We start from the raw sequence: 233,940 nt of genomic DNA, 5'->3' as shown, positions 1-233,940 counted from the left end.
AGAGTGGTCATAAACCAGGACACTCTTCTCTGGGTCCAAATAGTATTAAAGAACCACAGAATCTCTTCCTCTACTGCTGCTGCTGCTGCTGCTAAGTCGCTTCAGTCGTGTCCGACTCTGTGCGACCCCATAGGTGGCAGCCCACCAGGCTCCCCCGTCCCTGGCATTCTCTAGGCAAGAACACTGGAGTGGGTTGCCATTGCCTTCTCCACTTCCTCTACTACAGCTTCATTTTTGTAAATGGCTTCAGGTGAGAGGACAGGTCTCTGATGTAGTCAACCCTCCTTTCCTTTTATCTTACTTTTCTACAATAGACTGGTTGAGAAGATGGGGTAATATAGCAGACATAAAAACAGCTTTCAGTGTGAGGATTGACTTTAAAACAAAATGGTTTCCTTGGTTGCTTCCATTTTGTCCTTATCCTAGGACTATTGTCTAACGTGAAACTTTTGGGTGATTGTCAGCTTCCTTAATATAGAAATCTGTATAGATCCATTTAGAATTATGTCATTTGAAAGATATTCTCCACTTATTGTGGTTTAAAAAATGAAACATCACAGAACAGAATATGAATGATTCAATTCAAGTTAAATTGTCTGGAAAATAAATCAACAAAATGTTAATGTTTTCTCCCAGTAATAGAATTTCTCCATCATGCTTTCTACCTTCTTTGTATTTCTCTGCTTGTTCAAAATTAGCTTATGAACAAACTTCTTCAGTTGACAAGTCAAGCTGCTGCTACTGCTGCTGCTAAGTCACTTTAGTCGTGTCTGGCAGCCCACCAGGCTCCCCTGTCCCTGGGATTCTCCAGGCAAGAACGCTGGAATGGGTTGCCATTTCCTTCTCCAATGCATGAAAGTGAAAAGTGAAAGTGAAGTTGCTCAGTCGTGTCCAATTCTTCGTGACACCATGGGCTGCAGCCTATCAGGCTCCTCTGTCCATGGGATTTTCCAGGCAAGAGTACTGGAGTGGGGTGCCATCGCCTTCTCTGGAAAAGTCAAGCTAGTTTCAGCAAAAAGGGGAATTTGTTTTAAGGACATAATACTCTTAGGCAGAACCTAAGGGCAGGAACAGAGACAGGCGCTGGGGAAGACTAAAATCAGGGACAGGAAACTTTCAGTACCTTTTAACTCGACCACTCAGTGTTGGTCTCTCTCTTGACTTGTTTATTCATTCACCTATTCACTTACTCAATATATATTTATTAGGTGCCTATTACATTCTAAGGACTTCCCAGGTGCTGCTAGTGGTAAAGAACTCACTGCCAATGCAGAAGACAAAAGAGACGCAGGTTCAGTCCCTGGGTCAACAAGAGGGCATGGCAACCCACTCCAGTATTCTTGCCTAGACAGAGGAGCCTAGTTTCTAGGAGTTGTTCAAGTAAGAGGTTTTCCCTTAAACCAATTTTCTGCTTTCAAAGCCCTTATGTTTTAGTAAGAGGAGGCAATAAATAAGTGTAAATAAATGAGGTAGTTTCTGGGTATGGTAAGTGTTACTAGTGAAATAAACAGGGCAACACAATAGAGGAAGTAATCACTTTAGTTGCAAAGTCAGAGAAAGTCCTCTTGGCAGATGAGAAGATGCTGAGAGACTGAAGGATAAAAAGGATCTAGCCATGTGAAGAGAAAGGGATAGATCATTCCAGCCAAGTACAAATGTTCTGAGGCAAATACTATATGTATATATAGTATTTAAAGCCAGGAGATTGGATATTACAATTCAGAAAAAGAGGTTTGAAGTGACTCTGCAGATGTAATTTACATAGTTATTTAGGCTACAAATTAGAATATAGCCATCCCAGAAATCCCAAGTTTACCTAATAGTTCTAGTCATCCACAGAGGCTAAATTTAAGTCTCTTAGTCCCATTTCCAGAATTTGATTGGCCCAGCTTAGGTCAGTTGTCTATCCCTGGTCTAATGAGCAATGACTGTAGGAACTGGATCATAGACTATAAACCGATTACTGATGTGTCGGTCCCTATCACCAATACATCCCTATAATGGAGTAGCGAGGGGTTCAGAGGCTCATTTCCTAGAGAAAGGGGATGGTCATTGGCTTCCAGGCTGAGCAGACACTTTCAAAATAATCCAAAATGATATGGATCAATTCTATAATTGGAAAAATTTATTTCATTCTTAATAAATAACATCATTATTACCGAATGCTTGGTTTTATCCTTTAGTGTAGAGTGATTCACTTCACTACAGAAAAGACTATACCATGTCTTATACCATCATGAAAGTGTTGAGAAATTTCTGCTACGGCTTAAGTCTAGCCTGCAGAAGACATCCCCAAATTGCAAGTAATTGACTGAAGGTTTCCTTTATTTTGGAGAAGGAAATGGCAACCCACTCCAGTACCCTTGCCTGGAGAATCCCATGGAGGGAGGAGCCTGGTAGCCTACAGGTCATGTGGTCGCAAAGAGTCGGACACAACTGAGTGACTTCACTTTTCACTTTCCTTTATTTTAGTGTCCTGTGGTATCTCTCACAGCTTGGGAGATGATATGACATCTTATCTTCTGGAGGACCATACAGCAAAGGACCTGATAGAGACATAGACTCGATATCTCTGATGATACCAGCCTCGAAAGGTAAACTCGGTGTCTGAGGATGGATGCCTTTTGGAATGAAAACAACCCTCAGTCTGTTATTGTGGGGCTTCTTGCTAGTCTTCACAGTGACTGCTTTGCTCTCAGCCCTTTTCTTCAGTCTTCTTAACGTTTTCCTCATGTGTTCTTATGATAAAAAATTTTATTGTGTGGGTTTATGAGCACCACAAACACAAGCCAAGAACAAATGAGCGAGTCTCATTCATCTATGCATGTGATCAGCCCTTCAGTCTCACTAAGCAGAGGTAGGCAATTTAAAAGAAAAGAGAGCACAGCCCCACTACCACTTCTTCCCCACTCACCTGAAGATATTTTTGTAACTTGGTTCACACACTCCCACTCCTCAGTCCTATTCATAGCTACTGTTAATTCTCTTTTCACCTGATTTCACTTCTGTAAGTTTTATTTCAAAGATCGGGCATTTTATGCACTGCTCATGGGTGTATAAATGGTGTGATCATTTTGGAATGAAAGCTTGGCATTAGCTAGTAAAACTGAATGTGCAGCTGTACTTCTGGGTGTAAAATGGCAGAGGTTTTTGCGTAGACAAGAGACATAGACCAGAATATTTATAGCAGCATTGTTCAAAAGAGTAAAAAATGTAACAACATAAATGTCCATTGATCAGAAAAATGAATATTCATTGATATATAGTCCTACACTGAAATAATAAATTTGCTTTCTCTATAATAAATAAATAATTTTAATTTTCCTTACAAAATTGTAAAGAAATGCAAGGCAGTTATTAATACAACATTCAAGATAGTGGTCACTCCTGGAGGAAGAAGGGAATAGTATGGATGAAGAACTTACAGAGGGCACTAGTAATCTTTTGTTTCTTAACCTGGTATGTATTCTATGTGCACTTTATTATTATTATTTAAACTGTCTATATGTGTTTTATTTCACAATTTATATGTGTGAGATAGATATAACACATATAATAATATATGTTTACTAAATGCTGTATATTATACATAATAGTTTTATTGGGGTATAAGTTACATATATAAAGTTCACTCTTTTAAAATGTACAGTTCCTTACTTTTTACTACATTCACAGTTTTGCATTCATCACTACTACCTAATTTTAGAACATATAATTACCCTCTCCCCAAAGAAAACCCTTATAGCAGACATTCCCCATGTCTCCACTCCCTGCTCCTGATAATCACTAATCTGCTTTAAGTCTCTATGGTTTGCCTATTCTCGACATTTGCTATAAATGTTATCGTACAATATATGATTTTTTCTGTCTAGCTTCTTTCACTTAGCAAAATGTTTTCAAAGTTCATTCAAATTGTAACATTTATCAATGCTTCATTCCTTTTTATAACTTTTATCACATTTTGTTTATACATTCATCAGTTGATGGACATTTGAGTTGTTTCCACTTTTTGGCTTTTATAAATAATGCTGGTATGAACATTCATGTACAGGTTTTATATAAACATATATTTTCATTTCTCTTAGGTATATACCCAAGAGTGGGATTGCTGGGTCATATGGTAACTCTTTGTTATTTCAAGGAACTGCCAGATTATTTCTGACAGCAGTTGCACATTTTTACATCCCTACTAACAATGTATGAGAGTTCCAATTTCCTCATATCATCATATATAATACTACATGGTCCAAGATCACAACAGTTTGCTTCCATATTTTCTTCTAAGAATTTTGCAGTTTTAGCTCTTACACTTAGGTCTGTGATCCATTTTTAAGTTAATGTTTAATATGTGGTATGTGGTAAGGATGCAACTTCATTCTTTGTGTGTGTACGTAGATTACCTTGGGTAGTCTGGTCACTTTAATAATATTAATTCTTTCACTTCGTGAACACAGTATATGTTTCTGTTTGTGTTGTCTTCAGTTTCTTGCATCAGTGTCTTATACTTTTCCAAGTACTGTCTTTTACCTCCTTAGACATGTTTATTCCTAGATAGTTCATTCTTCTGATACAATGGTGAATAGGATTGTTTTCTTAATTTCTCTTTCTGATAGTTTATGGTTATTGTATAGAAATTCAATAAAGATCTGTATATTAATTTCATATCCTACAACTTTACTGAATTCATTGATGAGCTATAGTAGTTTTCCAGTGTTTTTAGGATTTTCTATGTAGAGTGTTAAGTCATCTGCAAACTAACAATTTTACTTCTTTCCCAATTTGGGTTCCCTTTTTTTCTTTTTCTTCTCTGATTGCCATGGCTAGAACTTCCAAAACTATGTTGAATGAAAGTGGCAAGAGTGGACATCTTTGTTTTGTTCCTGATCTTAGAGAAAATGTTCTCAGCTTTTTACTGTTGAGTATGATGTTAGCTGTAGGTTTGTCATATATGACCATTATATGCAGGACCCTTGGGTTGGAAATCCTAATGTGGGTCTCAGACCTCTTACTCCTTTGTGAGAACCTCTACAGTGCATTTATCCTCCAGTTTGTGGGTTCTCCACCTAGAGGTATGAGACTTGACAGTACCTTGCCCCTACCTTGCTGTTCCTGCTTTATCTCTTTGGTTGTAGGAGATCTTTTGCTGTTCTGCAGATAGTTGTGATTTTGGTGTGACCGTAATAGGAGGTGAGCTCAGGCCCTTTCTACTCGGCCATCTTGGCCAATCTCTGGGAGATATCTTTAAATGTCATCATTTTGAAGAAGAATTGAGACTTCAGAACTGGAACACAAATTCAGCAAAATTTAAAAGTGTGGTAGACTTGATGTTGACTCCCTGAGGACTGGATTAGTACATACTTCCTGCTTAGCTTTCCATTGGTCCTGAGGATGAAAATATGCAGAACTTCCAAACCATCAGGTTCAGAAGCAGGTGCCTGTAGGTTTGAAGAGAGGAGAAATATCATAATATTTCAGTGATAAATCAACTATGTTCCTGATGTCCTTTAATGGTGCATAGTTGGAGATTTTGTGCCTCTTAAAGCTTTAATTGTTGCATGGATAAAGCACATGAAACATAAACTGGCTGAGATGGTTGTCAAAGTTGGAAAAGACTTAGAACTACTGACAGAACACCCCTGTGCAGGAAATAATTACCTAGAGAATTCAGTCAGTTTGGAGACCATCCATACAACCAAAAATCTAAAAGAACTCAGTATGTCTTCAACACAGTAAAGGGAGTATGGAAGAAGGTGCCAAAGTAAAGGTTTTACACTTTTGATTTTCTTAGGAAAAGAAACTTTCCTAGATGTCATTATAAACGGTGTCTAGTTTCCCTTCTGTTCTTTATATCTAAATAGCTAAAAGTAAATAAAATAAACTGTTTGCTATAAATGCAAATTTTCATAAAAGTTTCTGGTCATGCTACAGATTTTCCTCCTAGTGATCATACTTTCTTGTTAAGCGTCCCTGACAATCAGCTGCATCATTTTTAACTTCATTGGTTTGGAAGTTGTATTTTTTTTTTCATTCCAAGCAATTTTGAATTTATCTTAGAAACTTTGCTTTGGAAGAAAAAAAAGTTTGATCACATACAAATAAAACCACATTAATGGAATATTTTTATAGCATATATTTTAAAATTAATTTTTAAAAAGTTAATTTTAGGCACTTCCCTGGCAGTCCAGTGCTAAAGACTTCGCCTTCCAATGCAGGGGGTGCAGGTTTAATCCCTGGTCGAGGAGCTGTTTGCACATGACTCACAACTGAAAAACTGAAACAAAAACCAGAAATAATTTCAATAAAGACTTAAAAAAAATGGTCCACATAAAAAAAATGCAACCTATTAAAAATTAATTTTAATATTTTTTCTGATATGACCAGTTCCAAAAGAAAATAGTAAAAGTATTTATGGTACAGTTAGGCTGTACAACTAAAAATGTTGACATTATAATGTCAACCACTTCCCTGCTGGTACAGTGGATAAGAATCCGCCTACCAGTGCAGGGGACACAGGTTTGATCCCTAACACAGGTCCTGGAAGATTCCACATGCAACTAAGCCCATGTACTACAACCACTGAAGCCCTCGCACCCGCCTGACACTGAGACTACTGGGCCTGTGTACTGCAACTACTGAAGCCAGCGTGCCTAGAGCCTGTGCTCAACAACAAGAGAAGCCGTGGCAGTGAGAAGTCCGTGTACCGCAGTGAAGAGTAGCTCACCACAACTACAGAAAGCCTGCACACAGCAATGAAGACCCAGTGCAACCAAAAATAAATACATACATAAATTCATTATAAAATTTAAAAGAAAAAGTAAAAGAATAGGACACAGTATAATATAAAAAAAATATTATTGGCTTGTACACTACCAGAGCTGGTGGGGTCAGAAGTCTCTGCCATTGCAGACAGGTATGAATCAGTGGGTCACTCAGCTGGCAGAAACCAGTGTGATTCAACAGTGCTGTGGATAAAGACATAGCCCACGTAGTTGAGAGACTTGTTTCATTCAAGGGTATTGAGGACAGTGGGAACTGATTTGTCACTGAGAAGAAAGATGCAAATATGGGAAGATACAAGACCAGAATAAACCAAGTGATTCTGGATTTTATATGAAGGTATCGGAGTGCCCTCATGGTTTCTAGCATGTAGAAATAGACATAGGTATGTATGTGTGACTGTGCACATATGTGTGTATATATGCATATACTTCCTGACTCTGTCAGCTGAGAGGACACAGCCATAAGAACACAAAATACCCAAATCTTGGTTTTTAATACCCAAATCTGGTAACAGGTACAAGAGGTTCAGGTAGGGAAAGCACAAGGTGAGCCTAGAATATCTTATTGTGCCAGAAAATAAGAAAGTTCTCAAAAAATCATGGAGATATTTTTAAAGGACATCAGAATCAGCTGGAAGGGCTCACACTTGCCAAATCTGGAAAAATTTGAGCATTAAAAGGAATGAAATTCATGGATTATAACCCATTGAATAAAACAAATCCGTAAGATCACATAGATATAAATAAACATGAATTAATAAACACACCGAAGGAACATCTTTTATAGTAGAATGCAACTAACAAATGTAGAAGGAATAATGGAATTAAAAACTCACCATTTGGTGACCGCGATAGTGGTAAGTCAGGCAGGAATCATTAAACAATGCTAAAGCTAGTCGGTGAAAACTTTATAATGTCATATAACATTATGTCCTAATATATGGTGTCAAATTATTTCCCCAGAAAATAATTATTAATTAATGGGTTTTAAGAAGACTTCTCAATTAACTTTATGGTGACTCAGTGGTAAAGAATCCCCGCGTCAGTGCAGGAAACACAGGTTTGATCCCTGGGTTAGAAGATGCAACCCACCCCGGTATTATGTGCCTACTGATACGATGCACTGAGAAGAGGATAGCTTCAGTTCTGTGGGGTTTCTGTCCCAAATGAATAATCTGAACCCACTGCGAAGAAACATCAGTCAAACCCTGACTGAGGGGCAGTCTACAAAGGAAACGGCCTTTACTCTGTGCTCTTAAAATGTCAAAGTCATGAAAGACAAGGAAAGACTAAAGAACTGTTCTAGAATGAAGGAGACTAAAGAGACATGGCAATCAAGTGAAACAAGTGATCCTAAATTTTTGAAATTTGAATGGTCTATGGGTTAGATGGTAAAATAATATTAGGGCTAATTTCCTGATTTTGATGGATATACTGTATCCATCGAATATACCATGGTTCTTTAGAAGAAAATGGACATCATGTCTGTAATTTACTTTTAAGTGATTCCAAAAAGTAATATGTAGAAAATACATGTGATATTAAATATTATGTAATATATATATGTAGAAAGAGAGAAAGAATAGGATAAGACAAATGAAGTAAAATTAACAATTACAAGCTTAAATTTTAAGCTCTGTGTTTTTCTTCAAGATCAGAACTGATTCTAAACTAGTGAATTAACACACTCTATATTATAGTGTACTGCAGTTTCCTCTGCTTAGATCAAGCAGAGGCTCTATTCCAAGGAAGCAGATTTGGGGACAGTTTCTCCATACTGCAAAAACAAATGGTAACTCCTGGTACTCAAGAAAGGTTTCTATCCTTTTCCTTATGGGGCTCTGAAGACAGTTATGGGTACAATCCTTGTCTAAGTCCAAATTATCTAATTATTATGAGAAGGAAAAATAAAAGAGTGGATTAAAAATAAAAATTAAGTAGACTAAAAGCTCTACTTGCTACTTTTAGAAAGAGAATATACTTTCCAGATAGGAGGTTGAATCACATGCTGGAATGAAATGTAATGATTTTCCATATACAAGAGTGACGTAGAATGATTAAGTGGTCCATTAGTGTACATTTCATATACTTCATGAATTTCCTCTTAATCACATGACTCGAAATAGATTCAAGCCCTCTGGACAAGACGCAGCCAGAGATATGATGAGTTAAAGACATTACATATAAGAATAATCTCTATTTACCCTCTTCCTGGACTTTAGGTAAGAATACAAAAACTCAACCACCCTTGAGCAGGATGACTCGGGATGAATTGGAGGACAGTTTGTTTCATCTTCGTGAAGAGCACATGTTGGTGAAAGAGCTTTTTTGGAAGCAACAAGATGAGATCAAAAGGTACCCAGAGTTCTTCTTACGTCTTTAAAAGCTGTGTCTACATCAGACCTTCACTGCAATAAACAAAAAAGAATGCATCTTCCTGAGATGTCTACACCAGAAAACAGTTCAAATGGCAAAGATGGTTAACGCCAAAAATTATTTTTGAAGCAATATTGCTTTATTTTGTTTTCTTGCCAAATGCATCAATAGTCTGTGGCCATTACTCCATAAAGCATCATCAGAGCTATTCCAACCAGAGAGCAAGAGACTGGGCAGGCTTCTGCCCTGGTCACAAAAGAGAGAATGGAGACAGGGAAATGGACAAAATCTCAAAGGACTAAAGACTACAGGGGCAAGTAAGAAAAGGGGTTTTTATTTATAAAGCAAAACTCAAAATTGCATTGATCATTTCCGATATGCAGACATGTAATATGTGCTTTATATATGTTAACTCATTTAATATAATGAAAGAAGCATTATCAAGAAGGAAAGGGAGCACAAAGAGGTTATATAACTTGCCTAAGGTCATAGCTAATGAATGGCAGAGCTGAAAGCTCTTAACTCCAAAATATACCCTACTTAGTGATTTTAGGGTACTGGCTTTCAAAAGTGTATCTTTTGGGTACAGACCTGGAAAGAAATCTGAGATGGAGGGTGGGTAGATAACTAGATGGGGAGAATAAAAGAGTTCTGAAAGTCTGGGGTTAATCTCTAGGACACATTTTAAAGATATTGGTGTCAATGCTTCCCAGCCAAAGACCATTAGGAACACACCTATAGTTGGGCAAGTTTGTTTTTTTACTGTTGTAGCTAGAAAAAGTGCACACCATGGGCATCTCGGTAAGACTGTGTTAGAAAGAGTCTATCATAGGATTCGGGCTTCAGCTGGGTAATTTTGGGGAGGCTCCAAGGTAACAGAAATTTGCTCTAGACTTGGTACTGTCAGAAAGCAGGGACAATTTTGTGTTTTGATATCTCAGTAAATCTTATCTACAGGGAGGCTAGACTAGAGTGAGGCTAAAGCTGTAACTGGGAAAGCAGCAGCAGTCACTCATGTTAGCCAGGAGAGAGTATGTTTGGTATTTTGTGGATGAGACAGTGACCTTGTTTTTGTCTGAGCTGAGACAGAAGTATGCAGCAGACTTCTTTGGTATCACTCTGTCATGGTCTCAGAGTGGCCTTGTGTGATGTTGGTGTTCTGTGAGATTACATCCAAAACCACAATAACAGGGCCTAGCTGTGAATGTGGCTGTGAATGCCAGGCCACCTTCAAACAACACTGAGGACTAGCTATGTCACACCAATTTCCCAAAGTCAGCAACAGCTTTTTGCATTCTCATTGGTAACCCCCAAGAGTGGTTCTGAGTTTCATTTAGAATTTACGAGATTGCAGGTTTCTGCTGTATGTCATCACACTTCCGAGTTGGGGATTCTTTTATATTGTGGAGAACTTGAGAATCCAGTGAAGTCAGATGGTTACATGGGCCAAAGGATCTTGTTTCTTGGTTGATAACCAAAAAGTACTTGAAGTTATAGATAGCAAGTGACTAAACTGGATACTATCCCCTCTGACTCTGGGCAAGTTACCTAGCTATTTAATGCCTTGATTTCTTTATTTGGACATAATGATGCATAGTAATAATAATTGCTGACTCCTCCAGGACTTCCCTGGTGACTCAATGGTAAAGAATCTGCTGGCCAATGCAGAAGATGTGGGTTTGATCCCTGGATCAGGAAGATCCCCTGGAGAAGGAAATGGCAACCCACTCCAGTATTCTTGCCCCATGGACAGAGGAGCCTGGTGGGCAAAAGAATGGGACACAACTTAGCAACTAAACAACAACTAAACAACCTACTGTGCTTACAGTGCACCATCACTAAGCCCTTTATATATATTAACATATTTAATCCTCATAAGAATACAATGCATGCGTGTGTGCTAAGTTGCTTCGGTCATGTCCTACTCTTTGCAACCCTATGGACTGTAGCCCGCCAGGCTCCTCTGTCCATGGGATTCTCCAGGCAAGAATACTGGGGTGGGTTGCCATGCCCTTTTCCAAACAATTCAGTGAGGCAGGTACCTGTATTTATAGACGAGGAAACTGAACCCAAATGGTTAATGACATGCCCCAGGCAACGTAGTCTATGTCAGAACTGGCAGGCCGGTGGGACCAAAGAATCTGATGGTAACATTTAAAAGTATGATTTCAGGTCAAGATAATAAATAGTGATTGACTATCCATTGTAGGTAATGCTCAGTGTACCCAGGGGGACTAATACAGGAATAATTTTTAGAGTGAGCATATATAGAGGAATGTGTGAACAGCTGGGACTGGAGAAGTAAATATTAAAATTTCTACTTATATTTAATTATCTCCTGTTAACTTAGTATTTTTGTTTATGGTTTATAATGACCATGATGTATTAATACAGAAGACTCTCTATATAATTTAAAAATAATACACAATTATATATAGAGTCTTCTATATTAATACATCATGGTCATTGGGGGCAGAAAATTAATTTTTTATCCGAGATCAATTCAGATTACTTGCCACCAAATAAACTGTAGAGATAATCGCTGTCATAGAAGAAGGCAGGATCGACCAGCTCTCCTTTTGCCCACAGGATGAGAACAGCCTTGCTCCGGTTAACCGCCTCAGGCCGGGGCCTGCGGGCGGAGGCGGCGGCGGTGGAGCCAGAGCTCCGGGAGCCCCCTAAACGGCGGCGGAACGCAGAGTGGCCGCAGCGCCCCCTCAAGCACCAGCGTGCCCCGCTGCCCGGGCTCCAGCTGCAGTTCCAGCGCGTCGGCCCCCCTGCTCCCCGCCGCACCCAGCCTCGCGTCCACGCGGGACACAGACAGCTCCACACCGCCGGGGCACCAGAGGCAGAGAAACCCAAGAGAGGTGAGGCTCGGGGCCAAATCCCCGACAGAGTCAAAACACTGGAAGGATTGATTTGCCAGCCACATTTTCCTCCTACTGCTGTATTCCGCCCACCACCCCCATTTTGCTCTTTTGTTCTCGTTCCTCTCTATTCTCCAAAATCTTTTTTTTTCCCCCCTTGAGTAGGATGTCAGATTCAAAATTCTCACTTCACCATGAGGTTCTATTGAGAGGAGAATCAGACAATGGAAAAGGGAAAGTTGCTGGTCAAGTTTTGTAGGGATCAGAAAACAGATAACTTTGATGACCTGCTCAGGTGTGAGTGGCAGTAATCTTAAGACCTGCCCCTCTCCTGGGACTCTGGGACTCTGGGCAGTGATTTATGCCTCTAAAATTGGGGTTCTTCATCTTTTGGGGGGAAAGAGACTCCTTTGAAACCATGAGCAAAGGCTAGGCCTCCTCCCAAGAAAACTGCTCATACACATAGACAAACTTTGCATACAACTGCATGGGTTCAGAGATTCCCAAAGCCCATTCCTGAAGTCCAGGCTGCTAATTGAGTAGCTGCAGTTTCGGAGAAGGCAATGGCACCCCACTCCAGTACTCTTGCCTGGAAAATCCCATGGATGGAGGAGCCTGGTAGGCTGCAGTCCATGGGGTCGCTAAGAGTCGGATATGACTGAGCGATTTCACTTTCACTTTTCACTTTCATGCATCGGAGAAGGAAATGGCAACCCACTCCAGTGTTCTTCCCTGGAGAATCCCAGGGACGGGGGATCCTGGTGGGCTGCCGTCTATGGGGTCGCACAGAGTTGGACAGGACTGAAGCGACTTAGCGGCAGCAGCAGCAGTTTCTCCTCTTCCTGTATCCCAAGTGGCTAAGTATCTCTGACTGCTATGGAACCCAACGTTCAATTAAATACAGTGCTGTGTGCCTCCTTCACCTGGCTTACTCATCCCTTTTTTAGGTTAATGGAAATAAGGTGTCTGGGCCCTGGGGACTCAGTGTTAGGTTTTGTTCAGCACAGTTCTATATTTTCAAGGTCCCTTCTTGAGCCAACAAAATCTTTGTGTAAACAGCTAAATGGAGAAAAACTAAAAAAATTTGTTTGAAGTTCAGCTCAGTTTAACTTCAGCACTATAGAATACCAATTATATACTAGGCACTAGAAACAAAGATACGTAAGAGTAGACACACAGTCCCTGCTCTTTCTTCTTCCCATTTATTCTTACTTACCCAAGAACCTATAGTCCTGCTAACTTATTAAATCAGTAGTGCAAGAGTAAAAACTGAACCCCTCCTCTGGATCATTGGTCATATAAGGACTTCCCCCAGGTCTCAAGTCTCCCTACCTTCAGGACTTGGGGTTCCATTTCTAGCCAGAGTTCTGGAGAAATCTCTTGCCAGAGGCTGCATCTTCTGTCTATAAACTTTCAGAGTCAAGGGACAGGCTGAGCTACACAGCCCCTCCCACATTCAAGGAACATGTGACAAATGAAAACGCCAGAGGTGAAGTAGCCCGTGAACCCAGCGAACTGTGAGTTCTCTTCTTTTATCCTGTGCTGTTACTCTTTCACCTTTAATTGGAAAAACTTCATTTGGGGAACAAGTGAACCCTGCCACTTTTGAGTCATTCCAGAAAGTCATCCTTAGGTCAAATTCCAACTTCATTGCATAAAAATGGAAAATAAGCACCTCTCTATCTTCCAAGGAAAGGAAAATAAAGGCCCTTTCCTTAATTGAAGATATTCCTTCTCCCTATACTTACCCCCTTAGGTCATAATTAACTTATATTTTTGTTTGACACTGGAAACCTACACTTTGTAAGATTATCCTCCACACATGCCAAGATTACTAACTCCCCTAATTAAAAAAAATATATATGTGAGAACCTAGTTCTAAACCCCTATAACAGGGGTTTCTATTTATTCTTTTTGTGTTTAATGTTTCTAATTCTAACAGGAAAATCTCTTTTAGCAAAGTCATATAATTATCACTAAGCTCATTAGTCTATGCATGCCTAACAGTGGCCACCTTATGACCAGCGATACTATGCAAGTGGAAGAACCACCCAAGTCTCCTGAGAAAATGTGGTCCAAAGATGAAAATTTTGAACAGAGAAGCTCTTTGGAGAGTACTCAGAAGGCCACAGAGCTTCGGTAAGAGTGTGGAATTCCATGTCCCAAATGAACTGAAAAAGATTCTGCTTGGCACCTTTCACCCATCTCAGAGGAATAGAGAATGTTTGGGATTAAATTCACGCTGAGAAGTAGACTTTGGAGGCACAAGTGCATTACGGAATCGATTAACTTGAAAGGAATATTTGTGTATAATGAAAGTTTTGTTGCTTCACTTTATAGAAGGAAAAATATTTCATCCTTATCACCAGATGGGAGTTCTCAGCCCCCATTCTGCTTCAGCCCCTGGAAAGCTTAAAAAAACAGACTTAATTTTTTTAGAGTAGTTTAGGTTCACAACAGAGTTGAGCATAAAGTAGAGAGGTTTCCCATATACCTCCCCGTCTCACCTTCCCCGCCCTCCCCCCCACACAAACCTCCCTCATTGTCAACATCCCACAGCAGAGGGATACATTTGTCACAATGGATCAATCTACAGGGACACATCACAAAAATCACCCAAAGTCCATAACTTATCTTATGGTTACTCTTGGTGTTGTGCATTCTCTGGGTTTGGACAATTATTTAATCCCGTGTCCACTGTTATAGTATCGTACAGAGTAGTTTCACTGCCCTAAAAATCCTTTGTGCTCTGCCTGCTCATCCCTTCCTTCCCCCTTCCCCCTGGCACCACTGCTCTTTTTACTGTCCTCATAGCTTTGCCTTTCCCAGAACTTCATCTAGTTGGAATCATACAATATGTTGTTTTTTTAGATTGGCTTCTTTCACTTAGCAATGTGCAGTTAAGTTTCCTCCTTTTCATGGCTTGAGAGTTCATTTCTTTTTAGCACTGAATCACATTTCATTGTCTGGATGTATCACAGTTTATTTAGCCACTCACCTATTGAAGAACATCTTGGTAGCTTCCAAATTTTGACAGTTATGAGTGAAACTGTTGTGAAATCCACATCCATGTTTCTGTATGGACATAAGTTTTAAACCTGAAGGCTTTTTAAAGCCACAGATGCCTGTGTCCCACCCCAGACACTCCCTTTCAATTAATTGAGGGAGGAGTTGAGACAGTGTTAAGATTAAAGATTGCACCAGATGATTCTAATAACCAGCTAGGACTGGAAATCGCTGACACAGAGTGTAGTGAACCCAAATCCTCCCCTAGTGCCTTTCAAATAATATAGAAAACATGGTCTCTTAGGTTCAGAAATAATGATCTTCCTTTGTGTCCCTGTCCGTACCCACAGAAAGTGAGGGGAAAGGTCCTTAACACTCTCCATTCACAGATGGTATTTTAGTACTGTCTTCTTTCTCCAGAGCTTCCATTAAAGAGAATATACAGCTGATTCGACTTAAGAAGCTCTTACATGAAAGGAATACCTCTTTGGCAGTGACAAAGGCACAATTAACAGAAGTTCAGGCCGTGAGTTGCCATCTTCAGCTGTGCTTTTTTGGGGGGGATGAAATCAATTAGTTAAGAAAATTGTGTTATTTTCTCCATTTTACACATGGGAGACCAGAAAGGAAAGAAGCTGAGTTGCTTGTCAAAAGTCACAAATCTACAGGTGATGTTCAAATCCAAACCTTACAACTTAAGCCCTGCCCACGAAGGTGGAATTAAGTGGGGGCAACTTGCGTCAGATTAAGTTCCAAGCCAGAGACCACAACCAGAGTTTAACTAAACTTGGGAAGCCAAGAGCAGTCATAGGGGAGAGGAAGGAAACCAGGTTACTGAGCACTTTCTATGTGATGGACTCTGTCCTAGGTACTTAGAGTCATTTAAGCCAGACAACAACCATCAAGGTAAGTTTAACAGGTAACATTCAACAGGTGGGGGAACTGAGCCACAAAGAAGTTAAATAACTGCTCAAGTTATAAAAATAGTAAGAAGAAGAGCAGAATTTGGGTCCAGGTTTATCTGGAATCAAGGCTCACACTCTTCTCACTACCATGCAATAGAACCTTATATCTGAATGGTAGAAATAGGGCATCAAGAGTCTAATAATAATAATAAATTGGCACCATTATTTTACTGAATAAACATTTATTGACTACCAGGAACTGTGCAAAGCACTGGATACAAAGGTTAAAAAGATAATACAGCTCCTGCCTTCATTGCCAAGCAGGGTATGAGAGGAAAACAAAAGGGTCATTGGATCCACTGGAGGATGGGCTGCAGGATCTGAAGAGGATTCATAAGGGATTCTACTCCTGAGCTGAACACTGACAGTTTAGCACGTGTTAATGAGTGTGCAAGAGAAAGAGAAGGGCTTTCCAGAGGTAGAGTGGTGTAGGCCAAGGCACAGAGGTGAGAAACATCAGGGAGCAGGTCATGGAGCTCTTAGCAGGAATTTAGACTTTATCCTATAGACAGTGGAGAGCTGCAGAAAGGTTTTAATCAAGTTGATCATCAGTTTTTTCCCCCAAAGAGATCACTTTGCCTTTTTTTTACATGTCCAAAATATTTTGAAATACATTTTAATAAAGAAATAATACTTTCAAAAAACTATTATAAAGTACTGCTGCTAAGTCACTTCAGTCGTGTCCGACTCTGTGCGACCCCATAGATGGCAGCCCACTAGGCTCCTCTGTCCCTGGGATTCTCCAGGCAAGAACACTGGAGTGAGTTGCCATTTCCTTCTCCAATGCATGAAAGTGAAAAGTGAAAGTGAAGTCGCTCAGTCGTGCCTGACTCTTAGCGACCCCATGGATTGCAGCCTACCAGGCTCCTCCGTCCATGGGATTTTCCAGGCAAGAGTACTGGAGTGGGTTGCCATTGCCTTCTCTGATTATAAAGCACTAATAATAATTAATTCTGAGTAGTGGGATTATAGATGACTGTTATGATAGTACTTATACTTTTCTGAAATTTTGAACTTCTCAAAAATGACAAAACTACTAGGAAAGATGACCTGGCAGCTGCGTGAATGATAGGTTGGCTGGCGTAAGACTGAAGGCAAAGAAATCAGCAAAAAAGATGAGTGCAGTGATCCAGGGGATTCAGGATGTGGGTCCCAACCAAGGCAGTGAAAGAGGCTCACAGAGAAAGGACTGTGTTAGAGGTCCAGAACTAGAAGAATAGACTTTATCACCAAAGTAGAGTGGTCAGGGAAAAGGAGAAATAAGAGATACCTCCTGCATCTCTAGCTTGGGTGATTAAATGATGGTGGTGCCATTCAGTGAAATTAGCTACAGTTGGTTCTGCCCTTGGTATGTCTGTTTTAATGAGGACTAAAGGCATCTTTGGGGCTTCCCTGATGGCTCAGCGGTAAAGAATCTGCCTGTAATGCAGGAGGCCCAGGTTTGATTCCTGGGTCAGGAAGATTCCCTGGAGGAGGGCATGGCAACCCACTATAGTACTCTTGCCTAGAGAATCCCATAGACAGAGAAGCCTGGCAGGCTGCAGTCCTTAGGGTCTCAGAGTTGGACACAACTGAAGCAACGTAGCACAAAGGTATCTTTACAAGGTCAACCTCCAAAACTGTATTTTGTAAGAACTGTGCATATGCATGTATTCTTTTGAGTTGAATAATTTTGATAACACTGAAAGGATGGGAAATCTTGGAAGGAAGATATTTTAAAATCATATGGGTAAATAGCTATATTTGTGGAATTATATATTTAAAAAATCCATCCATTCCTCCATTGCATTGAAGGAAAAAAGGGAGAAAGCCATTCTAAATTGAATATCCTTACTCATATTAGTGGTAAAGATGACCTAAAGTGGTGAATAATTTTTTTAAATGTAGATTTTACAGTTTGTTTTTTAAAGCAGTTTTCATTTTTAGTCATATTTTATTATACATACACTAAGATAAGTTTTCATCCTCTTAATCTCTATCAGTGACATGAGGTCAGTAGTACAGACTCTGGAGTCAGGCTGAGGTATAGCTCTCCCTCAGTCTCTTGAAAGCTGTGTGATTCTGGGCAAGTGACTTAGCTCTCTGAACTTTGAGTTTCTCATTTTTAAAGTTGAGATAATAGTACCTCTCAGATTTGCTGTAAATATTAAATGACATAATATATGTGAAAGAATTACGATGATCATAATATAAGGGATAATGAAACAGACAGTAACATGTAACACATAGTAATTACTCAGCCAATAATAGTAGCTGTTGCTGTGAGTTTGGTTATTGTTGTTATTTCCGTTTCCAAAACTGTAAAGTGACCTTTCTGAAGCATGATGAGTAAAGAGATAGCACCTAGTTTGAAAATAAAAATACTTTTTCCTTGGAAAATCCACCAAGTGCAATGCAAATTTGCATAACTGACCCTTGTAAAGAAACGCCATAATCTATTATATTCACAGACTGCCTGGCAAGCTAGATCAGGGAAAGGGAGCAGCAGTTAGTAAACAGGCACACAGATTGACTTGATTTATGGGAAATGTTCATAACATCTTTTAAAATAAATATTTAAACATTTGTATTACAGAGATAAACATCAAAATAAATATCAACTTGGTATATCAATAGAATAACATCTATTTCTTTCTTTCAGGCATATGAAACTCTGCTCCATAAGGTACTTAATAAAGATTCCTTAAATCTCTATTTCTTGATAGTCAGAGGAATGAAACCCAAATGAATCTTCAAGTAATGTAACACCAGAATTTAGCCAACTAAATCAAACATGTAATTTTTATTAAGACAAATGATACTATCACTATTATTAGAAAATACAGATTGCATTGTTTTCATAAAAATTAAAATATAAAGTCTGAGTTAAGAAATATTTGAAACAGAATTTTTGAGCCTATTGCTACAGAGAATTTTTCCCAGGAGTAGTCCTCTAGCATGCCTGAGGTGGTGAGATATGGCAAAATTGTTGCAAACCTTCTCTGGTGTTATTAAATATTTGTACCTCTGTGAGTGGGGTACAGGTGAAGCTAGGTAAATGTCCATGATTAAGAGTCACTAAGGTTGAGTTCCTTGCATGATCAGCCACAGCTGTTCCTTTCAGAAGGCTCCGTCAAAAAAATGCATTTAACTTCTAGAGTTAACATGTCACTTTGCTAGGTGCACAAAGGAAACATGTCATCATAAAAAGCATTTAAGTGTCTCAGAAGATAAAGGCAATTGAGAAAGTACTTAGAAGTAGGGTTGAGTTTGAACTTCAGGAAAATCAAGGCTCCAGTGATGAATTAGTTTCCCAGAGTGGAAAATCCTCACCAACAGGGAAATGATACTTTCTGAGAAATGCTAGGGTGAGAAACAAGGTTATTTTACAGTGCAAAGGACCATGCTTTAAGTCAAAGCCCTTCTTTGAGACATCCATTAGGGAATGCTGATGCTGGGGTTGTTGGTTTCTTGAGACCCTTCCTGCTGAGTGTTATAAACATTCCCAGAGCAACTTTCCTTTTGCCCCAGAATCAGGGAATCCTGAGTGCAGCCCACGATGCCCTCCTCAGCCAGGTGAATGAGCTCAGGGCAGAGCTCAAGGAGGAGAGCAAGAAGGCTGTGAGCTTGAAGAGCCAAATGGAAGATGTGTCCATCCTGCAGATAACCCTCAAGGAGGTAAATAACAATAATTGAAAGATACCATTAATTGTATGTTACATCCCAATTTCAAAGATGTTAAAAAGTGTATCTGAGCAAAAATATGGGTATTTTTCTTTTTTTCAAATGAGAAAAATGAGGTTCTAAGTGATTAAATAATTTGCTCAAGATTACAGTATTGTAATGGTGTAAAACTAGAAAAAAAACTGGGATTTATATTTACATCTGGCTTTCCTGGTGGCTTAGTGGTAAAGAATCCACCTGCCAATGCAGGAGACACAGATTTGATCCCTGGGTTGGAAAGATCCTCTGGAGAAGGAAATGGCAACCCACTCCTGTTTTTCTGCCTCGGAAATCTTATGGACAGAGGAGCCTGGCAGGCTACAGTCCATGGAGTTACAAAAGAGACGAGCATGACTTCACAACTAAACAACTATTCTCCAAAGTCTTTTTTCTGTTATAACGTTCTGCTGTTTCCCTAACAGTAGATACCCAGACATCATGAAAATTTAATTCGATAGTATGCCTCCCTCCTCATTCCCGGCCACAAGCAAATATCTCTTTTTTTATCAGGGTTCTTATCCTGCCCTTCCCCAAGAGCTCGCAATACAATGTTTGTTTTAGAAGCCCCGTATGCACAGGTTTCCAATGAATCAGAAGACTCTACTGCCTTTCCTCTTTAAGAAAGGATTAAAAATACACCCCTGATGTGCCTGCTTCCTCGCTCACAATGTCTGCCTGTATTTACGTGGCTCCCTAATCCCCAGAACCACTGTTGAGATGGATAATACTGTTTTGTAAATCCCTGGCTAACTGTCAAGTCATGATGCAGGCTCAGGTTCTGTATAAAATGCAAAAGAAATGTTTTTATTAACAATAAAAAAAATTTAATTCAGGGAATCCTCATTAATTCTAATAATTTCTATCCCACCTTAAATTGCTTCAGGTCTTTCTAGTTGAATGGATCTTCACAGACATGGAGATGAACATTGAAAATCTCCCACACAAGTCCCCACCCCACAACAGAAAAGGGAGAACTTGTGCAAGGCAATGGATTTTAAAATTTTATCTCAAGCATTCTATTATCATTCTTAGTTTCAGGAGAGAGTTGAAGATTTGGAAAAAGAACGAAAATTGCTGAATGACAATTATGACAAACTCTTAGAAAGGTAAGTACCAAGTTTAGATCTCAGAACATTGTTTGTTATAAAAGACAGTTATAGGAAAGAGCAATCTGAATTTAAAAATAAAAATAATTCCTAGTCTTGATAAGGACACAGGGAAACTGGTACTCAACACTGTGAGAACATAAATTGACAGACTCTTTTAGGAAGAGAATTTGACCTTATCTATCAAAATGTTAAAGGTACATCTCTTTTGTGCCAGATAACCCATTTTTTGGAAACAAAAACTAAAGAAATCCTCTTGTGCATGTGCAAAGATACCTCGGTAGTAAGAATGTTAAATATTCCTGCATTGTTATTTTAATCTGTAAAAGTAAAAAAAAAAAAAAAAAAAAATGGAAACAGTCAAAATTTCCTCTGAGAGGGATTGACTACATAAATCATGTTGTACCCCCACACTGAAATAATATAAAGTTATTAGACCTATATGCCTAAGATATACTGTTAAAAGAAACTACAAATTGCAAAATAATGTGTTGTGACTTAAATTATGTCATGTGTGTGGATCCACGAACTTTTAATGAGATGAAAGGACTGAAATAGGGCTTTTCTTCTAAATATCTCTGTATCATTTTAATTTTTCACAACAAATATATATTCTTGTATTTTGAAATTAAAAATACTGTAAGTTTTAAAAAGTTAAACATTCCTTCTGACTAACTTAAGGACAGCAGGGTATAAATTGGAGAGGTTGCACGGGAGCATCCTGGGAAGAACTGACACTCTTCAATTCAGTGAAATAAGATAGTGTCAGCCTTATCCACTTTGAAGACTCCCTGTGATGAACATTACTGTTGGCCTCTTCCCTTCATTATTCATAACATTTTCTTCTCAGATCATCATGTAATATATGGGCAGAAAGTGCCAAGAAATCTCAGTACTAGCTTAAACAAGTTGTTTTTAGACCACATTTATTAAAATGATAAATAGGAAAAAGACATAAGTAGAAATAATTGCTTGATTACCAGTGTCAACTTCACTTGTGTAAATAATCAGAAACTGTGTGTTTTACACTGAAGATGAGTCTGCCCTGTCATCTAGATAAAGTGGTGTTCAGGATGCAGTCACTGAGAGTTTAGTTCCTGCCCTACAGTAGTAATTTACAATCTAATTCAAAGGTGAGCGTTCTCTAAACTAGCCACTGGTGAAGGTAGACAGAGGAGTAAGGGAAAAAGGAAATATTCTGTTCCTTATTTCTAATCTAACAGGCCTGAGAATGTCTTGGTACACAGTTCCCTGCCTAAAGCAAGTCATCATGCTGGAGAAGGTCCCTGGGAAATAGATAAGACTTGGGTTGTTTGCTCAGGGGGGTTATTTGAGACTTAAACAGAAGTGATACTAAGCAACTCAGTAGGACCCAAAAGTTCCAAGGCAGTTGGTAAATGACAGTTACAGAGAAAGCAGGAGCAGAAAAAAACATGTAGGGAAATGAATGATGAACTAGGTCCAGGAGATGCTGAAACTGTGTAATAAAGACGTCCTATCACCCAACTTTGAGTGTCCATCTGACAACTCTCCTCTCCCTCCTTACTTGCTGCCTGTTTTCAGCATGATGGATAGCAGCAATCAGCCTCAGTGGAGCCATGAGCTTGGAGAACAGCTACAGCAGAAGGTCTCTCAGTTGCAGAATCAACTGGATGTTGAGATGAAGGAGAAGAGAGACATCTTACTTCAGCTCTCACAAGAGAAAGGTAGGTCTCTCTCAAATGAGGCATCCTCTACATCTAGTAGGGGAGAAAGGAGCTTGGCCCAGCATTTCTCCAACCCCATCTCTTGATCTTATTTGTGTGTGGGGCGGGTTACTGGATAATTAGACTAAGAACATTGGCAGTCAGATCAGATTCACAATCAAGGAAGCATGGCACCTACCTCACACGTATACTTTTCCCTACATGATGACTCTCCACGTGAGAGAACGCCACTTCTTAATTTGTAATGTTTTAAACTATTTATTGAAAGTATTGAAAATGAATTTTTCTGCCTTCTCATCAGTCATTTTAGGATGGTTAGAAAGTATTTCATTTTCTTTTTTAGCATCTGATACCTGAAATTGAGAAGCAGATTATTGATCTTCATTACCACTGGCATTTCCCCCCCCCCCCCCCCCCGTCTTAATTCTTGGATCACAGTAGTTACTCTGAATATTTTTAAGTTCTGTCAAAGAGACCTTTGTCTCCTCTCTTTTTGCTGGCCTGGACCTTGATATTTAGTCTTATCAAATTTATATTTCATCATATTCTGGTATATTCACATGACAGAGTGGAGGAAAAGAAATATGACATCAAGAAAAATAGAGGCAAGAACCATAAAAGAATAAAGCTTAGGAGTACGTGCTAAGAATCCTTGTAGTATGTACAAGTGAGGTCTTGTGGGTAATCTAATGTAACCTCCTCTCTAATCCCTGATAGTGAAATGATCAGTTTAAATGGTGATCACCTTCCTTCCCTGAAACACACATAGAAATGTCCAAATGCCCAGAGTGGGTGTGGAGGTGGGTGTCACAGGGGCCCAATAGCGTAGAAGTCAGACCGAGTTGGGGAAGCATTGAGGAGATACTGTCAAAAATTTTGGACTACCTAGTCAGTCAAGTGGCTCTGATTTTTGCTGTGGTGGTGTTAGTACTCCATTCCGTACTATAGCTCTGCTGATGTTTTTTGTTGTTTTTGGAGTCCAAATGTCAACTCAGGGTCCATAAGCTAGAATCCCTTTGTAGAAATCAGAGAAAATTACTTCTTTAAGGGCAAGTTTATAAAATGAATTAAACATTAGTGGGAAAGTGTAATTCACACTTGGGCCAACTTTAGCGTGGTTGTTGGTAACACAGAGTTTCAGCTTTCTGTATTTTTTTCCCTCAGCTCAAAACAAAGATCTGGAGCTTGAGGTCACCAGCTTGCTTCAGAAGCATAAACAGGAAGTAGAGGATCTCCAAAATATAAGCACATTTTCCCAATCTCCTGACAGGCAATCTGCACCAGCCACTCACCCAGCTCTATTTCAAGAGACCATTCAGATACAGGTAAGAACATCTTTAATCAAGCAAGTCTCCTCTACAGAGGGATCCCTGGCAAATATCTGCTGAAAAGATGAAGGGACTAGAAAACTCACTGAATAACATTTTGTCCTGATTGAGGACACTGTTTGGAAGGGTATGAGAAGGTTGAGAGTAGAGACAGCCTCATGAACTGCACAGATTTTTCCCACACTGTACAGCTCATAAGCTTTAGAATCTTTTCTAGATGAGGACTTGCAATGATCTGCTGAAGAGCAAACATCCATTGGAGGTTGTATAACTTACTCACTGCTTCTGTTGAACATGAGTAACTAACGTAGAGAGCCTTGTGAAGTAACACAGGTTCTCGGCTACATTTTGAAATAGATTCTGCTGCTGGTACTTTATGATTACCAGCAGCTACTTTAGACAATAGTTATTACTATACTACCATGTTTATACTCTTTTACCAATGCTTTTTCCTCTGTAGCCCTGTGAACCAAAAAACCAGGAAGAAAAAAAACTGTCCCAGATGTTAAGTGAGTTGCAAGTATCACATGCAGAGACCACATTGGAACTAGAAAAGACCAGAGACATGCTTATTCTGCAGCGCAAAATCAACGTGTGTTATCAGGTGCAAGGAAAGATGGTACAGGAAGGGGATAGATAAATGGGCACACAGGAACCACATACAAAACTGGGAATGAAGCAAGACCCAAGTTTCCAGGGCTGTTGCAAGGTGATATGCTGTACTGTGCAAACACAAATAAACACAAATGTGCTGTCTTTTGCACTTGAGGGCTCACACATGCCCATGGCACCTTGGCAATAGAATCAAAGGGGCCAGCTAATGAAAATGGCAAGTGGGAAGCTTCTGGGTTCAAATTTCGCCAGTCCCAGGAAAAATACTACCCCGTGGCACTAACAGCACAATTGGTCCTGGAGGGGTCTGTAAGGAACCCAAGCCTTTTTCTAGTGATGAATCTGCCCTGCTAAGGAGGTAGTGGAGTCTCCTTTCCTTTGCCCACCAAGTACCACCTTTTTATCTGGGCCCTTTGGTTCTGGGCCACTGAGATAGCAAAGTTCAGACATTATTTTGTTTCAGGAGGAACTGGAAGCAATGATGACAAAAGCTGATAATGAAAATAAAGATCACGAAGCAAAACTGGAGAGGTTGAATCAACTCCTAGACCTCAAGAACAAGCGTATCAATCAGCTGGAAGGTATTTTAAGAAGCCATGGCCTTCCAATATCTGGCAAGTCTTAGTAGTTTGTTCATTTCACCTTAGGATCTGTCACACGGCTAAATGCCTCTGCTGCCCTCTGCACCTGTCCAGAGGGCCCCTCTGTGTCTCGGTATATGACTTAGCCCTCCTGTTCTTTATCCTGTCATCTTTGTTATTTTAATACATGGCCAGCAGCTTCTTTTCCTGCATCATATCAGGGTATTTTCTCTGATTTCTCTGGAGATTTTCGACAGGGCCCAGACATTGCAGAATCTACTCTGAAAACCAGAGTGTATCACTGTTGGTCCTAAGGTGAGTGAGGGCTTTCTCTCGAGATTGTTTCTTGAAGCCAGGCCTAGATCACAGTGTTTGTGAGATAGTAGAGCTTCACCATTCCTCTTTCATCATCTCTTTCTATGATTTCTCTCTGAAAGTTCTTGAATTCTTTGTTGCAGTTTGTGGATGTCTACAAAGCAGTGTAGGTGGCTGGAAACTTATGCAAATTTTATAATGTGATACTTTCTATGTTTAGTTCAGTTTACTGGGGACCAGGATCTGGTCTCCAGCCTTACATGGTGAGAAAATTGGCTTTGTTATTACACTCAGTGGTGAGATACCCGACTCATATTAACCAAATGCACTGAAGACTGAGATTTATACCAGAATGTTAATTTGTTATTCTAGGATAGTGGCTCTTTCACTGCTGCCTTGAGAATATGCTCAGGGAATATGCAACTTTTTTCTGGGAAAGCAGTAAGGATACTGAGTGAGCATGAAACTAGAGTAAAGGGAGGGGGGTCATTCTGCATGACTTATGCATACCAGGGTAAGTCTGTTAAAAGGTCCCTGCCAAGTAACAAAGGAAATCCTTTGTATTGAAATTCTCCTGTCTTTCAGATTCAGGACCTTTCTCCCAGGATAGTGCAATGTAGTACCTTTAACTACTTCTGAAGATTCATTTGCCTTAACTTATAGTTCCTTCATTACTGATAAGGCTAAAGAGTTTTTCATTTGTTTACCAGTTATTTGTATTACTTCTTTTGAGACTTGCCTGTCCCTGCCCTTAACCCTTTTCTTAATAGTGTATTATTAATTTTTAGAAGCTCTTTTTATGCTAGAATTATTAACTCTGTATCATGTAATGCAAATTTTTAATGTTGTCTTTAGTTATGTTAATCTTATCAATTAAGAAACTGCTCACCAGTGCCTGTATTCTACTTCTTCTGGGCAGGAAGACATTCTGATGTACCCAAAATATCTTTCTTCTACTACTTTAACTCTTAAAATAGGACCTTTATCATCAACACACTGTGACAACTCAGATACTCCAATTTGAAGCAGACTATATATCATCTCAGGTTGGTTGGATATGGGAGGTAACGCACAGATTTAGTGGACTGTCTCACATATCTTTATTTTATATCCCATTGCCAATATTTTAAACCTCTTTCCAGTAAGTGCCCTTCCTGATTTTTACTCTATTACGCTTTGATTTAAAGTGAATTTTTTGGCCTTCTTACAATGAAATAAAATTCTTAACAGAATGAAGAGTCTTGTGATTGATCTGACTGGAAAAGAGGAATCATATCTTAATGGAGCCCAGTGTAATGTAATAGACACTGACTGTAACTTGCTATTCTCTCCAGGGCCAATATCCCAAACTTTTGGAAATATCTGCATTTTGTGTTTCTTGTGCTTCTGTAATGAAATTATCAATTAATTCATAGGATCCTGCTGTAAGCCAAAACAATGTCATCTATGGATGAAATCGTGCCTCCAATGTTAGCAGTGTAACCTCCTGAGGTTAGCATTTACTTTCCAATTTAGTTAAAATAGGCGTTGGATTATTTGGCCATCAGAATCCAAAGCACCAGGTTGTCATTCTGTTGCTTTTCTTTTAAAATCACATGGTTTCCTGAAATAGTCACAATCTGGACTTCCACCATGGTTTTTATTCTCTTTCTACCTTCCTTTACCTTAAGGAAGAAACTTCCTACCCTTTAATGGATAGGCAGTTTTCTTTCCCCTCTAGAACAGCTTAAAGACGTGGCTTATGGCACCCAACAGTTGCCATTATGTCTGAAACCACTGCCAGCCCATGAAGATGAGGATAAAGTGGACATTTCTCCATGGCATCAGAGTGAGAACCTTTTTGAACTGCACATCCATCAGGCCTTTCTGACCTCTGCTGCCCTGGCTCAGGCTGGAGACACTCAACCTACCACTTTCTGCACCTATTCCTTCTATGACTTTGAAACCCACTGTACCCCACTAGTTGTGGGGCCACAACCTCTCTATGACTTCACCTCCCAGTATGTGGTGGAGACAGACTCCCTCTTCTTGCACTACCTTCAAGGGGCTTCAGCCCAGCTTGATCTACACCAGGCAATAGCCAGTGAGCACCACACCCTTGCAGCTGGATGGATTTGCTTTGACAGGGTTCTGGAGACTGTAGAGAGAGTCCACGGCTCTGCCACACTTACTGGTAAGTGCTGTCAACCTCCCGCAGTTCCCAGGATTAATGTGGTATTTCCACAGTGCTGGTGGTTTCCCATTTTCCTCTCCCTTTATTCTTGATCCTTGCTGTCTGTATCCTCTATGCCTCTCATACTTTCTGCTACCCAGGAACTGGTGGAGAAGTCTTTGGGGTGCTAGAGTACTGGATGAGGCTGCGCTTCCCCATAAGATCCAGTCTACAAGCATACAATAAGCGAAGGAAAGCCCAGGCATACTTGGCAGCCAATGTGCTTGGAGTCTGGGAGGCCCAGAAGGACGAGGTGAGAAAAAGGATGAACCCATGCATCTCAGAGGACACTCAGTCAAACAGCTCTTGAGAACAGCTCAGTCTTCCACTCTCGATAAGTACTTGTGGAATGTGAAGGAAAGAAAAACTGTCACACCACAACTAGTCTAGATCCTTCCCTTGGTCAAGCTTGAGTTTGAAGTGAAATCATGCCCTTGGAGCTAGCTACATCTCCTTTCTATAAACAACATGGCTTCTCTGTTCCACTGTCTAAGATAAGGCCTGAGAGCCAGCATCTCCCCGAGAGAGTTATCTGCCAGAGTCAGTTTGAAGGCAGGTGAAGGTCATTGGCTAGGCATCTCTGTTTCCCAGTCAGGATTCAGCAGTTCTTTAGGTCATAGCTTTTCCTCATCAAAGGTTCTGGGCTTCACCTGCAATGAGTCTCTCAGCCTGCGCTTTTCCTTAATCCAAGACCAACATCTTTTCAGTCCAGATCGGGGACCTGGAAGAATCAGAATGAGCTGCGGGTGGAAATCATCCGATGCTGTGGCCTCCGGAGCCGATCACTGGGAGCCCAACCCAGCCCTTATGTCATGTATCGCTTCTTTACCTTTTCTGACCATGACACCACGATCATTCCGGCCAGTAGCAATCCCTACTTCAGAGACCTGGCTCGATTCCCAGTGCTTGTGACTTCTGACCTGGATCAGTATCTGAGGCGGGAGGCCCTCTCTGTGTACGTTTTTGATGACGAAGACTCAGAGCCTGGCTCGTACCTTGGCCGAGTCCAGGTGCCCTTGCTTCCTCTTGCACAAAACAAATCCATTCAAGGTAGGAGTTCAAGGTTATTACATCTTTATGCTCTCTGCCCAGTGTTGTCTCCCTGTCCTAATTCTACTTTTCTTGCTTGGAATAGTCTCTCTTAAAACTCGCTGAGAAGATTTGAGAATAACTGTAAAGAGCAGCAGAGTAGAAGACTTAGAGCCTTGCTAATTGTATGGAAACACTGGCTTCTGCTGCTGCTCTTCAGCAACAGAAGGAAATCCCTGAGTGGGTAGACCCACCACTCTGTGTCTGAACCAACATTTTCCATCTCTGTAGTGCTTTCTAGTATTCGTTTTTACTTAAGGTCTATTATTTCTTGGCACATGGCTAGATATCAGATTTTAAGTTGTGTCTGTAACATTTCATCATAATTCTCTTGCTTCTTTTAAACATTAAATCCAAATGAGTCTTCCATGCCACACCATGACAAATTTCTTGGATTCTCCCCCAGCCCCAGTATGAAGCTGAACTTCATGCTACCTTATCCTACATTCATACCCAGGGTTGTACAGATTGTACAAGAAAGGTCAACTCTCTGATTGCAGTCTGTGCTCTTATTAGGAAGTGTGGATGGTTACAGCCAGTATTGACCATATTAAAAAAGCTTTGTTCCAGAAAGTATGTGAGGCCTCCCTTCTCCCAATATCACGAGTGCTTAAAAAAAAAAAAAATAAGAAACGAAGCTGACTCTTCTGCTCACAATTCATTCTTTGCCAAAGAGAGGCAATGTGAGCCATCTGTTAAATTAATCAGTGTTACAAAGCAGAAGTCTGACATTCAGAAAAAAACCATTTTGCTTAAGTCTTCTTGGTTTTTGTTATTTCAGAAATAGGGGCCACGGGTGAAGATAATGGTTTTCTTAGTATGCCTAAGGTGTAGAAACTGTTTGTTAATAGTATAAGGTACTCTTGTTTACTGACTGGGTGACTGACGACAAGCAAGCTATATCTCTCCATGCATCTTTGATTATCCCTTCCTGAACCTGAAGATACCAATCTTCCCCAATAAATATTTTGAGCAGCAGAAGTAAATATTCTGAGTGATTATGGATATTCACTGATATTTTATTTTGCTTCTGAGTGTATTGTCATCATGGTTATTTGATTGATGTTAATTGCAAACAAAACGTGAAATTTAAACTGGGGAAGTCATAGATAAGGTTGTGATAAACGCTCCCGTGCCTACTTTCATGTGATCAGATTTTATTAATATCTGTGTGTCTCTCAGGTGATTTTAACCTCACTGACCCTGTGGGGGAACCCAGTGGATCTGTTCAGGTGCAACTGGATTGGGAGTCTTGCTACCTACCCCAGGAGAGCTTCCCAAAGCCAGAAGCTCAGAGTGAGGAGGACACCAGGGATGGTTTAGAGACGTCAGTAGAAGAGGAAGAAGCTTCCTTTCCTCCCCAGGTAGCAGATCTCCCCCAATCCTGTGGGGAAGATTTGATTTGAGGAAGACAGTATTACAACTGGGGTAAAAGAAATTCCTGTGAATGCCATGCGTGCATGCCAAGTCAGTTGTATCTGACTTTGCAACCCCTGGACTGTAGCCCTCCAGGCTCCTCTGACCATGGGATTCTCCAGGCAAGCATACTGAAGTGGGTTGCTGTGCCCTCCTCCAGGGAATCTTCCTAACCCAGGGACTGAATCAGCGGTTCTTATGGCTCCTGCATTGGCAGGCGGGTTCTTTATCACTAGCACCACCTGAGAAGCCCGTGAATGTCATGTTCTGCAAATTTAATCTGAAGCATTCATAATGCCATAAGGCTATGGATAGAACAAAATGCTGGGTTTTATTGTAGGGAGGGAAGAGATGGCATATCTCTGCTCCATGGCAAGAGATAAATGAAGTCTAATGCTGGCTCACAAATCTCTTTCTTGATTATCATGGCTGTTAAACTCATCTTGTAAATCTGTCTCTGATCCTTCTATTAAGGACCAGATGGCATCTATTGATATTCCCACCGAAGCTGCCCAGTATCAAGCTAAAAGAAAACCTCAGGTGGGAGAAAGAAAGGAAAGGGAACACCAGGTTGCAGGCTACTCAAGAAGAAAACATGGCAGAAAAACAGGCCTCCAAGGAAAGAACAGAATGGAGTATCTTAGTCATAACCTCTTAAATGGAAATACACTACAGGTAAGGCCTTAGAAACCCCAAAGAATGAAAGTATGGGTCGTAGTGTCCCCAAGTATATTATTCTCAGAGGTAGAAGCAGAAGCAGGCACACAAGATAAGTGATAACCACGGCTTTTTGTGATGAGCCTGTATTTCCACAAACATAAGTAGTTTAATAAACCTCTGGAGTGTTCAGTTCTTTTCAATGTAATTTAATTTAACAGATTATACACTCTGTAATTTATGCTTAGAGATATAGTACCACAGTCCCAACTGGGTCACTTCAACTGTAATCAAAATAAATTAAAAAGCAAGTATTTATTGAACACCTATGTGTTTGATACTACCTTTCTTCATAGGAAACTGAATTAAAGTTACTATGTGGTCTGAAATATATACACACGTACATATATGAGGTTATAAATATATATTATATGACTGAGTATATATATTTATTTATATTGTATTATATAATTATAATTATGCAATATTAAACATATTAAATTAGTATAATTATACAGTATACTTATTTACAATTATAATTGTATCTGAAGCAGGTGAAATACATTGAATGGAAATTCTCAGGGCTTAAGATCGCCACAGATCATGTTTTAAAAAATCAGCAAAAGGAAGAGGAAATGACATCATCCTATTCAGCACAGATACTAAAGGAAACCCCACATCCTGTGAATGGTATTGTCTTTTTAAAATATTATTTTCCTTTGTAATCATTGGATTATTTTATAAAGCTGGTTATTTACTTTCTTCTTTCATCTTCATTGCTAAACTTTTCATAATCAATTGTATTGGAGACTCTAGGCTCAGTTTTATGTTACACGTGTGCTGGTTAGGCCAACCAAGCTGTCATTCTCTAAGAAAGTAGCTGTCTGTGTATTTAAAGCTAGCTAGCCAGCTTAACATGAGAAACGCTGGGCTGGAAGAAGCACAAGCTGGAATCAAGATTGCCAGGAGACATATCAATAACCTCAGATATGCAGATGACACCACCCTTATGGCAGAAAGTGAAGAAGAACTAAGAAGCCTCTTGATGAAAGTGAAAGAGGACAGTGAAAAAGTTGGCCTAAAGCTCAACATTCAGAAAACTAAGATCATGGCATCTGGTCCCATCACTTCATGGGAAATAGATGGGGAAACAGTGGAAACAGTGTCAGACTTTATTTTTGGGGGCTCCAAAATCACTGCAGATGGTGACTACAGCCATGAAATTAAAAGACGCTTACTCCTTGGAAGGAAAGTTATGACCAACCTAGATAGCATATTCAAAAGCAGAGACATTACTTTGCCAACAAAGGTGCATCTAGTCAAGGCTATGGTTTTTCCTGTGGTCACGTATGGATGTGAGAGTTGGACTGTGAAGAAAGCTGAGCACCAAAGAATTGATACTTTTGAACTGTGGTGTTAAAGAAGACTCTTGAGAGTCCCTTGGACTGTAAGGAGATCCAACCAGTCCATTCTAAAGGAGATCAGTCCTGGGTGTTCTTTGGAAGGACTGATGCTAAAGCTGAAACTCCAGTACTTTGGCCACCTCATGCGAAGAGTTGACTCATTGGAAAAGACCCTGATGCTGGGAGGGATTGGGGGCAGGAGGAGAAGGGGACGACAGAGGATGAGATGTCTGGATGGCATCACTGACTCGATGGACATGAGTTTGAGTGAACTCTGGGAGTTGGTGATGGACAGGGAGGCCTGGTGTGCTGCAGTTCATGGGGATGCAAAGAGTCGGACATGACTGAGCCACTGAACTGAACTGAGTTACTAAGTAATCCATGAGAAAGTGTTTTGAGTCCATATAAATATTCTTCATCAGATTTCACCTAATAATTTTGGCATTCATTTATGTGGATTTTTTTGCCTGAATCAAATGACAAGATGTTTGCAAAATATATTGCAAATTTGAAAATGAATCAATAGAAATGATAGAACTGCTAAATACAGAAATTTATGAGGAAAAGAGATGGGTTGAAAGCAGATTAGACAGAACTAAAATGAGAATTGGTGAAAATATCCAGAATAAAACGAGAGACTACAAGATGGAAAATACTACCAAGGAGAAGAGAGAGAAAATGAGGTCTAAGCTGTACTTGGGTTTCCCCGGGAGCTCAGTGGTGAAGAACTCACCTACAAAAGAGGAGACGTGGATTAAATCCCTGGGTGGGGAAGATCCCCTGGAGGAGGGCATGGCAACCCTCTCCAGTATTCTTGCCTGGTGAATCCCTGAAAGAAGAGCCTGGCAGGCTAAATCCATAGGGTTACAAAGAGTCAGACATGACTGAAGTGACTGAGCATGCGTGCATGCAAGCTATACTTAAATGGAAAAGAGAAAGAAGGGGGGAACAAAGGCAATAAAGTGGTGATGACTTGGAGTTTTCCAGAATTCATAAAAGGTATTAATATTCAATGAAATGAAACTCAAGCAGGATAAGTAAAAATCAAAATCTAGACATATCAGAGTAAGATTGTGGAAAATAAAATCAAAGAGTAAATACCAAAAGTATCCATTTAAAAGAAAAACAGCCATGGGTGCACTGTTGGTAAGAAGGACAATGACATCAAGAATGACAACCATAGTCCCACTTCTTATATTTCTCATAACATTTGCCTTTATATTTAGGTGCTCCTATTTGTATTTAGGTGCATAAAATGAAAGTGAGGTCTCTCAGTTATGGCTGACTCTTTTCAACCCTATGGACTGTAGCCTACCAGGCTCCTCTGTCCATGGGATTTTCCAGGCAAGAGTACTGGAGTGAGTTGCCATTCCTTCTCCAGGGGATCTTCCCGACCCAGGGATTGAACCTGGGTCTACCGCATAGCAGAAAGACACTTCACCACCTGAGCCACATAGCATTACAATTGTTATATCTTCTTGGATTGATCACTTAATCATTATGTAGTTAATCTTTGTCTCTTGTAACACTCCTTATTTTAAAATTTATTTTGTCTGATGTGAGTATTGCTGCTCCAGCTTCCTTTTGTTTGTTTGTTTTAATATTTATTCATTTGGCTGCAGTGGATCTCAGTTGTAGCATGCCGGATCTTTAGTTGCAGCACTCGAACTCTTAGTTTCAACATGTAGGATCTAGGTCCCCGACTAGATTGAACTCAGGCCTCTTCATTGGGAGCACAGAGTCTTAACCACTGGACCACCAGGGAAGTCCCAACTCCAGCTTTCGATTGATTTCCATTTCCATGGAATACCTTTTTCCATTCTGATGGAAAGATATTGGAATGGAAAGACACACTCCATTCCAATCTGTATGTGTGTCTCTAGATCTGAAGTGGGTCTCTTGTAGGCAGCATATATATGGGTCTTATTTTTGTATACATTCAGTCTTTTGGTTGGAGCCTTTAATCTATTTACTCTTTAAGTAATTGATTTGTAGTTATTGCTATTTTGTTCATTATTTGGGGGTTGTTTTATAGCCTTTTTTTTCTTTTTTTTTGTTCTCTTCTTCTGTGATTGAATTAATATATTTACTGTTATGTTTGGATTTCTTTTTCTTTCTTGTGCTTCTATCTATTATAGATTTTTGATTTGTGGTTACAATGAGATTTTTGTATAGTAATTTGTGTGTGTGATTGTTTTAAGTTGCTCATCTCTTAATTTCAAATATATTTGTTCTCTCCTCCTCTTACAATTACTGTTTTTGATATCATATTTTATGTCTAATTGTTTTATATATCCCTTAACTGCTTTGTTGTTCAGTTGCTGAGTTGTGTCTGACTCTCTGCAACCCATGGATTGCAGCACACCAGGCTTCCCTGTCCTTCACTATCTCCTGGAGTTTGCTCAAACTCATGTCCATTGAGTTGGTGATGCCATCCAACCATCTCATCCTCTGTCACCCTCTTCTCCTCCTGCTCTCAATCTTTCCCAGCATCAGGGTCTTTTCCAATGAATCTTGATTTCCTTTAGGATTGGCTGGTTTGATCTCCTTGCTATGCAAGGGGCTCTCAGGAATCTTCTCCAGCACCACAGTTCGAAAGCCCCAATTCTTCGGTGCTCAGCCTTCTTTATGGTCCAACTCTCACATCCATACATGACTACTGGAAAAATCATAGCTTTGATTAGACAGACCTTTGTTGGCAAAGTGATGTCTCTGCTTTTTAATATGCTGTCTAGGTTTGTCATAGGTTTTCTTCCAAGGAGCAAGTGTCTTTTAATTTCATGGCTGCAGTCATCATCTACAATGATTTTGGAACCCAAGAAAATAAAATCTGCCATTCTTTCTTTCTTTTTTTTTTTTTTTTTGCCATCTATTTGCCATGAAGTGATAGGGCTGGATGTCATGATCTTCATTTATTAAATGTTGAATTTTAAGCCAGCTTTTTCATTCTCCTCTTTTACCTTCATCAAGAGAGTGTTTAGTTCCTCTTTACTTTCTGCCATTAGGGTGGTATCATCTGTATATCTGAGGTTGTTGATATTTGTTGTGGCAATTTTGATTCCAGCTTGCGATTCACCCAGCCTGGCATTGCGCATGATGTACTCTGAATATAAGTTAAATAAGCAGGGTGACAATATCAGTCTTGACGTATTCCTTTCCCAATTGTGTGTATATATGATTTTACTACTTCTGTCTTTTAACCTTCCTACTGGTTTTGTGTATGGATGATTTCCTAACTTTACTGTGTATGTTTTCCTTTTACTGATGGATGAGTTTTTCTTTTCATGATTTTCATGTTTCTAGTTGTGGTCTTTTCTTTTTCACTTAAATAAATTTCTTTAATCTTTCCTGTAAAGCTGGTTTGGTGGCACTGAACTCTTTTAGCTTTTGCTTATCTATAAAGCTTTTGATCTTTCCATCAAATCTGAATGAGAGCCTTGCTGGATAAAACATTCATGGTTATATGTTTTTCTCATTTGTCACTTTAAATATATCATGTCACTCTATTCTGGCCTGTAGAGTTTCTGTTGAAAAGTCAACTGATAGCCTTATGGAACTTTCTTTGTATGTTATTTGTTGCTTTTCCCTTGCTGTTTTTATATTCTCTCTTTATCTTAAAATTTTCTCATTTTAATTACTCTCTATCTTGGTGTGTTTCTCTTTGGGTTCATCCTATGTAGAACTCTGTGTTTCCTGGTGCTGGGTGACTATTTGCTTTTCCAAGCTAGGGAAATTTGCAGCTCTTGTTATTTCAGATACGTTCTCTGCCCCTTTGTCAGGCTCTTCTTCTGAAAGTGAAAGTAAAAGTCCCTCAGTGGTGTCTGACTCTTTGCAATCCCATGGACTATACAGTCCATGGAATTCTCCAGGCCAGAATCTTCTGGGGCCCTTGTAAGGCAAATATTAGTGTGCTTGGTGTTGTCCCAGAGGTCTCTATAAATGTCCTTATTTCTTTTCAATGTTTTTTCTTGCTTCTGTTCAGTATCAGTGATTTCCACTACTGTAGCTCACTGATCCATTCCTAGGTATCGTTTAGTCTACTGTTTATCCTTCTAGTATATTTTTCATTTCAGTCATTGTAGTCTTCATCTCTGAGGGATGGTTCTTTACATAAATTCTCAGTCTACATTCATCCTCCTCCCAAGTTCTTTGATCATCTTTACAAGCACTACCTAGAATTTCTTTTCGTGTAGATTGCTGTTGCCCACTTCACTAACTACTTCTTCTGGGGTTTTATCTTGTTCCTTTGTCTGAAACATGTTCCGCTGTTGCCTCATTTTGCCCATGTTGCTGTGTCTTGTAAGTTGGCTATTCCCTATTTCCCAACCTTGGAGAAATGGCCTTTTGCAGTAGACACTGTATGCATCCCAGCAGCACACTCCCCTCTTGTCACTCAAGTTACATGCTTTAGGGGTTCCCCCTATGAGGGCTGCATGAGTCCTTCTGTTGTGGTGGGCAGGCTATGTGGGCAGTCTGGTGAGCTTGTTTGGCTCCTGGTCCACCTGCTTGCCCGGCCCTGCCTTTTGTGGAGGCTGCTGGTACCAGTTGGTAAGACCGAGTCACAAGGTGGCTGATTGTGGAACCCCAGAGGTCTTCAGGGCTACTGCTTGGCATAATCAGGGTCCATAGGACTCCAGGGCTATAGCTTACTCATTGGTGGGTGAAGTCAGACTCTGGGGTTAGTGCTGGCCTACAGGCAGGCAGAGCTAGATCCTGGAGTCTTGTTGCAAGGCTTGGGTGTCCCAGAGCTGGTGTTAGATCACTGGTGGAGTGGGCCAGTTTCTGACGCAGTTGTGTGTGGGGTCCCGGGTGCCCAAAGCTCGTGGGCATGGCTGAGGCCCAGTCAATCCCATCTCCCGGTTGGGCCTACTGGGTGATTGTGGTTTGCTTGTGTATGATGTCTGCCCCCTGCTGAGTAAGGCTGGTCCAGAGGCTAGAGCAGGCTCTCCAGAGGGGTGGGCCATGTCCAGAGTTGACTGTGGGCTCATGGAGTCCTGAGTCAGCCTGTCTGCTAATGGGTGGGGCTGTGTCCCCACCCAGTTAGTTGCTTGGCCTGAGGCACCCCAGCACTGGCACCCACAGGCCACTGGGCCAGCGTAGGGCTTGGTCCTGAAGCTCCTAAGTAGAGGGAGGATTCCACAGTGGTGCTTGCCAGCAGCGGTGTCTAGGTGGTAGAAGGAGCTCCCCAAAATGGTTGCTGTCAGTGTCCATGTCCCAGGGTAAGCTGCACTTGCCTACTGTCTCTCTAGGAGATTCCTCGAGATCAGGAGGTGGGATTCCTATCAAGCTCTTCTCAATTTATTGCTTCCTCCATGAGTCCTCCAGCATATGAGATTTTGTGTGCACACTTTAAAATGAAGTCTCTATTTCCCAGTCCCCTGGGATTCCTGAAAGTAAACTTGTCTGGCCTTCAAAGTCAGATGCTCTGGGGGGTGAATTTTTCCAGTGCAGGTCCCCCAGGCTGAGGAACCCAATGTGTGGCTCAGCTCTCCCTCTCCTCTGGGAGAACCTCTGCCATTGTAATTATTCCCCAGTTTGTGGGTCGCCCACCAGAGGGTATGGGACTTGAGTGTATCACAAGTCCACCCCCTACCCATCTTGTTGTGGTTCCTTCTTTATAGCTTTAATTGAATTTTCTTTCTAGAAGGTTCTGGTTTTTTCCCTGATAGTTGTTCTGCCATAAGTTGTGATTTTGGTGTGTTTGTGAGAGGAGATGAGCTCAGGGTCTTTCTGTTTCACCATCTTGGTTGATCTCCCACAGTGCTTTTTTTCAAAGATTCACATAGAAACTTCAGTACAGTAATCCCTATGTAATTCAGCCCCAGATTCAAGTGTTTTAGGCTTGATTTTTATTAGAGAAGCTTTAAGAAATGATTGCAAACATCCCTGGTTATACTGCAGCTCTGTAGCCCCAGGATCTAGGGTTTACACTGGGGGTAACTCAAGCCCTCACACACAGAAGGTTCATCCTGTCATCCATGAGGACTTTCTTACCAAGAGCAATGTGTCGGCCTCTGATTGATGATCAAAGCAGAAGAGAGATCCTTTCGATAGGTTTTTTTAAGGTAAAATTTTTCCAATGTCAGCCTCTGGAGGAAGCATTTCAGGTGTCTCAAAGTTACATACAGCAACTTGACACTTTCATCCAGAAGCTCATTTTCTGTGAGGTTCAAAAATGCCAGTGAGTGCTTGGTTTCAAAGGGAGGAGGAGAGATGAACTCATTGATGAATGGTGTCAGAACAAGATACCAGCATGAGACAGTACAGATTACATTTTGGGTGTCTCAAGGCCTCACACAATGCGGAAAGAACATCATTTTGGTCGTTTCCTTTAAAGGCCAGATGTGTTGCCTTCTTATGCATTGCTACTTATAGCCACCAAAAGTGAGGCAGAAGTTTCAATAAGCATCAGCTGAGGAAATAACTTTGAGAATCACTTTCTGCACATGACAGGTAGAAGAGCCTAATTTCTCATAAAGAATCCTTACCAGTGAAGTACTAAGAAATCTCTGATGTCCAGAAATACTAGATTCTTGTTTGAGCCAAACATGGAACAAAGACCCATCCAGACAGGAAGCAATTATTGATCATTCTTGGACTCTCAATATCTGGTTTTGATACATTTTCATTTCCCAGAAATATCCCCTTTTGTAACTATAGCAAACCTTTCTGAAAGGTGCTTGAGGCAGAACAATTTAAGTTCACGGTACCCATTTTATTTTTCAAATATTGGGATATCTCCGTATCATAGACCATTGCAGCCTTCACAAGCTGCTCTTCCTGAGATTTGTAAAGATAGTGCAAAACCACCTTTATGTTCATCATTGAGGAAAAGGGTTTATTCTTTTCAGACTATGTTTTGTATTTCAGTAAGTCCCATTTGACCTCTAATTGACATTTGGCAGTCAAAAATTCTCTCTGACCTCCTGACTCTCTTTTCATTAGAGAGGCTGAATAAGTATGTTGCTTGGGTCAGTTGGGAGTTCTTTAGTCTTTTTTCCTCAAAAAGTAGCTTCTGCACATCCTCAGTGTCCTACCTGAGTCTATCCCTGTCTTCCTCCTTCTCACTCTCCAAAATGTTGGATATAATGACAAGAAACTGCCAGCTACTGAGGTGGATGACGAAGTAGCAGCCCTCACAGTCTGTGCCCCTCTGAAGGGTATCCCCATCCAGGAAAGGACAAAGATCAGACTCTTTTGACCAAGACCTCCTGAGGGCTTCTCCTGCAAACACAGATGTGTGCATCCACATGACCTCAGCACTAGGAGAAACAGAGCCTTCATTAGAGCTTGGAGAGTTGCCAGGCACCTGCAGGAACTGGTTGCACATAAAACACAAGAACAGCAATGTGGTAGTTTGGCAAGCCAGGGCTGGCTCTTTCCTCTTCCTCATCTCAGTTTCAGACAAGTGCAGACAATCCAGCACTCCTGTTTAACATTGTAGTGGAGGTTTTAATTATTGCAATAAGAAAAAAAATACTGCAAAAAGCAAGAAAAAAAGTCGTACAGATGGGAAAGGAAGAAGTAGTGTTACCTTTATTTGCAATCAACATGATCCTCTATTTAGAAAATCATAAGAAACCAAAAAAAATTTTTAAACAACTGAAGCTAGGAGCAAGTGAACAAGGTTGCAATATGTAAATCAATATTTCAAAATTAATTGTATTTCCATATTTTATAAATGAACAATCCTAAATGAAGGAAACAGTTACATTCACACTATCATCTAAACTTTAAAGAGGTTTAGAAATAAGTTTAATGAAAGAAAGGTAAGTCCTATATACTGAAATCTACAAAAGTTTTTAAGAGAAGGAAAATTCAAATAAATGAAATGTACCATGTTTATGGATTGGACCACTCAAAATTATAAAATTTATGCAGTACTACCCAAATTTTATATAGAAAAGCAAAGAATCTACCCGAAACAATTTAGTAAAAGAAAAAAATTGAAATTTTTGTACTATTTTATTTCAAAGCTTACTATGAAGCTGCAGCAATTCAGACAGTGTTACACTGTCAATGTTAGCACAAAGATAGATTTATATATCAGTGGAACAGAATTGCTAATCCAGAAATAGATCCTTACATTTATTGAAAATTGATTTTCCACAAAGGTTTCAACGTCATTCAGTAGGGAAATCTAATCTTTCCAATAAATGGCTCTGGGACAATCTTATCCACATACAGAAAAAAAGAGAGAACTTAGACAAGACTCCGTAAAACTTCTGTGGTTAACCGCTCAGTCGCGTCTGACTCTGCAACCCCATGGACTGCAGTCTGCCAGGCTTCTCTGTCCATGGGGATTCTCCAGGTGAGAATACTGGAGTGGGTGGCCGTGGCCTCCTCCAGGGGATCTTCCCAACCCAGGGATCAAACCCAGGTCTCCCACATTGCAGATCACAGACAAAACATTCTCTGACCTGAATTGTACCAATGTTTTCTTAGGTCAGTCTCCCAAAGCAATAGAATCAAAAACAAAAATAAACAAATGGGGCCTAATCAAACTTTACAGGTTTGTGCACAACAAAGGAAACCATAAACAAAATGAAAAGAAAACTAGAGAGAGAAAATATTTGCAAACAATGTGACCGACAAGGGCTTAATTTCCAAAGATACAAACAGCTCCTACAACTCAACAACAAGAAAAAATAAAACACCCAATAAAAAAATGGGCAGAAGACCTAAATAGACATTGCCCCAAAGAAGACATACAGATGGCCAATAGACACATGGAAAGATACTCAACATCACTAATTATCAGAGAAATGCAAATCAAAACTACAATGAGGTACCACTTTGCACAGGTCAGAATGGCCATTATTAAGAAGTGTACCAATAATAAATGTTGGAGGGTGTGTGGAGATACTCTTACAGTGCTGATAGGAATGTAAATTGGTATAGCCATTATGGAAAACAGTATGGAGCTGCCTCAAAAAACTAAAAATAGAGCTACCATTTGATCCTGCAATCCCACTCCTCAGCATATATCTGGAAAAATCATACTTTGAAAAGATATGTGCACCCCAGTGTTCACTGAAGCAGTATTTACAGTAGCCAAGACATGGAAGCAATCTAAATATCCAATGATAGATACACAGATTAAAAAGATGAGGTAATGGAATATTGCTCAGCCATAAAAAGAATGAAATAATGGCATTAGCAACAACATGGATGGATTTAGAGATTATCCTACTAAGTGAAGTAATTCAAACACAGAAAGACATAGAATATGATATCACTTATATGTGGAATCTAAAAAATTATACAAATAAAGTTATTTAACTTATTTATTTACAAAACAGAAATAGACTCACAGATCTAGAAAACAGATTTATGGTTACCAAAGGGGAAAGGTGGAGGGGAGGGATAAATTAAAAGTTTGGGATTAACATGTATACACTACTGTATATAAAATAGATAATCAACAAGGACCTATTGTATAGCATAGGAAACTCTACTCAATACTCTGTAATAACCTCTATGGGAAAAGAATCTGAAAAAGAATAAATATATGTATGTGTACAACTAAATCATTTTGCTGTATACCTGAAACTAACACAGCATTGTAAGTCAACTATAATCTAATATAAAATGAAAATTTTAAAATAAGTAAATAAAAATGCCTACCTTAAAAAAAGTTTTAGGAGTATCAAGATCACATTGTAAGAAAGAGCATGTGGGATGAGAGATACTGTTTGATGCCAGTCTTTGTAAAATACAATCTGCTGCATCCTGATTATGTTGTTTTTCCTTGCTTAGTAATTTTCTTCAGTCCCTGAAAGGACAAATTTTCTCTCTACCTACTATCTACCTTCCTTCCTTTTCTATTTTTCAGAAGTGAACCTTGTGTGTTTGGTAATCTTCTGAAGAAGTGAAACTTTAAAAAAGAGGGTTTGATTCTTAGTAACTACAGCCAAAATCTAGGTACTCAGAATTAGTACCTAGACAGTAAATTGAAGATGTAGGTACTAAGTCTTTTCTGGGATAGACAGCATGCTCCAAAACGGCTCTGTAACTCTACATCTCTTCTCTGACAGATAAAGAATTCTGTGAACAAGCTTCTGAAGGCAGTGAAGCGCAAACGACAGACAGCGATGAGATAGTAACACCTGTATCTCAGAAGTGTCCTAAGGCAGTAAGTACACGGGGGTAACCACTGTGCATGAGCCAAGATTGTAGGTAATGCCAGTGTGCTTAATGGCCGTGTGTGCGAAGTTCAAATCCCGTTGTAATGAACCAGATGGGAAACTCAAATTATTTAGTTAAATTTGCATTGCGATTGAATGGAAGTTTGTTGATACAGGCAGATGAAAGGATCATTTTCTTGATTTGGCACTAATATAAATGAGGACTGACTTCAACACTTGTCTCTCCTCTTTGGATCCCTTACCTACTTCCTTCATTGTAAATTGTGGTTTACCCAGCCTGTGACACCCCTTTCTTTAAATCTACCTTAAGAGAGCAGGTTTACTTTGGGAGGTGGAGGCTGGAAGAAAGGAAAGGATTCTTTCTGGGAGGGCTCAGAGAGATCATTCAGTTTTTGAAGGTTTTTATTCAACCTTTAAAACCTGTAATTACAATTATATATTAAGCATTTTGGCCTCAAATCTCTTTTGAAACTAATTGAGGCTGTGCGCACACACACACACACACACACACACACACGAATAAATATTCACAGGTATATTCACAGTCATTTTATTGGAATATTGTGAAGTTATAGATTAGACAGAAGACAATCACTCTAGCTGCTAGAATGTTCCCTTGTACATTTGTAGGCAGTCAATAAGTATTTGTTGAGTGAGTGACTGAATGAAAGATTAAAATCTAATTGAGAATTATGAACCTCATTAGAAACAATAAAGGAGAGCATAGGGCTATCTAGAATCAAGTGGTAGATTATGTGATATAACTCTAAGGTTTGTGAGAATTCCAAACAGGAAAATTACTGTTGCTTTTGTAGAGATCAGAAAACTCTTCCTTGAAAGTCAGCAATCGTACTGAGGTTTTATAGAAAAATGAAGGATATTGGAGTGGGGAGAAACAATTTGAGTGCAGTAGACTCAGGCTGTTAATATGGCAAATACTGCTGCTGCTAAGTCGCTTCAGTTGTGTCCGACTCTGTGCGACCCCAGAGACTGCAGCCCACCAGGCTCCCCCGTCCCTGGGGTTCTCCAGGCAAGAACACTGGAGTGGGTTGCCATTTCCTTCTCCAATGCATAAAAGTGAAAAGTGAAAGTGAAGTGGCTCAGTCGTGTCCGACTCCTAGCGACCCCATGGACTGCAGCCCACCAGGCTACTCCGTCCATGGGATTTAAGTTTATTTTCTGAACTTTTATCTGTCATATCTTTTTTAGACACTGTGTAACTAGTATCTTGAGTAATGTTTGTAAAACAGATCAGAGCCATAGAATTAGAACTAGACCATAACACCTTAGCTATCATAAGGTGAAGAAGACCAGGTGATATGTCCAGCATTGTAGCAGTAGTTAATGAAAGAGGTGGAACTTGAGTCGTTTTCTAAACTGTGTACCTCTCAGATCAACCCAAAAAGCAGTCAGCTAATCAGCAAATTTGGAACCACAAGTCAGAGAGATGACATTAAAAATATTACCCTAGGACTTCCCTTGTGGTCCAGTGGTTAGGAACCCACCTGCCAGGGCAGGGGAGATGGGTTCGATCCCTGGTCCGGGAAGATTCCACATGCTGCAGAGCAGCTAAGCCCATGTACCACAACTATTGAAGTCCATGCACCTAGAGCCTGTGCTCCTCAACAGGAGAAACCTCTGCGATGAGAAGCTGCTCACCGCAACGAAGAGTAGCCCATGCTCTTCACAACTAGAGAAAACCCACACACAGCAATGAAGACCCAGTGCAGTCAAAAATAAAAATGAATAATTAAAATAAAAATTACTCTAAATTAAATACTCTTAAATGAGGTCTGTTAGAAAACCTTTATATACATAAAAATGTTACTTGATAAACTAAACATGAAATCTGATCATATTTAGTAAGAATTAGTGTTATTATCAAGTTAAACTTAAAACACAGACACATGTATATTTGATACCAGAAAAGCTTTATCCAAAGTCTAGGTTTGGTAGTTCCCTGGTGGCCTCATGGTTAGGATTCCATGCTTTTACTGCCATGGCTTGGGTTCAATCCCTGGTGGGGAAACTGAGATTCCACAAGCTACATGGTGCAGCCAAAAGAAAAAAAAGTCCAGGCTCTTGTTCAACTCATCCATAAGAATTTGGATGGGTAACACAAAACACAAAGGGGAAAAAAAAAACCCCACACAACTACACCAAGGGTGAGGATTAAAGAGAACAAAGGGGCAGGGGAAAATTTCTTAGTGGCCCAGTGGTTAGGATTAGCATTTTCACTGCTGTGGCCCAGATTCAATCTCTGATCAGGGAACTAAGACCTCACAAGCTGTGCAGCATGGCCTGAATAAATAAATACAATTTGTTTAAAATAAAAAATAAGCAGTTTATTGAGGCAGAAGTGAAAGTTACACACTCAGAGTGCAGGCCTCCTCACAAGTGAGGGACATGCCACAAGGTTTTTTGATCCCCCTTTTATCCTATTTTTAGCCCTTTGAATGGATGGGAGTATTTATGATTAGGTGTGGAATATTCATTGAGGGGAGGGTTGAAGTATGGCCTGGATTGCCCCAGGTTGCATCACCTCTGGGTCTCATGCATTTATTTCCTGAAGACATTATACAAGTGCTCTAAGAACTGTTCTCCCTTACTAGTCAAGCACCACAGGGGAAGGTCAAACAGGGTTATCAGCAGTCTGAACATTTTTACTGTGCATGTGCCATGGTTTTGTGGTCAGAGTTTCTTGTTCAGATGCTAGAAGTTTCTGTTTTAGATGCCATTTCTTCATGTTCATATCTCATTAAGTGCAAAATAAAGAGGTGTATAGGCTGTCTTTGGGCCCAGGCTTGTCTTTCCTGCCTCATACTCAATCCTGTTTGTATTTCAAAATAGCTGGGCATGAAAGATGGAAGAGGTTGAAGGTCCAGAGACAGTAGTTGGGCTCTATCCCTCTTCTGCCTGGAGTCAGCCACAGCAATGGAGGAGGCAAGAGAATGTAATGTTTAGGAACATGGAAATGTGGTTCAGACAAAAGTGGTTTAGATCCAGGCTCGGCTATTAATATCTATACCATTTGGGGGGAGTTATTTAACCTCTGTTAGGGTCTATTTCCTCGTCTGTAAAGTGGTAATATTTTTTAAATTGAAGTGTCAGACTTTATTTTTCTGGGCTCCAAAATCACTACAGATGGTGACTGCAGCCATGAAATTAAAAGACGCTTACTCCTTGGAAGGAAAGTTATGACCAACCTAGATAACATATTCAAAAGCAGAGACATTACTTTGCCAACAAAGGTTTGTCTAGTCAAGGCTATGGTTTTTTCCTGTGGTCATGTATGGATGTGCGAGTTGGACTGTGAAGAAGGCTGAGCGCCGAAGAATTGATGCTTTTGAAGTGTGGTGTTGGAGAAGACTCTTGAGAGTCCCTTGGACTGCAAGGAGATCCAACGAGTCCATTCTGAAGGAGATCAGCCCTGGGATTTCTTTGGAAGGAACAATGCTAAAGCTGAAACTCCAGTCCTTTGGCCACCTCATGTGAAGAGTTGACTCATTGGAAAAGACTCTGATGCTGGGAGGGATTGGGGGCAGGAGGAGAAGGGGACGACAGAGGATGAGATGGCTGGATGGCATCACTGACTCGATGGACGTGAGTCTGAGTGAAGTCCAGGAGTTGGTGATGGACAGGGAGGCCTGGTGTGCTGCGATTCATGGGGTCGCAAAGAGTCGGACACGACTGAGCGATTGATCTGATCTGATAGTTTATTTACAATGCTCCAGGTGTACAGCAGTGAGATTCAGTTATATATATTCTTTCTTAGATTTTTTTCTATTATAGGTTATTACAAGATATTGAATATAGTTCCCTGTCCTATACAGTAGGTCCTTGTTCTTTATTTTATATATAGTGTATAGTAGCTTATATCTGCTTACCACGTACTCCTAATTTATCCCTTCCTCCTTTCCCCTTTGGTAAGCCTAGATTTGTTTTCTATGTCCAAGTCTATTTCTGTTTTTTAAATAAGTTCATTTGTATCATATTTTAGATTCCACATATAAGTAATATCATATGACATTTGTCTTTCACTTCACTTAGTATGATAATCTCTAGGTCCACCCACGTTGTTGTAAATGACATTATTTCCTTCTTTTTATGGCTGAGTAATATTCCATATTATATAAATGTATGTAGTATGCTGTGCTAAGTTGCTTCAGTTCATGCCCAACTCTTGGCGACCCCATGGACTGTAGCCTGCCAGGCTCCTCTATCCATGGGGTGGTCCAGGCAAGAATACTCGAGTGGGTTGCCATGCCCTCCTCCAGGAGATCTTCCAGACTCAGGGATTGAACCTGCGTCTCTTGGATCTCCTGCATTGGCAAGTGAGTTCTTTACCAGTGGCTCTACCTGGGAAGCCCAGTGTGTGTATACACACACACACACACACACACACACACACACACTCAGCATCTTTATTCATCTGTTGATGGACATTTTGATTGCTTCATGTGTCTTGGCTATTGTAAATAGTGCTGCTATGCATATTGAGGTTGTAGAGTGGTGATATATATGCCCACTTTATAGCCATGTGGAAAGATTTAAATAAGGTAATGTGTGACAAGGGTTTAATATAGTGCTTGGGACAAATTAAGCACTAAATGATAGTGATGATGATGGTGGCAACAGTCTGTCTCCTCTCTGAAATACTTTAGTTCCCCAATGCAAGCTTCTATGGTGTGGTAGTGGTCCCTACAAGGAAGGACAAAGCCTTAAGGGGACGAGATCCAGACAAGAGGGCTGTCATTTCCCTTCTAACTGCCAGGTCAGTTGTATAGGTTACAACTTTAAGAACTTTTGCAAATGTCTTTCCCTTGTACTAATTTAAAAAAAAAAGCAAAGCAGTCATAGTACATTTGGGTCTTTAACTGCCTCTCTTAAAGTCCAGAATTAGAAGAGTTCTTTATCATGGGATGTGAGTAGGACTGCTCCAGAGGAGGCTCTATTAATCAACACAAGGTTCCTAAAGGCCTTCTGTGCTTCCAAGAATCCCCAGGAAGGGATCTCAATCCAAACCTCATGGTTTCTTCCATATGAAGTTCTGTTCCTGATCTCAGGAGTCAGTCTCCTACTAAGTGGACCATATAACTAATCCTCTTATTAACCTCTCCTAATGAGAAGGGAACAATTATTTCCACTTGCTCTATGGCCTCAGATTACTGTCTCTTAGCCATAGTGTATATAGTGTATTTCAAGAACCAATAAAATAGAGGTTTATTCTATTTTCTTATACTCTTAAGTTCAGGAATTGAAGATTTCTTGACTGATTATGTGTATTAATTAGTTTTAGGAACTCTGCCCTTCTCTCTCCTCAAAATTAGCTAGCACACCTGAATAAGCCAAAGGGAGCTATCTGTCTGTCACTAATGCTGAATAACTAACTGCTTTTAGGGGTTCTGCTAGCAAGTTCAAATGAGTTAACATATATTTCAGTTATTAATATGGCTAATACTACTAGTTACATATATAATATTACTAATTATATAAATGACATCAAACTATAGATCAACTGTACATATTATTCTTTTACAATGCTTTTGATCTTGAAATAATTATAGATTTGTAAACAGTTGCAAAAAAAAAATGTATGGAGAGGTACCATGTACTCTTCATCCAGTTTCCCTCATTTTTCAAAACAGTTTTGGTCTATATTATTCTGAAATATGCATTTTTCTTTTTTGAAAAAGTTTTTCTTTTTTAAAAAATAGCTCAGTTGGTAAAAAATCTGCTTGCAATGCAGGAGACCCAGGTTTGATTACTGGGTCGGGAAGATCCCCTGGGGGAGGACATGGCAACCCACTCCAGTATTCTTGCCTGGAGAATCCCATGGACAGAGGAGCCTAGAAGGCTACAGTTCATGGGGTCGCAAGGGTCAGATATGGCTTAGTGACTAAATCACATCACCACAAGGTATAGCTGTATAATAGTGTATAAGTTTCAGGTGTACAACAGATGGCAACCCACTCCAGTGTTCTTGCCTGGAGAATCCCAGGGACGGGGGAGCCTGGTGGCTGCCGTCTGTGGGATCACACAGAGTTGGACACGACTGAAGTGACTTAGCAGCAGCAGCAGTATTCATTCATAATTATTATAAAATATTGGCTATATTCCTTGGCTTGTACAATATATCCTTGCAGCTCATTTATTTTATACATAATAGTTTTATGGCTTAATCCCCTACTCCTATCTTGCCCCTCCCTGCTTTTCCCTCCCCACTGGTAACCACTAGTTTGTTCTCTGTATCTGTGTGTCTCTTTCTTTTTCATATATTCACTAGTTTGTTTTAACTTTTATTTATTTTTTAATTGAAGTATAGTTGATTTACAATGTTGTGTTATTTTCTGTATAGCAAAATTACTCAGTTATACATATATTCAGTTCCGTTCAGTTCAGTCACTCAGTCGTGTCTGACTCTTTGCGATCCCATGGACTGCAGCACGCCAGGCCTCCCTGTCCATCACCAGCTCCCAGAGCTTACTCAGGCTCATGTCCGTCGAGTCAGTGATGCCATCCAACCATCTCATCCTCTGTCGTCCCTTTCTCCTCCCACCTTCAGTCATTCTCAGCATCAGGGTCTTTTCAAATGAATCAGTTCTTCACATCAGGTGGCTTTAGGATATTAAATATAGTTCTCTGTGCTATAGCTTAGGACCTTTTTGTTTATCCTTTCTGTATGGAACAGCTTACATCTGCTAACCCCAATCTCTTACTTCATGGCTCCCCCAACCCTCTCCCCCTTGGCAATCATGAGTCTGTTCTCTATGTCTGAGTCTGCTTCTGTTTCCTAGATAGATTCACTTGTGTCAGGTTTTAGATTCCACATATAAGTGATATCATATGGTATTTGTCTTTCTCTTTCTGACTTACTTCACTTAGTATGATAGTCTCTAGTTGCAACCATATAATCCTCACAGGACCCGTGTGAGTCCTTCAACAAGTAATCATGGAGTTACCTGTCGTCTTATTTGCCAGGCTCTGTGACTACAATATAATAAATAAGGTAGACTTAGTCCTTTCCTTTTTGAATCTTACGTTCTACTGAATGAAAACAGATATAAATCTCTGAACAAACAGATACTTGCTGATTCTAAAGACTACAGAGAAAGCACATTGGGTGATATAATAATAATGGGAAGAGTTGAGTTAAATGAGGTAGTAAGGAAAGAATTCTCTGAGGAGAGGACATTTCAGCTGAAATCTGAAGAATGAGAAGGGAATCCTTGGGGGGTAATTACTTCAGGTAGAGAAAATGGCAAATGTAAATGCCCTGAGGTAGCAAATAGTTTGATTCATCTTAGGCAGAGGTCTCCACCCTTTTTGGTAGCAGAAACTTGGTTTCGTGGAAAACAATTTTTCCACAGACTGGGGTGGGGGTGGGGGTGGCGTGGGGATGATTCAAGCACATTACATTTATTGTACACTTTAATTCTATTGTTATTACATCAGCTCCACCTCACATCACCAGGCTCTAGATCCAGGAGGCTGGGGACCCTTGATCTAAGGTACTGGAAAGCAAGGGAATGTTATGTCAGTTTCATCTCAGTAAAGGTGGGTGGGGTGGGGGGAGGTTCCACTGTAAAAATCTCATAGCCAGCCTTTACAAATGAGCCTTGAGAGGAACAAATGTGTGGTGGCTGCACCTAGCTTTTGCAGAGTTTGCCGTGCGCAGACCTTGTTCTGTCTCTGTACAGCCAGGTATCTACAATAAAAGAAGGAGAGAGGGAGGGAATAATGCTGCAGTGACACCTTTGTTCCTGTGTACTATTCTGTTCTTGGTAAATGTCTTTGTGGAATAGATTCCTAGAAGTGGAACTGCTGATTTCAAAAGGAATCTGCTCTTGAAATGTTGATGGATTCTACCACATTATCATCCCCCAAATGATACTAATTTGCACTCTCAGCCTGTAATGGCTTTTTTTTTTTCTCATAGTTTTATGAAAACTTCCCCCCCAACATCCTCAATCTAATGGAATGAGAACAACTATGAGGGAAAGAGTCAAAAGTAATTTTTTAAAATTTAGATCTAGTTGACATGGAGAGATAACAAAACAAATTAGTGGTATGTTAGATGTTAGGTCTAAAGGGGTTAGCAAAACAGAGTTACGGTTCTAGAACCTGTGGAGCTTATCGTCTATGAAGTGCTGTCCAACAGAATTATAATGTGAGCCACCAATGTAATATAAAGTTTTCTAGTGTCCACATTAAAAGTATAAAAAGAAACAAGTGAAATTAATTTTAATAGTGTATTTTATTTAATCTAATAAGGCAATGGCACCCCACTCCAGTACTCTTGCCTGGAAAATCCCATGGATGGAGGAGCCTGCTAGGCTGCAGTTCATGGGGTCGCTAAGAGTCGGACACGACTGAGCAACTTCACTTTCACTTTTCATTTTCATGCGTTGGAGAAGGAAATGGCAACCCACTCCAGTGTTCTTGCCTGGAGAATCCCAGGGGCGGGAGAGCCTGGTGGACTGACGTCTGTGGGGTCACACAGAGTCAGACACGACTGAAGTGACTTAGCAGTAGCAGTAGCAGCTAAAGAATCATCGTTTCCACATGAAATCAATATATAAAAATTATTGAGATATCTTATATTCCTTTTTAATGCAAAGTCTTCAAAACTGTGCATGAATTTTACACTTATAGCACATCTCAATTCAGATTAGCACGTTTCGAGTGCTGAGTAGCCACATGTGGCTAATGGCTATCATGTCATTACTGTGGTGCAGTGTTTTCCAACTGTGAGTTGACATTCTGTGGTGGAAAATGAAACAAGGGATCCAGCCGGCACTGAAACAAATAAACCAAAAACTGAGATAGACTAGAATACAAAATAATAGTTTGTATTACATGTAGTAAGAGAGGATGTTGGCCAGGGCAGCAAGTCTGAAGCAGAGCTCAAAGGACTGGAGTGCAGGGTGGTCTGCTCTGTGTCTTGTACTTGGCAGGGTGTCGATGGGAGCCCAGGGAGCGCTGGGCAGCCCTTTGCTTTAGTGGCTAAAAGAGCCACTCAGTTGGCAGTTCTCTTAGGATCTAACTGCGGGAAAGAGCTGGATTGGTTTTTGTCAAGAAAGTTTAAGAAAACAATCTGTGTTCTCAGAAAGTTTCTTGATTCTTTCTGTCTGTGGTGATGGCTGAGAAAAGCTGGTCTGGAGAAATGATTTTCTGGACTGAGAGATAGAGGACCTGGATTCTCTTTACCAATTTCCCATGATTAGCAGTGCCAATTCAGCCAAGTGGTCTCCTGGTGCCAGCTTTAGGTGCCTGTAAATTGATTCTCAAGGAGTAGTATGTTAGGTAGAGTGTGCCTGTGATTATAGAGAGTGATGTGTTCATTACATGGAGTATAAACACTGGCACCACTAACTTACCGGAAATGAATATTTTCCTTGTCAGGATTCAGAGAAGATGTGCATTGAAATCGTCTCCCTGGCCTTCTACCCAGAGGCTGAAGTGATGTGTGACGAGAACGTGGAACAGGTGTACGTGGAATACAGGTTCTACGATCTGCCCTTGTCAGAGACGGAGACTCCAGTATCCCTGAGGAAACCCAGAGCAGGAGAAGAGATCTACTTCCACTTCGGCAAGGGTGAGGTGTCCCTCATGATCAGCAGGAGGGGAAGCTGACAGTTGTTTAGCCTGAGGGCTTCTGATGGGGTGGATCTAACCGTTTTCTTTTATTTATCAAAGTAATATATGCATATGGTTTTAAAATATCAAATAGGCCTAAACAGATTTTTGATTAAAATAAAGCAGTCCTTGGAGTATTACTCAGCCATTAAAAAGAATACATTTGAATCAGTTCTAATGAGGTGGATGAAACTGGAGCCTATTATACAGAGTGAAGTAAGCCAGAAAGAAAAACACCAATACAGTATACTAACGCATATATATGGAATTTAGAAAGATGGTAACAATAACCCTGTGTACGAGACAGCAAAAGAGACACTGATGTATAGAACAGTCTTATGGACTCTGTGGGAGAGGGAGAGGGTGGGAAGATTTGGGAGAATGGCATTGAAACATGTAAAATATCATGTATGAAACGAGTTGCCAGTCCAGGTTCGATGCACGATACTGGATGCTTGGGGCTGGTGCACTGGGATGACCCAGAAGAATGGAATGGGGAGGGAGGAGGGAGGAGGGTTCAGGATGGGGAACACAGGTATACCTGTGGCGGATTAATTTGATATGTGGCAAAACTAATACAATTATGTAAAGTTTAAAAATAAAATAAAAAAAAAAAATAAAAGCCACGTGCTGTTACAGAAAAAAAAAATAAATTAATTTAAAAAAATAAAAATAAAATAAAGCAGTCCTTTGCTCCACTCATTCTCTACAAATCACTCCCCCTCACCCCTCTCTGACCCCTTCTTCAGTCCACCACTCCACTTTTCACTTTTTCTGCTATTTCTTCTTTCTTCTGTTATTTAACCCCATGTTTCTGAGGAAATCATTCTTTTGCAGTTTCCCGATTCAGTAATTTTAGACCTTATCTGCTGACTTCCTATCTTGTCACATAAAATTTTTCTCTCTTACATCACATCCACGTTCTCTTTCTCCCGTACAGTTGGATCATAATTTTATTCAATTTTTAAGTAATTGTAATTGTTTCTATTGTGACTATGTAAATATTCTTATAGAGCCAAGTTGTACACCATGATATAATTTCTTTCTTGTATTATTGTGGTCTCAATTTTTCATTTTCTTTTTTTTTTGTTGTTATACCTGTTGTGATTCTTTCTACATCCTCCAGCAGATTTTTAAATTTTCAAATAAACAACCTATCATATAATTTATCTTTTTTTTTTCCTGAAGATATCTCTTTATCTTCTTGTTCTTCTCCTCTATTATCCCACTGCTGCCCCATTTGGAGAGTTTAATTCTCTTTTATTACTGCATTTCTTATCTCCTGGGTCCTATGTCACCCTCTGTCTGATTTATTATATTCTAATGGATCATGTTTTTGAGTAGCTTTTAAAGAAAGAGTACTTTGGAAATAAATATTTTGAGACAGTCTTGCATGAAATCTCTATTCATGCAAATAAATCTATTCTCAAATAAATCCATATATTTATTTGATTGATGATTAGACCAAGTATAAAAATCTATGTTGAAAACATTTTTCATTCATAATTTCAAAGCTGTTGGTCCATGATCTTCTAGGTCCAGACTTGGAGTCTAGCTCTTATGTGAAAACGACCTCCTTCCTCCCCAGAAGACTTTAATATTTTCTCTTTAGTGTTCTTAAATTTCAGAATCATGTGCATGTATGTTCTTTAATTGTTCTGGCCATTCAGTGGGCTCTTTAAATCTGGAAGCTCATGGCTTTTAGTTCTAGGAAACTTGTTTTCCTTTCTCTGATAACTTTGTCCCCCTACATTTTCTTATTTTCTTAGTAGAATTTTGGATCTTCCAAATTGATCCTCTAATTTTATCACTTTCCTCCTTTAACTCTATCTCTGCTTTTTTCTTTATTTCTCTTTTTCTTTTTGGACAGGGGTAGGAGATACTTCCTTAATTTTATCTTCCAGTCATTGACTAGGTTTTTTTTTTTTTTAATTTCTAATAGCTGCTTCTCATTCTTTATTATTCAACCCCTTATCCCACCCCTGACCTTTAAAAAAAAATGTATCCTATCCCTGCATCATAGTTTGGCACGTGACCCGAACTCCCATCTCGCCTTCCCAGCCCCCGTGTGCCCTTCTTTCATCCTTTCATTTGCCTCACGGTCCTTAATAGCAGCTGCAGAAAGGAAGAATACCTCCAAGATTTCACACAGCCCAGTGGGCAGAACTCCATCATGTGGCCAAACCTAGCTAAACTAGAGACTAGAAAACAGGCAAATTTCTTTGAGGCTGCAACAGTCCTGTGTAAAAATGAGGAGGAAGAGGGGAATGCATGTTGAATCAGGCACCTTGAGTTGAACCTACCTCAAAACCCAAATTTCTAGGCAGCCCTAAAAAAAAAAATCAGTCTCCTAGAATTCTTCCAGTTGAGGAGTGGGGGGAGCATATTTATCTTGGCCTTTGGCAGAACAGCTTACAACATAGATTGTAAGGCTTCCTTTCTATCAGTACTCGAAGCATTTTCTTAAAGGGCCACAGAGTAAATATTTTAGGCTTTGTGGGCCAAACAGTCTCTGTCACAACTCTTCAACTCTATCGTTATAGTTGGAAAGCCACCACACAGGAAAGAGATGGCTGTGTCCAATAAAAGTTTATTTATGAAAACAAGTAGCTGGCTCCTGGGCACCCATGCTTGCCAGGTGTCTGGTTTAAATCACTGTTTTGCACATACCATTTATGAAAGTCTTAGTGCCCAAATAGCAACAGTATATGATTCTTTTCTTTTCTCCCACTTACCCTTAATACAGTGATAGATCTGGACCCAGTGGAGCAAAAAGAACGGAGGCAGTTTCTGTTCACCATGCTGGTTGGAGAAGATCCTGAGCAAAGACAGTAAGCATCTGCTTCCTATTTCTAAAGACAGGAGACATCACACAAGAATTCAGGAGTCTAGTTTTGTGCTGATGTGAAGTATTTTAATAACTTCTTTCATATTAATATTCTCCTAATGAGTAATTTATGCTTGTGACTGACTACCTGATAAATTATGTAGTCTCATAGATTAGTTCATTTCTCACCCATGCCAGCCTCTGATAAGCGCTTTTTTTTTGAGGCAGCAATTGGTGTCAACACTCAGTGCCCCCTACAGAAAGGACACACTGCCTTGACGCTCTAGGATAATTTGATTCATTTCTTGCCAACACAATACCATTGTTAGCTTACCAAATTTTATGCATTTATAATAGCAATTTTATATTTTGAGTTAAAAATTATTTCTCTACAGGAATACTTTGAAGTAAAATCTAAGTCTACTCTTAAGTTTTAGGAAAGCCGACTGTCATATTCCTATAATCCCAGGAGCCCTCCTTTTAGAGGTTCCAGATGAAATGCGTTGGATATACATAGACTGAAAATTTTTTCGTTGTCTAGCAGAATTTTGAAAATCAGATTTATATGGACATCTATTTTTTGTTTGTTTTTGTCAGAGTCTGGCAATCTTACCTCCTTTCCTTGTGTGTGAGTAAGAACTAGTATGGGACTGGTGTTCTAATCCATTACTTTTCTAAAAGCTCAATGAAAGTGAAAATGCAAGTCACTCAGTCATGTCCAACCCTTTGTGACCCCATGGGCTGTACAGTCAATGGAATCCTTCAGGCTCGAATACTGGAGTGGGTAGCCTTTCTCTTCTCCAGGGGATCTTCCAAATCCAGGGATCAAACCCAGTTCTCCTGCATTGCAGGCTGATTCTTTACCAGCTGAGCCACAAGGGAAGTCCAAGAATACTGCAGTGGGTAGCCTATCCTTCTCTGGGGAATCTTCCTGACCCAGGAATCGAACTGGGGTCTCCTGCATTGCAGGTGGATGTTTTACCAACTGAGCCACTGAGGAAGCCCTGAAAAGCCTATAGTGGGTAGCATGTTGCCTTTGTAGTCACACAGACTTGGTTTTGAATCTTGACTCTTCCAGTTACTAGCTCTATGATGTTTGAGATAATACTTAACCTGAAGGCTCCAGAGAGGATGCTGCAGAAATAACGTAGTTTCCCTAAGGCTTTCGGTACTGCATGCAGCAAGTGGTGATGCGAGTTACCTGTTTCCTGGGAAAGCTGAGGTGGAGGAGTCAGCATTATCCCTTTGCATTGTTGAACTTCTCAGTACTGATACAGAAACATAATTACAAATACATATTGCTTTGTGGCCATAAATGCATCACTTTTGGAATTTCTTTTCAGCTTCTCATATTTAACTGTGATTTAAAATGCTTGAATTTTTGGTCCTATTCTTGCTCCTGTAGAACTATGGGCCACCAATATTTGCTTTTTAAAAATGAATAGGAATATAAAATATCCAGAAGAGGCAAATCCAGGGAGACAGAAAGGAGATTAGTGGTCACCAGAACTGAGGGAGAGAATGGGGAGTGACTGGTTAAGGGTGTAGGTTTCATGGTGGTGAACATGATCTGGAATTAGATAGTGGTGATGTTTGTACAACATTATGATTATACTAAAAAAAAAAACCACACTGAATTGTACACTTTACAATGGTTAAAATAGTGAATTTGTGTCATGTAAATTTTACCTAAAAATTTTAATAGGTCTCAGTTTCTGGAATTCAGTATCATTCTTTGCTAGACTAATACCATCAGCCTCCTGTATCTGCAGGTTCCACATCCATGGGGTCAACTAACAATGGATGAAAAATATTTGAAAATACAATTCTAGATTCTAGGATGTTCCAAAAAGCAAAATTTAACTTTGCCATGTACTGGCAACTATTTACTTAACACTTAGGTTGTATTTACAACTATTCATAATAACATTTACACTGTATTAGTTATTATAAGTAATCTTGAGATGATTTAAATTATATTCTATATGCAAATCCAACAGCATTTTATATAAAGGACTTGAGCATCTGTGGATTTTAGTATCTGAGGTGGGTTCTATAGTTAATTGCTCACTGCTTGGGAGGAACTGTGATATGTATGATCTTTACCGTATCATCTTCCAAGATTTACAACTCTTACTTTTTTATATTCATTTTGTAATTCTGTATTGTTTCCTTTACTGTGCTCAGGCTTGGTATTAGACTGTTACTTACAAATATAAAAACCTCTTCTAATTTCCATAACCTTGTTTTTTGTGTAACACCTCCACTGCCCATTTCTAATCTTTCAGCAAAGCTGTAAACCATTTTACAAGGAAATATATCTCAATAGTTTTGAGAAAATTTAATCAATTAATTTACCTCAAGTCTTAGTTCCCTCCAAGCCTGTTGTTACTTTGTAAGTCATACCAATTTTAGTCTTTTGCCATTGCATTCTTATAAGATGGAGGAAGAGTGCTTCAGGAAATAGTGTATAATTTATGATTACTTTTATCCCTTTTTTAAGTCTATCAGCAGTACTGAGTTAAATGGATATTTTCTCCTTTAGTTTAAAGTTTACAGTAGTAAGTGATCCTATTGAGGACGAAAAGAAAGAATGTCAAGAAGTAGGCTACGCATATCTGGAACTGTGGCCGATGCTGGTATCAGGAAAAGACATCCTAGAGCAAGATCTAGACAGTGAGTCATACTTTTGGTGCTCTCAGTTCTACTTATGTCTAAGGGAATAATCCTAATAATGAATACTTTTGACTTTTAATACATAATTACTACATAGTTGAAGAGACAATTTGGATTGAAACCCCTACTGCTGTTTTTCTAAATCACTCCTCAGTTGTATATCTTCTCCCATATATCTCCTGGCAACTAGCACCTATTATGAATCTCCAGTATTTGAGACAGGGAGATTTTGAAAAGACAGTTTTACTTTCAAGCAAATTTAAACATCAGCCTTTCTGACATCCCTTATCCAATCTGTTCTGAAACTGTCTTATCTACTGTGCATTTCCCCTAACCCATCCAAAATGGTCCTCTTTGACTCTAATAATGTCTTCGTCCCAACATTAAGTGTTCTGAATCTGTCCCTACCTCCACTGTAGAAACTTCAGAACCCTTTTCTCTCCTGAATTACTGCAATAACCTCATAAACTACCTTCCCTGATTTACTCATGCCTCCTTAGAATATATTCCTCAGAGTGGAGTCACTTTTTTGGAACCCAAATAAAACACTGTCATTTCTAATACCATCAATTAAAATCACATTTTTTTACAAGACAAATGGCCTGTTACGATCTAGATCCTGCTTATCAATATAGCTTCATTTCTGCCAAACTTGTTTTCAAACTTGTTTTCCAATCTTGGCACATGCTGTACATGCTTAGAGTATCTTTTACTTTTTGAAGACAAAGGGATTGTCTTCAGAAGGCCTTTTCTGATTCTTCCATTCTGGATGAGGTGCCATGTCTGTGTTCCCAAAGCATCCTGAGTTTTCATCCCAGCACCAGCTATACTATATTGTAATGATTGTTTTCCATCATCTTCCATCAGAATGAGTCCCACTAAAATGGGAGGTAGTAACCTTGTGTAGTATCCCCAGCACCTAATGTGGAAAATAATTTAATATAAAATATTAAGTATTTAAGTGTTTTTCAGTTGAATGATACAGATGTCTGGTGTTTTTTTCCCTTTCCCAACAGTTGTTGGCCCTGAAGATCAGGCTACCCCCATAGGAAAGCTCAAGGTGTCTCTTCAAGCTGCTGCTGCCCTCCAAGCTATTTACAAGGAGATGACTGAAGATTTGTGTTCCTGATGGAACAAGTGCTAGTCCATTCTAAACCCTGAGGGAACCATGGTCAAAAGTCTCTTATAAAGTAACTTGCTCTACTATGAATTTTGTTTACTGTGATATCTCAACCTAATCATGAAAGTTTAGAGGGATAAAAGTTCCTTTTTGTGATACTAGATGGGTAAAGAGAATTATTCTCTATGCCTTAGCACTTTTTTAGGAGAGAAGCAGGCTTGCTTTTAGGAACTGAACTGCAAAAGAATTGTCACAGAAGGTGAATTTATAAAAACAAAACAACAACAACAAAAAAAACCACAGTTTATTTATCTTTTAGTTTTTCCAAAATTGAAAATATCAAGTCCTACTGCTAAGGAGAAAATAAACAAACAAATGAACAAAAATCCGAGACCCCTCCCCCCTCTTCTCTTAAAGTCACAGAACACAGAAGGAACTGCAGTGGGACAGGTGGGTGCAGAGAACCAGGAGGGAGAGGATGGCAAGATAAACTCCCCAAATACTTAAAAAGCTGTTCAACAGAAACTGTGATAAATACAGGACAATGCAAGACAAGTAAAAACAAGGAGCAGCAGTGACGAGAGGCTGTGTTGCAGATGTGGCCTCCCTTCCTCTTCTCTTTTCTCATCAGGGTATTCTAGGCCCAAGGCATGACTTGCCCCTTCCAGATCTAAATGTTGACTCCTTTGAGCCTCCTTCTAGATTTCACTAGAAGCAGTACATGAGGCACAGCCATTCTTTCCTCATACATCAGAAAAGAAACAATGGTAATTTTGCTTCCACCATTGTACCATGTGTGAATTTATAAGGAAGATGAAACTGAGCCAGGGAGTATCACTGCTTCTTACGTCTTCCAAGGCAGTAAAAATACCTCAGAATCTGCCTGAGGCAAGAAAGCAGGAAAACTTAGACGGAGATACCAGCCTGATCAGCCTATCTCAAGTTGTATTGCTTACACCATTAGCAAATTCCAAGAACCTTTTCTTGAGTTCTGCAAAGATGTGTCTTAAAGAGACGTGAGGAAGGTCATGGCAGGCGGGTAAGATGGAGGATCGCATCTGCTGGTCAAGAGCCATGGTACAGGCAGCAAAGGTCACCTTGTACCAATGTCTTGGAAATACAGCTTTAAGACATCAAAGAATAAGATGTCAGAAGCCAACAATGTCCTGGCAGAAGGTGACAGGAAGAGAGAGGAATGAAACGGTATTTATTAACAGCGGAAGCCTCTGCCCTTCTTCAAGAACACCTCCTCCCTTGCCATCTGGATGGGGCCATTGGCACGTGTCCTGGTGGGCCTGGAATTCCCCGAGTAGCTTGGTCCACACAAATGGCCCCCTAAACCCATACACAAATGGCAAAACTTCAAAAGAAAAAAAAAAAAAAAAGGAAAAAATACAGTTTCTATGTCATGTAAAATTTTCAGGGATTGGCTGTAGGAAGAATGGAGCTGAGGGCCAAAGTTCTGAAGTTACTTCCTCTTTTTCTTGGGAGGCGCAGAGCTGTGTCTGGAACCTCGGTTAGAGCCTCGGCCTGAACTGTGCACAGATGCCTTCCTCTTTCGGCTCATACTTCGACTCTGTTCTTCTTCTTCCTCATAGCGGCTTTCACGGTCGGCTAAACAGAAGAACGAGGCACTAGTTAGCTAGATGTTAGCTTTAGGTATTTAACGCTATTGTACACAGCATGAAATAATGCAGAGAACATACTTTGCAGTCAGACTTAACTTTTAATCTTTTCTCAGTTGCTTATTAGTTGTATGATCTTGGGCAAGTACTTAACCTTTCTGAGCCTTGATTTACTTATAAAATGGAAAACTGTTTTAGGCTTAAAGGTAATCTATGCAAAGGACCTATCACTATGCTTGGGCTATACAGTACAGTAGTATGTAACTTACATTTGGTATTTGGTTTCAGAGTAGTTAAAACTAGTACTACAAAAACATTCTTAACCTGGAAGAGGGCCATAAAGCTAGACTACTATCTGACTTAGATTTGGAAACCAAACAGCCTAATTTTGGAGTCTGACAAGACTATCCTGGCTAAGGACCCACTGAGGGAGCTGAGCAGATGAAAAAATCCTCCAAGTCGGCAGAGTTGTGCCCCTGGAGAGTACAGGTGCATTCCAGACCTCATTTGCTCTTCTGGTCAATGACGCTGTAGCTGTGACTCCACATCAGCTTTACACTGTTCTTATGTTACTTTTATCAGGCAAATAATATCTCAAAATACTGAAATTTGTGCCTCAAAAAATAAAACAAAAAAATTTACCTTTTCGGGCTTCTTCCTCCAGTTCATCCCAATCCTTTCCACTCTCTTCTTCACTGCCCAATGATTCCTTGGAATAATCTGGAATAATATTAAGCATGAATTACTAGACTGGAAACGGAATGGAATGATAAAATTATTCCCTTCAAAAGCCTGTAGAAATTGCCTAAGGTTAGGAAGTCATGAACATTTGTCCCTATGAAGACTCACCTGATTCTTCAGCTTCTGATGAATAATCTTCATCACTGTCCTCCTCCTCTTCTTCATAGTCTTCCTCTGAAGGATTAAAAGTCTCATCTTCGATTTCAGACTCGGAATCTCCTTCCTCAGCATCACTCCCCTGGTGAGTTGGAGCATAATACTAAATACTGGGTGTTTTTTTTTTTAACTTACTTCATTAATAACTTAATTAATTCAATCCACTGAGTGCACCAGCATTATTTCTATTTTATATGAAAAATGAAATAAAAAAGACCTAAACCCCTGAGTAACCAAGAGATAAAAAGACTTAATTAAAATTACTAGTAAGATATAATAATTAGATAACTTTTGCAAGACGATTTGAAGTATTTTCTCTGAAAACTAAAAAATTCATTCAAACAGTAGTTTTTGTAATTTCAAAGAAACCTTGTGAGTGGCTACCAATGCCCAATTAATTTATCATTTACCTGTAAAACTAACTTGAAGAAACAATACCAAGTTATGCTCAGAACTTCTCCCATTTGATTGGTCCCTTACGTACTGTTCATATGGCATTCTCCTAACTGCCCAAATGATAATGGGCAACACTATACATCAGAAAAGAAACCCCACACTCACGCACCTCACCCTCAGGTTCCAGGAAAGACCAGCCACCTTGTTCAAAGAAGCCCTCAGGGTCATCAACAATGGTCTTCATAATTTTAGTCCAATTGAGGGACTGTACTCCTTCTGTGTATTTTAGGTCACAGGAACTAAAGAAAAATAACATCAAAGTAAAAAAAAAATCAATCCTCCATACTCAGCTTTTGGGTGTTTTTTTTTTGTTTTGTTTTGGCCGTGCCAAAAGAGCAGAGTCTTAACCACTGGACCACCAGGGAAATCCCACCTCTATACTTTGTGAGAACATCCAGTGTCATGTTGGTCATTAGCATCGTGGAAGAGCAGTACCCTTTTCACTGCCAAAGAGCTGATATCTGGTCTCCCAGAGCACTAGCGCTCACGACAGAACCCCATTAAAAAAAAAAATTACTTAACATGCCTTGTGTTAAGAAATGTTCAAATAACATTTATCCACTTCTGTTGAGGTGAACAATCAATATGGGTGGGGGAAAAAAAGAAAAGCAGAACACAGTAATGGTAAGGGCCATAAGAAGAAACCGTTAGCATAAAACCTGAGCATGTGCTTAGTTACTCAGTCGTGTTAGACTCTTTGCAACCCCATGGACTGTAGCCCGCCAGGCTCCCCTGTCTATGAGGATTCTCCAGGCAGGAAAACTGGAGTGGGTTGCCATGCCCTCCTCCAGGGGATTTTCCCAACCCAGGGATCAAACCCAGGTCTCCCACGTAGCAGGCAAATTCTTTACCATCTGCGCCACCAGGGAAGCCATAAAACCAGAGATTCCAGCATAAATCCATTATGGGCACAGTCATATACACTGACGCTTTTGCTTCTAGCTATGATGGAAGTGACAAGGATTAGATTTACCTTTTCACCCAAACAACCAGAAAACTGAACAAAGTATGGAACAACAGTTTTCAAACACTAGATACTAAGCAGCACTAGACTAAAATCCCAATGGAATGAACAGCAACGGGAATGGTTAAATAAGTAAGACTTTCTCCTCCTCATTTTGTAAATTCAGGAATAGCTGTTTTGAAGCCAAAATAATGACAACTGTGGAATTCATAGCATATTAAAAGCAAAATGTATGGTAATAATAACAGAAAGGATAGAAGAAGAAAAATGGAAGCATAAGAACCTTCTAACAGACATGGTCTATTATCTGAATGCAGACTCTGACAAGTTAGAGGTGTAGCTCATCAGCAAACTAGGAAGATGATTGTAAAGAAGAAAAGCTTATCTTTGACAAAGGAGGCAGAAACATACAATGGAGAAAGGACAATCTCTAACAAGTGGTGCTAGGAAAACTGGTCAACCACCTGTAAAAGAATGAAACTAGAACACTTTCTAACACCATGCACAAAAGTAAACTCAAAATGGATTAAAGATCTAAATGTAAGACCAGAAACTATAAAACTCCTAGAGGAAAACATAAGCAGAACACTCTCTGACATAAATCATAGTAAGATCCTCTATGAACTTCCAGAGTAATGGAAATAAAAGCAAAAATAAACAAATGGGACCTAATTAAAAGCTTTTGCACATGAAGAAAACTATAAGCAAGGTGAAAAGACAGCCTTCAGAATGGGAGAAAATAATAGCAAATGAAACAACCAACAAAGAATTAATCTCCAAAATATACAAGCAGCTCATGCAGCTTAATACCAGAAAAATAAGTGACCCAATCAAAAAATGCACCAAAGAACTAAACAGACATTTCTCCAAAGAAGACATACAGATGGCTAACAAACACATGAAAGACACCCAACATCACTCATTATCAGAGAAATGCAAATCAAAACCACAGTGAGGTACCATCTCATGCTGGTCAGAATAGCTGCCATCAAAAAGCGTACAAACGATAAAGGCTGGAGGGTGTGGAGGAAAGGGAACGCTCTTAGACTGTTGGTGGGAATGCAAACTAGTACAGCCACTATGGAAAACAGTGTGGAGATTCCTTAAAAAACGAAATAGAACTGCCATATGACCCAGCAATCCCACTGCTGGGCATATATACTGAGGAAACCAGAATTGAAAGAGACACGTGTACCCCAATAACTCTTTATCAGCTATTAAAAAGAATGCATCTGAGTCAGTTCTAATGAGGTGAATGAAACTGGAGCCTATTGTACACAGTGAAGTAAGTCAGAAAGAAAAACACCAATACAGTATATTAACACATATATATGGAATTTAGAAAGATAGTAATGACAACCCTATAATGCAAGACAGCAAGAGAGACACAGATTAAAAGGTAGACATTCTCAGAATGGATTAAAAAAAAGCCAAGGCATGAATGCAACCTCAATGTCCACCGACAGAGGAATAGACAAAGAAAATGTGGTACATACATACAATGGAATATCTCAGCCATTAAAAAGAATGAAATAATGCCATTTGCAGCAACATGGATGCAACCAGAGATTGTCATACTGAGTGAAGCAAGTCAGAAAAGGAAATATCATATAACATCCCTTTATATGTGGAATCTAAAAAGACACGATACAGATGAACTTACAAAACAGACTCACAGACTTAACAGAACAAACTTATTATGGCTGCCATAATAAGTTATGGATAGTTAGGGAGTTTGGGATAGACATGTACACATTGCTGTATTTAAAATAGATAACCAACAAGGACCTACCATATAGCACATGGAACTCTGCCCAGTATTATATGGCCACCTATATGGGAGGGGAGTTCTGCAGTTGAATGGATACATGTATATATATATATGGCTGAATCCCTTTGCTGTTCACCTGAAACTACTACAACATTGTAAATTGGCTATACCCTGATACAAAGTAAAAAATTAATAAAGCTACAAGTCTGTAGTAATATCATACTATGTAGATTTCAAAACAAGGACTATTACTAGAAAAAGAAAGGACATTTCATAACGATGGAGAATAAAATTCAATAAAAATTGATAAACCTCTAGACTGACCAACAAAAAGAGCAAACTATTAATATTAGGAACGAAAGGGGTAAAAGTATTGCACAAACACTAGAGTTGACAGCTTCGACAAAATAAACCAGTTTGTTGAAAGATACAAGTTGAATTTATGTAGAATAGTCAAAATAATAATAGCCAACTTTGAAAAGGAACAAAATGGGAGGACTCACACGACCTAATTTCAGGATTCATTATAAAGCTACAGTATTCACTACAGGGTCAGTGTAAGAACACACACAAACCAATGGAGCAGAAAACACGATCCAGAAACAGCCTCTCCTACACGTTCTTTTTTTAAACAAACATGCCAAGTAATTCAATGGGTAAGGAATAATCTTTTCAAAAAATGATAACTAGAATAACTGGCTACATATACACAAAGTACAAACCTTCATCCTTACACCACAGTAAAAAAAAAATTAACTCAAAATGGATCACAGATATAAATATAAGACCTAAACCTATGGACCTCTAGAAAAGTTTTATGACTTTGGGTTAGGCAAAATTTATCACATAAAGCCATAAAAAGCAGAAATTACAAAAGAAAAAGTTGATTAAACATCTTTCATGGAAGATTTACACTTTTGATCTTCAAATGATATTTTAAGAAAATGAAAAGACATAGAAACTACTGGAAGAAAATATATGCAAAATGTGTTTTAGGAGGGACTTTATTTAGCCTAAAAAATTCTTAAAATTCAGTAGTAAAGCAATCTGATTCTTAACATGGGCAAGAAACATGAATATACTTCATCAAAGTATAGAATGACACACAGCATATGAAAAAATGCTCAAAATCAACGGTAATCTTGGAAACGCAAACTGAAAGCACAATGAGAAAGCCGCCCACCACAATGGCCAATAATGAAAAGACTGATAACACCAGTGTTGGTGAGGATGTGGAGCAGCTACAATTCTCACATACTACACGTTTTCCAGCCACTCTGGCAAAGGATTTGGTAGTTTCTTATAAAGCTAAACATATACTTAACCATAAACCATGACACAGCAATCCCACTCTTAGGTCTTTATCCAAGAGAAATGAAAACATATGTCCATACAAAGACCTGTACATAGTGTTTATAACAGCTATTCCTAAGAGTCCCCAAAGGGAAACAATCCTAATGTCTATTAACTGGTAGATGGATAAATAAAGCAGGGACTCTCCAGACAATGGGGAACTCCTCTGTAATAAAAAGGAGTATGCTAATGATGTGCACAACAACTTGAGTAAATTTCAAAAGCATTATGCCAAGTGAAAGATAAAAAAAGGTATAAAACACTACACACTTGTATAATTGCATTTATGTGAAATTCTAGATGAAGCAAACTGTACAGTGACAGAAACCAGTGGCAAGGTTGAAGGGAGAGGACTGACTCTGAAAGGGTTCGAGGACTTTGGGGGGTAAAGGAAACGTTCCATATCCCCATTATGATGGTAGATACAAGACTATATACATTTGTTACAATTCATCAAATCATATACTTAAATTGATGAATTTTATTACACGTAAATTGTACCTCAATAAAGAGGATTTTAAAAAATCATACAGGGGCTTCCCTGGTGGCTCAGTGGTAAAGAATCTGCCCGCCAATGCAGGAGACACGAGTTCAGTCCCTCATCCAGGAAGATCCCATATGCTGTGGAGCAAGTAAGCCCATGCACTACGACTACTGGGCCTGCACTCTAGAGCATGGAAGCCCAACTGCTGAAGCCCAGGCGGGCTCCGGAGTAAGAGAAGCCACCACGAGAAGGCCGCACACCTCAACTAGAGTAGTCTCCACTCTGTGAAACTAGAGAAAAACCTGTGCAGTAACGAAGACCTAGCACAGCCAAAAAGAGTCACATAAATCTATAAATATTTTTGATACCATGTTACTTACCTGCAAATGTTTTCAAGGAAAACCCTCATGGAAACTATAAAGTTGGATCTTTCTCACAGGCTATTTTTAAGCTCTCTCAACCATTTCTTAAGAGAAGTTTTGTATTTGCAGTGCCTCCCCCTACAGATAATTGGAAGGAGGAAGCAGGGCAGAGCAAACTATACTCATGGCCACACATACCTCACACTTTTCCCACAAAGTGACATCTCCCTCTTTATTGGGGTTCTGGCATATCTAATGAGGAATTCTTTTAGCTGAAGTGTAAGTATGTGAAAGGTAAAAGCTAAAATAAATATATATTGTATCTCATATTTTAGTAAAAGCAGAGAACTAGTAAGAAATTTGATACATCCATTAAGTAGTCAAAAAAGATCTCAGACTCTGATTTTCAGTGGCGCTAGCGGTAAAAAATCCACCTGCCAATGCAGGAGACCTAAGAGACACAGGTTCGATTCCTGGGTTGGGATGATCCCCTGGAGGAGGGCATGGCAACCCACTCCAGTGTTCTTGCCTGGACAATCCTATGAACAGAGGGGCCTGCTGGGCTATAGTCCATAGGGTTGCAGAGTCAGACATGACTGAAGCGACTTAGCATGAACACACAGCCAGTGAAGATAATGCAGGGGCTAAAGCCACCCTTTGGCAGCCAATGACTTAAGCAGAGAGTGGTTGTTCAGTTAATACTAGTTCATTTGAAACTTAGTTGATCAACAACAGTGTTAAGCATATGCAAGGTCACATGCAGCCTCTTCTGTATCATATGAACTTTGAGTACTCTCCATTGAAAGAAGGCAGTCTTAGGCAGAGACTTAGACTCTTGAGCTAGGAGGAGAGCCCAGAGATCTTGCCCTTAATTCAGTTATTCTAACCCAGTGCAGAAACTGAGGAAGAACTAGAAGAGCCTCTTGATGAAAGTGAAAGAGGAGAGTGAAAAAGTTGGCTTAAAACTCAACATTCAGAAAACTAAGATCATGGCATCTGGTCCCATCACTTCATGGCAAATAGATGGAGAAACGGTGGAAACAGTGACAGACTTTGTTTTCTTGGGTGCCAAAATCACTGCAGGTGGTGACTGCAGCCATGAAATTAAAAGATCCTTGCTCCTTGGAAGACAAGCTATGACCAACCTAGACAGCATATTAAAAAGCAGAGATATTACTTTGTCAACAAAGGTCCATCTAGTCAAAGCTATGGTTTTTCCAGCAGTCACATATGGATGTCGAGAGTTGGACTATAAAGCAAGCTGAGTGCCAAAGAATTGATACTTTTGAACTGTGGTGTTGGAAAAGACTGTTGAGAGTCCTTTGAACTGCAAGGAGATCCAACCAGTCCATCCTAAAGGAAATCAACCCTGAATATTCATTGGAATGACTGATCCAGAAGCTGAAACTCCAATACTTTGGCCACCTGATGCAAAGAACTGACTCACTGGAAGAGACTCTGATGCTGGGAAAGATTGAAGGCAGAAGGGGACAACAGGGGATGAGATGGTTGGATGGCATCACCGACTTGATGGACATGAGTTTGAGCAAGCTCCGGGGGTTGGTGATGGACAAGGAAGCCTGGTGTGCTGCAGTCCACAGGGTCGCAAAGAGTCGGACACGACTGAGCGACTGAACTGAACTGACTGAACCCTGTGCATTTGCTCTCCTCCCCCTGCCTCTGCTCCAAAGCTTGATATGTGCTGAATACATGGGTTGCAAGGAGTTGGACAGGACTGAAGTGACTTCACTCACATGCATGTATGAACTACTGTTGGGTATTCAGGAAAAAGTGGCTCTATGTCTAACAGATCCCAAATTTTCAAGTCCTGGTTGGTAACAACCCAAAGGCAGTTTCATTAAGTATACCAACAGATTTTACATATAACATACCACATTCATATTCTAGAAAACTGTGTTAGTAGGACAGGAGATTGCTGGCAGGTTTACTTACTTTAACCATTCCTTGATGGGGTCAAGAGAGGCAACAGGAATCGCATTGATCATTGTCACTTTCTTGCTGTAGTCCTTGTAGACGATCACCATGTCAAAGTTCTTCAGGTGAAACTGGACTCGCTCAAAGTGAATCAGCTCCACTTCATCCAACGTTACCACAAAAGGTGGCTGTCAGGGAAGAAAGGAACTATTTTCATAAAAATACTTCCCACAAAACACTAGCATTTTCAAATGCTTTCAGGATCTAAAAACTACCACACAAAGGACAACTAAACTGTTTTTTGTTTGTTTTTTGGGGGCAAAGACTAAAAATGATAAAACGTACCAAGAAGCCCGTGTTAAAGGATCTGCAAGATTGAAAGCCTCCCTCAGGGAGAATTCATTTAAGGAAACTATGCAAAGAAACTGTCTCTAAAAACTAAAGAGACTTTTAAAGAATCATTTGTTTAATTTTTATACCCAAGGTAAGTAAATATAAAAAATTAAAATACTAGGATATAATAAGGATTTAGTTTTCAAAACATCTACACTCTTGCTTTCTTTTCTCTAACAAGTTTCTTCCTAAAAAGAGGTCAGAAACACTCACCCATTCTGTAGCATTTACCAGCGCACTACTAGTAGGCTGAAGGAGGCAGGTACTCCTATAGGGAGCACCATTAAATCTGAAAGACAGTAAGAGACTCACATAAGATGGGGTTCACTGCAAGAGAAACTGCTGCCGTCCCAGCAGGCTTCTCTCCTTTCCCATTCCAAACAAATCTCCAGCACACTTGCTGGAGACGCACTTCCAGAGAGAGCCTCTCAGTCTTAGCTATTCACCCAGCCCCTGAACATTTCCAAGACATAATGGATGTCCATAGGAAAAAGAACATGATATGTTAGCTAAGTTATTATTAAAGGAAGAGTAACTAATTTTTCTGAAGGCCAAAAAGAAGATGACACATTACCCCAAGTCCCTAAAAGGCACTTCAAATTCCAGTTCCTCCTTGGTTAGAGCCTCTACTTTTTCAATGAAATTTTTAAAGGCTGTTTTCAGTTTGTGCCTCATTTCTCTTTCCATCTGTAGAAGAAATACAAAGTAACTATAGTTATCACTTTCTTATTAATAGTAATCCCTTCAAAAACCATGAAGTGCTTTTGTAGTCCTGAATTCTGTTAACTATGATACTAACATGGATACTTTATTACAGGCTGCTAAAATTAATTGTCGAGTTATGCCTATGAATTAAGTCTAATTCATAGACAACATACTACACCATCCCAGCAGATACTTGAGAAGTTCTACATAGTTTCTGGAGTGGTTTATAAAATATATAACAATTATTGAGCTCAGATCTGGGCTGAATCCTTGCTCATGCTCAGTCGCTTTAGTCGTGTCCAACTCTATGCTTCTAAGCTCCTCTGTCCATGGGATTCTCCAGGCAGGAATACTGAGTGGGTTGCCATGCCCTTGTCCAGGGGATCTTCCCAACCCAGGAATCGAACTCACATCTCCTGTGTCTCCTGCATTGCAGGAGATTCCTTTACTGCTGAGACACCATGAAAGCCTGAATCCTACCTCCCTACCCTACAAATAAAATACCAAATCTCACCTGCTCAGCATAGAGATCATCTCGGTCATGCATATGCTGATGTTTCCCCAAGTCTGTGGTGATCTCCCCGACTTCTGTGTAGAACTGCACATCTGTATGCCGCTTCTTCCCAAACATGATGGCATTCTAAAGACCGAAAGTAGAAAGAACAAGAAATTTTAAGACTTATTTCGCAAAGAAGTCTACACAGGCAAAATAACAACAAAACATGAAAATATTAAAATATCTATGCTAGAAATCATAACATTTATGTAAGAATAGTTAAACCACTCCAGGTGTCATCATAAATAATGACATTTGGGAATATAAAAGAGTATAAATTTTTTAAAGTTTTCCTACTTATTAGAATGGACTTTGGAGATTATGTTGATAATTGTCTAAAGCAAAAACTTTCTATTTCAGAAACAGGAATGTGGAACAGACCTATATGTATTGGAGATCATTATGTATCACACCAAGGAACAAACATGATTAGCATCTTTGAGATGTCAGGCACTGGGGGCTTTATAATGATCTTATGTGACAGGTGATATTCTTCATCACTATTTTAAAAGAAACACTGTGATAGTAAGATCTTGCCCAAGAGCTCACAGCTAGCTGATAAAGATATACCTTGAGGTGAAAGTGCAAGACAATAATCATTTCCCCATCACATGGCTGGAATAAAGCATGCTTGATGTTATTGTACAAAATATCCACTTTGTCTCCTCGGACAGACGTGAAGCGAAAACCTAGGTGGGGGGAATGGAGGAAGCAGCTAAGTATCAAGGTACATCATCAGGTTAGCCCAAAAGGTACTGAATCTTTTCTGGTTGATTTGAACAGGGTCAGAGGGAATGCCAACAAGGTACAGAGCTTTCCTTTCCTTCTGGCCACAGAGCATGTCAAAGTAGACTCCTCCCAGCACTTCCTACTATGTTATCTGGTCTGTCATTGCTACAGATGTGCCTCCAAAGACAAAGCCCAGGCACATGAGAGATCATCCATACCATTGACATGGGCCTCCAGTGAGCCTTGCATCCTCTTTTGGGCAATGTTCGGGCGAATGTACAGATCTTTCAGTTTGGGATTACTCCGGTTTAGATTGATCACCAGTGAATCTTGTTTCACAATGCCCTAAGCAGAATGAAAATCAACGTGAATTCCCACAGCTCTTTCTATGCCCCCAAACCTTCATGTGTCCTTTGGCACAAAGGCACTTTGCTGTTGTTCCGGCTCACCTCCTTCTCTTTCTCTTCCGCTTCCCGAGTCTTGTAACGCTTCTGCACTTCTTTTATAATTCGGAAAGCGTTCTGAAGGTTCAAGGCTGGAACTGTCTGTTCTCCAGGTGCCTTCATATTTGAAGCTCGGTATGTACTACAGAAAAGGGGGAGCACTTATGTAATTTCTTTATCATGCCAGGTAACCCACACCCATTACTGTGTGTTACGACTGGCTTAATACCTTTTAGGAGAAAAAGGTACCACTAAATGCTGAAATAATGTCTGGAAAGATGAAAAAATCCTTCCTCTCTCTTAAACAGATGTTATAGCTAATCCACTGAGTGTGGGAGTCATACTTATATTTCAAATTCTGCATAAACTTCCCCAAATGATCCTATTTCACTTCAAGAATAAACAGACTCCAATGCAGCACACATCTGATATTTTATCAACAAATATGTCAAGTGAGAATAAAATATCTTTATGAGGATTTAAATTAGGTTCCAACCTCAAAACAGTACAAGGTTAGTAAGGTGATCCTCCTAATCAAGTACCACTGAGGAAGGTGCCACCATTCACTAGGGTGCAGGAGGACACGCACTCTGGGTTTCTGAGGGTACTGCTCCGACCAGCAGGGATTTGGGGGTGGTTGTTTCCCTGGAACTCACATTTCCTTGACAAAAGTGGCTTCTGGGTTGGGAAAGATGTTGCCCTCATTTCTGCCCAGAGCACTGCCTGGGCAATAAAAGTTGATTCGCAAGTAAGTATAATCTCCTTCCACAGACATACTTATATTCTGTTCAAAGAAATGAAAAGCATTAGCAAAGAAACCAAACAGATTTCTTTCCTAGATGAAGGTAAGTAGCTATAGACATGCTAAAATCAAGTTAGTAGTTACAAACTGACAGCTAAACCTAGCCTGTAATCCTTACTCTAAAACTAATAAGCTACATATTTAGCTTACTTTTTTATATGACCAAATGTGTGTTTCTAAAAGAATCACTGAGTTCCTAAAGTTCTTTTCCAGTGCCATGTTTATGACAACAGGTTACAAAGTTCTTCAAGTTCAAAGAGAAACAAGCAAAGTATGATTATAGACTAGGTCATTTAACTTTCTCCAACGCGCAAACGGGAAAGGAAGGAAAATGACAGCAGGAGATTAGGGAGTGGGGTGGGGAGTCTGGAACATGGGAAAGGCAGAGTCAGGAGGAGCACAGAATAGCAGAGACATGCAGTCAGGACAGCCATCTATGGTAAGCACAATTATTTTAAGGAATTATTCGAATGAAGCCTGATTCAATGTCAGTACCTTGATTGTGGCAATGTGAAAAGGTGTCGCAATGCCAAACACAGGCATTATTACAGTCTCGTATTTTTTATCAATATAGATCTTCATTTCCCTTATGTGTGGTTCCTTAGGCATCAAAGATGGGTTTTTATAGGACACATTAGATTTACGAGCTCTGGAGTGGAAATAAAAAAATGTTCTTGAGAAATTTCTGCAAATCACATATAACCCTAAGACAATCTCACTACTCCATGCAAACTCTTACTTCTGAATCTGCTGTTCCCCTTTCTGTTCAGTTAATCGCCTCTTTGCTTCCTCATTGAGTTGAGCTGCCAGTTCTTTTTGATGGGCTCTTCGCTTCTCTTCTGCAGTCATCTCATTCTAAAGAAGGGAAAACTGAAGTTATCAGGACCTGTGAACCGTGACAAACAGGAAATTGAAGTAGTTTTCAAACAGTAAACGTACTCGTGTTCTTTCTGTAAGTAAAGCTGCTCTGGAACCTCTTCCCAACAGGTCCTCAGCTTCATCTTTCTCCTCTTCCTCTTCTTCCTCATCCTCATTCTATGGGGGAGGGGGTGGAAATCATCATCAGAAATTCAAGTCTTAATTATTTTAGCCATTATTGCTTACTTTTTCATTGTAGCAAACTTTTCACCACTCATTTTTATCTTCTTCTTACCTTTAGAAAAATCCCTACGTTCTTCACTTTCTTCTTCACAGAAGTGAGAACGGTGGCTGGGCCATCCTGGAATACAAAGAGCAAGTGAGACATCTCTAAGAGCATTTAAATGATATACTTTCACTTTCGAACCCAGTAACTAGCTGGGCCATGCTTTGAATCTTCTGGCACTAAAAAAATCTTTGACAACACATAAAACCAGTTATCTTCCCAAATGCACATCAGGAACTGCAATTTGGGAGGCAACAATGGGATAATGAGTAAGAATACTGGCTTGATTTGAAACCTGGCTCACTCACTTTTGAGCTCTGTGACATCTGGCAAGGTACATATACTTTTTTGTGCCTCAGTTGCTTTATCTACATATTTGGATAAGAGTAACTACTTCATAGAATTATTATAAGGATTCAATGAATTAATGTATAAATGTGTTCATATAAGAACACTGAAATATTTACTACCATTAAGAATCAACGGGGGCTCTGTGACGATATAGAAGGGTGGGATGGGGAAACAGATGGGAGGGAGGGGACCGGATGTACCTATGGCTGATTCTTGTTGATGTTTGACAGAAAACAACAAAGTTCTGTAAAGCAATTATCCTTCTATTTAAAAATAAAGTGGCAAAAAAATAAATAAAATCAGTTCCTGCTAAGTTAAAGAAACCAGTCACAAATAACCCCTAAATACTCAGAAAAGGCAAATCCTTAGAAAAAGAAAAGTCACTGCCTAGGCCTGGGAGGGAAATGAGGAGTGACTGCTAATGGGCACAGGGTTTCTTTCTGAGGTGATAAAAATGTTCTAAAACTAGACTATGGTGACAGTTGCATTAACTGTAAAGATACTAAAAGTCACAATTGTACACTTTAATTGCATGGTATATAAACTGTTAAAGCCATTACAAAAGAAAAAAAAAATCAGCTCTGTTATAGAATCAGTTCCTGATAGTATCATAATCAAGGTTCAAGCCACAATGTGATAGAGTTTGTTTAAACAATCTGTATTCCTGGCTGTACTAGGTCAGGCTTTCATAGGCATCTCTAATTCCTCTTAGCTAGTATTTAACAAATGATAAAAAGAAAAAACACCACATAACATAGATAAGCAATAAACAGTATATAAGGATTTACTATGTAGCACACGGAACTATACTCAGTATCTTCTAATAATTTAAAATGGAAAATAATATGAAAAAATATATATATAAATATAAAAAACTGAATCATTCTGCTATACACCTGAAACTAACATGATATTGTAAATCAACTATTTGTTCTTGTTCAGTCCCTCAGTCATGTCTGACTCTTTGTGACCCCATGGACTGCAGCAGCCAGGTTTCCCTGTCCTTCACCATCTCCTGGAGCTTGCTCAAACTCATAATCATTGAGTTGGTGATACCATCCAACTATCTTGTCCTCTGTTGTCTCCTCCTCCTCCTGCCTTCAATCTTTCTCAGCATCAGGGTCTTTTCCAGTAAGTTGGATCTTTGCATCAGGTGGCCAAAGTATTGCAGCTTCAGCATTAGTCCTTCTAATGAATAGTCAGGATTGATTTCCTTTAGAATAGACTGGTTTGACCTACTTGCAGTCCAAGGGATTCTCAAGAATCTTCAACACCACAGTTTGAAAGCATCAATTCTTCAGCACTCAGCCTTTGTTATGGCCCAACTCTCACATCCATACATGACTACTGGAAAAATCAACTACACTTTCATTTAAAAAAAAGGGAGGGGGAACCATAGGGTTAAAAATGCACTTCAATATTCAATTCATGAAAGAAGCAATATATACCTCATCCACAAGCACTGTGTCTCCAATGAACAGGGCATAAGTTTTCTCTTCTGGTTTTTTCCCTTCCTTGTTAGTCAAATCTGAGAATCCCAAATTGATGCTGAAAACCATCCCTAAACCAGCAAAACAGGAATCAGTGAATGACTGTGCAAGTTTGAAGTGTGATTTTATACAGAATAGAGGGAGATGAAACTAAGGTAAAGTATTTTAAAAGGTATTTTTCTAATGTATGCATGTAAAACTCACCTTTCTTTAGTTTGTACTGATTTTTACTATTAATTACTAAAGAACCTTCACGGAATTCAATGCCCATTCCAAACCTAAAAAAGAAATGAAGGAAACTTCAACAATAGGCTAAAAGGCCTCTAACCTGAGCCAGGTACACGATATCCTATTTTGATTTTCAAGGTAAGGCAGGCAAACAAGCTGAGTAATTTGCCACTACTGATGAGTTGTTAAAGGGTACACTACCAAGAATGTATAACAACTGGAATAAGAGATAACTTCTAGTAGAATGTTGATAAATGGATTTACTAAGTCTCTAAGGCCAAAACTTGGTATAGGTCAATGTATTTCCTTTTGTCCATCACAGAAGTCCAGAAATAAACAATATATCCCAACTAGCTTCATCTAAGGAGCCTGCCTAGAGCTTTTGTTTCTCAAATGTCTTCAGTTCTATAATATGTTAGTAGTATATCTAGGTGTTCAATGATCAAATACACTTGAGAAACACTGGAGAAAAAAAAAAAAGTTAAGAATTTAAATAGCTGGATATCTCAGAGTACTCATTTTGCAAATATGAATTGAGTTGTTCTAAGAGAGGAAATATTGTATATAATGTCTCTTCACATTTGTAATTTAAGCCTGAAACATCTACAACATTGGTCTGAAAACATCTCCATGAACTTACATACCTTCTCTGATAACATCATGTGTCTGGCACACAGTTATGTTGAATAGTCCACAAACATTGGTTGAATCACCATGACTGCCAGTCATGAAAACTGACACAGTGACAATGTATATCACAGCATCTTACCCTAGGTTTTTGGTAATTTTGTTCAGCAGCTCTGGCTTCTGCTTTTTAACCACATCCATGACAGCATTATACACATCACATATCTTCACGCCTAATGACAAGACAGATGGGACATTAAAGTATCTTTCAGGAAAAAACCACAAATCACATTTTTAAAATCAACATTATTTTTACTTGTTACGTCACCTAAAGCAGGGTTTCTCAAAACACACAATAAGGAATACAGTTGCAGGGCTGGCAGGGCTTAGAAATGTGCATTTTAAAAAACAATCCACCCAGTCATTCTTTAATTACACTGAGAATCACTCCACGGGGACTGTGGAACCCTAGCTGGTCTCAGTGAAATAATTTAAGAGTTGATAAATAGCATTACATTAAATTTACTACACATTTTGAAGAACAAGACTACTGAACAGGTGAATTACTGTTGGAAAAATGCTGGACATAATTTTTCAAGGTTTAGGATATGAATATGTATTTCAAGCCAGAGTAGTTCAAATACAGTAGCCTCAGAGAAGTTTTTATTCTCATTGAACAACCTAGGACTATGGATTGCCAGTTGGATTTCTCAAGACTGACCTGAGGTATCAGGAGGGAATGCTGTCTGGAAGCTCTGGGAAACTTTAAGTGGGCTTACAAAGTTGTTTAAAAGCGGCAAACATAAAGTCCCATTTAAATGGGAGTGAGGAGTCTCATGGCAAAAGAGGTGCCAAATGCTCTCCTTTTAAGTAGACAGTAGCTTGCTTGTCTATGGGGTCGCACAGAGTGGACACGACTGAAGTGACTTAGCAGCAGCAGCAGCAGCTTGCTTAGCAGGGTTGCCATTAGTTCTGCTCTCAAACTAAGATTCCTGGTATTCATTCAATATAGGATTAACATTACATAGTCTGTTGGGAGAGATACTACTTCTCAGAACTTTCTAAAGAAAAGTAGTAAGAGCATGGTATTTTATGAAGATCTGAACAAAGAGTCCTAACCAGTCAGAGAGGTTTCTGTAAACATCAATATAAAACCACAGTAACCATTCCTGCATAAACGAAAAGTACATTGAAGAACTAAATGCTAGGATGATTGGAAGTTAGTAAAATCTAATTCTATTTACAGTACAACAGCCTCAGGGATAAACAGTCCCACGAATGCTACATTTTTGTTACATAATTTCTAAACCTTATCTAAGGCACACATTACCATGTCTTAGTTCCTTTAGCAGCTCCTCTTGCAGCTGAAGCAAAAAGTTGTAATTTTCTTGAACCTCCTGAGAAGGATCAACCATCAAAGTGCGAACAAGGTTGGAGCAGTAAGATTTGAAGCGAATACCCATGGCACAGGTAATGGCCCCAAAATGCATATGATTCTTGTCACTAGAGACCAAAGGGAGAAAGCATCTCATTACACAAACTTGTGAAGTCCTTAGCATACCTACCATACACATCTGTAATCACAATTTTGACCTGCTATATCCCAAAGCTGAAGCAGAAAAAATGACCTAAACTTTTTTTTTTTTAAAAACCAAGTCAGTTTATAAAGGCTCTGGAAAGTTGTTCCCAAAGACGCAAGTTATACTGAATTTTATGCATTATAATCTAACAGTATGATGGTAAGCCATCACCTTTCCACCAGGCCCGATGAATAGCATTCTTTACAGTATTTTTAAAAATTAGAAGGGGAATAATTATGATATACCTAGCAAGATTTTTATTTTTTAAACATGTTTTGCATTTTTTTCTTGTCATTTTTAATCATCTGGAAAATGCTTACAATCAAATACTCAAGTAAGAAATGAATAACTATGTGAAATAAAATTAAATTATACATAGAATAAAACAAGAAGATAATGCAGGAGGCAGGCTAATGGTTATTTTTTTTCTTCCTATTTTTTTGAATCCCAGAATGAGTCTAAGAAAAAACAGGCCAAAGGCTGAAGTGCTCTGGTTGTTTATATTTTGAAATTCTCATACTCACCTCACCACACTGAACTTGAGGTTATAGTTGCCACCACTCTGAATGATAGGAGGGTAACACATTTCCACAGTAGAAGGGTCTGCCCCAGCTAGGTATTTTTTCTCTTCTATGGCCTTTTCCACAGACTCAGCCAATTTGCTGTGTCTAACTTTCTATAAAAAATACCCAGAAATAAAACAATATTTACTATAGGGTGGCAGAAGGGTGTTGGGTTTTTGGACATGACCATTTGAAGACAACATATGTCCTGATATCATATAGGATGCCAAAGAAGTCTTATGAAGTGGTTTATGCACCAGATAACACACTGGTGTACATGCAAAAGCAAATTTAGAGAAATGTGTGCAATTTGCAGCTATTCAAAGAATTCTCAAGTGACATACTGGGTAAGCTCCAGAAACTACAGTGGACGTTTATAGTTATTCTCAAAGAGAGCTGGCACCACCAACTTAACTACCAGAGGAAGCTGAACACAACCTAAAAAACACTGCATGGGACGGACTGACTTCATTAAAAGAGTAAAAAGACACTCCCACCCCCAATTTACCTCATCTGCATCAACTATTTCCATGACTCTTTCCTTGAAGAATTTGTTGAAGACCTCAGAGGTGATGCTAGCTGCTTTCTTCATTAGATTGAGCTCTCCATCCTCCTTTACAGCAATGGTATAGGCCACAACTGCACTGATGTCTATCTGCAGTCAAAGGGATAAACAGTTCCTAACATGCAGACACAGAACTGCTAAAGAAATCTCTTCCCCCCCAGTTCAAATATTATCAGTGACTATGTCTGGTTATTTAGCAAACTACTCATCAGCAGTTTGCAGAATATCTAAATATTCTCTTCTTGGATTGAATAAACATCTGAAAGAACTCTTTACCAGGTCATTGGTGTATTCTAAGAGGCAATGAATTAACATATTGTTTAAAGTGTAAATGTAAATGCCTCTCTTGAGATTTCCATAAAGGCTGAAGGAGGTAGAAAGAAAAGAAAACTTTTTTGGACAAGAGATTTTCCTCAATTTCCCTCTGGAGTAGCTGAACTGTCTCCTGAATGCCTCACTCCTAACTGAAAAGTGAACTGGTTTACCACTCAGCCACAGGAACTGAAAATGGAAATGTGAATGAATATACAGCTTTCTCAAAACAAAGTCTCTGCACTATCAGTTGTGAAAGCCCCTCACAATTTTGTCTTCTCAACTCTCAATGTGCTTTTTTCCAGAATATTCTTACTTTGTCAAAGCCCTCTTTGTTGAGGCAGTCATTCCAGCTCTTCATGAACTCTCCTGGAAATTTGTCTTTGCTGAACACTCCAATCTTCTTGCCATTCTTGCTTTCTTTAATGGCTTCAATCATTTTGTCAAAGCTACTCTTGTTACTTTCATTCTGTCAGTGCCACAGGGAGAAAAAGGGGGTTTAGTTTAAGAATTAGACATCTATGTTCTACTAGTACTAGGTAGAGAATATTCTAAACTACGGAAAGAAATAAATTCTATCTCCCCTTTCCTACCTATTTCCTTAGGGAAAACTGTAGTATACCAAAAGGTTACACAAAATTTCTTTGGATATATTTATATGCTTAAGTGAAGTGCCACATAAGCTGAGAAGACTATTCTTTACTTCAGGAAGAGCTAAGAAACTGAAATACAAAGGTGAACAACATTCTGAAAAGAAATCTTTGTCAGGTGGGCAATATAATAAAAAAAGATTACATTTGATAAAAATCGGAAATGAGGTATACGTTTCCTTAAGGATATTTAAAGATTTTTGTTCTAGTTAAGATACTAAGAGACAGCAAAAGAGACACAGAGAGGGAAGGGGGATGATTTGGGAGAATGGCATTAAAACATGTATAATATCATATAAGAAACGAATTGCCAGTCCAGGTTAGATGCAGGATACAGGAAGCTTGGGGCTGGTGCACTGCGATGACCCAGAGGGATGGTATGGGGAGGGGGGTTCAGGATGGGGAACACGTGTACACCCGTGGCGGATGCATGTTGATGTATGGCAAAACCAATACAATATTGTAAAGTAAAAAAAATAATAATAATAAAAAAAAGATACTAAGAGAAGTAGCCTCAAGAATGGATAAAGTTAGTATTCACCGTAATTTCATTACCCATTTGTGTTACTGCAAACTGATAGGATTATTGAACTCTTCTTTCTTTCTAACAAATGACAGTTAGCTAAAATCTTCCCCTTGTATTTTTAAATTCCTGGAAGGCTTTTCTGTTCACCGCTTTTAAACACTCTTTCCTATTAATGACGCATTCTGCTCATTCTGACCTTTTCTCGTACGAGCAGTGTGATGGCAGGCGCTCCGTTAGCGTTCTCGTTGCCCTTCGTGTTGGCAATCTGTTTCAGGAACTCCACTTTTTTCTTGCTGGCCATAAAGATGATTTTGTCATCACAAAATACCATGATAGTATCAGTTAGTTCATAACCAAAGAGCCACGTCTATGGGAAAAGACAACAGTGTGAACAGATACAAAAAAATCAATGTATTTATACATATGAAATAAGGTATCTGGAATTAACTTCAAAATAATCTTGTAGTGTGAGAACTTGGATATAGATTCCAATGAAATGAGATTAGTCAGTACTGTTCACTGAACTTTTTGTGAAAGAACTATTCTACACATCCTCTGTTTATCAGGATAGCCACTGCAGAGTACTTGAGACTGAGGACTGAGGAGCTGAAATTTTAATGTGGCTAGTGGCTACCATACTGAACAGTAGCTGATTCAATGACTCTCAGAGCTAAACACTGCTGTAAACCTCTCACCTGTAAGGCAGTTGATTTGGCATAAACAATTTCTTCATCAACACCCACTGATACAACAATGGCATCAACGTTGGCATACTCATCTTCTCCTTTCTGAAAGGCAGAGTAGAAAATTTGGTCATTTTCTTTTCATACGAGCACAACAGGAATATATCCAAGATACATATAATTTTTTCCTAATGGAAATTCAAAGTTTAAGGTACATGTATACTTGGCAACCTTACAGTCATTACTTATTCTATTTTTTAAATAGCTTTCTGAGACAAAATTCATATACAGTTCACCAACTTTAAGTGTAAAATTCAGTGGTTTTCAGTGTATTCAGTTATACAACCATCACAATCTAATTTTAGAACATTTTTATCTCTCCCCTCCAAAACCCATTAGCAATAATTATCCACCTCCTCTCAGTCCTAGCAACCACTAATCTCATTTGTCCCTAAGGATTTGTCTATTATGGACACGTAACATAAATGGACTCATAAAACATGGCATTTGTGTCTGGCTTCTTTCACGGTTCATATGTTTTAGCATGTATCAATACCACATTCCATTTTATTGCTAAGTAATATTCCATTATGTGGATATACTACATTGTATCCATTCAACTGTTGGACATTTGAGTTGTTTCCATTTTTTGGCTATTATGAATGCTGCTGCTATAAACATTAGTAAGTTTTTGTGTGCACATATTTCTCTTGAGTATATATCTAGGTGAGGAATTGCTAGTTATACAGTAACTCTATATTTAACTTTCTGAGGAAACACAAGACTGTTTTCTAAAGTGCCTGCACTATTTCACAAATTTCTTTCCCAAAGTAACATGTGAGGGTTCCAATTTCTCCATATGCTGACCAACACTTAGATTCATTATAGCCATCCAGTGGGTACGAAGTATCTCACTGCAGTTTTGATTTGTATTTCCACAATGGTCAATGATCTTGACTGAGCTCCCAGTCACATGATTCTGATGATTTGTATACCTATTTGGGGAAGTGTGTGTTCAGATCCTTTTCCCACTCTGGGTTATTGCTTTATTACTAAAGTGTAAAAGTTCTTTTTTACACGTTAAAGTCTCTTATCAGATATGGTTTGCATTTTTTTCTCCTGTTCAATGGATTTTCCTTTCACTTTTGTATAGATGTCCTTTGAAGCACAAAAGTTTTTTATTCTGAAGAAGTCCAAATCCTTTTCTTGTGCTTTTGATGTCACATGTAAGGTGGCTTTGCCTAACCCAAGGACACGAAGATATAACTATATTTTCTTCTATAGAAGTTTTAGCTCTTATATTTACATTTATGCTTCATTTTGAGTAAAGTCTGTGTATGGTGTAAAGAAGGGGCCTAACCTCATTTCCTGCCCCCACACTGTCTTGGCACCACATCAAAAAAGAAATTATGTAAATGTGAAGGTTTATTTCTGGATTCTCAATTTTATTCCACTGAGTTACATGTCTGCCCTTAAACACTAGTACATTGCTTTGATTACTGCAGCTTTGTATTAAGTCCTGAAATTGAGATCTGTGAGTCCTCCAACCATTAGCTACTCCTGAACTGTTCTGTAAGACCAAAGCACTGATAACTGTGAGCTATAAGGTCAAATCTCTGATTTCCCTGTAAAGTCAAGAAAAATATCTACAGGGAATGCCCTGGTGGTACAGTGGTTAGGACTCTGAGCTTCCACTGTAGGGGCCTTGGTTCGATCCCTGGTTGGGAAACCAAGATCCTACAAGACATGTGGCACGGTCAAAACAACAAAAAAATAAAACCTACATACATAATGCTATAAATCAATAATATCTCAATTTTTAAAAAATTTATTTAAGATTCTTCCACATTTTAAGACTTCTGAATGCCAATTTGGATCTAAATAAAATAGCAATTGAGGGTTCTGCTGCATTTCTCTAGCAAAACAAAATATATAACCCAAAGGAGTTACTATATAGTAACCTTATGCATTCCCTCACTGATTTTCACTGAGAAAATGTTGACCTTCAGGTTGGTAAGATTTTATCATTAGTTCCCACTGATGATGCAAAAGCAATGGTAATTAAAACTGCTACTGCCTTAGCATAAGTCAAGGTAGTGGCACCAAGCTACATTCATCACTACTACACACTCAACAGAAAGGGAAAAAAGCCAGTTTCACTTAGAAAATGTCCTTGATGCAGTAAAAATGACGAATATTATAAAATCCTAACCTTTGAGTATATGTCTTTTTAATAGTCTGTGTGAAGAAATGGAAAGCACATCCAAAGCACTTCTGTGTGTACACTGAAGTATGACAGCTGTCTCAAGGAAAAGCACTTGTATCAATTCAATTATTCCAGTAATAAATTAAACTAGTCACAGACTTGGATATCTAGCATACATTTTCTTGAAAATGAATGAAGTGAGTCTATCACTTCAAGGAAAATGAAAGAAATGTGTTGTTAATGATGAAATTTGAGCCTTCAAACAGAAATCAAAATTGGAAAACCTTGTACTAACCATTGTGAACTTGACAACTTCTCTACTTATTCAAGAACTTTTCTGATGATATCAGCAGAATATTAACATACACAATTCTCCAACATCATATAATGAAGCGTGTACATTTACCAGAAGTATACAACTGAGGGAACAATATTTTCCAAATAACCAGCAGATGATGTTACAAAATCGTAACTTGAGTATGAAAAGTTCACTGTTGTGGTTTTAAATTCCACAACTAACTTTCAAGAGATAACCACTTCCAGGGAATTCCCTGGCAGTCCAGTGGTTAGGACTCAGTGCTTTTACTGCCAAGGGCCCAGGTTCAAACCCTGGTTGGAGAATTAAGATCCCACAAGCCGAGAGGCCAAAACAAAAAAAGAGAGAGAGGACAATTAACTACTTCCAGAGTTTTAGTGTAGTAACAAAGAATATCCACAGTTATCTGAAGAGTTTATTAAAATTTCTCTTTTCCAACTTTATGTATGTACGAAGCCAAATTTGTTTATATACTTGATCAAACCTATATAAAGAAAGGTTGTGGGGAGCTGAATAATTTAAGACTGTAAAAGGGTCCTGTTATCAGAGTTGGGGACCACTGTCCTGTGATCCCTGACATGGATTAACACTAACTCTGGCATCAGGTCATCTCTCCTCCCCGCTTTGCCACGTACATTCCAATTCTTCAGTGAACATGGATTCTGTGCCAACAGTATTACTAGTACCTTGATAACCCCCCAAAATTAGCAACAGGTACTCCCCTATATTTATGTGTTTTGGCTACCAATACGTAAATTTTTTCCCTAAACACATCTTCAAAAATACCACTGAAACTAACCAAAAAGTCTCTTTTAGTATTTTTTGATACTTAAAATCTTAGTCAAAATTTTTCCACAAAGAAAAGGGTATCAACATGCACAAAAATTCAAAATACACAGTAATAAATTTTTTAAAAGTTGTTCAGTCACTAAGTTGTGTCTGACTCTACAATCCCATGGACTGCAGCACACCAGGCTCCTCTGTCTTCCACTATCTCCCAGACCTTGCTCAAATTCATGTCCATTGAGTTAGTGATATACAAAGAATATAATTACATATTAATCATTAATAACATAGGAAAACCATAAAAGTTATCTCAATATAACTGAAAATAGGAAGAGAGAAAAAAAGACCTATGTACTCAGCTTTTTTATGAGGATACAGGAAACCAATCCATCAAATTTCAAGGATTTCCATTAATATAAAATGTCTGGTTTTCTACTGTCCATCAAAAATGTCAGAGGATTAATCCTAATCTCTCTTGGAACCCAGCTGCTTTGACCATTTCATAGAATATTTTTGACTGATTCTTTATAAACACCAGGAGAAATACAGAATATCTAAAGATAATAAACTTAAAGTTTTTTCTTAAAATGTGATTCAATAAAAAGGATTACAATAGTCAACAATTTTGACAGCAAAGGCTTGGACACTATTTTGTACTTTCAAATCTTATAAGGCGTATAAATACAGATTAAATCTTAAAATAGTCTTCTGAAACTGTGGGAGATTAATAATCTGTTTGTAAAACTTCCATGATGGGAGTGGGGTAGGAAGGAGGCTCAAGAAGGAGGGGTTATATGTATACTTGTAGCTGATTCATTCGTTGTACAGCTAAAACCAATGCAACACTACAAAGCGATTATCTTCCAATTAAACACAAATTAAAACAAAAATAACATGTTACTCACAGTAACATTTTAATAAATTATATACAATACTAAAATATTTTCAGATTAACTTATGCCTGGAATTTGTTTTAAAATACTGGAGTGGGGGACTTTCCTGGTGGTCCAGTGGGTAAGACTCCATGCTGCCACTGCAAGGAGCATGGGTTTGATTCCTGGTCAGGGGACTAAGATTCTACATGCTGCACAGTGTGGCCAAAAAAATAAATGAATAAACGAACAAACAAATGAATAACAAAAAAATACTGGGAGGGGGTGGCAAAAAAAAAAAATAAAAAGCCACGAGGCTAAGCTGCTGCTGCCCCAGGACCAGTTTGTACAGTCAGTTCCAAGCACTGGCATTCGAGACAGCTGGGGCTCAACTCAACTCTATCGCTTAAACAGTCCGAGATTCCCACCTAACCTCTTCTGCTTGGGAGATCTTTAGGACTCAGACTTGGCCCCTTGTCAAATCTAGACAAACTCCTGTGCTCCGTTTTTGAGATGAACCATTCTACAGCAGTGGCTCCTGGTGTGCAGACTCTCAACATTCACCCAATCCGCCCTGTCACCAAATTCCCCCACTTTCCAGCCTGTCTGGTCCACGTAACAGCCAAGTGTTGCTGAAACAGGTGTTTCAGATGGGAACAGTATCTACCGAGCAGGCACTTTCTGGATGTAATCTGTAAGCTCATGATAAAACTTGAGCTGCAGCAGGCATCATCATATTCAAAAGCCCCAATCAATACCTAGCACACTCAAAACTCTACACAAACACATAGGCAGTTCTCACACTAATGATGATTTAGCTTTTAAAAAAAGAGGTGCTGAAATTCTAATTAAAATACACATATTAAGATGGATATTTTTCATTAGGATACAGTTATTATAACAGTATAAAGATATACTTTTCTACTACCTCTGTCTCTTTCAGTTAAAAGAACAGAGGCAAGGATACTTTCATTAGGGTCCTAAAGATAAAAATGAATTTCTTTGGGAAGTTCCTGATTTTTATCTACAAGGAGACCTAGGATCATTTGACTAACTTTTCTGCCTTTTACATTTAGAGAGACAGTAAGCCTACTGGGTGAGGGCTCACTCTGAAGACAGACTGCCTGGGCTCAAACCCATGACCTCACCCTTTATTGTGACCCAACCTTTCTGTGTTCCAATCTCCTACATCCTCACATCTGTAAGTGCTGCTGTGAGAATTAAACTACCAAATGTATATGAAATGCTTAGAACAGTACCTAGCTCATAGTAACTACTAAGCCTTTGCCATCATTATTATTAAAGACCAAAATGTAGAAGAAACACAGGCAAAACACTCTCACATAAATTATAGCAATATATTTTTTTGGATCTCTCCCCTAAAGCAAAGGAAACAAAAGGAAAAATAAACAAATGAGACCTAATTAAACTAAAAGCTTCTGCACAGCAAACCAGTGACAAAATGAAAAGAAAACCTTTTAAATGGGAGAAAACATTTACAAATGATATGAACTAATATATATATATATTCAAAATAGATAAACAGTTCACACAACTCAATATCAAAAAAAAAAACAACGACCCAATTAGAAAATGGGCAGAAGACCATTTTTCCAAAATAGACATACACATGGCCGACATGAAGAACTTTTAACATCATTAATCATTAGAGAATTGCAAATCAAAACCACAATGAGATATTCTCACACCAGCCAGAATGGCTATCACCAAAAAGAACACAAATAACAAATGCTGGCAAGGATGTGGAAAAAAAGGAACCCTTGTATAATCCATTGGTGGGAATGTAAATTTATGCAGCCGCTGTACAGTATGGAGGTTCCCCAAAAAACAAAAATTAGAACTATCATATGATTAACAATTCTACTCCTGGGTATATATCTGAAGAAAATGAAAGTATTACTTTGAAAAGATGTATGTACCCCAATGTTCACTGCAGAATTATTTACAACAGCCAAGATATGGAAGCAACCTAAGTGTCTGTCAATAGATGAACAGATAAAGATGTGGGGTGTATATACACACCCCATATACAATGAAATACTATACTCAGTCATTAAAAATGAATGAAATTTTTCCATCTCCAACAACACAGACAGACTTGGAAAGCATTATGTACTAAGGTTAGAGTTTTTTGGAAGATGAGAGAGTGGTAAATGACTAAGTGCCTGATAAGCATTCTTAACCAGAAGATATCGATGTTAAGTGTGTGTATCTCGTAAAGCCCTTATGGGCTCAGGATTCAGGAGGCACCAAGTATTAGAGAAGGGAAAAGGGACATATCATACATGGTAAGTTCAGGGCTAAGAACAGAAGTCTGGTCAGCAAGCTTAAGTTCCTACTTCATGGAAGCCCTGAGAAAACTAATCCTCCCACAAAAACATTTAATGCATTCTCTGAAGAAAGGGGCTCAAAAAGCTCTAGATACTAGGTCCAGCAGAAGGCAATTAATAAATGCTGAGAAATTCAATGAAAGTCTTTTTTTTTTAAAGTCAATGATTTAATTGATTTTAACATAAATTCTGTATTATCAAAACACAAATGGAGGTGGCTTCTGGTATTAAAACAGAGATAATAGCGAAATTCAAAATTATTAGGCTAGAATCTAATAATTATGTAGATACTGAGAATCACAGCAGAAATTAAACATTATTTTAGTTCTGAGACTCCTAGGAGACAAGACCAAAATGGAAATAGTAGGTTAAATTGTTCTCTTAGTTTAATAGAAAGAATGCAATTTTATTAGCAGAAATTTTTCTTGCATTGAATCCTAAGTGGACTTTTTAAATGTAGTTACTTTTAGAAATAAGAAGACAGAGCTTAGTTCAAACACTCTTTGGTGGAAAATAGTCAATTGTCTTTCAATTGACCATTTCTTTCCCTCACCTTAATAAATGCCAAGAGCACATTTCCTGTGTATGCAGGCACAGTTGCTAAGTCCTGTCTGCTTCTTTGAGATCCCTCCAGGCTCCTCTGTTCATGGGATTTTCCAAGCAAGAAAACTGGAGTGGGTTGCCATTTCCTCCTCCAGAAAGTCTGTTTTTTTGGATGACAACTGCCCCAAAGACAAGAATTAGAGAGTTTTTCTTTGGTCACCACCAAATTCACAGAAAATACTTGAGGATACTGCCAGTATCTGAGGGGTTCTCCAGGGAATAAGCTAACCTATTTACTCTACCATAACCTCTCTACTAGTTGAGAGACCCTATTCATGCAGAGCTTCCCACCAGTTTCTTATTACTGTATTCTTAATACAAATGAGTAGCCAAGGCTCAATTTGATTTTTGTGAAGTGTTCAACATGTAAGAGAGAAAGCAAAGAAATCCAGGGGAAACAGACATGGCAGAGGACAGAAGACAAAATTAAAACACCCCCCATACAAGAAATAGATATAGTATAGCCATGAAACAAGAAAAAATAGGGGACAAGGAAGAACTTGGGGAAAAAAATGTGATGAAGTTAAGAAACAGCATCTGGAAGTAGACAATAAAGAGAAAATGAAATGAAAAAGATAACAAATTTAAGCAAAAAGTTCTAAACCCCACTAAATAGGAATTTCTGGGGGGGCAGGGGAGGAACAGATCACTGAGGAAATGGAGGGGAGAAAATGATCAAAGGATGCAAAATTCCAGCACTGACAGATATGAGTCTTCAGATTAAAATGGCCCCCCACTTCCCAACTCAATGCAAAGGGTTAAAAAAAAAAAGGATTCATACCAAGGCAGTGAAATATCAAAACATGAGGAATAAAGAGATGTTTTACAGAGAACAATAGGCCATATATATTGGAACAGGAAATAGAATCACATCACTCTTCTCAAAAGAAATACTGAATGCTTGAAGGCTGACAAATAGTTGACAAATTCTGAACAGAATTCTCAGTGATTTTCAACCTTGAATTTTATGCTAACTGAACTCTTATTATTAACGAAAAGTAGAGACAAAATAAAACTTTTTAAGACACATAATGGCTCAAGAAACATCTATTCTCTGTATCCTTTCCTAAGAACCTCTTAGAGAAATGCTCTAACAAAACAAAAGAAAAAAAAAATCACAACATGGACTGCTGGATATATGGGACACTGGAAGTTCCAAGGTTCAACAGACTGGAGGGCAACCTGCACAGGCAGAGCAGAATAAGATAAGGTGGAGTGGGTGGTGGTGGTTAAAAAACAAAAACAGAATAAAATATCTGTCGAGCATGAAAATTTTAGAATAAAAGACTGATGAGATTATGACAGATCTACAGGAAAAAATTAAGGCTAAGGACATTTAAAAGAGGAGAAAAACTGAAGTAATCATTAATGCCAGGAAAAATTAAAAAACTTAATAGTAACTTAATTGTACTTTATTACTTCACCCAGCAGTGAAAATAGTTACATGAGTATAACAATGTAAACTGATTTTACTAAAAACTGTGAAAAAAAAAAAAAATCACAGAGGGATGGATGTAAGTATGATAAAAATATTAATTGTATAAACTAGATGAGGAGGCACATGAGTTCTCACTGGAAATTTCTTTTACCTTTCTGTAGGCTGAAATATTTCATAACTATGTCAAGAAATTTACAGGAAGTATCAGGAGGAAGGGAAATTGAAATGTTATGGTGTAAGTTAAATTTAAATCCTAATTCTACCTAAATAAGAGTTAATATCTAAAACTGATAAACCAAGAAATATTGATAGCAGTATATAGATATTACTTTAAAATATGAAAGGAAGTAAAGAACTGGAAAGTGGGTGCTTCTGTGGCAGGTGACAGTTTCTTATGCTAGGGCTTTTAGAACAATTTGGTATTTTAAAACGTACGTATTACATGACTAAAACGGATTTTTTTTTAATGCAAGGTAAATATCAATAATACAAGCAGTAAGGAATCAGCAAAAACTGTGACAGTGGTATCTGAATGATAAAAGCTGGGAGAGTACTGCAGCAGAGGAACAACTATCTTCCTCTGAAACCAAAAGGGTATTTGCATTAAAAGAGAAAACATTTTTTAAGTCTCTAGTTATACCAAGGATACCAATCTAACTCATCACCCAGACTGATACAACTCTGAGAAGAAAAAGGTATGCCATTAATTACACAGGGCCAACAGGTAGACAGTTTCAGAAAAGGCAAGACTTATGATCACACTAAGTACAGCCTCCATAAAAACCTCTTCACACCAAGATGGGGATGAATGAAAGCTCAAAAATCAAATTATCAGCGTTTAATGAGTGCCTACTACATGCCAGGCACTGCACTTGTAATAGTGGCAAAAAAATAAACAAAAATGAGTAAGAAAGAATAAACGAATCTCAACCTGCCCAGGCATTTACTTCTATCTAGCCTTCCTTTTTACTCAAGAAACCAAAGCACCTTTCTCTAGTTCACTCCAGAGATAAGTGAGCAACCGAGATGGGTAGAAGCAAACTGTCATCTTGTTAAAAGTAGTATGAAAACTGCCCATATTTCAAAGAACCTTCCCAAGCCACACAAGTCACTGCCTAGTCTTAGAGGGCAATCCAGAACAAGAAATTGTCCACAACAAAAATCAGCAAAGAGCCAGAAATCACCACTCAAGAGAAATACCGACACTATAGGTTCTTAGTTTTCTCCATAGGCACAAACTTCCTTTTTGAGGCTGGGGCCACTCACCTCCCCAGTCCTGATGGGTAGTGTAGTGCCACATGAATGAATGCAATGGATCAGCATTCCATTGGAAAACAGCTACCATTCTGATTTTTTAAATGGAATTCTTTTGGGTTAAAAGGCAGATGACTGAAGTCAAGGTTCACACACAGCAGCATGTCCCAACAGTTAGGTCTCAAATGAGTTACAGGTGTGCATGGATACAATCTCCCCTCAGTTCTCAAAGTAGCTGGGATCCCAGGATGGTGGGTAACCTCCCCACTTGTACCCCCATGAAGCACTAATCCTATCACTTGGTTAAAAACAATCACAGTCATGAAAAGACTGGGAAGCTCTGAATAAGGACCCGGTAAGTGTAAGAAGACAGGGGAGAAGCTCATGCTCACCACCCAGGGTCACTACCTAGGGGTCTCTACTGCAGAGACAGAAAGGTGCTGAAAACTCTTCCTGCTGTAGCAGTTCTCATTAAAAAAGAAAAAAAAAAGCCCATTATCTTATCCCTAAAACGACACTATTCACTCAGGTATAAGGTTTAATGTTTGAGAAATTTCTACTCAAAAAAGAAAGTGTGTGATAATCCAATTCTTTTGGGGACATAGTTATGAAAATTGTAATTAAGAGATATATCTTATTTAGAATAGCCTCACAAAGTGTACCTTAAAGTCAACTTGCAGATAAATGAGGTAAGGAAACACATTAGTTCCTTCTCTTATTTAAAAAAAAAAAAAAAAAAATAGTCTTTTCGTGCTCTACAACTCTATAGATAGTTGTGTGAACAGCACTGGAGTTACAAGAAGCAACCACACCATTCTGTAAGGCTAATGCTTTAAGGGTATTTAAAACCCTTAAAGTGGGTGTGGAGCCTAAACTAGTTTTTTAGTTAATTTTTGTCTTCTTTGAAGATGGGAGTGGACAACACAAGGTTTGGGATTTCTATAGTTAACTACAAGTTATTCTTATTTCAAGGCCAATTTTCTTACTCAAAAAAGGAATAAGTGTAGAAAAGCAAATATAGCTTGCACCTGTATATTTCACTATTTTCCTGCTGCACCTAAGAGGATAAGCAACCAGAACTTATTCCGGAAACTACAATCGTTAGTTAAGCAGGTCGGAATGAAAGTTGCTGTAACCTGGAAAAGACAATGCATACAGCAATTCAACAGGTGGGGTCTAAGCAGTTATTAAAACTCACAGTTACAACAAAGTAGGAAGTCTATTCAAATAAGATTTTTCATAATGACATGACATAAATTTTGCTAAGTACATTTTTATATTGGCTTGTAACTTTGTAAGATCAGGATCTTATCATTTAACATGCTCCTTTCAAATGATAGAGGGGCCAAGATAAATTTTAGTATTTGAGAAACAAACAAAAAAATGGGGCCAATAACTTAACTTTCATGGATTTAAAGACTGTCATTGACATTAAGTTTACCAATGGGTCTTTAGGCCTCGAGTATTTCCCTAGTCTCATGCTTTGCATTTATCTACCATGTATGGGAACTCCGGGAGTTGGTGATGGACAGGGAGGCCTGGCGTGCTGCGATTCATGGGGTCGCAAAGAGTCGGACACAACTGAGCGACTGATCTGATCTGATGGGAACTTTGAGCTCTAAATTAATTTTAGCTTCAAGGAATGATCTAGATAGGCTTATTTGATCAACTTCTGAATCACCGGGACTAGAAACAACCACTACAGCAAAGGTGTGTGACTTGGGGGGTCTATGAGCGGAAGAGCAGGCATTTGATTATTACTCATATCATAGTACTTATTAATCTTCAGGAAATATCTGGGCATTGAGAAAAGTATTTCTAATATGGCTCACGTTCAAACTTTAAAACATGACAGTGAGAGAACTTATAAAAACATCTGGTAGAAATTAACCAATAAATTTTTAAAAAATAAATTATGTTCAGCTTTTGTCTAGCATAGTCCTTTTGTGCTTACAAAATGCCTAAAACCCATTTTATTTTCAATCATCTAATGCATTTATGCTCAAAAGATAAAACTTGCACAGGAACCTTTAGTATGAATGGTAGGCAAATGATCAATTTTAATAGCTTAGTTTTTAGTAGATCAGTTTCAAAGGCAATTTACAATGCTGAAGTCAGAACTGATCATTTTTGTCAGGACGCTCTTCAGGTTTTAAAAAGCCCTCTTTAGCTTTATCTTCCCTGAATGACAACAGTTCAGAGGTCCTACTTCAGCTGGATAGCTCAGAAGACACCACAAGATGCAATCAAATGTTTGAACTGATAAATTACTATGACAAAAAAAAAATTTTAATTGTGGACTTTTTCAAGCAATCAAAAATGCCCAATCCTTAGACTAGAAACGGTAACAGCTCTTTTTCTAAACACGTGCCCTGGATCCTCAACCACGGAGAAAACTAATAAGGTTTTAAGCATCACATCGTTTTTCTGCATTACCAAAACCTGCAGGTTTTCAGCGTTAGATTTCTGTGTTACCCACGGCAGGGCCTAGAACAGGAGGCGGTTGCGCGTGAGCAGTATGTCTTTTTTTAACTCCAGCAAGAGCAACGCAAATGGTAAACGCCAAGAGCCCGATTCTCATCCTTCTGGCCCCTCCATCCATCCTTGACGAAATGGTTGTAATTCTGGCGGGACCTGGGGCACAACACTCTGGTTCTGGAAGGACAGAGCGAGTGCGTGGGTGTGTATGAACACTGCAGGAGGGGGCAGCAAGACGTGATCACGGAGTGGGAGGGAAGAATGATGATGCCTCTTCTAGGGCGGGAAGAAACTACGAGAGGTGGCTGTTCTGCATGACGGGGGCAGGCACGCGGGGAAGATGGTGGGGGCCGCAGGGTAAGGGGATTACGGGGGGGGATTCCCTACTACAGGGTGGCGCTTGGGGTCGCCTACGGTGAATGATCCTGGAGCAACTAAATGGGCACGACCCTGAACCCGGGAATTCCTGACGGAAAGGGGAAAAAAGGCGCCGAGAAACGGGGTTATTATGGGATGGCAAAGGGGGGCTCCCTAGGGAAATTACGGGATCTATCTCACCCTCCAATTGCTGTACAGTCTCTTCACTCGTCGATAATAAGCGTCTTTGTCGAGAGTTACAGCCATAGCCACAGACGCCGCTTCTCCTCGGGTTCCGAGAATCACGCGAGGTCCCGGCTCCGCCACCCTCTCTCGGCCCCGGAATCCCGCACTCTCCCAGTGACCCGGAAGTATCGACCTCAAAGATGCCCTTTCCGCTTCCGGGTCCCGGCAGCGATCGGAATTCTTTTTTTAAAAAATCCTTCCTCCGGAGGTTACGGGGAGGAGAGGAAGGAAGAGTAGGGAAAGCAACAAAACGTGCAACGCAAAAAGAGTCCAGAGTTTCGCGGGGTTTTCTTGTCAACTTAGCAACAGCCGCACGCGAGTCGACGTCATCACGTGATGCTCTGCCCCCGCCCTTACTCTCCCCGGGGCCGAGGTCTCCAGGAGCTCCGATTCCGTTTTCGAGGCGGCGGCGGCTGGACATTGAGGAGGCGGGAGTCCTGACGTGCCGGCCCCGCCCCACACGAACTGCCGCGCGCGGGTGCAATGGCCCCGCCCATAGGCAAAGGAAGGGGAAACGGAGACAGGGATCTGGGGTGGGAGCAGGAAGCCTACAGCATAACTGGATTTCTCTCTCCTAGAAAATATGGGGAAGCAAAAGCCTCTGCCGCTCCAGGCCTGGAAAGATCCTCCGTGCTAGGACGCTGGCCTAGGGGCTCCAGGCAGACAGGGAGCTCAAGCCGGTAAGAGGGAGCCCACCCTGCGGATAAACTGAACTTAGACCGGTGCTACGGGGGAAGGACTTCGCCTTTGAAAGAGAAATTAAATGCCCAGGCTTCATTGAGCGCTAGGACGGTAGGGGAGGGGTCACAGGAAACAAATGCGAGCTCAAATCATGACAGCATCCTTCCAGTCAGCCAGTCCTCTTGCCACAGTTCATGAAGTGACACCATTTTTACACCTTCCCCGGAACAATTTCAGTTAATTCAAGACAAAACATACGTGGGTCTTGATGGAAATTCTTCTTTCTCATCTCTTCGAGAACTTGGGATTTTGAATCTGGGAACATTTTGCCTACTATTTTAGCTTAGATCATTTGGCAAGGTGGAAAGCCTACGCTTATGTACAAGCTTTTCACGGAGTACGGATGACTTGTCTGCCCTATCCAAGGTAACTTCACACATTAACAGTAAGGAACTTTAAGAAAGTGGTGTTGAAATTACCCATCATGAACATCAACTGGTAATATTTATATTCGGTTTGAGCAAATATAGAACGAGGGAAGAGTGGGAAAGGATTAACTTAAATTTATTAATGCCAAGGGGAAGGAAGGTAACAGTTCCTGACCCTCCAGCTGTATCCACAGTTCGGTCAGGAACAGGCTCTGCCAGAGGCTAGTGCCAGCGCTACATAGTCTGTGGTTAATGGAGGTGTCTAGAGAGGGGTGAGCACATCGGCTGCTCTAGTCTCCTTTCCTTCCCCAGAACCGAGGAAGTAATCGTGTATTATTTTAGGAGTTCCCCTACCCACCCAATCCTCTCAAATTTGGAAGCAATCAGGTACAAGTGTTCTTTTTCCTTTTCACCTCCTGGAGTCCTGGGTCTCCCCACATCTCCCCTGCCCCTCCCACTTTTCCATAGTCCAAGGGCCAGAGTAAATGAAATACAGCAGCCACCCAAGCAATGGGGACCATGCTGGGTCTTCAGTCATCAGCATCTTCGCTGGAGTCTGAGTTGGCTGGCATCATAGGATCATCAATGAGTGAGAAGTCCCTTTCTGAGCTATCATAGCCCTGAGATAAATCATCATCATCATCTTCATCCTCATCGTCCTCATCCTCCTCAGGTTGCAGTGGTGGCAACCTCAAGGCAGTAGCAGAGGTGGTAGTGGCTGGTGAAGAAGGGTAGCCAGTGGCTCTCAGGCCTGGATGGTGATGGTGGTGATGGTGGGGGTGGGGGTGGTGGTGGTGGTGATGAAGCATGGTGCTGGAGTCTACATGAGGGGATGATGCTGCACCACCCATCACAAACGGCATAAAAGGCAAAGATGCAGAAGTGGCACTGCTGTGACCCAGAGATGACACAGATTGCAGGCCACTACTGCTGTGCTGGAAGGTATTATGCAGAGACAGGGACCCAGTGCCTCCACCCTGCATCAGGGCCATCATCTTAGAAAGGTCTGGTCGCGTCCTACGGGCCCGCTTCTTGCTGCTGTCTGGTGCAATAGGCCCTGGCAAAACCCGGTTCAACAGAGTTTCAGCATGATGACCCTGGGAAGAAGGAACAGAAGACAGTAAAAGGAAGAAAAAACAAAATAGAAGTCAACAGGGTCCTAGCTTGCAAATGCTTTTTCACTGAACTATCTTTAGGAGGGGCAAAGTAAGTATAGTCCAACCAGACCTGATGGTAATGGGGACGAGGTAAAGCTGGATGTAGCAGGTTGAAACATTATGAGCTGAAGCTAAAAGCAAAGATTTGACACTGACACTCATTTGAACCAGAGCTTTGATTTTTTTCCCCATGACTACACTATACCTTTACTCTAGCCAACCATTTCAAAATTGCTTACTTTTGTTAATAAGAAGCCTGAGTAAGACAATGAATGAATCAGTACTTATACAGTATGCTCTCCTGAAAGGCGGATTGTTCACATGATCTTACCATGTGAAGGACAGTACAACCATACTGACATACACAATATTATCCTTCATTATTGCATCAGAATGGGGTAAACTCAAGACAGACTAGATTAAGAGTCTGGATGTCTAGAACACCAAAAAGACTAAGGGTTAGCTCCTTAGCAAATTTACTAAAATAATTTTTTTCCGCACTATAATAAACTTACATATCTGCTGAATTTTGAATTGCTTCATGTAAATGGGCTCACTATAAATTCTGGTTAAGTTCACTGAAGCTGGAACATTTCTAGACCTAAGTGCAATACTGAGTAAACTGGCATTAAACTCAAGACAGTTACAAACATCTCAATACTTAATTTTTTAGGCTTTTAAAATGTAACTATAATAACTACCAGAGCTTCCCTGGTAGCTCAGATGGTAAATAATCTGCCTGCAATGCAGGAGACCCAGGTTCGATCCCCTGGGTCAGGAAGAACCCCCAGAGAAGAGAATGGCAACCCACTCCAGTATTTTTGCCTGGAAAAACCCCATGGACAGAGGAGCCTGGTGGGCTAGTCCATGGGGTCAAAGAGAGTTGGACAAGACTGAGCAACTAACATACTTTCACATAATAGCACAAATCACATTAGGATGCAATAATAATACAATGCTAGATACATGATCAACTCTACAGTAAGAATATTATACTAATCACATTATAATTTTCTGTGATTTGCTATGATCTTTTTCTTTCTTAGAGTTGACAACTGATTATAAAGAAAAGCAAAAGTACTTGAGGCAAAAATAGGTAATCCTGGAGAAAAAGCCTTCTTTACTATCAGCCTCCCATATCAATCACTCTGCTTATCATACCCTTGGGGCCATGGAGGATAAGAGAGAAAAAACATTCTTCCATGGCAACAATATTTGTATGAAACAACTTTCACCCAGTATAAAAACAATAAGCCTTATAAATTCACCTCACAAATATATATATCTTATGGGCAAAATAATGTTCTCAGAATTTGTTAAATGCAAATGATAGATATTTTTCATTTGGAAATTTTGTTAAAAGATAAGCCATGTGGTTTTATATATATATATACACACACACACACACCACATACATATAAAGACGTATATAGAAGATCAAAATAGGAATGATTAGATAGAGTATACAGAGTATTAATCCATTTAAATGTTTACCAAACCCTGATTTATATGTTTATATTTACACAACTATTGTCCAAAGTAAGGGAAACATAGCCAAGGGAAACTTTTGCAGTTATATTTTGATGGAAAGGATTATGGGTTCTTAATCCACCAAATCTATAACTATATAAACGTATAAGTACACTTGCAAATCATGGAATAACATAATGACCAAAATTGTTATAAACTATAGAACATGATTTCCTGTCTTTTTCCATTACTGGCATATTATTAATGATTCTCAACATCTTCTATGTTGAGAAGCCTATTAAAACATGGCTATTTTAATAGGTTCCAAATCACTTCTTGAGGGGGGCTGTGCTGTGCAGCTTTGCAGGTTCCCCTATCAGGGATTGAACCCCAGGCCCTCAGCAGTGAAAACACAAGAGTCCTAACCACTGGACTGCTAGAGAATTTCCAAAATCACTTCTAAAATACAAAACTTTTAAGAGATTATCTGCTCCCAAGCCTTCAATTTTTCAGGATATACAAATTGAAAAAGTTAAAAGGATTTGCCAAAAATCCCTTAGTCAGTAGAAAATCAGGATAAAGCACTGAACTGTCTAACATGTCTTACTAATTCTTACATTTTAATATTCTTGAAGTGCTAAAGTTAGCTTTTAGAATTTCATGCTCTTCTACAGATGAAGATACTACAGGACTATAAAAATATCAATAAAAATATTATGGTTTCTTTGTGAACTGAGGATAAATTTTCTCAAACATACAGGGTAAAAAAAGATAAACAACATTAAATAATTTCTCTAGTCATATCTAGCCTGGGAACAGAGTAGTAATATCTCAGTTTCACTCACCTTTTTTCCATTCCTAGAGTTAGCCATCTGTACTGGTTCTATTCCCAAACAGTTCAATTCTGCCTTATTATTTTTTTTATATCTCTGCCATTTCTGTTTTCTGCGATCCTCCATATACTATAAGAGAAAAGTTGCAATTATCCTAAAAGAATAAAACTTCTCTGGAGTAATTATTAAGGTACTAGTGTCTATTCTGGCCATAAATGCTTATTGTGTGAATAAAGGATTAATCCTAGTGGAAAACTGCCATTAAGCAGACGTCTCCAAAAAAAATTAGGTGATTATATACTAGTTCAGTGCCTAGCATTTAGTTTAACAAGTACTGGAACATTATTTTGATCCTCACAACAACTCTGTGAAATAGGAAGACTGAGTATAATTACTCTTACTTTGCCAATGCAGAAACAATGACATAATATTGCATGCTTCTTCCCTCTCACACAGCTTAAATATCAAGGGAATGACTTTAAATCTTGCTGGATGGAAATGCCACTCACCGCTAGAAATCGGGGATCGACAGCGAACTCTGGATGACCCTGTAACCACATCTCCAGTTCAGCCCGGCGAGGGGCATCCTCACCCACGAGCAAAGTACCATCCACCTTATTGATGACAGGGATCCGGGTCTCCAAGTCCACATCAAGGTGATTAGGCTCTTCCATGCACTCCACCTCCAGCTGCAAACCCAGAATCCACCCCCATGAGCACATACTCTCCTTATGAGTAGGGAGGGAGGGGGAGCAGAGCCAATGGTAGCCAGAAAATAGTATCTTCTACTCCCTCAATCCCAACTGCCTTCATCAGTTACTGGGAACAGAAAGATTTTATCTAATCATCATGTTAAAGACTTTCTCTACCACTTACCTCAACTAGCTTCTTTCTGTTCCCTTTCTTCTTATGAAAAAGAGGATGTCCATCTCCCATTACTCCATTAGCCATCAACTTGTGCTTTTGGAATGTTAACTTCAATCCTTCCTCCTAGAAAGACACCCCACCCATCCAAGATGTCACATAGCATGTTTTTAAAATAAAGATTAACTTCAGAGGGAATTAAATAAGGGTCATCCCCTGGTTCAATGATGGTGAGAAGGAAGGCCATCTGACTAATGGGTACAAACTAGAAATACAATAAGATGTATATATTTTTCCTTAGAAAGACTTCATTTCTTGACTCAGTGCCCCTCAGTCTGATTTAAGAGAAGTAGAATTTATCTCAGTAACACCCAATGCAGGGAAAAATCCCCTACCTGGTGTCTCAGAATTAGCATGGCAACTCATCACAGGGGCAAAATCCTGATATTCCTGTCATGTAACTAAAACAATTTTCTTGTTGAATACTTAATGACCACCTGCTAGGGTTCATTAGGGAAGCGCATCAGGAAAAATAAAATTGTCCATCCATTTTCCAAACAATACTGATTTAATTTCAGTAGGTGTAATTTCTTTTTATTTTTAACTTAATAAGGCCCATAACATTTTAGTATCATTTTAATACTTTTCCACAATTTGATTTCAATTTTTAAAAACTAGGTTTCTAGGATCTACAAGCAAGCCACTCAAAAGAACCCTTTTAATCTAGCCACTAGGAGATACAAGGGCTTCCCTGGTAACTCGGCTGGTAAAAATCTTCCTACAATGCAGGAGACCCCGGTTCAATTCCTGGGTTGGGAAGATCCCCTGGAGGAGGGACAGGTTACCCACTCCAGTATTCTTGGGATTTCCCTGGTGGCTCAGATGGTAAAGAATCCACCTGCAATGTGGGAGACCCGGGTTTGATCCCTGGGTTGGGAAGATCCCCTGGAGGAGGGCATGGCAACCCACTCCAGTATTCTTGCCTGGAGAATCCCCATGGACAGAGGAGCCTGGCGGGCTACAGTCTATGGGGTCACAAAGAGTTGGAGATGACTGAGTGACTAAAGCACACACAAGAGATACAAGTCAACACAAGATCCCTTCCTTTACTTTGGTGACTTTTCCTCAACGGATCTCTGTGAGCTCTAATTTCTTTTTTCTCTTCTCATTTTTAAGGTTAGCTGACCAAATGAGCTTAATATTAATGTTATGTTCATAAAACTAGTTAACAAGAATTACAGCCGCCTTCCTCACTTCCCAGTGCCTAAATGCTCAGCTTACATCTTTGATCTGAACCGTGAACTCCTTCTCATCCATGCCTCGGCGAAGTTTGGTGAACTGAGCCGCTGCTGTGGTGACTGCAGACACTTCCTCCTCTGCCATGGAAGCTGCGCTGCTACTTCGTGGTGTGGGGACTGGAGAGTCACCATATTCTCCTGGAGTCAAGGAGGGACTGTCCAGCAAGTGGTTGCCTGGCCCCAAAATTCCTCCTGTTACCATTTCCTGGCTCCGGCGACTAGAAGGCCACTTCCCTGAGAGTACAGCCTGGCAGACGAGGTCAATACGGTTTATCAGGACACGATCCTGAGTGGGGGAAAAAGAAATCAATTAGTTATGTGATCCTGTGACAAGTAATAGTGCCATCATTAATATAAGTAAAAATTATATGTCAAAAATGAGGGAGGTAAGAGTATCAGATCCCAAAGTCGACTGGTAAGAGCTTCATGAAAACACATGTACCACTTAACATAATCAAAGAAACCTAGAACCATCTACTTGTTCTCTGTATATGTCACTCTTTTTATAATTTTATTTTTCATTGGAGGATAATTACTTTATAGTATTGTGATGGTTTCTGCCATACATCAATAAGAATCAGCCACAGGCTTATGTCCCCTCCGGCTTAAATTGCCCTCCCACCTCCGTCCCCACTCTACCCCTCTAGGTTGTCACAGAGCACTGGCTTTGGGTTTCCTGAATCATACAGCAAATTCCCACTGGCTTTCTATTTTATAGTAATGTACATTAACTAGTGTTTCGACACTAGTCTCTCAAGTCATCCCACTCTCTCCCTTCCTGACTGTGACCAAAAGTCTGTTCTCTATGTCTGTGTCTCCATTGCTGCACTGAAAATAATTTCATTAGTTCCATCTTTCTAGATTCCATATATATGTGTTAATATATGGTATTTGTCTCTCTCTCTCTGATTTAGTTCACTTTGTACAACAGGCTCTACGTTCATCCACCTCATTAGAAATGTCTCAACTCTGTTCCTTTTTATGGATGAGTAATATTCCATTGTATATATGTAGCACAACGTCTTTATCCATTCATCTGTTGGTGGACATCTAGGTTGCTTCCATGTCCTAGCTATTGTAAATAGTGCTGCAATGAACATTGTGATACATGTGTCTTTTTTCAATTATGGTTTCCTGAGGGAATATGCCCAGTAGTGGGTCATATGGTAGTTTTAATCCTAGTTTTTAAAAGAATCTCCATACTATTCTCCATAGTGGCTGTATAACGCTATCTTTTCAGACTCAACATGTCCAGTAATGAGACTGTTACCTTGGGCCACTCAGAAGCTCTCTGTCTTTCTTGTAGCAGCAGAAGCTCAGGGGTCATTTGTTCTCCATCTTCATTTGGGAATCCATCTTGGGACATAGGGAGGGACAGGAGACTCTCTTCATCATAGAGCTTTGAGCGGGACTGGTCAGCAGCTAGGGATCAATAATACAGAACATGTGAGCAAAGGTGGAAGAACAAAGTTACATAGGAATGGTATTATATGGACTTTAAATAAAGGCCCTAAGAATAACAGATCTCTTATGATATTCTATCAAATTAAAATCTGAATCTTAGAAAATGCATTTAGAAAAGAAGGGAAACGCAGAGGGGGGGGATAGGGAAGACGGCCAACAGCCTGTCACATGCACTCACTTAGCTTCTCTTCCTTCTCGTCCTCACTCTCATCAGTGCTGGAGCTGGAGCTGGATGAGGATGAGGAAGAAGAGGATGATGGTGACAGCTTGCTCAAGTCCAGCTCAGAGTCTGAATCATCCTCATCCTCCAGTTTGACTGGTGGAACACTTCGGGAGACCAGAGGGGTAGTATCAGAGGGGGCTACTCGCATCTCATAGTCTTGTGGGGTTGGTCGGCTCCTGGCCACCACCTCATGCTCTAGCTTTAAAGTCAGACTCTCCAGACTGGGGACCTGGGCAGCTGTCTCCTCAGGTGGCTTTTCAACAGGAGCATCTGGGCGCAGGGGCAGTGGTGAGGCAGTGCGCGAGGTGTACTGCTGGTGGAGCAGTGGAGTAGAGCAGCGTGACAGGGATGGAGCTGGTGCTCCTGCCTGATGGTTCTGCATATAATTCATACGGGCAGCCAGGAAAGAAAAGTCTGGGTCCTGCATGATGTTGCAGTCTGTTTGGCTCACCCCGTGGCGGGCTGCCCCTCGTAGAAGCTCCCCGTCATGCCGAATGGGCTCCCACCACTTGGGCAATTCAGGACCCGGAGGCTGACATAATGCCAGCCGATCTTCCAAAAGAGGGTGGCATAAAACTTGTTCCCGTAAGCGCCGAAGCAATTCAATACGGTAGAGAGTCCGTGAGGCCCTTTCCTCAGTGATGGGCTCAATAAACAGATTAGGGTCTGGGGGTTCTGCAAGAGATAAGGGTAGAAGAAATGAACCAAGAGCTGGTTCTGTCACAATCCATGCCCACTCACTCAAGATCTTCAGTCTTGCTTACCATCTCCAGCTGCTGGGGGAAGGCGGCACACTTGGCGGCACATGGCCACAAAGCCATGGAAATACTTGGTAAGGCTTTCATCTGTTTTTTTGTCCAGTCGGGCAAAAGTACGGAAGCGATCCCAATGGAACTGCATGGTATCAGGGTCATACTCCACACCAAAGGTAGAAACCACTCTATAGAAATCAGTTTGCTCACGCCTTGTCCATCTACAAAGGGAAGACGAATAAGGCAATAGTGATCAGAACCCAAGGACTGGTTACTTATTAGTATGGCTTAGAATATTTGAACACACAAAAAACGAAAGTTGGCGGGGGTGGGGGGCCAGGGAGCCCCCAAAGAGCAGAAGAGGTAGTTTATAACAAGGAATAATTAAAGAATTAGCAAGCTAAGGGGGGAAATGATGCAAAAAACTCAATGAGGATGACTATGTACAAGACCTTCCCAGGAGTTATGGTTAAGTATGGTTTTACAGGGGTTAAGTATGGGTTGCAGGGGTATAACAAAGGCAAAAGAAGTGGTCCCTCTGTGAAAAGTGAAAGTGTTAGTTGCTCAGTCATGTCCAACTCTTTGCAACCCCATAGACTGTAGCCCTCCATGCTCCTCTGTCCATGGCATTCTCCAGCCAAGAATACTGGAATGGGTAGCCATTCCCTTCTCCAGGGGATCTTCCCAACCCAGGGATCAAACCCAGGTCTCCTGCATTGTAAGCAGATTCTTTAACATCTGAGCCACCAGGGATGCCATAATCCTTCCTAAGATGCTTTTCAATATAGGGCCCATAGTTGAAGAGAGGTTTATAGCTTAGTCCAAATTCCCAGCCACATTTTACCGTTGCTGTTTCTCCCGCCGTGCAATTTCTTTTAGCTTGAAGGCTGCCTCACAACGTCGCCTTCTCCGATCCCCACGTTCTGCAGCCTCTATCTTCATCTGTTCTCTCTTGTAGCTGCGCTGATAGGCTGTCACTAGGCGCCGAAGCCTAGCTGTCAAAGCAGAGCCCGGAGGCCAGAATAGATGGCCTGGCTGTTGGGTCACCTGGGCTGTGGGAAGCAAAGTAGAATAAACAACAAGTACGGGAAAGATAGTAGAGATAATACTGGTATTTCAACCCACCCAAAGGCAAAGCTCTCAGAAATCCCAGTAAAGGAGAGAATTCGGTCAATTTCCCAATTCCACCAACCCATACAAGTTGACTTAGAAGTTTACCTTCATCTCCATCTATCACTGAGATCTCCTCATCCATCATCATCAAGGGATCACCCTAGAGAAGGAGATCCACCCCGCAGGATGGAGAGGGGAGGAAAAGGGGGTAAAATTGGCACTCTCAAATCACTCGTGTGTGTCCTTTTATGGCATTAAGGTATATCAAGATATTTTTTAATGAACGGAACCCTCACAGAAAACTGAAAGCAATCAATTAAAAGAATAAAGTATAACCTGCAAAGTCAGTTCTTATCAATGTCTTGAAGACAGTGAGACTCAGGAATTAAATAGTCCAATAATATAGTTTATTGTCCAGCTCAGGTCCCACCTCCTCCACAAAATCATCCCTGACCTCCCCTAGCTGGTGTTACAATCCTTTCCATTAATACTTTATATTCTCGAATGGTACTTTTCATTTTGTATTATAAATTCAGGGAATTGGAAAATACTGTTTAGTAATACAGAAAAGCTAGACTCAAATGAAAATTCCTCACCTCATCATCTTGGTCCTTTGGGGGACCCTGGAGTGGTTTGTATTCAGGATCTTCACAATCTTTATCAAAGTCAACCCTAAAATTATCCAGAGGTATGAGAAAATGACAAAATTGAGTTCTAAACTGCTTGACTTTAAAATGAAACACTCTGACCAGCACCTTTCCTTTTTCTTAATAGCTTTTTATTATTTAACCCATTTTCCCCTTCCATCCCAACTAGTATCTACTTTTATTATTTCATTGGAATGAATGATCTATGCCTGCTTATTTTTACTACTTTGCTCTACTGAGCAAAAGGATATTACATGATTTGCAAAAAATAAATCTAATTTCTTCTGTGGATCCTACACTAGGCAAATTGAGGTTGTGATCATCGAAGAAAAATCTTTCAATCATAAGGGACTGGGAGGGTATTCATGAATTAAGTCAAATATTTCACATGCCCCTCAGGTCTCCACATGAGAAGTTTTGTTAAACTCACTGGCACCCAAACCAGGGCAACACTGCCCTAGCTGGTGGCTCAGTATTAGCATGGCAACTCATCACTGAGGCATGGACTCAGGCAGAGTAAACACCTTTATGTGTCAGCTGACACTGGAAGATGACAGACCAAGGCTAAGTTTCCTGAGGCTCTATCGCATAGGTGGCATGGGACTGTTGCACGGCTACTATCTTTCAAGAGAAGCAGTTATCCTCTCCGCTACTGTAGCTGAAAGCACTGCACAGAAAACTGAAGAGAACATCAAATAAGCCATTTGGGAGTAACTTTCCCCCTTAGTTGCACTGTATGACAATGTATGGTTTCAGGCCAATTTATGGAGACCTTTCTGCTGGTCGCACTGTTTGTTAAGAATTTATCATTTGTGAGTATAACCACCATTAGGAATCCCAATGGATTCAGTCAAGGCTACAGTTATGTCATCTCTTAGCACAAGCAACAAATATCCTTTGTAATGTAGATACAGCTTTAAGAGAACTAAACATCAGTGCTTACCCTTCCACTATGTCCGAAAAATTATCCAACACACGATGTTCTGCTGCAATGGCTTTGTCATCTGGTCGGCCAGCCTTTTCCAGGAAGCATAAGGCTGGGTCTGCCCTCATAGTATTATATTTTTCATAGCCTTGAAGAAAAAGAACCATAATTTAAAGAAAATCAGAGACTCATTTTGCTTTTATGCTTACTTCATATGCTGCTGGAATAAAAATGTGGGCTACTTTGCTCATAGTGTAAAGTACTCTGAAAATGTAAATTTGGACAGCTGTTGGGTTATATTAAGATATTTAATATTTCCACTCCAATTCAGAGTCATAAAGCGTTTTATCACTAGTTACCAAAAATAGGGATTTAATCAGTGTGTATACAGAATGATGTAACAGATTTACATAGCCATTTAACGGGTAATTTTTTATCATCATTCTTGCTACACAGGTGAGGAAATTTTAAAAGTCCAATAATTTAGAGCTAGGTAATGCACTTTCAAATAAAGGATAAGAAATTTGTACCTGCAAACAGGTACTGTGAATGGTGGTTGAATGATGAATGTACTTCAGGATGTTTGGACTCTTCTAAAGCCTCTGCACCTCACAAGTAAATCTAAGACTACAAATGCTCACAGTTTTTCTCATCCAATTAAACATGTCAAAAATGTGAATTAAGTGCCATTACTTTTATTTTATAGAAGTAAACAGAAAAGTACATCAAAAAAGAAATAATCTTCCAATTCACTAAGTCACTAGGCTAGAAGTTAGCACTTACTGCTTTTTATGTGTGGAATTTGTGATTAGGCAAGACTGAAAAGGGAGTCGTCTCCCTTTTTTTACTCTACTTCACACCAGTTTTTTCCACTGGCCTAAAAAAAAAATTTTTTTTTTTTTTTTAATTTTTCTTTCACTCAAGCATGACTATTCACACCTACGTAAGAGTGAGTGCTGAATATTTAGACAAACAAGACGCTATACAAGCAGAACATTTTCAGCAAGCCACAGGAAAGCTATGCAAAGTAAACATGTTTATTATTAACAAGAGTAGACATGTATCATCTCCCCTGATTGCAAACCTTAACTTAGATACCACTGCATACAGACTGGTAGTAACTGATTAATCACAGAACAGATGGGAGACACCCTACCTTGCGATCTAACTATCCATCTGGTCTTTCCTGACCATCTATTCATAGGAACAGCTCTGCTCTGTATTTCTGAGAACCAGTTTACCATTCAAACATAATTATTGGTCTTAAGTACTTTGCAAAATATTTCATCTGTGGACAAAACTCTGTAACAGGAAAAGAACAGACTAAGAGCAGACACCTACCATGCTTAAAGACTCCAATGAGCAGGGACTTATCAGCCTCACTGTCCCACCATGTTGTTGGAACCTCCAGCTGATCCACTACTGGGAACCATATGTCAATCTCACTGAAGGTATAAGAGGCAGAGTCAGCACAGCGATGCAGGAAATAAAAGCAAACAATCTTTGGAAAGATTATTACAGGTATCTTCTTTTCTCTATTAATTTACATAGTCCTACATCTGCTTATTTCCTTCCACTGGTATCAAGAACAGCTGTCCCCTGGTATCCGTAAGGGATTCGTTCCACTCCAGACACCAAAATCCACTGATGTTCAAGCCCCTAATATAAAATGGAATCATACAGTGAATACAGCTGGCCCTCGATATCCATGGATTTAATCAACTGTGGATCAAAAGAATGCAAAACCCAAGGATACAAAAGGCCAACTGCATATGATTAAAGACCTGATACACAGATTTTAATTATCAGGTATCCCAAAGATAGTTAAGAGTGAAATAAGTAAACCAATCTATTCTGGAATAAGGCATAGCATAAAGAAAAATAAAGCATAACTTTACCTGGCAATTGCACCCCCTAACACCTTCTCTGCCTGGTCTCCAATAACCTCCTGTCTCAGATAATACAGCATTCGTACCCGCAACAGCACCCTAGAAGGGAGGGAGGAAGAACTGGCTCAGTAATAATGCAGAAAGCATGAGGTGGAAAATGCTTTAGTCTGCTAAATTCCATCCTTACTTGTTACACTGATGTTTCAAGTGCTTCTTATAACTCTCATCTTGAAACAGAGTATCAGGATTATATTTCCGGATCCAATCTGCCTTATGGATATCAAAAGTGCTTTGTGACTTTACTTTTTTCCCCTTGCGTCCACGAGGCACAGGGATAGACAGACCTGGGGAAGTAGATACATTGAAGACTTGGATTGAGAAAAACCCTTGGACCTGAAAAGGATTAGGTAACCTAGAGCAAGACAAAAAGCAAAGACTTGATAATCACCTGAATGATTCTGCAATTCTTTTGTCTTGCCATTTTCAGCAGGGCTAATCAAGTCCCAAATGAAGCCTTTGATGTTTTCGTCCCCACGATAGTGTAAGAGACAGTACACGAGGATGGCCCGGCAAATTGTTTCCACATCTCTTTCAGTCATCCGTCGCTTGAAGCGTCCATGAGACAGGATATCTCGCCATCGTCCCCAACTACAAAAAAAAAGCAATCATGTGGATATTTTCCTAGGGACCCCAGTCCCTCAAATTCACACTTTCCAAATGGTGGGAGACAAAACGATCTTGGGAAAACATGGTAACAGAATAAATTTTTCCCCATTATCCCCTCTTTGATCACAGCTTCCAATTTAAAAAGCGAACAAGATGTCTATCAGGATGGAGATGCACTACCTCTGAGGTAAGGTGGGGTCTTACCCATATACCAGGAGATGCTTTTCCACCCGAAAACAGTCAGTGCGCCCATAGGTATGATGACGGTCATGTCGGCGAGAGCGTGGTCGCTCATCGTCTTCACTTTCCAAATCAGAGAATTCCACTAGGTCATCATCTTTCAGGGTGCTGAAGTGGCGGGTCTGTTTTCGTACTCTAGGTGTGTCAATCACCAAGTTATTCTATGCAGAGAAGAGAAGGAGAAGTAACTCTTTTCACAATATAATCATGGGAAAGGAATTAAATATAATCAGACTGAAACAGCTTTGCATGTAATATCTGTAGATACTCAAAGATAGATTCTTTTTTGGACATGCAAGATAATCTACAGAGACTTAGGAAGCAAACTTACGTGATAGTTATCTAAGTATTTTTTAGTGGCCCTCTATGTAGAAAGCTTTTACAATGGCCTTTGATATACCATCATAAGCCAAGGTCAGCACTCAAGAATCAGAGCAGTTGTAAAGAATCCAGAAAGTAATGCGTTTCCTGCCCTATTTCCTCCTTGAAGGAAAAGGAAGCTCACCTTGCTATTGAGTAGATCCATGTCTAGGTCAGCCTTTTTGGCCCACTTTTGCCAAAAGTTTGGGTCATCCAGCGAAATATCAGTCCTATTTTCAGAAGCCACAAAGCTTGCCTAATGAGGAACAAAGAAATAGTAAAGTTGACTACACCACTTTTTTGAGTAAAGGGAAATTGGTATATTTTAAAACTATATTTTTAAAAAATATTAAATTCTAGAGATTCCTGTCTCTCTGTGCTAAAAGCCTCTAGCACCGACAGAACATACCTTGGCAAAGGTAGAACCCTTTCCTTCAGATTCAATGGTGATGGTAGTGGTTCGTCTTAACAAGATCTGGTCAATGTCCTCTTCACAAAACTTGGAGCCCTCATCATCTTCCTCCATTATGGCTGCATACGCTCCTTTCCGTAAGAGATCTTCAATCTCCTTCTTAGAGAACTGTTGGATCTACAAAATCCAATAGAAAGGTGAAAAAAAATCAGAGAATATTATCTAACCATATCATGATATTTTATTATATTAATCATTGAGAATCCAAACAAGGGGTCAGGTTCCTGTACAAAAAATAGCTTTTGCCTCCCTTCATCACCATGACCTACTACAAATATAGCTAAAAATTAATAAGACTCACTCCAGTAATGTTGCCATCCCGACCACTCATGGACTGAAGCACAGCTTTATCCAATCCCAACTTGAGGCTAGCCTTATCAAACATCTCCCTCTCGTAAGAATTACGAGTGATGAGACGGTACACCTTCACAGCTTTGCTTTGCCCAATTCGATGACAACGTGCTTGGGCCTGGTTTTAACAAATGGAAGGAAGGGCAAAGATAACAACATTAGAGGGGGTGGGGAGGAAAAACATTCAAAATACCGATTTACATTTATAAAGCAGCCATGAGATCAACTCAAATTCAGAAAGTCAATTTCAAGATGAAATTACTGCCCCATCCTCCAGACCAGGTGTCAGCAAATCTTGGTCACCTTTTTCTAGAAATAAAGTTTTTGCTGAAACACAGCTCTACCCATTCTTTTGTAGTTCCTTATAGATGTTTTTTGTAGTACAAGAGCAGAGGAGAGCCGTTATAACAGAGACTGATTTGCACAGCCTAAAATATTAACTATCTGCCCTGTACAGAAAAAGTTTGATGACCTAACTAACAATTCCAGACTCTTGAAAAGATAAGATTTTCTAAGAGATTCTGATCCTGTTGCAAAACCTCTCAGGTTAGGTGATTAGTCCCTAAGACAATGATTTCCTCTACCTGCAGGTCATTTTGCGGATTCCAGTCTGAATCAAAGATGATGCAAGTATCAGCAGCTGTGAGATTAATGCCAAGTCCACCAGCCCGGGTGCACAGCAGAAAGACAAATCGGTCCGAGTCAGGCTTGCTAAAACGGTCAATAGCAGCTTGCCGAAGGTTGCCTCTAACTCGCCCATCAATACGCTCATATAAGTACCTGCATGGGAATCACAGGAAAAAAGTTTAATCAGCTGAGCAGAAAAAGAGAACAAAAAAGCAGGCTGGGATCAATACCAGTACCCCTGTATCGCTAGTTCACCAAAAATTTTATCAGAACGTTGAAAGTGAGAGTTTTGAATACTTCTCTTAGCCCAGTACTGGTCAACTTTAGTTAAACCTAGGCCTCCCACTCTTTGCAGCTTTATAAGTACAAAGTAAACAGGCAAGGAATGACTTTTTTCTCACCTTCTCTGGATTAGATAATCCTCTAGGATATCTAGGCAGCGTACCATCTGGGAGAAGATCAGAACCTTATGGCCACCAGCTTTAAGTTTCGGAAGTAACTTGTCAATAAGAACCAATTTGCCAGCTGAACGAACCATGGCCTGTAAGTGGAAGTCATGAGGTATGATATGGCAAGCTTCTCGAAACTCTGTTAGGATTTTTTCTTCTGCACCTGCCAAAAGAAAAATCAGACCTGATGGTGAGATCCAGAGAAACATTCTAAGGCTGCAGTTTATTTAACTGAGATAAGGAAGCAAAGAAAATAACCTGACTTGTTATCAATATTACTTGAAAACAGAATTTCAGCAACCCCCAAACCCTAAAATATCTTCAATTTTGTTAATACAAAATATTCCACATAAGTCAGGCTTAAGAATTGGGTAAAATATGTAAATATGTGGACAAGGACTAGAATAGTACACGAAAACCACTATTACCACCATATTGCCATCCAAAACAGAAACAGCAACATAGAGTATCAGTGAAGACAGAACAGAATTCGTAACAGCAAATCCTTTTTAACTTTGGAGATCATGCAGAGTCAAAGGGTCAGAAAGAACTAGAGGAAGACGTTCCCCTTGAGAATGGTTTTAAAAAGAGAAATCCCCTCTATTTCCAAACTAGGATGGATCAGCCAACGCATCTATTGTTTCTGAGGATCACCACTTAGCAATCAAGGTAACACAGAAATGCAGGTGTTTCAGGAGTTCTCTCACCATTGATGAGATATGGGTGGTTGCAGCATTTCCGCAGCTCCATCATTGTGTTGAGTAGATTCGGCATGTTAGTATGACCTGCCCCTTTGGAAAGAAAGGAGAAATTCTTCTCCAAAATAGCCCGGTAGTATTTCTTCTGAATGTTGGTTAGCTCTACCTCAATAATGGTCTCCTGTTTGGGTGCCAGGTTCTTTTCAACATCTTCTTTGAGTCTTCTCAGCATCATTGGTTTGAGAATGGCCTGTAGCTTTTGAACCTGTAACCAACAGAGGAAAAAATAATAACATGAAGACAAACATTCTTACAGTAGATGGAAACATGGATATCAATGACAGTAGATACCTGCCCTAGTACAAATTTTTTTATTCTGCATTAGTGTCACATCAGACAACTTCCTACCTGTTCTTCTGTTTTGAGATCCCCAAAGTCTTTGAGGAATTCTGATTCTGATGGAAACTGTGATGGTTCCAAGAAATGAAGCAAGCTAAACAGTTCCTCCACAGTATTTTGCAATGGTGTTCCTGTGAGCAGTACCTTGTGCTCCTAGAAATGGAGAACACAGAAGAAAGATAAAACTCAAAAAGACTTCTGGAGTTTTCCATCAAATATATAACTTTAGTTTCCATTTCTTTAACTGTAAAATTATGGAAATGGACCAGATTACTCTTACTTGCTGCCTCTTTTGATAAACACAAAATACTCAAGAATATTTTTGATATTATTTAACATATTAATTTCTTAAATATCATAAGGCAATAAATAAATATTTAGAACATGTTTTTTCCAATTAAATATGCCTCTCCACACGGATATGCCTCTCCCATGGTCCATTAATATGTCTCCCTCTAAGAAATGTACCTGTGCGGGATTAAATATGGCCATTGATTTTTGGTAGTTCCTCCTATCAAGATTCACCACTTGAACATGGTCATGCTTTATAACTCGCTCTGACAATGAGAATGTAGCAGAAGTGGGTACCATGTGAGTTTCAGAGCCTCAAAGGCCTTGCCTTCCACCTTTACCCTCTTGGAACACTGCTCTGGCTCTACCAGGTACAGAAGCAAAGTCTGGCCCACAGAGGGGTAACAGACCACATGGAAGATGGCCTAGCCAACAACCAGTACCAACTGTCAGCTGCAGCTGTATCACTGACTCCAGGCAAGGCCACTGAAGCAATGAGATCACTTAGCCCAGCCCAAGTTGCTGGGCTAGAGAGTCATAAAAAACACAGTTGTTTTAAGTCACTAGGTTTTTGGGTATTTTGTTATGCAGAAATAAGTAACTAATTTAACATCCCACCTCTTCACCCAATTGAGAACCACTAACCCACAATCGTCTTCTAACTCTAAAATTTATATGAATATTATGACTTTCAGGCTACCATTCCCATAGGCCACACCCACCACCCAATACCAAGATTCGGATTCTTCTCTGTGAAATTAATTCACATGGAATTAGGATTACTTAATTCTAGGTGTTTCTGGCTACAAGTCAGTGAGAGGAACTCACCAGGTCCATGTGCTTGAGACTATCAAGCAGTTTGCAATTACGGTTCTTTAGTCGATGGGCCTCATCAATTATGACACACCGCCATTCAATCTCACGAAGCTCAGGACAGTCTGACAAAATCATCTCAAAAGTGGTGATCAAGGCATCAAACTTGTATGCACCTGGGATGAGGCGCCCCTAAGCACGAAGGCAATAAAGTCAGAAAAGGCCTAAACTGTACCTAAATGAGAAGCTCTTCTGGACTACATATTCTGCATTTTATATTTAGGCAGGCCTAATAGAAAACACAAATTGCACCACCATCCACCTCTGCCACTGTTCATATTCCTGATAAACAGTGTCAAATTACTGAATCACTGCCTCAATACACTCAGCTTCTTGGGAAAATCACAGACCTTATTGAAAGAAGCTGGACATTCTTGACCTTGCTGCATGCCTACCTCATGTATTTCAGCCCTACATCTTCTGTTGGTAAACACTAAAATCCACAAATGATGAGCACTGCTGAAACACACAAGATAAAACTAAAAGTGAAACAGCTAATGTAGTATGTGGTAATATTGGTTACTATCTAAAAATGGACAAAAGAATCCAATTATCTTAACAAAATTAAGAGCAAAATGACTTTAATAAACATGGGTTTTGTAGAAATAAAAACGGGAAACTAATGGTAGGAAAAAAACCTCAAAATTAAATGTTAAGAGACTTTTTCCAGACTTATATAGAAAAAAGAATCTTGATGAAAACTTCAGCAGACTTAAAAAAAAAAAGGAAGAAATGTCTTATGTTCACCATTTTATGGATCAAGGAATTAAAAGTGGCTAAATGAATTTCATTGTGGAAAATTATTTCTTGATGAAAACGAATCAATGCTGGTAAAACTCTATTTAAAATGTATATATTCATAAATAAAGTCAGAATTTCCACTGGATCAAGACAGCAAAGTTGAAAAAGTATCCTGCATAAAGTAGACAACAACACCTTACATCACAGAGAGTCTCAATAAAAGTCTTTGACTCATATAAAAGCTTCTAAAATACCAGGTACTTTGGCCTACTTTCCATGCCATAACATTTGCATTATATACAACTCACCCGTGAATCTTTGCAGTACATTTCATATTGCTGTATCATCTGCCGGCTGGCCAGACTGCCATGGTACACAATAGTGTTCATCTCTGTCCATGTGTTGAATTCCCGCTCCCAGTTAGTAATTGTGGACAGTGGGGCAATGACCAGGAAAGGGCCATGGATGCCCACATTATATACTTCCTGCAAGAAGGCAATGGACTGAATGGTTTTGCCCAATCCCATCTCATCAGCCAGGATGCAGTTCTGCCTGCCAATTCATCACAAAAAAAGAAAAGCATGTCAAAAGAGACCATCTTATAAAAAGTACATAAAATGAACCTGTTTCTACAAAAAATAAATAAAAACAATCCCAGACTAAGCCTATATCTCGTGGTCCCACTCTTTTCCTACCTGTTATACCAATTAAAGAGCAGCCAGTTGACCCCTTCCAACTGATATTCCCGTAACTGGTTTCTGTTTTTATACTCATGTGACAACTCCAACTTCTTCCAGGCACTTGCCTGTGGACGATTCTAAAAAGTAACAAATTTGAATAAATGGGGTGGAGGCACTAACGAAATTAGGTAATACTACGTAGTTCTAATAGGTGAAGTTAATTCAAAGACATTATTGCTTGGATTAAACATGTTAAATATATTCAAATTCATGACTTCACAATGACACTGTAATAACAAAAAAAAAGAGAGAGAGAGAAAACCCACTGAGCCACCAAGGAAGTCCAAGAATACTGGAGTGGGTAGCCCATCCCTTCTCCAGCAGATCTTCCCAACCCAGGAATCAAACTGGGGTCTCCTGAATGGCAGGCGGATTCTTTACCAACTGAGCTATCAGGAAAGCCCAAACTCTATGAGGAAAATAAAATCATTCCCTATATGGACTTTACACTCTAAATGCAGATGTACTTACCACCCTTTTGAGTTCTGGGTGCCTTGACTGGATGCGTTTAAATTCTCGAATCTTGCCCTCGTCAACATCCTCTTTGAGCTCCCACGTACTATCCTCGTAGGGCAGAGAGCACCATTTCACCAGGTAGTAAATTACAGGCTAGGGGAGAAGAAGTCAGAACATTAGTGAAATGATGCTGTGTTCTCTGCTGTGATTTGAAGATTAAGAATTTGACTAAGTGTCAATACCTAAAAAGGTGCCCAAAATGTCAGGCTGAAAACATCAGCCATAGGCTCACCTGCAGATGCACTGTACTATTTGTGCCTTTGATCATGCTTCCAGACAACTTACCAGAATCTAAAAGAGAAATTTCTACCCAGCACTATCTAGAACACTAATCACTGAAACATTACGCTCACCAACTAAGCAGATTAAAAAAAAAAAATTCTATATTGTGTTGAGAAGATATGGTACCCCCATTCCATACTATCCTCCTGGCACCCAATATAATAACAGTGGAAGCAAGGCTGCTTTTAGAAGTGAGAAACAGGTTAAATCCATTGGAACAAAGCAGGCCTGAAACTACTGGGCTTCTGAGTTCCTGGAGCTCTGAATGCAGGTGCTATTTCACATGAAAAAAAGAGCAGGCATATGCTGGTAAAGAGATTTCCTTGTGAGTCCCAGGAAGCTAGGAGATAACTACAAGAGGTATCACTGAAGACAGGTAAGAGTGAAAAGGGGATGCTGAAGCTCCAATCACACTGCTATGCTCTATGCAGGCATTCCAGTGGTAATATTGCTCCTATTCTCAGTACTTAAGATGACTTCTGACTTGACTGCATTTTCATTTGGGGCTTATATGAAGTAAGAAGAATTAGACTACGCCTAGACTGGAAAAGGTCAGTTTTCATTCCAATCCCAAAGAAAGGCAATGCCAAAGAATGCTCAAACCACTTCACAATTGCACTCATCTCACACGCTAGTAAAGTAATGCTCAAAATTCTCCAAGCCAGGCTTCAGCAATATGTGAACCGTGAACTTCCTGATGTTCAAACTGGTTTTACAAAAGGCAGAGGAACAAGAGACCAAATTGCCAACATCTGCTGGATCATCGAAAAAGCAAGTGAGTTCCAGAAAAACATCTATTTCTGCTTTATTGACTATACCAAAGCCTTTGACTGTGTGGATCACAATAAACTGTGGAAAATTCTGAAAGAGATGGGAATATCAGACCACCTGACCTGCCTCTTGAGAAATCTGTATGCAGGTCAGGATGCAACAGTTAGAACTGGACATGGAACAACAGACTGGTTCCAAATAGGAAAAGGAGTACGTCAAGGTTGTATATTGTCACCCTGCTTACTTAACTTATATGTAGCCTTTCATGAGAAACGCTGGGCTGGAAGAAGCACAAGCTGGAATCAAGACTGCCAGGAGAAATATCAATAACCTCAGATATGCAGATGACACCACCCTTATGGCAGAAAGTGAAGAGGAACTACAAAGCCTCTTGATGAAAGTGAAAGAGGACAGTGAAAAAGTTGGCTGAAAGCTCAACATTCAGAAAACGAAGATCATAGCATCTGGTCCCATCACTTCATGGGACATAGATGGGGAAACAGGGGAAACAGTGTCAGACTTTATTTTGGGGGGCTCCAAAATCACTGCAGATGGTGATAGCAGCCATGAAATTAAAAGACGCTTACTCCTTGGAAGGAAAGTTATGACCAACCTAGATAGCATATTCAAAAGCAGAGATATTACTTTGCCAACAAAGGTCCATGTAGTCAAGGCTATGGTTTTTCCTGTGGTTATGTATGGATTTGAGAGTTGGACTGTGAAGAAAGCTGAGCACTGAAGAATTGATGCTTTTGAACTGTGGTGCTGGAGAAGACTCTTTCGAGTCCCTTGGACTGCAAGGAGATCCAACCAGTCCATCCTAAAGGAGACCAGTCCTGGGTGTTCATTGGAAGGACTGATGCTGAGGCTGAAACTCCAATACTCAGCCACCTCATGTGAAGAGTTGACTCATTGGAAAAGACCTTGATGCTGGGAGGGATTGGGGGCAGGAGGAGAAGGGGATGACAGAGGATGAGATGGGTGGATGGCATCACAGACTTGATGCACATGAGTTTGGGTGAACTCTGAGAGTTGGTGATGGACAGGGAGGCCTGGCGTGCTATGATTCATGGGGTCGCAAAGAGTCGGACACGACTGAGCAACTGAACTGAACTGAATGTAATCATCAAGAAATCTCTAATAATCTACTGACAGAATACTCCTTAAAATAGCCAGCAAGAAGTGTGAAGATGCCAAGTGTTTAAGAGAGACAGATCATGGAAAAACTAGAATCTATGTAATTTCTCTTTTACTTTTTTCTTTATTGTAGTGACTCGGGTCACTTTCTAAAGACATTTGTCCAGGTCACACATTTCCAGCATCATAGCTTATTTTCCAAGGACTTTAATTAACATTTACTATAATACTTATTTCCACCACTGTGTAATGTAATAAGGATGACTAAGCTCATTTTGGGTCGGGGGAAATGGGCAAAATTTTTATCCAATATTAGAAGTGTAAATTAGGGTACTAAAACACTTTCATCTGTCATGCCAGGTCTAATAACATTCCAGAGGGGCCTAATCAAAATCTAATTACTTTTGGAAGATGAAAGTACAAGTATACTGATAGAAAGCATAACATTTTGAAGGCTAGGAAGGCTGAGAAGCTGAAAGTAATGAGAATAATGTAACAATGGCTAACCTGTCCTGACTAATAACTGGTCCATTCCACTCTCACCTCCCACAAATGAACAATAAGCAGTAATTCCCATCCCTAATCGCAAAAGCAGAAATATGTGGTTTCTGAGGTATTCTTGTTAGAATTTAAAGACACTGCATTATAATGACTTTGGATAGCTAAGGTTCTATCTGAGTAACCTTGAAAGCTTATAAAACAAACTTGGGCTTTAACAGATGGAAGACTTTGATTCTTAGGTTCTACAAGCTTCTACAAGGATGACATATGGGAGCAAGTCACTTAGTTTGTGAGTGAACCCAGTCTGCCATCTAGCACTGATGTCTTAAGGCTCTGCTGTTCCCTACTAGTCACTCTGTAAGCAGGAACTGTTTGAGTGATAAAATTTTGATGAAATGTGACCCTGTGATGTTAAACTAACAACTTAGACTAGAAGTGAGAAGAGTTCTAACAAAGTGCTAGTTCATGGTCCAAGTAAATCTGAATAAAAGAGCAATGTTGAATTCACTGGTCACTTAGATCTACATAACTTTTGGTTGGAAAATGAAAAAAAGTGATTAATGAAAGAAAACATGTCAGTTCAGTTCAGTCGCTCAGTTGTGTCTGACTCTTTGCAACCCCATGAATCGCAGCACGCCAGGCCTCCCTGTCCATCACCAACTCCCGGAGTTCACCCAGACTCACGTCCATCGAGTCAGTGATGCCATCCAGCCATCTCATCCTCTGTTGTCCCCTTCTCCTCCTGCCCCTAATCCCTCCCAGCATCAGAGTCTTTTCCAGTGAGTCAACTCTTCGCATGTGGTGGCCAAAGTACTGGAGTTTCAGCTTTAGCATCAGTCCTTCCAAAGAAATCCCAGGGCTGATCTCCTTCAGAACGGACTGGTTGGATCTCCTTGCAGTCCAAGGGACTCGAAAGAGTCTTATCCAACACCACAGTTCAAAAGCATCAATTCTTCAGCACTCAGCCTTCTTCACAGTCCAACTCTCACATCCATACATGACCACAGGAAAAACCATAGCCTTGACTACACAAACCTTTGTTAGCAAAGTAATGTCTCTGCTTTTGAATATGCTATCTAGGTTGGTCATAACTTTCCTTCCAAGGAGTAAGCGTCTTTTAATTTCATGGCTGCAATCACCATCTGCAGTGATTTTGGAGCCCCCCAAAATAAAGTCTGACACTGTTTCCCCTGTTTCCCCATCTATTTCCCATGAAGTGATGGGATCAGATGCCATGATCGTTTTCTGAGTGTTGAGCTTTAAGCCAACTTTTTCACTCTCCTCTTTCACTTTCATCAAGAGGCTTTTGAGTTCCTCTTCACTTTCTGCCATAAGGGTGGTGTCATCTGCATATTTGAGGTTATTGATATTTCTCCTGGCAATCTTGATTCCAGCTTGTGCTTCTTCCAGCCCAATGTACTCTGCATAGAAGTTAAGTAAGCAGGGTGACAATATACAGCCTTGACGTACTCCTTTTCCTATTTGGAACCAGTCTGTTGTTCCATGTCCAGTTCTAACTGTTGCGTCCTGACCTGCATACATATTTCTCAGGAGGCAGATCAGGTGGTCTGGTATTCCCATCTCTTTCAGAATTTTCCACAGTTTATTGTGATCCACACAATCAAAGGCTTTGGCATAGTCAATAAAGCAAAGGTAGATGTTTTTCTGGAACTCTCTTGCTTTTTCCATGATCCAGCGGATGTTGGCAATTTGATCTCTTGTTCCTCTGCCTTTTTTAAAACCAGTTTGAACATCAGGAAGTTCACAGTTCACATATTGCTGAAGCCTGGCTTGGAGAATTTTGAGCATTACTTTACTAGCGTGTGAGATGACTGCAATTGTGCAGTAGTTTGAGCATTCTTTGGCATTGCCTTTCTTTGGGACTGGAATGAGAACTGACCTTTTCCAGTCCTGTGGCCACTGCTGAGTTTTCCAAATTTGCTGGCATATTGAGTGCAGCACTTTCACAGCATCATCCTTCAGGATTTAGGAAGCTTTAGTTCTGGGGTTCCTAAATCAAGCTATGCATGAGAACCCCTTGAAGAACCAACTCTTGGTCCTACCCTAGATGTACTAAATCTGCACTTGTGGGAGCAAGATCCCACAACCTGTTTAAAAGCAGTGATTCAAATGTAGTATATGTTTTAGAGACAAATGAAAATGCATTTACCTGATGCTGCACACGTGTGCTCAGTCACTTCAGTCGTGTTTGACTCTTTGCGACCTTATGGACTGTAGCCCGCCCGGCTCCTCTGTCCATTGGATTTCTGAGGCAAGAATACTGGAGTGGATTGCCATTTCCTCCTCCAGGGGATCTTCCAGACCCAGGGACAGAACCCGTGTCTCCTGCGGCTTCTGCACCGCAGGCAGATTCTTTACCACTAAGCCACTGGGGAAGCCCCAGTTCAGGAAATAAATAATTCTCAACAACATAAAGAAAGCTATGAGTCTATGCAAGTATTTTTATATTCATATATTTGGAAATTGATAAAGTATTCCTTTCTCTATCCCCACCTCTCACCCTCAACTGAATGTCAAGGGTCTCTCATATAAAATCTGAGAGAAAATGAGACCAAGGTGAACGAGTCCTTGCAAATAACAGCTTCCAGATATCTGACTTCAAGAGAATCTTTCTCTTTAGTCTCTCTCTGTACTCCTTTACCTTCCCAATATCATTCTGAGGATCTCTCAGAAAAAATTCAAAAGTACCTTTTCAATCCAAGAATTTTTCAGTCAAATCTGACATATAAAGGATGGGCAAGCAGACAGGCAGAAATCTTTAAGGCCTTCCTTTCATGTTCCTCCACGTCCCAACTCACCTCCCCATTGTCCTTGTCAATACTGTGAGACTCATCCAATATCCTATCCACCTCTACATAGTCTGGGTTGAAGGGCTCTTCATCCTGGAGGAATTATGAAACCAAACAATAAAACCAAAAAGATCACTGTCTAGGAAATTCACCCTTCCACCCAACCTTTAGTGGATATCCTTACTTCAAAATTTATTAAGAAAAAAGAAGGGAGTTCCCCATTTTCACCCTATCAAATCCTACACACTTACCTGTGTTTGCACCTATCTTCTCATGTTACCAGATCAAGTGTCACTACTCCTAACAGTGGCTACTCTCTCTATATATGCTTTGGATTTCATTCCTTCCTGCCTTCTTAGGAATCCCTCTCTAGGGCAATATTCCCATGTTCTACTAGTTCACATCCTTAAAAAGACCTCTCTGACTCTACATCCCCCTGCAACTATTCTTCTGTTCTGCTTCATACATAAACTTTCCCAAGAGTTTTAAATACATAGTACCTCCATTTCATCACTTGTATACTTGTCCATTCATTCCACTCTTCTTTATACTTCCATCACATAATGAAACCACTCATCAAGGTCATTCATGATCTCCAAATTGCCAAATACAATGGAAACATGTCTGTACTCACCTTAATTTACAGCTACAAAGTAATCAACAATTCATCTTTCTCCCGAAAGCACTCTCTAGGCTTTTCTGAGACACTATATTCACTTTTGTAGCCTTATTTTGGTTTCACTTTTTGTTTTGGTCAATTCTCAGTCACCTTTACTGGCTCTTTTTTTCCTAAGTCACTGGTATCTAACTTTGGGTGATATCCCAAGATAAATAACCCAAGGCTCCAAAGAGAGATCTCAAAGAAACCTTAGGGAAAAAAAATTCTTCCTTCTTACGGCACTTTCCCACTGATTTTTGTGGCCTATCTTTTCCCTAGTATTTCTCCTATCACTCTGGCATAGTTATTAAGGCTTTAATAACAATGTATATGCTGATACATTTCAAATTTTAATTGTAGCCTAAAAAATCCAGTTTTGTATATCTATCTCCTTGCTAGACATGTTACGGAATTTTAAACTTAACATGGTCTAAATTAAAATCTTGATTTTCCCTAAACCAGTTGCTTCTAAGATCTTCCATTCTTTAATACCTGTCTATGTAAGCCATCATACCAATTGCCGTCAATCCTACTTTAAAGTAAACTCAAATCTATCCCTTCTCTCCAACAACTGAAAGCACTCTGCTATAAAGCCATGATAATTTCTCATCTAGAAAACGTCAATGGCCTCCTTACAGCTCATCCTACTTTCACGCTTACTCTTCTCCCATTCATTCTCCAAAGTCTAGATGATCTTTTAAAGGTGAGAACTGGTTTATGTCTTTGGCTGTTTTAAATAGTCCAATGGTTTCCCCTTTTGCACTTAGAATAAAAACAAAACTAAAATGTCTGTAGGCACCTGCTTCTATCATATATAAATACCACCATGCTTTCGGTTCCTCATCCTGTCTCGGGGCCTTCATATATTGCTACTTCCCATGCCAGCGGTACTATTTACAGGTGCTTACAGCCTTACTAACTTCTTTTCATAATTCAGTTCTCAGTGAAGCCTTCCCTGATTATCCAAAGCAGGCATTTTTTAATGTCTTCCTATGCTCCTTCTTTGCTGGTACTTATCACAATTTGAATTATTTTAAAATCTCTCTCTCCCTCCCCATTAGACAGTGAGCTATATGAGAACACAGACCATGTGTGATCTGTTAACCGCAGTGACTAGCACATAAAACAATGAATAAATGAGTGATTGATTTAGCTAAATGACCTACCTATAAAGGCAAATCTGACTGGCACACAAGTCAGATTAGCAGAGCTTGGCTCAATGGCCACAAATTATATATCTAGTATCAGCTGAAATGGGATTACAGTTTCACTGTACATTTCACAAATTAGGCTTTAAAAGAACATAGGCCAAAAAAAACACTCCACAACCCAATCATTATTTTATTTTCATATAAAAAGAAATTATAAAACCTACATGGTCCTACTTGCTCTCTCCAAGTGATGTGGAATATAACTCACTTATTGACAAATCTGGTTATATAAAGTTAACTTCATCAGATGTATTTGGCCACAACTGGCCTTTTTTTGCTGAAGCTATACATTATTCCTTCTTTCATTCTTCTTATTAGACCTCTTCCTCTTTAGGTCTTAAGAAACTTTGAAAAAGAATTCTTTTTCTCCAGGCACTTAGCATTAGATATTAAATACAGATTTTAAAAAACCCATTTTGGAAAAGATATATGTACAAAAAGTTTTCAAAGAAAAATGGAGTGTTAAAATACAGCTCAAGAGATTCTCACAGATGCTCCAGTACTTAACCAGTAGTAATACTGGGTGTAAGATATTAAAGTTCCTGTATCACTATTGCTAGTTATACTGGATTAGAAATTTGAGAAAATAAATGTTCCCTCTTAATGATATGGTTGCTTATGTCTATAGATAACATCAGTTGTTAAAGACTGACAATAGAGGGAGAAGAATGCCTGAAGTGGGCCAGATAGTTAATCATCTGTTTTGAAAATACTTCATGAATATCAAACAACTCAATTTCAAAACATTCTATAACTTATAAAAAGACCATATTTAACCTGGTAAAACAAAGCATAGGGCAATTAAATAAGGAGAGTCCAATGATCGAAATGAAACTTATATACCCATATATATAAAGCAACTATAAGTCTTTTGAACAGTCAGGGATAACCCCAGAAATGTATGCTTCTATGAAATAAATGATAAGCAACACCTATTCCTAATTACCTCATGGAAGAAGTGTCTCATCTGAGCCATTTTGGTTTTGAAGCGCTTTAGTTTTTGATGGATCCTCTTATCCTTCTCCAGTTGCGAGATGGTAGCCCATTCACAGTGCAGATAGGAGCTAAAGAAGATGGAAATAGTCAGCCATGGTATGAGAAAGTGGAACTAGTAAGCTAGCGTCTGAGATGAAGAGATTAACCAAAAGCAGACCTAAGAGTATATTGCTTCAATGGGGAGATAGTCTCTTAGATCAGTGCCTCTTCAACTTGATTCTTTACACCAACCACTTAGTCTAGGGCTGGCTTGAAAGTTCACATTTCTAACGGGCTCCCAAATGATGCTAATTCTGCTGGTTGATGGATCACACTGAGTAGCAAGGTCTTAATGTCAGGATTACAAGGGATTTTATCAGCAACCACCCTTACCCCACTTTTCTGTAGGCAAATATTAATCAGTCAATTTCTGAGATTCTCTCTGAACATTTTCCTCACTGGAAACAATTTGGGTGAGGAAAACTATTTAAAAAAAAAAAGGGACACATTCCCAATCAGGATAGACTATACAGGAGAACTTATTACAACCCTGTGGAATTTGGGGTGAAAAGCTTTTTGCACAGATCACGTACTAGTTCTTGTACTTGACAAAGAACTCTTCTGCTTCAGTATACTGTCCAGAAGGAAGCTGGGAAGAAAAAAATTACAGTTATTAATAACTCATTTGTCAAAGAGAATCCTTAATTTTAACACACGTGGTAGACTTTCATACCAAGAATAAAATATATCGTCCAGGATATATCACTGACTAAAGGATTAAAGAACTTAATCTGGCATTCTAATGCTAGAAGCCTGATAGTTGGAGAAAATAAGCCCTTTCTGGATTTAAACAGGTAAGTGAAAGAAGGGGCAACAAGACAGTTCTTACTTTCCACCTAACTTTTCTCCACTATCTCTTGTAACTACATTGTAGTGATATAAACTGACATCCAAAAGTGCTCATTACATAAAGCCTGTAACTGTAGCATTATGGGCTAACATTGAAAACAGGCCTCACCTCCTTCTTCACAATACGCATAGAAAGCACTTTGTCTACAATGGCAGCATCTTCTTCACTGGGATTCTCCTGCAGGAAAAGATGCAGTCAGTCAAACAAAGAGATTGTGAGCAGCAAGACACACATCTCAAATTGCTTAAGTTCTCAGCTTACCACAAAGAACTGCATGGAAGGCAAAGTCTCGCCATCTGGTTCCTGCACTGGCTCAGGAAGGATAGGCTCAGTTTTGATTGGACCAGTTACATCCACTTCTTCTTCTTCTTCATCGTCTGTGATCTTTATATCCAGATCCTCTGTATATTTTTTTCGCTTAACTTGGCGGTTCGAGCGCCTCTTCTACAGGGGCAAAAACAGTCAAAATAACTGCTTAGGTCTCTTAAAGAGAAAACCTTTAAAACTATTTAGCTATAGTCATGTACTTAGATTTGACTCCAAATTCCCTAGGAAAAATCAAACCAAAAGATGATAAAGAGCTTGTTTATCAAATTGTGTGATGTTAAACCATGTAACTTATTCTAGTACTGAGTAAATATTAATTTCCTGAATTCTTTCATTATAGTATCAGAATCCATCTGAAAGTAACCTGGGTACTATTGGCAAGAGGCACTGAAAAACTGAAATAGAACTCTTTAAACTCTCTACCTGCAGGGTACAATGAACTTCACGCCAGGAGCAGCCCTGGAGTCCACTGGTACAAAAACATTGTTTCTAATTGTTTGTCTGTTTTGGTTCTAAAGTTTTGTTTGTTTAATAAATAGGATCATATTGCACATACTGTTCTGCTGCTTACTTTTTGTTAACATTTTTCTTGGAGATGTTTTCCATATCAATGAATTTCAGATCTACCTCATTCTTTCAAGTGGTTGAGCAAAATTTAATTAAATAATCTCAGTAATAGGTGCAGCTCATGATAAAAATTAGGAAGGATGGAAAGAAAAAATTATTTTTCAGTAATGATTATAACCCCTGGAAAATCCAAAATCAAATGAGTCATTAGAAGCAGAACTACTAAAACTGATTTGTAAATTCAATTTTAGTAGTTAGTAGTACAATTTAGTACAATCAATTGTACTACAATTGATTTGATAAATTTGCTTGGCATAAAGTTAATTTTTAAACATCAATGGCATTCTTACATAGACTAAGCCAGAAAATACAATAAAAGAAAAATCTTTTTATGAAAAAAGATCATCTTAAGTATTAAATTTAGTAAGAAATAATGAAATACCTATATAAACTCCTCAATCACAAAATTTGAAAAACAAATTTAACAAAACTTTTAAATTCGATAAGCTGATTCTAAAATTCAACAGAGAACTAAACATATAAGAATAACCATAAAAATATGAAAAGGTATACTTAGCCTTATCAGATGTTAAACCCAATATAAAGCTATACTGATTAACACAGCTTGGTACCTCTCCAAGAGGAGATAAACAGATCAATGAAATAGTGTCCAAATATAGATTAAAATACTTAGGTGGATTTAGAACATGATAAAAATAGTACTTTTAATCAGTGAGGAAAAAGTGGATTATTCTATACATGGGATTGAAAACAAACCACTAGCCAAACAAATTTGTTTCTTGTATCTAGAGAAACAAATTTATAAAAAGATTGAATGATTTCAAAGTTTAAAAAAAGACAAAATTTCTAAAAGATGTGGAAAAATTTTTTTCTTTAAATAATCCTGGAGAAGTAGGAAAGGTGTTTCTGATAAAGTGACTGATCAATTTGATCATATAACTAAGAAAAAAAATCAATACAATAGAAATATGAGCAAATAACATGAATAGACAACTTTTGTAGGAAAATAACACGAATGGCTTTCAATGTAAAATGATGCTCACACTCACAATAAAATTGTTACAACTGAAAACTAAACTACTTTTTTTTTTTTGCATCTAACCGAGAGGCAAAAATCTGAGAGTTTGATCAAATATTTGAAATAGGAACTCATACATTGCTGGTGAGAGTATACACTGGCATGAAGAAAATTTCTATAGAACAAAATTTGACAATATCCATTGACCCAACAATTCCACTTCGAAGATATTATCCAACAGATAAATTTGTACATGTATACAAATCTCTGTGGGATTCTCTGGCGGCTCAGTGGTTAAAGAACCTGCCTGCCAATGCAGGAGACTCAATCTCTGAGTTAGGAAGGTTCCCTGGAGAAGGAAAGGGCAACCCACTCCAGTATTCTTGCCTGGGAAATCCCATGGACAGAGGAGCCTGGCAGTCCATGGGACTGCAAAAGAGTCACATACACTTAGCAACTAAACAACAACAACAAAGAACAACAAATCTCTGCCAGCATTATCTGTGGTAGTAAAAGACCAGAGAAAACCTAAATGCCCACCAACAGGGTTGCATTGAACAAATTATGCTATAGTCAAAAAATGGAATACTATAGAACTATATAAAAAGAATGGGGTAGACGAACAAGAATGAACAGTGAAGATGAGGAGCTGGAACTCTCACTGCTGGTCGATGTGTAAAATGGCAATCACTTCAGAAGGCAGCAGATTCTTATAAGGTTAAAAGGTCAAATGTTTACCCCACAGTCTATCAACTCCTGGCTATTTTGCTATGAGAAACGAAAACCTATGTCCACAAAGCATGTGTACCAAGACTATCCACTGCATCCTTACTCAAAACAGCACCAGACTGAACAAACCAAATGTCTAACAGAATGAATAAACACTGTGGTATATTCCTAAAGTAAAATGTTTCTCAAGAAAAAAAAAGGAATGAACTTCTGATACATCAACGTGAATAATTCTGAACACCACTATGCTGAAAAAAGTGAGACCCAAGAGTATATACTATGTGATTCCATTTACATGAAGTTTAAGAACAGGCTAAGTTTAATCTATGGTTAACAGAAATGAGCACAATTGTTGCTTATGGGGAGATGCGGGGGAGAGGATGGTGAACTGACTGAAAAGAGGGTACCAGGGAACCTTCTGGGATGATGGAACGTGAGGCTTCATTAAATAATTTCTCTACTTTGGTGTATATTTCAAGTTTTTCATAATAAAAAAGAGTGTGAGCCTTTTCCGGTGGTGATGACCTCCTCACGAGAACATGCCTCTCGCAAAGGATCTTCTTCATCCCTCTCCAGAAGAGAAGAGGAAACACAAGAAGAAGCGCCTGGTGCAGAGCCCCAGTTCCTATTTCATGGATGTAAAATGCCCAGGATGCTATAAAATCACCACCGTCTTTAGCCATGCACAAACAGTAGTCTTGTGTGTTGGCTGCTCTACTGTCCTCTGCCAGCCTACAGGAGGAAAAGAAGGCCTACAGAAGGATGCTCTTTCAGACGGAAGCAGCACTAAAAGTACCCTGTATCAAGATGAACGGGAAACCATCCCAATAAACACGTTTTGGATACAAAAAAAAAAAAAAAGTGTGAGGAAGAATGGGCTAGATCTATCTTTTCTAATAAAGAACTATATTCAAGATACACTGTTAGAGAAGAAAGTACAGCACAGAAGAATAGGTATGGAATACTAACATTGAGTGGAAGTGGAATTAGAGTGCTTGTGAAAGCAAAGAATATTTCTGGAAGGATACACAAAAGTAATAACAGAAGTTACATCTGGGGAGGACAACTGGGGGACTGTGAGGCCTCCGCTGCCAAAACTGGTATTTGAGGAAACACAATTAGGTCAATTAATTGTGTTTCCTCAAAGTCTGACATTAAAATCCTAACCCCCTAGTACCTCAGAATGTGACTGTCTGGAGACAGGGCCTTAAAGAGGTGATTAAGTTAGGGTGGGCACTACTGGATCAGTGCCCTTAAAAGAGGAGGGAATCTGGCCACACACAGAGACAAGAGGGACACACGCACTGAGGAAGACCACGCGGGGGCACAGTGAGGAGGCGGCCTCTGTAAGCCATGGAGAGAGGCCTCGGAGGCAACCAGACCTCCCGATCCTGGACTGCTAGCCCTCAGACCTGTCAGAAAATAAATTTCTGTTGTTTAAACTATCTAGCCCGTGGTATTTTGTTATAGTAACCCTAGTAAATTAATATACCACTTTTTAAATTTTATTAATTCTTGTATTTCTTGTATTACAAAGATTTGCCTTCAGTTTGTGTTTTAATTTTATTTTTAATTGGAGGATAATTACTTTACAATGCTGTGGTAGTTTCTGCCATACTCACTTGGTGTTTTGATTATATAACACTTTATTTAACTGTTTATTTAACAAACATATATAACTCTTACTATGCTCTCTTACCTAAACACTGTTCTATGTGCTTTGTAAACATTTACATTTAATCCTAACAACTCTACTTAGTAGATATTACTATCTGTACTTTAGAGATGAAGAAATTGAGACACCACAAGGTTAAGTAAACTTGCCTTAAGTGACAATATTAGTAAATACTAGAGTTAACATGAGAACCCAAGAAATGGTCTTGGTCTTAAACACTATGTTATTTAGAGCATTTTTTGTTGTTGCTACATATGCATAGTTTTTATATAGTAAATATATCTCTCTCCCTTTATGACTTGGCAATTTTAATACCCTCCTTAGAAAGATCTACCTAATTTTTTAATTACTTTTAAAAACTCATTCACATTTTATAAAGGTCCATGATTTCAATTTTTACATTTTGACCTTTGATTAAACTAGAATTCATTTTTATTAAAGAGTAATTCAAGAAATTCAGTTTTATTTCTTCATAAATGAGTAGTCATCCTAACATAATGTGTTAAATAATCTTTCTTTCCATTGATTTTTATTTATTTTATTATCTTTTTTCTTTTTCTTTTTTGGCTGCACCATGTGGCTTGTAGTATCCTAGTTCCCTGACCAGGGATTGAGCCCCGGGCCCTCAGCAATGAAAGTGTGGACTTCTAACCACTGGAACACCATGCAATTCTCTCCACTGGTTTTAAATTGCCTTTTAACTTACATACTAATGTCTCAAAACTATCTAGATCTGTTTCTAGACTCTGTTATTTTTCACTCTGCTATTTCTTCTTTAAACTCTTGGTAATTATAATTTCGTAATATACTTTAATGTATGTTAAATCTAGCCTTTGCTTCACTCTCCGTTTCAAAAATGTCTTGGCTATCCTCACATGTTAATATCCCCCAGAAAAACCCAAGTCTCAGTTTGTCAATGCAGTGAATATATATTAAGGAAGAGGGGAGACATTTATAAAGTACTGACAGCTAGCGAGGCACCTGAGGTTTGTTTAGTCCAAACCTCCACTTTCAGATAAGGAATTTAGATATAGCTAAGTAAACTAGCCAGACCCATTAGAGCTACTCAGAAGTACTATGGGTATCCTGAATCATTAATAGCTTCTTCTTTCCATGGTTGGAAACTAGAGTCAAAGATGGTACCATAAGGCAACAGAGACAGAGGACTAAAGTTCTTTTGATCCAGCTTTTTTTATTCTCTTCCCAATGTTTCTCATCTTTAAAAGGTAGCAAAAACACTGTGCCTTAAGCACCCCAGTTCACAGAGTCAAAACCCTAAAGTGCAGAAGAAGTAATGCACACAGGACAGCTGGACTGTTCTAAGGAAGACCAAAGTACTAACATACCCAAAACAGCAACTGCAGCATAACTGCATACCTGCTTAATCTCTGAAACACTGGAATTTGAAAAAATGACTACTGAAGAGTAATATGCATTTTTAGAGTAATACATGTTTTGCCTAAAAAATAAATAAATAAAATTTAAGACATGACCATGGCCAGGTTTTGCCTCTTTTACTTTTTAGGCCTACCTCTGGTTTAGAAAAGCTGTTGGAATATGCATAGGCTTATGGTCTCTCATTATCTATTCCTGGTCTGCCTGTCAGAAGTAAACAGGATCTTTTCATCAAGTTTTTTAGGGATTCTTTTACCTGAATGCTGCTTTCTTCATCTTCCCGGGGTGATTGTGCAGGCATGACTTCTACATCTGAATTATCAGATGAGGTATTACGTTTTCTCTTCTTACCCACCACAGGAGTGATGGTGCTAAAAAGGAAAAACCAAATTCAGTTACAGTGAAGGCAAGGAAAATTTAGGAGTAGAAAATAAAATTAATCTAACCTATCACATATGAAACCTCCAGGCATACTGCTGCTGCTAAGTCGCTTCAGTCGTGTCCAACTCTGTGCGACCCCATAGACGGCAGCCCACCAGGCTCCGCCATCCCTGGGGTTCTCCAGGCAAGAACACTGGAGTGGGTTGCCATTGCCTTCTCCAATGCTCTAGACATTCAGTCTGGGGACATATAACTACTGAGTAGGGTGTTTGAAAAAAAAGAAGATATTGGGGTTTTTAAACAACCAGCTGGCTTTTACACCAGATTTGACAAATTTTTGCTACCACTGTATTCACAAATACCTGAATGAAGGTAGCATAACACAGCAGAACCAGTTCCTGACTAAGAATTACAAGGCCTCGTTTTAGTCCCAGTTCTGTCACTAGCTTGGCATTGATTTTCTAACTAGCAAACACTGATGATAAAACCTAGTGTGATAGCTATTGAAGATCAAGTAAAATAACAGATATGAAACTTGCTTTCTTAAGCTAAAAAACCCTGTACAAATATAAAGCATTATTATAATTACACCACAAAGTCCAAGCATCTCAGGGAGTAGAAGCTAGAGACAAGGAGTGAAGCTACAAGACATGGAAGGAAGAGAGCACACTCGACTGTGGCAAGAGTTATGTGGCAAGCCATGGTTCTGTCAAGACTGCTTATGGCTGACAGTGGCTGCTGAAATCTTCTCCAGTTCACATATGAAATGCAAGAACAGGGCAGCTATGTCTGCAGCAGCTCTCTTTTACCAGCATGGGTCGTAGGGGGCTAGGGAGAAGCCTTTCACACTACAGTGATACAAAATCAGGAAGAATACAGCTTTTACACATGACTCCTAACTCAAGACTGGCTGTCTTTCCCAGGCCTTGATGTTCACTTGGGACAGAGAAGAGAAAGGACTTATTATTTTCTATGACAGATCCCCTTGAACTCTGTAGGTGCTATATACAGAATGAATTTAAAAACAGGAATTTAAACATATATGCACTCTCCCCAAACATCCCATCAAAACAGCAAAGGGTAGCACTCACTTTAGCTTACTCTTGCCCTTGGTTTTGGAGGTACCAGATGTTTTGCTCTTCTTTGGCTTTTCTTCCTTGAGCCTCTCCCCACTGCTCTTCTTCCTGCGTTTCTTTTCACCTTCCTCCTCAGGCCTGACGCTAGGCAGCTCATCCTCATTCAGGACGCGAGGTATGTTCTGTTCGCCCCGAGCACGGGCCCTCGCGATGGCCTCTGCTACAATCCGATTTGCTTTCTCTTGCTTCTTTTGGTGTTCCAGCCTACGGTTTTCCTCGATTCCTGTCTTGCCCCCAGTATGGGGAGCAGAACTTGCTGGTGAGGACAGAGCTGCCACTTCACTGGCACTGAGAACTTTAACTACGGAGAGCCCAGAAGAGGCCCCTTGGGAAGAGCCGGCCTATAGAAATAAAGACACTACAGTTCAACATGCTTAGAGCTAAAGGACCTGAATAAAACAGCCCTGAAGCACACAGACTAGAAACATTAGTTCTCTAATTCCTTAAGAATAAGACTCATATCAAGTCTTACTGAACCTAGAGGCACACTTTTTTAAAAAAAGTATTTTTTGGTGGGATGCGGATGAGAAAATGCAATTGTGCCAAATTAACCTTCAATATTCTGTAGCCATGCTTCTAATGTCAATGTCAATACTCATCTCCACAATTCCATAAAATTGCCAAACAACACAGACAACACTAGTGTCTAGGCTAGTAAGAAAATTCAAATTCCATTCTTATCCTACCTTTATCTTCCTGGGGGCAGTGGGGGGTGGGGTGGGGGTAGGGGGAGGAATGATAGATAAGCACTTGACCTCTTCAAGACTATTTATCTTTCAGATGAGGGGTTATTTTCAGTCATTTTCATTTCACAAGGATATCAGGAAAAGATTGTAAATAAAACAATTTAAAGACAAATATTAGACAAATCATCTCTTATCCCAAACCCAACAATTACCCTCAAATCTTTTCATGATATAATTAAAATAAGGTTCCCATGGGTGAAAGAAAGAAAAGCCTGCATCTCACTTCAGAGATACGAATCTAGACTGGCCCCACATTCAACAGTGAGTGGTTGTTGAGGGTAACGTCAGGGGAGTAAGAGCGTGTTTGCCTTCTTAGCCCAACATGTTAAGTCTCACCTGTGGCTGAAGTACCACCTTGAGGGGTACTGAAAGTCTCTGTCCCGGGGCCTGTCCTGGTCCCATTATCTGAGCCTGCTGCACAGAGGAGAGAGTCACTGGCTGGGTGGAGGGTGGCTGTTGGGGTTGTGGCTGCGATGATGGAGGCTGTGGTACAATCTGGATTTTCTGCTGTGGTTGCTGCACCTGCAGCTGTATGGTTACTACTTTGGCAGGCTGCCCCTGGGCATTCTTGGCTTGAGTCAGGGCTGCTAGCTGGTTGCCCTGTAACACTATCTTGCCTGGTAGACTCCCTAGCACGACATGCCGGTGTCCTTGGGGACCTCCAGACTGTGGCTGCTGGAGGACCAGTGTGATGCGTTTCGATTCACCCTAGAGTGAAGAGAGGAAATTGCAAGAGAGGTAGGACATTAAAGAAGGGTAGACCCCTTCATATTTACACCAGTTTTCCTTATCCTAGAATTGTAAAAACTGAGGGTCAGAAAAGACAGTACAATCCCCTTTGTTCATCTTCCTATCTGTCCTGATAAATCTTTTCTATAACCTCTGCCCAGTGGGTACCAAGTCTATTCTTGAAAAACTGCTGGAAGGCTTGCTATTTTCTAAGGCAGTCATTCCATTTTTTGGAAACCTATTAGAATAAAAGTCTTTACATTGAGCTAAAATCCACCTCCTCAGAGCTTCTCTTCACCAGCCCTACTTATCTGAACACTGTCTACCCCTCCTCCAAATTCTTCTGGCCCTTGATTCAGAGGCTAGAGTCTTTATTTTCTTATAAAAGAAACAAGTCTTTTCACTGGGCAAAGCTGGAGGAGGACAATCTTAATAATAAGAACAGGAAAGATACACATAGTTTCTGTAAGTCTTGCAAATATAAATACACGTATTTTTCAAAAATGATTCTTTGTTCCCATTGCATCCTACAGTACTCGTGTAAGTTTGTATCATCCACCACTGTGAGTTCTTGCTTAAGGTCTGTATTTCCTGGCAGATGGTGAGCTCTGTAAGGACAGGGACTGTGTCTATCTTGTTCAGCACCAGCTAGGCACAGTGTAAATATGTAGTAAGAGCTCGAAAAATGCATTAGCACTAACTGCTTTCACCTTGTAAGTAACAAATAACGTGGCTATCAACACTAACTGATAAAAAGTACAGATGGAATTTAAGCAGACTTCCTAGCGACAGCTCTCATGTGCTTGCTCTCACACAGTTGCTGGGCCCGCTACTAAACCAAAATTCACCTCCCCCTTTCACTCAAGTCACCTGGGTGGGTGTAGAGGTCAGTGTAACTGCAGGCTTCAGTGGGGGCCCTGTGGCCCCAGGGTTTCCAGCAGGAGCTGAACCCTTAACTGGCTGTAGGACCAGCTGCTTTACTGGTCGGCTGGGCTGGACAATGCGCTGAACAGTAGCCTGGTTCCCAGGGACCTTGGCGGCCAACACTGTATTACCAGAGACAATGGAAACACCAGGTCGAAGGGGAGTGCCGGTTAGCACTTTGGTAAAAGTGACTTTTCCACCATTGGCTGTGCCAGCCACGAGGGGCTGAGCTGTGCTGGTGATACCTTGGGCCTGAATTTGTGCCACATGGGCACCAGTGACTGAGGAGCTTGGTGGGGCTTTAAGGATAACAATCTTAGGGGCAGACTGAGGTGGTTGCCCTCCAGCACTACTGGAGGAGACAGCTGTGGCAGAGACACCCATGAAAGGATTCCCTTGGCTCAGGATCTCCTGGCTCTTGGAGACCTGCAAAAGTCCTGATGTTGGCGTTGGTGTCTGTAAGACAGGTTGGGCTGGCTGCTCTTGGCTGACGGGCTGAGTGGTATAATCATGCAAGGTTAAAGATTCTGGAGCTGGAGCTGTTGATTCTTTGGGAAGTTCTGTGGGGGCTGTTTCCTCTGGTGGGGGGACCAAGTCATTTGCTGATGAATTCGCCACATCACCACCTCCACCATCCTGGTTCATCTGATCCAAGGAGTCCAGAGAGCTTGGCAGTCCAAGGGCTTCTTCAATAGGGTCTTGTGTGACCTGATTGAAGCTGTCATCAGTCAGAGAGTCCAGGCCAAATAAATTTGGGTCATCAAACAGATCCATGATGGGGTCTGCCATCTTGGGAAAGCAATGGGGGTTACTTCCCCAAGGTTTAAGGAGGGAAGGGGAGGGGGGGTACTGGCTCTCCCCTCCCCTCCCCTATTAAGAAAAAAATGTACACAATGGAAGAGGACTACTCTTCAGGTAAAGAGGCAAGAAACAAGTGCATGTCAGACTGTCCTGACCTTCATGGAGCAAGATGGCTAGGTCTTCAGAGGAAGATGATGGAACTCCTGTTGTAGAAAGACAAATGACAAGTAAGCAAAGGAGGTGACCTCAGGGAAAATTTCAACCCGTAGCATCAAATAGCATCAAAATAGTAAGATAAGAGGGAAATGTGAGGTAAGCTGAGGACAGAGACACAGCAGAAAGAACATCCACATTTCTGCTTTGAAACCAAAAGAGAAAAAAAGAAATAAGCCAACCCCTTTTTGGGGCTCTTACACCTACACACTTTGAAGCTTCTGTCTGTCAAGATCATTCCACTGTCTCTGTCCATTTCTTCTCACAATTATCATTCTTAGGTACAGAACAGGAAATATGACATTCATTCACTTTCTATTTCAGATTCTTAAGTTGACAGAAATGAACAATATATCAGCAATACTTCAGTGAATACAGATAGAGGCTTCTGGATATACTGGATTTTGTAACTTTTCCTTGTAATTCCGATACTTCTACTTACTACTAGCAAAAATAAACACCTTTAACCAAGCTTACTGGATAATCTTGCTAAGTTTATAGTATAATTTTACTCAGGAAGATTCACAGACTTTAGTCTGTGAATAGACTTTAGTCTATACATTGTGCTTCTGTTATCAAGTCCCCTCCTCGCTCTCTCATATTTAAGATCAAAACCTTCTCTGGCAAAAGAGTCAAAGAATTCTCCAATTTTGTCCCAGTTTATGTTTCCAACTTTCACTCTCATCATTTCCTGTATGCTCATCACTTCCTATATATACCCTAGATTTCAGTCCAAACAGATAATCCAGTTCCCTTAATGACATTACTATCTCCATGACTGCCTATTTTTGCTGTATTTTCTGCCTGAAACGTCTTTATCACCCTCACCACAAACATCTCTTCCAGGTAAAATCTTTAACATCCTCAAAGGTCTTCTACTCAGTAAGGCGAGCCCTGCACCTCTGTAAGGTGAGCTGTTTGTGACGACTCAGTCCCTTCATCTTCTTTGTTGTTGTTGTCTAATCGCTAAGTCGTGTCTGACCCTTTTGCGACCCCATGGACTACAGCCCACCAGGCTTCTCCGTCCATGGGATTTTCCAGGCCAGAATACTGGAGGGGGTTCCCCACCCAGGAATTGAACCCACATCTCCTGTGTTGATGGGCAGATAATTTACTGATGAGCCACCAAGGAAACTCTCATCTTCTTTAAATACCCACAACATTGCCTGCACCTTATTTAAAGCACTTATATTTAACATTTTATTAAAATGATAAGTCTCTTGTCCATTTCCTCTGAAGGCCCAAGAGGTTCCTTTGTGCAAATTATAAAAAGCTGCCTGCTCAAGATGCTTGTCTGCCATCTGCTGGAAAATTATCATACTAAACATATTATCTGTGATGATGATGAACATGTGCAATGCACACCCTGCACAACCCTGCATGGTGGCCCAGCTCCTCTTTCTCCAAGACAGAAGAGCTCCTGAATGGTGGGGACCACATCTTATTCATCTGTGGATCTCTAAAGTGCCAGATGAATATCACATTAACAGTAGCTACTCAAAAAAATTTAAATGAATTAAAATAAGTGCCTGTGGTGTCTGAAATTAACCATTCTGTTCTTAGAGAAATTAACTGGTATTCCCTGATTCTAAGATAAGACAGTAGAAAACTTCCTATCTTGAAAAACTGTCCTACAATAACTGAAACTATGTTTACAAAATCCACATGTGGGGCTTTCAAGTACATAAAATGTTGGAAAAAGGAAAAACTAAGACAAGGAATTTTAAGTATGTCACCATGTAACTATATGAAAATGTAGTATTTGCTTTCTGTATATGATATCAATATTTGTCAATCCAGGAAAGCTTCGGTAACACCATTTCTCCTCTTTTAGAAGAAACCAGAAATTTGTCAGTGACACAGAACAGACTAGACGGAAGACTTTTCCACACAAACCCCAAGCTTTTTTCCCTCTTCCTCAACTCATTCCAGTTATCTCTGTAAAATTAATATAATGTGGGTAAGTAGCCCAGAAACTGAGACATAGATAAGAGGACAGACTCATCAGTAGTTGGCACAACAGTTTTTCAAAATTATAAACCTACAGAGCATCTCCACCAATGTTAAACAAGATCTTTCCAGATTCAGTAATTGTATCCCTTCACATCTCAACCAAGGTCCGCATCACTTCCCATTCCTGGCTAAAGTATTCCGCAAGCTCATTCCAGCCTCTCCTACTAATGCCTGCCCCAAAACTACTCAAAATGGTGATCAGAAGACTTATAAATACTTCTTAATTTAATAAAAATCTACTCAATAATCTTATAAATTTTTTCAACACTTCCATCATCTTTTTCTAGTTATGCCCTACTTTGCTACCTTTTACCTTTTCACCTCCTACTCACTGTCAGAGAAGCTACAGTAAATATCTAACAGTTAGGTGTCACACAAAAAATACAGTGAAAGTTCCCACTAACTAGAAGTTTACACTGATAATAGTTTATAACCTGCCTTTCTTCCATGGAGTATTCTGTCCTTTCCAGGACTCCTTGCTATTTATTCACCCAAATGCTCTTTCTTCCCTCTGCAACAGCCCAGTCTCAAAGAAAGAGAGAGAGAGAAAGATCGAGAGAGAGAGAGATCTCATTTTTTAATGGGAAAAACCAGGTTAACAGCTTCTGAAATATTTCCTTACTTCCATATGACTCAAGCATTAAGTTCTTAAAGGTGAATGTACTTATTTATCTCCCTTTCCAATTTTGGGGCCAAATTCCTGCTTCTCCTGGTTCAGTCAAGGCCCCAATATTTAAAAAAATCTCACCACTGACAATGCCACACCAAGTCTCACTACTTCTCAGTTCCATTCTATCAACTCACCCCTACCTAACCTAATTCATCGTATATGAATTTTTTAATCCTAGTCTACAGCTTCTTTTTTTAACTCACATCTTTAAATCTGTCCTTGACTCTCAAAAGAATAAACCTTCTCCAAATGTACCGCCAGCTTTCTTACTCCCTCCTTCTATTCTTACTTATGGGTCTTCCTAGCTATACCCGTATCTGGCCTATTCTACCAAGTTCATCTACCTCATGAATTCTCTTTCCATAATTCAAATCCTGGTAACAAAAATAAATAAATGTTAAACAGTCAAATATATGAAACCCTTAAGATAACCTTAGGTAAAGCAACTCACTAGATAAAGAAATCATAGCAGACTTTTATCATATTGAGAATGAAAAGCCAGCCTTCACCTTCCATGGACCCAAAAAGAAACATATGCATATGCTCAAAAGACAGTTTGATGGCTGTACTTAAACATTTTCCATAATTCCAAACTAACAAGTAGACTAAGGACAGAAAACTTGTGGGGTGGGGGGGCGGGTGTAGGATATGAGGGAAGTAGAACTAACTAGTCAGTTAAGATTAAAATTCAAAGCTATCCATCTACAACTTTCAGATAACAAGCCAGAGAGATTCTTTATATAATAGACCTTCATCTCACCTTCTTTTTTAAGGAGAAACTGCTCCTTCCCCTCAAAATAAATAAATACTGATGTTTTTCTGCAGCTTTACCACCTTTAATATAGTTCTTCGGGGTTTTCTTAGAAATCTAGAGTCCCAGCTCTCCTGTTTTTATTTTATGTGCCTCCTGGTACCCTTGCCCATTTCAAAAACAACTTGTCTGTCCAATCATAAAGGACTTAGTTTTAATTCTACTCTATACTTTTCAATCTCCACAAATCTTTCAACAAAGCAGTGATTCTCAACTGGGAGATGGAAGGTATGTGAAGTTTGAAAATGTACCTTTAATGTTATAATTTTATATTTGTCAAATGGAAACAGTCTCACTGTTTACATTATTTATATTCAATAAAACTGGACCACATCTCTTGGCCTGTGAGGATGTGTGAAAGACAACACAGCGGGGCAGGGGAGCACCGGCAGGTGTGAACAGAGAAGGACACATGCCTGGTTTGGAAAGATTATCGACATTTATGTGATGGGATAGGATTTCTTATGGCCTCTCAAAAGGAAGTTCATCATTTTGTTTATGATAGATGAGAAACACTGCAAGAAAAATTAGCCCAATTGTCTAATACATAAACTTACATAAACTGACCTTCAGATATCCATTCTCCATTTACAGATTTCTCTATACTGCCCATCCTCTTAGAAGATAACAGATGAACGGCATAATGACAACAAATGACCTTTTGGGGGAGGGGAAGGCTGCATCTTTACAAAGTACCAGCCATGACCACTTAACCTCTAACTGCTCAAAGAACAAACTATTTTACTTCAAAGTATTAATCTTGTTATTGGAAACTGTATCCTTTCAAGAGGATCAGTGGCAGGCAAGCAGACATAAACGTTATGGAAACAAAAGATAGAAGCAATCTGAAGAGATCTCTTGAAAATAAAATAAACCAGAAGGCTTAAAATGAAGATAGTCAATATAATTTTAAAAGAGAAGGATTTAAAAACTGCACCATGGAGACATCTGTGAGACCCAAAGGGTCTTAAGTCTTATAAAGAAACGGGAAATAAACATCCTACGTGAATGGAATCACAACTTAGGGTCAGCAAAGGATCAGGATGGAAGGACATAGACCATAAGAAATGGAGCTATTAACTTGAAGCCACTCAGGAGATTTCCTCAAGAATATCGAGATCCTAGGCCATTTTCTCTATCTTCACCATTCTCACTGCCAAATGTGTGGCTGCTCTTTTTTGTTTGTTTTCCCAGTTACTGAAGGAAAAAGCACTCACACCTCAATCAGGAGTATGGACATTTGGGGCAAACATGGCTGGTAAAGTGAGTCCTTCTGAATAAACAGGGAAAGCAAAATAGGCAAGTATGAACGCTAAAACCATGTAAGTACGTTCAAGGGTAAAGGAGAAAGTACAGAAATTTTGTACTCCTGTGGAAGCGAAGGAGCAAGGTAAGGAAGTACGGGGTTGATGGAGAGGGAAACGCGACTGGAGGCGGGGGTGGCGGGGACCCGGGTACATTACCTGCTCATACTGCCAGTGTTGGTGCCAGTAAGGCCCACACAGCAGAGGCGGGAGGTTTCTGGCAACTGGAGCCCCCAAAATGGAGATGAAGTACATGCACTTGAGGGAGTGAGCTAGTGGGGTGCCCTCCAGGGTGGGGATGGCCAAGACGGGAAGATGCGAGGTGGGGGGGTGTGGATGCCCGGGTGGGAGCAATGTTAAGGCGGAAGCTACAGGCGGGAAGGTCCGACAAGCCCTGAAGGAGAAAAGGAGCTGTGTCTCACCCCAGCAGGGTAACAGAGGTGCCTTTACCTGCAGCGGCCGTGGGGGGCCGGTTCGCCCCTCTTGCTGTCTCTCCAGCACCAGTTCCCCCTCCTCCTGAGCAACCTAACTTGATGCTCCTGCCCGCCCCACGTCCTTATTCGCTACACTCCGCTGCCACTCACCACAAGCGCAAAGACGCAAAACAGCGCAAAGGGTGGGACTAAACAGAGCTTCCCCCTCCCCCGCCACCACGGGGTTAGGTTGAGAGCGCACGGAGAGGCCTATCCGGTTTCCAGGGCCGAGGCGAAGCCTGCAGCTTGCTTGAAAAAAAAAAAAAAGGAGCCTGGCCAGAGGAATGGTCTCAAGCTGCGTGAAACTAGTGCTGGATATTCAACTCCCCCACCTCCAACACTGTTTTCTGCACACCAAAGAGCGTAAACTCGGGAGAGAGGGTTCCACACTAGGCCAACTCCGCCTCCCTCTGAATCCCCTGCCTCTTAGTCCTGTCAGCTCTTCTGCTGTAGTGACTATCCCTTATCCCACGACCCATTAAAAGGGGCCACATCTTCCATCCATCAGAGGAGTGAGTCAGCCCAACTGCTGGAACACGGGGCCCTTTACTCTTCAAAGATGAAGCGCTCTCTCTGCCGCAACCCAAATTGCATCCTTGATAGTCTAACCCTTAAGCAGCAGTATCACTTGCTAGAAAGTAATCGCAGGTACTCACGAACAATTCCCAAGCCCTCCCCCTCCAAAATACACGCCTACTCCTAACCCCCAAACCTGAGCTCTGGCCCTCACCTCGCTGCTCTTGAAACTCAGCCCATCTGATACATGGGCCAGGGTCCAGTTTGCAGTGCTACTTCAGACCACTCTAATTCCGAGGGTTGGCAACCCCAGAATGATGGTATAAGCTTAAATCCCTCAAAGTAAACTGTTAATAAAAACAGCTGCTTACCTCCTGACCACTAATTTCCCCTGAAATGTAAACACTCTCAACACTGAAATCCTACTTTCTGTGCTCTATGATACAAATTAGGAAGATCAACTTGGCCTTAGATCTCTTATTTTTAAAGATCTTCGCCTTACCACTAATGCTAGGGACACCCCATCCCCACTCCAGTAAACAGCAATACTGTTGTCCCATTCACTCAGGCTTGAAACTTCAAAGTTGCAACTGAAACCTCCTCTTGTATCCATTTTTCAACCATTTGCCCAGTCCCATTGGCTCTGCTGAAAATGTATCACAGATAGTGGAGCTGGCCGGCTTCCCAATCACATCTAGTCAGTCCTCTTGTTGCACAGATGAGAAAACGGAGGCTTAGAGCTGAGTGACACAACCATGAAACTAAGTGGCAAAGTTAGGATTCATCTTTCTCACTTTATTTCTGCTGCCACTTCATTTATGCAGCTCCTATAACAGAAAGAAGCCTCATAACTGATCTCTCCCCCTACTAATTCTTTCTGCTATCAGATTAGTTTCCTAAAACATAGGATAGCCAAATCAGTCACCTGCTTAAAAACTTTGAAAGATTCCCTGTTACTTAAGACATAATCCTTAAGACCACACTTTGCCTTTCTAGTCTTTTTTTTTTTTAGCCATACCCCATGGACTGCAGGCTCTTAGTTCCCCAATCATGGATTGAACCCAGAGCCAAGGCAGTGGCAGAGCTGAATCCTAACCACTGGACCACCAGGAAACTCCCTGCCTTTCTAGTCGTATTTCCCACTATTCTACATATACATTTATATGCTGGCCAAAGTAGACAATATTGTCATGTATTTTTTTCTCATCTGGGCCTAGCTAGTACACTTGCCTTCAAATAATGTTACTCTTATTCCATTTCTTTGTTTTCTCAAAATCTTACTTATCCTTTAGGATCCACATCAAATACCTCTTCATCATCTCAACATTTATTGAGTGTACAATATACAGAGTAATATGGTAGCATTAGAGAACCAAAGATGAATCAGACAATCTCTACCCTCAAAGAAGCTTCCCTGATAGCTCAGTTGGTAAAGAATCCGTCTGCAATGTAGGAGACACTGGTTTGATTCCTAGGTCGGGAATATCGGCTGGAGAAGGGACAGGCTACCCACTCCAGTATTCTTGGGCTTCCCTTGTGGCTCAGCTGGTAAAGAATCTGCCCACAATGTGGGAGACCTGGGTTCAATCCCTGGGTTGGGAAGATCCCCTGGAGAGGGGAAATGCTATCCACTCCAGTAGCTGGATGCGACTTTCACTCGCCCTCAAAGAACCTAAAACAGGAAGGAGTACATTTGTGTATACATGTGGGGAGACAGGAAGAGTAGGGACTATGACAGTAGTGACAAATGTCCAGTGAAATACACGCTGGGCTTTATTTCAGGTAAAAGGGACTTAATAAATTAGGAGAAAAGGTATTAAGGAAGTAGTTTCTTAAAGGATGAGGAGGAGTTAACTTGGGAGGGGAAGGTGAGCTACAAGAAAGGGGTCTTCAGACAACAGGGACAGTAAGAGGAAAAGCAAAAGAAAGCAGGGCAGTGAAAAACAGTATGAGATATATAGAGGAAGGTCTAAGCAGTTCAGAAGTTCAGTCTCGCCTAAGTGTAAATCACAAAGAAGAAATCAGATGAAGGTAAGAATTGAAGGGGGAGGTAAGGGGCAGACCTTTCAAGGAAAAAGCCTTGAATGCCACATTGAAGCATTTTCTTACAGGTGTCCAAGGAGCCACTGAAAAATGGAATCACACGATCAAATACGCATTTTAGTTAGCTAGCTCTGGCTGTTGGATAGAGAACAGATTTGGGGGATGAGGGGACAGAGGACACAGAAGTAGCTAGGAGGCTGCTATGGTAGTCCAGAAAAGAGTTGTAATGTGGATGCTGTTGATTTTTTTTCCCTGCACCCCTGCCTTCCTATATTGGAGACTAACTCAAGGTAAAAGTCTTCAATGGAAGACTGGATCTTAAGTCCCATTACAGAGCTGGAGTGGGTGGGTGGGGGGTATTGAAACAAGGGGTGAGGTTCTTCCCCTTCCAGTTGGGGAAGAAGTACACACAAGCATAACTTTGCCCAGTTTAAGTGGACACTCCTGTGGAAAACCTTGATTTTGCAGTGGCAATACAAAGACCCAGAACCAGCCAGTTAGACAATATTCAGCAATGGGAGACACTGGAATTCTGCAGCATCATAAACAGACTGTCAGTGCTTTGATCCTGCCCACATTCTCCATGTCTCCAACTTCCCTTGGTTCAAGATCAATTTCTAAATCAGATTCTCTAGCATTCCCATGTGAGCCACACAACATCCTTTGAATAAGTTCCCTTTCAGCTTAAGTTAGTCAAAAGATTATTTCTGTGGTTTGCAACCAGGAATTCTAACAAGATGATGAGAACCCGAATCATAGCAATGTGGTTCCAAAGGTAATGAAGGGAAGGAAGGGAGAGAGTTTAGTAAAACTTAGGGGATAAAAACTGGTAGAACCTAGAGTTTGCAGGGAAAGAGGAGTTCAGCCACTGTAGTCTGAGTTGCCTATAACATGTCAAGTACTGACATTCAATGGGAGGTTGGATGTATAAATCTAAAAGTTGCCTTGGCGACAGATTTGGAATTATCAGTATCAAAATGGTAGTTTTACCAGCAGGGAGTACTCAGAATATGAAGAGCAGAGCAAGTATATACGACACTGCACCAATGCTGTTGGGAAGACAACAGAGAATGCTTGGGGTCTGGGAAGAACTGAATGTCCACTCCAAAGAGAGCAGCTGCTGTTCAGCAATTAGTTAAAGTGTTGCCATATGGAAACACAAATCCAAGGCTGAGAGAGAACTTTAGGTTTTCCAAAAGCCAGAAATACAGAGCTTTATGTAAGTCTTCCAGGTTTTAAACAAAGGTAACTAATTTTTTAAAATGTTTTAAACACTTTGCAGGCTAAACAAAACACTTAGCTGGAAACCCCCAAATTTGAAATTTTGGGTGTGGACTGAGAAAAGCTACAGAGGAACCCAGGAGAACATCAGGATTTTAAGAATCAGAATAAGCCACACCTATTAAGCAGGTAGACAAGGCAAAGCTAGAGAAGCAGAAAGTGCAATGCAACCGAAGCAAAGAGAGTAGAGAGTTGCAGGGGGAAAGAGTGCTCAATTGCATCCAACAAAGCACAAATGTCCAATAATATAAGAACTTTAAAACGTGTCCATTGGATTTAACACATCTCTGCTTTTCACTAGCAAGCTAAGAGTAGTCAGTTCCATATGAGTTTTCATAGCATTTTTGTTAAGTACTTCTTTGGGATAATTATCTTCTAATTCCTATTTTGGTTATATTTATATGCAGAAGCCTCAGGGGCTTAAAGTCACAGGGATGTGGGTTCAAATTCCTGTTCACAAAGTAAATAAACCTTTCTGAGTCTAGTCCATTCCTTTGTACAAAGGGAGATCAAAGCGGTGGTGGTGTTCAGTGGCTAAGTCGTGTCCAACTGTTTGTGACCCTGTGGACTGGAGCACACCAGGCTTTCGTGTCTCACTATCTCCTGGGGTTCCTCTATCTCCTCTATCTTCACTATCTCCTGGAGTACAAAGGGGGATCAGATTACAGGGCCATTAATGAGAATTAATGAAACATCTCACACACTTCTAATGAATATTGATATATAACCACTATTTCTAGGAGGTACTCAACCAATGTTCCTGGATAATAGTTGGGAAAAAAATTGTTTTTACCAGTGTCTCTACCTAATTTGGGAGATGCCAGTCAGCCTTAGAGGGTGTGGAGTGATTAATGGCCTTCAAAATAATTCATTAATTTCAGCAGGTTAATATCTATGAGCATGAATATGGACTGCAGCCATTGCTTCCTCTATATTAGATCTAATTTACAGCAAACAGGAATAACTACAGTTTAGATTCTAGAGTCTGAAGATCATGTTTAACTAACTGGCTTCAGTCAGCCTAAACCTGCTATAGATGTTCTAAGTCAGTAGCATCTGACTTTTGGGTATTTAGAGACCTAAATTAAAACTCTCAGGGATCCAAGGAAGGATGATAAAGATTTCAGAAACACCCCCTCATCCTATCCCTCCAAGCACTTTTTTCCAGAACATCACACTTCTCTGATTTTCCTTCTACTTCTCTGGCCAATTCTCCTTTGCTACTCATCTCCTCTACCAGCATTTAGTTCACCAAGCTTTGGTCCTGGGCCTTCCTTTTTTCTCATTCTGTACCTGCAAGGATGTCCAGTTCATATACAGGGTCTCAATTCATTATTTTCCTCAACAAACTACTTATATACTTGTCTCTCATTTATATCTCTGGGCAAGACGTCTGAACTCCAGGCGTGTTTATTGACTTGCTTGCTCAACAGCTCTTCCTGGTCGTCTCTACAGTCTCCCTGGCTGACCTTCTTGTCCAGATCTCCCTAGAAGAGGCTTCTTAGCTTCTTGGTGGTCTCCTCCATACCCACTACCACATGTGCACTCACAGAAGGTAATCACCCTCTAGCATCTCCTATTCAGTCGTGGCTGAAGACACCAGAAACTCTTTTCCTTACCACTCCTATCCCATATTTCAGAATCCTACCTTCACCCCCTAAACATCCCTCAAATCCACCCACTTCTGCCTCTACTACCCTCCTGGGTCAACTGACCATCCCCACTCCCCTCGACTACTGCCAACTGCCTTCCAGCTTGTTCCCCATCTGTTTAGCCCGTTTAATTGTTGTTTGCTGTTGTTTAGTCCCTATGGATAGCTGCTCTGTCCATGGGATTTCCCAGGCAAGAATACTAGACTGAGTTGCCATTTCCTTCTCCAGGGGGATCTTTCCAACCCAGGGATCAAACTGTGTCTCCTGCATTGGCAGGCAGATTCTTTACCACTGAACAAGGGAAGCCCATTTAATTCTTACTTATCCTTCAAATCTCATTTCAACACCATCATTTCAAAGAAAAGCTTTCCCTGACCTCCCAGACAAAAAAAATCGCCAAACTTTTGAATGTACATTACACACCTGGCCCTGTTTTAAACAATGAAAATGTATCAACAGACTGAATGTGAAATAACTGTATTTTTACAAATGAGGAAACTGAGACACAAATCATAAGCAGTTAACTCAACATTCCACAGTTATTGGAAAGTGGGGCCGGATTCAAACTTAGGTAGTGTAGCTTCAAAGTCACATTTTTAACAACCCAACTATATTATGGTGTAGGTTATATGCCTTTATTGTAAACTCTCTGTAACATCCATAATCTCTCTTTTGTAGAGAGATTGACTGACTATATAATTGTTTGCTATCCAGCCTTCCTCACCCCATATTAGAATGCAAGTTACACAAGGGCAAGGTCTGTGTACAGCTTATTACAATATTTCCTTTGCTTATCAAGTAGTAATGGGCACCCTATGTACTTTTGTTGAAGGAATGCATTTTCAACTTCTAGTCAAAGGTGTGCAGGAGTGGGGATTGGGGAGGGGGGTGGTGCTGTGTAATACAAAAGTGTCTCACCAAAACCACACACTTCTCAGGCTGCTGAGACAGCACACAGGCAGCAGCACAGCTCCAGAGACATTCAAAAGAGGCACCAAAAGACCCTAAGCATCTTTACTCTTCAGGACCTGTAGCAGACACAGCTTTCTCATGGAGCAAGAGAGGCTGCATTTAATACACATGACAGACTACTTTCTGTAGTGTGGCAATCACTATTGAAAGCCGTGAAATTTTAGTTATCTCCTTTAGGCTTGGGACCCTAAAAGCCTCAGTGGTGGTAATTTAAAGCTGTGGCAAAAAGTGAATGGATGAAACCATACTCACATGCCTCAAAAATGGGGCATGGATTCAGCCTCATTGTAGATTTTATTCCAGTGAAACCCTAGAGTTTTGGTCTAAGTCTGAAGAGAGAAAATAAGAGCCTAACCTTTAAGGATCAGTGCCCTGAGGTCAAGTTAGACTGGACCTGGAGAAGTTCCTCTTCACTGGTGTGTGTTCACCACGATGAAAGTAATATTCTAGGTTCTAAATTAAGGAATATATAACTGGATCAATATATCACCTTGAATGACACCATTTTGGACATCCAGCTTAAGTAATAATATCTGCAATTTCTTTTTACTGAGGCAATACCGATTTATAACATTTATAAGTTTCAGGTGTACAGTTTTCCTCCCTCTGTATACACTACAGCATGTTCACCACCAAAAAGTTACTTTGCATTTATTACCATACAGCTGATCCCCTTTGCTCACTTCAACTTCCCCTCCATAACAGAGTAATGGTAACAGAGTCATGGTCCTCTTTATGCCCTCCCACACCACCCCTGCATGCCCTACTTTAACTGGCCCAGGTATATATATATACTGTTTCAGCCTAACAGAGAAATATAAATATTTACTTAATTTATTTATTTATCTTCTGGTTGTACTGCACAGCTTGTGTGATGTTCCCCAACCAGGGATTGAACCCAGGCTGTGGCAGTGAAAGCCCGGAATCCTAACCAGTAGGCCAACAAGGAACTCCTACTCAATTATTTATGAGGGACTGTTTTCATTGCAACATTTATGCTAAAAAAGTGTGTGTGGCAGAGGAGGAGAAACACTGTTATTATCTCACTTATGCCTCTAGGCACAAAAAATGACCCAGTGACATGGGATGATGAAGTCCGTGAGTTAGTTTCACTTGCACTGGCTAAAAAATGAAGTTGTCTGTGACCGACCAAGTGATTTTCCTCTGTAGAGCTTAAAGTATTCCACATAATCTTATCTTCAAAATAACTAAGTCAAATAAAATAAACTATTATTCTTTTTTTTTCCTTTTGACAGAAATACAAAAAGAAATTTTACATTCTCAAGGCCCTACAGCTGCTAAAGGTATAGCTTTAATAAGCTATGGAATGCCTACTTGTCTAATACTGTCGTCAAAGACAGTTCTCCAGAGGCCTACAATGAATTTCTAACTGGGGGGAGATGATAATGAATGAGGCTTTGAAGTCCCACAGACCAGAGTCCTACTCCTGGTTAAGTTATCAAACCTCACTAAGTCTTATTTTTTTCTCTTCTGTAAAATGAAAGTAACATCACACACATTTTCAGGGTTATTCTGAAGATTAAAAGATTATGTACAATGTTTGGCACACAGTAGGCAAAAAATAGAAGTTTATTATACCCTGTCCAATAATTTAAAAGAGTACCACTAAAGGTTTCTCTCAAAGCAAAATTACTCCTTAAAGACTTGGCTGAGCCGACCTGCTAAGCAGAATGGTGGGATACTAAAGTAGATGCAAAAGTTTCATAATCAGTATAGCCGGACTGCTGGGCAGGATAAAAAGACCCGCACTACTGTGCTGAGAAAGCAGGATAACACTTTAACCTCAAAACCTCGGAACAGACTTCAACCAGCATGGGTGGCTAGGGCAACATGCAGGTAATTCAGTTAATCATTTTGTGTGTTTATAGGAATGATGCTGGTATCTATCTGAGTACTTTGCTTACTTCACAGTGCTGCCTGTGGGAACTTAGCAGTTCTGCAACTGACTAGGCTGTTCCTCAGGAGCTCACACGCCCCTAGTCCCAGGCGCCTCAAATTTTAACTCCCATGACTTTCAGGAGAGCAGTGAATGGGAAGTGACCATTACCCACATATATATTTAAGACCTCATGGAAAAGGTGCCCCCACCAAGAGGTACACCCGAGAAACAGGCAAAAGCACTACATATTTAGGAGACTTAGTGTGTAAATAAACAAAGAATCACTTGGGGCTGAATGGAAGCAATGAAGAATAAAACACCGAAAGTTCAGTGTTTATGCAACTTGGCAGCCCCTATTCAAAAATTCGAAAAATCGCGCTTGTCATTAAGTTTACTTGAATGGATGAGTATCTGATATACATCTGATATCTGTTATAGGACATGAGAAATCACAGAATAAGTGAAATATGATTTCATGTTCCATTACAAAACACTATTATGACTTGGTTCTAAGTAGGCTGCCAAATTACCGAAATCACTTTCCCTAGAACCAATCAAAAATAAATTTCTGTATCACTAATGGGACCATGTACCTCTGAATACCCACGTCACTTAAGAATAATTCCCAAAGATATGTTGTATCCCCAAATTATGTAGTGGAAGAGAAAACGGAGGTGGGATATTCCAAAGGTTTTTATAAAGACCATGAGAGACAATTTGAGAAATCTGAAAGACTTTACAGCTCTTGAATACCCTTCCTCTCAGATGAAATTAAGAATTCAACTAATATATATTCTTTTACAGAAAGTTACTGACATAGTTTAAGGAGAATTACAAAACAAAACAAAAAGGTGTTAGTACTGGAATACTGGGATATTACCAAACAAATCAGAACTATCAGATTTAGGGTGCTGACATACATGGGGAGAAAAAAGCACAGTTCTATTACTATCTAGTAATTTGGTTATTATCTAGTAATTTTAAAAGTCTGTCATTTAATTACCTTTTTAAAATTTAAAAAACAAAAAAAGCCTAGAAATACTGAATAAAAATAAGCCATACACAATAACTTTCTCTGGAAATGTACTGAGGGAATAAAATCAGGAATGCTTCATTCTTTCAATGACAAAGCCAATCTTTTAAACATCATGCATAAAGGTGGTCTTCCCTAGTGGCTCAGACAATAAATAATCTGCCTGCAATGCAGGAGACCTGGGTTCAATCCCTGGGTTGGGAAGATTCCACTAGAGACAGAAATGGCAACCCACTCCAGTATTCTTGCCTGTAAAATCCCATGGGCAGAGGAACCGGGCAGGCTACAGTCCACAGGACTGCAGTCAGACAGGACGGAAGCGACTTAGCATATGTACGCGTGCACACACACACAAAGGTATGTAATATTTAAAATCCTCGATTTGGTTTTGCAATTTTTTGTACTTTTATTTGACTATGTTCTGAAAATTCTTTTCAAACAAACTAATGAGAATATACTTGAAAAGTCTGAATAGGAAGGGGCTCGAATGTCATCTAGGCTCCGGAGCCTACACTGTCCCATTGCTTGGAGTTCATTCCTGGATTCATCCCTGCTTAAGGTGCATGAAAAGTAACTATCTGTGCCAGTCTTTCTGCTACATTTTTCATTATCATGTAACATACAGAGGAATAAATAACATATGTTACATTATCATGTAACATATACAGAAATTAAGTGCTTTGTTTTTTAAAAAAAACTCCTGCAGGATCTGAAGGCAACAATTACATACTTTAAAGTTAACTTACAGGGCTTCCCAGGCGGTGCAGTGGTAAAGAATCCATCTGCAGTGCAGGAGATGTGGGTTGGATCCCTGGGTTGGGAAGATCCCCTGGAGGAGGAAATGGCAACCCACCCCAGTATTCTTGCCTGGAGAATGCCATGGACAGAGGAGCCTGGCGGGGGACAGTCCATGGGGTCGCAAAGAGTTGGACACGACTGGGCACACATGCAAAGTACAGCAGAGTAGACTATTTTGCTTCATGTGACATTCAATAACGAAGAGTTTAGTGAAGGATAGAAAGTGATGAGTAATAAAACGGCAAAAGAAATTGTTACTGCCTGAACAGCTTAATGAGAAATCTCAGAGAGTAACATACTCTGTAGTTTAAATTTAAAATATCCAATAACTACAAAGAGGTGGACTTATTTTGCAATATAGGGAAACAATGAAACATTTAAAAGCAATATGAATTAGTCAGAAAAAGCAAAACAAACAAAGAAAAAAAGCTAAACTACAACTTCATTTAAGAACCAACACAAAACAAAACAGAAGTTAAGGTTGGGAGAAGGGGATCCAGGATAATTCAAAATTTAATAAATGGTTAAACAAAGCTTTAGGCAATAGTAAACAGTTCACACAACAGCGATGCTACATAGAAATACAACTGTTACTTGGGTGCCATGCTGTGCTTAGTTGCTCAGTCCTGCCCAACTCTTTGCGACCTTATGGACTGTCGCCCACCAGGCTCCTGTGTCCATGGGGGTTCTCCAGGCAAGAATACTGGAGTGGGTTGCCATGCCCTCCTCCAGGGGATCTTCCCAACCCAGGGACTGAACCCAGGTCTCCCCAACTGCAGATGGATTCTTTACCATCTGAGCCAGGGAAGTCCATGAATACTGGAGTGGGTAGTCTATTCCTTCCCCAGGGGATCTTCCCGACCCAGGGATCGAACCAGTGTCTCCTGCATTGCAGGTGGATTCTTTACCAGCTGAGCTACCAGGGAAGCCAAGTTATTTGGGTACCAGAAACCAAAGGAACCCCTTTTGAAAGTCAGGGTCTCTTTGCATTCTTAAATGGTCTCAAGACAGATGCAAAAAGGGACAGTGTCAGTGAGTCAAAATAAAAGGCAAAGTGAACAAAATTATAACAGAAGGATAAAAGGAAGACCACCTGCTCTGAGAAAAAGAACAATTAATTAAAGAGGAGATGAGTAGGTTCTGAAATGATAGTTTACCAATGAATTGAATGCTAAAAGCAAAAGAGTCAATACTAAGTTGGTTATAGTAGGTGCAAGGGTAGGTCAAGCCAAGACCTGCGGATCAGGGACCGGTTCAAATACAACTCCAGAAGTGGAGTCACTTCTAAGGCTGAGGGTGGAGGGTCCAGAACAATATTGTCTTGTTTATCCTTCAGTTATTAGGCTAAACGTAAGCTCAGAGATAGCTTAACCCTTGCAGGACTGTAGACAAACAGTATCTTCAAAGCATTTAGCATTCATCTGAATGAATATCAAATCTCATTCTTTCAGAAAGCAAGTACAGAGCTTGAAACCCACAAATTAATAAAGTGTTAGTTTTGCCCAGAAAAACCTCACCCTCTTCAAAGACGACATGTACAATGGTTTCTTTTAAAGATCAATTCCCTTCACCACCCTACCTTACCTACCAGAAACTTGACCCTTCTAATAATAAGTGGCAAATTTTTCCCGTTACAACTAAAATTCTGCAGTGTTGGTTACCACAATGCCAAGATTCTTTCACCCCATCACCCAGCAGGTGCCGCAGAGAAGACTGTCCCGGGAAATACAAGATCTGTGTTTCCTGGTGATTCACAACCAGCTCAGCAGATTTCTATTTCTATCATTTCTATCCATGTCTAAATGGATTTTGTCAATTTGGGAACTGACATACTCAAAAGGCCAGAAGCACAGGATAAATCAAACATGAAGAAAGCAAGAACTCTGTGTCACTAACCATGCACTGTTTCATCAAATCTCTTATCCTAATCCATTACTCCTTTGCTACTGCAGTTTTAAACCTTCCCCAAAGCCTGTCTTTACACACACGTACCTTCTCTTTGGCCAACGTCCTTCATTTTGCCTTGCAGACCCACTGGCGCACCACTCTTACCACCTGTCTCTTTAAATGAAAAACGTTGTTTTCCTTATCATAACTCTTCTTTTCCTTTAAGGGGTGAGATAATCCAAAATATTTGGAATGAGAAACTTCCCATGTTCTCGCCCTAAGAGGGGGACCACAGTTTGTTCTGAAACCTATTTGCTGATCAATACAAAAGAAATTCCTAAGCAGAAGACATATCTAATGGACTAACAGGAGAATATTATTCAAATCACAAACTCACCTTCTAGTAACTAACGTGCCCCACAGTGGATAGGACCTCACCTGATGCTAAGGATAACAGGCAGAGAATCTCCGGCTGACCTGATAGGTTCAGAACAACATGAAGAGTAAACAAGCTGTGGATGCTAGGGCGAAGGTAGGATGCAGTAGACAGAAAACGCAGCTCCTCTGGTGTTTGGGGCATTCCACTATGTCTATTCTTTAAAAGAAAAAGACATCAAGTTCTACGTCTTGCACTTCTGGCTCACGGTTCTCAGTCATTGAAAAGAGATTGGTCCACCAAACATCTATATACCACTATTCACCTCTTCCTTGAAGACCTTAATCATTTAGGACTGCCCCTTAAAAGGTAGGAGCTGCTGCATTTGCACAGCTGCCGCAAAGGCAGGGAAATTTCCTGCGACACTGGAGACAGGTAAATAAAGAAACTGCTTTCGCTCCGAGGAAGGGGGAGGGGTCTTCTGCCACTGAAGAGTTTACATAATGCAACAGAAAACCAGTGAGCTCTGCGGACCTGTCAATGGAGATGCAAAGCTAGAGCTCCTCTCTTCCAACTACCTCTAAACACTGTCCAAAAGCCTGCTCCGCTCTCCCAAAGATCCACAGAAATTACACCTAATAATGTAAAACAATCGCACATGCTCACCTCATGCTCTCCTAACCACCTTTATTGCTAAAATACACACACACACACACACACACAAAACCCAAACCCCAAACTCCCACTTCTGAGTCCAAAGTATGGAGTAACCAAACGGAGCCGCGGAGTTTTCCCTCTGAAGGAGCAAGGAGAAAACGGATCTGCCTCAAATCTACACGATGCCCAGTAATGCAATGACAAGGCCTAGAAACTTCACAGGGGCCGGGGCAGCCGCGTTCGCGGCTCAGCCCGGCTCGGGCCCTGCGGGCCGGCAGCCGCCCTCTCCCCCGGCCTCTCACAAAGGAGAATGGTTCAGTCCGGAGCATCACCCAGCACCTGATCCCGCACAACTAGGGGAAGGACAGAGGGCGGGGAAGCGAGGAGGAGGATGAGTTATGAAAACCAATCTAAGAGCCGCAGCTTTTGCAAAGACTCTTGGACCAGCACTGAGCGGCGGGCGTGTGCTGAAAGCCTACCTGAACAAGTCCCGGCGCTTCCTTTCCAGCCAGCGTTTCAACTCACCCTTTCGGAGAACAAGGCGCCTTCCGGCGGAGCATGGCCAGCCCTCGCCTCAATCTAGCTTGCTAGTAGTCCATGCTCCCTTGCTCCGCCCACCTACGCTCCCACCCGCCAATGGCAGGGCCGACGCCCCGCCTCTTCCAGCAGGGTAAGGTGAGCTCCATCCAGGAAGTCTCTTGAGGATGGGAGGTCCTAAAAGGCTGAGGCAACCACACTTATGCCTGATTGAAAATAAAATCTGGCGGTACCTTGTCTCTGACCGCTCTCCGTTCACGGGCTTTCGGATCTCTCCGCATCCTTCTTTTCTTGACCCCCGCCGTTGGGGGCGCTCTAAACTAAAACATTTAGTTACCTGTTTCTAGGAAGCCATCTTGGATCGGGCTGGTGCCTTTCGGGCCGGGAGGAGGGAGTGCTTAAGGAATCTAAAGCCCTTTTCGGCGTCCTGTCCGACTGCTTAGGTACAGCCCCAACGTACTCTCCTTTACGTAATCAGAGTACCCCTCAGTCACGGTGGGGAGTAAACCTGGAATAATGCTGAGTGGCCTGGAGGCAGCCCCCACCCTCTCTCATACAAGTGAAGCGATCTTAACCAAATCAAAGAAGCAAAAATTAATTCTTTAAGTGAGTGGATTTTCTGGGTTCCTGGGATAATCCTTGAGAAATTTCTCAATCCTCAGGATATCAGCATAACATCAGCATAGGTTATGCATCTATTCTAGATGCTTCTAAACCTTATGTTTCGCTCGCAAGTTTTCCAGTGTTCTGACTTTGACAGTACAGAGTACTGCTAGTCAGTTGGAAATGAACAAAATTCAGGAAAGAATTTCAGCTTAAAAAAAAAAAAAAAAAAAGGCCTCATCAATAGTCCCAAACTATTTGTGAATATGGATAGAGCAAATGATCTTAGAGGTGAAATTATATGCAAGGAGGGCATTATGAGACTGCCTTAGAAATATTGGCTGCAGAGTAATTTCCTAATGATAGTGTTTAAATTGTTAAGGAAATAATTTTACAGTAGATGAAATCCTCTTGCCCTCAATGAGAAAGATTTACCCATGTTTTCTAGTTTAACTCTACTGCTATTAAAATTTGCTACAGGAAGTTTTTAATTTTTTGGAAATCCTGAGTGAAGCGTGTCTTTCCCTATCATTAAAGGAATTTCTCAAGAAGTAACATTTGCATGGTCACACACAGTAGGAGCTCAGAGACCTAAAGGAGTCATGTGGGTCAACATTTTATCACACAAAACTTGGCCAAGTACATTTCTCTGTATATTGAACAAAATCTGTTGGCCAAATTCTTCCTTGGCTACCACTGTTATATCAAATTTGATGTTAGTATTAGGGCTTACCAGAACAATGTGTAAATGCATATACAGATATGACCTTAATTATAGTTTCTAGAATGAGAACCTATTATCCTTCTGCTTTTTTGGTACAAAATAAACCCGCTATCAAAGGAACCAGTTATTAGGCACAGACAGAAAGGGGAATGGGTATCCCTGCCATATGCAATGACCTATAAATAGTAATGACTTAGACTGCTGTAAGTAGTATATTTCCAAGGGTCCTGGGCTTCAAAAATCAACCAACACTCATATTATCTTATAACCAGTATTCTTCACATGGGGGTGGGAGATGCATTTTCTGTAACTCCTCATGACCATTTCATTCAGAACATCAGCAGTGATCAACAAAGGTCATAAATTTGCCCAGATACTCTAATTTCTTATGCTTAAAACTGATGAAATACCTGAGTATAGAAGGTTATGAGTGGTTTTTGGATAATATGGGATTATCAATTCAAAAGATACTCCATTTGAATTGTTTACCATGTTAAAAAAAAAAAAAAAGATACACTCCAAAAGCAGCAGCTCTAGACAGAATGATGCTCTGATCAGTGTTCTGATTCATTCTGATCACTAAAGGTTTCTTTGACTGATAGAGGAAAACTCCTGTACAGAAACCATAAACCATAAAGTTTTATTTACTTTAATTCTGTCTCTGGTGTGAGTGGACTAGCCAAATTCAACAGCCTTAATCCTTTTTGGAATGAGGTAGGAGTTTTCAAAAACCAAACCAAACCAAACCTTAATCAAAGTAGTACTCCATATGCCTTCCAACTTCCTGTGGTACAGTGTGAACTAATACTACTGCTACTGGGGGCAGAATCCAGTATAAAATGACTGTATCTCAAGAAGGCTTCTTCCAATTCCTTTGATACAATTCCCTAGAAGAAGAGTATCTACTTATGTTTGGGATACAATCAGAAATGACACATGAAATGTGAGCAGCTTGGATACATGCATATATTTAATAATGAAACAATTTATCGACAACCAAAAAAAAAAGAGAGGAAAAAAATTCACAAGACCGCAGTGCTGTGGAAGAAAATGAGACATCAGTATAGCAACTGACCCAGAAGGCTGCATGGTAAGTACAGCAAAGACAGACTTGACTAGGATAGTATTGTATGCACTTCAAATGGAGATGTATCCACTTATTTGACTGCTTGGAAGCAGGCAGCTTTATTGTATGCTGCATGGAATGGAGGCAAAGAGCCAGGGAAAGGAGAGAGAGGAGAAGGAAAAGAGCAGTAAAGAATTCAGGGTAAACAGATGGAATAGACTGAGATAGAATTACAAAGAGATGACTGTAAGGCTTTTTGTTTCCTCTGCAGCCTAAAATAAACCTGTTCCAAGTCTTTGTCAGTCAAATTCAGTGATCACACGAGTAGCACTAGGCACTGTGAAGGAATGGTGGAGGAAGTGGTTTACAAAAGTGAAAGCATACCAGGGGTTCCTGCTCTCAGGGAGCTTACAACCTCAGGGAGACAGGTTCCATACACAAAGCTACTATAAAACATATTTACAAAGTAACATAAATACAAATAAATATACATGTGAATAAACAATATATGAAAGCTAAAAGGTACTGTGTCAATAATTGTTCAGAAGTCCCTAGGTCAAAGAAGGCTTTCTGAAGGAAAAAAATGTGGACTTTGAGTATAACAGTAGTGTATAGTAGGGCATGTGCAAAGGCATAGGAGTGGAAGCAAATATGTCATGTACAGTAGGCAGATTAGCTTGATAGAAAGTCTAAATAGGTCTCCTTAAGAAGTGAGTGGGATAAAACAGTAAGAGTCTATTTGGTGAAAGACACTGACTTACCAATGTTAGGTCTGGTCCCTAAATCAAAACAAACAGGGAAAGATGTTTTCTTTAGGTAATGATAGTAAGTGGCTACAAGGCTAGGACCAAATCTACTACTCTCAAAAGTTTTGTAGTTACTCTGAAACAGAGAAACTAGAAATGGGAGGGAAAAGTGTTCATCATCCTTGAGCAGTTCAACTAGAAGGAACTGCCTTCTGCAACAATTCTTATGTAGTAGCAAGTGAAAAACCTCAATGAAATCCCTAAACTGAGGACCTAAAACCCAAAGGGCAGCCAGATCCCAGTCACCTCAAGGGCTCAAGCAGAACGTCCTAGACCTTGTTACTAATTCTTGGTGGGGAGTAGATTGTGTCTGCTTATAAAAGAATTTATTTTTGAACTACCATGACAATCAGCTTTGATCCTAACATTTTACAAATTAAAACAGGCGAATGAGAAGAGCCCTAATCTATAGGGAATGCTCACGTCCCTGAAGAAGGACAGGTCAATAAGGGCCCAAATTCTCCCCTGGTCTTTAAGTGGAGAGGCAAAACATCACACCTTGAAAAGAGGCTTTTCTCAGCCAAAGCATGTAAGACCTCTTTCTTTAAGCCTATTGATCTGAAGCTGTTCCAGGAAGGAAAAAAAGAGTCCAGGCCAGTTGTTCAGCAGCAGCCAGAGTCAGCCCCCATGTCATGAGAGCCCCGCTGGGAGGCACTGGGTCCCACTGGGGTTGAAATACACTGCTGGGGTCCAATCTTGATGCCATTTGCCTGTAAGAGAAAAGAGGCAATAGTTCCCACCTCAGTGTAAAAGTAAGTGGGAGAAAGGAGAGGGATAAAAGGAGAAATCATTAATTACAATTTCTAGAAGCAGGTATGGCCTTGGCAGGTAACCATGTGCCTTAGCCAGACTGCTGTGGAACAGTAATCTGTGATGGTGAAGATAAGGTGACCAGCTGTGGTATTATAGATCACTGGAAGTGGCTTCTGTGCCCAAGTGACTGTTATACTTAAGTTTCATAGCTACGTGCAGAATCAGGATGTGATTGGTAAGAGTAGGTAAGACAGAAGTGGCAGCATATTAGCATATAATTCATTTATTCCCCCCCCAAATGTGCTTTATAGAAATGAGAAGCTAAGCAATTAAGAATCACACCTCCCTCATGCTTTGGAATAGTAAAAACCTGAGGTTGAGAAGAAAACCTCCCATAATGTATAAACCTTTTAGATCAGCAATTAATAATCTCTTTAAGCAGTCTGGGTCTCAGACTTGAGAAAAAAACAGACAAGCTATGCCAGTTCATATAGCTTCATATAGTATCATGTTAGACAGGAAGCGCTTATATTCTAGGAAGCATCCTGTCCTGTTTAAAACAAAGCAAAAGTAATTGTCAGCCCCTTACCCTATCTTACCTCATTGTGGACATCAAATAAACCCTGCTGGATCTTCCTATATATTTCTTTGGCTGTGTTAATGAAGGCCTGAAGGAGACATAAATCATAGCATTAGGCTCAAGTTTAGGTAGAGAAATTAGGAAAAGAGAATACAAATATTATGCCTATTTGGATTTCAAAAGTGAATTGGGAACCATTAGGAGAATTGAGTAAAAATACACAAGGTCCTCCAAAGGCCCTGTAAAAGCCATTCCAAACAATTTCAAATAGAAAAAAGAGATTCTATGGTATTTTGGTATTGACGCAAGATGTACCTAGGGTTCCCAGATTGGCACACTCTGCAAATAAAGCAAACATGCTCTCTTCTGAGTCAGTTACTTAAGACAGATTCAACACCAGACTTAGGAATGACTAAGATGGAATTCATTAGTTCCTCCAACTAAGATGATTTACAAATAACAGTAGTGTCAACCCACACTTACCAATTAATGTCACTTAATATAAAAGTAAAGCCTTAGGAATCAAGGAAAAACAAATGGAACAATTCCCTTAAAGGGAGATACATGGTCACTATGACCACAAGACATCCTTTTCTTACCCATGTTTTAACAGAGGAGGAGAATTCTGAAGGAAAAAAAAGGGGGGACAAAGATACGGTGTAATCTCTGAAAAGCTTTCCCTACTTTTTCCCAAATAGTACCTCCTCAACATTGCAGGCTGTTTTGGCTGAAGTTTCCATGAATATAAGTCCATGTTCCCGAGCAAAGGCTTCTCCTTCTTCTCTCTTCACATCCCTACGAGACTCTAAGTCACTGCAAGAGATTAATCATTAATTGGGGAGAAAACTAAAAAAAGATCCAAGTGAAAGAAGAAATTTATTCTAAAAGAATCCCACAGCTGTTTCAACTGCCAGTTAATCCATAAAGAATGCAGATCCTGAATGGTGTCCTCTTGTACAGGGTTACTGATTTCTGTAGCCTCTGGGAAAATATTCTTCAGATCAGATTCTTGACAGCTGCTGCACAGTTGAGGATAATGCCTTATCTCTTATTACAGAGAAAAGGGTTTATAAAAGCTTAGGCAAGCCCCACAGTTTCTCAAGATCTATGCTGTAGTCTTCTTTTTTGAAGGAGATCCAGTTAAACCAAAGGAAAGAAGAGGAAAGGGAAATTCCAGTTACTGGGAAGTAGAAAAGTCATGGATGTCACATCGCATGGTGGTAAGTATCTTCCTCATTACTGGAATCAAGCCACAAGAAGAGACAGCAAGGAATAAGGAAAACCCAGTTGCCTTAACTCACTAGTATCATTATTAACATGTATAATAAACAGCAGCCTGCCACCAGGGAAATGAAGGATTCAGAGAAAATGATATGGGTAAAATTAGGTGATACTGAGAACAGAGCCGAGGACTGAGGAAGAATAAAGTGGCATGGAAAAGACTTTATGAAACACAGGATTAAAGGATGCAGAATAAGATTATGGTGAACTGTCCAATTTTCATTTTTCAAACTGGAAATTTTCATTTGGGAGGATTCCAGTTTTTCACCATGAAAAGAAAAAATCCAGGAGTAAGACCACTAGAGAACAAAACATCTGCAAAACGTATACTTATTTTTCATGAGCTGTGTGAAGACCAAGGAAGAACTAACCCGAAATGGCAACAGTTCTAAATCTGAACATCTAGCCCAGATATACCTCTGAGTTCCAGATCTGTTTGTGCATTTTCCTATTCATTTCTACTCATGTGTAAAAGGCACCTCAGATGTACATCAAAATGAAATATCATCTTTTCCCCCCAACCCAACTCCGTCCCACACTTCCACATGGCACAAGCCAAAAATCAAGGTTATTATTAACATTTTTTCCTTCTTCACACCAAATACCCAATTCACCCCAAAGCGAAGTACTTCCAAAATGTACCTTACAATCATCCTTTCTCTCTCTCTCCAGTGTCACTGACCTAGTCCAATCCACCACTTTCTCACTTAGACTGCTGCTGCTGAGATCCACATCAACCCTTGCTCCCCTCCAGATCTTTTAAAATCTGATGAAGCTATTTCTCTGCTTAAAACTCTTAAATGCTTCCTACTTGTTTAGAATAAAATCCAGACTCCTCACTCAGGTCTGTAAGTGCCACAAGATCTGGCTCCTGCCTTCTTTTCCAACCTCATCTTGTACCATTCCCCTTTGATTTAGTCTAACCACACCAGGTTCTTTCAACATTATAAACTTATGATCAAGCTTCTCCCCAGTTTAGAGCTTTCACAGAGTTTCTTAACCCCATTTGACACCTTTTCAAAAACTCTTTGCCCAGTGAACTCTTGCCCATCCTTCAGATTCCAGTTTAAATTACAACTCTAAATCAACAGTAGGTACCCTGGGGCTTCCCTGGTAGTCCAGTGGTCCAATGCAGGGGACACTGGTTTGATCCTTGGTCTGGGAAGATCACACACGCCTCAGAGCAGAGCAGCTAAGCCGGTGTGCCACAACTCCCGAGTCCATTTGCCACAACTACTGACGCCTGCATGCCTTAGAGCCCGTGCTCCACAGCAAGAGAAGCCACAAAATCGAGACGCCTGCACACTGCAGCTAGTGAGTAGCTCCGCTCTCCAAAACTAGAGAAAGCCCACAAGCAGCGACTAAGACCCCAGACTCCTTTGTTCATGGGATTCTCTAAGCAAGAACACTGGAGTGGGTAGTCATTCCCTTCAGGAGATCTTCCTGATCCCGGGATCAAACCCTGGCCTCCTGCATCCCAGGCGGATTCTTTACCATCTGAGTCACCAGAGAAGCCCAAATAAAATTATAAAAAATAAATAAGTATCCTGGTACTCTTTTTTATAGTGCCCTTTTTTTCCCCTTCACTGCATTTATCATAATTTGTAAACAGATACAAATCATTTTATATTTAATATCTATGTCTCCACTAGACTGTGAGCTCCGTGGGAATGAGGGCAGGATTTTGTTTTCACCTTGCCCACTCAGGGTCTAGCACAATACCTAGGATGTAGTTAAGGTTTTTCACAAATTGGCTGAACCAATGAGTATAATCAGTCTGTGGCCACAGTTCTAGGTGCCACAGATTATTTTAAATACTCAAGGGAAACACAGCAACACTCAACATCAGAACACCACATAAATTGTTGTTGTTCAGTCGCTAAGTCATAGCCGACTCTTTTGTGACCCCATGGACTGTAGCCTGCCAGGCTCCTCTGTTCATAGGATTTCCCAGGCAAAAACAATGGAAGGGGTTGCCATTTCCTTCTCCAGGGGATCTTCCCAACCCAGGGATAGAACCCGTGTCTCCTGCACTGGAAGGCGGATTCTTTACCATTGAGCCACCAGAGAAGCCCCCACATAAATACAAGCTTAATATAATTGGCAGTGTCAAAATCAGATCATGATAGATTCAACATTTGCACTTCTTTTTGAGGCTGCATTCTTGGCAGCTGCTGTGACAAAAAGCAAACACTGCACAAAAATTAATTTGCAACAGAAAAAAGAGTGGTAGTGTCCAGTGTTAACTCCAAGGTTTGACAAGCTGTGCTGTGCCTGACAGGCATACACAGGTCATTAGCAAGTAGTTACAGTTACTTAAGAATGAAATAAGAAATTCTTTTTCTTTTAATTCATGTTTTCCGTTTCTCAGTTACTCAGTTGCTATGACAAAAATACCTGCTACTTTGTTTAGACCTAACTATTTAATAACAAATCCATCAAGTATGTCTTTTGGCTTATGGGTGCCTTAGAAAATTCACTGAGAATAACAAATGTTGCTAAGGATGGGGAGAAACTGGAACGCTTGTGCACTGAGAGTAGCAATGTTAAGTAGTGCAGCCACTATGGAAAACAGTACAGCAGTACCTCCAAAAATTAAACAGAATTTCCATAAGATCCAGCAGTTCCACTTCTGGGCATATATCCTAAAGAACTGAAAGCAGGGACCTAAGCAGATCTTTGTACACCCATGCTGACCAGCAGCATTATTCACAACAGCCAAAAGTTAGAAGCAACCAAAGTGTACATCAATGGATAATAAAGAAAATGTGGTAAATACATCCAATGGATTACTATCTAACCTTAAAACAGAAGAAAATTCTGACACACACTACAATATAGATAAACCTTGAGGATGTTATGCTAAACAAAAGCCAGGAACAAGAGGACAAATATTGTAAGATTCCTAAAGTAGTCAGAAGAGACAGAAAGTAGAATGGTTATTGCTAGGGGCTAGTGGTATGGGGATCTTCCCTGATGGCTCAGCAGTAAAGAATCCATCTGCAATGCAGGAGACGTGGTTTCAATCCCTGGGTTAGGAAGATCCCCTGGAGAGGGAAACGGCAACCCACTCCAGTATTCTTGTCTGGGAAATCCCAGAGACAGAGGAGTCTGGCGGGCCACAGTCCATAGGGTCGCAAAAGAGTTAGACACAACTTAGTGACTAAACAACAATAGTGGGATGGGGAAGGTGAAATTAGTGTTCATGGGAACAGAGTTTCAGTTGGGGAAGATAAAAAAGTTCTGGAGATAAATGGTGGTGATGGTTGTATAACAATGTGAATGTACTTAATGCCACAGAACTGTACACTTAAAAATGGTTAAAATGGTAATGGACCTAAAAAAGTTTAGGTCCCAAATAATTCAATATCCAAAGAGTACCTATATGACATCTAGTACTTATTATTTATACAAACAAAATTTTACCTCTTATTCCCAATCAGCATGATAACCATGTTGGAACTAGAGTGCTGCCGGGCATCCTCTAACCATGAGGTCAAGTGATTGAAGGTTTCACGCCTACAGAAGAAAAATTTCAAAAGTGGGTCAGAGGCCCATTTCAAAATGCCAAAGCAATTCCAAATGCATAAGAAAAAGGGGAAACTTATATGTATAAAGAAAAATATAAAACAGGCAATTCCTCTTTAGCATTCTTACTAGATTCAGTGGATTAAAAAGATTTTGAGAACAGAGGAAAGAGTCTCCCTCTCACGCAGCAGATGTGCCTCACCTTGTAATGTCGTACACCAGCAGTGCGCCGGCTGCTCCCCTGTAGTAGGAACGGGTGATAGAACGGAAGGATTCTTGTCCAGCCTTTTCCATCAACGTGGCAACAGCAAAAAAAATCCCAACAAAACCAGGTTATTTGCAGAGAAGTTACTTGATCAGATGCCACTTTAACACAAAGGAGCTAATTTTACAAAAGAACTTCTATTAAGAAAAGAGAATTGGCCAAAAGAAAACCTGAATGCCCAGGAAGAAGTCCAGATGGGAAATCAGTATCTTTCAGTGGGAGTACAATTGATATTTTGGGTGGGTAAATTCTTCCTGTGAGACTGTCCATTTAATTGCTGAATGTTTAGCATCCCTGGCTCCCTGTCACTGAATGTATTTACCCTACAGTCAGTGTGACAAAGACATTTCCACACAATATCCCCTAGGAGAGAACTGGAAATAGAACTAGAAACTCAAAGAGTATTTTTCAGTCCCATATGATGTTGAACGTATCACCTTTGTTTTTTGTTTCTATTTTTGTTTCCACTCCTTTGTCTTAGAAAATTATCTTAGAATGCCAATGCTCTATATAACAGAAGTTTCATTCCAATGGATCAACGAAGAAAATTAGATACAAAGCACTTAAATTAGGCATATACTAACTGACCTTTAGTGACTGATAAAGGCAGGACAGGGCTTCCCGGATGGTGCTAATGGTAAAGAACCCTTCTGCCACTGCAGGAGACTTAAGAGACGTGGGTTTGATCCCTGAATTGGGAAGATCCCCTGGAGGAGGGCATGAAAACCCACTCCAGTATTCTTGTCTGGAGAATCCGATGGACAGAGGAGCCTGGTGGGCTACAGTCCACAGGGTCACAAAGCATTGGACATGACTGAGTGACTTAGCACACACATCCGCAAAGGCAGGACTGCCAAGATGTCCCTTACTGGGATCCTGTCAGAGCAAATAGGAATAACGACTAGGGAAAGCAGTCCAGGGCCCAGAACAGAGCTGTCCTAAAACAAATTCAAGTTTATTCTCTACTTTCATTTCCCATGGGGGCCAAGATTTAAGATTTATTTATAACTGAGCAATTTACTATGCCCCCATATACAGGATACTTTTGCTTTCTTGATGGAATAGGTTTTGGGGGAGGACAGGTTTCATCAAAGGAAACAAAATTATCTAAATATGAATTCCCTGGGCATTGAATCTATCAGAAAAGTTTTCACATTCTTGAAACTGCTTATCCTTCTGTCCCTACATAAATATTTGGATGGGAGACTATTGTTCTTAAAGATAGGGAAACTAAGATCTGGACAAGGGAAAATAAATAGATTTTACACAATATACCAATACCCAGGTGTGGACGTGACTGGTGATAGAAACAAGGTCTGATGCTGTAAAGAGCAATATTGCACAGGAACCTGGAATGTCAGGTCCATGAATCAAAGCAAATTGGAAGTGGTCAAACAAGAGATGGCAAGAGTGAACGTCGACATTCTAGGAATCAGCGAACTGAAATGGACCGGAATGGGTGAATTTAAATCAGATGACCATTATATCTACTACTGTGGGCAGGAATCCCTTAGAAGAAATAGAGTAGCCATCATGGTCAACAAAAGAGTCCAAAATGCAGTACTTGGATGCAATCTCAAAAACGACAGAATGATCTCTGTTCATTTCCAAGGCAAACCATTCAATATCACAGTAATCCAAGTCTATGCCCCAACCAGTAACGCTGAAGAAGCTGAAGTTGAACAGAACGATTCTATGAAGACCTACAAGACCTTCTAGAACTAACACCCAAAAAAGATGTCCTTTTCATTATAGGGGACTGGAATGCAAAAGTACGAAGTCAAGAAACACCTGGAGTAACAGGCAAATTTGGCCTTGGAATATGGAATGAAGCAGGGCAAAGGCTAATAGGGTATTGCCAAGAGAACGCACTGGTCATACCAAACACCCTCTTCCAACAACACAAGAGAAGACTCTACACATGGACATCACCAGGTGGTCAACACTGAAATCAGATTGATTATATTCTTTGCAGCCAAAGATGGAGAAGCTCTATACAGTCAGCAAAAACAAGACCAGGAGCTGACTGTGGCTCAGAGCGTGAGCTCCTTATTGCCAAATTCAGACTTAAGTTGAAGAAAGTAGGGAAAACCACTAGACCATTCAGGTATGACCTAAATCAAATCCCTTATGATTATACAGTGGAAGTGAGAAATAGATTTAAGGGCCTAGATCTGATAGATAGAGTGCCTGATGAACTATGGAATGAGGTTCGTGACATTGTACAGGAGACAGGGATCAAGACCAACCCCATGGAAAAGAAATGCAAAAAAGCAAAATGGCTGTCTGGGGAGGCCTTACAAAAAGCTGTGGAAAGAAGAGAAGCAAAAAGCAAAGGAGAAAAGGAAGGATATAAGCATCTGAATGCAGAGTTCCAAAGAATAGCAAGAAGAGATAAGAAAGCCTTCCTCAGCGATCAATGCAAAGAAATAGAGGAAAACAATAGAATGGGAAAGACTAGAGATCTCTTCAAGAAAATCAGAGATACCAAGGGAACATTTCATGCAAAGATGGGCTTGATAAAGGACAGAAATGGTATGGACCTAACAGAAGCAGAAGATATTAAGAAGAGGTGGCAAGAATACACAGAAGAACTGTACAAAAAAGATCTTAACGACCAAGATAATCACAATGGTATGATCACTCACCTAGAGCCAGACATCTGGAATGGGAAGTCAAGTGGGCCTTAGAAAGCATCATCATGAACAAAGCTAGTGGAGGTGATAGAATTCCAGCTGAGCTATTCAACATCCTGGAAGATGATACTGTGTAAGTGCTGCACTCAATATGCCCGCAAATTTGGAAAACTCAGCAGTGGCCACAGGACTGGAAAAGGTCAGTTTTCATTCCAATCCCAAAGAAAGGCAATGCCAAAGAATGCTCAAACTACTGCACAACTGCACTCATCTCACATGCTAATAAAAATGCTCAAAATTCTCCAAGCCAGGCTTCAGCAATATGTGAACTGTGAACTTCCTGACGTTCAAGCTGGTTTTAGAAAAGGCAGAGGAACCAGAGATCAAATTGCCAACATCTGCTGGATCATGGAAAAAGCAAGAGAGTTCCAGAAAAACATCTATTTCTGCTTTATTGACTATGCCAAAGCCTTTGACTGTGTGGATCACAATAAACTGTGGAAAATTCTGAAAGAGATGGGAATACCAGACCACCTGATCTGCCTCTTGAGAAATTTGTATGCAGGTCAGGAAGCAACAGTTAGAACTGGACATGGAACAACAGACTGGTTCCAAATAGGAAAAGGAGTATGTCAAGGCTGTATACTGTCACTCTGCTTATTTAACTTCTATGCAGAGTACATCATGAGAAACGCTGGGCTGGAAGAAGCACAAGCTGGAATCAAGATTGCCGGGAGAAATATCAATAACCTCAGATATGCAGATGACACCACCCTTATGGCAGAAAGTGAAGAGGAACTACAAAGCCTCTTGATGAAAGTGAAAGAGGACAGTGAAAAAGTTGGCTTAAAGCTCAACATTCAGAAAACGAAGATCATGGCATCTGGTCCCATCACTTCATGGGAAATAGATGGGGAAACAGTGGAAACAGTGTCAGACTTTATTTTGGGGGGCTCTAAAATCACTGCAGATGGTGATTGCAGCCATGAAATTAAAAGACGCTTACTCCTTGGAAGGAAAGTTATGACCAACCTAGATAGCATATTCAAAAGCAGAGACATTACTTTGCCAACAAAGTCCGTCTAGTCAAGGCTATGATTTTTCCAGTGGTCATGTATGGTTGTGAGAGTTGGTCTGTGAAGAAAGCTGAGCGCCGAAGAATTGATGCTTTTGAACTGTGGTGTTGGAGAAGACTCTTGAGAGTCCCTTGGACTGCAAGGAGATCCAACCAGTCCATTCTAAAGGCGATCAGCCCTGGGTGTTCTTTGGAAGGAATGATGCTAAAGCTGAAACTCCAGTACTTTGGCCACCTCATGCAAAGAGTTGACTCATTGGAAAAGACTCTGATGCTGGGAGGGATTGGGGGCAGGAGGAGAAGGGGACGACAGAGGATGAGATGGCTAGATGGCATCACCAACTCGATGGACATGAGTTTGAGCGAACTCCGGGAGTTGGTGATGGACAGGGAGGCCTGGTGTACTGCAATTCATGGGGTTGCAAAGAGTCCGACACGACTGAGTGACTGAATGAACTGAACACAATATACCAACGATAACATTCATGATACTAATAATTAACACAAATGCGAAAAATTAGGCTGAAAGGTCAGTTCAGTAACTGGCCAAAAGTTAAAAATTCTATAAACACCAAATCCATAATTTAAATGCAGGAGCTTAGTATAATACTCCATAGCAAAAAAAAGTCTGTTTTCTTAAACATTATGTCACATAATCTAAAGCCAGGTTTACAGTAAGAAGACTGTTCTAGTACACTAGTTCTAGGTTACATTTCCAACAGTACAAGAATCTCTTACTACAACAATCATATAAGTGTCTTATTGCATACCTGTTAGAACATCAAAATCCAAAAGTAATTCTAAAGAACTCTGTTGGTAATATTAACCACACTTTAAGATTTAAAACATATTTTTTCCCTCCAAGAGATCACTTAAAATTTTTTTTTTTCCCTAATAGTTTTATGTCTTAAATCATTTGATTCCTGGTTGGCTTCTAACTTACTTTTTTTCCTCCTCTGCTATGGTTGAAAGCCCTCTCCTTCCTCAAGTCCTTCCAAGAGCTAAAAGAGAAGTCTGAGGGAGGCCTGTGTGATGGTTGAATCAATAGAAGCATTTAACTTTTGCAAATGAAAACACTTCCAGTGCGCTATCACAAATGATTTTTTGAAATCAAATCACTTTACTTCTTAATCTCAATCAATTTCCTGAACCAAAGTTTGTGAGGCAATAAGTTAGAAAGAGACTTCCCTGGTGGTCCAGTGGCTAAGACTCTGAGCTCCCAATGCAGGGGGCAAAGTTTGATCCCTGGCCAGGGAACTAGGTCCCACATACTGCAACTAAAGATCCTGCTGCTGCAACTAAGAGCCGGTGCAGTCAAATAAATGCATAAAAATAAATATTTTTTCAAAAAAGCTAGAAAGAGTGAGCCATTCAATTTGGGTTGATCTGCATTAGTCTGAGGTATCTTTGTCCATCTCCTGTTTTTAAAAAAAATCCGAAGCAGCAAAGAATTAAGATGGAGATAAAGAAAATTAAGTTTTCTCATTTCCCCCAAAGGGAAGCATCACATTATATATAATTTCAAGATGTATAAAGTATCCATTCTTACAAAAGCAGACAGGCTCATTTCTTAAGAATCAAAATGCATTCCAAAGTAAGATGCAAATGAATCTGGGATATTTTTCTTTTTGGCCATGCTGCATGACTTATGGAATAGTAGTTCCTTGACCAGGGATCAAACCCTTATACTGCCCTTGCAGTGAAAGCACCAAGTCCTAACCACTGGACTGCTAGGAAATTCCTGAATTTTGGATTATTTAATCAATATATTTACCAAAGCAAACTCATATATACTTGGGTTATTTGAAACAAAAAGATGTGGCATTCAGAATTTGTAACTGTAACAGATTGAAGTGAAAGCTTCTCTGTCCCCTTGATTTCACTAGACCTCCTCTGACTTCTGTATGCAGGTCAAAAAGGAACAGTTAAAACCAGACATGGAACAACAGACTGGTTCCAAACTGGGCAAGAAGTATGTCAAGGCTGTATATTGTCACCCATTTTATTTAACTTATATGCAGAGTACATCATGTGAAATGCCAGGCTGGATGAAGCACAAGCTGGAATCAAGATTTCCGGGAAAAATATCAATAACCTCAGATATGCAGACACCACCACTCTTATGGCAGAAAAGCAAAGAAGAACTGAAGAGTCTCTTGATGAGAGTCAAAGAGGACAGTGAAAAAGCTGGCTTAAAACTCAACATTCAAAAAACTAAGATCATGGCATCCAGCCCCATCACTTCATGGCAAGTAGATGGGGAGACAATGGAAACAGTGACAGACTTTATTTTCTTGGGCTTCAAAATCACTGCTTATGGTGACTGCAGCCATGAAATTAAAAGATGCTTGCTCCTTGCAAGAAAAGCTATGACCAACCTAGAAAGCATGTTAAAAAGCAGAGATATTACTTTGCCAATAAAGGTCCATCTAGTTAAAGCTATGGTTTTTCTAATAGTCATGTATGGATCTGAGAGTTGGACTATAAAAAGCTAAGTGCTGAAGAACTGATGCTTTTGAACTGTGGTGTTGGAGAAGACTGTTGAGAGTCCCTTGGATTGCAAGGAGATCCAACTAGTCCATCCTAAAGGAAATCAGTCCTGAATATTCACTGGGAGGACTGATGCTGAAGCTGAAGCTCCAATACTTTTGTCACCTGATGCGAAGAACTGACTCATTGGAAAAGATCCTGATGGTGGGAAAGATTGAAGGCAGGAGGAGAAGGGGATGACAGAGGATGAGATGGTTGGATGGCATCACTGACTCGATGGACATTAGTTTGAGTAGGTTCCAGCTATTGGTGATGGACAGGGAAGCCTGACGTGCTGCAGTCCATGGGGTCACAAAGAGTTGGACACGACTGAGCGACTGAACTGAACTCTGACCTCCATCCTTAGCTCCTCCGTCATAGCCCTTTATCCCTGCATCAGCCTTTACTGTTATATTTGGGACTAAAGTATTTTTGTTTTCTCTTACCGTATCCCAGATTTGCAGTTTGATTTGTTTTCCATCAATGTTGACCATACGGGCCCCAAACTCCACGCCTGTCAGTGAAAACCAAGGGAAAGAATGTGATTCTCATGAACAACAACCATGGTGACAAGAGGTTCATGCTTGTCCTCATTGTGCTAATGACTCATCCTCCGCACTTAGTGCCACTAAGCCCATTACAGTTCCCTATTTGCTCCAATTAATTTTGTGCTCCTTAAAGTTTTATCTTCTAGAATTAAAAACTGTTCCAGGTGACAACCACCTCAGGAATATAACTGAAAAGCATATATGGGCATAAAAATTAATTAAGAAATCAAATAGAAAAAGTGAATTAATTTTTAGAATTATTGTTTAATGCATAAATTTGATTAAGAAATGTTTAATTTGTAACTTTTTTTAAAACTTCTAAATTCTTTGAAAATATTTCTTAATATTTTCCTAAAGTCACTCTCTAGTCCTCTATATGAAACAATAAATACTTGCTTTTTGCAATTTTAGAATTTTTTTTAGAAAAGCACCTATCTAAGAATAGATTCTCAAGAATGAAACATTTCAGATCGCCAATCATTCCAAGAGTTCACCAGAAAACGGCATTCCTCACAGGGGTTTGGAAACAGATAGTCCGAATAAAGGGTTTAGTTTACCTGGCATTCAACTTCTATCAAGGTAATGTCAGGACAAAACTTAAAAATCAAAGATCACTTACATTAAAAATACTTGATTGTAAGTCAAACAATTTGTCCTATTTTCTATCTTTACACAGTACTTTACTCCAGGAATTCTGATCTGCAGGTAAGAAACAGCACTAATCTAGCTTCTGCTATTCAGGGGCCCCAGGCACAATATATCCAGAATCTCTCTCAATTCTATAAAGTTTTACAGTCAATAAGCAGATTTTAAAAATTGTTTCTTACTACTATAGACTGCATCATCAAGAATAATGACAGTTACTAAAAAAAAAAAAAAAGGTCACTAATTTTTATGTTTTCTTTCTGGACAAGAGGAATGGAGTTTCAATGGTGAAGAATTAAAAAATACAACTTCTGTCCCCTTTTATGCAACTTCCTCTAATTATGAAGAAACCTTCATATTTTGTGCACATTTTATAGCCAACTGCCTTGTTTATCTTGGTATAGAAGACTGAATTCAGAAAGAAACAGAGCATATATTGGACTCTGGGGAAACTTGATTGATCACTTCATTCCGCTACTTTGAAACCTGTCACTTGCTCCCATTACCTTTAGGTGTGTCAAAACTTCATCTCTCCCCTTCCCCACCCCAGATGTTCTCTACTCTTACTTCTTGTCACTCTGCACTTTAGATTCCATGGTCAAGCCATATTAAATTACTTCCAGTTTTCCAGATTAGCCTGATCTCTGTTATTCCTGAGCCTTTGCACCTGTTTTTCCCTCTTGCCCTGATCACTTTTCTCTCATCTCCACAACCCCTTCGCCTGGCTAGTTCTTGCTCATGCTTCCATTTTCAGCTTTTCCTGATAGATGTGGCAGCCTCTTATCCCCTTTTGCAATAGTGATTTATTCATCGGTATCTGCCCCCAGCCTCACCTCAACTCCTACACTGGAGATTTCAATGTAGGCACGTTTGCCTTGTTAAGCACTGTATCACTTAGCACCTAGCACACTGTGGTTGTACACAATAGTCATTTACAAAAATATTTTCCTGTTGATACTAAATCCTTTTCTAACCACTTTAGTTATTTGGCTCTGAATAAGTACTTTGGGATCAGTAGTAGCTTCAGATTTCCATAATGTGGGACTTGGAAGTGGCGATATAGTAAGAATGGGAGCTAGGGATTTTATTCTGAAACTGCAATTGAATGCCAAAAAAGCTAGTTTTATGTATATAATCTTTATTTGGGTTGGAGTTATGGAGATTATGGGGAATGGGTTGTTCAAACTCAGCAGGTCGTCCCATATCACAAATTTGTGGAAGATGTTCACATTTCCCACGATTACCAGAGTGTTTTTGAAACTCATGATTATCATATCTTTTCTTTAAAACAAAAGTTACCAGTTTCATGTACCTTTTATTCTAGGTCAGGGATGGCTCTTCCATTTGCTTCCTCCTCTCCAACACACACACAAAATCTATATGGTAGTGATTACTTTGAAAAAGTAATGAGGTTCACACTAATTTACCGCAGAGTAAGGCGAGTTTTTGAATTAACAGTACGTTTTCGTAGTATTTTACATAAACATACAAATCACATTTGTTAAAAAAAAAATCCTAAGGCAACTAATCCATACCTCATGGTCATCTCTAAATCTAGTCACCTTTCAATTACTTACTCCCCATTACACTACTGCCCATTTCTCAGCATTTAGTCATTCTTCACTTAACATAACTTTGGACTAACCCAAAAACAGGAAGACGTAACTTTTCTACTTAGAACACTAAAGCTGCTAACTTTCTATTTTAGTCAGATTTCATAATCTATTCTACGAGAGGTATATGTGCTTACCTATTGTGAGGTCGTGGACAGGTTGGAACCGCTTGTCTGTAAACTGCAAGAGGAGACATGACTTCCCCACACCTGAAAGAAGACGCGTGCGTTAGGAGTTAGGCAGAGAGAACAGACCAGTGTCGGGGGGTCCAGGACTGGGGAAGGGGAGGCCCGAGCCCCGCCCCCGGCGGCCCGCCCCGCCCCCGCTTCACTTAATCGCCCAGCCCACTAAATGAGCCCCGCCCCCAAGCCCCGACTTGGGTGTTTCGGATCCCCGCCCCAGCTTGAGGATTGTCGCCCGCGGGTTACCTGTGTCTCCGATGATGATGTACTTGAAGAGATAAGCATAAGTCATGGTCCCTTTTCCTCTGGATTCCGGGTCCGCCCGACTTCTACAGCCACTTACCTCCGGCCTCTCTAGCCGCTCAATCTATCGACCTCCGGCCCCTCTAGCCCAGTTAACGTCTCTATTGCTCTCCCTCGAAATCCCGTTTCGGTCGCAGAGACTGTAATACCCAGATACCACCTCCGGGGACGCCTCTAACACTCCTACATGCCATTATCCCACCAAGCTCCAGGAGGCGATAGCTAGCCTGTCAGTCCGCTCGGCCTTCCCGGGCCTGACTCGCAACAGCCCCAAGGCGCTCCTTCCAATCAGCGGAGAGCGACGCACGACGTTGGGAAGTGACGGCAGTTCCGTGTCCTGTGTGGTGGGGGCGGTGGGAGTGATGAGTTCACTGAGACCGTGATAGCCGTTGTGTGAAGATGGAGGTAGGCTCCTGAGCGTTGAGAGCGCGGCTGACGGGGTTGAAGCAGAAGCGGGAAGCCGGGCAGAGCGGCGGCAGACGGGAGGGGAGAGAGAGCGGGGTTTGGGGGGTGTTGTCATAATGTATGGGTCAGAATCCGTCGCTCCGATCTAACTCCCTGCTTCCCCTAACTTAACCCCGCGGCTTTCTTTTGGTTTCCAGTTTCCCGGAGGAAATGACAATTACCTGACGATCACAGGGCCCTCGCACCCCTTCCTGTCAGGGGCCGAGGTGAGCATGAGTTGCCGACGCTGCGCGGAGAGGGTGGGAGGCAGCGGTGGGGTAGGGTGATGGGGAGGAGAGCGCGGATGCCAGGGCCGGGGGGTTGGGAACCGGAGGCTGCGATTGATGTTTGGAGAAAAGTGGCAGCTGCCTTCAGAGCCTATGAGGACTACGCGGAAGGCCAGGAAAGCTGCTGTCATCAGAAAAGCAGGACTCTGGGAAAAGCGAACCTATTTTAGAGCGATTCTGTATTGGAGTACAGAGTGAAATTGTCTCCTTTCGTGGAGGAGAAACAAGTACAATAATGGGAGATCGCAGTAAGGAGAGAATGTTTCAGCCAAAGAAATTTGGGAAAGGGCAGGAGTTTACCTAACATGTCAACTGTGGAATGTGTTCATTCTTAAACCGTACTCTATTGAAGGGGTCTGTGTTTCATTAAATCCTCCTACCTAGCGATTTTTAGAAAGTTAATGGTTATGTTTACTTACAGAGTATTAGCTTGTTGTGCTAGTGAGAGAATGAAAGGAAATATTTGCGAGAAAACATGAAATTGAGTAGAGCACGCGTTTCTGTTTGCCAGTGCCTCAGAGTTTGGGTAGGTTACTTCACCCTTATGTGTCAGTTTCCCTAGCTGTCAAATGATTGTAACAATAGTTTCTTACGATGTTGTGAAGTAGAAGTAATGATCATGGTGCGGTCCTTTAGTGTTCGTGGAAAAGATTGAATTGAAATGTTGTCATAAATGTGTATGATTTGTTTAGACAAGGCAAAAGAAAAGGAACAAAAATAAATTCAGTCTTTGAGAAACTGAAACTGAAATTTTGAACTTTCTACTGTCTTTTGAGAATTTTAAATTGTTTTCATACGTGGCGTAAACCATTTTATCACTTTTTTTTGTATCAAGAATTCTCAATTGCTGTTAAATGAATTTATCCATAGGGTCGCAAAGAGTTGGACTCGACTGAAGCGACTTGGCATGCATTCATGAACTTATCCTGTAACAAACCTTAATGCTTTCATGTATGAGAATTAGATGGGCAAGGCCGGGGGTTGGTGGGGGGGATATGTTACTAGTTTTTTTTTAACTTTATTGTGATTACTGTTTATTTTTACACTCCTAAGTACAGTGTGAATCAAATGAGCAGTAAATTTAGGAGTAATATAAAACTAAAATCTGTTTGATGCTTTGCAATCTCATTGTTCGTTTCTTCTGAGTGATATCTTCATGGTTTAATTTCATTATTTGGAGTGTTGTAGATTTCACATTGGTCTCATCCACATGAAAGCACATCATTACCAATTTCTTCTGAATCAAGTCTCCACAATTTAAATTTCTTTATTTAGAGTGTCGTAAATTTCACATTGGCCTCATCAAGAACTTTCCAGGTTTGAGTCTATCCTTTGTGTTTGCTTTTATTACTTTAAGAAAAAAATTTTTTATAAACTCTTTTGCCAAGAAGTTCTATAACTAAATTTCAGTGAATTCCTTTAGCCTAGGGCCCTGTCATTGTTACCATTTCTCCTTATCCATTACAACTTCTTCACCTTTGTTTCCCCTCTTGTGTGTTTGTTTTCCTTTATTTCAATTGGTTTGTGGTTTTTGTTGTTTCTGGTCTTACTGTGTGCCACCCCAAGTATATCTTAAAACAAGATGAAGATGATTAAAATTTTTTTTCTTTAGAAGAAGGGTAATTTTTAGAGTTTCTTGCAAGGAAAAGAAATGTCCACAAAAATACTTATCATAAAAAGTTGAAAAAATTGGACTTCTTTGAAATAAAGTGTTTTAGTTTTGTTTTTTTTTGTTTTTTTTAGCCATGCTGTGCAGCTTTCCAGGTTGTAGTTCCCCAACCAGGGGCTGAACCCAGGCCCAAACAGTTGAGAGTGCCAAGTCCTGACCACTAGACAAACAGGGAATTTCCAAAATTTAAGAACTTTTCATCAGTAGACATCATTAAGAAATTAAATAGGCACTTCACAGACTGGGAGAAGATATTTTATTACATATATCTGGCTCAGATTCAGAGTATATTCAGGTACTTCTGCAGAGTGAAATAAAGAATCCAATTTTTAAATGGACAAAAGATTTAAACTTGCACATCAGAAGAGAAGGTATCCAAATTGTCACTAGGCATATGAAAAAGTATCACCATCACTTATCAGGGAAATGCCAATTAACGATGAGGTACCATTTTATACCCATCATAATGGTGAAAATTTAAAAGACTGATCATTCCAGGAGTTGGCAAGCATGTAGATAACTCTTAATCATTGCTGGTGAGAGTGTAAATTGATTCAGCCTCTTTGGAAAACTAGCAGTATCTACTACACATGAAATATAATTATCCTGTGACCTGGTAATTCCATTCCTTGGTATATACATAAGAGAAATGTGTGCATATACTAACCAAAAACATGTATGTCCACAGAAACTTGATTTATATAGCTAAACAGTGGAAACAAATGTCTATAAACTGATAGGTTTGTTAAAAGGAATACTACACAGCAATAAAAAATAATGAACTACTAATAAATGCAACGTGCTGCTGCTAAGTTGCTTCAGTCGTGTCCGACTCTGTGCGACCCCATAGACGGCAGCCCACGAGGCTCCCCTGTCCCTGGGATTCTCCAGGCAAGAACACTGGAGTGGGTTTCCATTTCCTTCTCCAATGCATGAAAGTGAAAAGTGAAAGTGAAGTCGTTCAGTCCTGTTCGACTCATAGTGACCCCATGGACTGTGGCCCACCAGGCTCCTCCGTCCATGGGATTTTCCAGGCAAGAGTGCTGGAGTGGGGTGCCATTGCCTTCTCCAATGCAACCTGAGTGATCTCAAAAATATAGTACTGAATAAGAGAAGCCAAATAAAAAAGAGTAGACACTATATGGGTTCATTTTTTAAATTAAGATCAAGAACAGACAGCACTAAACTATGCTGATAGAAATCAGAATAGTGGTACCCCTTGTACTGATGGGAGGGAGTATTGACTAGAAAGGAGCATGAGAAAATCTTTTAGAGTGATGGAAATGTTCTTTATCTTTATCTGGGTAGTAGATAATTGGGTGTTAATGTATGTAAAAATTCATTGAGTCATATACTTAAAATTTTTGTGCTTTACATAACTTATACCTCAATAAAATAAGAAATAATAATTTTTAAAGATTAAGTGTCCAGAGAGGCAGGCTTAGCATTTGTAATAGCATTGCTTGAGCTAGGAGCGCTCTATAGTCTGAAGGGAGTTTAATCTTTCTTTTTATCTTGTTTAGGTTGGCACTTAAATAATGATATTGTAGTTTGAGCACTCTGGGGAAATTAGTCATAAAGATGCATGCTTGCATGTTAAGTCGCTTCAGTCCTGTGTGATTCTTTGTGACCCTATGGACTGTAGCCCACCAGGCTCCTCTGTCCATGGGATTCTCCAGGCAAGAATACTGGAGTGAGTTGCCATTCCCTTCTCCAGGAGATCTTCCTGATCCAGGGATCAAACTAGTGTCTCTTGCATCTCCTGCATTGGCAGGCAGGTTCTTTACTACTAGCGCCATCTGGGAAACCCCAGTCATAAAGATACCTGTCCTTAATTTTTCTAATTTTCTAAGTAATCATTAGAACCAGTTAATGATTTCAGACTGAATAGTTAAATTTTCATTACCATATCAATTTTTAAGAACAATTAAACTATTTTAATAATCCATAGGACCAGTGTATTGTTGAATAAATCGGTGTTTGATTAAAAGAACTTTTCCTTAAGATGAATAATCTACACAAGAAATTACTTAAATACTGGATTGTGTGTTTTGGTATGGAGGAATGTGAAAAGGTAGGAAAATGATATTTTAAATTTTTTTAGTTCTCTAGATAGCTAAACCTTTATAATCCTTGCTTATAAACTATAATTCCCAAACTGCTTTCTTCTTCATAAAGCCCCAGGAATTTAACAGAAGGAAATGAAAGTTGAGTTGAGAAGGGAGGGGAATCATGTTTCTGTTTCCTCTTTCTGTGTCCATGTCACTTAGTTTGACTTTAATATTTGCTACAGTTTTATGTTTTATATTTGACAAGCTAGAGTTTATGATTTAGTTATATAGTGAATCCACTGAAATAAAAGAACTTTAGATGTTCATTATCTAATAATCTTACCAATAGTTTGTGGTAGTAAAAGCTTTAGAGTAGATCTCTATTCTAACATGTGGTTTCCCCTTCTGTATTCTTGATCATTGCAGTTATTTTACTCTTCCTTTTTAAAGGAAGAAACAAAGTAACAAAAAACAAAACACAATTAAAGCCATGGATGCAGAATAACAAAGCTGTTTCCATATTCCAGTGGGTAGTACATAGAAAGAAAGCCTTGTGAATTCGATACAGTGAAATCTCTGCTTCCTTGGTGTTTAGTGTAGTTCATGAGAATATTCCAGATGGTTTATGAGGGCTAGTCCTTTGTAGAACACTGGTCTTTTGTATGAATTTTTATTCTTTTTTCAGTTCTCATTAACAAATAGTATCATTTTCATATCAGCAGAGTTACTTTTCTTATTTGTTGTGGTAAGCAGAAAAGGATAGTCATCTATTGCTTTACCAAAGCAACCTGTATCTTCTTAAAAAATTGTAAACCACTATTTTACAACTGTTGATCTAATACAATAAATGTTTCTCTGGATCCTTCCTGTCACTGTAACTTTTGTTTGTTTATATCAGAATTTGGTAAAAGTTTGTATACTCTTTTTCCTGAAAAAATGCTCACATGAACTTGAACTGAAATCTCAGAGTCATGGACTGAAGTTAAGAACTTCCACACAATAAGAAAAAGTATGATTTGTGTACTGAAGAAAGTTCAGTTCTTAGGGAGAGTTTTAGTTTTTCCCCAATTGTCTGCTCCCGTGCTCTTTATGCTCCCCTCGTGTTATCGCAAATGTTTACCATGCTAAATAGTAAGGCTCTTGGAGGAGGAAAATATAGAAATGAAGCGATATACGTATCTTTTTGTCTTCTAGGAAACTTTTTTCTGTCTCCCAGTGTGATTTCAGAGAAATTTCACAGACGTACTCTCTCCCTAGTTTTAATAGCTGGAAATATTCTATCAAAATTAAAAATGGTGATATTGGTGAGATCCTTTCTAGGTCTGGAAAAACCTTAAGGAATTCTTAAAGAATGTTGTTGTTACTGTTCACTTGCTCAGTTGTGTCCACTTTTTGTGACCCCGTGGACTGCAGCATGCCAGGCTTCCCTTTCCTTCACCGTCTCCTGGAGCTTGCTCTAACTCATGTCCATTGAGTCAGTGATGCCATTCAACCGTCTCATCCTCTGTTATCCCCTTCTCCTCCTGCCTTCAATCTTTCATACCATCAGGGTCTTTTCCAGTGAGTCGGCTTTTCGCATCAGGTGGTCAAAGTATTGAAGCTTTAGCTTCAGCATCAGTCCTTCCAATGAATATTCAGGACTGATTTCCTTTAGAATTGACTGGTTTGATCTCCTAGGAGTCCAAGGGACTCTCAAGAGTCTTCTCCAACACCATAGTTCAAAAGCATCAACTCATCAGTGCTTAGCCTTCTTTATGGTCCAACTCTCACATCCATACATGACTACGGGAAAACCATAGCTTTGACTAGATGGACCTTTGTCAGCAAAGTAATGTCTCTGCTTTTTAACATGCTTTCTAGGTTGGTCATAGCTTTTCTTGCAAGGAGCAAGTGTCTTTTAATTTCATGGCTGCAGTCACCATCTGCAATGATTCAGGAGCCCAAGAAAATAAAGTCTGTCACTGTTCCATTGTTTCCCCATCCATTTGCCATGAAGTGATGGGACTAGATGCCATGATCTTTGTTATTTGAATGTTGAGTTTTAAGCCAGCTTTTTCACTCTCCTCTTTCATGTTCATTGAAAGGTTCTTTAGTTCCTCTTCACTTTCTGCCATAAGGGTGGTGTCTTCTGCATATCTGAGGTTATTGATATTTCTCTTGGCAATCTTGTTTCCAGCTTATGCTTCATCCAGCCTGGCATTTTGCATGATATACTCTGCATATAAGTGAAATAAGCAGAATGACAATATACAGCCTTGACATACTCCTTTCCCAATTTGGAACCAGTCCTTTGTTCCATGTCCGGTTTTAACTGTTGCTTCTTGACCTGCGTACAGGTTTCTCAGGAGGCAGGTCAGGTGGTCTGGTGGTGTCTTTTTCAGAATTTCCCACAGTTTGTTGTGATCCACACAGTCAAAGGCTTTATCGTAGTCAGTGAAGCAGAAATAGATGTTTTTCTGAAATTCTCTTGCTTTTTCTGTGATCCAGTGGATGTTAGCAATTTGATCTCTGGTTCGTCTGCCTTTTTAAAATCCTGCTTGAGATACCTTAATTATGGAAAAGAAAAAAAATACCTGTGGGTATCTACTGAATTTCATATGAATCAGTTAATATTTATTGTGTCATATGACAGGTTGATAAAATGTAAAGTTTCTGAAATTCCAACAATCTGTGATAATTGGTTGGGGTAGGTGACAAGCTAACAATTAGGATATTAATGTTATCACTAAGTAATTATATATATCAGGGCCATGTGACTAACCTTTGTGTAGTAAATCTCATTAGTCCTTCTAATAACCATATAAGGAGATTACAACTCTGATTTTATAAATTAGGAAAACCCATTTGAGGTCATATAGTAAGTGGCAGAGAAGGGACTTGAACCCAGATCTCTGTGACACGAAAGTCTCTTGCTTTTAATGCTCTATTTGCTATTGTTATTAATGCTCTGTTGGTGCAGATGTTGCCATTAGTTTTTTAGTATCAAAAGAAACCATAGCATTTAATGTATTTTAAGTCAGACATTGATCTGTTACCTCCGTGAATGGTGGCCTCATTCAGAGTGCATGCCTGCACTCTCAGTCACTCAGTTCTGTCTGACTACTTGTGAGCCATGGACTGTAGCCCACCAGGCTCCTCTGCCTGTGGGACTTCCCAGGCAAGAACACTGGAGTGAGTTGCCATTTTCTTCTCTTTGGGATCCTCCCAACCCAGAAATCGAACCTGAGTCTCCTGCGTCTCTTGCATTAGCAGGCAGGTTCTTTACCACTGAGTAGAAAGAGTATATTATTATTGTAGTTGGATTAGGAGGAAGCGATTGGGTCTTCCAGCTGGAGTAATCTTTTTCTTCCTCTTTTGCAGAAAGGCTTGTTCAGAGCAAGACAGGAATGTGTTCGGGAACTGTTAGAGAACCAGTTTGCCCTCTGGCTATATCTCTTATGAAGGTTTTTCTCCTCACTGTTATCCTTATTTTGGCTGGCATTGTTGGGTTTTCTGAAAATCCTGTATATATGGGGATTTTGTACAAATCATGATTTCTGAAATGGAAAAGAGGTAGGAAACTCTCAAGTGCATATATTTTAGAAGTCCATAAGGTCCCCCTGACAGTTCCTTTTAGGATCTGCTTCAGAGGATCCTAAAACAACAAAGTGTAATTGTGTGGTTGACAGTGAATTTCTGTGGTCTAATAGTTCAGGTGTAGTAATTATGAAATAATTGCTGTATCCTAGAATCTTCAGACAGATTTTAAACATCATAACAAAACAGGTTTTAAAGGTTGGGTCCTTACTAATGGTCCTGAAAGAATCATTCATTAGACCAACAGGCAAAATACTTTAGGACAACCAAGATGGTAAAGGTGGAAAAGAGATAAATGAATTGAAAACTGTGATTGATATTAGCAGCTTTGTACATGACATATGGCCAAAGATATGAGGAAGAAGATTCTTATTTTTAAAATTAATAAGTCCTAAGATATTGATAACAAAAATGGGATCCAGGCTGAAAAGAAGTACACTAAGAATGTCTAGTACTCAGGCACGTTCTTCGCTTAGCAGTATGCAATTCTTCCTCTTTCCACTAAATCTTTTTCCTTTTTTCCCTCCCTACAGACTTTCCACACACCAAGCCTGGGTGATGAGGAATTTGAAATCCCACCTATCTCCTTGGATTCTGATCCTTCATTGGCTGTCTCGGATGTGGTTGGCCACTTTGATGACCTGGCAGACCCTTCCTCCTCTCAGGATGGCAGCTTTTCAGCCCAGTATGGGGTCCAGACGTTGGACATGCCTGTGGGCATGACCCATGGCTTGATGGAGCAGGGCGGGGGGCTCCTGAGTGGGGGCTTGACCATGGTAAGGGGCAGGACATTATCAGGCTTCCCCAACCTCATGGGCATGGTGTTAGGGAAGATACAAGTGACTCTGTATGCCTTACTTAAATTCCCTTGGGTATTACTTATTTTTCATTCTTCTGACTAAAGTCTCACTAATAAAGACCCCACTTCCCTTGAATAAGTGAGATTTATCATCTGAATCAATTTTATTTGAAACATGTTTTAAAATTGTAAAATGTCCAATGTTAACCCTGAAATGAAAATTATTTATTGTATTTTTGAAAAAGTTTTTTCCCTATTACATTATGTCTTTCACATTCTACGATTCAAATGAGTGTGATTGCTGGTGTGTTGAGGGGTGTATTCAAAACCTGTCTGAACCATGAGTGGATTAAGTGGATTAATATGTGTTATAAATCAGTGTATCGGGCTTCTAGCACATCTCATCAGCACATCGACACACATTACACTTGATGCCAGACATCTCTTCTAACATTGGCTTTACTCTGATTTGCCTGTGCATTGAACTTTAACAGCCATTATTGAGGAGGGTGCAGGGAGAAAGTTTTTCTTTCCCCAGTGTCATCACTATCTCCAGATTACTGAATGATTTACTTGATCTGAACTTGTCCAAGATTAAGACTTCTTTGGCTGTTTTAGTTGTTTTGGAATAGGCCTTTGAGTACAAATAAGTGACTTAGTACTCAACCTGTAATTTCTCTACTTATTAAAAAGCTTAGTATGTGTTATATGTAGATAAATTATTTGATGTTTGTTTAAATGATGATGCATTCTGGGTAAGCAGAGGGTTTATAAGCTGTCCTGAATTCAGGTGCAGGGAAGGGAAAGGTGGTATTTTTTGTATTTACTGTTTAATTTGTCCTTCTGCTTCTCTCAGGACTTGGATCATTCTATAGGAACTCAGTATAGTGCCAACCCGCCTGTTACAATTGATGTACCAATGACAGACATGACATCTGGCTTGATGGGGCATAGCCAGTTGACCACCATTGATCAGTCAGAACTGAGTTCTCAACTTGGTCTGAGCTTAGGGGGTGGCACCATCCTGCCACCTGCCCAGTCACCTGAGGATCGTCTTTCAACCACCCCTTCACCTACAAGTTCACTTCATGAGGATGGTGTTGAGGAATTCCGGAGGGTAGGGCATTCTCTGCCAAAATCAAATCTGCCATGTTACACTGGGATAGAACCTTTGACATACAGATCCTACTAAGTTTTCTCTCCTACTGCCCTGCCATTTCTCTGCTCTTTCCTGGTTATGGGGTCCTGCCTCTTAATTTACAGTTTATAATGCTTTTTCCAACCCCCATACTTATCTGTCCTCACATACTTTACTAAAGCCTTAATCCTCTTGCCTCTATTTTTATTTAGCATTTCTGAAAATTTCATTCCTATGACTAGTTTACCCCATCTAAAAGTCCTTTTCTGTGAGTTCTCCAGATGTGATACTTCCCTCATAATTCTGTCTCTTTTCTCCTCACAGCAACCTCCCAGCCAGAAAACAGTTGTGGTGGAAGCAGGGAAAAAGCAGAAGGCTCCAAAGAAGAGAAAAAAGAAAGATCCTAATGAACCTCAAAAACCAGTTTCAGCATATGCTTTATTCTTTCGTGACACACAGGCTGCAATCAAGGGACAGAATCCCAATGCCACTTTTGGGGAGGTTTCAAAAATTGTGGCTTCTATGTGGGACAGTCTTGGAGAAGAGCAAAAACAGGTGAGCAAATAATGAGGAACAATGTTATAGAAGTTCTTAAGAAGGGGGATAGGGACTTCCATGCTGGTCCAGTGGCTACGACTCCACGCTTCAGATGCAGTGGACCCAGGTTCAATCCCTGGTCAGGGAACTAGACCCCACATGCTGCAACTAAAACCTGGTGCAGCGAAATAACTTTAAAAATTGGTTTAAAAAAAAGGCAAGGGGATTAAACCTAAGCTTTAACTTTCTCAGATGTTGTTTAATATCAGCTCTTTGTTAATGGGATTCAAGATCATATGTCTTAAAAATTGCAGCCATACACTGAATCCAAAATACCTACATAAAAATTATTATAAAAAACACTGAATCCACAGCCAAGTTTGGAGTTTTTCATTGGCCTCATATAAACTTGAAAACTATAGTTAACCTCCCTAAATTTAACCTGAATTAAACAAATGAAAATTGTGATACTACATAAATATACAATTGAAATTAAAGATGAGTGTAATTATCATTACCCTAGACTCAACAGGTGTTATCTGCTACTTAATCTTAAAACAAAAACTGAATTTATTAGGTAATTTATATCAGTTATGTGTTGCTCACTAAACCACCAGAAATTTAGTAGCTTACTGCTACTGCTAAGTCACTTCAGTCGTGTCCGACTCTGTGTGACCCCATAGACAGCAGCCCACCAGGCTCCACCGTCCCTGGGATTCTCCAGGCAAGAATAGTGGAGTGGGTTGCCATCTCCCTCTCCAATGCAGGAAAGTGAAAAGTGAAAGTGAAGTCGCTCAGTCATGTCCGACTCTTAGCGACCCCATGGACTGCAGCCCACCAGGCTCCTCCATCCATGGAATTTTCCAGGCAAGAGTACTGGAGTGGGGTGCCACTGCCTTAAGACAGAAGTAATTTATTACTTATTATGATTCTGTAAATTGGTTAGGTGGTTTTCTTGGTGTTCTTACCTGGGTTTATTCTTGGAGTTGTACTCACAAACGACAGCCTGATATGGCTGCTCAAGATGACCTTGCTGCCATGTCTGGCAGTTGGTGCTACCTGTTGGCTTAACGCCTTGGTCTCTTTCGCATGGTCTCTCATCCTCCAAATAGGCTAGACTGACTTCTTTACACTGGCAGGCTTAGAGCAGTGTTCCAAGAGAATGAAAACAGGTGCCCCCAAATTCTCTTTGTGTCAATTCAGCCACATTCTAATGGTTAACTCACAGAGCTAGCCCAAATTCAAAGGAAGGGGAAATAGGTTTCATTTGTTAATGGAAGACTAGGTACACAGAACAGGAAGAATTGTGGCCATCATTGCAGTTTACCACATTCCTTAAGAGGGAGAGTATATACTGACTGGGTAGATATGATCCCAGACTAAGCAGACTACTGATTTTATCATGTAGTTAGGGGGTCAGGATTTGTGTTGGTTACAGAAGTGTGGGCAGTGGTTGCTATTAGCTTTAGAAGTGTAGTTATTCTGCAAGCCTACTGTTGATTGGCTGGCTTTCATATACAAGTCTGCCATGGAGGCTGTCTTGAGTACTAGTTTTCAGAAGTGTATTCACCTAAGGAGGGTTGTCAATATTTACACTAAGATGAATTGTCTTTCACTGATGAATAATACAGGATTATTGGTCTTTTCTATGAGTATATGGACTTTTTAAGCAGCTTCTTTCATGCAGGTATATAAGAGGAAAACTGAAGCTGCCAAGAAAGAGTATCTGAAGGCTTTGGCTGCTTATAAAGATAATCAAGAGTGTCAGGTAAGAGGACTGGGATAGATGTATATTTAAACCAATAAACAGATTTTTGAGCTGCTTATTAGCATTTATAAGAAGTAAATACCACCAAAAAAATCTGTGGAATCTATTAATACTATGTAGTATTAAAGCTTCAAAGTATGTAACAGGTTTCCCATTTGTTTCCATCATAAAACTCTCCGAACAGTCTGTCTTTCTGAGTTTGATATTGTCATTGTTTACTTTAGCCAAGTAGCACACATGGCTGCCCATTTTTCTTTCTTTCTTTCTTTACCCATCACCTCCACCCCCCGACCCCCCACCCCCATCTGTAATGTATTCTTTTCTTGGAAGGGATTAGGGTGAACATACCCTGGGAAAGAGGATAAATGTCCTGATTTTTTTTTCATCTTCTTTTAGGCCACTGTGGAAACTGTGGACATGGACCCAGCGCCACCATCACAGACTCCTTCTCCACCTCCTGTGGCTGCTGCTGACCCAGCATCTCCAGCACCAGCCTCAACAGAGCCCCCTGCCCTGTCTCCTTCCATTGTTGTCAATTCCACTCTTTCATCCTATGTGGCAAACCAGGCATCTTCTGGGGCTGGGGGTCAGCCCAATATTACCAAGTTGATTATTACCAAACAGATGTTGCCCTCTTCTATTACTATGTCTCAAGGCGGGATGGTTACTGTTATCCCAGCCACAGTGGTGACCTCTCGGGGTCTCCAACTTGGCCAAACCAGCACAGCTACTATCCAGCCCAGTCAACAAGCCCAGATTGTCACTCGATCGGTGTTGCAGGCAGCAGCAGCAGCAGCAGCTTCTATGCAACTACCTCCACCCCGACTACAGCCCCCTCCACTACAGCAGATGCCTCAACCCCCGACTCAGCAGCAAGTAACCATTCTCCAACAGCCTCCCCCACTCCAGGCCATGCAACAGCCTCCACCTCAGAAATTTCGAATCAACCTACAGCAACAGCCACCTCCACTACAGGTCAAGATTGTGCCTCCACCCACTCTGAAAATGCAGACTACATTAGTTCCACCACCTGTGGAAAGTAGTCCAGAGCAGCCTGTGAACAACAGCCCTGAGACCCACACAGTGGAGGAGACCACTCCTGAGACAATCTGTGAAATGATCACAGATGTAGTTCCTGAGGTGAGACTCTGTTTTCAGTTATTTGCTCTAGATCAGTGAAAGCATTTTGGTTGATACAATAAAAGCAGGAGTTGCTAGTAGCATTTAATGCCTGACGAGGAATACAAAATATCCTATAGAGGACATTTGCTTACAACTGAATTGTCCCAGCCAAGATACTCTGTAGTGTTCTTGAGAAGAAACATTAAGAGGGCCTCCTGCCCTAGATTACTCCTTAACTCAGCAGAAGTAATACTGTAATTCAAGTAAAGATACAGCCTAAGCATAGTTACTTTTTTCAAGTGTCTACACCAGGATCCAAAGCTATAGAGACAAATTCTTCCATTTCTCCCAAACGTTGACTGCTTGGCTTATGTTTTAAGTAAAGGGATGGGTAGGAGATATAGGTAGAAAAATTCAGCTAGTACATATCGATGAGTCTTTCTAAAGAGATAGATGCCAATTTACCCTACTTTAACTTGAAATCTGGGTCTATTTGTGATCCTAGCTTCGTAACTAATGAAACAATGTTTTTTTGATGTGGGCCATTTTTTAATTGGAGGATAACTGCTTTACAATACTGTTTGGTTTCTGCCATACATCAACATGAGAAACAATTATTAAAAAAAAAAAAACCACCCCGCCCTGCAAAATCAGGAACTATGGATCTCAAAAGTTTATCTTCTCTTAGTCCCTCTGATCTTAGTTGAGGTGACCCCAACCTCTACTCCTAATTTTTGAATTGATATTTTCAGAGGAATATTATTCAAGTGTAGAATAACGTTAGTGATAGGTTAAGATTAAACACTAGCATTATGACCAGCATTCCCCTGATGGGAAGCATCATGTCAGTCTGGATGACAAAATTCTAAAGCTGGATTTGGAGTGAGACCAAGAATTCACCTTCCTTTGGAACTTTACCCCTACCTGTGAGGGACTGTAACATGTGTTGCTCCACTGGATCACAGAGTTAATTTGACTAGCTGCCTGGCTGGCTAGATAGCAATCTAGTCCATCTTTGATGCTCTCTTCCTCTCATAGGTTGAGTCTCCTTCTCAAATGGATGTTGAATTGGTGAGTGGGTCTCCCATGACACTTTCACCCCAGCCTCGATGTGTGAGGTCCGGCTGTGAAAACCCTCCCGTTGTGAGTAAGGACTGGGACAATGAGTACTGCAGCAATGAGTGCGTGGTGAAGCACTGCAGGTGAGCTTATAGTTCCCTTCTTATAATTAATGTATGGCTAAATCAACTGTTGGAATAACATGGTATCTGAGCATATAATCAGTATCACCTTACCTTAGGTAGAGTATGTTGCTATGTATGTCTGATCACAGAAGCTACTAGAAAAGTGTCCCTCCTTAAAAAGAGCTTACATTTGCCGTACAGACAAAGATGACATGATTAGCAGTTCACACTTTCCAGTTACCACGTTAACTCTACGTGTTCATTTTGAAACTATGACACATCAAGCTGTTGGTGACTGTGAATATTAGTATAGTTTATCTCGTCAGTGCAAACCAGACCACTTAGGTAATGAATTAGAATTTGAGGATGGATAGGTGGTTAAGTAGCACAATAAAATGCTAAGTATGGGGCAAAGGGAAGAAGTTCTGAAGATTCTGCCCATTTCCCCAGTTTTCCTGAGACTGATCTACATCCATGAAACAAGGCATTGGTATTTCCTGTCTCAAATCCTTTAAATTAGGATTGGCTATACTTCTGACTTCTAGGCCTATTGCCCTTATATTCCTATTTAGGTGATATCTATCAACCTATTTGTTTAAGACAGAGTTTTAAAAAAACATACCTAGGCGGTAATTCTAAGTTTGTGTGTATCTTTTTCTTTCTTAGGGATGTCTTCTTGGCCTGGGTAGCCTCTAGAAACTCAAACACAGTGGTGTTTGTGAAATAGTACATCTATTCTCCAAGCCAGTGAAGACTTACTGCTGGGAACATGTCCACCGAGCCTATTTTAAAAAGACAAGTGAGGCTTCTGGTAGTGCCTGATCTCAACTCATGATGCTCCTTTACGTCGTTCACCTTTCTCCCCTTCTGTCGCTCTTCTACAGGAGCTATGGAGCAGGGCCACTGAGTTTGCTGCAATCTGGAATTGCTTTTTACTTTCAAGTACAAGCAGAGATATCAGTGATAATAACAGAGGAAAGGGTGAAGGGAATATAAACAAGTAGAACATAGGGGTGATGGCTAGGTGGGGGATTGTTTGAGGAAACTTATTGGTATAATTGTCATAGGATTTACCTAAAAGATTATTAAAATGATAGAGTACTCAGCTTTGAGGCTAGGAAAAAAACATCACTGTGTGCATCCCTTCTAAAGGGGCTAAAAGGTTGCATTAAAGGTTACCTCTTAGAGAACTGTTACTATCATATCTGTACATTCATTATTAGTTTGAGAACAAAGGTTTTCAACACAGTAATAATAAGCACACTGGACTGTAGAGAAAATAACATCACCTAGGAGCTTCTTATTTCTCTGCAATTATATTTCTGTACTCAACTTTCTGATTGTATCACAGTTTGAGTGTAAAAGGGAGAACTCGACATCCTTAATATACGAGATTTCACCAAAGTTTAAAGAAATTGTGTTCACTTGTGTTTGATGAAATATCTTTTAAAAAATAGGCCCGAAGTGTTTTCACTTATATAGGCTAATTCTCTGCATACCCTAGGCACTTACTTAATGTAAGACGTGCTTATTTCATTTTTCTTGGAATTAAATGAATAAAAAACTAGCAAAGCCACAGTTGTAACAGAATAAGCAACTATTTAAAACATGACAGCTCTAGTGATGATAATCTTAAGTGAAACTCAGATCTTACCTTGAGAAATGTCCCAGACAACCCTTTCTTATCATGTTTATAACACTTAACTGCTGATCAAATCAACATTTTAATGCTTCCCACACATTCATTTAGTTTGAAGCCTTATAGCAACCCAATAAGGCAGGTAACATTTCCCAGTTACCTAACATTCCCAGTTTACATTTATAAGCAATCATACTAAGTTGAGTTACAGAAGATCACACACTCTTAAGTGGCAGAGCCAGAACTTGACCTCGAAATCCCAACTACAATACAAACTTTTATTTAAATAAGGGGGAAAAAAAGCTATTGTACAAATATTACTCTTCAGGTGCAGCCTGTAGAGCCATGGCTATGGACGCTTAGGTTCAGAAGTACTTCTATAGATTCTTAGGTTTAGAGATGATACCATCTGGATATCTTTGCTTGAACCGGGCAACCACATCTGGGTCTAGTAGATGGATCCCATCCAGTTGGTTTCCAAGGGTGATCCTGAAGCAAGGGGAAAGACAGGGCAAGCCAAAAATTCTGGAATTTAAAGGCTTAATACTGTTAAAAGATGTGTTCTTTTCATTAAGTCTGCCTATCATCTCAATAGGCTTCTGAATATCTGTGCCAATTCTTTTATAAAGATAGTACTACTTATGGTACTAAGGCTGGTAAGAAATTGGGAAGATTCTGATGTTAAAAGAGGCTGGATCTGTACTAATTAAGGGTTAATAACTTACAGCTAACCAGGCCTACATCACAAAGTTATGCTGCCAGTGACTACTCTGGATGAGTAACATGCTAGCAGCATGTCTTTTAAAACTCTACCTACAGGATGAAAGACTAAAATTGTTGACAGATTAAATAGGTTCTCAGTAACCACCAGGGGGCAGATTCAGTACATCCAGTAGAATAATGAAGAGCTTTAGGGGTGGAGACCTTAAGAGCAGTGTTTAAATCTTAAAAACCTTTTGGTTTTCCAATGAATGCTGGTCGCTTAAGAATCCTCTGAAGCCCATTTACAGACTAGTGGAAGTGAGGTGACGCTCTGCTGCTGCTGCTGCTAAGTCGCTTCAGTCGTGTCCGACTCTGTGCAACCCCAGAGACAGCAGCCCACCAGGCTTCCCCGTCCCTGGGATTCTCCAGGCAAGAACACTGGAGTGGGTTGCCATTTCCTTCTCCAATGCATGAAAGTGAAAAGTGAAAGTGAAGTCGCTCAGTCGTTCCCGACTCTTAGTGACCCCATGGACTGCAGCCTACCAGGCTCCTCTGTCCATGGATTTTCCAGGCAAGAGTACTGGCATGGGGTGCCACTGCCTTCTCCGGAGGTGACGCTCTACTAACTTATATATTTGACCATAAACAGTTGTGCCCTTGGGGGCGAGCCTGTTCTCTGGTCTCCTTACCAGTTGGGTTGCACATTGTGTGGTCGTCCAAATAACTCAATCTTGCGAGTGCCAGGGGACAGTCTTTCAATCATGCCATAGATTTCATCTGGTTTATGACTAGTGGAACGAACCTAGGAAATAAAAGCTCGAGCTACTTTTAAGTTACCCAAGATCGCAATTCTAGGCCTTTCCACTTATGTTTATGATCCCAATGAGAAAACCTGGGATAAGAATATACCTGACTAGAATAGCTGATTTAAAATGTGGCTCTTTGGATGCCTGGGGAAAGCACATACCTCAGCTACGATCACATCACAATCCAGACCCTGGTTGAAGCCTTGGGGATTTCCTTTGACACCAACCTGCTCACCAGAGAACAGAATGATGAAAAATTTATGAAAGTTTTATTAAACCCCAGTATTTGAACTGTTTCTCAATAAGAAATCAAACAACTCCTATTTTTTGCTCCATCTAATGTATGGGGCCCCCTGCTGCTCACCAAGCAGTGTTCCTTCCCATGGTTCAACCAGTGACCTGTACGGCCTGTTCGAATGATGCGCTGCAGTTGATTTGTCTTCACCCAGATAATTTCATCTACCCGTTCATAACTGTGGGATATAAGAAAAGAATCAGAACTTTAATCAGGCTTTCACAGTTTAAGGATGATACCATCTACTCTACAGAGGCAAGAAATCACAGTATACTCTGAAAGAAGGAAACCCTATCAACTACATATTTCCCTCAGAAGAAAACAACAGTGATAGCTACTTACCCCCAGAGGTTCAGACATTCTCTGCCCAACTCCATGGCCCTGGAAAGAAATAAGGGTTAAACAGCTACTTCCATGGCAGTATTTTTTCTCCCTTCAAGATATATGTGTTGTTTTCAATAGACATTCAGTGAACCTTTACATGCAAGACACCACTGGGGCAAGAGGATGGATCTAAGAATGAAAAGGCAAAACATAGTATCTATTCTCAATGGTCTTACCTTTCACAAGAAACAAATGTACAGTTAAACAGAATTCATGGTATCATTTGTGTTATAAACAGGCATCAGATCTCAGTAGGTAAGAAAGGCTGACTGAGTCATAAGTTTAATAGAGCTAGAAAAACCCAAGATTTTATCCCCACCCAGTACTCACTCTGTACTATATCTGCCCATACCTACATATCTTTGAACTGCATTACCTGCCTGTGACCCAGAGGAAGAGAAAGCCATCATCCTGCAGTACTGGTATGTTGAGCCTGCGCATCTCATCATCTGTCAGGGTCCCATAGGGCAGCTCCATGTGAATATCCCAGGGTGGGTCAGCCATCACAACTGCAAACTTGCCCAAGATACTGACGTCCAGGTAGCGGATATCACAACAGATCCACTGCATGAGGTGGTATTTGGTCATCTTCCCTTCCTTCACTCTCCGATTCATGGCCCCAGTCCCTCTTTTTCCATTGGATTTTCCTGTTCCCTCATATGCTATATATCCCGCTCCATTCCCAATCAGCAAGGGAGATTGCTGATTATGCCTTGCTTTCCTACATGTATGGCTGCTCTACTGAGATAAAGGTCCTTAAGTTGAGGTTAAGTTTTCTGAGCAGACAGGTACCTGAGGTGGGAAGAGTCTATCTGCACTGGAGTCACCTCCAACGCTCTGTGTAAGGGCAAGCTCTTGGCTTGGTGTATGGTCTTTGCTTCCAGGAGCCTCAGAATCCATGCAAGCATCAATTTCATAGTGAACATATTTGCAGGTATCCATGTGGAAACATGTGTTAAGGAAAGAGCAGTCTCCTAATGACTCATCAGTGTGTTTATTGATGATCCGTCTGGGGAAATAGTAAGGGACAGTTGGAATCAATATGGTGTTCCAGTTAGATCCCCCAGTTCAAGTTCTAAACTGTTGCAAAATTTGCAGTCTTTCACTATCATCAGAGCTTCCTCTAAGAGTTTTCAGATAAGGAAAGCAGGTGATATTAAAATCTGTAATTTACAATAAAGAAATGTTTTTCAATTCCTCTCTGAGCAAAAACTTAACTTCCTTATGACAGGAATAAAGCTCTGACCTAAGAGGCCAGGTTCTTGTTTCTCCTAAGACTGTCCTTCTAGAGAACTATAACTTTCACTGGGGATCAAAGACAGAGATATCCTGCTATTGCAAGAAAAGAGCAGTTTTTTTTTTTAATCTCATATGTTTTGGAGACTGCAGCCTGTATTCCCTCCCATAGAACACTACTTCTGAAAGTGTACCTTCAGAATCTCGAAGTCTTAGACAAACCATATTAAAAGCACTTAATAACAGTATTAAAGACAAACCCAATGAGTGGAAGGACCGTGCTTAAAAAATGACTGCTTCTAGAAGACCCAGCCAACCCTCTTCCCTTCAAAAGACCTGAAGTGCAGCTTTCGACAGGGCCGGTCAGCATCACTGGCTTTCATACACTCCTCCTTGGTTCCATAGTCACAGAACTCTTGAACTTGAGCCCGACCTCGTGAGCGAAACTTTTCAACAATGGATTGTTCCTTGGCTGTTGTAGTATTTAGTAACTCTAGGATCTCCTGACTAACCTGGATGATAGAAGAAACCTTTGTCTGGAAAGGGTTCGTAGATAAAATTAGCCCTTAAACCACCTCTGCAAATTCTACTTGACATCAATGTCCTATGTTGCTGCTGCTGCTAAGTCGCTTCAGTCGTGTCCGACTCTGTGCGACCCCAGAGACGGCAGCCCACCAGGCTCCCCCGTCCCTGGGATTCTCCAGGCAAGAACACTGGAGTGAGTTGCCATTTCCTTCTCCAATGCATGAAAGGGGTCAATAAACTACATTAATATGAGAAAACCCAGGAGAAGATATTTTTCATGGATTTAGTCCTTTCTCACAAATCTGCACTTGGGATGAAATTAAAATATATGCAGACCAGTTCCTGCTGCTAAGCATTAAGCTAAACTCCCCTCCCCAGGAAAGCATTCTTTCCAACCAAAACCACTTATATTTAACACATACTGAAGCAAGACACAGTGCTGATAAGCACTTTACTGTTTGGTTCACAGCCTAGGCAACAATTCTACATGGTGGGTGGGTGGAGAGGACAGGTGTGAGGTGGTACTCTAGTTAGTCTCACAAATGAAAAGACTAAGCATCGAGAGAATTGTTCAAATTTATACAGCTAGAAATAGGAAATGGCTAATTCATGTGGGTCCGAAATATTCTTCCAAACCAGTGAAAAAGACCCAGTGAAAAAGATTCTGTAAATCAGAGTTCTCAGCATTTGGTGCACTGATGATGTTTTTGGCCAGATAATTCTTTGTGGGTTATCCTACTAAGATTATAGGATGCTGTGCAGCATCCCTTGCCTCTCTACCCAATAGGTATCTGTAGCACTCCAACCAAAAACGTCTCCAGACTTTGCAAAACGTCCCCTGGGCATTAGGAGGGAGGGTAGTATCATCCTCAGTTGAGAACCACTGCTCTAAACCCTCAATTCTAAGAACTGCTCTTTGCCCCTAGGAGTAAATTCTTCTCAACCAATACTAAAAGTATCTGTAGGTATAAAAGTATCAAAGTATAAGTGTGAAAACACTTCTATCTACCCCTACCTTCTTGCTCTGTTGTTCCTTAGTAGATTGTTGGTTAAGAAGGCTCTCTATCTCCAGATCAACATCTGAGGCAGCATGTTTTCTTGATTTCTTGGTTGGCTCCTTGGCTACTTCTGATGCTGAAGAGGCCAGACCAGAGGCCAAAGAGCTAGTAAAGGCAGCTGCTGTGGTGGAGTCCTGCTCTGCACGCCGCTTCTGCCCTGCAATAGTCCCTGCTACCTCCCCAGGGCCCTTCTTTTCTGCCACAGCACCCATCATGGCGGAGAGCTTGGAATGATCAGCATAGGTCACAAGAGTGGGATGTGCATCATCTTGTAGGAGACTTCGCTTTACTTCGATCAACTCCTGAGCCGCAAACTTCTGTAGGAGGCTTTCTACCCCATCCTGAGTGGCAGGGGCATCTGGCTAAGGAAGGAAGGCAGGAGGGAAAGTGTTAAAACCCTGACCATGAACTGATGAAAAACAGTGGCAGTTCCCAACCTTGTCTTATGATGTCATTACCGTGGAGATGGCAAGACGGATGGATACAGCATCAGTGGGCAATGTTAGTGACAGATCAGAGAGGTGGTGCAGCAACTTCTTCTCTAATTCAGGGTCTGTAGCTAGTTCAGGAACTGCTGAAGCTGTACTGGGCTTAGGGCCACCAGAAGTGGGTGCAGCAGGTACTGGGCTGTCGCTACGGAAGGTTGGAGACAGTGCTGCCTCTGGATTCCGAAGATCTAGGAGTGAAGAGACATGAAAATGAAAAAAGGCAACCACTGTCAATCTACACATTCCTCAGGAATTCAGATTTCCAGCATTTACAACACAGTCCTTTCATTTCATGCAGAAAATTCTCTGACCAGATTTAGCACTAGATACGAACAAAGCTAGTGGAGGTGATAGAATTCCAGTTGAGCTATTCCAAATCCTGAAAGATGATGCTGTGAAAGTGCTGCACTCAATATGCCAGCAAATGTGGAAAACTCAGCAGTGGCCACAGGACTGGAAAAGGTCAGTTTTCATTCCAATCCCAAAGAAAGGCAATGCCAAAGAATGCTCAAACTACCGTTCAATTGCACTCATCTCACACGCTAGTAAAATAATGCTCCAAATTCTCCAAGCCAGGCTTCAGCAATACGTGAACCGTGAACTTCCTGATATTCAATATGGTTTTAGAAAAGGCAGAGGAACCAGAGATCAAATTGCCAACATCCACTGGATGATGGAAAAAGCAAGAGAGTTCCAGAAAAACACCTATTTCTGCTTTATTGACTATGCCAAAGCCTTTGACTGTGTGGATCACAATGAACTGTGGAAAATTCTGAAAGAGATGGGAACACCAGACCACCTGATCTGCCTCTTGAGAAATTTGTATGCAGGTCAGGAAGCAACATTTAGAACTGGACGTGGAACAACAGACTGGTTCCAAATAGGAAAAGGAGTACATCAAGGCTGTATATTGTCACCCTGTTTATTTAACTTATATGCAGAGTACATCATGAGAAACGCTGGACGGGAAGAAACACAAGCTGGAATCAAGATTGCCAGGAGAAATATCAATAACCTCAGATATGCAGATGACACCACCCTTATGGCAGAAAGTGAAGAGAACTAAAAAGCCTCTTGATGAAGGTGAAAGTGGAGAGTGAAAAAGTTGGCTTAAAGCTCAACATTCAGAAAACAAAGATCATGGCATCCAGTCCCATCACTTCATGGGAAATAGATGGGGAAACAGTGGAAACAGTGACAGACTTTATTTTTGGGGGCTCCAAAATCACTGCAGATGGTGACTGCAGCCATGAAATTAAAAGACGCTTACTCCTTGGAAGGAAAGTTATGACCAACCTAGATAGCATATTCAAAAGCAGAGACATTACTTTGCCAACAAAGGTTTGTGTAGTCAAGGCTATGGTTTTTCCTGTGGTCATGTATGGATGTGAGAGTTGGACTGTGAAGAAGGCTGAGCGCCGAAGAATTGATGTTTTTGAACTGTGGTGTTGGAGAAGACTCTTGCGAGTCCCTTGGACTGCAAGGAGATCCAACCAGTCCATTCTAAAGGAGATCAGCCCTGGGATTTCTTTGGAAGGAATGATGCTAAAGCTGAAACTCCAGTACTTTGGCCACCTCATGCGAAGAGTTGACTCATTGGAAAAGACTCTGATGCTGGGAGGGATTGGGGGCAAGAGAAGAGGACGACAGAGGATGAGATGGCTGGATGGCATCACTGACTTGATGGACATGAGTCTGAGTGAACTCCGGGAGTTGGTGATGGACAGGGAGGCCTGGTGTGCTGCGATTCATGGGGTCGCAAAAAGTTGGACACGACTGAGCGACTGATCTGATCTGACCCTTTATTAAATCACACCCAAGCATTCACTGCTTTGCTAAGATAAATTTTCTGGGATCTGCTTACCCTTTCTATGTTGGGTGAGAAGTATTTCCTAATTTCATTCCTTGCTCTGCTTCAAAGGAAATAAATTAGCAGCTTGGTAGATTTAAATGTCCATACCACCTCCCTTCAGTCACGCTAAATGACAACTGATATAATCAACCTGAATTTATCAAGAATATTTTCACCAACCTAAACTGTGATGAGATCTTTTTGAAGAACTGAGTTTGAGTTTTAATGAATAAAGGCCACTGGACATCAGAGAGTATAAAAAATGACAGTGTTGGGGGTTATAACTCAAACACAAAAATTTTATAGAACTGCTGAAGCCCTGGTCACCAATAATAGTTCCTGACTATATTCCTATAACCTACTCTAGTACTTCAAAAGCTGGGTAGCCATCACAACCTTAATAAGATTTAAGAAACTCAAATTAGGACAACATATTACCTTTGGGAAAGCCTAATATCTGTGATTATTTATTTAAAATACAAGCGAAATATTAAACATTCAGGATCTATACAGGAATTCTGTTAAATACTATCTAAGTGGCCACAGGGTCGCTAGGAGTCGGACACGACTGAGTGACTTTACTTTCACTTTTCACTTTCATGCATTGGAGAAGGAAATGGCAACCCACTCCAGTGTTCTTGGCAGGAGAACCCCAGGGATGGGGAAGCCTGGTGGGCTGCCGTCTATGGGGTCACACACAGTCGGACACGACTGAAGCAACTTAGCAGTAGCAGCAGCAAGTGGCCACTAGTTTACATTTAGAGGTATTTTGGTTACTTAGAAATTTCCACTCTAATAGAACTGACTTCAAAAAATTTAGCTCAGAATTCCAAGGAAAATGGAGTTGAACTATACCAAACACCTTACTGGAACAGTTACATTTTAGGAAAATAAGTTATACCCTATGTGGAAAAGAGACTCCACAATTTCATACTAGCTGAAAACATTAAATAACTGACAGAGTTTTTTTCACCTTGCTCACTGATGATTCTTTTATGTTGTGCTGAACCTCAGACTAGAACAAGTTCCTTGTTTTGTTTTGTCAAGGAGGTGTTGTACATATAGAAATCATGGAAGCACTTTGAAGGTCTGGATGGGAAAGTCTGAGAGCAAGCAATCTAAGCTAAAGATAACATATGAAATTTAAGCAACAATTACTATTTAGCTTATTTGGAAGATTACAGGCACAATTCTTACACCGAATAGGATTGAACTGGTAACTACTCAAGTCCCTTGCAACTGAGAGATTCTAATAAATCTGAGCTAAAAATACTCCAATAATAATTTACACTAGTTTCAAATTCTGAGCTTTTAAAAAAATCAGTCGAATTTAAAATTACTTCAGAAGAAACCAAAAATTTCTTTCATTAAGTAACCTACCTAGCACAATTAATGATGAAACATTATTACAGCAGAAAAAATACAAAGTGTTTTAAAAGTAGCATTTCAGGCATTACATGCACAGTTTTATACATTATGTACTGACCATTTTAACTCATGATGTATGCTAAAGAGAGCAAATTATATAAAGTATTAAAGAGTTTGAGGGACTTCCATGGCGCTCCAGCGGCTAAGACTCTGTGCTAACAATGCAGGGGGCCTGGGTTCGATCCTTGGTCAGGGAACTATATCCCACATGCTGCAACTAAGAGTTTGCATGCCACAACTGAAGATCCCACATACTGCAACATGCCGCATGGAAGACAGAAAATACTGAGTGCCATAACTAAGACCCAGCAGCACAGCCAAATAAATAATTTGATAATAGAAAGAGCTGTGCAGTTTTGAAACTTTTTAATATTTTAGATAAACTATATAAATTATCCATATCCCCCCTTTATATTTAAACATTACTTGCCAGGTACCTATTAATATTCTTTTGCCATTAGTATGAGTTTTATTTCGTTAATAAAGACCTAAGCACCCTATGCTGCTGCCAAGTCGCTTCAGTCGTGTACGACTGTGCGACGCCATAGACGGCAGCCCACCAGGCTCCCCCGTCCCTGGGATTCTCCAGGCAAGAACACTGGAGTGGGTCTCTATTATGTCTTTTTTTAACCACTTAATTATGATTAGCATGTAAAAAGTTGTATATTTTAACATATACAACTCTGTGAGTTTGGAGACAGTCTATACTCATTAAATCATTACCACCACCAAGGCCATAACCATATCCATCATTTCTCAAAAGTTTCTTTCTGCTGCCTTTATTATTTTTGTGTATCTGGTAAGACCACTTAACACAGGATCTACCCCCTTAGAAAATGTTAAGTATACAACACAGTCCTGTTAACCATAGGCACTACACACTGTATAAGAGATCTCCAGAACTTATTTATCTTGCATAACTGAGATTCTGTACCCTTTTACTATCCCCTCTCCATTTTTCCCCTTCCCTAGGCCTTGGCAATCACCATTGTACTTCTATAACTTTGACTATTTTAGATTCCACATGTCAAATACAGTCTAAGTGAGACCATACAGTATTTGCGTCTGACTTAGTTCACTTATCATAATGTCCTCCAGATCCACCCATGCTGTCACAGATGGCTGGATTTCCTCCTTCTTTTGGCTGTGAAATATCCCATTGCATGTATATTTCATGTTTTCTTTATCCACTTATCCATCAATGGATGTTTAGGTTGCTTCCATATCTTGGCTGTATGTGAACATAAATAATGTTACAATGAGCGTGGATGTGCAGGTATCTCCTTGAAATCCTTATTTCAAATCCTTTGAATTCCTAAAAGTGAAACTGCTAGATCATATGGTAATTCTATTTTTTTACTTACTGAGGAACTTCCATACTGTTTTCCATAGTGGCTATGCCAGTTTACATTCCTATTATCGGTGAATCAGGATTCCCTTTTCTTGCTAACACTTTTCTTTTTTTTAATAACAAGTTTGAGATGATATCTTATTATGGTTATGATTTGCATTCCCCTGATGATTAGTGATGTTGAACAAGTTTTCAAACACCTGTTGGTCATTTGCATGTCTTCTTTGGAGACCTATTACCTCTTAAATTAGCATATTTTGCTTGTTTCTTGCCCTTCTGACTTAAAAGAAATTAAGTGTTGTCACTGATTAAAGTAAATAGTAAGCATTTTCCATAATTTCAACATTTCAATCAGTGTTTCATTCTTGTTAATGTAATCTAACCCAAATTCTGTTCAGGAACACACTTATTCACTGTCACATTACTTTCCTTTTTGCCACAATGGTTCTTGAGATGCTTGGCTTAAATATGCAATAATACCACATTATTTCCATGATAAACATTTTGTTGATTGAATTTATTTTAAATGAAGTCCAGAATCTAACAGTTCAAAGAATAAAGCAATCTACTTGACATTATTACATCTCCTATTATCATATTTAAAATAACAATGTATAAATTTGGTTAGATCTTAATGCTGGTTAGATGTTTGGTTAGATGTTCATTTTCTACCAACTCGTTTATCAGACTTTTCATGCAAATGTTACATGCTATTTCTAAAATATACTACACATTTTTTCACGTAAACTTTCAACACCTAGCAGACATTATCTCAGTGAGGAAAAGCACTGACTTTGTTCCAATGTTAATATCATTAAGTTGAAAATGTACTTTTTATAATTCACCTACTGATACTATGAAGACTAATATAAACATTTCTTACAATTTTTGCTTTCTCTGCTAACAAAATTTATATGTTCTTTGAGTTATGTTTAATGACTTTTTCTTACAGCAAGAACTCTATGATAAAGAACCACTTTAACATATATTTTCAATCCCTAGAATTGGATACAAACCTTTTTTTCTTTTTGGTAATTTGACCAATACTTAAGTTTTAATACAGTTCTGTGATTCTGGTTATGAATCCTTATGTTAGTAACACCTCCTGGGAGTATTCTTTTCATTACATTCAGGACATGGAGCTGAAAATAGCTCTTTTAAGGTTACTGGGAGGAGGAGGCTCACATTTAATATTTGGAACAAAATTTAACAGCTGATTAATGTAACTGTTATTTATAGATGGGCTTGAGCCACTCTGAATTCCCTGAAGTCAAACACAAATTTGTGCACAGATACACAAATTTGGGGGAAAGATTCCAACCCTTTATCATTCTTAAAATGTGTTATGGGTGGAAAATAATTAGGAATCCCTGAGTTCCAACTCCTTCAGAAAGTATCTGTTCAGTTATTAATTCAATACATTTATTGAGCACTTCCATTATGCTGGTATCTATGTTGATTCTCCACTTCTAATCTAATGAAAAATATAATGTGTTGGGTTCAGCAAAGGAATACTTAATACTTGAGTTTTAAGAGCTCAGTTGAAGACAGATAAAATACTAGCTTGAAGACATAAAAATATAGCCAGACTGTGAACTTGCTGACCTCTAAAATATGTCAATATCCATATTCACATCTTCAATTCCATTGATGAAATACATTGAGCAGTTCACATATTCACTATGTGCTAAGCTGCGCCATGTATGGATGTGAGAGTTGGACTGTGAAGAAAGCTGAGCGCTGAAGAATTGATGCTTTTGAACTGTGGTGTTGGAGAAGACTCTTGAGAGTCCCTTGGACTGCAAGGAAATCCAACTAATCCATTCTAAAGGAGATCAGTCCTGGGTGTTCTTTGGAAGGACTGATACTAAAGCTTAAACTCCAGTACTTTGGCCACCTCATGTGAAGAGCTGACTCACCAGAAAAGACTCTGATGCTGGGAGGGATTGGGGGCAGGAGGAGAAAGGGACGACAGAGGATGAGATGGCTGGATGGCATCACCGACTCGATGGACATGAGTTTGAGTGAACTCCAGGAGATGGTGATGGACAGGGAGGCCTGGAGTGCTGTGGTTCATGGGGTCGCAAAGAATCGGACATGACTGAGCAACTGAACTGAACTGAACTGAAGCTGCGCCAAGTTTATTTTGTTTCAATTAATGAAATAAACATTTATTGAAAGTAATAATCCTCATTTCAGAAATCTACTTTATTCTATGGAAAACAGTGTGGCAGCTCCTAAGCAAATTAAAAATAGAATTACCATATGCTCCAGCAATTCCACTTCTGTTATATGTCCAAAAAAGTTGAAAACAGAATCTTGAAGCGATAACCTGTTACACCCGTGTTCACAGCAGCATTATTCACAATAGCCAAAATGTGGAAGCAACCCTCAAGTATCCGCCAATGGATAAATGGATAAAGAAAATGTGGTATATACATACAATAGAATATTATTCAGCTTTAAAAAGGAAGGAAATTATGACACGTGCTACAACATGGATGAACCTTGAGGATGTGCTAAAGGAAATCAGTCAAACACTTCATGATTCCATTTTCACAAGGTATCTAGAGTAGTCAAACTCACAGAAATGAGGTAGAATGGTGGTTGCCAGGGACTGGGATGAAGGGAGAATAGTGAATTTCAGTTTTGCAAGACAAAAGAATTTTGGAGACTGGTTGCACAACAATGTGAATATATATCACACTATCAACTATACATTTTAAAATGGTTAGATGGTATTTTATGATATGTGTACTTTTGCCATAATTTTTTTTTTAAGTTATACCTTAAAAATGCCAAGCTAACAAAGGTCTCCCAGTGAGTCTTTGTTCATAATATTTTGCATTTATTAATGACATGGATACATTTCAGTTTATTTAAATATCCTTGTCTTTTAATATTGAGCTCAGCAGTAAATAATTAAGTATCAGATTTCAGTAACCCTATAAAAATATAGATGTGGTAAGAACACTTTTATTTCCTGTGAGAAAAAAACTAAATGATCTGAATTTTCATGTAGCCTTTGGTTATATCTTACATGACAAACTGGTTAAGAGAGTGTTTCACAATGTTTTCCTAAGAATCCTAACCCTTAAAGAAACATATTCTTTGGAATAACCAAAATAACTCAATGGAAGAACAGTGATAGGCTGGCTGACTTAATTTGTGTGTTTCATCTCTACCTATCCCCTAAAGACCAAATAGGCCCATCAAAGCTCTGGGCTAGAAGGTAATATATGTTTAATCACAAACTCAAAAACAATTTTACAGGAATCTAAATTATATCAAGTGGCTATACTAAAAGTCTTAACCATATTTTATTAAGTGGATGTACAAATCAAGAGATATTTACATTCCAAAAAGAATCTTTATGTTCAAGGGAGAATAGATCTTGCTTTCAAAATTATTAAACATGCTTAGCAAGGACCCTGATGAAGTTTTCAGACTCTAGTGGTTGGATTTGCATACAGCACAAAGTTTGGTTAATACCAAAGTGTGGTTAATACCATGTAAAAGTGAAGTGGAATTTCTATTAATTAATCCTTGATAATATGACTTGCACTTCTTCCTCTACTTGCTCTGCCCTCTTACCATCTCTTTAGTTATTTAAGTCCTATATAGCCACTGAGACCAAATTCCAAGTGTCAACTCTTCCATGATGCCTTCACTGACTAGACTGATTCTTGTTAGTTCTACCTTCACTATGCTCATTGTGGAATTAATTCATGTGGCATTTTACATATACCATCGTGTATTTCTGACTTTTCCTTTATTCCCAACTAAATTTTAAACTCCTTGAGGGCAGGGACACGGTCTAATTTTTGTCTAACTAGACTCATGTAGATACTCGATAGACGTCCACTTATTTTGGTGTAAGAGTCCTGCCAAGGCATCTTTTAGTTTCAAGGGCCATAATACAAGTGCATAGACCTAATATACTTCAACACAAGATTTAGAAATGGACTCGGGTCAACAGTGCAAGCTGCCACAAGAGTGGTACGTATTCATTATCCTTGCAGATCTTTAATTGATTTGCTTTAGATAATTAAGTGTTTGTGTAGGGGATGTGGTATGAGTAGACAATCTTTTGAGGTTCCTTCAAGTTTTAAGACTGTGACACGGGTCAATAGGAGGGGAGAAAAAGTTTCAAAACAAATGTTTTCAGATTCCTGCTCGGTGTGTAAATGGCTAAACCAATGCCACTTCCTCTACTCATTCAGCAACATCGAGTGCCAACTCTGTGAGGACCACTGAACTGGGCACTGTAGATATAAAGGCTCAGTACTTGTTCTCACGGTGCCCAGAATCGCAAAGAAACGACCAATACAAAGCAATTGCTATAACCAAGGGAAGAACAAAGCGCTATGGGAGTTAACCATAAAAAGGGACTTGCTGCTTCAAGGAATAGGGGCTAAAAGGCCTAGCAAACGGGACGCTCTCGTAGACTTAAGAAAAGTCAGTCAACGAGATGGGGGGACGCGGAGATGCGAAGGGAGCTTCCGACCTGGGAAAGAGAACTGGAGGAACCAGAGCCCAGGGTGAGAAGAAGCCGCTACTACCTGCAGGAAGATGAAGCATCTGTGCTGCTGAGGGGGAAGAGAACCGGAACCAATGTATGAAGCGTTAAAGAAACAGACGTTTGAGGAAAGGCACCAACTCGGGAGCTTTTTTCTCCAGGGTTCCCTCCAGCCCTCTCTAGCAAGGCATCGGCCCCAACAACCCCGCGCCTCACCCAAGTGCCCCGAGTCCTGCTTCCGCCTCCGCTGCAGCCTCTCCCGCAGTGAGTCCAGCTGCTTTTTGTGGGCCTGGATAGAGCTCCACGTGTCCGACATTTCAGTCTCGTGGCCCGGCCACGTCTCCAACTAGGCACGGCTGACTAGCGCTTCCCAGTTCTGGCTTCAAGAAATTGCCTAACTCTCACGCGGACACCCTCAAGGCTAGCCGGAAAGAGATCCCAGCAGATGCTATGGAGGGAAAGTCACTTCCGGTTTCGCTCTCCCTTTGAAGCTTAAATGAGAGCCACCATAAGTGTTGGCAGAATGGCGGATATGTTTTTTACAGGCGCTCTTTCGCGCTTCCGGGTGCGTTGAGGCTGTGGTTGCCTTGTTGGTGTCTGGCAAAGCTGCCATGTTGCTTATAGCCGCGCATGCGGCCATGTTGAGTATTAGGAAATGCGTCCGAGTGCGTTAAGGCGGCGCTCTAGGGCAGCATGTGTAATCCCGATTTTTGAAATGAAGAATCACTAATTCCTTTGGACAGTTTGACACTAGCATACCTTTACCACTAAAGATGTAAGTTCATGTTTCCGTGCTGCTGCTGTTTCCGTTAACTTGTTTACAAAAATATACCACTACGTATGCTTCTTTGAGGGAAGAGGACTGATGGGACAGAGATACTGTAAAGAGATTCAGTTCAGTTAGTTCAGTCGCTCAGTCGTGTCCGACTCTTTGCGATCCCATGAATTGCAGCACGCCAGGCCTCCCTGTCTGTCCATCACCAACTCCCGGAGTCCATCCAAACCCATGTCCATCGAGTCGGTGATGCCATCCAACCATCTCATCGTCTGTTCGTCCCCTTCTCCTGGTGGCTCAGAGGTTAAAGCGTCTGCCTCCTATGCGGGAGACCTGGGTTCGATCCCTGGGTCGGGAAGATCCCCTGGAGAAGGAAATGGTAACCCCCTCCAGTATTCTTGCCTGGAGAATCCCATGGACAGAGGAAGGCTGGTAGGCTAACCCCCTCCAGTATTCTTGCCTGGAGAATCCCATGGACAGAGGAAGGCTGGTAGGCTACAGCCCAGGGGGTCGCAAAGAATCGGACATGACTGAGTGACTTCACTTTCACTTTCCTCCTGCCCTCAATCTTTCCCAGCATCAGGGTCTTTTTCAATGAGTCAGCTCTTCGCATGAGGTGGCCACAGTATTGGAGTTTCAGCCTCAACATCAGTCCTTCCAATGAACACCTTTAGATCTCTTTTAGGATGGGCTGGTTGGATAAAGAGATTACATACACATATTCTCACTACTATACCAAATCTACAAGTATCATATGTAATACGTTAAAGTAGATCCTTCAGGGAACTCTCAGGCGGTCCAGTGGTTAGGAGTTCACACTTTCACTGCCCATACCCTGTTTGATCTCTGGTGGGGGAACTTAAGATCCTCACAAGTTGGGGAAGGTGGGGGCTAGGTGGGGGGAGGTTAAATTAATAAATAAAAGTAAGATCGACTCCTCAGAGTGGGTACTAGGGGGCTTCTGAGGTTCTGGTTGTGCTGCGTTTCTTATTGTGGGCATGAACACGTTGTTTAAGAAAATCACTGGAGCCAAACGGTTTGGTATGTGAAATTCTCTGTATAGTAAACTTAAAAACTTTTTTTTTTTTTTTTAATGGGATCCTCTGAATGGAAGTATTTGGGAACCATTGATTTATCAACTCTATGGAATGCCAAACACTGCCAGAAAGAACAGCTTCAGAAGGCATGGCCCCTGTTTTCAGAGTCTCTGGTCTGGTAAAGGAGCCAAAACCGACCCCCTTTACTGATATTGAACCATCTTTGCAACGTAAGGCAGCATGAACATAGGCTTAAAAAACAAACGTGACTGCAAAGAAGGGAGGACATTCCAAGCCCAGATGATCCAAGATGGCATTGGAAAGAAGGTGACATCAAGATTCAGGCTTGAAATGACAGCTAGGACTTAAGTAGGTGAAGTATAAGAAAGAATTCCAGACTAAGAACATGATAAAAGCGAAGGTCTAGACTCGATGTAGGAAAGCATGGTGTATGCCATGTTGAACCAGATTAATTTTGCTAGAACATAGAAAATTATATTTGGGAATTTGGGAGAATATTTGTTTCTATTTTGAAGCTAGATTGCAAAAGGTACCTGTTACCTTGCAATTTATTCAGAATACAACAGGGGACATTTTAAGATTTGCATATAGGGAATATTTTAAGGGAGCTGATATTTTGGTTGAATTGAGATGGGGAAAAAAGTTTAGAGATAGGGGAAATGATTAGTAGCCTATGGTAACAGTTTCATCATAGAATCTTTAAGTCAGAAGCCATCTATAGATAGTAATGGAAAGGAAGGGATGAAAATGAAGAGGGACTACTAAGAAGAAAGATGTACATATATTGGAATGTGGCAGTTTCATTCATTTATTCAGCAAATATTTACTGAGCGACCAATTATGTACTAGGTACTGTGCAGATTTAGTAGTGATCAAAATATTCATCTCCATTTCATTTTCTGAATTTAATTTGCCTTGTGTTCCTTTAAGCATTGAAATGCAGGACACGGAAATGAATATGGGCTCATATGAGCATCTCTGGACATTTAATTTTTAGGATTATACTAATTAGAAGGAGAAATGGAATTTCCATGACAGCCATGGTTAAGAATTGGCCTTCCAATGCATGGGACACAGGTTTGATCTCTGGTTAGTGAACTAAGATCCCACATACTGTGGGCAACCAAACCCAGTGCGGCAACTAGAGTGCCTGCATGCTGCAATGAAGACTCAGTGCAGCCTTGAAAAAAAAGAAGCAAAAATGCTATCTTACTAGCAGAAATACTTTTGGTGAAGTTGGCTGATCACAAGAGACTACTTCTAAGGGACTGCTCTACCTAAGGGGTTTTGCTTTCTTTAATAAACCTGGTTCTAACAACGACCCTCAAGAAAGTTGACAAAGGATGCTTTTGCACTTTCATTTAGGATATATTCTGTGTGACCCTATGTTTAGATGCATGCATTATTACTAAAGTAAGATAATCCCATTATTGCTATATTAGAGAGCTGTTAGAGTTAATTGTTCACAAATCTGAATCCCTCACTTACTGTAAGATCACTCTTTCTTTCAAGGTCCTTAACACATAGAAATGAAGTATGTAGTAACTATATAGCAGTAAAATGAAATAGTCCTGGGGGAGAAAGACAATATTGGATATAGCTTTGCAGAAGTTGAAGAGGGTTGATTCATCTCAAAGACAGATTTCCACAGGTCATCCCTTTAACTTATAAGCATTTTTGTCTAAGGAAGAATTTGTCTAGTGGAAGAGATTCAGGCTGTGGTAGAATTCAGGATACGCATGACCTGAATTGCCTCCTCTCACCTACAGAGGAAGCCAAAGTGGCAGTACAGGTACTCCTGAAAGTCAGCCAAATTAAGGGGAGCTCCCAAAAGTTTTTGCTTTAACATTCACTTTTTAAACTATTACAATAATAAACCAGGCAAATTTTAGGAGCACAAGAGGACCACTTAGCATGATCTGCTTATAGAGGGATTTTCTTCTAGAGGCCTCAGGACCAGTTTTCAGCTCAAAAGAAAGCCACTGCTTTCTTATCTGGGCCCCCTCTTCGCCAGTCTGCATACAACTATGCGCAGTGCAGAGAGGAGGACTGACTCTCACCCTGACCTCTTCTAAAGACTGAAAGCCTAGTTGTGAGCAGATGATTGCTGCAGGCGCTACATCTCCTAACTTTCTGGTAATCTCCTAATCTGCTCTGGTAGAGTGTTCAGAGTTAGCCACAACAGTAATGGCTCCCATCCCACATACCCTTATGCAGTGTGACTCTGTCACTCTTCCTAATGAGGTAAAGCTTGTTTTTCTCCTCTTGAATCTGAACTGGCCTTCTGACTAGCTTTGGCCAAGAGAAAGTGGCAGAGATGATATTCTTTGAGTTTCAGATTCTAGGCCTTAAGAAGCCTTGCAGCTTCTGCTTTTGTCATGTTAGAGACCTAGGCTTTTATGGAAGTCCATTTATCCTAATAGCTAAACCACTTGAAGAGAGAGTGAGGGAGAGGGAGAGGGAGAGGAGAGGGAGAAAGAGAGAGAGAGAAATTCTAGAGATTCAAAGATGTCAAAAAGAGATCCTGGAGAATGAAAGACTCTAAGGAGAGAGGTTCCAGCATTCCAGTCATTCAGCTGAGGGGCCAGAAGTGAGTGAGGCCATCTTGGATCCTCCAGCCCAAATTGAAGCTTCTGAGTGAGCTCAGCCCTCACCACCTGGAACACAAACAAGCCATCCTAGCTGAAGGCTGTTCAGACCCATGGACTCACAAGCTAATACATAATTATTTGTAAGACCCTAAGTTTTGGATGGTTTGTTACATAGCAACGGGTTACTGAATCATCCACCGTATTGACCAAATAGTACACTTCCTAACTGGTTCTTTGGCCACATGTTTTCTTTCTTCAGTTTTGTCTTTACTCAGATTTTAAAATTATATAATCAAAAGCATAATGTCCATTGGGGCTAGTAAATCTGTTGTTAAACATTAAGAAAAACAAGGAAATGTAAAGGGAAGTCAAAGCTGGGTCTGAGGGAAAGTCATGTGAGTGAGATCTCTTCTGGGATAGATGTTTACTAAGAAGTTCCAGGGACAGTAAACCAGAATCCTAGGAGCAGAAATTGTGAGAGACGAAAATGTGCCAATAGAATTGAGATCTTTTTGAGGGGTGACACAGGTTGAAAACTGGGAGAAGCTGATGCTGAGACAAAGGAGTGCGGAAGTTTTATTGGGAAGTAACACTTGTTAAAGAAAAAAAGTGAGGAGGAGGGGTGAAGAAAGTGGGATTGGGTTGGGAGAGCTGTCCAAAGCTATCAATGCTGCAGCTGTGATGGTCACTGCCAGACCACTGGGGATTCCATGGTAAGAACTGTTCATTAGTCCCATGTTCCCTGGCAATGGCTAAGCCCTATACCACCCACCACCTTGCTTAATCTTTGACCAGGGGCTGGAGAGGACAACTGGAGGCTGTCCAGGCTCCTTTTTTTGGTCACTCTGTGAAGCTTGTGGGATTTTAGTTCCTTCAACCAGATATCAAACCTGGCCTTTGGCAGTGAGAGCGGAGTCCTCACCAGTGGACTGCCATGGAATTCTCTAACCAGGTTTCTTGAAGCTAGGTAGCCAGTTCTTTCTTGAAGGGACATCTTGGAAGTAGCGCATATCTGTTTCTGCCAAAGGGGACTTGATGTACCTTATATAGGTTTTTACATTGTAACTCCATTTGTCCTTAGGTCGTCATATGGATTCTGTTAATTTATTTCAGCATGGTTATTATGAAAGCTGAATGTAAGAGAACTGTATGTCCCCTCGCCTTTCTCTATCTTTGTATCATCAGTTAGTCATTTCCCTTTCTGGAATCCCACAGGCCACTGTGTCTTAGCACAGTATTTGCTACCACCATATAAAAATGTTTACATTTTCCCTCTTCTTTTACTGAGCTCCCTTTGGGGCGTAAGTATGTCTTCTTTACCTTTGTACCTACCCAATCCTCAAAACTGAACTGAATGAATGAGCTAAGAAACTGTCTCTTGCTTCTTATGATTAAGTCATCTGTTTATCCATCTAGTTCGAATGGAATCCACAATGCCTATTTCAGGTAAAGTGTTTTGCAGGCTGCATTTATTTACATATTTACTGCAGCAGGTTAGAGTTAATTCACTTTCCAAAGAAATGATCAAATGAGAAGTTATTGAGAGTAAGAAAGGATGGGGTTGAGGATGGGGATTGGAGTGGGCTTTGAAGAGGCTCTAAGAGAATAAGATAGAAAAGAAATAAAAGCTGTCAGAGGTCAATGAAAGAAGAAAAAGCAGGGGAGGAAAAGAATGAAAAGTAGATAGAAGGAAAAATAAAGTAGAGCTATGAAGGAGGGTGGGGAGTCAGGCTCAGGGCTGACCTGACCAAGGAAGTATCCATTAGTAGGAGCCTCACTGACAGCTGTTATCATAATGGGAACTGGCATCAAAAGAGAGGGCAAGTCAAGTTTAATTAGTTAAATGGCATTATCTATGTCCAGTGGGGGTGGGGAGGTAAGGGAATAGAAGGATTGGTGACCCACCTCCTTCCATAGGCTGAAAGGAAAAACAGATTTATAAAGCTTTGGTAGGGAATTAAAGAGACAGGAGCTGTTTCTTCCCCAGCCTACTTCACAAGATTGTCATGTCCTATTCACTAGTACCTTTAAAGGGGAATGGGTATGGCTCCAGGAGGCCATTGGAATTAAACCTCCGTTCAGGAACAAGTTTACTCACCTCTTCCCTTCAGTCTTCCAGCCAGCCTCACTTTAGGAGTCCAGTGATGGAACCGGAAGCAAGTACCACCCCTGAAGGTAGCAGCAGTGAAACTGAGTTTCTGCTGACCTGGGTTCTTAATCCACTTCTGCAACTGATTGGCTACATGTCTTCAGGCAAATCATTTTACCAGTCGTATCCCTTTAGCACATGGTTTCAGTGATATCTTACAAAAGCAAAAATTAGAAAAAATTCCAGAGAATGTTTTCTTTAGGAAAGCAAGGGTCTAAGAGTCTGAACCTTACCATATTGTGGAGACAAAACAAAAAAGAAAAAAAAAAAAAAATATCTACACACACACAGACACACCCACCCCCAATGTACTTCCTCTGCTAAAAATTCTCCTTTATATTACCTTGTTGGTAGAAATTATTAGGGTTGAATTATTTTTTTTAATTGTTTATAACATTAGACCAAGGATCATAAAGATGAATTCACCTTCATTCTGCAGATTAACTGATGTCAGCTAGGCTGGCTTAGGTTTCAGGAAAGACTGATAGCGTTCAAACTCCAAACAAAACAAAAAACAAAATAAAATACAAAAGCCTGGTGGTGGAAGCATCTAGGCAAAGAGAAAACCTGGACAACGGCTGTAAACTGTGAGCAAATCCTCTACCTTTTGAGAACACAAACACCATTTCAACAAGGAAATTACATTCAGTGGAGGTTGTTTTAGGACAAGGCTGAGCAAATTAAATACTTCACCACCATATGTTCGGCTTTGGCAGATGTAGGTGGTAAGGGAATCTCAATGTTAGGGAATAACCATATCACACCCCAGCGGGCTATTTAGTCATGAAATAAGGAGAAACACACAAATATTTGGTTAAAACACCTTTAATGAAAAGGGAAAGACACTAGTATCTCCCTTGTCTGGTCTTCACATTTTACTATGTTAGGAAACTCTGGAGCCTACACCTTTGGAGGAGCCATCACTCACATCAGTCAATAGCAGAATCTTCACTCCCTCCTCCTCAGAACTCCTGTTCCAGATGATCCTATGTTAAGAGTAAATACTACATCTCATTACAAGACAGAGGCAGGGAGGACAGCACCTGGGCTCCTCTCCCAAAGTCTGGGACTCTATGAACCAGACAGTGGCAAAGACACAAACCCAGGTCCATGGGCAGGCACAATGGGGAGGAAGTGGACCTTGAGAGAGGAAGATAAGGAAAATACAAGGGGCTAGGGAATAAAGGAGGGAGTTATCTAAAACTAGAAGCACACTAGTGCTAGGAAACCCCTCTGATCCACAGTGCACTGTGGCACACTAAAGTCACCATGAGTCCAAAAGAACATTCATGAGACCCATCGACCCATCCAATCAAGAATTTGAGGTCTCCTCCTTTACATCTCGCCCCTTTATTAATCATATAGGTTTGTGGCAAGCCTTATGCTTTACAACACTCAACTCTCCATTAGTCCTTCAACTACCCTCATGAACAATGCTTGCTAAAGATATGAACTTCACATTTCCTTCCCCCAAATAGCCATCCCATGGGAGACCTCTCAGCAAGAAATCCACTTGTTTGCTAACTGTGAGAGGCAAAGATGAAGGATATGAGAAGCTCAAAATATCTTGGCATATTAAGCAGCCAACACCTTTGCCTTAATGTGACTAAGACACGAGTGCCTTACTAGCAGGAAGAGTGTCCTGTGCCTTTCATTTCTCCCTACCCCCTGGGGCTGGGCCACAAGAGACAGATACCGTTCCGTTTTCATTGTTGGCACGCGGAAGGAGAAGGAATGTACAATGTGCTACTTCTCGTCTAAGATGGGCTTCCCAGGCACTGTCTTGGATGCAAGAGGCCACAAGAAGAAAAGGGGAGCTCTCTTCTCCTTGGCTTCTCTGGATCCCACTGCTGGAGGCAACTTCCCAGCCTCAGTTCCTGGGCCAAACAGCACTGGTGGTGCAGGGCCTGAAGTGGCAGTGGAGATGGAGATGGAACTGGAAGTCTGGGGCTTGGTGGGCAGGTCACTTGACAGGAAGGTTGAGTCCTGGTTCCAAAGAGACAGCGGGCCCACCCTCACCAGCTGGGAAGGAATGCCCTGGGACAAGAAGTCATGCAGGTTGACCTGGTCACCAGAGAGGAGTGGCCCTAGGCCCTCCAGGGACAGGTGCTGCCCCCTTCGGGGTGGGCTGTAATTCCATATGTGGGTGCTCAGGTGCACCTGCCAAAGGGGAGAGGAGAGGGAAGAAGGGTCATTCTCAGGGAAGCTGGAAAGGGTTCTTCTTGGGAATGTAAAAGCTGTAGCGAATCTATTTTCCTCAGGTACAATGAATGAAGAGGGAAGAAAAGTTTCTCAGGGGGCAATTGCCATGAGCTCAGCAATTTCAAAGCTCGGGGATTAGAGAAAAGTCATTAAGGACATCTACAAACTCAGAGAAACAGACAAATAAAGGCTCATACATCTGGGAGGTCCTTCTACAGAGCTCTCACTTCCTGCTCCTTGGGTCAAGGGGCAGCAGGTACAGAAAAACTGGTTCATGGGATGGTGGGGTCATCTTTTCGGGGAAAGGGAGAGAGCCCTGGGGAAGTGATAGAGGGTGAGCAGCCTGGGACCAAGGAAAGAGCAGCAATATTCTGAGGGCCATGGGGGGCAAAGGGCTGTACCTGGTGGTGGGCCAGCAGCATGTGCTTCTTGAGGGTAGCCCGCTCGAGAAAGCCCTGCCTGCAGAAAACACAAGTGAAGAGCAGCCCCTCCTTGGGGTGGGTTTTCTGATGCTCCTCCAGAGCTGCCTGGGTGGGAAAGGTCTGGCCACACACTTCACAGGCCTTTCGGCCACTGCTTTCCCCGGGCTCCTTTCTCATCACTTCCTGCAGGCTCAGCTCCTCCACCAACGGGGTGCTGCTGCCTTCCCCTTCAAGGGCCGGCGCCGACCCTGGGCTGGAGCTCCTCTCAGGCTTTCCCCCTTCTTCCGTGCCTCCGGCAGCATCACTGCCTCCCTGCTCCATTGGCTGCGTCTGATCCAGGGTGTCAGGTGGTGGTGGTGGCAGCAGACACGGCTGTTGAATGGTCTTCTCATTAGTGTCCATCTCCTTCCCAGCTGTGGTCACTGCCGCCACAGTCCCCACTTCCTCCTCAGTGCCAGAGGCCTCTTCTGAATCACCTCGCACGGATATCGCCTTCTCACCTCCGCTTTCAGAGCCTCTTCCGGCCAGAGAATCTTCATCGGTCACATCTTCTTCCTCTTCTTCATCCTCTTCCTCTTCTTCAGACAACTCCTCCTCTGGGGATGGCTGCTGGGATGGCTGCTGGGGGAAGCCCCCGGCTCCGGAGACTGTCGATTGCTCAGAGCCGTTCTCCTGGGCAGCTCCCCCCGCTTCAGGGAGTACAGTGCCGCCATTGGGGATCTGGCCCCCCAGGTGCATCCGAACATGCTGCTGCAGAGTAACAGCGTTGGTGAACTTCTTCTGGCAAATGGGGCAGGAGTTCTGGGCCCGGGCAGCTGGACTAGCCTTATGGCCCACGAAATGTGCACGCAGATTGCCCCGGGTAGAGAAAGCTCTGCCACACACTTTGCATTTGAAGGGCCGCTCACCTCCATGCTGGCCGTAATGCAGGCGCAGTGCCCGAGGACAGCTTAGCACCCGGAGACAAATGACACACTGGTTGGGTCCAGATGAGGCTGATGATGAAGCTGCAGGGGCAGAGGTGGTGGGGGCACCCGAGGCAGTAGAGGCCACTGCCACAGCTCCTTGACGGTCAATCTTTTCTACCAGCTGCTGAAGCTTGGAGGTCTCGGAGGGTGAAGCCCCCAAGGGCTCCAGCACATAAGGGAAAGGGAAGCTACCAGTGGACTTCAAGTGGTTGGTAAGCAGGGCCCAGCTGGGTAGCGATGTCACCAGCTTACTTAGCTGCATTCGGGTTGCTGCGCCACTTTCTGCCACTCCGGCAATGGCTGAGCCCTCACTCCCCGGCGGGGTGTTTTCATCCGCTTTATTCTTTGGCTCTACCGCTTTCATGAGCACAAACTTATTGAAAGCAGGAAGCGCAGGGGCCGTAGTGGTGCCTGCACCAGTGGAGAGCAGTGTGAGGCTCTCTGTGGCACTGAGGGCGGCAGTGGAGGCCACCAGAGGCTTGCGTTCCACACCTCCACCCGGCACAGCTGCCTCCTCCTCGGCCTTTTCTGGTGGCACCGACATACCATAGGGCAGGCCGCTGCTGGTGATAACGTAGTCTAGATGCTCTGGCACCGGGTGAGGGTTCATCTGCACATGTGGGTACTTCTCCCGATGCCGATGGAAATGCACTTTGAGGTTGCCTCGCGTGGTAAAGCGGTTGCCACACACATTACACTTATAGGGTCTCTCACCTGTGTGGGAACGCAGGTGGATCTGCAGGGCACTGTCACTACCAAATACTTTGGCGCAGAAGCGGCACTTGTGCCTCCCACCGGGCTTCTCCAAGGGGCCCATCACTTCCCCATAACCCAACTCTCCACCTCCATTCTTTGGCTTCAGGAGCCCTGGGGAAGCAGCAGCCTCGAGGCCCCGGGCTGCCCCAAGACACTGCGCTGCCAGGAGTCCTGTGGTGCCTGGGAATGCCAGGTGAGGCGAGGCGATCAGCTGATCCGTGCTGCCTGACAGGGCCGGGGAGGGTGCAGGGGTGGGTTTGTGGCTTCGCCCGACCACACCAGCAGAAAAAGGGTGCTGTGACCCCAAGGGGTGGTAAAGGTGGAAGAAAGCCTGCTTGGGTGCTTCTGCCCCTGAGGAGGTGGAGGAAGGTGCCAGTGTTTTGCCAGTTTGGACAGGTTTAATGGGGCTGAAGAGAGGAAGCAGGGGCTTGGTGGAGGAGGCAGTCCCTGTCCCAGGTAGCTCCGAGGGACTGGAAGGGGTGCCCACTGTCTGGCCTAAGGAGCCTAGCAGCAGCACCTGCCGGCAGATTTGCTCAGTCATCTGCATCTGATGAATCTGGCGCTGCTGCAGCACCCGGAGTTCTTCCAAGATCAGAGGGATGTTCAAGTGGCCACTGCCTACCCCTGGGTGGGGAGGAGGAGGCGGAGGAGGAGGGGGTGCAGGGGTGGACTCCGGCGGTAATGGAGTTGCTCCCAGCTTGGGGCTGGCCAAGATCAGGCCCCCACCTCCCCCAGCTGCTGTACCTGTGGCAGCAATGAGGAAGTGCCCGGATGACTCCTCTCCCCTCCGCTCTGGGCCCCAGGTAGGATCTGTGGGTACAGAGGACGCGCAGTCCGAGGGGTTGCTTTGCTCAGCCTCCATGGCCTGCGGACTACTGTGGCCCTCAGGCCGGGGTTCGCAAGAGGTCGAAGAGTTGTTGGGGTTCTCCTGGCCCCCAATTATCACCATTACAGGGGGATCAGTAGAACATGCATTCTGGTGGGCGAGGAATTCAGTTGGGTCACTGAATTGTGCGCAGCACTTGGCACAGACTTGGGGGTGGTCGTCCTCGCTCACATCACCTGGGGGAGAACACAAGGAGAGAGCGTGGGTGGTGCGGTTGGGATGGGTGTACACAGGCTGTAATTAACAACGAGCCCAGTAACCGCTAGTGGGGGTGGGGAGATGAGCTCACCATCAGGCCGTGCAGAAGGCTAGGGCTCAGGGCTGACCCGCCTGGACACGACACGCCAGCACTGGGGGCCAGGGAGGAGTGGGCATGCACAAGCTACTGTCCCCCTTCCATCCCCTCGCACCCCGGGTCACCGGCGGGCGGAAGGACTAGCTGGGAGGACCGGGTCCTGGGCAGAGAATCGTGCGTTTTATCTCGTCCACCGAAAGTCCTTCCCCCCTCGCCCCGCGCGCCCCCTCCACCCCTACCCCTGCCGGGCCCTACCGCACCTCCAAGCTCCGCCGGCTCCCCGCAGGGCCCCCCGAGACGAGAGCTCCTCCCGGCTTCGTGCGCCATGGTTGTGCGGGAGGTGCAGGGCCGGGTGGAGTGGGAGACAATGGGTATCCGGATTGGGGGAGGCGGCACTGGCCGCCCGGGCTGCAGCAGCCTCTGCACCCAGCGGCCCAGACTGCAGAGATGGAGATCGGCGGCGGGGGCAGGGCGCAGCGGAGGAGGGGGAGGGGAGCAAGGAGACGCGGAGGAGGGGAGGAGCTGGAGCCAGAAAGCTGGGAGAGGGGAGATGGGGGAGGAGCTGCTGGGAAGGGGAGTCTGTGGGGAGGAGCTGCTGGGGAAGGAGGCGGGAGCTGGGGAAGGAGAGGGGGGGCGGGGGATGGGTGTACGGGGGCGGGAGCCCAGAGCACAGGAGGGTTTCCGGTAGGCTCAGTGACAGGTGCTGTGGGGCCTGGTGGGGGTCCACCTATCCTTGCCCTCTGCTAGCTCCCCCCATCTCCAGATGTCTTTGCCCAGACCGGCCCGCCCACCTCCCCAGCAAGCTCAAGGGGGCACAGTAGGAAACAGCCTTGCTCAATAGAGCAGAGCGATAGGCTTCTCTTATTTTCCTTCGGATAAAGGATCCGCTGAGCCTGGAAAACGTGGACTCCAGAGAGGGTGGTCTGACGGCCAGAGTGGGAGGGGGGTCCCAGAAAATCCACCCCTTATCTACACACATTCACACCGCCCCTTCAAATGCCCCAAGTTTTGTCCTGTTTTCTTCACCTCCATTCCCACCCTACCCCCACACCCCCTCTACAATAGAAGCTTCTCAGGGTGGGAGGCTGCGAGGTAGAATTTCCAAGGAAGTCGATTCAGGACCCTTCTCTGCGGAACACTAAGCCCCTTTACTCCCCGCCCCTCCTCCCCCAGAATAATAGCTGAATGCAAGTTATTCCACGGATCACCCGGCCCACACCTCATTTATAGAGTTCATGCTTATTTAAGGAGCCATCTCCTATTTAGTTTCCTCTTCTCTACCCTTCTTCCTCCGTTGTCCTTCTCTAGCAACGCAGACACTATTAAGGACGTGCGGTTTGGGGAGATGCTAGCCTGCAGAGGCCCACCCAGCTTTAACCCTGGGGGGACGGGAATTCCTCCCCAAACAATGGGGAAAATGCAGTAGGAGGGAGCTACCAGGCAGCCTCTCGGGGCCTAAAGCCCCTTTTAGCCCCAGGCTGGGTTGAATGCCTAGAAATGACTTAACACCTGCTCACTGCACAGAGGTGGCCTCCTGTTCGGAGAGAGAATTAAGGGGGTAAAATGCCTCCTGGACCAGGTACTCTGCATTCCCTTCCTATCTTGAAATGAGCCTTAATGGCTTTCCCACTTCGTTAAAAGAGCTTATCTTTCTTACAGGAGGTGACAACAAGTCCTTAGTTCTGTGGTTTGCCTGGGCATCAGTAAATCCACCTTGTTCTAATCCCAGTTCCGTTCTTGCCTGGCTGGTAACTTGAGGCCTGGTGGGCAGTCACACCATGACTACACTGCCATTTCCTTTTTTGTAAAGTGGTAATATTGTAGCTATGTTGGCTTCATCAGAGAAATATAGTGGGGATAAAATAATATGTATATATAGGACTTCAAATTTTGGGAGGAGTCCTAAATATTATGAATTAAAGAACTTACAGTTCAGTGGCAAAAAACCCCAAATAAGCTAAAATACATATATATTCAAATTAGGTCTGTTTTCATGTTGCCTATTAATTTCTTTTTATTTATTTATTTTTGGCCAAGCTGTACGGCTTACTCAGGATCTTAGTTCCCTGAACCCAGGTCCTTGGTAGCATAAGTGTGGCATCCTAACCACTGGACTGCCAGGGAATTAGCAATCTTATTCATTTCTGAGGCTAATATCATTGGCTTATATTAAGAGTAGGAAGTCTTTTGGGGTGGGAGCTGTAATAGCCATTTCCTTCTCCAAATATTAATGTTAGTGTAATGTAATATTAATATTAGGCTTTTCAGGTGGCGCTAGTGGTAAAGAATCCATCTGCCAATGCAGGAGAGGCAAGATACACGGGTTTGATTCTTGGGTTGGGACAATTCCCTGGAGTAGGAAAAGGCAATCCACTCCATTATTCTTGCCTGGAAAATTCTATGGACAGAGGAGCCTGGCAGGCTACAGTCCATGGGGTTGCAAAGAGTCAGACATGACTGAACACACACACTGAGTTGTATATAATATAGACACAGTTGAATATTAATATTAGTATAATATAATATTAATAATGTCCACTTTCATTGAAAACTTTGTACTGAATTGTTTTGAAACTTCAGATAAACACAAGTGTCTTGACACTGTGGACAATGGCTCTGAAACAGAGGAGCTCCAGGCTTCCAGACCTGACCAGAGAGGGAGAGGGAATTCTGTGTCAATTATGGTAAGTCACAGGTTAACTGCAATGTTGTTTATTTTTACAGATAAGGAAGTTGAAGCTTGGAGAGGTTAAGTGACTTTTCCAAGTTCACACAGCAATTCAGTGCAGCAAGCATTCAGAGTTTTGACTCCTGTCCAATACTTTCCCAAGCACATCAACATTGTGTAGCTTCCCTAAGCTAGAGAAAGGGCCTTGTGTGGTTCCTACCTGCCATTTGCTCTGTGGCCTCAGTGAGAGAGAAGGAATCAGATGGACGCTTTCTACTGAGCATTTGTTAATTAGCATTGAACGTTTGATATCAAGTTGCTGTTTTGTCAAGTCTTCCAACAAGAAAAGAAATCCTTTTCTTTTCATCGTCTCCTGGGAAACACTGTCCCCTTTCTTGCTCTTTAATGAAACTTGCTTTCTGATGCGTAATTTGATCTGCACTCTTCTTAAAGGTAAATTCAGTCCCTGTTGAAAGGTGATGGATCAACAGCCACCTGTAAGAGGAGCCCTCTATTTCTCAGCACTTTGCACTCACTGCCTACCCTGAAAAGGGGGGTGGGATTCTTAGGCAGACACGAATGAAATCATAAACACAGGACTAAACAAACCTGGTAATGGTGTCCCTAGATAGCAGATAAGGTGAAGTAAGCTATCCTGGGTCACATGCAAAGTCTGGGATGGACACAGGACTGAGACCTGGATATGCTGGTTTAAATTTATAAAGAGCTGAAATAACAAGGAAAAATGAAATCAGGTGACTCTCTAAATCTGGTGGCTCATCAAACTTGGGAAAGGATGGCTCAGAAAACAGAAAAATCAGTAGGTAGCAGTGACTTGAACAGAGGTTCTCAAACTTTGCTGCCCACTAGAATTACTGGAAGAGCTTTTAAAAATCCCAGTGGCCAGGCTGTGTGTGCATGCATGCTAAGTCTGACGCTTTGTGAAGATATGAACTGTAGCCTGCCAGGCTCCTCTGTCCATGTGATTCTCCAAGCAAGAATACAGGTAGCCATTTCCTCCTCCAGGGAATCTTCCGGACCCAGGGATTGAACCTGCATCTCTTAGGTCTCCTACATTGGCTGGTGGGATCTTTATCACTAGAGGCACCTGGGAAGCCTGGCCAGGGTGGGTCTAGGCATCAATGTTTGTCATGCTCCTTAAGTGATTCCAATGTACAGTCAAAGAGGAGATCCATAGTGTATATCAGGAGTGCCTTTCCCAGCAAACCTTCCACCCTGCTTCTCACAAATCTTCAAAGTGGAAAAGTAGAAAGTGCTGTAATGTCTGACTCTTTTGTGACCCCACAGACTGTAGCCTGCCAGGCTCCTCTGTTCATGAGATTTCACAGGCAAGAATACTGGAGTGGGTTGCCGTGTCCTTCTTCAGGGGATCTTCCCGACCCAGGGATCAAATCCGTTTCTCCTGTATTGCTGGTGAACTCTTTACTGCTGAGCCACCGGGGAAGGTCACAAATCTTACCTGTGTTCAACTTTACCAAAATTAGGACGTAAGTAAAATGAGTTGCTCCACGCAAAATAAAATCTGCCTGTCGGGTTCTCTCTCTACTCTGACCACAGGTACATTTTGACTCTCTTGTACCCTGCTTCCATGAACAGAAATTGACATGATATACACTCGACTATGAGTTTAAGTGACTGTATGTGCATCTTGAGCCATACTTCTAATTGTAAAATGAAAGACTTTGTTCTACACAGAGTTCAGGCACCATCCAACCATTAAAGAAATGAGCATACTATGTCAGTTCAGTTCAGTCGCTCAGTCGTGTCCGACCTCTTTGTGACCCCATGAATCGTGGCATGCCAGGCCTCCCTGTCCATCACCAACTCCCAGAGTTCATTCAGACTCACGTGTTGCCATCCAGCCATCTCATCCTCTGTCGTCCCCTTCTTCTCCTGCCCCCAATCCCTCCCAGCATCAGAGTCTTTTCCAATGAGTCAGCTCTTCACATGATGTGGCCAAAGTACTGGAGTTTCAGCTTTAGCATCATTCCTTCCAAAGAAATCCCAGGGCTGATCTCCTTCAGAAGGGACTGGTTGCTCTGCCTAAACTTACTGTTAATGTTGGACCAACACCAATTGATAGTGTCCCCAACTATGAGTTGATTCTGTAACTGCTGCTATAGAGGACTTCTAAGGGAGAATAAATGATCTTCTCTTCCTCACTCCTCTCTCCTAAATGCATCCACATACCCCTCTGTCGCTCACACCTAGTAAGTGTACCCTTGACCTGTGCAACGCAGTGGACAAACAGGCACAGGTACATCTGGTGCTAAGTGAGAAAAATATATGTTTCCAGAATAAGAATATCTTAGATCAAACACACAAAAAAAGGGTTTTTTTTAAAACAGGCATTTTTCTGATATCAAAGGACTCGGCACTTAACATGGAATTCATACTGTTTTGAAGCTGGAAGTGACTTTAGAGATCTGACCTCTCACTGAGCACAGTGACTCAGTCACTCTGAATCAGACCTCAGTTAAAGTGCCAGCACTTTCTAATCTTTGTGACCTTGGGAAAAGTTTCTTAATTTCCCTAAGGCTTGGATTTCTTTTTAAAATGGGGGTATAGCAATAAAAAGGTATGAAATTCTTATACAGTGCTACAACATAGATGAGACTTGAAAACATTGTGCTGAGTGAAATAAGCCAGACGGAAATAAGCCACTCAAATGGACACATATTGTATGGTTTCATTATGTGAGATCCCTAGAATTGGTAAATTCACAGAGATGGAAAGTCGAATGGTGATTTCCTGGGGCTGGTGGGGTTGGGTGAAGCAAATGGGGAGTTATTATTTAATGGGTATACAGTTTCAGTTTTGCAAGATGAAAGAGCTCTGAGATGGATGGTAGTGATGGTTGCACAGAATTGTGAATATACTTAATGCCACTGAATTGTATGCTTAAAAATGAAAAATTTTGTTTTGTATCACCATAAATTACAGTCACTTTAATGGAGGTAATTATAGAGAAATAAACAAAAAAATATATAAAGGGCATAGCATAGTACCTGACAAATAGTAAATGCTCTGCAAATATTAGCAATGAGTATTATTCTGTAAAGACTAAAAGCTGAAGCCTGGGAGAAGGCTGGATTTGTCCAAGGTCACAAAACTTCCAAGTCCAAGCTGGACTGAAAACCAGGTTTTGTGTTTCCTTATCCGGTGCTCTATTGTACCCTGCCTGAGTACTTTCCATCTACTCAGAAATGTTTTCTTTTTGACCCAGGAGTGCCTAGGGCTTAAAGGCTCAGGCATCAATACTCCAAGAGAGGGTGCTGTAAAGAGAACAGGACCCTCACAACTCTATTTTTGCCTTCTTTCCCCTTTTGCTGCTCTTGATATCTGCCAACTGCCATTTCTCCCCCTAGATCTGTTTGGCTGTTGTCCTGGTTTCTCCTTCTCACTAAATATCTGGGTTTCCGATGGTTTCCTTTATTTCCCAGATGCACTAGTTTACATTTTCCCTATTCACATCCCTTATGTTCTCTATTCCCGACTTCTAACTCTGTAGGGAAGAGAGGAATTTTTTTTTCTCTCCAGAGTTTTTAAGTAAATAGACTATTTCCTTCTCATCACTTATGTGCAATTACTATTCTGTTAGGTTTTTGGTGTTCTGGTCAGGGAAACTGAACAAAAAGAGGGCTGGAAAACAGGTTTTTCAGACTGTGTCTTGGTGATATCTTAGGTCACTGCAGAGATGAGGCTTTTAAAATGTGCAACAAAGGCTCAGCATTTGCTTGTCACATATGGTAAACATTGCTTAAAGGAAGGCAAAGACTCCTGAAAGCCTTAGTGGCACCCTAGCCTACTAAATAAATGTCTGCTGATGGTCATGATGATGCCCATAGCTCCACAGGTACACCTGTAAAAGGGCACACATAAGAGCCCCCAAATAACAGCCCTCCCTACCTAATCTGGGGGCGTGCAGAACAAAAAAATGTCCCTGGGGTAGAAGGAAAACTCAGGAGCCTGAAGAGCATGGGAGTGAATAGAAACCCTATCTGTATATCTTATGAAAGCATGAAGGAATTTTAGATTTGATCAAATATTAGCCACCTCATCTTACATATGAGACCCCATTACACCCCAGGTCATGCTAGTAGCGCAAGGATCTTTCACTCTCAGGAGAATTCTGAACAGAAAACCCATAGGCTTTCTTAAGGTTAACTACTGCTTTCTTGCTCCTGACATTTATGTTTTTAACTTTTATGGCTCAAAGGGAAAATTTCAACTGAAATTCTTTGCTGCCATTGAGTTCAAGCCTGTACTGTTTCCATGGGGACGGCTTTGCAGCAGCATTCCGCACCCCCAGGTGTTCACAGCCACAAGTGGGAGCTACAGCTCAAGGGGGCTGGAGAATCCTCTCAGGGCAGGAGTGAAAGAATTTGTAGCTTCCTCCCAGACTCTTCCTCAGCAGTGGTGTAGGGAATGGGTGAGCTGAGGAAGTGGGGAGAGAGGGGAGAGAGGAGAAGAGGAGGACGCCTCTGGGGGGATTCAGTATTGTTCCGCAATCCAACCAGCAGGGGAGCAGGACTGTAAGGCAACTCCGAGGCTCTGGGGGGAAGTCTCCTGTAGAGCAGCGGGAGGAAACATTCGGCCTGCAGCCGCATTAAGGGGGGGCTAATGTGTCCCAGGAGGGAAGGATGCCACCAGCTTGAACCTCTTAATACTGGCACAGTGGGATCCCAGTAGAGCACTGACTTGAAGGGGATGTGTTCTACACAAAAGCCAGTATGTCTGTAGCATGTGGCACACTGACTTGATCTCAAGTCTTTTTTTTTTTTAAGCAGGTGAGAAGGTAAGTTTAATCCATGTTTTAGTTTTAGCCACTACAAATACATTATCCTAGAGGTTTCCATGACACATATCTCATAAAGAAATGCTGAAGTTCACCCAGAGTTCCCAGAGCTTTGGTCTTATTTCAGTATTTGCAGGAAGTGCCACTGTATTCACATATAATAATAATACTCACATATTAAGTACTTATTTATGCTAGGGACTGTACCACATGTATTAAGCACTTATTTATGCTGGTTATTTTTATAAGTGTACTAAAACATGTATTAACTCAATAACCCAATGAGATAGTAGTCAGTATATTCATCTCCATTTTACAGATGAGGAAACTGAGACATAGAAAAGCAAAGTAAATCAACAAAGGCTGCACAGCTAACCAAGAGGTAGAGCCAGGATTTGAATCCTGAAATTCTGCCTTCAGAATCCTTGTGTTTAATCCTATACTACATTGTTGGGTGAATCAGCTGTTTGCTAAATAAATAGTTTATCCCTGAGCCAGTGTGAAATACATAGCCATACCAGATTATCCAAAACTTGCTCAATCCTAAGTAACTGGATATTTGCAAAGATACAGATTCCCAGATGCTAGCCCACATCTACCCACAACCAAGCAAGCTTGGAAAACCCTAATTTAGGTGGAGTGTGTACTGCTAGTTCTGATTATCATGAAATCAAGGTTTCTTTCCTGATTATGCCTGTTTTTGAGACTGAGCAATGTCACTGCTCAGTATCTTAGTTGCTCTCTTGGCTGCCTCTTACTTACTGGAATGTTATAAGAATACATGAAAAGTTCCCCCCTCATAAAGAAAATCTGTTACATAAATGATAATATCCTCATAAAATTATATGCATGTATTAACATGAATGTATGTTAACACATACAGGTTTTTTTTAGCTTGGCTTTCCTTGAAGCACCCACCTAAGCCCCTCATCCAGACCTTTCCTCCAACCTCTACCCCAGGTGACACAGATAGACACTCCAAACCAGGCTGCATCTGACCGACATTAGCTCTCTCCCTCTGGGAGCTCTGATCTCTTCTCTGCTCAGCCCAACAATAAGAAACTTTTTTCTCCTCTCCCTCAGGGGAAACTTCACGTTCATCCAATTCATTCTCTTGCAACCCAACTCTCCAGAAAGAAAAGGGGGGAAAATCCCACCCCTAAGAGACGGGTCTTCAGGTCTGAGAAGGTTACTTAGCAACGGGCACAAAGACCAGTGAGCAAAGGGGGACCTGAGGAGAAAACTCTTGGGTGGGGAGACAGAGCCAGTTTGAAAACTCCATTTCATCCAAAGAAAAGCAACACGGAAAACAAACAGAATCAACCCTGAGAAAAGCCAAGCGGGGCTTCTCTCCAGTGCAGGTCATCATCTCCTTACTGCCTGCAACTCAACTCTTTCAACCCCCTAGTGACCAAGTCTTCCCCCTGGTTTCGCCCATGGCCCGGGTGCCCTCCCCTTGCCCTGGCCTGACCCACACAGGCTTGGACTCGGCCCCCACCCCCACCCCTCCCCGGCACCCACCGTTCTCAGACGCGCTGGGACCTTCGCAGTCCGAGATTAACTGTTGGGGTTTCCGCTGCTTTCGCCGAGACATTCCCGGGTAGAGAGAGGTGGGACAGGGAGGGACAACGCTCACTTAGTCTGAATCGGGGTGACCTGGTCTGGTCTCCCCCCTGGGTCTGAAGCCAACTGATGCCTCTCCCCCAATGCCAATCACTGTGAAGCAGAGATGGTCTCGCTTCCCAGGGACGGACAGACAGACACGCGCGCGCTCTGATTCTCAGTCTCTGACTCTCTCTCAATCTCTGCAAGTCTTTAAAGGGGAGACGCCCCCTTTTTTTTTCTTCAGCTTCTTCCCTACGCTTCTGCAGCTCCCATTGTAAAAGCAAAAATCCTAATCTTTCCGCACACTCTTTTCTTTTGTACTGCAGAGGAAAGGATTTAACCCTCTCCTCCCTGCCCGGGTTCCTGGCCTCTCGCTCTGCTGTCTGTTCAGAAAATGTCCCTCGGTTGTTTCTCTAACTCTTCCTCTAAGCTCTTCACAGTGCTTTCTGGTTATTTCATGATTCTGTGCCACCTTGTTGGAAGATGTGACTGCTTCTGGGGTATAAGCTGAAATGAGAACTTTATGGTATATCCTGATTATAAGGCCAAGAACTTAGTTACTTGCCAGTCAAAAATGAGAAAGGCTGACCAAAAAAAAAATGATCATTATGTATATGTAGATCTCTTTAAAATTTATAAGATATTTTCGTGTATGGGGCATATTTTGAGAAATACATCTTTGAGGTTAGCACAGCCAGTTTTACTACTCCTATTTATAGATGATCCTCTTTACAGCTGAACCAAAAGGCTCAGGGAGGTTAAGTAACTTGTCCAACATTGCACAGCTGTGATGTAACAGAAACAACCCTGGCAGCCAGGTGGATCTGACAGTAGTCTAGCATTTTTTTTTTTTTTTTCCTCTCTCAATATGCCACCAAACTCCTAGCATGTAAAATGAAAATGATTGATCTTAAGGACTCTCATTTAAAATACCTACAGGGTCAGGGGCTCTTCTGTGTCTCCTACTTCTTTCCAGCTCCCAGAGTTGAAGGGATGCCACCTTTGAGAATATCACACAGAAGAGTTCTGTGGTACTCCAGAGGAGACGTTGGCTTCCCCGGTGGCTCAAGTGGTAAAGAACCCGCCTGCCAATGCAGGAGACACAGGTAGGATCTCTGTGTCAGGAAGATCCCCTGGAAGAGGAAATGGCAACATGCTCCAATATTCTTACCAGGATAATTCCGTGGACAGAGGAGCCTGGTGGGCTACAGTCCATGGGGTCGCAAAGAGTCTGGCATGACTGAAATGACTGAGCATTCAGGCACTACCAGAACAGAAGTTACAAGGAGGCACCTTCAGCTCAGTATAAAGGAACTTTATAAAGTGTGATGGATTCTCCTGTAAATTTGTGAGCTCTTTGTGACATGTTCTCATAGAGACTGAAAACAGTTGTCAAGGATTCTGTGGAAAGAATTTCTTTGTGGATATTAAATTTGATCTTTAAGAACATATCATTTGGTGTACTTGCCCAGTGGTCCAGTGGTTTAAGACTCTGCACATTCAATGCAGGGGATGTGGGTTTGATCCCTGGTCAAGAAACTAAGATGTGATATGGCCAAACAACGATAACAAAAAACCATCGTTGCCAATGAGCCAACCGAGTCTCTCCTGTTCAGATTGCACATTTAAGGGTGATTGCTTTATTGTTCTTTAACTTCTGACGTTGCTGCTCCTCCGTGAATTTTCGGTGCTAATGTTACCACTTTGCATAGACTATCCAGATATGCCCTATCTTCTAGCTATAATGCCTAGGTCCTCTCTTTTAAACTTATTTATCTTTTACTCTACTGGCTAAGATAAGAAAGCATCAGAAACACCATCTGTTAGGAAAGTGGGAATTATTTTGCCCTTTGGAGCTGAGTGATGTAAATCTGATGGCTGTGTCTTCAGAGAAAAGCAAAGTTCACAAAGTGTTGGGTGCACACTTGGAGTTTCCTTCATTTCTTCCCTTACACAAGTGCAACTTAGTTTGGCAGTAATAAGAAAGGGAGAGAGAAAGACAGATGGTAGGGGGGTTGCTGGTGATAAAAGAGGCAGTTACCCCCATCTAAAGAGATTTGGGGAGTACTCTGATCTTTGCTTTGGAGTTCATGGAGTCTCCATTATTTTCCCAGATTTTTGGGGTCAGGACCTTGAGTGGCTCCCTCATGGGCAATCCTCAGAACTCTTGCTAACATTGTCTTATTCATCCTGTTAACCTCCTTGTGGTAGACAGGTGCACTCATCACTAGGTTATTGTGGAGCAAATGGGAACACAGAGGCCAGGAAAGTCCTAATTTCTCAGTGGAATAGACTGGGTTTTGTCACGCTATAATTCCACTGTTTCCATCAGGTACTTCCTCTTCGAGGAAAAGAAATGAGAGAAGGAACATAGCATTCTGCTTTCCTTAGGAGTCTGGAGATCTCCAAGGGCACATCTGGGGGCCCAGTATTCATCTCTTTCCTGAGTCTTGTCTGCCTGGTCTTTCCCTACTTTGGTCCACCCTCTTTCTTGCTGTCCTTATTGTAAAAGGAAGGGCTCTTTCCCCTCCTCTCCTTTCTTCCGCCCTCCCCCATTTACCATTTTTTCCTTTTACCTCTCCACTGTGGCCTCTTGACCTCCCCACAGAGTTACAAAAGTAAAATCCTTGAAGAGATGCTGCTGTGGGAATGTTAATGAGCCTTCCCCACAAAGGGGCAAAGACTTTACTTCACTGAGTTGGAAAAAAGCCCCTTTGAAAAGGGGTTTCTGTGTGTGGTGAAGTGGAGAGGGGAGGAGGAGGAGAGAGAGGGAGGGAGAGGGAGGGAGAGGGAGAAAAGAAGGGAGGGAGAGAAAGAGCAAGAGAATGAAAAGAGAGAGAAATAAGAGAGAGATTGAGAGAAATTTAGTAGAAGAAAACAATATGAAAACAGCACGTTTCCTTCTGTAATTGGTGATTTAATTTTTGGAAAATGTTCCATTGTCATTTGACCTTGTAAACTAAGCATTTAAGTTCCCAAAAAGCTCACGAGGCACACTCGGCATTGAAGATAATGAAGGATGGGAAAAAAGGACTTACCCTAGCACCCTACCCCCAGTTCCTTCCCCTGTGTGGAAACCTGAGAGGCTTTGGGGGTGGGGGGCAGAGTGGGAGGATATTTTGGGCAGGAAGTAGTTGGTGGTGAAGATGGACTCTTTATTCTGGCTTTGTGGTTCCTTTTTATGATATTTGCTAATTTTACCAGTATTTTCTATTTTGGCTTCCCTATTGACTTAAAATTTTTCCTCTCTTAAGGGATAAAATACTGTTGGGAGTTTACGTCATGGAGCCAAAGCAGGACTTTGCTCAGGACTCCTACTTTTCAAGCAGGACACTGTATCCTTCCTTTGTGAGCACAGGTTGCCTCTGAATTAGTTTAAATGGATGTTAGGGTACTCTTATTATCAAAAAATATGTCCTTAAAAAGCAAAGATATGTTGTTGCTTTTGGAAAAAATTGAAGTATACTTGAATATTACTGCTTGATCAAGCCAGTCATTATTTTGACTCTCAGAGATTTTCCTGCACGTTGTTTTGTGATATCAGCACAATAGTGCAGTCAAAGAAGCCCAGAACTGTGAGAAACAAAGAGAAGGTGATTGGAATGAGATCCTCTGAGGAAGAGAAAGAAGAGGGCCCAGTCAGGGATGCTAATTCCCAGAGCTCTGTAACTCCTCTGGATTCACTGTAATCACAGGTAATCACATGGGGAATTTATGGAGAATTCACATTCCTAGCCTCTACCCCTGATCTCCTTAATCAGTCTCTGAGTCTGAAGCCTAAGATTTAAAAATAAACTCTTAAATGATTCTTTTGCAGTTTGAGACAGTTGAGCTTGACTGTTGCTTTTGAAACCAGGTTGTAGATACCTAGGGGATTACAAGGCAATCCATGTACACATGAAGTGAGTCCAGTGTGTGGTCCCAGTAAACAAGATGCCTCCCAAATATGTGTACTACTGTTGGCCAAATGTTTGTTGATGTGGTTGAGAGTAATACACTTTGAAGTCTCTGAAGAGCGTTTCTAAACTCAGAGTGGCTTTTGCTCTAAAAATACAACCTCAGTCGAATGGGGGTCCAGGAAATTCTTTGGCATTTCATTCAAGGCCTCTTCTCTCAGGACAATACTCTGCTGTTAGCATTCCTCTTTTTCTAGTTTGTAGAAGAGGAGGCATTGTGGAAGCACTTTCTGTACCTTCCTACGAGTTGGAATCCCATGAGGAATTTGATTTTAATTGCAAGAGAACAAAACTAGGAATCTAGAAACCGTTCTATGATATGACATGTAACCTTTCTATGATAGCCGTAACAATAGCTAATCATAGCTAAGGTGCACTCTGCAGTATCACGCCCTTTGATTGTATCACACTCCTTTAATCCTTTAAATAACTTTGCAAGGGTTGTTGTTGGGTTTCTCAGTCGTGTCTGACTCTTTGTGACCCCATGGACTTCATCATGCCGGGTTTCCCTGTCCATCATCAGCTCCTGGAGCTTGCTTGAACTCATGTCCATCGAGTCGGTGGTCCTGCCTAACCATCTCATCCTCTGTCATCCTCTTGTTCTCCTGCCGTCAATCTTTCCCAGCATTAGGGTTTTTTCTAATGAGACAGTTCTTCGCATCGGGTGGCCAGGGTGTTGGAGCTTCGGCTTCATCATCGGTCCTTCCAGTAACTATTCAGGATTGATTTCCTTTAGGATTGGCAGTTTTGGTCTCCCTGCGGTCCAGGGGACTCTCCGGAGTCTTCTTCAGCACCACAGTTCAAAAGCATCAATTCTTTGACGTTCAGCCCTCTTTATGGTCCAACTCTCACATCCATACATGACTACTGGAAAAACCGTAGCTTTGATTATATGGACCTTTGTTGGCAAAGGAAGTATTGATATGTATAAAATCATTTGTTTGGTTTATGGGCACACCAGCATGAAATACAACCTTAGGAAAAATTCTGTTGCAAAAAAAAAAAAAAAACTTTGCAAGGGAGCATTATATAATCCCCATTTTAGGCAAGCAGAACACCCTATTTTGCAGTAAAGAAACTGAGGCACAAGAGACAAAGTAGCTTTCTTATTCAAGGTCTGATAGCTGATAAGTGGCAGAGTGAAATTTGCCCAAGCAATGCCTGACTTGACAACCCGTGTTTTTCACCACAGTGTGATCATTTATTGCCATCCCCCTGATTTCTGTCTGTTATAGGCCTCACTTTCTGGGTGCAGACCTGTAGTATGACTTGAACTTTCAACTTGCAAGGAAAATTTGAAGACCCACAAGTAAATATCTACAAATTATGATTCTTTTAATTACATATATTACCACATGGTCCAATGGTCTTTCATTAGGGAGTAAGGCAATAAAAAGTAAGGGAAGAGTGTCCTTTGCAGAACTTTATAAAATAAGAAAGCACTGGCAAGCGATCCCTGGTCTTTTCAGATGATTTCTGCGTGGCCTCTTTCAGGTGACAGTTGCCATGGTGTTTTAGGGGCAGAGGGAGGGAGTGAAGATCAAGGAGGTCATTCAGATTGAGTCCTGTCTGGGGTTTCTTTTCGGAGTTCATTTGGCAAAAGATGGCAGGGATTTAAACATTCATAAGAGAAAGGAGAGAAGTTATTCTTTTTGCTTTCCTTGGTTTTTCAATATTACTCTTGTTAAATAAAGGGGAAATGGAGTTTGTGAAAAGGTCAAGGTTGTGGAACAGGAGCAGGAGGTTGTGGGGGAAGGGCATGAGCCTAGTAGGCAGGGGGAGAAGCCTAGGGTCGGGGTTGGTGGGTAGTATATGTGCCTGTGTTTTGAAGGAAAAAATTATAGGAACAATTTGCTAAAGTTCCAGAGAGCCTAAGGTTAGTTGTTTTAAAGAAAATCAGCAAGTCAACAAATGAGGTACAAACAGTGAGACGCAAAGGTGGGGTGGGGAGAATGATGACAAAGGCAAACAAACCAAGCCATGAGAAGGAACAATTCAGAGTGCTGGGAAAGAAAGAGTCACAGATGAAAATCTTTGGAGGGATAGGAAAAAAGGGATTGAAATTATGTCAGAAAATGTGAATAACTGACAGCTATCATAGAAACATGGTCAGAGCCTTCAGAAGGCAACTTTAAGAACAAGTGGGTTCTCAAGGACTTTGGAGCTAGATGGGGCCATAGGGATCATTTCCAAATCTCTTGCTTTTCAGATAAAGAAACTAAGACCAAGAGAGGTTAAAAGACTTTTCAAAAGATTCTCCAAAACCAGATCTTATCTCAAGGAATTGCCCTTTGCACTATGTAAAGAATAAATGGCTAGAGGCAAGAATGAGAGAGAACCCAAGCAGAAGTAAAACTTGAAAAGATAGCTCTTAATTTCTCCATCTTCTCTAGAATTTATGAACTTTTTTTCTTGTGGGTACCAACGTATTTCAGAAGCCAATTTCATTCTGATAACTTCATACCTTAAGCTATTCAATTAAATAATAATCTATTTCCCACATTGGAGATTATTCCCAGGAATGGGATCCCCCAGTGACTAATTCTAGTATTAAAAAAAAGTGTTGATTATGTCAAATTGATTCCTAATTATATTTTAATTGCAAATCCTTTATATCGTCCCTTATTCATTCACACTCATTCAACAGATTTTTTTTTTAAAATATCTGTTTACACTAAGTACCTATTGCACAACAGAAAATAAAACAAGTGTTTTCCAGTTTATTATTATGCAGCTATTTTGTAATGGTTTGGACTTTAATCTTTTGGTGACAGGTCTTTATTTGTTTTGGACATGATTTCCAGTTCCAAACTATGCCACTGCTTTATCCCTCATCCATAATTCCATAAGTCCATAAGTCACCCAAGATTCATAGGGACTTCTGATGTGGTTCCTCATTTATCCTGGAACTGCTTTTATGGCCTTGAAATGAGCCAGGACACATGGTTCTCGTGGAGTTGATTAGAGCCAGTTTATACAGAAGATAGTTCAAAGTGAGGAGAGCTGATGGGGCAAATCAAAGCCAGAATACTTGAGGAGAACCAGGAAGAGCTGAAGATCCTGAAGGCAACCAGTGAGTCCAAAGGGGCTGGAATAGGAAATGAGTTAACAGAGAGCAAAGTGAAGAACTGGAAGAGTTGCTGTAAATATTGACTTTACTGAACTTGTAGGTTTGAGGTGAATAGCAGCCGGCTTAAACGTGGAAGTTAAGGATACACAGTGTACCTAGAAGAGAACATAGGTGAAACATTCTGGTACGTAAATCTTAGCAATGTGTTCTTAAGTCAGTCTTCCAAGGCAATAGAAATAAAAGCAAAAATAAACAAATGGGACCAATCCGATTTATAGGCTATTGCACAGCAAAGGAAACCATAAGCAAAAATAAACACACAACCTATGGAATGGGAGAAAATGTTTGCAAATGATAAGACTGACAAGCGCATAATTTCCAAAATACACAAACAGCTCATATAGTGAAGTGAAGTCCCTCAGTCGTGTCTGACTCTTTGCTACCCCGTGGAGTATAGCCCACCAGGCTCCTTTGTCCATGGGACTTTCCAGGCAAGAATACTGGAGTGGGTTGCCATTTCCTTCTCCGGGAGATCTTCCCAACCCAGGGATTGAACCCAGCTCCCCCGCATTGCAGGCAGATGCTTTAACCTCTGAGCTACCAGAGAAGCCCACAGCTCATATAACTCAGTAATAAAAACCAAACAACCCAGCTGATAAATGGGATAAGACCTAGACATTTCTCCAAAGAAGTCATACAGATGGCCTGCAGGCACATGAAAAGATACCCAACATTGCTAATTATTAGATGAAAGCAAGTCAAAACTACAATGAGGAATCACCTACTCTGGTCAAAATGACCATCACTAAAAAGTTTACAAATAATAATGCTGGAAAAGGTATGGAGAAAAGGGAACACTCCTATCCTGTTGGTGGTAATGTGAATCGGTACAGCTATTATGGAAAATGGGCTTCCCTCGTGGCTCAGTCAGTAAAGAATCCATCTGCAGTGCAGGAAACCTGGGTTTGATCCCTGGGTCAGGAAGATCTCCTGGAGAAGGAAATGGCAACCCACTCTAGCATTCTTGCCTGGAAAATCCTGTGGATAGAGGAGCCTAGTGGGCTACAGTCCATGGAGTCACAAGAGTCGGACATGACTTATCAAGTAAACCACCACTTGGGAAAATAGTATGAAGTTTACTTTAAAAACTAGAAATAGAGTTACCATGTGATCCAGCAATCCCACTCCCAGGTATATAACCAGAAAAGATGAAAACTCTAACTTGAAAAGACACATGCACCCCAATGTTTATAGAAACATTATTTACAATAGCCAAGACATGGAAGTAACCTAAGTTTCCATCAACACATGAATGGATAAAGAAGATGTGGTATATATACACAATGGAATATTATTCAGCCAAAAAAAGAATGAAATAATGCCATTTGTAGCAAAATGGGTGGGCCTAGAGATTATCATATTAAGATTATCATATCAGAAAGAGAATGACAAATATATGATACTGTTATATGTGGAATCTAAAATATGATGCAAATGAACTTACAAAACTGCAGTAGACTTACAGACAAGGGAACACATTTAAGATTATCAAAGGGGGAAGGGGGTGGAGGAGGGATGAATTAGGAGTCTAGGATTAGCAGATACATACTACTATATATAAAATAAACAAATATGTTGTAATGTACAGTACAGGGTACTATATTTAATATCTTTTCATAAACTATAATAGAAAAGTATACGAAGACACATATATATATCTGAATCATTTTGCTGTACAACAGAAACTAACACCACATTGTAAATCAACTAGACTTAAAAAAAATATTCATTGTGTACATTTTGGAGAATTCTGTGCCTCCTTGCAGTCAAGCATTTTTATGAGACTAGATTACTTATATTATAAGATAGTACTTATATTATTTAACAATTATATACTGTTTGATTCTCTGTTCTTTCTCCATCTTAAAGTGCATTGTACATTTCTTGACCATTGTACATTTCTTGTACAGCTGGACTTAGAAAAGGCAGAAGAACCCGAGATCAAATTGCCAACATCCATTGGATCACAAAAAAGGCAAGAGAACTCCATAAAAATATCTACTTCTGTTTCATTGACTACGCTAAAG

The 233,940-nt window shown here is 40.7% G+C and overlaps 8 protein-coding genes, 2 non-coding genes and 1 pseudogene across 21 annotated transcripts; 4 read left to right on the top strand and 7 right to left on the bottom strand.

Annotated features, from left to right (window-relative positions):
- The first annotated feature begins 13,365 nt into the window (after positions 1–13,365).
- On the top strand, positions 13,366–20,773 carry LOC129622054 (X-linked retinitis pigmentosa GTPase regulator-interacting protein 1-like). Its single transcript, XM_055538975.1, has 6 exons — positions 13,366–13,539; positions 14,030–14,161; positions 15,449–15,554; positions 18,635–18,658; positions 19,504–19,650; positions 20,579–20,773. The coding sequence occupies exons 2-6, from the start codon at positions 14,040–14,042 to the stop codon at positions 20,771–20,773; spliced, it is 594 nt and encodes a 197-aa protein (XP_055394950.1). The 5' UTR covers positions 13,366–13,539; positions 14,030–14,039.
- A 1,481-nt stretch (positions 20,774–22,254) lies between these two features.
- Positions 22,255–58,616, top strand: LOC129621107 (X-linked retinitis pigmentosa GTPase regulator-interacting protein 1). 3 transcript variants are annotated; one of them, XM_055537137.1, is made up of 15 exons: positions 22,255–22,507; positions 23,672–23,832; positions 24,296–24,439; positions 24,911–25,061; positions 27,064–27,516; positions 27,657–27,808; positions 28,263–28,605; positions 29,827–30,008; positions 30,535–30,735; positions 31,269–31,407; positions 42,158–42,255; positions 51,674–51,866; positions 54,654–54,738; positions 57,280–57,410; positions 58,427–58,616. In XM_055537137.1, exons 1-15 carry the CDS (start codon positions 22,270–22,272, stop codon positions 58,537–58,539), a joined length of 2,784 nt encoding a protein of 927 aa, XP_055393112.1. In that variant the 5' UTR covers positions 22,255–22,269; the 3' UTR covers positions 58,540–58,616. The 3 variants fall into 3 exon arrangements, with proteins under 3 accessions (XP_055393112.1, XP_055393114.1, XP_055393113.1); XM_055537139.1 differs by lacking the exons at positions 27,064–27,516; positions 27,657–27,808; positions 28,263–28,605 and having other exon boundaries at positions 31,272–31,407; XM_055537138.1 differs by lacking the exons at positions 27,064–27,516; positions 27,657–27,808; positions 28,263–28,605.
- Positions 58,617–58,816: 200 nt separating this feature from the next.
- On the bottom strand, positions 58,817–93,804 carry SUPT16H (SPT16 homolog, facilitates chromatin remodeling subunit). The gene is made up of 26 exons (XM_055537136.1): positions 93,587–93,804; positions 80,737–80,829; positions 80,238–80,408; positions 79,182–79,334; positions 78,497–78,643; positions 77,950–78,101; positions 77,176–77,348; positions 75,988–76,078; positions 75,195–75,268; positions 74,949–75,061; positions 73,159–73,224; positions 72,945–73,040; positions 72,745–72,860; positions 72,501–72,654; positions 71,860–71,987; positions 71,210–71,345; positions 70,979–71,105; positions 70,602–70,720; positions 69,990–70,115; positions 69,345–69,457; positions 68,984–69,059; positions 68,396–68,565; positions 61,618–61,747; positions 61,005–61,134; positions 60,798–60,875; positions 58,817–60,144 (listed from the first exon to the last, which is right to left on the bottom strand). The coding sequence occupies exons 1-26, from the start codon at positions 93,650–93,652 to the stop codon at positions 59,999–60,001; spliced, it is 3,144 nt and encodes a 1,047-aa protein (XP_055393111.1). The 5' UTR covers positions 93,653–93,804; the 3' UTR covers positions 58,817–59,998.
- A 1,055-nt stretch (positions 93,805–94,859) lies between these two features.
- On the bottom strand, positions 94,860–153,722 carry CHD8 (chromodomain helicase DNA binding protein 8). 8 transcript variants are annotated; one of them, XM_055537127.1, is made up of 38 exons: positions 153,581–153,722; positions 133,648–134,705; positions 132,385–132,756; positions 131,258–131,643; positions 130,042–130,156; positions 124,315–124,497; positions 124,162–124,230; positions 123,737–123,792; positions 123,115–123,232; positions 120,309–120,392; positions 114,754–114,891; positions 114,238–114,359; positions 113,851–114,094; positions 112,757–112,933; positions 111,647–111,790; positions 111,248–111,503; positions 110,493–110,703; positions 110,049–110,244; positions 109,415–109,582; positions 109,051–109,230; positions 108,787–108,897; positions 108,246–108,442; positions 107,824–108,023; positions 107,563–107,743; positions 107,385–107,474; positions 106,828–106,931; positions 105,505–105,634; positions 104,511–104,586; positions 104,020–104,074; positions 103,646–103,853; positions 102,814–103,022; positions 102,005–102,724; positions 101,633–101,784; positions 100,346–100,648; positions 99,077–99,190; positions 98,710–98,889; positions 98,213–98,329; positions 94,860–95,837 (listed from the first exon to the last, which is right to left on the bottom strand). In XM_055537127.1, the coding sequence occupies exons 2-38, from the start codon at positions 134,488–134,490 to the stop codon at positions 95,271–95,273; spliced, it is 7,776 nt and encodes a 2,591-aa protein (XP_055393102.1). In that variant the 5' UTR covers positions 134,491–134,705; positions 153,581–153,722; the 3' UTR covers positions 94,860–95,270. The 8 variants fall into 8 exon arrangements, with proteins under 8 accessions (XP_055393102.1, XP_055393105.1, XP_055393106.1 ...); XM_055537130.1 differs by having other exon boundaries at positions 107,563–107,719; positions 153,581–153,721; XM_055537131.1 differs by having other exon boundaries at positions 134,658–134,705; positions 153,581–153,721.
- On the bottom strand, positions 99,390–99,498 carry LOC129622177 (small nucleolar RNA U6-53/MBII-28). Its single transcript, XR_008699854.1, has one exon. It is a non-coding gene; the product is annotated as a small nucleolar RNA U6-53/MBII-28 (small nucleolar RNA).
- On the bottom strand, positions 104,952–105,061 carry LOC129622176 (small nucleolar RNA U6-53/MBII-28). Its single transcript, XR_008699853.1, has one exon. It is a non-coding gene; the product is annotated as a small nucleolar RNA U6-53/MBII-28 (small nucleolar RNA).
- On the top strand, positions 127,236–127,520 carry LOC129621108 (40S ribosomal protein S27-like; annotated as a pseudogene).
- Positions 153,723–155,907: 2,185 nt separating the features above from the next.
- Positions 155,908–173,045, bottom strand: RAB2B (RAB2B, member RAS oncogene family). The gene is made up of 8 exons (XM_055537126.1): positions 172,719–173,045; positions 172,428–172,499; positions 169,931–169,998; positions 163,182–163,264; positions 162,878–162,970; positions 158,872–158,983; positions 158,190–158,258; positions 155,908–157,547 (listed from the first exon to the last, which is right to left on the bottom strand). The coding sequence occupies exons 1-8, from the start codon at positions 172,762–172,764 to the stop codon at positions 157,440–157,442; spliced, it is 651 nt and encodes a 216-aa protein (XP_055393101.1). The 5' UTR covers positions 172,765–173,045; the 3' UTR covers positions 155,908–157,439.
- TOX4 (TOX high mobility group box family member 4) lies at positions 173,044–188,924 on the top strand. 2 transcript variants are annotated; one of them, XM_055537124.1, is made up of 10 exons: positions 173,161–173,180; positions 173,378–173,446; positions 180,587–180,669; positions 181,336–181,578; positions 182,458–182,718; positions 183,064–183,294; positions 184,964–185,044; positions 185,441–186,184; positions 187,205–187,368; positions 188,017–188,924. In XM_055537124.1, exons 3-10 carry the CDS (start codon positions 180,613–180,615, stop codon positions 188,075–188,077), a joined length of 1,842 nt encoding a protein of 613 aa, XP_055393099.1. In that variant the 5' UTR covers positions 173,161–173,180; positions 173,378–173,446; positions 180,587–180,612; the 3' UTR covers positions 188,078–188,924. The 2 variants fall into 2 exon arrangements, with proteins under 2 accessions (XP_055393097.1, XP_055393099.1); XM_055537122.1 differs by lacking the exon at positions 180,587–180,669 and having other exon boundaries at positions 173,044–173,180.
- Positions 188,925–189,248: 324 nt separating this feature from the next.
- METTL3 (methyltransferase 3, N6-adenosine-methyltransferase complex catalytic subunit) lies at positions 189,249–204,091 on the bottom strand. The gene is made up of 11 exons (XM_055537125.1): positions 203,850–204,091; positions 194,454–194,671; positions 193,953–194,357; positions 192,749–192,924; positions 191,969–192,185; positions 191,553–191,740; positions 191,135–191,173; positions 190,862–190,970; positions 190,659–190,724; positions 190,381–190,493; positions 189,249–189,478 (listed from the first exon to the last, which is right to left on the bottom strand). Exons 1-11 carry the CDS (start codon positions 203,947–203,949, stop codon positions 189,367–189,369), a joined length of 1,743 nt encoding a protein of 580 aa, XP_055393100.1. The 5' UTR covers positions 203,950–204,091; the 3' UTR covers positions 189,249–189,366.
- Positions 204,092–211,021: 6,930 nt separating this feature from the next.
- Positions 211,022–224,880, bottom strand: SALL2 (spalt like transcription factor 2). Of its 2 annotated transcripts, none has more exons than XM_055536296.1 (4): positions 224,744–224,880; positions 212,810–215,616; positions 211,903–212,366; positions 211,022–211,192 (listed from the first exon to the last, which is right to left on the bottom strand). In XM_055536296.1, the coding sequence occupies exons 1-3, from the start codon at positions 224,814–224,816 to the stop codon at positions 211,953–211,955; spliced, it is 3,294 nt and encodes a 1,097-aa protein (XP_055392271.1). In that variant the 5' UTR covers positions 224,817–224,880; the 3' UTR covers positions 211,022–211,192; positions 211,903–211,952. The 2 variants fall into 2 exon arrangements, with proteins under 2 accessions (XP_055392271.1, XP_055392272.1); XM_055536297.1 differs by lacking the exon at positions 224,744–224,880 and adding an exon at positions 215,996–216,091.
- Positions 224,881–233,940: the final 9,060 nt, after the last annotated feature.

This window comes from Bubalus kerabau, chromosome 10, assembly GCF_029407905.1.
Source record: "Bubalus kerabau isolate K-KA32 ecotype Philippines breed swamp buffalo chromosome 10, PCC_UOA_SB_1v2, whole genome shotgun sequence".
In the NCBI taxonomy this organism is placed as follows: domain Eukaryota; kingdom Metazoa; phylum Chordata; class Mammalia; order Artiodactyla; family Bovidae; genus Bubalus; species Bubalus kerabau.
This window is presented reverse-complemented; position numbering and strand designations above follow the sequence as displayed.

Bases quoted from the DNA above. Each gene is read 5' to 3' on its own strand.
- LOC129622054 (XM_055538975.1), top strand. From the start codon at position 14,040: ATGACCAGCGATACTATGCAAGTGGAAGAACCACCCAAGTCTCCTGAG. The intron at 14,162-15,448 runs GTAAGAGTGTGG...TTCTTTCTCCAG, and splicing joins CAGAAGGCCACAGAGCTTCG to AGCTTCCATTAAAGAGAATA. The intron at 18,659-19,503 runs GTACTTAATAAA...CTTTTGCCCCAG, and splicing joins ATGAAACTCTGCTCCATAAG to AATCAGGGAATCCTGAGTGC.
- LOC129621107 (XM_055537137.1), top strand. From the start codon at position 22,270: ATGCTGAAACTGTGTAATAAAGACGTCCTATCACCCAACTTTGAGTGT. The intron at 27,809-28,262 runs GTGAGAAAAAGG...ACATCTTTTCAG, and splicing joins GGGAGGCCCAGAAGGACGAG to TCCAGATCGGGGACCTGGAA. The intron at 57,411-58,426 runs GTGAGTCATACT...CTTTCCCAACAG, and splicing joins CCTAGAGCAAGATCTAGACA to TTGTTGGCCCTGAAGATCAG.
- SUPT16H (XM_055537136.1), bottom strand. From the start codon at position 93,652: ATGGCTGTAACTCTCGACAAAGACGCTTATTATCGACGAGTGAAGAGA. The intron at 73,041-73,158 runs GTAAGAAGAAGA...CCTCCCCCATAG, and splicing joins ACGTAGGGATTTTTCTAAAG to AATGAGGATGAGGAAGAAGA. The intron at 71,106-71,209 runs GTGAGCCGGAAC...CATTCTGCTTAG, and splicing joins CGGAAGAGAAAGAGAAGGAG to GGCATTGTGAAACAAGATTC.
- CHD8 (XM_055537127.1), bottom strand. From the start codon at position 134,490: ATGGCAGACCCCATCATGGATCTGTTTGATGACCCAAATTTATTTGGC. The intron at 123,233-123,736 runs GTACGTGATCTG...CATCTTCTTTAG, and splicing joins TTTGTCAAGTACAAGAACTA to CTCCTATCTGCACTGTGAAT. The intron at 114,360-114,753 runs GTAAGTACATCT...GTTACTTTTTAG, and splicing joins ACCCAGAACTCAAAAGGGTG to AATCGTCCACAGGCAAGTGC.
- RAB2B (XM_055537126.1), bottom strand. From the start codon at position 172,764: ATGACTTATGCTTATCTCTTCAAGTACATCATCATCGGAGACACAG. The intron at 162,971-163,181 runs GTGAGGCACATC...TTTCTTCTGTAG, and splicing joins CTGGTGTACGACATTACAAG to GCGTGAAACCTTCAATCACT. The intron at 157,548-158,189 runs GTAAGATAGGGT...TTTCTCTTACAG, and splicing joins TATTTGATGTCCACAATGAG to GCAAATGGCATCAAGATTGG.
- TOX4 (XM_055537122.1), top strand. The intron at 182,719-183,063 runs GTAGGGCATTCT...TTCTCCTCACAG, and splicing joins GTGTTGAGGAATTCCGGAGG to CAACCTCCCAGCCAGAAAAC. The intron at 185,045-185,440 runs GTAAGAGGACTG...ATCTTCTTTTAG, and splicing joins AAGATAATCAAGAGTGTCAG to GCCACTGTGGAAACTGTGGA.
- METTL3 (XM_055537125.1), bottom strand. From the start codon at position 203,949: ATGTCGGACACGTGGAGCTCTATCCAGGCCCACAAAAAGCAGCTGGAC. The intron at 190,971-191,134 runs GTAAGTAGCTAT...TATATCCCACAG, and splicing joins GAATGTCTGAACCTCTGGGG to TTATGAACGGGTAGATGAAA. The intron at 190,494-190,658 runs GTATGTGCTTTC...TTTATTTCCTAG, and splicing joins GTGATGTGATCGTAGCTGAG to GTTCGTTCCACTAGTCATAA.
- SALL2 (XM_055536296.1), bottom strand. From the start codon at position 224,816: ATGTCTCGGCGAAAGCAGCGGAAACCCCAACAGTTAATCTCGGACTGC. The intron at 215,617-224,743 runs GTGGGTGCCGGG...GTTCTCCCCCAG, and splicing joins TCCCAGCGCGTCTGAGAACG to GTGATGTGAGCGAGGACGAC. The intron at 212,367-212,809 runs GTACAGCCCTTT...CCCCTTTGGCAG, and splicing joins TGCTGCTGGCCCACCACCAG to GTGCACCTGAGCACCCACAT.